The following is a 288,358-nucleotide window of genomic DNA, read 5'->3' on the forward strand; positions in this document are numbered from 1 at the left end:
GTAATAATACAAAAAATGGGTATAAGAAGAAAGCAAAAATCACCCCAAGTCCCACACTCAAAGAAAATTGCTGTTAATATTTTGAAGATTCTTCTAGACATCTCTCTGAAAACACCTAGAAAATGTTAAGTACATATATGTATTTTAAAATAAATGAGATACTGTAATAATGTTTTTGAACCCTATTCACTCAATCTTATTTTCCTTTTGCCAGTAACAATCTACATTCCCATTTTAAACAGCCAGTATTCCATTATATACAACATATTTACCCCACCCATTATTGAACAATTCTTTTTTTTTTATATTTTAAGCAAAATGCTTCATATATGTTTATAATGTTTGCTGTATTATGAGAATATTCAATTCTGTTCTAAAGGACAGGAAAACCAAAAAGGATATATGAAACTTATGTTGGATAGAATTCTTAAAATGTGTTAAGTACAGAGTATACTGTAAGACAGGATAAAGACAGAATGGAATATATGTAAAAAGGAGGGAACGAACAAGAGTGTTACTAATAGGTGGAAAAAGATGGAAAGACCAAAGATGTAAGGTAAAGATAATGCCACCTTCAGGCTGACAGCTGTATCATCCCTAAAATGCCATTTGTTGTTGACACTCATTCTGGCCCCGTGAATGTCCTGCCCCAGAAACACAGATAAAAAACATGGCTCTCAGCAGGCCGTTATCCAGGCATACGTGCCTTTGCACATTTCTAACAGAGCAAGCACGTATTGACTCTAGGCATCCTCCACCTGCTGAGCCCCTCTTTCAATTTCAACTGTGGTTCTCAAAACTGAACGTTCAGGGCTTCCCTGGTGGCGCAGTGGTTGAGAGTCCGCCTGCCGATGTAGGGGACACGGGTTCGTGCCCCGGTCCGGGAGGATCCCACATGCCGCGGAGCCATGGCCGCGGAGCCATGGCCGCGGAGCCTGCGCGTCCGGAGCCTGTGCTCCGCAACGGGAGAGGCCACAACAGTGAGAGGCCCGCGTACCGCAAAAAAACAAAACAAAACAGAACAAAACCCTGCACGTTCAGAAGTCAAGGCTGCTGCAGCAGACAGGACAACAACACTGCATACCCCAGGATTCTGGTAATGTGGTCCTCCACCTCCCTGGCACCCTATCCTAAATGTCTTAACCTTCACTATACTTTCCAATTGACTTCTGTTTAAAAGTGATTCAGTAAGCCATGGGATTTGAGCATCTTAATTTGGGCTGTAAGGATTTGCTGTCCATGACATCTGGGATAGTCTGTCTGGTAGTGTATTTGGAGATTACCATTGCATCAGGAAAACTTCCTACATGACATTATACACGGATCTTTGCACAGATGTGCAAGTATTTCCATAGGAGTAAATCCTAGAATAAACTGGTTTCAAAGAGTATGCAAATTTTAAATCTTTATATATTCTATACTGTTCTGGAATAGTTATTCCAAATTATACTCATTAATAGTGCTCAAAAATGTGTGTTTTCCCATGCTTGTGATCTTGAAATATCTTCCAATTTAAAAGGGGAAGAGCGTCTCCCCTACACCATTTGTTTGATTACTAGTAGGGCTGTTAAAACACCTTTCCACAAATTGATCAGTCATTGGAATTAAACTTTTTGTGCACTCTTTTTGTCTGGCTGTCTTCTATATGTTGAAGTAACTTTCTAGAGCCAAGATAGGGCTGCTACTGTGTAGGGTGCCATGTCAGCAAACCAACACCTACATAATTTTTTTGTTCCTGTAATGCTCTGTGCGACCAGAAACACAGTATATCCAGTCAGCCAATCCCCAAACACCAAGCCAGCTCTGGGCTCTCTACTTAGTTTCTTCTTACTCTAAACAAGGTTGACTAGGTGACCCCAGCCAATCAGATATTTTCTATTTTTCTCTTCCTTGTTCTTTATTCTTTATCCTATAAAAGCTTCCTGCCTTCCACCCCATTTTATTCTACTTCATAAAGTGCTAAAGTTTGTATCACCAAAATTGTCTTTAATCATTTTTTAAAACTTATTACAAGATCTTTCTTTGCAGAGGCTTTGAGCACTTTACTTATCATACATATTGCAAACATTTCCCCCAGTTAGCAATTTACGTTTCTTATGCTCTATGAATATCTTGAATTTTTACATAGGTAAATCTGTTTATCTTTTCTCATATTTTGGAATAAAATGTTTGGTGGCAAAATTTTAGCCAGATTATATTAAATATTGATATGATCACCATGAGTGCCACAAATTGTTTTGGAAGCAGCTAGTGGGCAATGAGTCTAGTAATGCGAGCATTGGTAGTCATTTTTCTCATCTTCATACCTGAAAATCCTGCTTGTGGTAACAGAGGTGTGAAGCACAGGGATAAAAGAAGAGTTGAGTACATGGGCTAAGAGCAGTTAATCGCACAAGTAGTCTTTCCAATACCTGAAACATTTAACAGCCAGTTTGCAAAGTACATTTGACTTCACTTTAAACAGGCAGAAAGGGAATCTGGCCACTCAATACTGCTGCCTTTCTGGTCTTTTTCTAGAGTTCAAAGGTAAATAAACAATAGAACTCTCCAAAACTCGAAAAAGGAATGGAACTGATGCTTTTAAATTCTCTTTATTACACAGCAGTAGAGTGCTCTCTACTTAATGGAAACGAAAAAGTTTTTTAACTGAATTAAGTAGTGGTAATAGAATGACCTATGGTTCAATTTTTCAACCTAGCCAAGTCGTTTTTCAATTTCCCTTTCCAGAATTGACCACTGTTTTTGTTTGTTTTGTTTTGTTTTTGTTTTTTAAGGTCATCTGGTGTCTCTGCAATACAAATCCAAGTATCACCTAGAATATGTACATGGATTTAGAATTTCTCAAATTTTGGTAAACATAAAAATTATCATGAGCTTGATAAAAATGAATAATTCTGACTCCTTCATCAGAAATTTTGATTCAGGTCTGAGTAAGGCATTTTAAACAATCACTTCAGTGATGCTGTTGTGGATGGTACCAGACCCCAGTTTGAGAATTGCTTTAATGTCTCAAATAAGCCTTAACAGTTCCCTCTATGTCGTCCTGCTTTATTACGTCCTCCTCATCCTTTCTCCTATTCACATCCTATCAGCCTTCATGTCTCAGCTCAGGTAGCACTCTGAGGGAGCCCTGACCTGACTACTCCAGTCAGAGGTGCTCTCCCTGAGCTCTCATGGCACTTAGTATACAGCAGACGTCTCTAAACTTTGATTCAGCAACTGATCAGAAGAAACTTTTTGAGCATGCATTCCAATAATGTACTTCTTGACCTATGATTGTACTGTACTAATATTTTATATACACTGTAAAATATACCCAAAAGAGAAAGTTAACAGATGAATTAAAGAAAATATGACAAATTATTGTTAATTTGACAAAAATTTTGGTATATATTATTAATATATTGTGATATAGTATTTTAGATGAAGCAATTTAATTGAATATGCTTCAACATTTTAAAAAATCTTGATTTATCATTTTAGGATATTGTGATTCAGAGGTCTAATTCTAAGTTCAGTTTATTTCAACATTGATTTTAATAGCTGCTATAACTGAAAACATATGAAACTTCACAGGTTCAAGGGATGGATATCATTAAAGTTACTTACTAAATTATGGTTATCAATTTTGCAATCCCATACACCAATTTTCATAAAGGATTTTGCTCAAATTTTGTTGAAATTCAGTAAAGTTATATCTTCCTTGATACCAATCAATTCTCACAAGCTAATCATAAAATGTTGCATTTCTATATGTATTTTTAAATAGGTAATTATTCATATGGTACAATATTCAAGAGTGAAAAAATGAAATGACTTCATTCCACCTCTGTTTCTAGTCACTGGTTCCACTCCTGCAGAAGCAACAAATTCTATTCCTACATGAGCATAAAAAGCATGTGTATATTTAATTTTCTGACACATTTTACACTTACTACCATACTGAATGAGGAAGGATGTGGTTTTCCTACACCATATCCCTTCCACATTCCTCAGTCTTATTTTATCAGAATTCCAATAGTAATCACTTAATATGATAACAATGTAAATATGGTTCATGGGCCAAAGTGTGCTCAAAATTACTCCTACTTTCTTACACAATCCTTCTTTGTCTTCTTTTTTAATTCGCTAACTGCTAGGGATAGATTTAAGTGTGTGTTGGTTTCAGTATTCAGCAAAAACCTGCTCTTAGGCTTTGGCCTTGCCCTTTGGGAGGCTGAAGAGCTGACTACCTCTTTCACTATCATTTCTGGCAACTCTGAAATTGTACCAGATCAATGATAATGGTTCTTTTTTCCAGATGAACATCACACCTATTCAGATTAACAACATCTGTATTATTAACAAGGCAAGTATATTAGTTACGGTAATGTTAATTGCTAAAATAAACAAACCCTACATTTCAGTAGCTTAACACAGTAGAGTTTATTTTTTTGCTCACATGAAAGTCTGAGTTACTTGTCTTTGGACCCCCTTCCTATCTAAAGTGAATCAGCAGTTGGCTATTTCTATCTGTGCTCCAAGATCCTCCAGGACCACATAGTCATCTGCATCCAGCCAGTAAAAGGCAAAAAGAATATAGAGAAGGTATATCCACTTCTAAAATACCTTGGGGCCTGGACTTGACATACCAACTCTGTAGTCATTGGCAAAAACTGATTATAGGCGAGAACTGACTGAGATATAAGGGGGTCTGGAAATATAATTCCTGGCTGGGTAGCAATTTCTCATAAGAACTCTACACTCTGAAAAGGGGAGCACACAATATGATGGACACAGAATTATCTATTACAAATAATTCAGACTTACTGTTAATATCTGAATATATATTTTCTAGTACAGGTAAACATTTGGGATATAAATTGAAGTGAAAAATCACACTGAAATGTAAGCTCCATGAAGGCAGAAATTTTTGTCTTTTTTGTTGACTGCTAAAGCCCTAGGGCTTAGAATAGTACTTGGCACTCTGTAGGTGCTCAGTAAATATTTGCTGAATGACCAACTGAATGAATGTATTTTATGCACTGAAATTCTATTAATCAGGTCAAATATTATGTGTATGTATTGCAAAAGTAAAGTGCTGCAAATAATTGATTTGAAAACTGTTAATTTTATGTACAGAAACAGATATTGAGAACATTCTGGTAGCTGAATAACGGAAACAGATGAACACGAACATTAGACTAGATAACATCTAGAAGAATACCTTAAATGTATAAAAACATTTAAATAACAGTGCAAGGCAGAATAATAGATTCAATTGTTTATAATTCCAATAGCTGTAGAATTGGTATACGAAAATTCAAAATTTTAAACAAAGAACTAGTATTAGATTTTTGTTAATTTATACCATTTAGATAATTAATTTTCAAGAAAAAGTCCAATTTGGGAATTCTTCAGTCTTTTGAGGATAACTGAAAAATGGAATGTCAACTCTCCTACCTCAGATTTCATGAAGAGGACAAACTCCAAAGATATATAAACCACATCTATGATAAATGACCTTTAACCTGGATAAAATAAATGTAAAGGTTACCGAAAAATAAAAAGAAGATAGTAATAGAGAAAAATGAGATACCTGAAGTATTGTTTTCAGTCATTAAATTTCAAAATGTCAGTTGTAATAAGAATATTTTAATAAAGACAATTCCTCTTCTACCTCATATCATATACAAAATTAACTTGAGATGGATCACAGACTTAAATGTGAAAGCTAAAACTATAAGGCTTCAAAAAAAACACAACATAGAAGAATATCTTCATAACATTCAGGTTGGCAAAGATTTGTTAGAGCACTAACAATAATAGAAAAATAACCTGATAAACTGGATTTTATAAAAATTTAAAACTTCCACTCATAACATACCATTAAGAAAGTAAAAATAAAAGGCATAGACTGGTAGAAGATACTTGTAACACACATACATATATCTGACAAACAACCTTGTATACCAAATACGTAAAGAACACATCATTAAGAAAAAGATAGCATAATTTACAAGTGGGCAAAAGACTTGAAAAAGTACTTTCAAAAGAGGTATCTGAAAGGACAATAAGCATATGAAAAGGTACTCAATATTGCAAATCATGGAAACGTAAATTAAAGCCACGATGAGATACTACTATACAATAACAGAATCGGTAAAATTAGGGACTGACAATAACAAGTGTTTGTAAGGATGTGAAGCAACTGGAATTTTCATACATTGCTAGTGAGAATGTAAAATGATACAAACACTTTGGAAAGTGTTTTGCAGTTTTCCTCTATGACGCAGCAGTCTGGCTCATCCCCTAAAGGAATGAGTGCCTACAGCCACAAAAAACACAGAAGAATGTTTAATTGCAGCTTTATTTGTAATAGCCGCAAACTGTAAAGAACTGAAATGCCATCTAACAGGTAAATGAATAAAAGAATTATGGCATATTCATACAATGGGATAGTCTACAGCAATTTAAAAAACTGAATCATGGATACGTGCAAACTCCTGGATGAATCGCAGATATTATGTTGATGAAAGAAGCCAAGTGTAAAACAATACATACTGGATGAGTTCATTCACATAAAGTTGAGAACAAGCAAAATTAATCAATCTTTAGAAGAGATGAGTGGTTATTTCTGGGGGAGGTATAAACAGGGAAAAGGGCACTAGGGAATCAGAAATTTTTTATACTTTAATCTGAGTGTATACATCTTAATATGAGTATGCATTATGTGAAAAAATCAAGTACACTTAATGATTATTGCACTTTATGTTATTTTAGTGTAGGTATGATTATCCCTTACTTAAAAAAAGAAAAAGAAAAAAAAAAAAGGCACATGGACAAATTGTCCTGGCAAGGTTCACTCAATAGATTGGATGACAGAGAAAAAACCACATCACCACACATAATTATTTGTAGTTAGATCAAAATTTATTAAGTTATATAATATTAATATAAACAAAGTATAGGAAAAAACCTCAATCATAATACATAGAAAAAAAATCTAAAGCATTATATGGGAATAACTATATCCTGATAGCAAAAACAGTACAGAAGATGAAAATATGAAATTTCAGAATATTATTTGTAAAGAAGTAAATAACTCCTTATGCTTTTGAGTCTACAGAGGCTAAAATTTAAACAAAAAGCTGGTTGAAATGATTGCTATGTATTATGCATCATTTCTTTAAAAAAATTTGATATTTGCTTAAGCAAGGGGCATTTTACAAAACAAGTCACTGAACACAAGTTTTTCTGAAAAAGTCTTCCGCAGTGCACATCTTATTGAAGGTGAGCACCTATTGCAATTGTGGTGTATGATGCCTGAATGAGCAATCTAATCGCTGACAATACTAGTTTTCCTATATTTTTAATGTCAAACTTCTAAAATCTGACTAATGAAATTGTAATAGAATGATTACATTTTAAAAAATAAAATTTGCAGATATATTTTTGTGACACAGAGACACTCATCCAAAAATTTGTATTTGGTGTACTTCGAATTGCTTCATTTTATCATTATTCTAGTTACCCTTGTACTTATCTTTAAATTTTTTTCCCTTGTCCCAACATCTGTTGCATTTTTTACACGTTCCATGTACTCACACACTTTGTTCTAAGTTTCCTAGAGACCTGCTTCCTGAGATCCCCACTCTACTTACTTGACACAGCAGTCATCGTGGGACTTTCTTTCATGGCATTCCTTTGTGAGATCGTATATTTTCAGGATCTCATGTCTTCTTACTTAGATTACTCCTTTGTTTTGGTGAAGCACATCCTCCAGTAGCCTCCTAAAAAAGGGTACATGGTAGGATAAAATTTTGAGACTGTGCTAGCCTAACCTTTATTTTAGCCCCATACTTGATTGGACTGTCTATATTCTAGAGAGAATACTAGACTGGAAATCATTTTTCCTCTTAGATTTGAAGACCTTTCTTTCATAGTTTTCTGCCATCTTCTAGTGTTGCTACCAAGGAGTCAAAATGCCATTCTGAAAACATCCTTTTATGTAACCCTTATTTTCCCCTTGTGGAAACTTTTAGGATCTTTAACCCTGGCATCCTGAAATATCATCATATGCCTTTGTGTGTGTGCGTGTGCATATGTGTATGTGTGTGTGTGTGTGTGTGTGTGTGTGTGTGTTTTAATTCATTGTACCATGTACTCAGTGGATCCTTTTAATTTAGGAGCCAGATGTCTTACATTTTTGGGAGATGTTCTTTAATTTTTTATCTTCACCTCCTTTCTCTGTTCTCTCATGTTGGAGATCTTATTAATCAGATGTTGCATCCCATTCTGATCTTCTTTCTTTGCTATTTTTCACCTCTGCTTTTTTGTTCTAATTTCTGAAATTTCTTCAGCTTATCTCCCAACACATCTATTTCGTATTTAACTTTGGCTCTCCTATTTTTCCAATATTCTTATTATTTACTGATTGTTCATCTTTTATAGCACCCTATTCTTAATTTTCATGGGTGTAATATATTCTATGTTTCTGAAAATATCATAGCATCTTTGAGAGCTTTATGATTTCTGCCTCATTTTCAGTTTTTTTTGTTTTAGGTACTTTTAATTGTTTTGGTCTTCATCTTTCATTGTTGAACGTATCTTCAAATGTCTAGTGATCCTTGGCTATCAGCTTATCATGACTTCAAGGGACTGAAAGCCACGTATGAATGAGCAGGGCTGTGAACTCTGGGTTTCACTGTAACAAATAATCACGTGGCAAACTGTTTTTTAAATTGTCCATCTTTTTAGATGGGCTGGTCAGGGCTGGGGATAAGCCCAGCTACCAGATTCTGTAGTGAGGTGGTGAAAGGGCACTGAAGGATTATAATGTTCAGAATACTGACCTTCTCTCAATCATCCTGTTTTCAGAATAGCAACTCACTACCACCACCATTCTCCCCCCCCCAGGCCCCAGTTCTGATCCATTTGGTTCAATTTCTCCAGAGAATAAGCCTCTAGCCTTCTGCTAGAAAAAGGGAAAGCTGCCTGGCTACAAAGGGAGAACAAAAATAAACTTTCAAATAATTCCCTTATTTTCAACTTTGCTCCTCAACTTCACCTCCCAGGGTACCTTGTGCCCCCAAATCCTTGACTCTTTGGGGGGTTCTGGAAGGAAAAGATAGGTGTTCCAAATTTGTGGACCTTTTCTGCAGTGAAGAGTGGCTGTGAGAACTGTGCTACCTATCAAGTATTAAAAAAAAAAAAATAGAAAGTAGTGCTACCAAATGTAAAATAGTGGGAAGCAGCTGCATAGCACAGGGAGATCAGCTCAGTGCTTTGTGTTCATCTAGAGGGGTGGGATAGGGAGGGTGGGAGGGAGTCGCACGAGGGAGGGGATATGGGGATATATGTATACATATAGCTGATTCACTTTGTTATACAGCAGAAACTAACACAACATTGTAAAGCAATTATACTCCAATAAAGATGTTAGAAAAAAACAACAAAAAAGAACAAAAAAAAAACAAAAAAAGATGTTAAAAAAAAAAAAGTAGTGCACTTAATCTTTCCCTTCATGGTAAAAGAGAAAGTAACTTTAAAATACACACAAACGAAAAACAACAAACCCCCAAACTACCTATTACTGAGACATCATTTTGAAAATTTGTACGTCTGGAAATGTTTTAATGGCTATGTGATAATTTTAGCCAAAGACAATGTGTCTCCTATAAAAGCGCTCATATCTCAATTGACCTTCCTCTTTTATCTCTTAACAACAGTTCTAATCTTGGGTCAACTATGTGTTAGCCTCTCTCTTCCTGCATCAAGTATTCGCAGATAAAAATACAACACATAATGGAAAGAACCAGAGTGTTCCCTGGGAACAACTACAAGACTACAATCCAAATTTAATCAGTGTTACTCACACATTCATAGGGTTGCCAGATAAAATATGGGATGCCAGATAAATCTGAATTTCAAATAATTAATTATTTTTCCTCGAATAAGTATGGCCCCTATTTCATTGTTTATCTGAAATTCAAATTTACTTGGGCATCCTGTATTTTTGCTAAGTCTGGCAATCCAACACATTTACTTAAACAGTGTATCATAAGTAGAAAGTGACCAACATAGAAAAACTGGGTTTAAAGAAGGAAACTGGGATCTGGACCAAAGCTATTCAAGCCACTGGGCAAGTCTACATTACTACCAGGCAGGTAGCCATGGGCAACCCCATATGCACCCACTTTGCAATGTACAATGCCTTGGCTGTGGCCAAAATTAATGCTTTCAATTACTATAGGAACTTGGATTCTCTAGGTAGTGTGGCCAGCCCCTTGTGTCACCAGAGCTGTGCCACTCTATCAAGCCATTTTGGTTGCTCAGGGTTCAATCATAAAGCCAATCTAGGGTCTTTTTTGATGGATGATGGCCATACTCTTGGACAGTTCCAATTATTTGTGCACCTCCCAAACAAAGTTGCCCCAACCAGACCTAGATAATATACACACAGCAAGATATCAGTTGATGTATTGGAGTGTCAGGTCTCATAAGCTGACACCATGGATTGAAGGGGAGCATTAAGCATGGGTTTAATAGTTAACCCAAATATAATAATTTCCCCCCAATAAAATATTACTAGCTCCTTCATTTATAAGCTGTAATATTTTAAGACTGTTTCATCTGGTTTCTGTTGATATCTAGTTTGATACCAAACCAGCTCAGTTTCTGTGTATACTAGGAACTCAGTTACAATCTTGTTAGGCTGGCTGGGATCCTGTCTCCTAGGTGAATACTGGTTATGTCCTACACTAGGAAATACAGCATAACTTTCCAAATGATTTCACGAATTTTCATATCATGTTTCAGTGTCATCTATTTCTTCCCAGATAAACTACCCAAATTCCAGACTACTTACTGTTTTATGCTCCAACCCTAAGCTGTCACTAACATTTTTTTGAGCTTGAATTGTTTATTGTTCACTGTACAGTGTTATATACATTATCATGTCTTAAGTGGATTATTAATAGACTCAAATATTTAAATACTTTGTATTGAATTGGACAAGTCACTTAATTTTTCTCATCTTCAGATTCCTCACCTCTGGAAATTATCTTAAAGTATCTTTCATAGTGTCATTTCAACGGGTGCTATAAGATTAAAAAAGAAAATAGATGAACATTAGTTATGACTTTGGTAAATACTGCCCAGCTGTGGAAGGTCATTTCCAGGTTTATGAGCTGCTGTCAATGAGAAATAAGCAATGATCAACCACATGCAGCAGCTGCAGGGGATGAGGGGAGAGGTTCCTCACAAAGGTCTATGCTCAATATGTAGGAAAAAAAAAAAGGCAAAAGCCACAGTATTCAGGTCTTAGAAGAAGGTAGAGGACTGGCTTTCACCAATGCCCCGCTTCTGCCTCAGTTTCAATGCTCGTTGCTTACAGACTTGTTCTCTGATTCAACCCAAGCCCTGAAAGTGGTCCTTGAGATGGGGTAAGATATTTTTGCATTTATACATAATATTAAGGTTTTTTTTTTAACCTGAGTGAAGATGTGAGTTGAAAGGATTTTTACACTGTGCCACAAAAGTTTATTTTTGAATATTTCTTTTTAGAAATTAACAAAATCCTCTTGGAATTAAATGGATTACATTTTATGTCACGTGTGGGCTGGAATAAAAGTGATTTAAATTTCTATTTAAAACTAATGGGCTGCTCCAAAAATACTGAATTCTCTAACAATGGAGCCAAAAGTAGAAAATCATTTATTATGTAAGAGAATTTATGTTTTCAGTAAGAAAACAACCCAAGTGACTTCTAAAGTCCTAATTGCTTTAAGCAATTGAATAAAAGTTAATTCAGGATTGACATTTTAAATGAAACATGTATATTCCTAGTACATTTGATAACGGTTCTTCATTGGAGGCTACATTTTAAACTGACTCCACAGTTTAGAAGCAACTCTAGTACTGTCTGCCTGCTACATTGTTATTTTAAATCATTATTCTAAAATCAAGTATTCTTTTTCCATACCTTATTGAGAAGGGCTGGTCATAGCTCTTACAGCTAAGAGGAGCTGGGTAGATCAGATCACTGTGATACCTTTACCCTCTCCCTTTCCTTAGTCTCATATCCAAAAATTGTATAGTATATAATCCTACTGCTGCCACCAATAGAAAGAGATTAGAAGATTATATACAAGGATCACACTTAAACATGTAGCCATTAACTAAATTTTGTTCAAAACTGGCAAAGATACACCACAGAGATTTTCCTTTTGATGACGGCAAGTAGACACAGAAGAAATACCTGGTGGTTGGTGTCAGTTAGTGTAGCTCCTTCAATTTTCCTCAGTCCAATGGATACCACTCATTAGTAGAACTTATGTGCCAGCAGCTTGTATAAAGTTGTCTCATGAAGTCTGAGTAGTTATCCAGACTTTCTGGGCTTTTATACATACCCCAGCCATATGAGCATAACACTTCTGGTCCTGATCTTTGTGTGCCACTGCCTTGTGAATTTAGTATATACAATTTAAATCTGTGTATAAAATACCTATTTATTTTATGTATTCCCTTAGCTGACTACCTCTTGTGGGGTTTAATTGTTGGAGTGTGCTCTCCATCTGAATTCCCACTACACTTCGATGACTGTCTCATTTTCAAATATTTAATGGCCAGTGTAAGGAGTAAGCTTATATTCTGTGACCCTAGCTCACAGTAAATGAGCATCAGTGGCCAAAAGCCTTGGGGTAATTCACATTGGTTCAATATATTTTAAAACTGATTTCTTATGTATATCATCTGATTTAATTTTGCACTCCCAGTGAGTGTCTGGATTATAGTAGGCACTCCATAATGTTATTAAATGACTAAATTTCTATTTAAAACTAATGGGCTGCTCCAAAAGATATTGAATTCTCTAACAATGCAGCCAAAAGTAGAAAATCATTTATTATGTAAGAGAATTTATGTTTTCAGTAAGAAAACAACCCAAGTGACTTCTAAAGTCCTAATTGCTTTAAGAATCTACTCTAATATCAAAACACTGTTTTCACCATAGAGAAAATGTTTTAGATGGACAGTTGTGATTGGAGTCTCAGCAAAATAATTCCCTAAAGGTGACCTAACATCTGCCCTCCTCCTGCCATGTCTAGATTTCTTCTGTTAGAAAGCTGATGGGCTTAAAAAAACATGTTTATCGTCTTCTGGGCTCAAGGTATCTGGGCTGCTTCAACAAAAAGAGACTATCTGCACCAAGACAGAATAATACCTTTAAATACATTGATGTCTGTTGGTTTAGAAATTCTGTTTCCTTACTCTTTTGATACATATTTCTATAAATAGGGAATAAATTCATCCTTCTTTATCCTAATTATGGGGACTGCATTTAACCAAAGGCCCATGGAGGGAGAGTGTGAAAGTGGTAAATTCACCCCTAACCCCACACCATGGCGCACAAAAAGAAGTAAAGGCTTAAGGCTTATTTAGGTATCTATCAATCATTTTGTGCAACCTGGAATTACTTATATACAAACAAATGGGTTCAAATCTGGGTCTTGACTGCATATCTGACACTTTCCTCTTCAACAGTGTTTCTTTTCTAGAGCTGCCAAGTCACCTCCTATCAGATACACTGTATCTCTATGGACTCTATTCAGCACTTGGTGAATGTTGAATATGCCTTAAGCAAAGCAGAATCTATTTCATTTGTGAAGAATAAATGACCATACTCTGTTCAGCATGTACAAAGCTGTTGGTTTATTCAGCTGGGAAGCTGGGGAAAGGCTTCCTTTGGGAATGAACAGCAAAAATGTGTTCATGAACAAGGCACTTTTACACACACACACACACACACACACACACAGGAACATATGATGGTTACATAAACATCAACAGATTTTAATTTTTAGACCCCTCTACCTCTTCCCACCTTCTCCTAAAAAAAAAAAAAAAAGAAAAAAAAGAAACAAAGAAAGAAACAGGTTTTTGTAACATTTTAAAAACCAACTTCATAGAACATCTACATAGGAACAGTTACTGATACATTCAGTTACACTAACATTATATGGTTTCAGTTCAGTAACAAGTTTTCCATTAACAAGTATTTTTTTCTACCTACTATAATTCCCTCCTTTTTCCTTAAGAGGAGACAACTAAGGTTCAGCAGAAACTACTCATTAGGTTATAAACATTCTCCTCTCTCCTTAAAGTTGCTATACATTTATAGAATTTGTGATTCCATTAATGCTTCAATTTTTTGATGCCACACTGTATACAGCACTTAATTATGGAGAACAGGAAAAAGCAAAACTAAAATAAGGAGAGATATATATCTTTAACAATCTGTTTTCTGATTCCCTTTAGATGCCCAATCAACCAGGATCACACAAAGGTTTCACTCTTTATTGTAGGTGTGTGAAAAGACTTACTGGTCTCATGCATTTTATGTATGTTGATTTCTACGTTTTGACTCATCTAAATAAACACAGCAAGATTCATTTACAAGGGTACATATGCTTTCTATTCAGCCAGAAAAAAAAATCTAAAGCTAGATGTAGGAAAACAATGATGCTAAAAAACTCTTCAACTTCAGACTGTATTAGGCTGAGAATTTCTGCAGTAAAGTTCCTGAAAAGTTTGCAATGGACATGGAAAGTGCATGAAGTACTGCTCCAGGGAACATCATACAGATGAAATACTTTAATCCACTAACATAAATGCTCTCTTAATTTTTTCCCATTGGTCTTTGGAATGGGTTTTATTTGCTCTTGACTAAGGTCTGGATGCCAAGATGCAGGAAATATAATTGCCTACGGAACAGGTGTCTGTTTAATCCCCAGGTATGATCTTATAAGCCACTTTAGCTAGAGACTGCCTGGTGGGAGCCTATAAAATGTTTATGCCGTAACTGCAGGTTCCATAATAGGTTTGGAGCAGTGTAGACTACTACTACACTACTGCACTCCCTCCCCCCAAAACAGGAACTCCTAAAGGGTGCCATATATAGGTCTACCAATATAAAAAGAGGGAGATAAATCCATATTCCCACCATTTTCTTTTATCTAGTTATTCAATTTAACTCAGCTACCTCCCTAGAAATGAGTATCAGAGAAAAGTATGCTCAGAAAGGTGTTACTGGGAGTAGCTAACTTACCACTTTCCACAATGGCTATTCTGAAAGTTGGGTAACAAATGGGGTAGTGGCCTCCTTTTCCTTCCCATTAATAATTAGGTATCTAGTTAAGTCCATTAGACAGGCAGAGTAAACTGCGGGGAGAACTAAGTGTGGAGAATAGTCAACTTATCTCTTGTAATAAGGTCCCTTTTGACTAATTCTCTACTGAAGTTCTCATTTTAACCACAGGGTCTTTCAAAGTGAATGCTCACAATGCACATCTTCTGTACTGGAGTTACAGGACTCTTGGGTATTATATTCAGTACTTGATCGTATTTTGGCATATCAGGACAGTTTGGTTGAGAAGATGTTTGTTAGTTCCTCAACTGTGGGCTGTGTAACTGTATTCCTTTCTCAACTGGCAACACGAGAGATATGAGAAGGAATGGTGGATCTTTATAGTGATGCAGTTAGGAGTTTGTTAACTGCCTTTTGGAAGTCAGTGTAGGAGTAAGTAGTGTTGATGGGTTCAGTGCGGGTTGTTTCCTTAACTGTTTTAGTTAACCAGCCACAGCAACAACCAGAAACACATGAATTAGGAATTTGTTTTAGGTACTCAGGTATGGGAGTGGCTCTACTCAATGTTCGGCGTAACTGTTTGGTGGCAAATTGCAGTGCCCCATTTAGAGTGGCATGATCTCTAGAAAGCCGGCTGGGACTCATAAGGGGCTTTTGAAAAGGTGGGACTCCACAAGAAGCTAGAGGAGGCCATTCAGGAATCGGTTCCAGTTTGGGTACACAATGGGAGCAATGGGAGAGTCTTAGTCCTATCTCTCGTAGTATATGGACTGGTGTGCTAGCATCCAAGAGTTTAGCATGATACAACCAGGAATTAGGATTTAAAGGTTTCCAAGTTGTAGAATATTTTAAAAGGCACTTAACCTGCCAGGCAAGACTCTCAAGAGGTGTTAGGTTGGGCACCACAGGGTCCTCTTCTTCAGAGGAATCCCATTCTTCCCCAGAACTCTCATTTAGGTAGTTAGCATTTTCTTCTTCCTCACTTTCTGATTCTGATAAGGGGTCAGGAGAGGGATTCCTAGGACCCATTAGAATAGAACAACAGTATAGAAAAAAAGGTAACAGAAAAAGGTAACAATCTAAGCCAGTAAAACACTAACACTGGCAAATAGAAGCAGAAGATGAGAAATCCTTTCAATAGGATTCATTTGTCTGTTTCTCAGTCTGTTACACACACACAGTATGCCTCTGGCTTGCACCACTGTGCAGTTCTTCAAGATTATGTTGTATATTCTTCACTTACAAAGAAGACAGCTCAGTTCTCAGGACCAGTTCAGTGTGTAAAATTTAGTCACTTACCAGTGGCACAGGTCAGAGTCTCTCCTTCAAATCCTGGCTACCCAAGAAGAGAAGGGGTCCTCATCTAGGCAAGCTGATTTTCTTAGCATGGTCTCAACTGGTTGTGAAATTATGAGGAGACACTTTGTGTACTCTTTTTTGCTGGCAGAGATATTATATCTATTTCATAATAAAAAGAAACTCAGTGGTCGCCTTCTTTGTCCGCTGGTGCAGCAACTTTTGCGCAGAGAGATGGTGGGACGAGGTGTCAAGGATCTGTCTGGTGTGCACGGATCTGATGTTTTCCATAGGTGGTGCAAATGTCCTTGGAAACTGGTGACTTAGTTGTTGGACTATCTGGAAAGGTAGCCTTAACCTGTGAATGAGAAGACTAGAGACATGATATTAAAGCCTGAAAGCACTGGGTAACATTATTATCCATCTAACTTCATAGACTATCCAAGCACATGGTGTTGAGCAAGAAGCCTTATCAGCTTTCCCATCTCTAGCACATAAGTTTAGGCAGAGTTTCCTACTGGGAATGGATCCTACCAAGACAAAATTGGGAAGAAGAGCCTGGGGCCACTTTAATCTTTTGTTGGTACATATCTGGGCTAGTTTTTTTATCATGCAGTTCTAGCCCAGGAAAGAGCAGATCCCTTATGCTCCAAACTCCAAATAGGGAGCTATAAAAGATATCTTTTTTATCTTTAGAGGTGCTTGTTGGGATTAGTTCTAGGGGACCTGTGCTGGTTGTAGAGCTGGTTGTAGAACTCTTGCTGGGACCCCAGAGGTTGTGGTCCTATGACCATACTCTACAGATAATGAGGGAAGATGGCAGGTATAAATCTTAATATAGCAGGAGTTAAAATGAATATAAACAGCTTAAACTGACAATTAAAAGGCAGACACTCAGACTGGATCAACCAAACAAAACAAGATTTAACAATATGCTGCTAACAAAAGATATTTTAAAGCAAAAAGAACCAAAAAAGGTCAAAGCTAAAAATATGAAAAAATATATATCAGGTAACTGTGGACCAGAATAAAGCTGGGACAGCAACCTTAATATCCAACAAAAAATATTTCAAGGCAAAAAAATATAAGGGACAAAGATTGATGATAATACTAGTAAAAGGAAAACAATGAAAGTGATACACTCATCATAAACATCTATGACCCTAAAGGCACATCCTCAAAATTTCTCTAGTAACAACTAATAGAACTGACAGGGGAATATAAGCAGGGATACAAGCATTCTGAAAAAGTTAAAATATTAATATACTTTAGGTATTATATTATTTAAGTATACAAAACTCTATACCAAACAGAACAGATATTAAGTACACACATACACACACACACACACACAAATAGTTCATGCATTAGGTTATAAAGTATAACTAGATTCCAAAGGGTCAATTTCATTTAGACTAAATTCTCTAACCATAATGCAATAAAAGTAGATATTAAAGGTTAGTTAAAAGTAATCCTGTTAGGAAACTAAATAGCTCATGAATCAATAAAATGGAAATCATAAAAGATATTAGATATAAAACTGAATAATAATATAACCTCACAAGCAAAAATTTGTGGGGTATGGCCAAACCAGTGCCTAGAAGAAATTTATAGCTTTAAATACACTGATGAGGAAACAAGGAAGTTTAAATACGCACAAGTTAAGCATTCAATTCAAGACAATGGAAAAGCGCAACAGCAAAATAAGCTGAAAGGAAATAATAAAGGCAAAAATTAAATAGTATATAAAAGAATAATAGAGTGATAAAACTGAAAGACGGTTTTCTGAAAATATGAATAAGAAAAACAAAACTGGTGAGAGTTATCAGGAAAGAGATTTTAAAATACCCCCCCAAAATTAAAAACATAATATATGCTAAAATGTGAAAACCTAGATAAAATGGCTAAATTCTAGAAGAATATAAAATACTAAAATTTGTACAGGAAGAAATAGATAACTTGAATAAAACAGACCAGTATTAAAGAAACTCAAAAGGTAACAACCTATTAAAAACACCAGGTGCAAATGGTTTTATAAGAGAGTTCCACTAAACTTCCAAGGAAATTAATACATATTTTATATAAATTGTTCCAGAAAAAAGAAAAATAGCATAAAACTCCTTTTATGAGGATAATAAAATATTAATTCCAAATCTAGAGATGAAGCAAATAAGAAAGGCTCATTTCACTTGCAAAAATTTCAAATATTACCTAACAAAATGTAATAGTGTATTAAAGAAAAAAAGAATGTCACAATCATATAGAGCTTATCATAGGAAAGCAAGAATATCTCAACTTCATAAAATTTATAAATATAAGTCACTACAGCAATAAAATAAATTAGATAATTTTATTAACTATGGATATTTAACCGTTCTTGGTTCTTGATCAACACCTATTTATGTTTTAAAAAACAAAATGCTCTTACCAAACTAGGAAGAGAAAGTTACTTTCTCAACAAGGTAAAAATTATCTATGAAAAACTTTCAGCAAATATTCTAAATGAGAAACTTCAGATATATTCCCTTTAAAAATGAAATTAGGGAATTCCCTGGTGGCGCAGTCGTTAGGAATCCGCCTCTCAATGCAAGGGACAAGGGTTCTATCTGTGGTCCAGGAAGATCCCACATGCCGCGGAGCAGCTTAGCCCGTGCGCCATGACAACTGAGCCTGAGCTCTAGAGCCCGCGCGCCTAGAGCCCGTGCTCCACAAGGAAGAATAGCCCCCGTTCGCCACAACTAGAGAAAGCCTGAGCGCAGCAACAAAGACCCAACGCAGCCAAAAATAAATAAATTAATTAAAAAAAAGAAATTAGATAAGGATGTAAGGACTGATATTGTGTAACAAAGTACCAGTGTAACAAAGTACCAAAGTCCTAATCAATGTTTTTTTTAAAAAAGGTGTGAGAACTGGAAAAAAGATATAAAACTACTAATTTACAGATGATATGGTCATCTAACATTAAAAAAAGCCTAACTTATAAACTATTAGAGCTAATAAAAGAGTTCAACAAAGTTCCTGGATCTGAGATTAACCTATGACTATTCATTAATTTATTTATATAGCTCTTAAAATTTTCCAGGTACTATTCTAGGAACTGCACAAATGTTAACTCATTTAAAATTCTCCTAACAATCCTATAAGATAGGTACTTTTATTGACCCCATTTTATACATGAGGCTTAAGCTACCTGTCCAGGGTCATATATCTACTAAGTGATAGAATCAGGATTTGACCCCAGGCACTCTTAATACCAGCAATACTAACCATGAAATGTATTACATACATCACTTGCACAATAGGGGCAAAATAAAAAACCTATAAAGGATTTAAGAACTAATCAATAATATGCGAGACCTCTATGAAGAAGACTGTAAAATTCTAATGAAGGACATAGATGATTTAAAATAGACAGACATTCCATGCTCTTGGATGGAACAATGAATATTATAAAGAACTTTTTTCCAAATTAATTTGTACAATTCCAATATGTTAAGAATAAAATTCCACATATAGCTAAACAAACTATTTAAGCAGAAGAGTAAAGTAAATATCATGGCCTACAAGATATTAACACATATTATTACACGTTACAGAAGCCACAGAAATTAAAGTAGGGTGGTTAGTATAAGAACAAATAGTCCAATGGAACAAAGCTCAGAAATAGAGCCACATAAGACTTAAGAATGTAGTATACAGTAAAGTTGGCACATAAATCAAGGGGGAATGAATGCATTTAGTATATAGTAATATTGGTAAAAACTGGCTCATTACATGAAGAAAAATAAAACTGTATAACTATATAATGCCACATACAAAGGAGGACTCATGACAGGTTAAAGACCTAAATGAGAATTGTAAAACTATATAGTTAATAGAATATAATGCAGGAGAATATCTTTGTGACTTAGGGCCAGAGAAGCACTTCTTAAAAAAACATAATGCACAAGACCAAAATACGATGAATTCAATCACATCAAAATTAGTATTTTTGGATTGAACTAAACACATCAAGAACAAAGTTAACTACAAATCAACAACAACCAAAAAGGTAGCAGTCTCAATAAAGAAATGGACAAAGGACAAAAATATCCAATTTACAGAAGAGAAAATCCACAGGCCATTAACTATATGATGAGTAAATAGATATCACATTATTCTATTATTTTGGTAAAAATCAGAAAGCTGGAAAAAGCCAAGTGTTCGTGAGGGGACTAAAGGAACTCCCTTAGAAACCAGCACTACTGGTGGGATTACAGACTGGGGTAACCTTTCTGAAGAGCAATCTGGCAGCACTACTTAGTCAAACTATTTGCACAACTCATGATGTAGGAATTCCACTCTTGGGTATATATAGCAGAGAAATTCTCCATAAGACCAACATGTACTCTGGGGAGTCATCTTTGATGGTAAAGAAATAGAAGCATTCCAGGCTTCCATCACTGGAGGAGTGGATAGGTTAACATGTGTTAAAAGCACATTAGAAGTATACATAGCAACATGGATGGACTAAAGGCATAGGTCTGAACGAAAAAAGCAAAACCAAAATATCAAGATCCCACTCATGCCATCATGTAGGAATGATTTCCAAAATGAAAGTTAGCAAACATCTCTAGTTTCAAATACACACTGAAGTGGATATGGTCTGGCTTCGTGTCGGTACTATTCCTCTAAAAAACATTTCTCTGGCTTCTACTCATTCTTTATCTAATTTAGTTCTCTGCAGTGTCTGGCACGTATTAGGGGCTTAGCAAATTTTTTGGAAAAATTAATGAGAGAATGATGAAGGCCTGCTGTAAGTAACTATACAAGCATGTTTCACTTTTATTCTAGGGAGACAAAAATTCCTAAATTATATTCAGGTGATTTGGTAGTATGTTGTACAAAGACAAATGAAATAATTTTTTTAAACAAGATCAACAAAGATAATGCTACTAAAGCAACATAAAGGTCACTGCTTCTAACTTCATCTTTAAGAACATGAGTGCAAATACTTTAAAAAGTTTATAATATTATTACCTACTTCAATCTGAAAACAAAAGGAAAATTTAAAACATACCGTATTTTATTGAGACAGGTGTTAACTTTTTTTAAAAAACTAATTAATTATTTATTTTTGGTTGTGTTGGGTCTTTGTTGCTGCACCCGGGCTTTCTTCAGTGTGGCGAGCGGGGGCTACTCTTCGGTGCGGTGCGTGGGTTTCTCATTATGGTGGCTTCTCTTGTTGCGGAGCACGGGGTCAGTAGTTGTGGCTCCCGGGCTCTAGAGCACAGGCTCAGTAGTTGTGGCGCACGGGCTCGTTGCTCCGCGGCATGTGTGATCTTCCCGGACCAGGGCTCAAACCTGTGTCCCCTGCATTGGCAGGCGGATTCTTAACCACTGCACCACCAGGGAAGTCCCCAGGGGTTAGCTTTTAATTCTTCTGTCCTCTTATATTTTTACTATTTTCATTTCAACCAGATTCCATTTGTATGATTATTGATTGGCTATACTTCAGTAATTATGTTGCTCAAAGCATTCTTTAAAAGGCTCACCCTACTTTTTTTTGTTAAGCAAAAATAAAACAAAGTTTCTTTGAAGGCATATGTAAATTCTAGAGTGAACCCATCACTGTTACCTCTTTACATTCCATGAGTAATAATACCCTCATATCAAAAGTGAATTAACCACTTACTCTGTACACTCCCATGCATAATTTACTTTGAAAGAACCATTTTTCTGTAATTTCAGAACTAAATAGCCTTACCATACGAATTAGTTAGTTTGCTTAGTTTAGTTGCTACAGTGTGTTCTTTTCCCTATAGCATTTAGAGAAAAAGTCAAGACACAGGTAACCTAAAGGCAGTGAGTTTAAGCTTAATATAGCATCTTTTTTTTTTTACCAGTTTTATCGAGGTATAATTAACAAATTACATATATTTAACATGTACAATGTGATGCTTTGATATACGTATTCACTGTGAAATTGTTACACAATCAAGCTAATTAACATACCCATCACCTCACAGTTACTATGTGTTTTTTTTGCATGTGATGATAACACTCGAGATCTATTCTCAGCAAATTTCAAGTATACATGATCAACTATAGTCATTATGATGTACATTAGGTCTCCAGAAAGTCTGTATGCTTTGATATCTATTTCCTCCACCCGCTAGCCACTGATAACTCCCATTCTACTCTTTATTACTATGAGTTCAACTTTTTAAGATTCCACATATAAGTGGGATCATACAGTATTTGTCTTTCTGTGTCTGGTTTATTTCACATGGCAGAATGTCCTCCAGGTTGACCCATGTTGTTGTAAGTTGCAGGATTTCCTTCTTTTTAAAGACTTAATTGTGTATGTATATAAATGTCACATCTTCTTTATTCATTCATTCATTGATGGACACTTAGATTATTTCCATATCTTGGTTCCAATCTTAACCAAGATTAAGATGTGAATAATGCTGCAATAAACATGGGAATGCAGATATATCTTTGAGATAGTAATTTTATCCTTTGAATATATACCAAGAAGGGGGATTGCTGGATCATATGATAGCTCTATTTTTACTTTTTTGAGGAACCTCCATATTGTTTCCCACCAATGTGTTTAAGGGTCCTAATCCTCACCAACACTTGTTATCTTCTGACTTTTTGATAACAGCCATCCTGACAGGTGTGAAGTGATACCTTATTGTGGTTGTGATTTGCATTTCCCTGATGATAAGTGATGTTGAGCTCCTTTTCATATACATGTTGGCCATTTTTAGGTGTTCTCTGGAAAAATGTCTATTCAGGTCCTTTGCTCATTTTTAAAGCAGGTTATTATTAATTTTTTTGCTACTGAATTATATGAGTCCTTATATATTTTTGATATTAACATCTTACAGGATATATGGCTTGAAAATATTTTCTTCCATTCCAAAGGCTGCCATTTTTGTAATCTAGTATCTTTTTTTTTTAACTTTTCAGATAATGTTCCAAAAATACTGAACAAAAACATGTTATTAATCCCCCCTGCCCAAGATGGTCAAAATATACTTAGGCTGACCTCTGGTGGCCAGATGCCTCATCCCTCAGTAATGACAAAATGGTATGAAGTCACCTCTCATTTGTGGGTAACCAAATAAAATATGGTAAATGAAATAATATTGTTAGAAATTTCACAGTTAAACAAAGCAACAAAGGTAGCAGGCACCCAAAGCATAAGGAGAGCTGAGCAATTAAAGGCCACAAAATAAGAAAAATTTCTCCAAATATTAGTTTGTTCTAACTTTTAGTTCACCAGTTGATTTTACATGAAAAACAAATGGTATATTCAGTGGTTCCCAAAGTAAGAATAGTTCTACACTATCTAATACTGTAGTCACTAGCCCCATGTTCATTGAGCAGTTTGAAATGTAGCTAGTGTAAAATAATTCCCAATTCCAAAGACTTAATAGGAAAAAAAAGAATGTAAATTATCTCATCAATATAATTTATGTTGAGTACATGTTGAAATGATACTTTGGATATAGCTGGTTAAAAAATTAATGCCCGTTCTAGGTTTCTTTCACCACAGCTGTCTAGGTATTCTACATTTTAGCTATAGTGAGATTATAAATGTTATCGACTATATTCCATGCACTCTTAAACCTCTGCTTTCCCTCTAGCTGATTAACCTAAAATACCCACCCCTCTTGCCTTTTCAGAAATTAGACATTTTGATAATTTTGAAATTATGGGCAACCCAATATTTACTATTACTGCTACCATATTTACTATTTTAACTAGCATTTGAATACCTGCAATGTTTCAGGAATTAGGACTATGAAGAGAATAGATGAATAAATTATGGCATGCTCATACAATAGAATTCTAGAGCAACCTATATGTACCTCAGTTTCCTCTTCTTAAAAAGACGGAAAGAATTTACAAGGGTTGTGCCTAAGGATTAAATGAAGTAAAGTGCTTAGAACAGTGTCTTGGCATATAAGGTGATGAAATAAAATTCATACTTTATGGCAAGACAAGAAAAATTTAAACATAAAATTTTTCTCTGCCTGTTTTGGGCCTCCTCCCTCCCCTTTAGTGTGTGTTGTGTATCTGCACTAACCAAACCTCCTTAGGAGATAACCTTCCTTCTTAATCTTGTAAGGAGTCAAGATGACCCATGACCTACTACTCTCTTTGTAACTATAGATCTGGATTGTGTAAACTGTCAATAATACGTCATTTGACGTATAACCCTTTGTCTCAAAAACATATATTACTGGGCTTCCCTGGTGGCGCAGTGGTTGAGAGTCCGCCTGCCGATGCAGGGGACACGGGTTCGTGCCCCGGTCCGGGAAGATCCCACATGCCGCGGAGCGGTTGGACCCGTAAGCCATGGCGGCTGAGCCTGCGCGTCCGGCGCCCGTGCTCCACAACGGGAGAGGCCACAACAGTGAGAGGCCCGCGTACCGCAAAAACAAAAATAACCCAAAAAATCCCCCATATATTACTGTGCTTAAGACCTCAAAAGGGCAGGACAGTCCTGAGCTTCCTGAAAGATTGTCTCACAGGTTATAACCCTCAGGTTGGCTTGAATAAAATTCTCCATTTCTTTCCTAGATCAACCATTGGTTAATTTTTCCTCGACAATGGGTCCAAAAGGTGTTGTTATGGTTATGAAAATATCAATATGAATAAACCTCAAAAATAATACTGAGTGAAAAAAGCAAGTTGCATACATAGGATCATTCATATAATGTTAGAACATGAAAACAATACAAGATACTTATTCAGAGATTTATTCAGATATCATTAATACATAAAAATTAACAGTAAATTCAGAAAATCCATTGCTGCTAGGGAGGAAAGGTAGTTCAACAGGAAAAAAGGCGTACAGGCTGCTTTGTAATCTATTTCTTTAGATGTTAATAATTGTCTCAAATAATTCCATTAAAGAACAGTTTAAATAAAGACTTAGTTCCTGCCGGAAGGCACTCCAAATTTCTTTATCTTACCATTACCCTAAACTCTTTTTCCATTCTGTGTTGAAAACATTGCCGTTATGCACCTCTGTAAACAGGCCTCGAAAGCCGGTACATCTAGAACAAGCTGTACCTAAATTAACCCGTGCCTCTCTTCCCATACTGCCTTACACGTTTGCAGACTCTCCACCAGACGCGGACCTAAGGCTTAAAAATACTGCGGCCCGCCTCCATCTGGAGACCTCGGAACATCCTCCCTTCCAGTAGAAACCAGGCCGCCGCCCAGCACTCCCTAGCTCTCCCTTCTTGACGGATCTCCGAACGAATCCCTCCTCCCCTTCAGCGGGGGCAGGGATTCGTCCCCTCAGCAGATTCCCTTTCTCACCCAAGAAGGATCCGTTCTTCTTCCTCGCCTCACTCCCAGCCTCAAGACACGACTAAGCCTGGCGCCACCAGCTCTGATCCAACAGTCACTCCGCCGTAAGGCTCGCACTCCGGTGGATACCACTTCCGGGGGCGCCAACTCCTCCTCCTCTTAGAAACGCCACTTCCCACTCGGAAAACGGTTTAAAAGACCCTAAGCGCAAGCGCCCCATTGGTGGGGTTGAAGGGGGTGGTCCCATCTCTTCCCACTCTCGCCGCTCTAAACTCTCGCGATAGTCTCGCGTATTTCCTTCTCCCGCGGGAGTTATTTGAACGCTCTGGCGGTTACCACGCCCTCGGCTGTCGGCCGCCTGCAGACTGGAGACTGAAGCGTACCTGTGGAGTCCCTGACCGTGGTCAGTCGGTCAGCTGAAGCCGAGCGCTGACAGGCTTCGTCACGACAGGGTCCCGGCGCCATGGGGGCGGAGAAGAGGCTGCTGCCGATTAAGGAGGCCTTCCAGCTGGCGCAGCAGCCGCACCAGAACCAGGCGAAGCTGGTGGTGGCGCTGAGCCACACCTACCACTCGGTAAGCGATGCGGCCCGCGGCACCGGGCCCCCGCCCCTCCCTTCCCCGGCTCGGCCTGGCCTCTCCCGGGGGCTTCCCGCGACCTTCCCGACTCCGCGCACCAAGACTCCAACCTCCTTAACTTTCACGACCTGGTTCGGAGAGGCAAACCCTCACCTCCCCCCCGCCTCTTCCCAGCGGCCTCCGGCGCGGACCGTTAATCCTCTGGCGGTGAACTTGGAGAAGAGTTTGCGCGTACCGTGGCGACCGGGCATCTAGTGTAGGGCCGCAGCGTGGATCCTGAACTCGGTGTTGTCCCTCAGATCACCGCCCACATTTAATTACGTAAACCTCGCCCCACTGTTAAATTGTATAAAATCACCAATTAGCAAATTAATCGTTAGGACTTGGCTCTTCTTAGTCATGTAAATACTGTTTGTTTCGTTTTTAAATGAAACTTCAAGAAGAATAGGACCATGAATTTACTGTTTGTTTCGTTTTTAAATGAAACCTCAAGAAGAATAGGACCATGAATTTCGAGAGAATAAATTATCTTGAGGTCCGAGAAAAATTGTAAGTCAGTATAGGGCTTGAGGATATGAGGTAGGATGTGAGTTATATCAAAAGGAAATTGCTGTGTAATATTAAGGGTAATACGGTAAAATGCAAAAGCTGTGGTTGATTTTGGGTTGTTCATGAAGAAGCAGATTTTTACTAAACTGGTACCAAGGCATCATATTGAGAATTCAAGGGTGTTAAAAAAAAAAAATCAGAGGAGTCCTTTCACTGTCAAAATTCATGTTTGTTTTCTTCCTGGGAGAAATAAATTTCTCTGGAGAGAAATTAGTGCAAATTTATTTCCCCTTTGATGGTTTGGATAATTGAGAGTTTACTAAATAATGATTTTAGTTTGTTTGCGTTAGGGCTGGTGTTTTCAGTGTCTTAGAGTAATGTTGAGAAAAAAGGATTTTATCTCTGCAGTTTGTGAAGGGTTTCTTTTCTCTTTCAGGTGGATGACAAAACAGGTTTTTATGAGGAGTTTGTTAATTACCTTAAATATGCTATGGTGGTCTATAAACGAGAACCAGCTGTGGAGAGGATAATAGAATTTGCAGCAAAGTTTGTTACTTCATTTCACCAATCAGATATGGAAGATGATGAAGAAGAGGAAGATGGTGGCATTTTAAATTATTTGTTTACTTTTCTATTAAAGGTATACGAAAACTAGAATTTCGAGGGAATATTGTAGAAAATTTTACTATTTTAAAAGGGCCATGGGAGTTTGTATATCTTAGAGAATGAATATCTGGTAATTGAGAAAATGTCTGAACGAATCTGCCTTTTATAGGAAATATTAGAACTGTCATTAAGATTAAAAAGTGAACTTTTAAAAACTCCAGCATTAAATTTTTAATGACCATTCTAAACCAGTTCTTACATACATTTGTTTGAAATGGGTTCTCTAGTTCAAAAGTAAAGAGTTCCTCCGAAGAGGAATATGCTTTTGTAATTTAGCAGATACTTTAGACTGTGTATTTTGAGACTTTTATGTTATGTAATGTGTATTTAGCATGTATATATGGATCAAGGTAGCATTATAGTTTTTCTGCAAGGAATGAATTATTGCTATAAATTCTTGAATTCTAAACATAGAATTCAAATGGTATGTCATTATTTAGTAATGGTATGTGACTTGGAATAAATTTTGTTTTGTTTCTGTTTTAGTCTCATGAAGCAAACAGCAATGCAGTTAGATTTAGAGTGTGCCAGCTCATAAACAAGCTCTTGGGAAATATGCCAGAAAATGCCCAGATTGATGATGATTTGTTTGATAAAATTAATGAAGCCATGCTTATTAGATTAAAAGATAAAATTCCAAATGTAAGGATACAGGCAGTTCTTGCTCTTTCACGCCTTCAGGATCCCAAAGATGATGAATGCCTGGTGGTTAATGGTATGTATAGCTCCTTAAATCCTTTTTCAGTTTCACTGACTTTGTTAAATTCTCAGCAGATGAATTTTCTTATTATGAAATATTATGGAAGAGCATAGTTTATATACACACACACACATACATGTATGTAAAAATATATGATTAAAAAAAAATACCCAAGTAGCCACCATCCAACCTAAAAATAAATAGAGCATCATCAATACCTCTGAAGCCTATCTTATGTCCCTTTCTAGTTATATTACTCTCCCTCTGAATTAACGAATATCTTGAATTTTGGGTTCCCTTTTGTTTGTTTAAACAGTTAACCACATGTATATACTTCTAAATAATGTTTAAGTTTTGCGTATCATTTTGTATGTTTTGTGGATCATACTATATTTTTCTGTGCTCTCAACATTATTTCTCATTGTAACATTCATCCATGTTGATACATTACTGATATACTGTTCTATTGTATGAATGTAAGACAATTTTATTGTTTCTATTATTGATGGACCTTCTAGTTGTTTCCAGTTATTTTCCTCTTAAAATACAGTGTCGTTGCTATGAACTTTCTTACACAGTACATGGCTTCTGGTGCACAGTTTTTCTAGGATATGTACCTAAGGGTGGACTTGTTGGGATTTGTGCATTTAGCTTTATTAGATGAGGTACAAGTGTTCTACAAAACATTTATCAATTTATATTTCCAATAACAGTGCATAAACTTGTTCATTGAGCCATATCCTCTCTAGTGTTTGGTACTGTCAGATTTTTAAATTTTTGTTAATCAGGTTGTGTGTATCATATGTCATTGTTATGCATCTTTTCATATATTTAGCAGCCAACTTTGTTTCTTCTGTATAATGCCTATTAACGTGTTCTTATTTTTCTATTGGTTTGTCTTATTAATTGGAGTTCTTTATATATTCTGAAGGGAAATCCTTGGGTTATATGAATTGTTAGATCTTCCTGCTTTCGATGGATTATTTCACTGTCTTCACTATGTCTTTTTTGGGGCAGAAATTCCTAATGTCAGAATTACCAGTCTCTTCCTGTATGATTTGCACTTTCTTTTATTTAAGAAATCTTTCTCTACCTCTGGGCTCATAAAGATAGTCATATTCCAGTTTTCCATATATGCCTAGGTTTATTTTGGGAACTCTTCTGGTTTGTTTTTCTCTTTGTCCCTGTTACTACCTTTATAATTTTGATAACTGGTGGTAGTTGGTATTTTTTGGTGTTAAATGAGGGGCATAATAATATGTGAAACATATATGTTTAGTAGTCAACATATACTTGATTATAAAGCATGGGAAAATCTGAGAAATAGAGGTGAATAAATATTTAAATACAGGAAATGAGTTTTGTTCAATGATAAGATCAGAAGTTATTTCTTTTTAGGATTCATTAAAAATCAAAATACTGAGCTCTTTATAAAGCCATATCCGTTTAAAATAAACTGGCTTCCATCCTAGACTTGTTTCTAAATCTTAAAGAGTAGCAAAGACATAATCTGAATGATGGATTTTCCATGATCTTTAGGGTTATTTATTTTCAGTTTTAGCCTTCCTGCCTAGTCCATTGACTAATTTCTAATTCTGTCCTTTTTAAGGGATGTTGGCAGAAAAAAATCTTCAGCTAAAATTAAATGTGTAAGACTAAAAAATGATTTTTATCATTTTAAAGATTAAATATCAAAATGTGGGTTATCTATGACTATGGCTAACTAAATAATATGTTGTTAGCGTACTAAAATGTATTGCTCTATTTTTAGCATATGCTACTTTGATTGAAAATGATTCAAATCCAGAAGTTAGGCGGGCAGTGTTATCATGTATTGCGCCATCAGCAAAGACTTTGCCAAAAATTGTAGGGCGCACCAAGGATGTGAAAGAGGCTGTCAGAAAGCTGGCTTATCAGGTAAATAAGTCCAATATCTTATATAGACATGTTCTTAAAAGACAAGAAGCTGTATTCTTAAAATACTTTTTTTTTTTAACATCTTCATTGGAGTATAATTGCTTGACAATGGTGTGTTAGTTTCTGCTTTATAACAAAGTGAATCAGTTATACATATACATATGTTCCCATATCTCTTCCCTCTTGTGTCTCCCTCCCTCCCACCCTCCCTATCCCACCCCTCTAGGTGGTCACAAAGCACCGAGTTGATCTCCCTGTGCTATGCGGCTGCTTCCCACTAGCTATCTATTTTACATTTGGTAGTGTATATATGTCCATGCCACTCTCTCGCTTTGTCACAGCTTACCCTTCCCCATCCCCATATCCTCAAGTCCATTCTCTAGTAGGTCTGTGTCTTTATTCCTCTCTTACCCCTAGGTTCTTCATGACACTTTCTTTTTCTTAAGTTCCATATATATATGTCAACATACGGTATCTGTCTTTCTCTCTCTGACTTACTTCACTCTGTATGACAGACTCTATGTCCATCCACCTCATTACAAATCACTCAATTCCATTTCTTTTTATGGCTGAGTAATATTCCATTGTATACATGTGCCACATCATCTTTGTGCATACATCCGATAATGGACACTTAAGTTGTTTCCATCTCCTGGCTGTTGTAAGTAGAGCTGCAATGAACATTTTGGTACATGACTCTTTTTGAATTATGGTTTTCTCAGGGTATATGCCCAGTAGTGGGATTGCTGGGTCATATGGTAGTTCTATTTGTAGTTTTTTAAGAAACCTCCATACTGTTCTCCACAGTGGCTGTACCAATTCACATTCCCACCAGCAGTGCAAGAGTGTTCCCTTTTCTCCACACCCTCTCCAGCATTTATTGTTTCTAGATTTTTTGATGATGGCCATTCTGACTGGTGTGAGATGATATCTCATTGTAGTTTTGATTTGCATTTCTCTAATGATTAATTATGTTGAGCATTCTTTCATGTGTTTGTTGGCAGTCTGTATATCTTCTTTGGAGAAATGTCTGTTTAGGTTTTCTGCCCATTTTTGGATTGGGTTGTTTGTTTTTTTGTTATTGAGCAGCATGAGCTGCTTGTAAATTTTGGAGATTAATCCTTTGTCAGTTGCTTCATTTGCAAATATTTTCTCCCATTCTGAGGGTTGTCTTTTCATCTTGTTTACGGTTTCCTTTGCTGTGCAAAAGCTTTGAAGTTTCATTAGGTCCCATTTGTTTGTTTTTGTTTTTATTTCCATTTCCTAGGAGGTGGGTCAAAAAGGATCTTGCTGTGATTTATGTCATAGAGTGTTCTGCCTATGTTTTCCTCTAAGGGTTTTATAGTGTCTGGTCTTATGTTTAGGTCTTTAATCCATTTTGAGCTTATTTTTGTGTATGGTGTTAGGGAGTGTTCTAATCTCATACTTTTACGTGTACCTGTCCATTTTTCCCAGCACCACTTATTGAAGAGGCTGTCCTTTCTCCACTGTACATTCCTGCCTTCTTTATCAAAGACAAGGTGACCATATGTGTGTGGGTTTATTTCTGGGCTTTCTATCCTGTTACATTGATCTATATTTCTGTTTCTGTGCCAGTACCATACTGTCTTGATTACTGTAGCTTTGTAGTATAGTCTGAAGTCAGGGAGCCTGATTTCTCCAGATCCGTTTCTCGTTCTCAAGATTGCTTTGGCTATTTGGGGTCTTTTGTGTTTCCATACAAATTGTGAAATTTTTTGTTCTAGTTCTGTGAAAAATGCCAGTGGTAATTTGATAGGGACTGCATTGAATCTGTAGATTGCTTTGGGTAGTAGAGTCATTTTCACAATGTTGGTTCTTCCAATCCAAGAACATGGTATATCTCTGCATCTATTTGTATCATCTTTAATTTCTTTCAACAGTGTCTTTTAATTTTCTGCATACAGGTCTTTTGTCTCCTTAGGTAGGTTTACTCCTAGGTATTTTATTCTTTTTGTTGCAATGGTAAATGGGGTGTTTTCTTGATTTCACTTTCAGATTTTTCATCATTAGTGTATAGGAATGCCAGAGATTTCTGTGAATTAATTTTGTATCCTGCTACATTACCAAATTCATTGATTAGCTCTAGTAGTTTTCTGGTAGCATCTTTAGGATTCTCTATGTATAGTATCATGTCATCTGCAAACAGTGACAGCTTTACTTCTTCTTTTCCGATTTGGATTCCTTTTATTTCCTTTTCTTCTCTGATTGCTGTGGCTAAAACTTCCAAAACTATGTTGAATAAGAGTGGTGAGAGTGGGCAACCTTGTCTTGTTCCTGATCTTAGTGGAAATGCTTTCAGTTTTTCACCATTGAGGACGATGTTGGCTGTTGGTTTGTCATATATGGCCTTTATTATGTTGAGGAAAATTCCCTCTATGCCTACTTTCTGCAGGGTTTTTATCATAAATGGGTGTTGAATTTTTTTGAAAGCTTTCTCTGCATCTATTGAGATGATCCTATGGTTTTTCTCCTTCAATTTGTTAATATGATTTATCACATTGATAGATTTGCATATATTGAAGAATCCTTGCATTCCTGGAATAAACCCCACTTGATCATGGTGTATGATCCTTTTAATGTGCTGTTGGATTCTGTTTGCTAGTATTTTGTTGAAGATTTCTGCATCTATGTTCATCAGTGATATTGGCCTGGAGTTTTCTTTCTTTGTGACATCCTTGTCCGGTTTTGGTATCAGGGTGATGGTGGCCTTGTAGAATGAGTTTGGGAGTGTTCCTCCCTCTGCTATATTTTGGAAGAGTTTGAGAAGGATAGGTGTTAGCTCTTCTCTAAATGTTTGATAGAATTCGTCTGTGAAGCCATCTGGTCCTGGACTTTAGTTTGTTGGAAGATTTTTAATCACACTTTCAATTTCAGTGCTTGTGATTGGTCTGTTCATATTTTCTATTTCTTCCTGGTTCAGTCTTGGAGGTTGTGCATTTCTAAGAATTTGTCTGTTTCTTCCAGGTTGTCCATTTTATTGGCATAGAGTTGCTTGTAGTAATGTCTTATGATCTTTTATATTTCTGCAGTGTAAGTTGTTACTTCTCCTTTTTCATTCCTAATTCTATTGATTTGAGTCTTCTCCCCTTTTTTCTTGATGAGTCTGGCTAATGGTTTATCAATTTTGTTTGTCTTCCCAAAGAACCAGCTTTTAGTTTTATTGATCTTTGTTATCGTTTCCTTCATTTCTTTTTCATTTATTTCTGCTCTGATCTTTATGATTTCTTTCCTTCTGCTAACTTTGGGGTTTTTTTGTTCTTCTTTCTCTAGTTGCTTTAGGTGCAAGGTTAGGTTGTTTATTCGAGATGTTTCCTGTTTCTTATGGTAGGGTTGTATTGCTATAAATTTCCCTCTTAGAACTGCTTTTGCTGCATCCCATAGGTTTTGGGTCATCATGTCTCCATTGTCATTTGTTTCTAGGTATTTTTTGATTTCCTCTTTGATTTCTTCAGTGATCACTTCGTTATTAAGTAGTGTATTGTTTAGCCTCCATGTGTTTATATTTTTTACAGATCTTTTCCTGTAATTGATATCTAGTCTCATAGTATTGTGATTGGAAAAGATACTTGATACAATTTCAATTTTCTTAAATTTACCAAGGCTTGATTTGTGACCCAAGATATGATCTATCCTGGAGAATGTTCCATGAGCACTTGAGAAAAATGTGTATTCTGTTGTTTTTGGATGGAATGTCCTATAAATTATCAATTAAGTCCATTTGTTTAATGTATCCTTTAAAGCTTGTATTTCCTTATTTATTTTCATTTTGGGTGATCTGTCCATTGGTGAAAGTGGGGTGTTAAAGTCCCCTACTATGATTGTGTTACTGTCGATTTCCCCTTTTATGGCTGTTAGTATTTGCCTTATGCATGGAGGTGCTCCTATGTTGGGTGCATAAATATTTACAATTGTTATATTTTCTTCTTGGATCGCTCCCTTGATCATTATGTAGTGTCCTTCTTTGTCTCTTCTAATAGTCTTTATTTTAAAGTCTATTTTGTCTGATATGAGAATTGCTACTCCAGCTTTCTTCTGATTTCCATTTGCATGGAGTACCTTTCTCCATTCCCTCACTTTCAGTCTGTATGTGTCCATAGGTCTGAAGTGGGTCTCTTGTAGACAGCATATATATGGGTCTTGTTTTTGTATCCATTCAGCCAGTCTGTGTCTTTTGGTGGGAGCATTTAATCCATTTACATTTAAGGTAATTAACGACATGTATGTTCCTGTTCTTATTTTCTTAATTGTTTTGGGTTTGTTATTGTAGGTCTTTTCCTTCTCTTGTGTTTCTTGCCTAGAGAAGGTCCTTTAGCATTTGTTGTAAAGCTGGTTTGGTGGTGCTGAACTCTGTCAGCTTTTGCTTGTCTGTAAAGGTTTTAATTTCTCCATCAAATCTGAGTGAGATCCTTGCTGGTTAGAGTAATCTTGGTTGTAGGTTTTTCTCTTTCATCACTTTAAATATGTCTTGCCAGTCCCTTCTGGCTTGCAGAGTTTCTGCTGTAAGATCAGCTCTTAACCTTACGGGGATTCCCTTGTGTGTTATTTGTTGTTTTTCCCTTGCTGCTTTTAATATGTTTTCTTTGTATTTTATTTTTGACAGTTTGATTAATTTGTGTCTTGGCGTGTTTCTCCTTGGATTTACCCTGTATGGGACTCTCTGTGCTTCCTGGACTTGACTATTTCCTTTCCCATATTAGGGAAGGTTTCAACTATAATCTCTTCAAATATTTTCTCAGTCCCTTTCTTTTTCTCTTCTTCTTCTGGAACCCCTGTGATTTGAATGTTGGTGCGTTTAATATTGTCCCAGAGGTCTCTGAGACTGTCCTCAGTTCTTTTCATTCTTTTTTCTCTATTCTGCTCTGCAGTACTTATTTCCACTGTTTTATCTTCCTGATCACTTATCCGTTCTTCTGCCTCAGTTATTCTGCTATTGATCCCTTCTAGAGTATTTTTAATTTCATTTATTGTGGTGTTCATCGTTGCTTGTTTCATCTTTAGTTCTTCTATGTCCTTGTTAAATGTTTCTTGCATTTTCTCTATTCTATTTCCAAGATTTTGGATCATCTTTACTATCATTATTCTGAATTCTTTTTCAGGTAGACTGCCTATTTCCTCTTCATTTGTTAGGTCTGGTGGGTTTTTACCTTGCTCCTTCATCTGCTGTGTGTTTTTCTGTCTTCTCATTTTGCTTATCTTGCTGTGTTTGGGGTCTCCTTTTTGCAGGCTGCAGGTTCATAGTTCCCGTTGTTTTTGGTGTCTGTCCCCAGTGGCTGAAGTTGGTTCAGTGGGTTTTGTAGGCTTCCTGGTGGAGGGGACTAGTGCCTGTGTTCTGGTGAATGAGGCTGGATCTTGTCTTTCTGGTGGGCAGGTCCACGTCTGGTGGTGTGTTTTGGGGTGTCTGTGGACTTCTTATGATTTTAGGCAGCCTCTCTGCTAATGGGTGGGGTTGTGTTCCTGTCTTGCTAGTTGTTTGGCATAGGGTGTCCAGCACTGTAGCTTGCTGGTCTTTGAGTGAAGCTGGGTGTTGGTGTTGAGATGGAGATCCCTGGGAGATTTTCGCCATTTGATATTACGTGGAGCTGGGAGGTCTCTTGTGGACCAGTGTCCTGAAGTTGGCTCTCCCACCTCAGAGGCACAGCACTGACTCCTGGCTGCAGCACCAAGAGCCTTTCATCCACACAGCTCAGAATAAAAGGGAGAAAAAGTAGAAAGAAAGACGATAAAAGAAAATAAAATAAAGTAAGATAAAATAAAATAAAGCTATTAAAATAAAAAATAATTATTAAGAAAAAATTTTTTAAAAAGGAAAAAAAAAACGGACGGATAGAACCATAGGATAAATGGTGAAAGCAAAGCTCTACAGACAAAATCTCACACAGAAGCATACACATACACACTCACAAAAAGAGGAAAAGGGGAAAAAATAATAAATCTTGGCCTCAAAGGCCACCTCCTCAATTTGGGATGATTCGTTGTCTATTCAGGTATTCCACAGATGCAGGGTACATCAAGTTGATTGTGGAGATTTAATCCCTGCTCCTGAGGGTGCTGGGAGAGATTTACCTTTCTCTTTGTTTGCACAGCTCCCAGGGCTCAGCTGTGGATTTGACCCCGCCTCTCCGTGTAGGTCGCTGGAGGGCGTCTGTTCTTCGCTCAGACAGGACGGGGTTAAAGGAGCTGCTGATTCGGGGGCTCTGGCTCACTCAGGCCGGGGGGAGGGATCAGTATGGAGTGCGGGGCGAGCCTGCGGCGGCAGAGGCCAGCGTGACGTGGTACCCGCCTGAGGCGCGCCGTGCGTTCTCCCGGGGAAGTTGTCCCTGGATCACGAAACCCTGGCAGTGGCGGGCTGCACAGGCTCCCCGGAAGGGAAGGGAGGGTTGTATAGTGACCTGTGCTCGCACACAGGCTTCTTGGTGGCGGCAGCAGCAGCCGCCTTAGCGTCTCATGCCCATCTCTGGGGTCCGCGTTGTTAGCTGCGGCTTGCGCCCATCTCTGGCGCTCCTTTCAGCAGCATTCTTAATCGCCTCTCCCCGCGTACCAGGAAGCAAAGAGGGAAGAAAAAGTCTCTTGCCTCTTCGGCAGGTCCAGACTTTTCCCCGGACTCCCTTCTGGTTAGCCGTGGTGCACTAACCCCTGCAGGCTGCGTTCACGCCGCCAACCCCAGTCCTCTCCCTGCGCTCCAACCGAAGTCCGAGTCTCAGCTCCCAGCCCTGGCCCCGGCGGGTGAGCAGACAAGACTCTTGGGCTAGTGAGTGCCGGTGAACACCGATCCTCTGTGCGGGAGTCTCTCCGCTTTGCCCTCCGCCCCCCTGTTGCTGTGCTCTCCTCCGTGGCTCCGAAGTTTCCCCCCTCCGCCACCCGCCGTCTCCGCCCGCAAAGGGGCTTCCTAGTGTGTGGAAGACTTTCCTCCTTCACAGCTCTCTCCCACTGATGCAGGTCCCGTCCCTATTCTTTTGTCTCTGTTTATTTTTTCTTTTGCTCTCCCCAGATACGTGGGGGAGTTTCTTGCCTTTTGGGAGGTCTGAGGTCTTCTGCCAGCGTTCAGTAGATGTTCTGTAGGAGTTATTCCACGTGTAGATGTATTTCTGATGTATCTGTGGGGAAGTAGGTGATCTCTGCGTCTTACTCTTCCACCATCTTCCCTGCCGTAATCCCTCTTAAAATACTTTTGAAAAATATTTGGCACATAATAATTCAATTGAGATTTTTATGGACGGAGACTGTAGATAATTTAGGTAGAATCTTATTGCATTAATGTGTTACCAGATATTAATTTTTTTGGAAATTCTGGATAATTTTCTTAGGTGAAGGAGATATTACTAGTTATAAAATACATAAATTATATTGAGTTTAATGGCCATTTTTTTATTATCATCTCTTTAAGGTTTTAGCTGAAAAGGTTCACATGAGAGCTATGTCCATTGCTCAGAGAGTAATGCTCCTTCAACAAGGTCTTAATGACAGATCAGGTAAGTTAGATATCATTATAGACAAAACATTAGTAGATTTTGAGGTTAGATTTAAAAGGTTTAGGAGAGTGTCCTAAATTAAGTCAGGTAAGCCTATCATTCCCACAGCCTGTCAAAGTTTATCTACGTGTATTGTATAGAATACATTTTCTAGGGTTAAAGGTCTTGGTACTTAGAAGTAGCAGTTTGTTTTAATTTTTCTGTGTTTTATGTGTGGAGAAACTAAAGCTTAAGGCTATAAAAATAACATCAGAAGTAGGGCAGGATCTCTTTTTCACCGCTTTCGCTTCCTTTAAAAAAAATGCTGTCTTACCCCTTTTGTGTATATCCTCCTATGAATGTGTTCTGTGTATCCGAAACAATTAGAAATGGTCAGACCAGTATAATTTTTCTAGTCCCCCCCACCTTTTCTCTTTGTTACAGCTGGAGAATCAACTTATAGCAATGATATGAAGAATGATATATTTTAAATTTCCAAACCCCATGAGAAGGTTAAGATGGCTTAATTTTGCTGTAGCAAGAAAACATGAGTTTGAAGGACTAATGACTAGGATGACTTTAAAAACTAAGAATAAGGTTTTTCAATCATATGCCTGTATGATTCACTACTGCACATATCAATCATGTAATAAATGGATGAAGTCAGGCAACAAGTAAAATAATAGGTGTTATATATAGTCTAGACTAGTACCTGAAGCCCAGTGAACTCAGGGGAGAAGGAATGCAAAAATATTTTTGTAGGCTGTGGTAGTGGTTGTATATTTGGTTCTGACCTATTCCATTTTCATATGGAAGTGAGCATCACAGTGACTTTTCACTTTTTACAATATCATTGTACTTTTAAGTTTTTCTTTAGTATGCATTGTTTTGCCTCTGTCTGGTCCCATTTTTCTAGTAAATGTCGACTTAGTTAACATTGATCTGGTAAGAGTTAATTAAAACAGACAAAATATAGGAAATGGAAGCTAGAGGGAGACTTTGTTCACCTGTGTTTCAAATGACTTAACAGATGCTGTGAAACAAGCAGTGCAGAAGCATCTTCTCCAAGGCTGGTTACGTTTCACTGAAGGAAGTATATTAGAGTTGCTTCATCGGTTAGATGTGGAAAATTCTTCTGAAGTGGCAGTCTCTGTTCTCAATGCCTTATTTTCAGTGACTCCTCTTAATGAACTGGCAGAAATCTGTAAAAATAATGATGGCAGGTATGTAAAGTATTCATTATTTGAAATATGATACGGATGAACCTTTGCAATTAAAATTAGTCCTCTTCTGCATTACTTAAGATTGTATCAGTACTTTTTATCTACATGTCTTTTCTTTAGTCTGGTGGATGTCTTTTTTCCCTTTTTTTCCTCCTTGTGTTAGAACTCACTACTTTATCATAGACTACTTTAGCTGCGTTTTTTGTTTTGTTTTGTTACTTTGATTTTTGCATTAGCTTACCATGGAAAGTCCAACAGCATGGATCCCTATTGTGTTTGCTCATTTGATTTTTTTTTTTCTCTTTTGGTTTAAATATTTTCATTCTCTTTTGTGTGGATAAGTTAATGACTGCAGTTAAAACGATGGTGGTTATAAATCAAGTCTGCTTATTCCCACTTTTCTACTCAGTTCATATTTTTACTGGATATTAAGATATATTCTGTCTCCCTTTTAAATGAAGGAAATTGATTCCAGCAGATACATTAACTCCTGAAATTGCTTTGTATTGGCGTGTCCTTTGTGAATATTTGAGATCAAAAGGAGATGAAGGTGAAGAATTTTTAGAGCAGATTTTGCCAGAGCCTGTAGTATACGCTGAGTATTTACTAAGGTAAAATTGTTTTCTTTGGTTTGGGATGTACTTGTGTTGTACTTGTGTTGTTGTGTGTATTAACTTTCCAGCCCCCTCCCTCAAAGCAATGCTTGATTGAGAATAAGTTGAAAACCATTTTTTTGGACAGGCAAGGATAAATAGGTATACTGATTGAGTCTTTCTAAAGAATATCCTGTGCTGGTCAGTATACTGAAAGACCAAAGTCAATATGTTTTGGGACATTTCCTTAAAACTGGTAAGATGTAATGATGAACATTTCTCCATAAAGTTGATGATGATGTGTTGCTCTTTGAAATTGGTTGGCGAACTTTTTCTAAGTGCCAGACGGTAAATATTTTAGAGTCTGTGGACCATGCTCTGTCGCAACGACTCAGTTCTGCTGTGGTACTGCAAGAGCAGCCACAGAAAATATGTAATGAATAAGTGTGATTGTTTTCTGATCAATCTTTCATCAACTTTTATGGACACTAAAATTTGAATTTCATATAATTTTTACACATATATTTACATATATATATATCATTTAAAGATGTAAAAATCTTAGCTTGCAGGCTGTACAAAAACAAGCAGCAGGCTCTCTCTGGTGCATGGGCCACAGTTTTCCAACTGACAGGGTGGACCTCTGGCCAGTTTTAGTATTAATTAAAACTGTTACGGTTTGGCTTTTGTTTTTTAAAAAGTTTTTTCAAAATATCTTTTTCTTAAATTATTTGAATTACTCTAGTTTCTACTTGGTTCACTTTAAAATTATACAAGTAGGGTTTCCCTGGTGGCACAGTGGTTGAGAGTCCGCCTGCCGATGCAGGGGACGTGGGTTCATGCCCCGGTCCGGGAAGATCCCACATGCTGCGGAGCGGCTGGGCCTGTGAGCCATGGCGCTGAGCCTGCGCGCCGCAACAGGAGAGGCCACAACAGTGAGAGGCCCGCATACCGCAAAATTATACAAGTAAAATTGTACAAGTAAAACATGAATGCATTTTTGTCAAAATTCAAATACAGAAGTATACAGAATAAAAATGCGGTATTTCCTCTTACTCCTAATTCCTCAATCCCATTAATCTCCTTAGAGTTAACATCTAAACAATTTGGGGTATACACTTTCAACCCTCTTTCTCTACATTCACATACACATATACTAAGTGCATGGTTTTTAAAAATATAACACATTATACATATTTTTGGTTTTTTTCAACTACTATCTGAGATCATTATATTGGTACATATCAGTACAAATCTATCGCAGTCTTAATAACAACCTATCACTCCATAGTACGGTGATAATGTTTAATTTACTTTTCTACTGATGGACATTTAGGGTATTTTCAGTTTTCACTGATGAAGGTGTTTTAAATTTTCTTTACATTTTTATGTATGTTTGGGATTTTGTAGGGTTGATTCCCAGAAGTGGAATTGCTGGGCCAAAGGTTATATATTTTTTCAATAGATATTGGCGTGTAGATTTTTAACTTCATGATTTTGATGCATTTTTTAAAAAACTTTACATATAATATGGATTATGGGCCTGAATTCTCTTGGTGTGAAATATAGTGTCCTGCTTTTGTGTATAATGGCCCCACATGTAAGTTAGGGAGCGAAGCTAAGAACGTATTTGAATTTTGTATGCAAAACATTGAATCCATAAATATCTTAAATGTGAGCCAATATGGAGACTTATAGCTTGAGCTCATAGTAACATGAAAAACGTGGGAATCTACTTAGAGTTTTAAGGGTAATTATTTCAGGCTTTAATATTTAACTGGAGTATTCATTATAATGGTGTTTGGGCCATGTTGAAATGTACCCAAAAGGAATGAATTTTGATGCAATGCTTAATAATATATGTTTATATAAAAGTAATAAGTGCTCATAGAAGATTGAAAAAATATAAGAAATATGAGGAAATGTTAAATATTATATTTAAATAACAGAGGGTGAGCATCTCAAAGACTGGTTCACAGATTGATTAATTCTTAGTTACTGAAAATTGACATGTAAAGAGCTTGGTTCCTCTAACTTTAAGAGGTCAGGGATTCTTATATTTCCTTTGTCACTTAATCTGTGAGTTTTGAAATAAGTTACTTGGATCAACTTGTTTTTTTCACATATAAAAAGGAAAACTTTAAAGATCATATTTAATTATTGAAAGAATACTTAAGAAATAGGATGATTTTCTTTTTGGAGCAGTGTCACTAGATAGGATTCGTTTTCTCAAGAACAGAGACAAAATTAAATGGAAAAATTGTTTCTTGATAATCTCAAGTGTATTCTCAGACATTTTGTAGCAGGAAGAGTTAATGACTCAGAATGCTGATACAAAATGATTTCCTGTTAATTGAGGTGTTCACATAAAGAGAGAAATTGGGGATGTTAAATGAGGCCTATCAAATTTGAGTAAGAAAAAGGGACACTAATAGAATTTTAAGAAATCTACCTTAAATTCTTAAGAGAGTTTAAAAAAAACTTTCTTGAGTGGTCTCTTCATTATAATGACTACCTTTAAAAATGGTTGGAAAGAGACGATTTCATGGTAATTAAAATTGGTAGGTCGATTTTAAGTTGTATTTATGCAGTTCAGGATTTGTAATTATTAATGAAACAACTACTCTTTAGGTATTTTTAAAAATAAATTCAAAGTCTTGATACTATGCATTGTGCTAAAGCTGGGATGGAGAAGTAGGAGGGATTCAAAGGTGAGTGAAGGTTTCTTAGCTTGTCAGAAATCAGTAACTCTACTGATTTATTGATTTTGATAATTATCAGTTTTGTAGCTTTTGTTTAGTTTCCTGCTAGAATCCAAAGGGTGCCTGATGGCCTTGAAGGTCCTAATATCATTGCCAGAGATTTATGAGCTTTTATTTACTCTTGGCTGTCATTTTATGAGTCAGTTCATTTATTCATCATTATTCTGCAGTGTTTATAACTTGATTTTTGTTGACAATTTAAAATGACATTTTTCATCAGGATTATCATTTCATATATTACTTCCAACCTAAAGGCACCTAGTTGTATAGGTTTAAACTCTTAATTCTACTTAAACTCTTAATTCTGTTTTTAAGTAGCTATTTTTGTTCCACACAAAAAAGGAGACCTTCTGGTAGACTCTTGAATGTTATCTAGGTGAGGGTTGTAAAAGGCTTTAATTTGGGCAGTGATAGTAAAAATAAAAGGGTAGTTGACGGTGCTTGCTTAGTAGCACCTACACTAAAATAAGAACAATATAGAGATTAGTAGGGCCCCTAAGCAATGGTACTACAAATTCATGAAGCTATCTATATTTTTCTGATTTTTTTAAAAAGGTCGTTGTATTCATGCATTACTTATGTAATTACTATTTCTACTACTATTCTTTTAAACAAAATAATGGTTAATTAAGGATGATGAGGGAAGACTAGCTCTTTCTGAATAATTGGATTTTGGAGACGGGATTTAGAACTTTATAATTGAGAATACTAGTGACATTGAAATAGTTATTTTGAGAGATACAAATATGTACCTTTTGAAAATTTCCCATAGGAAATTTGAATCTTTAATGAAAATATATTTTCCAAATTCTTTTGAATCAAGCCAGTAAGTTCACAGAAGTTCATGACAATAACACAGAAGTTACTCTGTAGATCTGGATTAGTATAACATGGTATAAATATCCGTATATTTGGACTGATATGAGCAGAAAATGACCTTTTCTGACTTAATGGGGAGCTGTTTAATGTTTAATGTTTCTAAACAGATTCTACATCTTATTAATTGTGCTTGTTTTAGTTATATTCAGAGCATTCCGGTTGTTAATGAAGAACAGAGAGGTGATTTTTCTTATATTGGCAATTTGATGACAAAAGAGTTTATAGGTCAACAATTGATTCTAATTATCAAGTTTTTGGATACCAATGAAGAAGGAGGAAGGTACATTTAAATGTAAACCCTTGTTCTTATTTGCGCTTCTAATTTTATGTGTTGAAATATAGTCTTGTTACAATATGATTAAATATATTTAACCTAGCTCCCTAAAGTGTTATATGAAGTGTTCTCTTTCCTCTTATATATATGGAGTATGTAAGAGGAAATATATTTATATACTGTCTTTCTCCTAATTTCTCTCTCTCTATATGAATATATGTATATATGGAAATATAAGTTTCTAATTCAGTTCCTTGAGAATAAATCAATAAAATTGCAGGTTTTTGCTTAAAAGTTTCTATTAGTATTACTAGTCCTCTCTAATAAATACAGTCTAAAAGATTTGATTCACTTATGGTATTTTGTCATTTCATCATGTTGATTTATGAAAGATTATAGGGCCATTTATAAATTTTTTTTCAGAACGTGAATTTTGGTCTAAAGTCTGTACATATATTTTTGTACCTATAGTGATAAATATAAAAAAGAAGACAAATTAAGTCTGTAATTAAGTCTGCAGAATAGGTGAAACGTTAGAGATATAATGTGTTTCTACTCTTGTACTGAAATTAAAATAGTTCTTTTTGAATGCAGGAAACGACTGCTGGCTATCTTACAGGAGATTCTTACTCTACCCACCACCCCAATATCCCTAATTTCTTTTCTTGTTGAGAGACTGCTCCACATTATTATAGATGATAATAAGAGAACACAGATTGTAAGTAATTTTCTTCATTCTTGATAAAAATAAAAGATTTTGGTCAATAACATTGAGGGTTGTCTTATTCTCTTTTCAGTACTTTTGGCTTTAATTGCTTTTGTTTTAGTTTTGTCTCTTTATCAAGTCTTTAAACTTCTTAAAACCAAATCTCTCTCACACACACATTTTAAAAAATATCTCCTTTCTTTTACCATATCTATCATTGTGTTGAATCAGTTTGAAATGGAGCAGGTTAGGGAAGAGGTGACATATAGGCATTGGTTGCTAGAAGGTTTGAGGGCCGACTGAATTTATACATACCTGGGTTCAAATCCCCTCGGACGCTTTCTCGATTTGTGGCTTTGCCTGAGTTATTTAATTTAGAATTTTTACCTGTCTGCAAAATCAGAACAATGAAATTTATCTTTCATTGTTCAATGAAGCAATGTTCATAAAGTGCTTGGTAAATACAGAAATAAATATTATCTATTATTTTACTATATTCAAGTGTTATTTTCTCTGGGGTAGCCCAAAAAGAGAGGCCTGTATCGTTGATTTTCATAAAATCGTATAGTCTTGGAGTTGCGAGTTAATTCAAAGGTTGTCTTTTCCACTCCTTCCTTATATAGATATACATAACATAAATTCTTTCTACAACATCCCCAGTTAGTGGTTATCCAGCACCTGCTTAAGGTACCTTCCTTTGGGTTGCAGCTTTTTCCTGAATTGGCCAGCTCCAATGCCTAGTGGCTCTGAAAGAAAAGTGTTTAATCTGCTGTCATTATTTATGCCTTGTATACCCAAAGGAAGAATAAAAGAGTATTCTAATTTTTTATATTCCACTTCCATTGGAGCTGAACAAGGGAGGGAGTTGAGGATTTTAGGCAGAAAATTTTAGTTTTATGGTGCCTAAGATTAGATGCTCTTTTCATTTTTTCTGTTTCAAAGCACTATATGAAAGAGAATTTATCTTCAGTGTCTATGTGCCTATTTACCTTCCCATAATCTTAAGAGTTTTTAGTCAGATGTATTGTTTGGTCATTTTTTTTCTAAAATTGTCTAGCAAATAGAATGTGTGCCATTTTTTGCTTGTATATTTTGCTCTATTTTTCAAGAGATTGTGGATACAGTTTGGAGTTTTGTATAACAGTTCGATGTCATTTTCTGATATATAACATATATTAAAGCATGTATTCTGAATTACAACTTATCAGGTTACAGAAATTATCTCAGAGATTCGGGCACCCATTGTTACTGTTGGTGTTAATAATGATCCAGCTGATGCAAGAAAGAAGGAACTCAAGGTAACTGTCTTCTAAATTAAAGAAATGCTTGAGTATATTGTAGTTGTGCAAGTCTTTTATTTCTTCTTGTACATTTCCAAAATTGCACAAAGTCAAATTATTGGTTAACTATTAAACTATATAAGAGTATCTAAAATGTTATCAGATTATGTCAGTCTGAAAGATTTGCCAATCTCTGTTTCAGGAAGACTACCACTTTTTCTGTATGTACCTGACTGCTTAACTTCTAGATGGTTGAAATGGTTTTAAATAATACTCTTCAGTTTGCTACAGATTTCACATTAATAGTTTTTGTTTGGTGTTTACACAATTTATATCTTTTCTTAGATGGCTGAAATAAAAGTTAAACTTATTGAGGCAAAAGCAGCTTTGGAAAATTGCATTAACTTACAGGATTTTAATCAAGCATCAGAATTAAAAGAAGAAGTAAAAGCATTAGAAGATGCCAAAATAAACCTATTGAAAGAGACAGAGCAACTTGAAATTAAAGAAGTCCACATAGAGAAGGTATAGATACATTTTTCATATTAAATTTCAGCTACTGTTAATCATCTCAACTAAACCTTGTTTTCTTAACTCAGCTGCAGGAATATATTCACTTAGGAGGGATTTTTTTTTTTTTTTTTTTGTGGTACACGGGCCTCTCACCATTGTGGCCTCTCCCCTTGCGGAGCACAGGCTCCAGACGTGCAGGCTCAGCGGCCATGGCTCACGGGCCCAGCTGCTCCGCGGCATGTGGGACCTTCCCATACCGGGCACGAACCCGTGTCCCCTGCATCGGCAGGAGGACTTTCAACCGCTGCGCCACCAGGGAAGCCCTAGGAGGGATTTTTAACAATACCATGAACTAATACAAAAATAATATTTTTCCGCCTGTTCCTTTCTATTTTGGACTTCGAAAGGCTTTAATGAACTTTAATTATTGTAGCTAAGACTTTATTTGATTTGCTCCCTTGTCATGCTAATCCCTAGAATCTGAAGTCTTTCTTCCTTGCCAAGGAAACCTGCTTTCCAGTGGTTTCCTTCTCTTTGTTTTGTTCTGTTTTGTTTGTCTTGAATGGTTTAGAAAAGGAAAATGCATCTTTCACTTATTTGTGGAAGACTCATGACCTTTCCACTGCTAGGAAAAGAATTTCTATAGTAACAGTGCAATTATACACATAATTTTTTAAAGTTTAATTACTCTTTTGTTTTTAGAAAAAGCTAAGTAACTTTGTTATTTTAAATGAAATACTGTATAAAATAGATAACTAATAAGAACCTGCTGTAAAGCACAGGGAACTCTACTCAATACTCTAATGGCCTATATGGGAAAAGAATCTTAAAAAAAAAAAAAAGAGTGGATATATGTATATGTATAACTGATTCACTTTGCTGTGCACCTGAAACTAACAACATTGTAAACCAACTATACTCCAATAAAAATTTTTAAAAAAAGAAATACTAAACATATATCTAATAACATTTAAAGCTTCGTTTCAGCAGTCTTTTTTAATTAACTTAGTTGTATTTGATACATGAATATTATTTTAATGTAAGGTAAAATGGTATCAATTACTAAAATATTTGCTATTAACTTTAATTCAGGAGGTCTTTTAGGATCTTGCCTTTTGTAGTAAACATCATTTATTACTGTAGTTTTGGTTTGGGAAGTGCTGATTATTCTTATAAAGAGAATGCTGGATAGGGAAGAGTTTACTATACAGGAGAGTTTTGTAAGTTATGTTATGTCCTTGAGCTCTGCAGCCATAGATATCCCTGCTCTAACACCCTACCTTCCCAGTGGGTATGCCTGAATTTTATTTTCATAGCTAAGTAGCTTATTTCTTTTGTTTGACCAAGTCAGTGGATCGTTATAGGCTCTTAAATTTGAGGAGCAAATTTAAAGTGAAAAATGAAAATATAAACTGAAAAATGATATAAACTGCAGGTCTGAATTAGGAAAATTTTAACTAGGGTGATCTATCATGGTTATTATTATCTGTTTAACTTTACCTGCTTTGACCATTTATCTGTTCATTTGTCCTATTTTAAGGGTTATAAATCTATTACAGTATAATTACAGTATAGTATAATAAATGCTATGTTCAGGTAAGTATAGGGGTTTTATGGAGAGGGTGGTATTGGCTTCCCCAAAAGAAATGTTTCAGCTTGAGATTTGAATAAAAATAATATAAGCAAGTAGTTACAGGATCCTTTTTTTGTGGTATTCACAAGTATAAATTCATTTGATTCTCATTATGACCTAATGGAATTGGTACAATTATCCTTACTTTATAGAAGGCAAGTAACTTGCCTGAAGTTATACAGATAGTAAATGGTAGAGGCAGGATTCAAACCCAGGCAAGTGGCTTTGATTGTGCTTTTAATGCACTCTGTGTCATCTCTCCTCAGTGAGTTGTTAAGGGAATGTTATAGGCAGATGTAATGACGTGTGTGAAGGCCTAGAAGTTAAAGAGTGCCTGTTGTGTTTAAAAACTTCAGGTCCACATGACTAAAGAATTGAGGTGGAGAGATAAGAGATAAATCTGGGGGGAAGAAATTAAGGGCCAATTCATGTAAGGCCTTGTATAAACAATATTTTAAAAATTGTCCCTTACCCAAAGATCATGGTGAACCACTAAAGATGAGATTTATGTCTTATAAAGATCACTGTTACTCAGGAAATGAATTGCAGGCAGGCATACTAGTTTGAAGACTGTTAACAGTAATGTAGGATTGAGATGAGTGCAGTCTGAACAAGATAATGATGGTGGATATGGAAGGAAGTGATGGATTTGAGAAGTATTTAAGAATTAGTAACAAGGAGAAGAGTGAGTCAAGAATGTATCCTAGGTCTTTTGGTTTGGACAGCTGGGTAGATGGCAGTGAAATTTATGGAGGTAGCACAGGAGGAGGAATTTGGGTAATGATTGGTTAGTTCCCTTTTGGCCATTTTGAGTTTGGGAAGCCTGTGGACCATACAAGAGGAAATGTCTTATGGCAGTTTTATATATGAATCTGAAACTTAGAAAATAGTTGAACCAGCTTATAAATGCTAAGTTTTGTGACTGGATAAGGTTGTGCAGGGAGTGTGTATAGAGACAACATATCTTGGACAAAAAGCCTGGAGAAAGTAAACATTTAAGGGATGGGCAGAATATATTTTTACTAATGCTGAATATTTTGTGTTTCATTTTAGAATGATGCTGAAACACTACAGAAGTGTCTTATTTTGTGCTATGAACTGTTGAAACAGATGTGCACTTCAACAGGTATAGGTGCAACCATGAATGGCATCATTGAATCTTTGGTATGTTGGTGCACTTTGAGGCTTTATTTTAGCTCGCGCCTTCATCATTTTATAAGTAATATGTTCCTTGGGGTTCAAAAGAATGAAAAGACGATTTTAAACATCTGATAAATATAAATGGTAAAAAAAGAAAAAGTAATACAGTGGCTGCTTCATATTGTGAGGATTAGATTAAGATAATGCATGTAAATGACCTGGTATATAAGTTATAATTATTCCTTTAGAAAATTTGAAAAAATTATTTTATGCTGGAAAGAGATGCAGAATATCTTCATTTTTTGAATAGTAAGAGGAAATACTGAGGTACATAAGGAATATTTAAGTACCAGAATCTTGCTGTGTAGAAAGACTGAGAAGAAGGTTACATTGTAAGCCCTGTGAAGGGAATTTGTTTATTATATATTTAAGGACTTTACTAAAGTAACCCTTCATAGGTAATCTCCATTTTACTGACCAGAGGGATATAAATACCACAAGCCTTTAGAACCACGTTGTCTGATAGAAATATAATGCAAACCACATGTAACTTTAAATTTTCTAGTAGCCACATTTAAAAATTAAAAAGAAATGTGAAATTAATTCTAATATACATTAATTTAAATATATTTTAATATATTTAACCCAGTATACCCCAAATATTATAATTTCATCATTTAATCAATATTTTATTGTGATATTTTACATTCTATTCTTCATACTAAGTCTTAAAGCACAATCTCAATCTGGACTAGTCATATTTCAAGTGTTCAGTAGCCACATGTGGTTAATGGCGACAGTATTAGACATGCAGCTTTAGAGTATTCTTTTTAATAGTGCTACTTATCCAAAGCAAATTTTGAATGTATCCAACCTCTTCCAGGATTCTCCCCAAATTGTTTTTACTTGGGATTAGTGAAAAACAGCCAATGAATGTGATCTAAAATCTAGTTCCTTGGATTGTCATGAGTTTCTAAATGTAGTAAAGAAAACCAATTATTGTTTATAACAGTCCAGAGCTGATTAAAACTAGATCTGTTAAACCGTTAGAATTTAGTTTTATTTTTAACAAAGCAGATGTCTAGTGAAAAGTGATACTGTTAAAGTTCTGCTTGTATACTTTATGTCTGGTTCTATTGCAAGAGAATGATAAATGATGGTATAATTAATTGCACAATTGAAGTAGTAAATATGAAGACTTACATATATATGTGGGGAAACACTATTGAGGGAAGAAAGAACACAAAATTGAATGGTCATAATGATTTTAAGTATATAAAAACAATCTTTCTAAAGATTGAAAGAGACTATAGAGGGATGTAAGTGAGTAAGATATTTAAATATAGGAGTTATAATATTTTAATGAAATTACTGTGCTTTAAATAAAAATCATATATTAAGTGAACAAATATTTATTGAACATCTATACACCCAGTGCTGGGGATAGAGTGCACATGGTGTACAGAACACATATAGACTGCCCTTTTTGGATCTTCCGGTCAAGTGAGGGGGGCATCAATCAAATAAACAAGTGAAAGCTTATGCCATTGATAGTTGCTATGAAGAAGAGCTTTATGGTCATATGTGAATTTATGATAATGAGATTTCATCTGTTTATGGAAGGTGACCTTGAGGTGATGTTTGAGTTAGACGTTAACTATGTGACAAAGAGGGAAGAATGATCTAGACCTACTCTCTTCAGTATGGTAGCCACCAGCCACATGTGGATATTAAAAACCTGTGGCTATTAAATCTAGTCCAAATATATATATATATTTATACATATTTATAAATGTAAAACTACATTGGGTTTCAAACACTTAGTACAGACAACAGAGATTATCTCAATTTTTTATAAACATGAAAAAAGCCACAGCTAAAAAACAAATCTCAATTTTTTAACATTGATTACATGTTGTATTGATAATATTTTGTCTATATTGAGTAAAATAAAATGTATTAAAATTAGTTTCATCTTTTTCTTTTCACTTTAATGTGGCTACTAAAAAAATTTTAAATGACATACTTGGCTTGCATTATATTTCTAGTGGACGGCACTGAATGGGAGGCGTTGAAATCAGCTCAATTGAATAAACAGAGAGCAAGAGATAGCATGGTATAAGGTGATACTGGGAAAGACTACAGAATGAGGTGTATCAAATATTATGTTAAGGGGAAGCCTTTGAGCTTTGGGAAGCCATTGAGTCAGTTTCGGCAGGTGGAGGGAAGGTATCTCATGATCAGACTATATTTTGCTCTGACTGTATTCTTCTGTTTTACTGATTTAATATTTACCTTTTTTTAAACCAAAAGTTGACTTTTTTGGGTTAATAGACTACATGGAAATGGAGTAGGTCTGCAAAATCATACAGAAATTTGCATTTTTTAAAATATACTATTGTAAATTTCTTATCCTAGTCAAAATTATTTTAATTTCTAATTCATTTTAGATTCTTCCTGGAATAATAAGTGTTCATCCTACAGTAAGAAATCTGGCTGTTTTGTGCTTGGGATGCTGTGGACTACAGAATCAGGACTTTGCAAGTAAACACTTTGTATTACTATTGCAGGTAGGATTTATCTTGTGATTAAAATCTTAATTATACTTCTTGAGATAAATACTCAATCTGTGGTGATTTTGCTAGTGTTATTAAGTTTAATTGATTCCAGGGCTTGTTGATGATGATGATTATGGATGACTTTTAAGGGCTCAGTTTTTATGTTTTGATTTTTTTGTTATTAAAACTTTTTTGTAGAAGAAAGATGAAATGTCAATTATTTAAGGTATTTAAAAAATTAATCATATAGCAAATATTTATTGAGTGTATATTATATGCCCAGCATTATTATAGACTTTAGAAAACAATAAGATAGGTAATGAAAAACATAAAAGTTGCTGTCCTAATGGAGCTTACATTTTAGAAGAGGAAATACACAATGAAAAATAAACAATATGTAGTATGTCAGATGGAAAAAAATAAAGCAGAGAAGGGGAATGAGGACTGGAAATAGGGAAAAGGAGCAGTTTGGTTTAGAAAGACCTCACTAATAAGTCAAAATTTGGGCTGTTACCAGAGGGAAGTGAGAATGAACTTTGTAGATCTGGGTAAGAGGTTACCAAAGAGAGGAAAGAGCAGGGGAAGGGGTCCATCAGTAGGACTCTGCTTCACATATTAAAGGAGCGGGAGCTCATATGGCTAGGCCAGATTGAGCAAAGAGGAGAATAGTAGGAGAAATGATTTGCAGGCAGCTGGTCATCCATGTCTTCTAGGGATTTCTAGTCTGTAAAGATGTAGCCTTCACAGTGAATGCGATGGGAAAGAATTGGTAGTTTTTATTTTCTTTTTTTTTAAAAAATTTATCTATTTATTTGGTTGTGTCGGGTCTTAGTAGCGGCATGTGGGATCTTTTGTTGTGGCATGGGCTCTTCATTGCAGCATGCAGCCTTCTCTCTAGTTGTGGTGTGCGGGCGTTGGAGCACACGGGCTCTCTAATTGTGGCCTGAGGGCTCTAGAACACAAGGGCTTAGTTGCCCCGCGGCATGTGGGATCTTAGTTCCCCAACCAGGGATCAAACCTGCATCCCCTGCATTGGAAGGTGGATTCTTAACCACTTGACCACCAGGGAAGTCCCAGAATTGGAAGATTTTGAGTAGGGGATTTTTATGCTGTGACTGATTATAGTGTTGGTTAGACCATGGGTTGGTTGGCAAACCTTTTTTCTAAAGGTCTAGAGAGTAAATATTGTAGACTTTGCAGGCCATATGGTCTGTCTCAACTGCTGCTTTGCTGTGGTAGTATGAAAACATCCATAGATGATACATAATTGAATAAGCGTAGTTGTAGATCAGTAAAACTTGTATTTATGGACACTGATACTTAAATTTCTTATAATTTTAGCATATAATGAGATATTATTTTTTAACCATTGAAAAATGTACAATTATTCCTAACTTGGAGGCTGTATAAAAACAGGCAACAAACTGGCCCATGAGTCATAGTTTGCAGATCCCTTATAGTAACTATAGGGATACAGTATGGAAGGAAGGATACTCATAAGGAAGCTATTGCAATAATCCAGGAAAGAGGTGATGATGACCTGGACCAGTGTTGTGATTATTGGGGTCATGAGAAGTGATGGTAATTTAAGTTTGAAGACAATGTCTATAGAATTTGCTGATAAATTTGATGTGACGTGTGAGAGAAAGAAGTGGAAGAAAACAGGATTTTGGCCAGAATAACTGGAAAGATGGAATTGCCCTTTCCTGTGATGGGGAAAACAGAATAACAGGTTTTACGGCAGATAGGTGAGGTAAGGAGTTCAGTTTTGGACATGGTAAGTTTGAAGTTTGAGGTACAAGTGGATATATTGAATAGGCATTTTTAAGTGGGTTTGGAGATAGGAGAGAGGCCCAGGCTGGGGAGAGGAATCTGGAAGTCTTTATTCTATAATAGTATCCAATGCCTAGAAACTGGATGTTACCTGACAAATGAGTATAGTTGGAGAGGAGATCTCAACTTTATAGTTCCCTAAGCCTCAGGTAACATTTAAGGTAAGAGAGATGAAAAGGAACCAGTAAAGACCAAGGTGAAGTTGATAGTTAGGGGAGAGTGTGATGTCCTAGAAGGCAAGTGAAGATGGTATTTTAGAGAGGCCAGGGTGACCTAACTGTCTAATGCTGGTGACAGGTTAATAAGGATTCATTGTTGACCATTTTTGGCAAGTAAGGAAGTGTTTGGTGACTTTCATGTGCCTTAGTTTATGCACAGGGCAAAGCCTGTTGGAGTGGTCCAAAGAGAATTATGGGAGAGGAATTGGAGACAGCCAGTGTATACTACTCTTTCAAGATTTTATTTTGTTAGGAGTAATGGAGAAATGGAGTGGTAGCAAGAGAGGATATGGGGTAAAAAGAGTTTTTGGTTTGGTTTGAATTATTTTAGGATGGAGAAAATTACAGCCTGTTTGAATCCTAATGAGAATGACCCATTTGAAAGGAAAAAAACAATATAGGGAAGAGAGGGCAGTTGCTAGAGTGCTACTGAGTAGACAAGAGGGGATTAAGTCTAGTGTATCAGTAGAATGCATTTGACTTTTTAACTCCTTTGGACATGTTTTTAACATTTTTGGGCCTAGTTTTATTTGGAAAATATACTTCCCTCCACCTCCCCCTGTAAAAAGACAGTGTGATTCATGTAGCCTCTTGGTGTTGTCAAACGTAATGGGGTAAAAAAGCTGCAAGGAATTTTAGTGCAAATTGCTTGCCAACAGGTGAATGGGAGTGCTTTGCATGTTCAACATGAAAATAACACATGACAACATGGATTATCATTTTTATGAAGATTATATTAAAAGACTCAACCAATAGTTGAATTTTCCCCCAACATAAAATCCTTATCTTGAAGCATCCTTTAATGTTGCATATGACATTGCCAAGAAAAAGAAAACATACAATTAGGGAGAAATTGGGGAAGTCATGTGTTCTGGAAATGGTCAAACTGTTTGTGACTTGTATCAAAGGAAGAAAATTAAACCATACTTTTGTCAAAAGGCAGTCCTCAGAAATTTCATTTTGTTGAAATTTCATTTTGTTGTAATTTCCTTTTTTGGAGTACTTGACATCTAATCAGTTCATTTAATGTGCAAGGATTAAATTCCTGACAGTGCTTTGTTTATATTTATCATCCCATGCTTGTTATCAGAGAAAAATTTCTATTATTGTGAGATCCTTTTGGAAACTTAGAATGTCAAGTATTATCTTTAAAATGGTGTACAGTTTCTTTTCAAAGAAACTGGAAGAAAAATCTTGGTACTTTGTCCAGATGAATCATTTATAGTGCTTGGCCATACATCTGGTTTTGCTCCAGGATGAATGAATGAATCTCCCTGTGTTATACAAAGTCATTACTATTTATATCAGCAGGTACTGGCATGAGTGATTCTGGTAGTAATTCTAAAGGGAGTCTTGTTTACTATTTTGAAATCTATTGGCTTTATAGGTGCCCAGGAAATAAAATACTACATTTTCAAAGAGGTTTTGCTAAGAAATTAAACCAGTAAGTTCTCTATTTCAATTTCCTGGTTTTCTAGAGGATGGGTCATTAAATGCTAGATTGACCCCTGGTCATTACTTTTTATTTAAGTGGAAGAAAAATCTTACTAGAAAATTTGATAGTGAAGGGTTCATTTATGTCTAGCTTATTAAGTATAGCGCTTTTTACTCTACAAATGAGGTAAAATGTTCATTAAGATACCCTATATACCATTATGAGTACTTCTGAAAAATTGTATTGAGAAGTTGTTGTTTTCAAGTAGAGGAGATTAGAGTTAGACAACTATATAAAATTTCTAGTACTGCAGCAAAAGAAATACCATAGAACTCTTTCCAAAGACACATAAATTCACTTGACTTTTAAAGATGAAATGTGGATTTTGATCCTTTTAATTTTTGCTGACATAACATCAATAATAAGTGTTTTGGTCATTTCAGACAGAAGAAATTAATATGAATTTAATGCTTACAAGTGTCCTGGAGCATTAGGAAGCTATTTAATACTAACTCATACCCCATTTGACGGAGCTATAGGAGCCTTGATACTGTTTGCTCCTATATAATTTTCTGTAGTGAAAAAGAATTGTCAAAATCAAGTTCATGTGAAAAATAAATGAATGTTTCTTATCAAGACCATTCCATAATTTTACCTTAATTTCAAATCAAAACAGTTAATAGCAGCCTTGTCATAGAATTAAAATTTTTAAAAATGAAAGTTTAGGGGCTTTCCTGGTGGCACAGTGGTTGAGAGTCCGCCTGCCAATGCAGGGGACACGGGTTTGTGCCCTGGTCTGGGAAGATCCCACATGCCGCGAAGCGGTTAGGCCTGTGAGCCATGGCCGCTGAGCCTGCGCGTCCGGAGCCTGTGCTCCACAACGGGAGAGGCCACAACAGTGAGAGGCCCGCGTACCACAAAAAAAAAAAAAAAAAAAAAAATGTGAATGATACCAGATACAAATGCAGTAAAATAAATTGTTTGTGGAATTTTGCCTATATTTTGACTGTTATTTTGAGGTGGGCTCTTATTAGGTCCTCAAAGGGGTTCGCAATCAAAAGAATTTAACCACTGAGTAGATTCAATTATTTATCTTTATAAAGGTATTTTCAGAGCTATCATTGGAAGATTTTAGATTAAGGGAAAAGAGCAGTATTTTGGGGGAGTAAGAAATCAGTTTTTTTTTTAATCAAGTTTTAGTAATAGAAATTGACTTAAGAAATATATCCACACTTGTTAGAAAGGCAGGAGAGGGAAATTATTTCATTTAGAAATCTTAAATAAATATCCAATATTGAGAGCTATTGCTAGCCAGTGAGGGACTGAGAAGGACAAGGAAAACCAAGATGCTGTTGAGAGTAGCATGTTTAGAATTTGTAGTGAATAGTCATGACAGTACATTCTTATAAATAAGCATTTGGCTTTGGCAGATTTGCAAGTCTTGCCATAAGAAAGTATGTAATAGATGTGTCTTGAAATTTCCTTCAAAGTTTTGTAATTTTGAGCCATTTTTCTCGATTCATTCATTTGACCAACTTGTGGGTGATTTTTCTTCATTCTGTGGGCTAAGCTGTATAGCCAAGTAGCTTATCAGTGACCAAAATTTAAGTGTATTAAAAAATATAGTAAATCTTTTCATAGTAGAAATATTCAGCTCTATTTTTTTCATGGCTTTGAAATTTGGTATGTAAGAATTTGGTTTTCTTAAGTCAGGATAGATTCATACAAGCTGCTGGGTTTTATGGATTCAGGATAGGCTCATAGAAACTGCTGGGTTTTATGGTTCACTTCCTTTTATAAAGAAGTCCAGTTCAATGAAAACTGAATTCACTATTAATGAAATCTGAATTTATTGAGCTAATAAGAAAAATTTCTTTAATGAAACTTGATAACCTAGAAGAGTATTGATGTTCCAATGAATGCTTTTCATTGGTTAGAATGTAATGTTTTTATCTTGATAGATGGCCCCAAACAATTGCAATATATTGAACAGTTTTTCTAGATCTTAAAAAAATAATAAAATCATAGTTAAACATATACTTTTTTGTATATAAAAGGAACAAATAATATAATTCAGCTTGACTTCAGGGATTTTTTTTGACTGAAGACAGAATTTTTCTGAAGGAAATATAAAATGTCATGGTATAAATAAAAAAATAACTAAAATAAACTTTTAAGTTTTAAAAAATATTTATATAGACTTGACACTGTTGTTGCAGTTCGATTAATAATAAGATATATGTTAATTTTATGTAGCATAAACAATAAAAATATACCTAATTTGCTTTTGGTGGGGCATGTTTCAATTTAGGTTTTGCAAATTGATGATGTGACAATAAAAATAAGTGCTTTAAAGGCAATCTTTGACCAACTGATGGCATTTGGATTTCAACCATTTAAAACGAAAAAAATCAAAGCTATTCAAAGTGAAGGTGCAGAAGTAAACAGTAATGAAGAGCAAGAGTCAAAAGAATCTGAAGAAGAGGCTGATACAGCCAAGAATGTTCTAAAACTACTTTCTGATTTTTTAGATAGCGAGGTAAGAAATAATCATAGCCCTATTATTGTGAAAGGTAATTGTCAGCATATATATGTTTATCCTCTTTGTAGTTTTTAGGCTGAAGTTTAAACTTGGCTAACATTTTTTTTAAATTTGCCTTTTGAATATTATAATTAAATCCTACTTTCACTTCTAATATATCTAATTTCTCACTATCAAATTACATTGTGTAGAGAATTGAAGTGTAAACAAAAATGAAATGACTGTTGGGGGGGGTTATTTTTTCATCTTTTTTCTCTGTCTTTGTGATCTGTGACTTACAAGTTTCCCCCCCAAGGGTCTTAAGAAATAATTTAAAATAATCTTACATTGGGTGGGTAGAAGTTCTAAGATATGATATGGGATTAGATCTCTTTCCTTAGGGTACTCATGAACTACATTTTTATAGCATATGTAAACATTTAAATTATAAAATTTTTATATTTTTTTGTTGAGGTGAAATTGACATTACATTAACAATTTTAGAGTGAACAATTCATTGACATTTAGTACATTAAAAATATAGTGTAACCACTGCCTCTGATTTTTAAAACATTTTCATTATCCCAAAAGGAAACTACCCATTAAGCAGTTGCTCCCTATTTCCCCTACCACCAGCCCCTAACAACTACCAATTTGCATTTTGTCTCTATGGATGTAACTCTTCTGGATATTTCCTATAAATGGAATCAGAAAATATGTGGCTTTGTGTCTGCTTTCTTTCACTTAGCTTGTTTTCAAGACTGTTGTGGCTTATATCACAAGCTTTCTTATGGCAGAATAATATTCCATTTTATGTATATACCAGAATTTGTTTAGCCATTCATCCATTGAAAGATATTTGGGCTGTTTCCACCTTTTGGCTATTGTGAATAGTGCTGCTATGAAGATGTATTTGTCTGAGTAGCTGTTTTCAATTCTTTGGGGTATATTTCTAGAAGTGGGGTTACTAGGTCATATATTAATCCTTTTTTGTTGTTTTTAGGATTTTACCCCTGATCCCTATCCCAACTAGTTAATTAATACATCCTCACATATTTATCTTTTTTTTTTTTTTTTTGAGTGAGAACATTTAAGTTCTCTCAGCAAATTTCAGTAATACAGTAGTGTTATCAGCTAGTCACCATGTTTTACATTTGGTGTCTAGAACTTATTCTTTTTTTTCTTTTCTTTTTTTTTTTTTTTTAGGTATAATAGAACTGATAGTATACCCTTTTCCATATTTCACCCACCCACCAGTCTGTGGCAACCATTTTTTCTACTCTGTTTCTATGAGTTTGACTTTTAAAAAGATTCTGCATATGTCATATCATGCAGTATTTGTCTGTCTTTGTCAGGCTATTTCACTTAGCATAATGTTCTCAGGGTCTACCCCTGTTGTTGCAAATGGCAGGATTTCCTTCCTTTTATGGCTGAATAATATTGCACTATATATCTCACATCTTCTTTATTCATTCATTGATTGATACGTGGGTTGTTTCCATATCTTAGCTCTTGTAAATAATGCTGCAATGAACATGGGCATGCAGATATCTCTTTGAGATTCTATTTTCATTTCCTTTGGATATATACACCCAAATTGGATTGTGTTTTTAATTTTTTGAGGAACTTCATTCTGCCTTCCAAAATGACTGTACCAGTTTACATTCCCACCAACACTGCACTAAGGTTCCCTTTTCTCCACATCCTTACCAACACTTCTCGTGTCTTTTTGATAAAGCCATTCTAACAGTGTGAGGTGATATCTCATTGTAGTATTGATTTGCGTTTCCCTGATGATTAGTGATATTGAGCAGCTTTTCATGTATCTGTCAGCCATTTGTATGTCTTCTTTGGAAAAATGTTTATCAATTCCTCTGACCATTTTTTAATCAAATTATTTGCTTTTTGCTATTGTGTTATATGAATTCTTTATATATAATTTTGGATATTAATCCCTTATCAGATATATAATTTGCAAATATTTTCTCCCATTCCATAGGTTGCTTTTTCATTTTGTTGATAGTTTCCTTTGCTGTGCAGAAGGTTTTCAGTTTGATATAGTCCCATGTGTTTATTTTTGCTTTTGTTACCTATGTTAAGGAGCTGACTATCCTGTTTTTTGGAGGTGTTTCATGATTTCATGTGGTAATTTCTTTAACTTTTTGAGGACTTGCCAAACTGTTTTCCATAGCAGCTGAACCATTTTACATTCCCACCAACAAAGAACAGGGTTCCATCCTTATCAACACTTGTTATTTTAAAATAATTTTGTTTTATTAATAAGAAAAAATTGTTAGTAAAAATTTTAGCCATCTTGTTTTGAATTGCCTTTCCCTAATAACTAATGATGAGTATCTACATGTGCTTTTTGGCTATTTGTATACCTTGTTTGGAGAAATATGTATTCAAATCCTTTGCTCATTTTTAAATTGGGGTGTCCTTCTGAATTCTTTATATATTCTGGGTAGTAGATCCTTATCAGATAACTGATATGCGGATATTTTCTCCTATAGGTTGTCTTTTCAGTTTGTTAATAATGTCCTTAGATTTTTAAAAAGTTTTAAATTTTGATGAAGACTAATTTATCTTTCCTTTTGCTGCTTGTGCTTTTGGTGTTATATCTAAGAATACATTGCCAAATCAAAAGTCATGAAAATTTATCTCTGTTTTCTTCTAAAAGTTTTACTCCTTTAGCTTTTAATTTAGGTGGATTGGTGCATTTTCAGCTAATATTTGTACATGGTGTGAGGTAGAGGTCCAACTTCATTGGTTTGCCTGTGGACATCCAGTTGTCTGAGCACCGTTAGTTGAAGAGACTATTCTTTTCCTATTGAATTGTTTTAGCACCATTGTGGAGGGTGAGAGAATCAATTGATCATAGGAATATGGGTTTATTTCTAGACTCTCAATTCTTTTCCATTGTTTGTGTCCACCCTTGTGCCATTACCTGACTGTTTTGATTCATGTAACTTCATAGTAAGTTTTGAAATCAGGAAGTTGAGTTTTCCAACTTTGGTTCTTTATTTTCAGTATTGTCTTGGCTATTTGGGGTATCTTGCAGTTCCTTATGAATTTGAGGATTGGCTTTTCCATTTCTGGAAAAAAGTCTATTGGAATTTTGATAGGGATTGCATTGAATATGTAGATTGCATTGGGCAGTATTGCCATCTTAATGTTATGTTTTCCAATCCATGAACTAGAATATCTTTACATTTATTTAGGTCATTTTTAATTTCTTTCAGAAATGGTATATAGTTTTCAGGGTACATGTTTTTTACTTCCTTGATGAAATTTATTCCTATATATTTTATTTTGGTTGCTATTGTAAATGGAATTGTTTTCTTAATTTCCTTTTTTGGATTGTTCATTCTTGTTGTATAGAAACTCAACTGTTTTGTGTGTGGATTTGATTTCATATCCTGCAACTTGGCTGCATTCATTTGTTAGCTCTTGTACAATAGTTTCCGTGTGTGTGTGTGTGTATTCTTTGGGATTTTTTCTATAAGACCAAGTCATCTGTGAAGAGACAGTTTTAATTCTTCCTTTGCAATTTGAATGTCTTTTATTTGTTTTTCTTGCCTAATTTCTCTGGCTAGAACTTGCTGTACAGTCTTGAATAGCAGTGGTTAAAGCAGGCATCCTTGTCTTGTTTCTGATCTTAGGGGGAAAGTTTTCAGTCTTTAACCATTGAGTATGATGTAGAAGTTATCTTCTGTGTTTTTTTTTTCCAGTCATAAAAGCATGTTTAATTTTGTCAAATGGTTTTTCTACATCAATTGAAATGATTATTATTATTTTTTTTTTTGCCGTACGCGGGCCTCTCACTGTTGTGGCCTCTCCCTGTTGTGGCCTCTCCCGTTGCGGAGCACAGGCTCCGGATGTGCAGGCTCAGCGGCCATGGCTCACAGGCCTAGCCGCTCCGTGGCATGTGGGATCTTCCCAGACCGGGGCACGAACCTGTGTCCCCTGTATTGGCAGGCGGACTCTCAACCACTGTGCCACCAGGGAAGCCCATGATTTTTTTTTTAATTGCTATGGTACATTACATTGCTTGATTTTCTTATGTTGAACCACCCTTGCATTCCTTGGATAAATCCCACTTGGTTATGGTGTATAATCTTTTTAATATGTTGTTGGATTCCATTTGCTAGTAATTTATTAAAGATTTTTACATCTGTATTCATACGGGAAATTGGTCTGTAGTTTCCTTGTATTGGTCTTTGTCTGCCTTTGGCATCAGTGTAATACTGACCTCATAAACTGAGATAGGAGTTGTTTTCTCCTCTTCTATTGTTTTCGAAGACTTTGAGAAAGATTGGTGTCAAGTCTTCTTTAAATATTTGGTAGAATTTACTAGTGAACACATCTGGTCTTGGACTTTTCTTTTGGAGAGGTTTCTAATTTCCTTATTCAATCTGTTTATTGTTATAGGTCTGTTCAGATTTTCTGTTTCTTCTTGAGTCTGTTTTTGTAATTTGTGTGTTTCTAGGAACTGGTTCATTTCATCTAGGTTGTTTAATTTGTTGGTATTCAGTTCTTATTATTCGTTTATAATCCTTTTTATTTCTGTAAGGTCAGTTGTAATGTTGCTGCTTTTATTTCTGATTTTAGTTGTTTGCATCGTCTTTTTTTCTTTGTTAGTCTAACTCAAGGTTTTTCAATTGTGTTCATCTTTTCAAAGAACCAACTTCTGGTTTCATTGATTCTCTCCGGCCCACCCCCGATTTTCTATCTCTTTTTTAGTTCTTTAAAGTGTAAAGTTATTGATTTGAGATTTTTTTTTTAAATGTAGGCATTTACTGCTATAAATTTCCCTCTGAACACTGTTTTCGATGCACACCATAAGTTTTTGTTTGTTGCATTTTCATTTTTATTCATCTAATTATTTTCTTTTTTTTTTTTTGGCTGCTTTGGGTCTTTGTTATTGTGCTCAGGCTTTCTCTAGATGCAGCGAGCGGGGGCTACTCTTCGTTGTGGTACGCGGGCTTCTCATTGTGGTGTCTTCTCTTGTTGCAAGCTCGGGCTCTAGGCACGCATGCTTCAGTAGTTTTAGCTTGCAGGCTCAGTAGTTGTGGCTTATGGGCTCTAGAGTGCAGGCTCAGTAGTTGTGGCACACAGGCTTAGTTGCTCTGTGGCATGTGGGATCTTCCCAGACCAGGGCTCGAACCCATGTCCCCAGCATTGACAGGCGGATTCTTAACCATTGCACCACCAGGGAAGCCCCCATCTAATTATTTTCTAATTTCCATTTTGATGACTTCTTTGACCTTTGGTGTGTAAGAAGAGTGTATTGTTTAATTTACAGACTTGTGAATTTTACAGTTTTCGTCTCTTGTTGCTTTTCAGGTGTATTCCATTGTAGTTGGAGAAGATATTTTGTATAATGTCATTCTTTATGAATTTATTAAGACTTGTTTTGGGCCTAATATAGCCTCTGTTCTTGAGAATGTTCCATGTGCACCTGAAGAACGTGTAGTCTGCTATTTTGGGGTGGAGTGTTCTATATGTTTGGTAGTTCTAGTTCGTTTATGGTGGTGTTCAAGTCCTCTATTTCCTTATTGGTCTGTCTAGTTGTTCTATCTATTACAGAAAGTGGAGTATTGAAGTCTTCAGTTATTATTATAGAGCTGTCTATTTCTCCCTGCAATTCTGTCAGTGTATGTTCATATATTTTGGGGCTCTGTTGTTTGTTGTGTATATGTTTATAATTATCTCTTTGATGGATTGACCTTTTTTAAATCAATATTTAATGTCTTTTGTATATTGTAACAGTTTTTTACTTCACATTTGGACTGCAGAATAGTGGAAATAAGTCCTTCCTTATCAGTATTTTCTTTTTTCTTTATTGGAGTATAATTGTATCAGTATTTTCTAAAATTTTGAGTTATTAGCCAAGTGATAGACTGACTTCTCATTGGCAGTTGTCCAGTGCTGTGGGCTTGCTGACATTGCATAGATGGAAAACTGTTGCACATGAAAACTGTTTGACAGTAGATGAATGGTTTTTGTTTTTTTAAATAGTGCAGGTACTTTAATCTTCTTTTGGCTAAACTAGATTCTGTGGCTTTGATTTTATTTTTGTCATAAACACTAAAAAATCTTGACTTCCTTGACTGTCCTCTGGACCATAAATAATAGTTTTTCACATGCTTTAAAGACTTGCAGTCCTGTCCCAATTAAAATTCCCATATTAGAAATTTTTTAAAAGACAGAGGGCATGCAGCCTTTGGAGTTGGAGACTTAAAGATTTGTGTTCTGGTAATGTCTGTGAATCTTCAATAAGGTATTTACTGTCTCTGTCCTGTTTCCTTATCTTTAAAATGGAAATAATGATGCCTATTCAGTGGGATAATTCTTTAATTTAGTCAACAAATATTTGAGAGCTATTTATGTGCCAGTCATTTTATGCTCTTGAGAGTTCAATGCTGATTGGAACAAAGTCTCTGCTCTCATGGTTGTTGTGAGCCCTAAATGAGTTTGTATGTGGAAAGCACATGCCAGTACCCTGGCACTTATTAATCTTATCAACCTCTACATTTTTCTTCTTATTTTTGAGTTTTGAAAAATTTCTGAAATAGTTCTTGTATCTGCTCATTCCTCTGTTTTTCCTCCTGTCCCCTCTAGTTTAGACTTGTCTTTCATTCCCAGATTATGGCCTGTCTAGATAATTTTCCTGAAATCTCATTCAAATCTTATCTCCCTACCCTTTCAAAAATCTTCAACCATATTTCTTTACCTAATTTTCGAGGTCTCTCTAATCTGATCACTGAGCAAACTTACTTTCCATCAATAATAATAATCACTGACATTTGTTGAGGATTTACTGTGTAGATAGCACTCCTTAGAGCTTTACATGTATTATTTCTTTGTGTTTTTTGATAAGTAGTTTTATTATCCCTTTTTTTTTTGTATATGGAAAAAGTGAGGCACAAAGAAGTTAAGTAATATGCACAGGATCAGATCATGCAGCTAGGAAGTGTCAGAGGCTTGAATTTAATTCAGGCTCAATAACCAATATTTTTAATTACTACTCTTATACCTGTACCTGCATTTGAATACCACTACATCTTTTCCATCTTCTTCTCTAGGTTTGTTTTGGTTTCTCTTTCTAGGAATGCCTTTTTCTACTTGTACACGTTCTAGTCACATTTTACCTATTATTCACACACATTGCCACACCCACCTCTGGAGCTTTCATTTATAGGCACCTCTGATGGCAGAGACCATTACTGAAGGTTTTCTATATCTTAGCACCATGATCAGTGTTTAATACATATAGTTTTGATTTCTGGTTTCACAATATTATAAGATCTTTTGGTTTTTCTAAAGAGTTTAAAAGGAATTGAAGTTTTCATAGCTAGACTAATAATTTGTCACATAGCCTTAACCTAAAAGGAAAAAACAAAATCTTTTTATATGCCTTTAAAATAATTCATAATAACAGGAATGATTTTGGATAGTTTATATACAAATACTTATTTTGGGCTACAATGTAAGGCTTAAAAAGGAAATACAAATAAAAAATTTCTTTTAAATGAAAGTCATTTTTAATAGGTGTCTGAACTCAGGACAGGAGCTGCAGAAGGACTAGCCAAGCTGATGTTCTCTGGGCTTTTGGTCAGCAGCAGGATTCTTTCTCGTCTTGTCTTGTTATGGTACAATCCTGTGACTGAAGAGGATGTTCGACTTCGACATTGCCTAGGCGTGTTCTTCCCAATGTTTGCTTATGCAAGCAGGTATTTAGTCATATCGATAAATCAAAATCTAACTTGAAGTTAAATTCAGGCTCCCTATGAGTCATATCTATAGTATTTTGTTGTTAATGTTCTTTTTCTTCAGTGGTAAGTGAAGAACTTACTTAGATTCTATCTACCTGAATCATTTGGCTCTTTCCTAGATGAATATGTACTCTATCTTGGTGGGGTGCATTTAATATATAATGTTGTTGCTGCTTTTTAAAGAATCATGTTTTTTCTTTGCCAACATACCTCAAATTGTTTTTCAATAGGACTAACCAGGAATGTTTTGAAGAAGCCTTTCTTCCAACTCTACAAATACTGGCCAATGCCCCTGCATCTTCTCCTTTAGCTGAAATAGACATCACTAATGTTGCTGAGTTACTTGTAGATTTGACAAGGCCAAGTGGATTAAATCCTCAGGCCAAGAATTCCCAAGATTATCAGGTAGGTGAGTATGTTAGCCTGTGGATGGTCTAGGGATGGTAACTAGCATGCTTTGGTAAAATAACCCCTCTCACAGATTCTTTGAAATAGTGAGAAGCTACGTATAGATCTTGAGATTTCTAGTTTATATGGTAGCACATAACACAAAGCAAGAAAAAGAAAAAGATCTTTTGCAACTATGTGGGTGGACCTAGAGGGTATTATGCTTTGTGAAGTAAGTCAGAGAAAGACAAATACTCTGTTATCACTTACATGCAAACCCTAAAAAGTAAAACAAATGAATGAATATAACAAAACAGACACACAGTTATAGAGGACAAACTAGTGGTTACTAGTAGGGAAGGGGAGGGGAGAGGGACAAGATAGAGATAGGAGATTAAGAGACATAAACTACTATGTATAAAATAAACTACAAGGATTACTGTACAAGGATTACTGTACAGCACAGGGAAATGTAGCCATTTTTTTATAATAACTTGAAATGGAGTATAATCTATAAAAATATTGAATCACTCTCTTGTGCACCTGAAACTAATATAATATTGTAGATCAATTATAATTTTTTAAAAAATCTTTTGGGAAATGGGGAGATAATCATATAAAAATAGAAGTAATCAGTGCTAACATTTTTGCTACTGAAAAGAAGTTACCGAAAATTCATCATCCTTACTACCCCCTCCCCACCTAGTTCTGGCTGTTAATCATTCTGAATAATGACCTGTTATGTAGGACTCATTGAGTCCTCAGTTGTTGGCTTACCTGCTCTGTTTCTGATACAAGGAAGGAGAATTCAAAGATTGAAACTCACCTCAGGCTTAGTTTTGTTTTTAATTCAAAGAAGATATAGTAAGTGCATACTCTCCCACAAATTACATGTAGCTGGTTTTTAACCCTTTAATATCATTTGAGCAAACATTCACCATATTGAAAATTAATGTGTTAATTATTTCAGATGCCAGCTGATTAAGTTGAAAATATTGGTCTTCTGTTTTGTTACTTAGTGACTGCATACTTCATTTGAGTTACTATGTTACATGTTATTGGAAATAAGATTACAATGGATATTAAGGCAAAATATAGTAAGGGTCAGTGATATAGCTACTAAGTGCTTTAGCGCTTTAGAAGATGGCAGGTTTCATGTGGTATGGGTGATGAGTACAGCATTACTAGTTTTAAATCTCATTGAGTAAAATTCACTTAGACCTTGTTGGGATTTGGGGAGTGGTTTGGATAGAGAGAAAGACTTTTAGTAAAGGTGATTAAATGTAGCTGGTAGTACAAGTCATGTTGGGGAACTGTGGAAAAAAATCTGTCAGCTAAGGATCCTGACAGGGATCCTTAGGGAAGAACATTAGGATAGGGAATTCGGAGTTGACTCTGTTTGCAGGGCGTATAATGAAAGGGTATAATGAAAGGGTTAATGGGATGACAGTTACTTATTAGGCAGATTAATTTGGTGGTCAGTTTCATTAGGTGAGGTGAATTGGTAAGAGGAATAGGGAGAGAATATTAATAAAGAGGGCAGTTAAAAGTTGATATAATTAGGAGATAAAAGCTTACAGAAAAAGAATAATATTAGTAGTAGTAGTAGACAGAAAAAAGTAGTAGAAATTGACATAGAAAAAAAATTACGGGTAGAAAAGCCTAGAAGAACGAACTTTGTGTGAGGCAAGGGAGATGGAGGAATCCAAGATAACTCTGAGGTCCTAAGTGTGGGTGACAGAAGACTTCAAAGAAGCTGTTGACATTAGGGCGTACTCTCATGATCAGCATCTTGGAGGAGTGAGGGAAATAGATTCGGCAGAGGAAGAAGTTGAACTGTCATGCAGTCTTTTTTTTTTTTTTTTTGTGGTACACGGGCCTCTCACTGTTGTGGCCTCTCCTGTTGCGGAGCACAGGCTCCAGATGCGCAGGCTCAGTAGCCATGGCTCATGAATCTAGCCGCTCCGTGGCATGTGGGATCTTCCTGGACTGGGGCACGAACCCGTGTCCCCTGCATCGGCAGGCTGACTCTCAACCACTGCGCCACCAGGGAAGCCCTGTCATGCAGTCTTAAGGTCCCAGCTGATCTCACAGAAGTTCCAGAATTGGGATAGTTCTTTGCTTTGTCCAGAATTGAAACAAGGCTAGGCTGTTGTACCTGTACATCTGCCAGTTATTGAATGTGGACTAACCGTTGCGGGGAAGGTGTGACCTTAGGCAGAGCCCGTTGTCTTCAGCTTGGATCAGTTCTGCACCTGGGAACTTTTAGCCTCCATAACTCGTGGTAGCCTGGAGAATGAATGGTCAGTAGTAAAGCAGATGGATCTGAGCCCTGTACCATGGCATCCACTCTACAAGAAGGGGAGCTCACATGGGGAGGACTATGATAATTTTGTTTTAGACATTTTGGATTATGTCAAGATAATTAGTTGGAAATGATAGATGTGTCAGACTGTATTGTAATCATACCATTTCAATTGACAAGGATTTTTCTCTTGATTTTCCAGGCCTTGACAGTTCATGACAATCTGGCTATAAAAATTTGCAATGAGATCCTAACATGTCCATATTCACCAGAAATTCGGGTCTATACGAAAGCCTTGAGTTCTTTAGAACTCACTAGCAGTCTTGCTAAAGATCTTCTGGTTCTGCTGAATGAGATTCTGGAGGTAAGTAGTTTCTAGTTACTCTTAATGTGTATAAATTTTTATCAAAGTAGAATTTACATGATTCTATTAATTTATGCATACATTAGTATGCTGTGACTTTGTTCATTTGAAGTAAATATTTCCTTCATAAATTTAATAGAATTTTTAGAATGTTGTATTATCAGTATATAGCATTTTTGAAAGAAGATTAGAAAATGCTGCATTAAAAAAAGTTTTCTGTTACAGCAAGTAAAAGATAGAATGTGTGTGAGAGCTTTGGAGAAAATCAAGGTTCAGTTAGAAAAAGGAAATAAAGAACATGGTGACCAAGTTGTAGCGGCACAGGATGACAACACAACTACAGCTGTTTTTCAAAGTGAAGATGGTAATGACATACTAACCTGAGTATTTTTAAGATTCTGTCCTTTTCATCTTTACTGAGATACATTGTTTTCCTCCTCTAACATATATGTGATTGTATGTCAGAAATGGAAGAAAAGTTTTTCTAATTAAATCCCCTCAGGAAAGTGTATTACTGAGAAGTGTTCACTCACCATATAACCATGCATACTATGTTCCTAAGAGTTTTGTTTGCTTATTTTCCAGTGTTCACATTTTTTTGGAACACTTATTTATGATAAATTTTCAATAGCTGCTATTGGGACTGGTTGTCTTTGATTTGATCATTTAAAGTATTTCATGAGGCTACTTTTAATTTAGTTCATTAATAATTGTAGTATTTCCTTTAATAGAAAACAACAAAGAAGTATATATAACTCCTGTCAAGGATGTAAAAGCAACCCGAATGAAATCCACTCAGCAAAAGACCAACAGAGGTAATATATGGATTGACTAGCTTTTTTTAAAATAAATTTATTTATTTATTTAATTATTTAGTTTTGGTTGCATTAGATTCTTCGTTGCTGCACATGGGCTTTCTCCAGTTGCAGCGAGTGGGGGCTTCTCTTGTTGCGGAGCACGAGCTTGAGGCATGTGGGCTTCAGCAGTTGTTGTGGGCTCAGTAGTTGCGGTGTGCAGGCTCTAGAGTGCAGGCTCAGTAGTTGTGGCGCCCGGGCTTAGTTGCTCTGCGGCATGTGGGATCTTCCCAGACCAGGGATTAAACCCGTGTTTCCTGCATTGGCAGGCAGATTCTTTTTTTTTTTTTTTCAATTTATTTATTTATTTTTGGCTACATTGGGTCTTCATTGCTGCGTGCAGGCTTTTCTCTAGTTGCGTCGAGTGGGGGCTACTTTTCGTTGCAGTGTGTGGGGTTCTCATTGTGGTGTCTTCTCGTTGTGGAGCATGGGCTGTAGGCGCGCGAGCTTCAGTAGTTGTGGCTTGCAGGCTCTAGAGCGCAGGCTCAGTAGTTGTGGCACACGGGCTTAGTTGCTCCATGGCATGTGGGATATTCCTGGACCAGGGCTTGAACCCGTGTTGCCCACATTGGTGGGTGGATTCTTAACCCCTGCGCCACCAGGGAAGTCCCCTGGATTGACTAACCTTATAACAAAACTTTTCAGTTTTGTTATCCAGTGAAATACTTTGTTTCCTTAGATAGGTATAAAGATCATTCATTGTCTTCAGTATCCTTAACTTTCTTTTTGATTTGTTTTAGCTGATATTAGGTTTTGCTTTGTGTCTAAAAGACATCAGTGTTGCTTCAAGTGCTTTTGATTGAAAGAAATATGATGCAAAAGATCATACTGCAAAGGACTATTTGGGTTAAATTAAGATTTTTATTATCAAATGATGAACAATGATTTTATATTTATATTATCAGTTGTTTGTGGTCTGTCCTTTATATGATTAAGCATTTTTGTCCCTTTTATCCTCCTAGTATATTTCTGGGCTTCTGTTTTCCGTTTTATTTCATATTTTCCCAACATAAATTTATTTTCAAAGGGATATCCAACAATAGGGGATTTGCTGGAATAAAGTAAATGTTGACTATTAGGGGATCACTTAGAAAAAAAAATGTGAAATTCAAGGTCTTTTTAATCTTTTATTATTTTCTTATTACAAAAGCAATGCATGCTTATTACAGAAGAATCAGAAAACACATCCAAGCAAACTAATCAAAAGAATGCTAATAATTCCACCTATGAACCAACCATTATTTTAATCCTTGAAAAATATTTTTTGAGGCCCTTTTCTGTGTAGACTTAATTTTTTTCTAAATGGAAAAAAGTAATATTGTTTTGTAGCCAATCAGTTATTTAAATGCTAATTGCTGGCTAACTGTTTCACATTAGTCCCATATTGTTGGATGTTTTCTTGGGTATAACTGCATTAGAAGTTTACTAGCAAATATGTACAGTTGGAAGAAAACAGAAAGAAAAAGTCTCACTTGAATAAGTAGGGTATATAAATTTCAACCAAATGATCATACTGAATAATCTGCTTTTGATCAGATTGCTTTTAATCAGGTATAAGAACTACACCTCTTTTTTTTTTTTAATAGCTCAAACTTCATTTATATATGCTGTTTTATTATCATAAATGAGCATCACAGGCCACTTCACTGCTTAACCTTGTGAATTTCTAGCTAGAATTTTTGTAACCCCCCAGCATATAAAGGGCTTTAATTTTTATACTGAAATGTTTTAGAACACACATTTGAATTGACCATGTATATGTTCGAATATTTTATAATAAACTATACCTTACTGATTAAAGTTCTATTTATTTAGGATCTGTTTTATGGGCTTAATATCTCTTTTTAACCTTAATTTTCATTAGGTTCTCCATATACCTTGTGCTATGAGGTACTTTCTTTATATAACATTTTTCACATGCTTCTTTCCCCCAAATAAATTTAACAAAATTTGCCACCTATAACTCAATTTCCATCTTTTCCCTTGCCTATTATAAGAGAAATTACAAAAGAAATTAGTAAAATTTTGATCTTGCTGGGGTTCCTTTTCTCCATGGTGTTGATCATTTGTATCAAGGTGGCTGGGAACTAGGAGGAAAGGGTGTTGAAGAGGGAAAAATAAAGGATTTGGGTAGCCCAGAAAACAGGTTAAAAATGAGCAATTGATAATAGATTTTGATAATGATTTATATACTGTCTTTAAGGACGGAGAAAAGTGATAGCTTCAGCTAGAACGAACAGGAGACGTCAGACTGTTGAGGCTGAGGCTGACTCTGAAAGGTATGCCATGCACATCTGCAATATGTAAAGAGGTTTATCGTCATTTAAAAAAAAATGTCTAGAAGTAAAAAAAAAAAAAATTGTAGTTTGTTTATACTGTGATTATTTAACAAGATAATCCGTGAAAATTTACAGCTTTTTAGATTATGTATCTAAGAGCATTTGACTTCCTCTGGCTTGTGTGCTTTTCCTGTTCGTTGACATGGCTTTTAGTACTAGGTAGTTATCTTTATGTTCTTTCAAATTGTATTTCCATGTATTCCTCTAATTATAAGATCATGTATGTATGACTTCTCTGAACTTGAATTTGCAAACTATTGAGATTCAGATTTTCTACATTTATAATGATAGAATAATTCTGCCTATAATTTGGATGATATTAGTTATATAGTTTATTTTTGGTTTCTGCCAATAAGCCATTGTTGGAAGCTGTTTACAGCTGTCTTGCATTCATTCATTCATAGGTAAAATGTATATATTTTCAGTTTATAACTTTAGATCAAGTTTTAATTAAAGTATCTTTTGGGGAAACTTGCTGTTTACAGTGTTTTAAGAATGTATTGCCTAAATAAATAGAACTTATTTTTTCACTACTTGAGTTTCCAAAAAAACTCTTGGGCAGTTGTTATGGTTCCTGTTTAATTACAAGCTTCATTATAGAAGTTTGGGTTTTTGTTTTTTTCTGTATAATACCAGGTTCCATGTAGATATAAAAAAAAATTAGTTAGGTTTTCCATCGTTCACTTTGCTGGATAGCCAATCGGTGTTTTTTGGTTTTGAGATTTTAGTTTTAAGCTTAATGGAATCAGGATATCAATCACACACGGATAGAATGACAGAAACAAAGTTTTATTTATAAATAAACTGGTTTTAAAGCTTGTATTTAAATTGGTGTATTTCAACATCTGTTTAGTGATCATGAAGTTCCAGAGCCAGAATCAGAAATGAAGATGAGACTACCAAGACGAGCAAAGACGGCAGCACTAGAAAAAAGTAAACTTAACCTTGCATAATTTCTCAGTGAAGATAAAAATTAGAAGATATGATGGAGGTGGAGTCCTTTGAAAAATGTCCTTTAAAATTATATTCATTTCTTTGCTTTAATAAAGTTACCCTTGTATGAAAATTAGAAGAAGTCTGATTCTTGTAGAACTTCCTGCTGTGTGATTCCACATTACTTTAGCCTGTATTGAAGCAGTGAGACAGCGTCCATCAGTGTGCTCCACAGACCATCTCCATCAGTCATGGATTTAATCAGAATCTAAGGTGGGCCCAGGAACCTGCTTTTTAACAGCCTTCCCAGGTGATGCTTATGAGTTCTCACATTTAAAATCGTGGCATTATAGACAACTTTTAAATGTAACTAGCTGGTAACTTGCATTTGAAAAGTTTGACTTAGATGTGGCAGATCCAACATAGATAAAAACACCTCAGAACACATTTTAAAAACGACATCTTAAGGGCAAATGAAGTACCACAAACTGGCTAGAGAGGAGCTTACTTCCAGGAAAGACTAGTATAATGAACCAAAGTCCCCAGCATCCAAGTTCAACAGTTATCATTTTGATAATTTTGTGATTCTTACACTTAAAAATATTTTGATAATGCTACATGCATGAGTAATTTTTTTCATAGAATGTTTGCATAAGACCCCAAGTTTGCTTATGTTGCGATGGTTCCTGGGTTAGGGAAATGTTCACATATACATATTAATCATGGAGTTCTCTATGTTTTTGGCATAACAAAATATTTATTGTGGGTAATAGAAAATACTAGTAGGAAAAGAATGTGACAGGAAGTCCACTATATACTAATGTGTGAATGAGCACTATTTCTTCACTGTAAATTTATTTTCTGAATTGGCACTGGCCTGACTTAAGAAACTTAAAACTGTGTCAAATCAGTCCTCTTTCCTTCTGTAACTCCCAACCAAACACCTTTTACTCCTCTGATAATCATCTCTATTATTCAGAACAGAAATACCCTAACATCGGATCTAATACATTGGTTTTAATAATAATTGTGCTTTTTTAGGTTTATTTACCAGAGGCCATTTAAGGTGATGTTCTAAGATGGAGCTAAAGTAAGAATGCTGTGCTTTTTTGAGCCAAATTGCTACATTACATATGTATATGTGCTTTATAAAACTTAGAAATATAAAAGGAGTCTGAAGGTTACAAAGAATGCTTATTAAGAAAAAGGAAAAGGCAGATATGGTGGTGATATAAAACAATGAAAAATAGATGATTGTTTCTCATTCTGTTGGCTCTGTGTCTTTTCCTGTGCTTCAAATTCCTTACGTAAGCCTTTTTGTTAAATCCCTGTCTTTTTAAAAATAATTTGGGGGTTGGGGTAGGCTGGGAGAAATAAGGACTTAGAAGGTACACAAAATGTGCCATAAGTAAAAGTCTTTAGAAACACACTAAACTAAATCCCATTTACCCCACAGCCAGGCAATCCAAAGGGAAGGAGCCATGTGCTTACATACTTTACATGGACCACCATACCAAAGCTTTCCTTCTCAGCCATGGGAAAAATTAAGCATCAGACTTTGAGTATTCTTACTATTCAAGTTTTGGACACAATCACACAAGCCAATCACAAAAGCTATGCTTTTGTACTACTAAAGTGGTAAGGAATATTATCCTCATTTTAAGACATCCCTTTACACTTTAAAATAAATGGCTAAAATACAGTAAAATCAATGGATGTAAATCCATTTACCATTTTTCATTCAAAATGGATAACTTAAAAAAACCAAACAGTATTCTTATCTGCAAGAGGCACAGATTTGCTGAAGAGTCAACATGCAATTGTGCCATTGCTCTTAAAACCCAGACTTCATAGGTTTAAAAGTACAGAGAAATAACTGATCAGTTCAAATTCTCCTTATGAATGGAAACATGCTACTTGATGATAAACTATGATCAATTTTTCTATACATATATAACTTTGAAAGAGATATACTTCTAAGAGATACCTTTGCCTTTTACCAATTTGCTTCGAGGTAGTTGGTATCCACCTGTTATACAACTGTTCATGGGTCAGGTAATCACAAATCTTTACAATACTAGCCTTCTAAATCTCACAATGCATTATATATTAAGACATTGTGCACGGAAATAAAACTGGGGACAATTATATATTTAAACTTAGGGAGTAAAAAATTCACAAAATACCATTAAAAAGAGAAACTTCAAAAATCCATTTGTACTGCAAAATTCCACAATGGTCTGGTGTAAAACATGTAAAAAGACATACAAAGAATATAATCAAAATGATTAATGCTAATGATTTAATATATAGACAAATCACAAGACTAGAAATATTTCAAAATCAATCGATAAATGCTTATCAGCAGGAAGAATGTTGATGTACAAAATAAGGATAGTGCAAGAAGAACTGCAATCTATTTCTCTTCACTTTTGAGATTTTGGTTATGAACTGTACAGCTCGCTAGGGATGCTGCTGTCAAATTCAGATTCCATTCAATGGGACGATTAAGGCACATCTTAATGGGGCTCAAAGGGCAACTTGCTGTATTCCCATCAGACAAATTCACTTTCTCATCAGTTTTCACTTGTAGCATGCTGGAAAAAAAAAAGTGTAAAGCACTTTAGTTTTTACTTTAATTTCAAAGAAACTATCAACCTTGTAAAAGAAAATTCAGTAGTTTTATTGTTCAGACCTCTAAACAATAGAGATGATTGATGGGTTTTCTTTAGCTCGTCTCCTTAATGAACTGAATTCAACACAGGTAATTGAGAGGTCACTCAGATACCACTGGACAAAATTAGCATATACAGATTTCATCAGTGTACATCAGAAAGGATATTTAACCTACTGAGCTTGGCTGGATTCAACCTTTCTTTTAACTTTTCCTTTAACGTGCCAGGATCACAGCCTCTTTGAGACAAGAAGGAATTAACCTTTGTTGAATGCCTACCATATTCTAGGCACATTCACATGCATAATCTCAAATTTCATAACCACCAAGCAAGGTTGGTATACTGTAAGCTCATAAGAAACGATAAAAGTGAGTCACAGAGTTCCAGTACAAATAAAGTCGAATGGGATGGAACTGGAATACAGTCCTTGCTCTTTCCCTTATGCCTGTCTACTAGCTCTCTGATGAGAATCTTTTCTAAAACCACAGAAACTTGAGAGTCCAAAGGATAGCTAGCCACTCCACATGTGTAATATTAAAGTCAATTCACATCTTCCAATGTGAATCCTTACGTTTAGAAATGATTTAATAGCTTGCTATACATTAGCTCATTTGACACGACTGATTAGTTGAGTTAGACTACATCATTCCTAAGCTTTCTTCAACCGCAGGTCAATGATCCTTCCCACTCGTAAAGAGGAAGCTGAGTTGTGTAGTATTTTAGTGGCTTATTAGAGTTGGTAAATGGCAGCAGCATCCAGACTTCTCGCCTTACAACTTCAAACAACTGACTCACTTGCCATTCAATAAGCCAGAGATTTAACCTGTTAAACCATATTTTAACAGCCATTATATTTTCACTGAGTTGAGTTCTCCCCAAACAGTCCCAGTTCCACCGAATGACATGGTTTCAATTTTTATAAATAATGAAACAAAATGACAGCTTAAAAGATTGTTCATCAAAAATAGTAACTCATCATTAAAAAAATATCCAAAACCTAGAGATATGATCAATAACAACAGTAATGTTTTTCCTTCCTCCAAGGACTGCTAGTCTTCATATTTTTATTTGTATTTTCAAAACAAGAAAGTCTGATGTATGACTCTTTGAGAAACTCTAAAGCAAGCTATAAAAATACAATGATATTAATTGAGGTAGCTTGGTAGGTAAGTATATCAGGCATCAAACTCTACAATAAAACAACGGCATGGAGCAACAAATCATAGTCCTAAAAACGATTTTTTTTTCTGTTTTCTATTTGATTGACAAAGGTGTATTCTTCAGAGAATACTATTCAGTAACTACACTATTGTTCTTTTCAATACTTTAAAGACTTTTAAAGTTACTTTTCTAGAGAGTGTACTCCAAATTTGGGAACACAAATGCCAGGGATGCACAAAACTATACACATGCATGGGAAGAAAATAGTCAAGAAAAAGAACTAAATGTTGTTAGTACCAATATACAGATTGACATGTTTAATTCATAAATATATACCTACAAAAACAAAACTAGCTGGTGTTTGAAGTTTGGGCACTACTGATCTTGAAGTGCTAGAACCAGAGGCACTCGAACAGCAGAGCTAGAAGTGACCTTTCTAGTCCCCACTTCCCCGCTTTTTTTTTTAAAAGAGATGATAGGGAAACTAAGATATAGGAAAATAGAAAAATAAACTGCTATTTTTCAGAGTGTTCTAACCAACCAGATGTATGAGAACTAATATAAGAATCTCGATCTCTAATTATAATCCAGTACTTACCAGAGCACTTTTCAATTCCATCTTCTCTACCAGTCAAATTAACAGTTTTTGAATACCCATCAGAAAGCACTTTTGGATACAAAGATGAAGATATAGTCCACGCTTTCAAAAAATTTGCAGTCTACAGGAATTTTTAACAAATATACCTTTATATTTGGAAATTAAAATTTTGACTAGTTAGGTTTAATGTTAGAAATTTGTCATAGAATCATATACATTTGTACCAAGTGAAAGATTGATGTTCAACTTAATGTATTTTTTAAACAATGATTTTTTTTTCATGTTTTAAAAATAGGTAATAAATTTGCAAAATTAAAAACAGATAACTACAAAATGTTATACAATGAAGTCTCTCACTGCTCCTAGCCCCTCTTCCAGGAGCAACTACCGTTGCCAATTTCTTGTGTATTATTCCAGATAGATAGTCTCTCTGCATTGATATATATGTATATATGTCTGTTTCAAATATCTCCTTTCCCCCTACACAATTCTGAATACTGTTCTGTATCTTGCTTATATATTTTGGAGATTGTTCCATATTTGTACAATGAATATTTGATTCTTTTAATAGCTACATAGAACTCCATTCTACGGCTATGTCATAATTGACTTAGCCAGTCTTCAACTGACAAACTTTTGGGCTATTCCAATCTTTTGCTTAAAAATATCAATGTATTGAATATTCTTATGTGTGTCTCTTTAAGTATATGTGCAAGTACATCTTCAGGACTTATGTCTAGGATTGGCATGGCTGGGTCAACGGGTGCTTTAAAAATTTTGATAGATATTACCGAAATTCCCTTCACAGACTGTGTACATTTTTACACTCTGACCAATGATATATGAAAATGTCTTCCCTCAAACTCTTATAACAATGTATAATAAAATTTAGGGAAGCTTAAAAAACTGTATGCCCTGGCTTAATTTGCATTTCTCTTCTCAGTACTTATTTTCATATCTTGAAGCCATTTGTATTTCCTTTTCTGTGTTGCCAGTTGAGACGATGACTTCTCTCGTATTGCCAGGCAGTTAAGAATTAAGCCTGTGTTCTGTGTGATTAATCCACAGGGGTGGGATTAATCCAATCCCACCTCTCCCCACCCTGCCTAGCTTATTTGTTGTTTGTATCTGCTTACAGTGAGTTTGTCATGAATCCATTTTAAATTTTATATCATCAAATTTATCAGTCTTTTATTTCATGGCTTCTCTGTTTTACATCATGATTAAAAAGCTTAAGGAGCAGCATTTGAATCATCTGATAAAGTGGCTTTATATGTCCATATCCAGGATTCTAATGAAAGCCCAGCAATAGTGTATCCAGTGGTACTCTTGAGAGTAAAGAATTGGGGAAAATAATGTAAGGACCCAGGTTCCAGTTCTGACAATATTAATAAGCAGCCTTATGACCTTGGACATGTAACCTTAGCCTCCTTCAGCCTCACTTTCCTCATCTGTAGAAAAACAAAAGTAAATGACATCTTCCCTGCTTACATGTTTCTGATGATCTAATTAGAGTCAGTTAACATGCTTTAATAAGCATATGGAGCTATAAACAAATGCAAACGCACATACTTTGGTGAAAGGGGGAAGAAGCTGGAGAGAGGTACTTATCCGAAGTAAGTCCCCTTCTAACTCTATCTCTACCATCCAGGAACCCAGATGGCAAGTGAGGCTGAATAAGGCCAAAGGGTGCCTGCAATGATTATGGCAGACAGCTCAGCCTATTTTCAATACTCCAGTAATTTCACTCACCCTAAGACAAAGCCCCTCTCCACCATCTGAATGAAAGTTTATAGAATATGTGCATTTGGAAAGTATCAAAGATAAAAATCATTTGTGAGTTATGAAAATCCAAACAATCATCATCTGTGATTTAAAGTAATGATACTGATAATTCTAACAAAAATAATTTTTAATATATACAACTTATAATTTAAACTTGTTTTACTTATTACTGGAGATATGTGATAGTTCATTTCTGTCATACAGACAATAAACTTAAGGTGAGCCACACTGCAGGAAACAAATTTTAGTGTGATCAAGACAGGTCTGAAAATACCATTTGTAGAGCAGTTGCTATATGCCAGGTCCTATGCTAAAAGCCTTTTTTACATTACCTGATTAAGTTCTAACAATCATCCACTGAGGCTCAAAGAAGTAAAATGACTGACCCAAGGTCACACAACTAAGTGAGTCTTCAGGGCCTATGATCTATTTACACTATCCTGCACACTGACTCTTGGTTTGTGATTCTGTCATGATTCTCCCTTCGTGTTAATATCCATTTATCTATTTCTTTAGAATACTTAACATACGCCACATGTCTGGCCTACGACCATAACCTTATCCAGGAGACCTATATGTTTAGAGCATGACTTTTCTTTATGTTTAACTAAAGAGGGGGCTGCCAGTCATACTTTTAATTTCTCAGTGTGAAAAAAGAAAAAAACGTTAGGGCAGAGACTGACATGAGAGCTACCATAAAACTATTCTTTAGGTTAAGGGTTTCAGGGAACACAGTTTATCTTTTCAAAGAGAGAAAGAACTCAGTTGTATGCATGGATAAACAATTCTGATATAGGATTTGGAATTTGAAGAGTTGCTATAATGTCGCTGAAACCATCGAATTTGAACTTAATGCCAGTGGGTGACTGGTTTATTTTCCTTTGGAAATAATTAACTGAATTAATTACTGTTAATTCAGTAAAAAGTTTACTGAATAGTTGTAACTCAGCACTGTCTTTGACCCTGATCTCTCTACAAATCTGACCAAATATCATGATATGGTTGTCAGTTTGCAAAACTAGAGCAGAGAACCTTCCTGAAGTAGACAAGTGTATTCCCATGTTTTGGATGTAATAAGAAGTTATAAAAATGAAGTCATTGGTCTACTGGACCCTAAATGTGATGGTTCTTAGGTTCTAGGAGGCCAGTATAGAGGACCATGCCACAGAGCAAAATGTTTCACTTCTATACGGAGCTGGCATGTGTTCATCAGCAAGGTCCGCTGTTAAGTAAAGTTAAATCCTTAACCAGTACCTACCTAATATGTTAGGAATATAAAAGACTGTGATGGTATCTGTCTTCAAGGGTTTTGCAGCTTGGTAAGGAGACAGTGGGGAAAAAGTATTCATAAGTTACCAGAATTAAAAGCAGTAAAAAAAGGAGTAGCTAAGGGCAAAGGGATTACAGAGAAGGGAAAGATGAATCCCCGAAGTGGGGAGATGAGGGGGAAAAACATTTGAAATAGGTCTTTAGGGATGAGGATTTTAGGAAAGTGGGACAGAGGGAGACTTTAGAGCCTGAGTTCTGATCCTGAATCAAATCACTCACCGCTGAGTGTACATTCCTTAGCCTCTAAGCTTCAATTTAACTGGATAGTGAAGATAGAATACCACCATCTTAAGGGTAATGTGATTATTAAAGGAGTTGATGTAGATAAAGCACCTGGCATAGAGAATGCATGTAATGTGCCCAGCTGGACACATAGTAAGGAGTCAATAAATGTTAGTACTAATAACAAAAATCAAAATAAAAAATTACATGTGTGGGAATAAAGTATGGCAGATATGTGTATGATTTGTTTCTACAATGTTCACCATACTAGTTTGTTCCTATAATTTGTATAGTCAGATAATAATATGACAGTTTAATTTTGAATCTCTGGGCTTAAAGGGGATCAAACGTAAAAAAGCCATACAATGTAGCCAGGTAAACATGGTCCACTAGTGAACCATGAGGTCTAACACGACCAAATAGGTCCTTTCTCTTGTTGGCAAACTCTCTAAGAGTTAGGTTGTACAAGTTTTTTGGTTTTTTTAAAAGACTTAATTTATCTCAAGAGTAAAATTTCCGTTTGGTAAGATATGGATGAATTTAAAGGCTTTGACAGATTGTTAAGGGGGAGATTTTAAGTCAGCCATTTTTTTCTGACTTGCTTTTGATTATTTGATGTGGTTACTGGAGGAGCAGAAGAACCTGGTGGTTAAGAGCAAGACTTGGAAATCTGAGAGTCTCGGATTAGAGTCCTAGATTTGCAATTTTACTGCAACCAATTTTAGGAAAATTACTTTTTCAATAAAAGATTAGCACGTATACAGATTGCCAACAAACACATGAAAGGATGCTCAACATCACTAATCATTAGAGAAATGCAAATCAAAGCTACAATGAGATATCACCTCACACCAGTCAGAATGGCCATCATCAAAAAATCTACAAACAATAAATGCTGGAGAGGGTGTGGAGAAAAGGGAACCCTCCTACACTGTTGGTGGGAATGTAAACTGATACAGCCACTATGGAGAACAGTATGGAGTTCCTTAAAAAACTAAAAACAGAACTACCACATGACCCAGCAATCCCACTACTGGGCATATATACCCTGAGAAAACCATAATTCAAAAAGGGTCATGTACCACAATGTTCATTGCAGCACTATTTACAATAGCCAGGACATGGAAGCAACCTAAGTGTCCATGGACAGATGAATGGATAAAGAAGATGTGGCACATATATACAATGGAATATTACTCAGCCATTTCTAGTGAGTTATTTCTAGTGAGGTGGATGGACCTAGAGTCTGTCATATAGAGTGAAGTAAGTCAGAAAGAGAAAAAGAAATATTATATGCTATCACGTATATATGGAATCTAAAAAAAAAAAAGAAGAACCTAGGGGCAAGACAGGTATAAAGATGCAGATGTAGAGAATGGCCTTGAGGACACAGGGAGGGGGAAGGGTAAAGCTGGGACAAAGCGAGAGAGTGGCATGGACATATATACACTACCAAATGTAAAATAGATAGCTAGTAGGAAGCAGCAGCATAGCACAGGCAGATGGGCTTGGTGCTTTGTGACCACCTAGAGGGGTGAGATAGGGTGGGTGGGAGGGAGACGCAAGAGGGAGACGATATGGGGATATATGTATATGTATAGCTGATTCACTTTGTTGAAAAGCAGAAACTAACACACCATTGTAAAGCAATTATACTCCAATAAAGATGTTAAAAAAAAAAGAAAGATTAACACATGGTGCATAGTATGTGCTTAATTAGTAAGTGCTATCATGATTATCAGAGAGCAAACCATGGTAATCAAGAATTCAAAAGAAAACATTTAGAATTGAATCATTTCTACTGAGAAATGAGATAATCTACCTGATTTTTAGTTGAATGGAATGAAGGAGATTGCAGTCAGATCAAAGGTACAAAACAAATTCTCTCCAGGAATCAATGAACAGTTTGCATTGCTACGTGACTTAGAAATGATTCTTGGCCTTGTAGGGATCCCTGAATTTCTTAGTGAACTTGTATATTAAATTAGTACAACACAACTGTGCCTAAAGCAGTACTGTATTCAAATATTCAGTAACTACATGTGATTCACATACCTTTATAAAAATAAAATAGAAAACTTCAGTACTAAATTAACATGAAAGTAAAAGCAATTAGCAAGTTGTTTATCTAAAATAATGCCAACTAACTGTAAAAGATCGCCGAACCTGGCATGACTTAAAACAAATGTTTTTGAACCCTGTTCCCATAGGCCTTCTCAGGAACTTATCAATGATCATCATCAATGATTCCGACCCTCTTTTTTTTTTTTTTTAAATATACCATCTGTGGCAGATTAATTCCATTAATAGCCTCAGTTCTTCACCCATCACTATATGCACTCTCTCTGCCCTGTCATTTTACCATGTCCTCTCATTCTGCCTCACCTATGTGATTTGCTCTAGCTAATGGGATATTAGCAAATATGATGCAAGCTGAAGTTGAGAAATTGGGCATTTATGCTCACTTTTACACCTCTGCTTTTGCCCTGAGAACATGCCTGGGCTGGTTTACTGGATGGCTATGAGAGACTCAGGGGGAAGCTGCTATGGAGCAGGGCGAAGCTATCCACTTGACAGCCAGCTAACCCCAAAACACTCCACGGAGCCCAGCCAATATCCAAAGAACCTCCAGGCTTATTTTCAAATCACTGATTCATGAGTGAAATAAATGCTTATTTACTTTAAGCTAACGAGTTTTGGGGTGGTGTGTAATGTAGCATTGCTGTGGCAATAGATAAATAATAGACCATCTCTTCTCAACTGGATCCTCACCATGATGTTTAAACAAGTGCGAGGTCTCTCATTCCTTAAAAAACAAGGCTTCACTCAATCTTTTACCTTCCTGAGGTTAATATTTTTAGAGTTAGATTACTTTAATGAATTGTCCTATACTTGCTCCCACCATTTTCGATACCTCTCATTCTTTAACCTACTCCAATCTAGCTTCCAGGGACAGCACTCCATGAGGACAGCACTAAAGTCACCAATGAAATGATAAGTCTAATGAACGATCTTTAGTTTTCAACTTTTTTGCCTTCCTAACAATGTTGATTCAACACTGTTGCCCATTTCTTCTGCTATGGACTGGATTGTGTCGGGCCCCTCTCTCCCCCATGCCCCTCCCGTCTCCCTGCCTCAGATTTATATATTAAGAGATATAGGGCTTTTAGGAAATAATTAAGGTGAAATGAGGTCACAGGGCAGGGCCATAATCCAATAGGATTGATGTCCCTATAAGACGAGAAGGAGATACCAGAGAACAGGAAAATGGCCTGCAAGCCAGGAAGAGAGCTCTCATCGGCAACACAGAACCCTCCAGATCTTGGACTTCCCAGCCTCCAGAACTGTGAGGCAATAAATTTCTGTTGTTTAAGTCACGCAGTCCATGTTATTTTGTTATGGCAGCCTGAGCAGAGTAAGATACACTCTTTCTTGAGACTCACTTTTTTTTGGCTTTTGAGACAAAAAACAATACTGGCTTTCCTCTGCCTCTTCCTGTCACTGCAAGGCATCCCACTCTACCTGCAGAATACATATTGGCATTTCTCAAGGTTGAGTCCCAGGCTTTCTTTTCTTCTTCTCCTATACTCTCCCTTAGCTCTCATCCATACTCAGTTTCAGTCATGAATGATATCCTAGATATCTCAATTTTCCTGAGTACTCAACCTAAAGCAGCTCTCCCTAAAAACTCCTTATGTCATTTAATTTCATTAACACAGAATTTACCAGTGCCTTCTGTTTTCTATTTTATTTTTCCCCCCTCCCAAAAAAATACAAGCTTGATGACAGTAGAAACCCCTGCTGGTCTTATTCAGTATATTATTTTCAGCACCTAGCATACAGAAACTGGATAAATATTTGTTAAAAAAATAAATCTGGGATATTTGTTTCTGGCCATGATGAAGTAACAAAATGAATTTGCCCTCTCACTTTAAACAACTTAAAAAAACCCCACAAAATATATGAAATAATGTTTTAAAGATAATGGACAACAGGAAGTACAGCATGACAATGATTCCTGACAAAAGGGAAGCAAAAGGTGGTAAGACCTAAAATTTTCTCTGGCTTACTGCTTGGGGAGTTTCCAGGCTGCAATATAGGGGGAACCCAAATAGAGCTTGGAAATCTTCCTGAGAAAGGAAGACAGAGTTTGGAGGTGAAGGAGTCCCAGGTGACTAGAATGTGTGGAGCAGAATACAGGATAGAGAGCTGCAGAGAGAGCTAGTTCCAGAGCTCCTCGCAAGTCTGTAGATAAATACTGATCAGTACATTAATGCTTCCCACGGCTGTGAGAAAGACCACTGAAAACGACCAGCTGGAAAATACCTAGAGGCCATGCAGGACTGGATATGATTGGTGTTCCCACCAAAAAGAACGGAAAGACCTCCTAGCCCCTGGGGCATTAAGTAGAGTCCTCAGACAGGTGTTGGTACTACCTGACTAGTGGGGTAAAATTAGCCACTGAGAGGACGTGAACATGGTTTTTGAGAACGTGCATGGTCTATCCTTCCACTTGCTCCTCAATCTTCACCACACCTGACATCATGCTCCTCCTTTCCGTCTTGACTCAAGACACACCAGTCATGTCTTATCCCTCTTACCCACCAGGAATACCATGCCTCATACTTTTTTCACATTCAGTTCTTCCTGGAAGATCACTGCTCCCCTCCCCATTCTCTGCCACTTGGCCTAGTTGGTTCCTACTCAGTCTTCCTACTCACTCTCACTCAGCTCAATGGTCATTTCCTCAGAAGTCTTCCTTCACTTCTCTAACTTGATAAGATCTCCCTATAAGGAATTCTCATAGTACCACCTACGAATTAAGAAGTTGTAAGATTTGTGTAACTGTTTTTTCAATGTCTGCCTCTCCAAACAAACTTGACCATGAATGGAGTGACATCTGGTTTTGTCCCCCCATCATATTCCATATGTCTAGCATACTGCCTGGCACACAGGAGACAAACCTTTTTGAAAGAATTAATGGGGTCTATAGATACTGGCTTTAAAATCTAGCCTTCCGTATGTTTATATAACACAGAGGCAAAGAAGCAACCAAATGAATTTTCCAGGTTGCCTAGAACTGGAATTGAGCGGGAGAAAAAAGAAGCCAAGGTCTTGCTTAAAATTAAACAAAAACAAGGAAGAAAAAAACCTGGCAGGATGAAATCATTCACACACCTACTCTGCCTTTTATTTTTCTGTAATTAAACAAAAGGTGAACTCAGTAGGCTTTATATTATGATAATCACAGGATACTCAGCTCCACTACAAAGAAAACTATTTACTGCCCAGGAAAAATGAGGAGAAAAACATGGTAGCCATGAAAGCTGAATTAAAAATTTTGAATTACTAAGTGAAGAAATAGAGAAGGAAAAAAGGGGTAGAAAAGGGGAGAAGAGAACACTTGAGGAAGGACTTCAAGGTGTGAAGCACTGAAATCAATCTCTTTCCAACAGGTGGTAGCAGCTGGTTAAGGAAGAGAAGGGTGACCCTTGAACTTACCTTAGATAGACAAAGCAGGTCTGGAGGCTGCTGGGAGAGAATAAAGGTTTACAAAACAGAATAAAACTGGCATTGATGCTCCCCCAGCACCACTGTGCTGGATAAAGACAGGTCTTGTTCCATAGAGAAAAACAAAATAACACAGCTACACGTCAGAAATGTATTGTGTGTGAGGTGGGAGTGGACAACAGGGAGCGAGTATGGATGGGTGTTGGGAATTAACTGGATATAATAATCTTAATTTACTAAAAAAATACAATAATTTTTTTTCTAGTCACACTTTATTAAAATTCTACTGATATTACCAGGGGTCAGCAAACTTTTTCTGCAAAGGGCCAGATAATTACTATATTAGGCTTTGTGGGCTTTATAATCTCTGTTGTAACTACTCAATTCAGCTTCTGTGGCATAAAAACAGCAATAGACAAACACATAAGTGAATGAGCATGGCAGTGTTCCAATAAAACTACTTACAGACGCCCCAAGTTAGAAAGTTAATTTTGTTTGAAAATAGTGCTGTACTCCACATCCATTAAAAGGGAGAATCAGGGCTTCCCTGGTGGTGCAGTGGTTGAGAGTGCCTGCCGATGCAGGGTCGCCTGGACTCAGGTCCGTGCCCCGGTCTGGGAAGATCCCACATGCCTCGCAGAGGCTGGGCCCGTGAGCCATGACCACTGAGCCTGCGCATCCGGAGCTTGTGCTCCACAACGGAAGAGGCCACAGCAGTGAGAGGCCCGCGTACCGCAAAAAAAAAAAAAAGGGAGAATCAAACAAATTATCTTTCTTTAACTTATACTAATTATGTTGCCAAAGTGAAAAAACAACTTGAAATATTTTTTGATAAGTTCCCTGAGTTCCTTTGTAACTCTAGTATCTAACAATGCATGGTAGATCAAAAGAAAAATATACAATATTTGTTGAATAAATTGAATAGTTTTCCATGAAAGATATGGGGCAATTAGTAAAGCAGAATGTCCGTAACAGTTGACAAAGCAATGGTATATAAGATATGCAATAACAATTCTAAGACAAAAAATCAAGACAAGGAATTACTAAAGTAGCTGTTTCATATTTTAACATAGTATTATGGCAATAATACTATATTAAAACTCTTTAAAACCTAACATTCTTCTCTTTACTCAGTTCCTATGAAAATTATAATGATGGGAAAATAACCAATTGTAAACAGAATGGATTTTTATTAACATTTTTTGATTTCATTAGAATACTTTAAATTATTGGGTCACAGTTTTAATATTTTTACTGATGGAACTGGCAAGTAAAATGGTAATATGAAGCCCATGTAATAAAGAATAGGTCAATGTATTTATTATTTCTTACATTAAAATATCTGTCTTTGTTTCATCCAGTTCTGACCAAATTAAGTGTGGATAAATTAAGACTTGAGACACTGATCTCGTATGTTTTCCTAAACTCGTAGGATACTTTCTCATGGTCTGTAATACAGAGAGGAAAGCCACCTGAACTGACTGCTACCACAGCTCTTCCTTTCTTAACTCATTATGAAATAAAATCTAATATACAAAAATGAAACTTATTCTACGAAATAGGCTGATCCACCATGCACTGTTAGACATGAGAGTTACAAAGGAACTCAGAGAACTTATCAAAAAATATTTCAAGTTGTTTTTTCACTTTGGCAACATAATTAGTATAAGCTGAAGAAAGATAATTTGTTTGATTCTCCCTATTAATGGATATGGAGTACAGCACTATTTTCAAACAAAATTAACTTTCTAACTTGGGGCATCTGTAAGCAGTTTTATTGGAACATTGCCATGCTCATTCACTTACGTGTTTGTCTATTGCTATTTTTATGCCACAGAAGCTGAATTGAGTAGTTGCAACAGAGATTATAAAGCCCACAAAGCCTAAAATATTAATTATGTGTCTTCTCTCAATGGTGAATCTTAGTAAAGCACTTACAATTTAATTTTGATTACTCTAACAATTTACGTACAACAAGAACAAATCTAGTACATAGATTAACTTACAGTTTTACAGTCATTGCTTTCTTTCTGGGAACATCACAGTAAGTACAGAGAAAGCCTAGCAGGAAACTATGTAGAGCAGTGCTTCCTAATTATGTTGCCCAAACTGTGTTCTGTGGGATATAAAATTTGGAGAATGCAGTTTAACATGCTAATGGGGCACTGCGACTCAATAAGCGCAGGAAAGAGAAGGCAGCATTTCCCAACGTTATTAGACCACAGAACGCTCTGCACACAGAACATCTTGGTGGACGAGCATTTCCTGGAATACACCTTTGGAATGCTTGCATAGCAAACTACATTAAGGTGACTAAATCATCTGGAAACGTTTTTCTATCAGAATGAAATTCAGAAAATCATCTACTCTATGTTTCACAGTTTTTCCATTAGAAGATAATTATGATGCTGAGTAACGGCACATGAAGTAACTCTAATTCTAAATTTTCTTTTTAAATGCTAAAGGATACTCTGTGCCGAGGGTTGCCTCAACCATACAAATTTAAAAGAATATCTTGAGTTAGGATTCAAAAAAAATATGGTAAAATGTTCATTAGCAGGACCAGAGAAGTATGCACGGTTAGTATCAGTTTTAGGTAGTTAAAGGAGTAATCACCCATCAGTTATATACCTGAGTGAAAACCAGAATTCTGAATGGAAAGAATATATATATATATATATATATTCAGTCGGTTTTGAGGCTAGACCACAAAACAGGAGAAGCTGACAAACTGAACTTTTTCCAATCCAATCGAAAGTGTCAACTTGAGTTCTGAATTTTTACGGGAAAATTTAACGTTTTAGGCAAATAGTAGCTTTAAGTACACATTAGGTTATTCTAGTTTGAAATTTCCTCAGAGGTGTCCAAAGTCCATTTATTACATCCAGATATGTATCAATTAGGAAAAGGCACACCTTTGCTTTAGGAATTCAAGACACTGACATTGAAGAGGTCTATATTATTTTCAATAGTCACACACAATTTTAGGTCATTATCACCTCCGAAACCATCTCTTAGAATTGGCCCTTCACACACCCCATTCTGCCCTCCCCTCAAATCTACACTGTGTGCAGCTATTAGAAAAAGACTCCTTAGAATTACACTTTGATCACATAGTTTATCACAATTCACAGAATAAATTCTTGGTTTGATCTCTTTTCTTCCTGTTACACCCACTTGGTGAACCTAATTACTCTTAAGTATAAGGGCCCACCTTTCTCCAAGCTTACATGGTGGCAACTGAGATAAAATCACAAAGCTGTTCAATCCTGTTATTTCCCGAGACAGTATTTCAAACATTATCCACAGAGCTCAATGCCCACCATGCTACTCTTAGATTACCTCTTGATTCATAGAAAACAGACTCTACTATCCTCAATACTCTGCCCATGAACTGCTTTGCATCCTCATATATTATCCCCACTATCTTCACGTTTTAAGAGAGAAATGGCTCTTCTGGCCAAAACCAATCTCTCTAATGATACCCCAAGATATCCCATAATGAAGTCAGGGGCTTCACTCCATTTCTCCTACTTGCCATCTCATTTTTCTATCTTCAATCTTTTTTTTTCCACTGGCTTCTTCCCATTGGCATCTAAACATCCTTCAACTGGGCTTCCTCTCACTACTTCCCTATTTTCTCTCCAATCGTAGCTATTTACATTTTTCTGTGCTAATTTTCTTCATTTCCTCTTCCTGCATTTAGTCAATCACAACATTTCTGGCTCTATTAGTCCACCAAAACCGCTCTCTCCCAAATCTCTAAAATAACCTCTTGTGCTATGTTCAATGGAACATTTCAAGGCCTAACTGACCTCTTAATAACACTTTACACTGTTGTTTTTTCTCTTCTTAAAACATATTTCGTTTCGCCACGCTCTGCTGGCTCTCCTCTTACCTCCTGACTACTCATCAGTCTCCTTTTGCACATATCTTTTCCTTTCTCCATATCTTTGGGGCTCCGAGACCCTATGTTCTTCATATTTTACACTGAACAGTCTCTTCCACTCTCATGGCTTCAATTATTTGCCCCAAATCTGTATCTCCAGCTCAGACCCCTCTCCTGAGCAAAAAACCCATATTAACTCATTCCTTCCTAAACATCTTTTCTTGGATACCCCACTAGATACCTCAAATTTCTTATGTCTAAAACTGAACACCTTGAGTGTTCTCTTATATCTCAGTGAATATTACAATCACCTACCCAGATGCTGAAGCCGAAAACCTGGATGTTATCCTTTATTCCTCTCTTCTCTAAGACAGGTTGATTCTACTTCATGGATCTCTCTCAAATATATCGATTCTTCCCCATTACTGCCACTATTAGGGCTCAAGATATATTTTTTTTCATCAACTGATGCTGACCTCACAATTTGGGCTATGCTTCCATCAGTAGCTTTATCTTTTGCCATTTTTCCATCTACCCCCTGCCCCATCCTTCATTCCTATTTTGTGTCTCAGCTATATGAACTAAATTAACCAGTGCTCCAGACAAGCCTGCTCTCTTCTGTCACCCAAATTTTCCCCATGCAATTTGCTTCTGCCTGAAATACTCTCTGGACTTCTAGTACTTTGTCATCCTTCAAATTCCAGCTTAAAAGTACAAATCCTTGCCTAATTCTCTGAACCTGGGTTCAATTTCCCTGTGACGTCCTCCTACAGTCAATCTCTCCCATCACAGCACTCATCTTTCTACCAGAATTGCCTATTCACTATCCCCCATGAGATGATAAGCTCCTTGAGAGTACAAACCATGACTTTCACCATTCTACCCTCTTAAACCATATAATATCCCACTTAAAACATAAAATACACTCTATATATTGAATAAATAAGTGATATAGATCTTCTTTTTCTCACTTAGATGGAAAAAGAACTTTTTGAACCTTTTCCGGTGCCTAAGAGCATATTGTAGGCATTCAAAAAGTATTTGTTGAAACAAGAATAGAATAGAATTGCATTTCCTCTTCTTCCTTTCCATGTCTACGGTTGATATATAGCAGTACAAATGTAGTCAAGTATAACTTTTAAAACTTCTGTGTATTAAACTATATATGGACAGTTAATCTTGAAATGTTTAAAAACAAGACATTTGTGGTAGAAGCAAAACTCTTTATCAACAGAAATATTCCATTAATTCATTATATACCTAGAAAAGTCCTGTTGTTAAAAGTCTATCTCAAATTTCCAGTCACTAAGTACTCTATGAAGAAGAAAAACACATATAAAATAATGAATTTTAGTGTCATTTCCAAAAAGGCAAAAAGAAGTATGGAATATCAAGAATAATGAGAAAAAAACAACACCTTAAGAAACATTTAGAAATCGGATAATATAACAAATATTGCTATAAATACAACTTTATAAAAATAATGTCCCTGTTGATTGAATGGAAAAAAAAGAATGTTAAAAAATAAAGAAGGAAAGTTATCAGTAAAAGATAAATAAAACTTTAAGCAGAACAGGAACTACTACTAGTAATTTTTAAAATGAGAAAAGGTGAAAAACAACTCTTAATATGATATTAAAAATTTTTTAAATGTCACAAGGATTTGAAATTAATTTGAAAAGTAATAATTAGGCATCTTCCATTTTATTTTTCTAGGGTGATCTCATATTTATAGTGAGGTGAAGAATCATATTAAAATAAATTTACACTTATACCTTAGAAAGATACAATGGTTAAGAAGCTGGAAGGAACAAAATACAGTTCTGTTGAAAAATGACAATGTAAACTAGCTTTAGTATGAAATGAGGATGGTATAAAGAATTAAAAATGAAACACTACACTTTATTCTCCATTCATGGCAGTCTTTTAAAAATATGTGTGAATATTTTTAGGTGAATTATAAGTTCTTTTAAAAAAATAACTATCAGATTTCTTCCCTCTTTTTCCCTGATATACTATTTGTTATAATATTATTTTTAGTTATCCTTAGGGCAAGAAACAAAGGGCATTACTTTTAGATTTGACTCATCTTTCATAATGGAGACTCTAATTTGACCACCTTTAAAATTTTAATCACTGAATGTTAGATAGTTAAAATTTTAAAATCACTGCATGTTAGATATACTGAAATAGGTATTATAAAGTTATTCAGTTAAGTAATTGAATTTTGGGGGTCATAATAATCTTCTAACCTATTAAAACTTGAGTTTAATTACTGACTTTAATATTTTAATTTAGGACCTGAGAGTGTTTTTTTAGCTTTTAAAAAAGTTTTTTAAAAAGGTAACAAAAATAAAGCTGCCAATACCTTCTGGACCCCACAAAAGCCTCCCCTAAAATACACAATGTAACAATGCAACCATATGATAAAATATCCTTAAATTTCCAAATGTAACCTGGCACTCTTTCACGTCAGGGAAGTAATCAACAAGCACTACCACACTCTCACTTATCCTAAATTGTCTAGCACCTATCAATAGGCAGAGCTTGAACTCACTATGATGGCAACTACAGTGTTTACACCCAATTTTTGCTAGGTTCTAGGGGTAACAGTCTCCCTGAGGCACAAATGCCAGGTCAGTATAACTGAGTAAAGCCCATGATTACTTGCTGAAGTCATTTCAGTTTGCATTCTGAATTTAGCATTACCTTAAAATTACCTGTATACGACTTTCTCCCTTGCTAGGCTACGGATCATCTCCGTAAAGAAATCCTTTATATACATGGAATCTAGTTCAATGTCAGATATGAAAAAACTATTCAACAAGTTGCTGATTTATTGGGAAAAAAAATCTTTTTCCTTGATACTCTTTAAATAATAAAATCCTAAAGTGGTTCCCAAAGTAGTACCAAAGGGCCTAACTTAATGGTATGTAAGACTGATACCCTAGGATTATTACATGTTATAGTCTTTATCAATTTAGCCATGAGATAGTTTTTACTTCCTTCCAGATGGTCTCAAATCAAGACAATAAATATATATTAGCCTGTAGTGTAGTAGTTAATTTTTAGATAGTTATTTGGGCATATTTATTTGTCAAACTGTTTTCTATATTTTATATTAGAGCTATCAGATGCAAAAGCAGGTAATGTTTACATTAATATTTTTAGAAGCTTTCTATGTCTCAAATATACTTTAATTTGCTTGAAATCCTGGACACATTTAGATGTGGGGAAGTGCACTGGGACATTTAGCAGCACCTAATTTCACGAGTTTCATACTAGGTGCCAAGAAATTAGATTGTCCAAATTTTTTGGAAATAAAACTAAATCAGCTGTTCTTTTTCTACCCATTATCTCATACTTTACTCAAGGCACCTACAATGAAACTTTAAAATTAAGTAGAGAAAAACTTACCTAGTTGGGATTTTGAATAATAGTTTGCCATTTGTCCACTGTTGCAAGACTGCCGTTTATGTCTTTTTGTTGACATTTCTGTGGTCTTCCATGGTGGTCTTTTTCTTTTGTTCAATTTGCTAAGAACTTCAGAACTATCAGAAGGATTCTTGTCATAGTTAACACATTTATTTAATTTACTATTGTCAAGTTGGCTAGGAAATTTATTGCTTGAAGGACTATTTGCTTTAGCATTTTCTATTTCTTTAGATTGCTTTTTAAAAGAATTTTGCCTAGCAGAATGGGATCTTAAGGTAATGTGCTTTGATTCTTCTATGTGAGTTTGATGATTACTTCCACTGTTAACAGATTCAGGAGAGTAAATGATTGTATTTAACTTAAAAGTATTTCTGTGTTCAAGATAGTTGATCTTCCTCAAAAATATTCTACAATCTTTTAAGGTTTTTGACCTCCAATTATTTGGACATACATTTCCTAGTCTTGGGCCCTTTTCAAAATCTTTTTGGCTGCAGTTTGTTCCATTCTCCTTTGCTTCTGACTTAAATTTATTCTCTAAACTACCATGTGTTTTGAAGTCAGACATTGCCACCCTCTTTTGCAAAAAGTCATCCCTGACCTTAGGTGGCAAAATAAACTGATTATCTACTGTGTTTTTTCCTTGGCGTGGGATGTCAGCATTTGTTCCTCCCTCAGTCTTACTCAAAAATTGGTTCTGACAAAAAAATCTTAAGTTCCTCCTTTTAGAGATCCAAGCACCTGTTCCATGGCTGTGCAGCTTTCCCTCTCTTCTCCACCTTTCATGCCGCAACCTCTTAAACTCAGTTCTTTTTAACCTAGTTAGTGTTAAATTACTTTTCACATTTAAGAGTGGAGAGCTAACCACTTTATGCAGTATATGCAACTTCCCTGCTGATTTTGAAGGAGAAGATAGTGCAAATTTTTTAAAGTGCTTTCTGAAGGGGCTGGTATTAAAATCAGAATATTTGGTCCCTAATTTAATTCCTCTGGTATTTATTACTTCCAAAGGGTTTCGTGCATTTGCTTTTCTAACTAGTGAAAGAGACTGCGTTTCTGTTGTTTGCATAAACCAGGTACAGAGTTCATTCAAATCATACTTTTTCCGAAAAAGCATTTTTACAGGTGAAACTTCAAGTTCTAAAAAACAGGTGTCCAAAGGGCTTGCTATTTTGAAGTTATCATTTTCAATGTGTTCTCTTTTTTTATGAACACAATTTTCAGCTTCATCTCCACTCACGGGCACCCAAGCATTTGTTATTTGCTCAAATCTATTGTTTAATTCCTCTAATAAGAAATCGTTTGAAGTAGAAGCAGCCCACCACCTGAGCAAAGGGTTTGATGAAATTATAGGGTCCAAGGATACTTCAGAAATGGGTATTAATTTATCTTCCAAACGCTTTTTTGCATTCCTTGAATTTCTAGCTCCTGGTGTACCTTTGGAAGCTATTTTAATCCTTGACTGCTTATGTTTGTCCTTCTGACTTTTACCTTTCTGCAAATGGAGTTTACACGATTTATGGAGCAGAGCATTTCTATAAATAAGTGAACCAGAAGATGCTAATGAATGTAAGAAATGCAGAGATGGTTTTCGATCCCTAATAGAATGTCTCAAAGGTATAGTAGCAACCATACTTTTTGATCCATTCTTAAATTCGTCAGCTTCAGTGTGCCTTGTATCCACGGTGCACTGGTGATCATATTTTACTTCAGGCAGATTTTTTTCTAATATATTCTCTTGTTCTAAGGGAGGTAAGCAGCTGCTAATACTTACTTCTCTCTCCTGAGGTGAAATTCTATTAATAGTCACAGATATGCCAGAGATTTTCACTTTTGCAGGTCTACCAGGCTTCCTAATTATTGCCAAAGACTTCTGATTTGGTTGAATAATGTTCTTGGAAGGTTGAGGTATCACAGACTTGTTCTTGATAGGTCTAACATATTCAAAGCCAGACCCCAAGGTCTCAGTTTCAGCAGTCAGACTTGAAATAGCACTTATTCTTTCACCCGAGTCTATTTCACATTCTCTAATATTTCTGAGACTATTATATTCTGTTGGAAAATCAGCAACGTTATTATTTAAAGACATACCATTGCTTATGTTTACACTTCCTTCAGAAACATGCCTTTTAGTTCTTCTTGACCTTCCATAAATAACAGTTACTATAATACTCTTCTTATATATACCTTCTTTTACTTCTGATAAGAGATATTCTGGGCTTTTCTTTTCAGCACTAAAGGACTCATTTTGGCAAATGGTGATGTCCGTTTGGTCAGTTTTAGGTTTGGGTGGTCTTCCAATTGGTCGCTTAATCTGTTTCACAACCTGGGGACCTATTTTTTTAGGTCTACCTGGTTTTCTTTTAAAAGATGAATCAATAGCACTGCTTGAATATTCCTTAGGTTCCTCTTGTGGCTTATCACTATTCAGATCATCTGTAAACACTGCAGAGGATTCTGCAGTTTCTTTTGCACAATTAAATTTGTTTAGTTCTTTTTGGAGACCGTCACTATCATTAAGATTAGAACTATAATTTTCAAAGTTGGCATTTGGGATATTCTCATTTGTTTCTTTTTTTTTTTCATTTACTTGATGAGTTGGTCGTTTTTCTGAAGGAAGATAGCAATTTGATTCGGAATTACCAACTGAAGTTAAAGTATATTTGACTCCTTCACTGCTTTTAACCTCAGATAAAAACATGAGTTTGATAGGACTAGAATAGTTGGCAAAAGAAGAGCTTTCAATGGCTTCATATTTTGTTGGTACATTTTCAACACTGGAAATCAAGCTACCTGTATTTAAAACAGATGACTTTTTCTGGTTATCAAGTCTTTTGTTATTCAAATCTATTGTAGGTATATGATTGCTTTTAATATTGGTGGATGCCACTATGGGTTTTGATAAACTCTGCTCTTTGCATGTCATTCTACTTACAGTAAGAGTCATATTTCTACCAGCATGTTGATCTTTATCATCAATTTCGATCAATTTCTTGGATGCTTTATATCCTTCCGATAATGACTGATTATTCCAAGACTTTTTGGCCATATTTATTGTATCTTCCAAACGTTCCACAACAACTTGTAAATTAGAATTCATTGCAATTTTGTTTAAATCTATATTGTGTGAGCTTTCAATCTGAATATTTTTTACTGGATCTTTTTTTTTTGTAGAGTCACAGGCTTTTTTGGCCTTAGGTGATTTTTTGAAAATATAATTATTTGTTACGTATATAGAATACCACCCTGGAGGTACAATATTTCGTTTAGTTCTGCTCAAAAGTCCAGGGACATCACTTTTCAAAGGAGTTTGAATATTCTCTAATTTTGGATTCTCTTTATGATTTTGCAAAAAATTTTTTCCAGCCACAGATTTCTCCTGTGATCTTCTTATGCTCCTTTTCTCAGAAGTTGTTTTAAAGCTTTCTGGAAATGCATCAAAAGCCAAGTTAGCTTCTAAATTAAGAGGTAGTTGCAATGATTGTAATCCATAATCTGGTGAAAATGTTTCTGCATGATTATTACCTTGAAGGTTTTTAGAATTTTGTAAAGGCGGCCCTTGGCAATGATAGAATTCTTCTTTGTCCGCTGAAAATAGTTCATCGTGGCACACAAATTTCCTTGGATTTTTTTCAGTGTATTTTTTTCTTACAAAGTTTTCATCAAGACTAGCAAGTTCTCTTTTTATCTGTAAAGACTGCCTTCTAAATATGGGCGAATCAGGAGAGTTGCGCATTGCAAGTAAGGTTTCTTGACGCTTTCGAAATCTTGTCTGAATAATTTTATTTTCTACCTTTTTATCATGTTGACTCAGTAATTCCATAAAACTGTAATCACTGGCCTTTGCATTATGCAAGAGAGAGGTTATTAAATCTCTCAATTTTAAATCATTATCTCTATTACAATCACTGCTAGATAATTTTATAAGGTTTGTCATATCTATCGTTTCTATTGATTTTAACTTTTCATTGATACGATCCATTAAATCTTGAAAAATTACAGTAGTTTCACCTTTTTCTTGATTTGTAGTACAATTATTGCTGTCTTCCAAGAGCAAACAATCAGAGTTACTGGATTTTTTAGTTTTATGCATTTTACCTTCATGATCATCTTTGTCACTGCTTACTTCTGCTGGTGTCAGAGATGGAGGCTGGTTAATGTTTGTTTCAAGTCTGTTATTTTCTAAGGCTGAAAGCTCTGAGATGACATCTTTCAATTTTTCAAATCCTTCAGTCTGTACAGGTGATAATGGTGGGGGTGAGGGACTTCGAGATCTACAAACGTCTTTAAGACTTATTGAAACATCACGTATTTCCCTTGATGAAAGAGGAGTCTGAAAGGCTGATTTTGTGGAATGAATGTTTGGTAAGAGTCCAGAACAACACCTGTGAGAATTATAACTGTTTGCAATTCCTCTATTCACTACTGTCTTAATGTGTTCAATAGTTACAGTTTGGCAAGATAAACAATGTATATCTTTAATACAGACTGGCAGAGGCACAAAACCAGGGCTTTGTCTTTCATTGTGTAAATACCCTCTTTCTGCCAGCCTATATTCACAACTACAGGAGAGCCCATCTAAATCATCTTCAATAAGGGGATTTTGAGATTCTGAAGACACAGAATATGATGTATTACAACAGCAAAGAGAAGCAGCATTCTGCTCTTGGACTAGAAATTTCAACATAGCCAAAACTTGTTGCTGGTGATGTATGCACAAAGATTCCAAAACTTTGCTTAATGCTGATTTTCCTTTTTCCATTTTAGTAGCTTCCTCTGATTTTGCATCAACAGTTGAACTAAAAATAAAAATCAAACAAAAAATGAATTACAGCAAAAATACTAATATCGTAAGGAATTTTAATTTTAACAGAGTTTGAACAAAAGATATTTTGGTATTGCTGGACTCCTAACTCCTATGGAGAGCTGCAATAGTGACATCTTCATTATTGTTTAGCAAAAATAAAATGAAGCACTGGTGATAATTAATTTCCTATGATAAAATATGAGTCAAAGCAAAGCCCTATGTTTTGTGATATAAAAGCTGCTGTTGATGATAGATATGATTATATTTAGAGATTGCTAATGTTTAGTGCTTTGGATATATTAAGAATATTTAATGGAAAGTGCTTCAGAAGGAGTTAAAATTTTTGTAAAGTAGACATGTTATAAATTATTTTGATGGTTATCAGTCCATATTAGTACAAATAAGAAAAATAAGATGTAGGAGAAAATCTTTCTTATCTTTATTTAAAATAGATATTTTTCAAGGTAGTGAAAATAAAATTATGAATAAAAAAGAGTTTTGCATAGTCACAATCAAGGGATTTAGATTTCATATAAATAACAGAATGCCTTTTCTAAGATTAAACTGTAGGCCTTTTAACCTAATAAGAAAATAAAAATTGAAGCTATTTAAAAATGAAATCTATTTTTAATTGATTTTAGATACTAAATTAATTACATCAAAACTAAAGGCATTACTTACCTAATTATTTAATTTCAAATGCTGGAAAATGTCCCACTGCAAAAACTAACATACATCTAATGTTAACTAAAACCCAGGATTACTTAGCAACCAATGTAGAGGTCTACAAAAGGCTTTTTAATCCAATACCAGCAGCAAGAAGAATAAAATATATTAAAAGAATTCTGTTTCAGAAAAGTATCTATTTAAATTAAACATATCACCAAACTCTGTACATGAAAATAGCCTCCCACTTGTGATTTCTTTTATTTGTTGTTGTTAGTTCCTGACTTGTAGAAATTTTATTTAGGGTTGGAGTTGAAATATGCTGATTATGAATTGCTACAGAAGATTGTATTTTGTTTAAATAAAGGGTTATTATGTTCATGAATATTAAAAATTAAAGAATTTTTCTTTTAAAATGAAGTGAGATTTATTTAAAAAATTTTCCTAAAACTGGCTTACCCTGTTTCACAGATAAGTATGCAATATTTTATCTACATTTTATAAAAACTACGTTGAGTAACAAAAACAACAAATTTTGCAAATTAGATCAAAATTTTTCTAGAAAAACAGTATCTTTGCTAGATTCAACCAATGTTTCACTACTACAACTAGCATGTGATTTGACATAAAGTAGCTATCAAAGAGATAAGAGATACGAAAGTACAGTAAAACTTTTTAAGTCCACTGCCACCTCTAGACAGATGAAGACAGGACATGACCTCAGTATCCTTTCTTTTCTGAAATAATTTTTTGTAAATGTTTTCATGGTTGGGAGTGTAAAATAATTGAACTGAATCTGAAGATTCACTACTGGATAATTCAAGAAACCTATGTAGAGAACAGAGGCAGGAGTAAATGTTAACTATCAAATAAGAAGATATAAGTGATACTATACTCTTTCCCAGTAAATTAAAAATTATAATTTTCACATAAGCAAAAGAAAACCCCAGAAGTTCTGACAGACACATTTCCAACACGTTTCTTTAAAAGTTATGTTATGGCCTATTAAACATATCTGTGACTAAATAAAGAGATTTTACATGTCTCTCAGAAAAATACATTGCACTATATTTTAAAGATTAACATGCTTTTATAACAGTTCCTGAAATGCTCAAATGATTTTTCTCTGTTAGTAAAGTCTAGAGTAGAAATAATAAAAATTCATGACTAGTGTTAACTATTCTGAAAACCACTGATTTTTATAGCTCTCTTTTGACTTTCCAAGGAAGTCGATACTTATTATTTTTAATAATGGAACTTCAAAAATCTCAAAAATACCACAGTGGCCAGTAATTTCTATCTAATGCCATATGAAGAACAGCTTTAAGAAGTTACTAATTAGATATTCAGGTATTAAGATTTTATATATATTTATATATATATCAGATATTAGATAACTAAGTTCTCAAATTATAAAACTCCACAATATGCTTATTTGCCTTCAATTTTTTTCTTTTCCATATTTCTTGTATGTTAGAATCTCAAAGAAAAATCTAATATATAATAGTTGAATACACATAAGCCTCCAATCTAGAATTTATTCTCAATTGATTCTAAAATTGTATGTTTCACAGCTCCCTTGTTTTTCATGTTAAAATTTTTTTCTAACCTTTTCCTGTTTGATTTATATATAAAAAAAAATTCCGCTTTTTTTTGGTAAGTTTCTATCCATTTTGCCATTACAAGTTTTGTTGTTGAAATAGTTGTCTTTGGAGAAAGTTAATTTCTAATATTAATATTAATAAAGCTGCTTCCTAGAGTGAATCAAAGAAGCCAGTGTAGTCAGTTTTTTCTTTGCTTTTCTTTTTTTTCCTTTTACTGAATGAGTAAATCAATCACACACCAACAGTGTTGTAAATTTAAGTGCAAAAGCATTGAAGTGCTTTACTACAAATTACAACCTAGAAACACGTTAACTGAACAATTAAAATTCATACAATCAGATTTAGATATATAACAACACAAAGTAGAAACAGAATTACAGTACATTTACAACACAAGACAGATACATGAATTCATTAGAAAATATTGTAATAAATAATTCATGAATTATAGTGCAATTGATTTATGCATAAATATAACTAATTGCCTAACAATCAGTTTATATTAACAAAATCTGTCAAAATCAAGGCAGCCACAGAGTTTTACTAAATTACTGCGACAATGGAAATACTGCAATTAAAAAACAAATACAAGTATTTGTACTGTAAACAACTAAAAAAATCGGTCTCCCTAAAGTTAGTATACAATTTAATATAAAATTGTCATTAGCTACCAGAAATGGTTTAAACAACTTTACTGAGCAGTAGTTTTCTAAAAACAGAGGCACTGTTTTTTCTTTTCCTTTTTTTTTTTTTAAATATAAAATACTTGAGGAACATTCAAATAAGTAGAAAGCACATAAGGGTTGCTTTCACCTTCATTAAAAGTCTGCTGAAACTGGATTTTTCAGAAAATTGTCAGTTAATAAGTAGTAACTGGTAACTAAATTTATAAAGTACTTTGAAAGTTTAACATAAAGAACATCTTAACAGAATCACTGGGGAGAAGGGGAACCCATAAATTTCCCTGCCTTTCCTAGTTTGTATAATCAAAAGTTAACTCAACAATTAGAAACATTTTGTTTCTTTTAAAAGTTATGGGTTGATCATTACCTATAAACTATCAAAAAATATTTAATTTACTATTTCTGACCAAAAATAAATAATACAAGTACTAAAATGCTGCAAATTAACTATAATATTACCTATAAAACTACTGATCACTGTGAAGTCAATAGCAAAATGATCCCTGATTTTATGAATCCTGTAAAGTTTTTGGTCAGGTCATCTTTTAAATGATATAAAAGTGTTCTGTAAGTATCCCTTTACTATAAACTTCTCAATCAATTTATTAATGTAAATATAGTGTGAGGAATAAAAAAGCTCAATACAATATAAATATTATGTAATGCATTCAAGCCCCCAAATTCTTGCAAGTAAAATTCTGTATAAAGCGGTCAATAAAATTGTGTTGAAACATTTACTTTAACTTTGTTTTTCAATGGGGGGGGAAGGGAAATATATTAAATAATCCAAGTTCTGGCCCTCACAAAATATGGCTTAATTCTTTAAAAAGAAAGATGACCCTGACATCTGCTGTTTTGCAATCTATTATGTATACTTGCTTAGTGGGGAAAAAAAAAGCAAGAGGATTCATACCCTAGTATGCAGGTAACATTAATAGCTGAAGAGGGTTCAGTATGGATCTAAGAGACCAAATAACTACTCGGTTGTGTAGTTTCCCACTCTTCAGTTTCCTTAAAGATATGTAAGCAGTTTTTAAATGTAATAGCTGAAAATTTCTTTAGTATTACATATATATGTGATTATTAGATACACACAAACACAAGTGTAAAAACACATGTATTTGACAAGGTGCACTTATTTTTTTAATTCAGCTTTAAGTATTCCTTTTGGACTTAGGAAAACTGGCTTAGAAAAAATGATCAGAACCTGAATTTTAATAGAGAAAAGGGGCACTCGAAGAATTTTGAATTTGTGAAGCAAATCCCCATTCTTTCTATGGAGGCACATGCTTTATAACATTTTACCACTAAAGCTGCATACTTCATAAATCCAACATGGATACTCTGAACCACATTTTGAAACTGCTATATAAAATTACTGGTCTCTCTTATGAGTCTAGTAAAAGTTAAAATGCACTGCCCAGCTTCTAACTACCCAATTAGTAGAGAGTTTACATTACTGAAAGTTCAAAACAGCTTCAGTGTTAAATATCTGTAAATCTATTCAAGACCCTGAACAAACTGCAAATTTGGTTATTAGCAAAATGATAATGTATCGCCCACCAAAATGAAATCTGTAATTCATTTTGATAAACTGAAAATGTTTTGAAATGTCACAGCAGCAAATATATTAAAGTTACACTGAGGTTTTTCAATAGTAGGAGTGTGTCACAATCCTTAAAATTTAAAGTAGTCATAACATCAACTAACCAGCACATTTTAAACCAAAATTATCATTCTCAAGCTTTTTCTGTGCACATTATAAACATGCTCTAAGTTGCATTCCAACTTTCTTTTCTAACCTTACACATTAGCTTATTTTTCAAATGAAAAACAAAATTAAATTATTTTAATAATTAAATTTAAATTACTTTTTGTTCTTAGTATTCCATCTTACATTAAAGGACTTTATAGCTGCTGGGGTTAACTATGTGTCAGTTTTTTTTAAAGTATATACCTTATAAACCCCAACTTCCTGCTAAATCAACTATTAAATGATAAATATTAAATTTCATTATACATATCATTTAAGGTTTTCTTTTCTATTCCCAGTGGATGCACTTGAGTGCATTTCATATTTCATAGAATGCACTGTAGTGTACTAATACTGTATATATTAATTTTTATTAGTGTGGAGATAGCTGTCCGTTTAAACCTTGATTGGTTGTTTGATATACTTACAACAAATGTAAGTATGCTATGCAAAAATGTTTACAAACTATTAATGTATTTCCATTATAAGATGGTTCAACTGAATGGCTGGAGTGGTCTTTCACCAATAAAAATGTTTCACTTGACAATTACTTGTTTTCCCACAACGCTTTATGCTATTGACTACTAAAGAAAACCTGAATCTTTTTCACCTATTTATACAAGGATTAAATACAAACTATCAGAATTAAGTAAGCAACTATATAGTTCTGTCCACAGTGAAAACCCTGAATAAAACTTTTTTTCAAAAGGCATGTAAGTGGTTTTTGAACTGTAAAATTTCATGTCTCCTGTCAGAGTGAGCATCTGTAATTCCCACATGTGTGTATACAGACACACAAATACACACCTGTGCACATACACACACACACAAACACGCATACACACACACACACACGCACATACACACATTTTCCTAACAAGTAATCTACACAGGCTTGCCGCTGTTTTTGCAGCTGCCAGTCCCTGAATCTGTCATATTATATAACCCAGTGTCTGGTAATCGGAGTTTCTTCTTCGGAGGAGTCTTCAGTGTTCCAGATCTTTCTTTTACCTTGTATTCTAAAGTGCTGTGAGGTACCCCATAAATTCCTTGTGCTTTGGAAACACTCATTTTTCCGCTCATTACCATTGCAATAGCCTCTTCCATTATTTCATGATCATATTGCCGATAACGGCCACGTTTTTTCCTGGGCTGCTTATTATCTTTTCGATCCAACCCATCTTCAGTATTTTCAGAGGTTCCATCAACTGTTCCATTTTTAGAATTAAGACACAAAGGAGAGAGGTCCCCATGTAGAAAATAAGAGTCAACACTTGAGTGAGTTACGGGCCCAGAACATTCTATTTTGTTCTGTTTAGGGAGTATATTTTTCAGTTTTTGGAGAGCTGATCCTTCCAGGACTGGAGAGGTTTTGGAAACTTGATACATAACGTCCAGCAGACCAGGACCATCAGGTTGTGGTTTTGAAACAGAACTTACTCGTAGCTGAGGAATTTTTAACTGTACAGTAGGATGTGTTTCATATTGTAGGCTTTCATTTTTTTCTTTAAATTGAGTAACCATTTTCTGTAGAGTTAACTGATGGAGGTAACTGGAAGCTGTTGGGAATTTTAATTCTGAGGTTTCAAGTAGATTGAGTTTACTTTTTTCTGTGCGCTCTGCTTGAGCTCTCGCCCACAAGGCTACTTTTTGCAGCACTGCACAAGTTTCTTTACTGTCTTTATGTGAGTAACTATCATTGAAATCTCGAGTTTTGTTTTTAAAAGATGCAGGCTTCCCTGCTGGTAAGGCTTCTAAGTGGAGAAGTAAAGTTTTTTGAGGTATGCCATAAAGTATGCCTGCTTTATTTATGTCCAGTGCTCCAGACTGAATGTCTTTCAAAGCTTTTGAGAGCAAACCATCTGCAAACTCAGCACTTCTTTCCACATAGTCCTCTCTGTTTCTGTGTAGTCTCCTGGATGGATGGAATGAAACGATGGTAAACTGATGCATGAGAGACTCTCACACAGCTATGGAAGGGGAGGGTCCACTCCTTTATTATACTCCTTGCTTAGGTAACATCACTGCTTATGACTCTTTTAAGTCTGTGAGATGTAGTAGTTGCTCCTTATCAAAGCAAACGCTATAGTCCTGGTAGGACAATGTGTCAATCATACGGTGGCCTCAACGGGCAGACCTTCCAAGAACATAAAATCCTAACTCAGTATTTGTAAAAATATTCTCATGATGTTGCTATTCCTCTGACAGATGCTTGCAGAGCAACACTTATAATTTTTTTACAATTAGAGTTCCATTATATAAAATACCCAAATCCTAAAGGAGTTTTTGTTAGTAGAAAAGTGACGTTACCGCTAAACAAGTAATAAAAGAGTCAACCCCTTTAAAGGAAATTTGTAGCAGCAAGAATATTTCCAAACACAAATACCCCATATTTCCACAAGACTAATTTTTCTCTAGATAAAAACTTAAAATCTGAAACAAGTAGATAAGTTATATTTGGGTAAAATACTTTTAGATTTTATACATGTTATTTCTATTTCGAATGTATCACTATAACTTTTAAAGTTTCTTAAACAGAAAGCTCACTATACCTCATGACTCAAAAAGCTATTACAGCCTTAGTTGAAACAGATTACACTCTACATCTGAGATTTAAATGTTACTAAAAAGCTTCCTATGCAGTTTGTTAATGGGAAGATGCAAAAGTTACCCAAAAAAAAAAAAATCCAACAGAACGGCATTTCACTATTAACTATTTAATTAATTTAACAACAGCTTTTAAAGCATGAAAGGATTTTTTGTGGTGATTACTAGATAAAGTAGTCTGCCACCACACCTAGAACACAATGAAAAAAGTCTAAACACTGTTAAGTTAGTTGTAAGAATTAGTAAGCATAGTACTTTTAAAACTGGTTGATTGTTTTAAAAAATTAAATAGTGAAATTACATATTTTCCTTAAAATTGCCTCCTAAATATTGAATTTAAAATTCTCTTTACTCGTCCTGCTTCTTAGTTTGTATTCTATGATTAATTTGGTAGTTCATTTTAGTAACATGAACTAAAGTTTGGTGATTGTTCTGATAACTTTTCTTTAACAGAAAGAATAAAAAAGAAAGAGAAAGGACAAATGAAAGGTATGAGAGACACACACTTATGAGTGACAAAAATTCTGGAAGAAAACTATATATGTCAATCTATTCAGAGTAGTATTAAGAGTTCTCTCCATAATTTTATATTAATATTAAATTATATTTCCTAGATATTGCTTACCCAGCCATTGAATTTTCAGAAGAAGGATCACATATGGATGACTCTTCAGATTTTATGCTGGTTTTCTTTGTAGAGAGATCTAACACTCCATCCCCTATAATTTTTGCAAGAGAAAAAACTTTATATTTGTGACAGGTAATCCTTAACATTTTAACATTTCATATTTTGATGATCTACTAATTCATGACCTAAAAATTAACACTTGTATTTGACACATGGCCATCACCAACTCATCTTGTGGTTTTAGCAACAATACATGACTGGGAAGGCACTACATAGGAAAAAAGAACGGAGAAGGAGCTGGCACTGCCAAGTGATATGAAGAAACAAAGAGACTAGATATAAAATGTTTAAAATCCACCCTTGGTCACCTTTTCCACTGTTCTGCAGTGAACAGCCATTGACTGCTCATTCAATAGAAACATGACTGCTTCCTATTCAAGGCTGCCCAGATGATTTTAGGAAAGTAGGAATAATGTACGTTGAACAAAACAGAAAGCATAGAAAATATGATGATGAATAAGAAAGCGATAATTAGCATTTACTAGGACTAGTAATATGTGGAACACATACTTTAGGTAATCTTTGACTCTATGTACAGCCAATCTATTTTTTAGAACTCAGCATAGAATTTTCCTGTTTTAAATAACTGAAATGTACAACAGTTGAATCACTGCCTATGTAATGTATTGTGGATATACCTGTGATTGGAAGAAGACACAACAATATAACATTTTAGGAAAAATAAACTGTTAGAAAACAACTGCTTATGTATGTTACTAACATGTAGTTATTTTATTACTATTATAATATTGAATCTACATAGATGAAGCTTCAATGATTCAGATATGTTGTTAATCTGATAAACTTCAAAATCAAAAAGAATAAAAATAAAACTATGAATTTAAAACACAGCAATACATACTGGGAATATATCTCTACAGATAGCTAAAAAATTGAAAATTAAAGCTACAAGGAATAATTGTAAGAAAACCCATGTTTAAAAAATATACTAAAAAATTCAACTAGGTTTAAAAATAATTTAATTATGTGCAAAGCACTGTTTTAGGAACTTGGAGACCAGCAGTAAAAAAAAAAAAAAAGGTATACAAAGTACCTATCCTCACAGTGCTTGTGATCTAGTTAGATAATTCGTACACCACCACCACTGACAACAACCATATTTCAGGTTGATGATCAGTGCTACTTAGGAAAAATAAAGCAGAGTGAGCTGATAGAGTAATGAGGGTAGGACTAAGGCAGCTGCTCTTTTCTCAGGTATTATCAGTAAAGGCCTCTTGGACTTGAACAGAGTCCTGAACAAAGTGACGGTACCAACCAAGCAGATTATCTTGGGGAAAGCTTGTAGAAGGATCAGTGTGCAAAGGCTATGATATGGAATCATATCTGGAATGTTTAAGGAACAGCAAAGAGGCCAGGGTGACTGGAGTGGAGTAAGAAGACTGTGAGAGATGAAATCAGAAATCAGGCAGATCACATAGGGCCTTGTAGGCCATGGTAAGAAATTTTATTTTGAAAGACAAGAAACCACTGGAGGATTCTAAGCATAAATCTGGCACAATTTTAATTTATGTTTTTAAAGGATCAATCTGCTGTGGGGAGAATGGACTGCAAGGGGCTAAGAGGGGAACAGGGACACCTGTTGGGAAAATGCTATGCTATTTCTCACCTCTAGGCTTTCACACTTTCAATCAGTTTCCTCTGCCTAGAAGTCTCTTAATCCTCTCCTTCTTCTATCCCCACACTCATCCTAATATTCACCAAATCTTACTCAACATTCAGTCATTCATGACACAACTTGAACTTGGCTGTCATTATTCTAGGTTCCTATACTTGCAATACTTACCTAGAGTATTTAGCATTTAGCAGGCTATATTCTAGTTTCTTATTGACTTATTAGTGTTAGCCACCAGACTATAAGCTATGTGAAGGCAGAGATCATGTCTATTTTATTTACTGATGTATCCCCACTGCCTACAATAGTGGCTGGCACACAATAAGTGTTCAATAAATATTTGCTGAAAAGAACTGAGAGGAACTAGAAGGAATTCAGTTATTGCTAGAGGTTAAAATGCCTAGATTGAAAGGGTAAAAAGGGAGACTGGACAAATAAAGTACATGGTACATACTACCTTAAAAAATTATTAAATGAAGTATCTTGCCCCAGTTTATCCATCCAGTCCAATCTTAGGCTTAGTCAACAACTCATCTCAACCATCACACTTCCTGTGCATCTAAACCACTTGCAGTTCCTCAAACACCCTATGTGGTGTCAGGTCTCTCAAACTGCAGTGCATGGTTCCCTCTGCCTAGAATGTTCCTTCCACTTTTCAACTTGCCAAATGCCTCATCTTTAAAGATCCAGATCCCCCCAAGTAGAATCTTAGTGTTCACCTTGTCAACAGCATCCTATAACACTTACGACACTCTCATGCAATTTTTGATTTACGTATCTTTTTCTTCCATGAGACTGAATTCCTCAAGGTCAGGAATCCTGACTTACTGATTTGTATTTCATAAACAAAAGGAGAGTGCTATAACCTACTAAAATAGAGAAATGAATGTTGTCTTCTCCTTTACTATCTCATTTCTCTTCTTCAGCACTTAAAATTTTACTATTTTAAGGTCTTACAAGACCATCTTCAAAAACGTCATTACTACCTAATCCATATTCAGATTTATCACTGAATTCACTCGTTTTGATTCTGCTCATTTTATGTGGTTTATAGCATATAAAATACACTCTTCATAAGTGTGTTATTCCTTGTCAGTGTTACAGAATAAATTAATGAATTTCTCCAGTTCTAAATTTTAGACTTTTGATATGGTCGATTTCAGGTTAACTACTCCACAAACCATAATTAAGGAGGTGCAGAGAACTCCTTCTCTCTCTCCTTTACATTAAGTGTGAAAACTAGGCTGTAGCTCCCTAGCTAGGACAGTAAAGGTATTCTTGTCCTTTTTGGACCACTCCTTGATTGCTGGTTTGATAGCTAATTTCAGTCTTGAGGATGAGCTAGACTTAAGCCCTGCTCCATCTTTAAAAGAATTACCCAAATCAGGCTTATATTACTGATTCTTCTTCTTTAGGAACTCTAAACAGTGGCCCAGGTGAGAAATGCTTTTATCTTTTTTCCATAACCCATTCTCCATACCTAGGCTGCCCATGTTATCTATTAAAAAATCTCACTTTTTGTTAGTGGTTTTGTCACCTATATTAAAATATTTTGCTGGTATCATGATTCCTTTTTCCATCATAAAGGCTGTGGCTCAAGACCTAGGAAAATCATAAAGAGTAACCCCTAGGTTTATCTGAAATAGAAAAAACAAAAACAGTAAGAGAAGGGGAGAAATAGCTTGGGAACTAGGATTAAGAAAAAGAAAAAATCAGAAATGGCAAAAAAGGGCATTTTCTTGCCGCTGCTGATTTGCATCTATCAGCATCACTTCTTCACAATGGAGATATCACATCATAACTAGATTGTTTTGTGTGTATACATTTTCAAAGTACTAATAATTAACTTGATGGATAAAAAGTAAGCACTTATCATGCTAAATGCTTCAGGGCAACAGAAAATAAGTAGAAGACAGAAAGAGAGACTGAAATTTATTTATCATTCACCTACTGGCAGGTACTTAGGCTGTTTTAGTTTTTCACTATTACAAACAATTCTGAAGCGAAAATCCTTCTAAATGTTTTCTTGTGTTCACGTGTAAGAATTTTTCTAAGATGCACACCTAGGAGTGTAAGTGCTGGACAGAAGGGTATACATTTTGAACTTCTGTAGATATTACTAAAAATTTTTTCCATAACCTTGACAACATTTGGTGTTGTTGAGATTTTTAATTTTTGCTAATCCGATGAGAAAGAGCAAGTTGCAGGAGTAAATGAACATGAATGCATTTGGTATGCATTTACGTGAATCTCTAAAGCACATAAAACTATTTTGCTTAGAGATGCATAAATAGGTATTGTCAGAGGTTGCTTTCAAGGATAAACAAAAAGATGTGATAGTTCCTCAAGAGAAAACATATTAGAAGCAAATATGATCAAATAACACATTTATTAGTTCTGGGTGACAGGAACATGATTATTACACTGCATTTTGCTGTATATAAGAAAATTTTCCAAATAATAAAAACAGATTGTTTCCATTTACTGGTTGTAGACTGAGCATTAACAACATGATTTAATTATTTCTCAGCAAACACTAGTGCAAAAGATATAGGATTAAAGACAGGCTGATGTAATCTACCAACAAGGTCAGGTAACTGTCTACATGACACTACCAGATAACTTTAAAAATGGACTGGTGTTTGGAAAATTGAAACCATGACCAAATTAAGCAATTTCTTGAGTATCAACATTTTATTGGGTTAATTTTTTTGAGAATTTGCATTCCAAAACCAAGATTTGGATTTCTGTTTACAAATTATTTTCAGCTCTGTATTCTCCTGCAAATTCCTGATGAAGAATCTATTAAAAGCAGACAAGTACAACCCTCATAATACAGAATTGTCTTTCACTCCTCCAAGGACACCATTCTTTCTCATCTCTTACCTGCCTCTGTCCATTCTTCAAAGTATGCTCTGTGCTCTCTTGGCCTGGCTAACTTTAACACATCCTTCCGGATCGTCCCCTCAAAGAAAGTTTTCCTAATTTTTCCCCAGCCTTCTTTCATATTCCCATAGCACCCTTCATATTCTTCTATACTGTATTTATGATGTGTTATTATAATTTGCCTAGTTTAGCACCTGAAGCCCAATAGTACTGTGGGGATTTAGTAACTACGTTTAGAATCTATTTACTATTTACATCTAATTAAGTATACTTACTTAGCTGATTTTCTCACAAGACTCACTTCTAAGCAAGGGCCTGAAAGCAATAGTACCTCAATAAAGACCAATTCACTGACTCATCAATGACTTGCTCAATTCTGTCACACCAATCCTAAGCATATAGCACTGCATACAGCAGACCCTGACTGACAAAATAATCATGAAATCAATGAACTTTGTTCAGCTAGTCAGAAAATGACAGCAGAGTCAAAAAGTTGATATCTATATGGGAGAGAAGTTAGCTTCACACAAAGAGAAACTCCAGTTCAGTTAAAGAGGCTGAGAATGATTTTTAATCATCAATTTCTATATTCGTTAGGCTCTAATAATAACAGATTTTTCTTTAGAAATATCAAGTTGATGATCACTAACCACTAAATTAAATATGAATATTAAATATATTAAAAACGTATTTATTAACTCATCACAATACTATTGGTCACCGGTTGCTATACAAGACAAATTCATCAAGCTCAATCCATACCTGAGTATGAACATGAGTTAAAAGACCTTCAAAAACACATTACCTATCATCAATATTAAAGATGTAAATATCAGTAAGATTCAGTACATGAAGGCAAGTGAATTTTAATGACAAAATATCACATACATTTTATGTTGTCTGGACAAGGAGAAAATATTCCAAATTAAATTTCATAATAACACTAATCACTAGCAATAAAACTTTCATCCAAATCAATGCAATGTAACATTTCATGATGTTTGATGCAAACCTATGTTAATAGTTTTAATAAATACCTTAATACTATTTCTACTTTATGTCTTTGATAACCTCTTATCTCTCTCCTTAAATGGGTCTTCCTGTCTTTCTTTTAGCCCCTCAATGTATTGTTCTAGTCAGCCTTCAGCTCTTGTTCTTCCCTACTGTACTCTCTAGGAGATTCCCCTGATTTCAAATATTGAGCATTTATATTTAACTGATTTCTAGAAAACAGAGCTTATATAAAAATCTAAATATATAAAACCATAACATTTTTATAGTGTGCAGAACACCACTCTAAGAGCATTATATGTCTTAACCCCACTTAGGGCTCACACAGCCCAATATATAAATAGGTTTTATTTATTTGCAATTTTTAATGATAAAACTGAAAGCAAAAGAGGTTTTAATTATCTTGCCCAAGATACCTGTAAGTAGTGAAATGCCATTCAAACTCAGGCAGTTATTCCAGACTCTGTATTCAACTACAATTCTAATCTGTGTAATGTTTTAAAAAGTCAAGTTACAATGTTGGTAATGGTGCAATAAATTTGCCACCATCACACATTACCAGTTTAGGAACAAATGCTTTTCTAAATAATCTAGTAATATGCTATCAAAAATCTTAAAAATGTTCACACTCCTCTAGGCATCTATCTTAAGAAAACAGTATTTTGGGCTTCCCTGGTGGCACAGTGGTTGAGAGTCCACCTGCCGATGCAGGGGACATGGGTTCGTGCCCCGGTCCGGGAAGATCCCACATGCCGCGGAGCGGCTGGGCCCGTGAGCCATGGCTGCTGAGCCTTCGCGTCCGGAGCCTGTGCTCCACAACGGGAGAGGCCACAACAGTGAGAGGCCCATGTACCGCAAAAAAAAGAAAATAGTATTTAAGTGGTTTTATATACAAAGATATACCAAAGATTTCAGTATTACTGATAAGCACAAATATATATAAAATACACACTTAACAGGATCTCGCTAATTTTCTGCTTTCCCCAGGTTTGCCATAATGAGCATATATTCATGAAGAAACCCCACAAACTTATTAACAAAATAATACCAAAGTGTAAAAGCAATCACTTGGGTTTATCCAAATTTTATTTTAAAATTGTTTTTATTACTTCTTTAACCATTGAGTTAAAGTTTCAGGGTCATGGACAAAATAATATAATATCAGAGTAGCACATCAATTAAGCTTTAACATTGGTTTTTCCTTCCTTCATTTGCCTTCCTCTGCACATCAAACACTTTTTTAAAAGGGAAGAGTTATTGCTTTCTTGACGTGTTTTTATTTAGTGCATACATAGCTGAAATCCCATAAGAATTCACTCACCTACTATTCACTAATAATGACAAGGGACAAAATAAATCAGAGTGAAGTGCTTATAGTAAATTTAGAATATAAAAATAATACTAAATTTAATTAGGAAATATTACTGGTAAAATTAAATAGGGTTTTAGCACTTCCACCATATGCCATTTTAGAATTTCACTGCAGTTCTTTTTTTTTTTTTTTTTTTTGGCGGTACGCAGGCCTCTCACTGTCGTGGCCTCTCCCGTTGCGGAGCACAGGCTCCGGACGCGCAGGCTCAGCGGCCATGGCTCACGGGCCCAGCCGCTCCACGGCATGTGGGATCTTCCCGGACCGGGGCACGAACCCATGTCCCCTGCATCGGCAGGTGGACTCTCAACCACTGCGCCACCAGGGAAGCCCTTCACTGCAGTTCTTTTTTTCTTTCTTCAGTTATTCTACAAATACTGAACTAAAGCAAAGTTTCAAAAGGCTTCAAGTCAATACCTTGAAAAATATTTTTAAAAACACACTCTCTTTTTTATCCCATGTATTGTACTGTGTATTATGTAAGTTTAAGTTTCAACCAAACATTTAAAATGTGGGATGTATACTTATTACAACATCATATTGGAAGACTTTAGACTTGCTAGCCCTTAACATGCTCATTTAAAAGTGATTTATGAGTTTTAAAAATCTTTTTATTGAAATACAACATTCATAACAAGAATGAACCTAACTACACAATTTAATGAATTTTCACAAACTGAACATTTCGATGTAAATAGTACCTAGATCACCACCATCAACCCAGAAGCCCCCCATCATATCTCCTCTGGTCCTTACACCTACCTCCACTATCTTGACTTCTAACAGCCTTATGCATGCTGTTTTATGCAGCAATTTCACTTCTAGGAATATGTCCTAAGGTAAAAATTAAGACTGACTGCAAAATATCAGCTCGAGCATGTTCACTTATATACCTGAAGATACAGAATTAAGTATAATGTGATCCTTCCAGAAAATTGAATACTATTCAGCTAAGTAGATCAATTTAAGTATTAAAATGGATCTGCAGAAAAACAGTAACATATGGATGTTTAAAAATATTTAAAAAATACAACTTATAGAGGATTATATAATGAATGATTTGTGGGAATGAGCTCTGGGAGGAGAGAGTGAGAGTGTGTTAAGTGTGTGTGTTGAGTATGTTTATCCAGGAAATGATTTGGAAGGATTGAAAACCGAATCAGTTACTTCTGGGTGGATAAATAAAAGATCAGTGCAGAGCTTTACAGTTCATTCATTTGATTAATATTTATTGCATGGTTATAATATGCCATTTTTCTAAATGGCACAAAGGAAACAGTAGGGAGCAAAACAGAAAATGTTCTTGCTCTCATGTAATTTACATTCTAGTAGAACAAAGAAAAGTCAATAAAATATTGATTTCACAAGGTGGTAAGGCCTTACAATGAAAATAAAACACAGTGACAGCCAGAATAATAACAATGGCAGGTGGGAAGAGGTTACTATGTTGGAATAAATGATCAGTTAAAGCCTCTGGGAAGATGACTTGCTCTTTCTTAAAAAAGAAGTTTAATTGAGATACCTTTCAAAAATGCAAAAATATAGAATGATTGCTTCTATCCACTCTTCAGTTTATACAATTACCTAAATTTTTGCTACACTTGCTCTATTTATCTCTATCTACTTAAGTATTTTAAAGTTAATTCCAGCTGTCACATCATTTCTATATTCTTATGCATCTTTAAACATATGAACATTTTTGTACATAACTATATATAAAAATTCCTTGTTATCACCTAATACTTAGTTTGTACTGAATTTCCTCTAGTGAGTCCAAAATGTCTTTTTACAGTTTGTATGTTCAAATTAGGAGCTAATTTGTCTGTGTTATTCTTGATGGCTATGTCTCTTAAAATTTATAGCAGCCCTTTCCCTCATTGTTTAAAATAATGACACTGACTTTTTGAAGAGGCCAGGTCATCAGTTCTACTAGAGAATGTCTCACATTATGGTTTGTTCTTTTTGCTCTCCTATGGTGTCGTTTACTTTGCTCTAAAGCAAATGGTTCTCAAACTTTTGGTTCTCATGATCTCTTCACTCTTAAAAATTACTGTGGACCTCAAAGAACTTTTGTTTAGGTGAGTCATAATATTTACCATATTATAAATTAAACTAATTAAAAACTTTAAATATTTGTAATTGATAACTCTATAAATGTTTATAAAACATTTTAATGAAAAATAACATTGTCAAAATAAAGTGAGAACTTTAAAAAATAATTTTGCAAATCTTTTAAATGCCTAGCTTCTATTAAACTTCTTGTTTAATAGGAGACAGCTGGATTCTCATATATGCTTCTATATTCAATGTGTTCAGAAATCATACATCAGCCTCTGACTGACTGCACTACACACTTGTGAGAGAATGAGAGTGAAAAGGGCAAATAATATGTTATTATTAGTTTTGACCTGGTGTATCCCCTGAAAGAGTTTCAGAGACACTGAGGGCTTCCCGGACCACATTTGAGAACCACTGACCTAAAAAATCGCTTAGATTCATGTTCAACGTTTCTGGCAGGAATACTTCACAAGTGATGTATAAAGTCTATGCCTAAGTGATCAGTGTATTCTGATGACAACAGCCTGACATCTCCATTGTAAAGTTCCCCAAGCAACCTCTCCTCTAATAGTTTTATCTTCTGATAATGTTTGATTCAGTTATCTTACTAGGCATTGCAAATTAATATTTTAAGTCTGTCGTGTCTGCCATATTTATTAACTGAAATTCTTCTTTAAGAATCTTCCTCAAAAGGCTATTTGGTTGTCCTGAAATACAATTTGTAAAAGCAAAGCAAAATAAATGCTTAACTCTTTCCTCTAATTGCTCATTTTCAAAGTAAGGAGTTGGTATGCTATGCTTCTCCAGTGTAGACTAATGACTTTGAGGGGCACCTTGTTTTTGTTTTTGTTTTTTTTGGATTATCATGAACTAACGGATTTTAAAACATTCAACATGTTTCAGTTGAAACTGTTTTTCCTTCTGATGCTTAAATGTTCTCTTATTTGGCCAATGGGGAACCCTTAACGTTGCCTCCTGTATTTGGTTGACAAATTAGTCTTTGGCACGTCCTTGCTTGCTGGCACAAGATGTTCCAGGCTCATCTTGTACATTTTCTGATCCAGACCTGGATTCCAAGGAAGCCTATTTCCCTTTAAGGGAAAATAATGTTTAGAAGACCACAATCTTGGTCTAAATTCAATGCCACTGAGCTGTCGTGTTATTGCTTTTAGAATATTTCAGTGGTCAGACTAAGAAATGCACATTTTTGAAAAGAAAAAAAATCATGAGTTTGCAGTGACATTTCCAATCTACACATATGTAATATTACAGGGTGTTTACTTTGATTTTACACTTGTTTGTTTCTTCTCTTACCCTGAAAATCTTGGTTTCCCAAAACAATGTTAACATGATTATATATCTGATTTATCCTAGAGATCCAAAATAACAAACAATGGCAATATTATTACTAATATTACTAAAAGAAGTTTAGAATTTCTTTGAAGCACTCTTTTGTCCTTAGAATATATTCCACCAAGAATGTATAGTCAAAATACTGGGTAAAGTCACCTGACATCATTCTTTTCTTAGTGTTAATATATTACTAACTTGATGCAGCTATGCTCATTTGTTACATTCTTTCTCAAATTTTAGGGACTGCTTTAACTTTAAAAAATGCTTATTCTTGGGGATCTGAACATTTATATAAAACTACATAACAAGGTCCATTCACAACACTTCTATCCTGCCTCCTCCGCCTCATTTACTTCATTCCCTTATAGGTTTTATCTTTCCTGCTTTGTTTATACAAAAAGAGAACATACATATACTGTTCTGCATCTTGCTTCTATCTCCTAAAACTTGAAAATGCCACTAAAAAGGGATCTTTCTCACTCTTTTTATTCAAATGCTCAGTTTGCCACTGTGTGGATGTACAATAATTTAGTTAACCATTTGTGTTACTTCTAATCCCTTGCTATTGTAAGTAATGCCGCCCAATGAATAACCCTGAGTGTATATCATCAATATTTGTGTAAGTGTAATTATAGGCTCAATTCCTTGAAGTGAGATTTCTGGCTCAAAGAGTAAATGCATATATAATTTTAACACGTATTGTATTGTCAATTCCCCTCCAGAAGGATTCTACCAGTTAGTATTCCCCTAGCAATGAGAATACTAGAGAGTGCCTGTTTCTTCACAGTCTCACCAGAAAGATTATGTTGTTAAACTTGAATTCTTATCAGTCTGATAGGTGTGAACCATATATGACTATTTCCTATGAGTTTATAAGTGTGTTTCCCTATGTTTAAAGGCTTTTAAAACCTCTTCTTCTATGAATTGACAGTAAAACAATGCACATTTTTCTATCAGTGGTATATCTTTCACTTCTCAATTTTTGAAACTCTTAATGCATTAGAGTATTAGTCCTTTATTTTGTAATATAAATTATAAATACTTTTTTCATAGACTACTATTTCTCTTTTGATTTTTCTAATGGTGCTTTCTTCTTTATCACTCAGAAGTTATTTTTATACACTGGCATTTATTATTGTCTTATTGTTAAGCTGATATTCTAGCTAAGATATAAATGATGAAGAGGGCCAAGCCACAGAAAGAAGAAGATCTAAAGGCAGAGTAATCCAGGAAAGCCATCAGCAAGAGTGAAGGTTCAGAAGTGAAGTGAGCTTAGAATGTGTCAGAAATAGACAGACAGTATGACTTGCACATACTAAGCCAGGAAGAGAGGAAAAGGAGTTAAGTCCAGAGGGGTAGACAGGGACAAGGTCTTAGCAAAGCCATGTAGGTCATGGAAAGAAAACTTAAATTTTGTTCTTCATGTAACAGAAAACTAAGAGGAAGATTTAAATATAGAAGTAATATCAGCTTTACTCTATTCAAGCTGTTATTTTGAACCCCATTTTGGCACACTGATAACTTCAAAGTTAAGGTACATATTATGGAAGCTGTATTTGGAGGGAAAATACATGAAAAAATTATAAGGGAAACCAAAACTCAGTGAATTATCACCTGGAAACCATGTGGTGATAGAGTGGCCAATTTTATATCAAACTATAACAAATATTCAGGAAATGTAATGGCTATAAAGAAATTGATTTTCTTTTTATACTTCGTACAGCTAATTAGGTTAGTCAAGTGACAGTTACATAACATTTATTTATGGAACTTCTGAATTTAAAGTGCATGGCTTTTTGTGATATTCTTTACAAAACAGAAAAGAGAAAAATCCAGCTTAAATATACCATAACAATTATATTTCTTGACACTCTATAATCTGACTTTAGGGAAAAGTTTTGACTAGTCTCTTGATTTTTAAGTGACTGAGACAATCTTCATACAGTTCCTCAAACATACCTGATTTGCTCCTGCCTTCTTTGATTTCTGATATTTTTTTCTCTGTTTTTGATATTTCTTCTGCCTGGAATGCCCTGCCCTCAGATCTTCATGTGGAGGACTTCTTCTCATTTTTCAATTCTCTGTTCAAACTCATTTCTTCTGGGAGGCTTTCCTGACCACCTTACCTAAAATAATCCTCTCAAATCTCTCTTGATATCTTGCTTATTGATTCTTTTTGTAAAATTAGGGGCACGCTGACAGGCATATTTCAAAACAGTAACAAATAACTTCTGGAAATGGAAAAATAATAACAAATTAGAAACTCAAGACAAAGGTAAAACAGTGATTAGAATAGCTCAAGAGGGAATCAGTGAATTGGACATAGTTCTAAATTAAGTAATCAGGCTATAACACAAAGGAACAAAGAGGTGGAAGATATGAAAGAGAAGATAAGAGATATGAAGGATAGAATGAGAGGATCCAAAATATGTCTCAGTAAATTTTGACAAGAGAAAAAATGGGAGCTGCATTACACTGAAAAGATAATGGCTGAAAAATCACAAGTGATAAAAGAAATTTGTCCTCGGTTTTAGAAATGATAGGACCTCCAAGCAGAATGAAGAAAAGAAATCTACACCCGGGACTTCCCTGGCAGCACAGTGGTTAAGAATCTGCCTGCTACCGCAGGGGACATGGGTATGAGCCCTGGTCTGGGAAGATCCCACATGCCGCAGAGCAACTAAGCCCATGTGCCACAACTACTGAGCCTGCACTCTAGAACCCATGAGCCACAACTACTGAAGCCCACGTGCCACAACTACTGAAGCCCACGCACCTAGAGCCTGTGCTCTGCAAAAAGAGAAGCCACCATGATGAGAAGCCCGTGCACCGCAATGAAGAGTGGCCCCCGCCCACCGCAACTAGAGAAAGCCCGCATGCAGCAATGAAGACCCAATACAGCCAAAAAATAAATAAATAAATGAATAAAAAGAAAAAAATAATAAAGAAATCTATACCCAAACATATCCAGGACAACCTGCAAAAAAGCATAAACAAAACACAGAGAGAAAAGTGAGAGAGAGATGCTAAACAAAAAGCGTGTAAAGTTTACCTACAAAGAAAAGATGATTTGTTGGGTGGTTATAGCAAAAATAGAAGCCAAGACACTATCATGGTAGCAGTGCTAAGAAAATAATTGTCAGCTTAGACTTGTGTACCCAGAAAAAAAATCTCTTTGAAGATCAAGGTTAAAAAAAAAGAATAAGAAACTGGAAAAATAATCCCAAAGGTTTACGACCAGTAGACCTTTATTAAAAGGATCTCTGGAGCCTGTGCAGCCCACCACTGCCAAGGTCCCGTGATCCAGGGACAATTTCCCAGGAGAACACAGGGCACACCTCAGGCTGTTGCAACATCACGCTGGCCTCTGCCGACAACGCAGGCTCACCCAGCATTCCATACCCCTCCCTCCCCCCAGCCTGAGTGAGCCAGAGCCCCCTAATCAGCTGCTACTTTAACCCTGTCCTGTCTGAGTGAAGAACAGACGCCCTCAGGCGACCAACACGCAGCGGCGGGTCCAAATCCAAAGCTGAACCCCGGGAGCAGTGTGAACAAAGAAGAGAAAGGGAAATAAAATGGACAACCTGGAAGAAATGGACAAATTCTTAGAAAAGCACAACCTTCCAAGACAACCATGAAGAAATAGAAAATATAAACAGGCCAATCACAAGCACTGAAATTGAGACTGTGATTAAAACGTTTCCAACAAACAAAAGCCCAGGACCAGATGGCTTCACAGGTGAATTCTATCAAACATTTAGAGAAGAGCTAACACCTATCCTTTTCAAACTCTTCCAAAACATAGCAGAGGGAGGAACACTCCCAAACTCATTCTACAAGGCCACCATCACCCTGACACCAAAACCAGAAAAAGATGTCACAAAGAAAGAAAACTACAGGCCAATATCACTGATGAACATAGATGCAAAAATTCTCAACAAAACACTAGCAAACAGAATCCAACAGCATATTAAAAGGATCATACACCATGATCAAGTGGGGTTTATCCCAGGAATCCAAGGATTATTCAATATACAAAAATCAATCAATGTGATACACCATATTAACAAATTGAAGAATAAAAACCATATGATCATCTCAATAGATGCAGAAAAATCTTCTGACAAAATTCAACACCCATTTATGATAAAAACCCTGCAGAAAGTAGGCATAGAGGAAACTTACCTCAACATAATAAAGGCCATATATGACAAACCCACAGCCAACATCGTTCTCAGTGGCGAAAAACTGAAAGCATTTCCTCTAAAATCAGGAACAAGACAAGGTTGTCCACTCTCACCACTATTACTCAACATAGTTTTGGAAGTTTTAGCCACAGAAATCAGAGAAGAAAAAAATAAAAGGAATCCAAACTGGAAAAGAAGAAGTAAAGCTGTCACTGTCTGCAGATGACATACTATACATAGAAAATCCTAAAGATGCTACCAGTAAACTACCAGAGCTAATCAATGAATCCGGTAAAGTGGCAGGATACAAAATTAATGCACAGAAATCTCTGGCATTCCTATACACTAATGATGAAAAATCTGAAAGAGAAATTAAGGAAACACTCCCATTTACCACTGCAACAAAAAGAAAAAAATATCTAGGAATAAACCTACCTAAGGAGACAAAAGAACTGTATGCAGAAAACTGTAAGACACTGACGAAAGAAATTAAAGATGATACGCAGATGGAAAGATGTACCATGTTCTTGGATTGGAAGAATCAACACTGTGAAAATGACTCTCCTACCCAAAGCAATCTACAGATTCAATGCAATCCCTATCAAACTACCAATGGCATTTTTCACAGAACTACAACAAAAAATTTCACAATCTGTATGGCAACATAAAAGACCCTGAACAGCCAAAGCAATCTTGAGAAAGAAAAACAGAGCTGGAGGAATCAGGCTCCTGGACTTCAAACTGTACTACAAAGCTTCAGTAATCAAGACAGTATGATACTGGCACAAAAACAGAAAAAGAGATCAATGGAACAGGACAGAAAGCCCAGAGATAAACCCACGCACAAATGGTCACCTTATTTTTGATAAAGGAGGCAAAAACACAATCGAGAAAAGATAGCCTCTTCAATAAGTGGTGCTGGGAAAACTGGACAGCTACATGTAAAAGAATGAAATTAGAACACTCCCTAACACCATACACAAAAATAAACTCAAAATGGATGAAGGACCTAAATGTAAGGCCAGACTCTATAAAAACTCTTAGAGGAAAACACAGACAGAACACTCTATGACATAAATCACAGCAAGATCCTTTCGACCCACCTCCTAGAGAAATGGAAATAAAAACAAAAATAAACAAATGGGACCTAATGAAACTCAAAAGCTTTTCTGCAGCAAAGGAAACCATAAACAAGACGAGAAAACAACCCTCAGAATGGGAGAAAATATCTGCAAACGAAGCAACTGACAAAGGATTAACCTCCAAAATATACAAGTAGCTCATGCAGCTCAATATCAAAAAAACAACTCAAACCAAAAATGGGTAGGAGGCCTAAATAGACAGTTCTCCAAAGAAGATATACAGACTGCCAACAAACACATGAAAGGATGCTCAACATCACTAATCATTAGAGAAATGCAAATCAAAACTACAATGAGGTATCACCTCACACCAGTCAGAATGGCCATCATCAAAAAATCTACAAACAATAAATGCTGGAGAGGGTGTGGAGAAAAGGGAACCCTCCTACACTGTTGATGGAAATGTAAACTGATACAGTCACTACGGAGAACAGTATGGAGGTTCCTTAAAAAACTAAAAACAGAACTACCGTATGACCCAGCAATCCCACTACTGGGCGTATACCCTGAGAAAACCATAATTCAAAGAGTCATGTACCACAATGTTCATTGCAGCACTATTTACAATAGCCAGGACATGGAAACAACCTAAGTGTCCATCGACAGATGAATGGATAAAGAAGATGTGGCACATATATACAATGGAATATTACTCAGCCATAAAAAGAAACGAAATTGAGTTATTTGTAGTGAGATGGATGGACCTAGAGTCTGTCATACAGAGTGAAGTCAGAAAGGGAAAAACAAATACCATATGCTAACACATATATATGGAATCTAAAAAAAAAAAAAAAAAATGTTTCTGAAGAACCTAGGGGCAGGACAGGAATAAAGACGCAGATGTAGAGAATGGACTTGAGGACACGGGGAGGGGGAAGGGTAAGCTGGGATGAAGTGAGAGAGTGGCATGGACATATATATACTACCAAATGTAAAACAGATAGGTGGTGGGAAGCAGCTGCATAGCACAGGCAGATGGGCTTCGTGCTTTGTGACCACCTAGAGGGGTGGGATAGGGAGGGTGGGAGGGAGGGGATATGGGGATATATATATATATATGTATAGCTGTTTCACTTTGTTATAAAGCAGAAACTAACACACCATTGTAAAGCAATTATACTCCAATAAAGATGTTAAAAAAAAAAGGAATCTCTGATTCCAGAAGACACTTCGAGATATAAGAACAAATAATGAGCAAAGGAAAAAGGTAATCATGTATGTAAATCTAAACAAAACTTGATTATATAAAATAGTTACAATGTTTTAATTGTGATATCATAAAAAGAGAACAAAAGCATTGATAAAATGGCTATCGTGTCAGGGCAGGTAAGAAGTTAAAATATTCCTTACCGGACTTCCCTGGTCGCACAGTGGATAAGAATCTGCCTGCCAATGCAGGGGACACGGGTTCGATGCCTGGTCCGGGAAGATCCCACATGCCGTGGAGCAACTAAGCCCACGCGCCACAACTACTGAGCGTGCGCTCTAGAGCCCGAGTGCCACAACTACTGAGCCCGCGCGCCTAGAGCCTGTGCTCAGCAAAGAGAGAAGCCACTGCAATGAGAAGCCCACGCAACACTACTAAGAGTAGCCCCTGCTTGCCGCAACTAGAGAAAGCCTGTATGCAGCAATGAAGACCCAACGCAGTGAAAAAAAAAAAAAAGAAAAATTCCTTACATTAACTGCTGAGTTAACTGAGCATTAAAAAATTTCTAGGGAAACCACTAACGGAACAGCAGTAGAGTATATAACTTCAAAATTAGCAAAGAAAAAATGCAATCTAAAAGAAAATAACAAAGGAGGGAAAAAAGCTTAACAAATGGGACAAACAGAAAGCACAAAATAAGATGGTGGAAATAATTACAAGGGTTATGAGGCTACAAAAGAATACAGGATGCTATGGGAAAATATGAGACCGAAACTCAATTTTGGTGGTAATTAGTAAGAATGCATGTGTTATGTCTGTGTGCATCCAATTTAGGTGGTGTGGGGGTTGGTTTTTCTTAGAGAAGTGATGTTTAAATGGAGACCTGAAGAAAAACCAAGTAAAATTTATTTAGAAAAAATTGGTGTGGGTAGGGGGTAGAGTGGCTTCTACACAGAGGCAAAAGCATGTACAAATGTTCTGAAGCCAGAGTATATGACATTCAAGAAACAGAGAAAACCAATATGAAGACTAAAGAAAGGTGCAAGATGAGACTGAATAGATAGGTAGGATCTGGATCTTGGTGAGTTTAGGATTTTACAGTTTATCCTAAGGACAGTTCAAAGCCATTAAAGTGTGTGTATGTGTGTGTGTGTTTTGTTTTGTTTTGTTTTGTTTTAAGTGTTTTTAAGCAGATGAGTGATATGGGTTTGATTTGGAATTTTAAAAAACCACCTGTTCCGTCTATCCCTAGAGTTAGAGGTGGTTAGATCAGAAGGGACATGAATCATTTAGATATGTTTTATTCTTCAGGTTTACTAAAATATGGTATCTTCTCAAGCATGGAACATAACATTTTCTTCCATATGTCTTCAGCCTTGGAAAACAAGAGTTCAGCATAGAAAAACAAGATGGATAATTTTATTGCCTTCATTAGTAGATACGGAAATACCTTCTGAATTGAAATTTAAAAAAAAAACAAAACTATTCAGTATTTTCCTAACAGAGTAACAACAAACTTCATTTATAAACAGCGTAGTTTATAATACGTGATATCATAAAATGATACATTGCTCTTTTAATTATAGTTTAACATCTCAGCTGACAGTGTCACCTACCTTAATCTCAGCCAAGAAACCAGACTAGAATGGCAGCAGCAGCAACAAAGGATACTTAATAACAATTAAACATATCACTGAAATTTATATATTTCATTCAATGAAATATAAAATTTACCTGAAGCCTAGTTTATATGTCTCATACATAATTTATTTTTTAAAAAAATCTTATTCAATCTAGGAGACATGATTTCCAAAGTTTAGCCTACTGAGCAATGTGAAATAATAATTTCTTAAAAGTATTTTTAACTTAATCTGTTGCCAGTTAGCTTAAGGGAGAATAATTCTAAAAATGTCAAGACATTACAGGTCAGTGCAATAATTAATGTTCATCATGACACAATGTTCCATATGTTGTTTAAGAAAGTATAATGATATTTCAGGATAATTTCCATCCAATATGTTTAAAATAAGAAATTTCACTGCTAAAAACCCATAAATCCAATGATCAAGTATCAGTTCTCAGTTCAGCTGTCAATAGCATTTGAAAATAGTGAAGATTTTTAATCCAGTAAATCCAATATGTCATATATCATACACGCCCTGGGGATACAAAAGTGAATACACAGGTTCCTGCGCCCAAAGGTTGATTACAGTGGGGAGATAAACACGGAAACAATTACAATGAAGTGAGAAATTTACTATAATGAAGATTCTACCAGAATATTCACTGGACCTCATGGTAGACAACACCACCACCAAGGCCAATAAAGTGCTGCTCTTTCATCTCTGCCCACATTTGATCTTGTTTTGTACAGAACTGGTAAATTCTTCATGGTTGTCACGATAATGATAAAGGTCCGTAAGTTGCAAATTTCTTCCTGTACTTTGGAATTCAGGAGAAGCTTTTACTTTGGGCCCAGATTAAAATCGAAAAAAAATTATTTTTGGTTATGCTAATGTTATTTCTACCTGTTTTTTAAGCTACTGCTCCAGGACAAAAGAATTCATAACTTACTTTCTCCCAGTTTCTGAGGCTCAGAGTATTTATACAAATCTGCAGAAATGAAAGTGCACATAGAAATCTCTCTAATATTTGAAACACCTGGTTAGAAGGTACAATGGAGAGGCAAATAGGAATGTATCTCTCAGGGCAACAATATTTTAAGTCAGTCTACAGTTTGTGGAAGAGAGGACAAGGAAAATGAGAAGTATGGAAACTGATTTATGAAGAACAATTAGAGAAGCTATATAAAGATTAGCATGGAAACAGAAGTTTAGACAGACAAAATAGTTTCAACAAATATTTACAGCACTAATAATAAGTAAAAGGAAAAATTTTCTCATATTGTTGCAGATGGAAAAGAAACCCCAAAACCCTAAAGGTTAGCATGGGAAAGAGAAGTCTGGAGATACAATAATTTCTACAAATATTTACAGTACTATTGAGTAAAATAATTACTGCAGATGGAAGAAATATAAAATGAAGGGTGGATGTTTCAGAGATAGGAGCTTAATTGTCAGAGCTGTCAAACAACAATTTTTTGCATGTACTTATTGTCAATCAGAGGTTGAATTACCATCTTTTATATGACAGAATAAAAGAACCCTATATTGGGATGAAAGCTGAGCAGGATATTCTTTTGAGCATCTTTTACTTTGCTTATTTGGTTATTCTGTAATCTTCTGATAACTGTTTTTGCCTATTTTTCTAAGGTGTCATGTTTTCCTCATTGGCTGTAGTTCTATTTGATTAGCTAAATGGTTGTTAGTTACATCAGTTGTAAATACTGTCTCCAAATTTGAGGCTTGAATTTTCACTCTCTTCACAGTGACGTTTATAACACTTAAGTTTTACATTTTAGTACAAATTTACACAATTATTGCATGGATTGTTATTTCTGCATCTTAAGAAATTCTTCCTTATTTTAAATTCATTAAGATATAATCCTTTATCTTTTCTAACTTTTAGTTTTGCTTTTAACATTTAGCCCTTTAACCCAACTAAAATTACTTTTGTGAGCGGTGTAAGGTAGGGATCCATTTTTTTCCCCCTCCAAGTGGGTAAGCAATTGCCCTGGAACTATTTACTGAACAGGCCATCATCCTGGTGATTTATAATGACATCTCTTCTGGGCTTGCTAATCTGTCCTAGTGATTTGTATATGGCCCATAGCACCCTGTTTGAATTATTATACAAAGTCTTGATATGTTTTAGAGAAGTCCCTCACCACCTTGACTTGGTAATTCTTGGCTCTTTTAAGTTTTACTCATAAATTTTATGATTGGCAAGTCATTTTTCACAATAAACCCTATCAGAATTTTGACTAGAATGACATTGAATTATTAAGTACATTAAAGATGAACTGCTACCTTCTAGAGTCTTCCCATTCATTTAAAATATAATCACTCATTTTGGGAGTCTTCTTTTATAACCTTCAATAAAGTTTTATAATGTTCTCCATAAGGTCTTAGTTTATTAGCTTCAATCTTAGGTGTTTTAATGTTTTTCCTGCTTTTGTTGCTATTGTAGAAGATTTTTTAAAAACTGGATTTTCTAATTGGATGTTATCATACTAATCTTGTGAGTAGTACCTTTTCTGAACTCTTTCATCAGTTCTAAAACTTTACATAGATATTCTTTCATATTTTCTATATACACAATCATACTGTTTGTAAGTAACCACAATTTTGTTCATTCTTTCCTTATAACCTATTACTTATTATTGCTTACTTTCATATTTCTTTTTTTCTCATCACGTTACATGAGTCAAGACGTCTCATAAAATGTTGAAAATTTTTATCATGTCTGTTACTTTAAATCATTTGGTTATGATGTCCCTCATAGCAGAAGTACTCATCTATTCTTGGGGTGATAAGCATTTTTTATAATAAATGTGTCAGCTTTTGTAAATTTTTTCTGTATCTATTAGGATGATATGGCTGATTTTTTTTTGTAATGTGTAAAATCATAAAGGTGTCTCAAATGCAGAATCATCTGTGCTTCCCCACAGATGATTTATAATATTTTTATGATTTATAATTTATATAAACATTTATAATGTTTATAAACATTTATAATTTATAAAAACATTTATAATGTTTTTATAATTCACTATATTCAATTTGCCAACATTTTGTTTAGAATTTTTGTACCTAGGTTTGTAAATAAGACTAGCTTGCGAATTTTCTTTCTTTTGCTATCTATGCCTTGTTTTGATAAAGATTATATCAATATTTCTCTTTTCTATTCTTTAAAATAGTCTGTAAAAGATAAGAATTATCTACTGCCTTAAGGTTATATAAAGTTACCTGTAAAACCATTTGGGATTAATAATTTTATAGATTTATAGGTCAGACAATCCATAAATTATCTACATTATTTATGGCTAGATTATCTACTGGATTTACAGATTACAGCATCTAATCTGAATAAAATAAATCACAAAATGAACAAATGACTTAAACGAGTACTGTTGCAAAATTACAGTGAGAATAATGTGAAAAAAGTTAGCACTAGCAAATAATAGACAAACAAAGGCAGAACTAATCCTGCTACTACTAGTATGAGCATTTTACTAATTATACTATAAGGTATGAACAGTGAAGTCAGTCCAAAATTTTTTTTGTTCTTAAGAAACCATTTGAAATAAGGATTTATACCTTGTATTATTACTAATGAAACGCTCCAAAGTCTACATTGTGTAATAAGATACTGGGGGTGAAGTCACCACGATTAGCAAGACATTTAAAAATTGTTTACAACATCTTTATTTCAACCTCAAAAATTTTAATTTGTGGAAATATTAGTACATATAAGGTACTGGTGTGTATAGGTACACACATACATGTGCTACATTAAAAAAAATTTGGTATGCAAGTAGACAAAGTTAGAGCTTACCAATCTATACCACGGCAGAATAGTTTTATAAAAGAAAATCTGATTTGTTACTCTCTGCTTAAAGAAACCTAGCAGCTTTCTAGGGCCCTAAGAAAAGTCAAAATCCTTAATATTTCCTACATGGCTTTCTCACACTCTTACCCCTACCTATTTCTTTAGCCTCACCTATTACCATTCTCTCCCTTGCTTTATACACTACAAGCCACACTAAACTAAATGACTTTTCAGCCTCAGAATGTTAACATATATATTTGTGCACTTTGTCTAGAACATCAAAATAATTTAAATAAGTAACTACATTACTTATTTTCTATATATACTTGGGTCTGCCTTATTACTTAAATTCATAGAATCACAGAATGTAAGGACTGGAAATTTACTTTTAAAATGTCATCTATTCCAACCACTCATCTGATGCTTTTGAATGCCTCTAATGATAAGGCAACCAGGGAATCTTTTCCCCTTTCCCCTTTAAAAAAAATGTCTGATCTTTAGAAATATTCTTTCTTATATGGACCTGAAATCTGTTTCCACCTAACTTCTAGGTAGCGATCCTAATTCTACTCATTGGGCCATTCAGAGAAAGTTCAGTCCTACTTTAGTGGAAGAGCCATACAAATATTTACAGATAACTACCATGTTACTTCCAAGCCTTCTCTTCTGCGGTGGTAGGGAACAGGAGGTAGAGAGTAGGGAGAGACTAATGTCTGAGTATCTTTTATGAGTTGGTGACTTTATATTTAACTTTCATATTGCTCCAATGAGTTTGTTATTATTATTGCCAAGTAACAAATGAGGAAATTAAAGCTCTGGTAGGTAAAGTTAACTATTCATGTAACTTAAGTAGCAGAGCTGGGATTTCAACCACAAGTCTGTCACAGATACCAAAGCCTATGTTTTAGTCTCTTTAGAACACTGAACTGCCTCCCACAAAGGAGAAGAGATATAAGAGGGTATGAAACATGGAAAAGCAAGACAAACAAAAATTCTAAAAATCTCATGCTTTCTAACTTCCAAAATTCAATGTATTGATATATTTTTGTCCTTAAGACTTACATCAAAATCATCTTCAACATTTCTTTCTCTGTCTTATAACCTACCTAATTATTATCTCAAATTTCTCAGATCTTACTACATAAATGAACTCAAACAACCTACAATTAGGGAAGCAAAAAGAGAAAAGTATTTCCATATTTCAGCCTCTCTCAATTTTAATGTCTTACACAGTGAAAAGATTATCTTCTTTAAACACTGACTAGTGTACTCTTCTTTACAGTCTCCAACACCACATTGCCTTCTGCAATCAAACTTAATGCTGACATTTTTTCTGGCTTTGAGGCCCGACAACACTATCCTTAACTTGTATTAACAAAAGCTACTTGTTCTCTCTTCTCCAGGCAAACACTTGTTTGGCATCCTCCACAAGCACTTTAAGGTCTTCCTTCTTTTCCTCTGAGAATCACAACTCTTCCTTCAGTTAACAATTAGATAAGACCAATACCGCCTCATCATTCATGCTTCTTATGAAAAATGTATCTCCATATAGTTAATTATATTTATCCCATGCATTAACTTTTCTCTTTCCCTAGTTACATCATAAACAACTGAATACAAGTCATCTATTTCTTTTTATCTTTCACCTAAGTGCAAAAAACTGAACAGCAAGTGCTTAATGAATGTTCTCAGCTGTACATTACAAAAATACATTTTTATCATATATATCTTTTTATTTGTACACTTTCCTTTTAGGTTGCTTGCTAGAATTCTTTCACCATACACTTTACTGTGAAAAAACATTGAGAGAAACTCTCACTTCCAGTTTTATAAACAAAGTCAAATGTAATACAAAAGCTCTAATTCAGCACTTCTCTCTAGTCCATACTACATAGGTTAATTACAAGTAATATTACTTCTGAAGTAAATTTCTCTGTGAATATAAGGTTATATATATTTAAGAATACTAAAACATAAAATTATATGTCACACACACACATACACACACATACCACACACATACACACAAATCTTACCTTGCTGAGTATTTTGTTCTTGCATTCGATTCACAGTGAGGTCTAAGGGGCCTTCCTGCTCTTCCTGAAGGGAGTTTTCTGCTGGATTCATTTGGATACTCTTACATATTAGACTTGGTCCAATTGAACCATTTCTATTCTCTTGAATTTTACCACTTTTTGAAATATACTCAATTGCAAACTGACGTATCATCTTTTTCATTAATTCCTGAGCAACTAGGGGAATGTTAGGATCACAGTTCTGAGGAAGATCTAGGGAAGAAATAAATATAATAAGAATTAAAAAAGAGAATGCAAAATACCTATGTTTAAATTTATCTTAATTACAAATTAATGATTTCACAAGTCTCAGATTCAGTCCATAATTGCAAATGGTTTCTAGGACTTAGCAACAAAAACCTTGTTGGTTTAATTAGTATTATGAGAATATATCAACCCCAAACTTGGCATTTTTAATTGTTTCTTAAAAATAAATATTTTTGGTCCCAAACTAAAATATAAACAACTAGACATAAAAACAGACAGCTTATTTTCAGAGTTTTAATTCAAATGTATTCTACAAGATACTAAGACACTTAGTATGTGAACATAAATTGTATATATAAGTAACCAAGCAAGTTTTAACCTAATAGAGTAGGTATACACATTAACTATTAAAGAAAATATCTAAACTCTGTAACGATTTATTACCATTAATTCTTCAATTCTGTCAAATGTGCACTTCATATATAGCCTAAATGTCATCATCAAGGATTTTTTTCTTTTTTCAATTTTTCATATTGAGAAATTTCAATCAGAAAGAAAAAAATAAAGAACCCTACAATGACACAGACAGCCTCTACCAAGATTCAAGAATTGTTAGCATTCTGCCACATTCACCTTCTTTTTACTTTTATTGGTTTGCAGAACTACCGGAAAGTAAATTGCAGAATTATGAGATTTCACTCTTAAATATTTCAGTGCACATCTACTAAGATTCCCCTATAAAAACAGCAGTACCACTACTGAGGGTCTTAATCAGTCCTTGGTCCCAAAACATGTTGGTCAGCTACAACCAAAATAAAGGACAGCAGTCATATACAATTCTGCTTGAAACCTGTACAAGAGGTAAAAACAATTGAATGATTTTGTAAGAGGTGTGGAATAAAGACAGACCACTTATAAACACAGTATATAAGAAGTAATAAATAGTTTTAATATTGGATGGTGGTGGCTTTTTTCACACACACACTACTGGCCTCACCCCAATCCTTTTATTTACTCTGCTCCTTCAGAGGCAGAATGATTGGTGAACTAGGAAGGATGACTAAGTGTATTTGGTTAGGCTCCATACTTCTTCCTCTTAGAAGTGGGCCTACTTCTAGAGATAACGGGTTGGCCAAAAAGTTTGTTTGGGTTCTTCTGTAAGATGTTATGGAAAAACCCAAACGAACTTTTTGGCCAAACCAACATGCTCCTCTGCTCCTTAAATGCCTCAACTCTTCCCCAGGCAGATCAGTGCTGTGTGAACAGGCCTGCCCTGATCCTGGGCTGTCTGAGACTGAAGGGTTGAGTCTCCTTAGTTTTGGGGTTCAGTATTAGACGGAGCAATTGTCTAAGAGATCTAAAGGCAAGTCCTCCAACTAGCATCTACTTTTATAGATCCATGATTCTAAAATGCAAGAAGATTAGAAAACATACTATTTAAAGGTGAGGAAAGGCAACAAAACTACCTCCACCATATCTGATAGCAAAATGTGACCTCAGCCGACATCAATCTGTTTATGGTCCTGCAGAAATATCAATATATTTGATCACAGGGTGCTGTTTTGGACCTGCTGGAGATGTTACATAATAAACATCTCCATTACATTAGCTCTTTCAAAACAAAGAACACTGAATTCTGAAAAAACATTTGAGAAGGGATTACGGGCCTATAAAAAAAGTAACATTATAGTCCTCACATTTATTCTTTGTTTAGAGCCCAGTAGGGAAGAGAGGTACTATTTGTTTCTGAGTACGAGAAAAAAAGACTTGGCTATACAGTTGAGCACTGAGCAACATGCGTTTGAACTGTGCGGGTACACACAGACATGGATTTTTTCCAATTAATACATACTACGGTACTGCACAGTCCATGGTTGGTCAGTCTGCAGATGTGGAACCCCGAGTATGGAGGGCCCGCTGCAAAGTTAGACTCATTTTTCACTGTGCAGAGGGTCAGTGCTCCTAACCCCCACGTTGTCCAAGGGTCAACTGTATATATCACATGCCCGTGGCTCATTTATTTTATAACTGGAGGTTTGTACCTCTTAATTTCCCCCTTCACCTATTTCATCCGCCAACACTCCTCCCCTCTGGCAACCACCTGTTTGTTCTCTGTAACTATGAGTCTGTTTTAGCTTAGTTTGTTTTTGTTTTGTTTCTTAGAGTCCACATATAAATGAGAATATACAACGCAAGGAATATGGTCAATAATACTGTATTAACTTTGTATGAGGACAGTTGCTTTCTAGACTTATTATGGTGATCATTTCATCATGCATGTAAATGTGAATCACTCCATAGTATACCTGAAACTAAAGTAATATTGTCAACTGTATTTTAATGAAAAAAGAAAGACTTAGCTATAGATTGAAATCTTAGCCATCTTCCTGAATTCAGGCTAGTTACATACCCCTCCGTGTTTTAGTTTCTCTGTTCATAAAAATGGAAATGATAATAGAACCTTGGTAGTCATAATAAGTCTTGCTCACAGGATATTTTAAAGTTATATGAGATTGTAGATAAAATACTGAACTCCTGTACTTGTCATTTTAATAGCTGACATTTACTCCACTGTTATCTTAGGTTATAGTGAAAATAACAGAAACAAAAAGATGCAGGCCAAGCAGTTACATTTTACGTAAATCATAAAATGTCAAATAAGTAAAAATATTAACTAACTAGGTTAATATGTAAAATTATTAACTAGCTGGGAAAACACAAAGGACATAATTTCTAAGCCCATGTGATATACTGTGCTCCAGAATAGATAGTATTAGCACATGTAACCCAACTAAAGTGATTTGTAACAAAACGAGAAATTTCCATGTTACACATAAGGATTCCCAATTTATACCATTTCTTGACTATTACTTCCAGGAATCCTTGAAGGCATCTGTGAACACTCTTTTCCATCTTTTTTCAAACCTAATCTTGCTTTGAATTATGTGTTAAAAGGAGATACTGATTTACTTCTAGGTATTTTGGTTAATTATCCTGTAATGTATTGGCTAATATCACTTTATCAATTCAAAATAATTATATTTATCAAAAAACAACAGAAATATGATCAGACATATCATGTGACTAGGGCTATACTTTAGAATTGAGTTTAGAGCTAAGTTTAAAGCAGAATAGATAATGCTACTTTATTCTATTCATCTACTCAGTTTTTGTTTATATTGGGAATAAGTCTATGTGTGAGACCAAAGGACGTGGCAAAAAACAAACAAACAAGATAAAAAAGAGAAAGAGACAAAGAAAATGCTGCTCAGCTGCTGATTAGTGAGCCTTCTAGAATACTTGTGCAAATTATCAAAACTATAAAAAAAAAACTGAATTAACTAAAGATCTAGGCCAGGGATATAAACTCAGATAGTTTCAAAATTCAGGCAACTCACAAACCCTGGGCTAGAAGAGAAAATATGTTGCCAAATGGAAATGGTATGCCCCAAGAAGATAGAAATAATTTATTTTTGCCCTATCTCTTCATTTTCCAAATTTATCTAATTCAAGAGTTTAGCAAGTTGTTTGTAGTAGCCAGTTTCAAGATGGTCCTTAATGATTCCCACTCCCACCTCCTGGTTTCCAGGGTTGTGTAGTCCCTTCCACATTGTATTAAGGGTGGAATGTGTGATTAATAATAACATACTGCAGAAGTGTATGTCACTTCCAAGATTAGGGTATAAAAGAATATGGTTTCTACCCTGGATACTCTGAATACTGGTGTTCGCTGTGACCCCCACCCACACTATTCTGTCCTCTTGCTCTCTCATCACTCACTCTGGAGAAAGCTGTCCTGTGAGCGGCACTGAGGAGGCTCACAAGGAAAGGAACTGAAGTCTCCTGCAAACAGCCAAATGACTGAACTGGGAAGAAGATTCTCAAGACCAATCAACTCCCAAATGACTGAAAAGGAAAACAACACAGCAAAAGTTATGTGATGAAGCTCAAGCAGTGCTCAGAGAGCAATTTATAGCAATAAACACATATATTAAAAAAAAATTCAACCCAGTAACCCAATAACCTAACCTTCCTCCTTAAGAGAAAACGAATCAAAAATTAAACCCAAAGCAAGTACAGAGAAGAAAATAAATAAAAAGTTAGGGCAGAAAAAAATAAGATAGAGAATAGAAAGACAACAGAGAAGAGCAATAAAACCAAAAGTTGGTTCTTTGAAAAGATCAAAAATTTGACCAAGAATAAAAACCAGAATAGACTTAAGTTTGTAAAATCAGAAATGAAGGAAGCATTATCAGCATTAACATTAAAGGTAATCAAGAAATACTACCAAAAAAAAAAAAAAAGAAAAGAAAAAAGCTATACATCAACACATTAGGTATCCTAGATGAAATGGCCAAATTGCTAGAAAGACACAAACTATCAAACTCACTCAAGAAGTAACAGTAAAACCTGGACCTGCAAGTAAAAAGACTGAATTAGTAACCAAAAATCTTGCCACAAAGAAAAGCCCAGGGACAAACAGATTTACTGGTGAATACTATTAGATATTTAAAGAGGAATGAAAACCAATCCTTCACAAACTCCAAAACAAGAGATGAGAACACTTCCCAACTCATTCTATGAGGGCAATATTAGCCTGATACCAAACCTGGACAAAGAAATTACATGAAAAGAAAACTACTAAACGAAATGAAAACTAACCATTATGAATAGACAAAAATCCAGTTGACCCGACCCTTGAGCTACATGGGTTTGAGCTGTGCGGGTCCACTTATATGTGGATTTTTTCAACAGTAAATACTACAGTACTACACAATCTGTGACTGGTTGAATCTCTGGATGTGGAAATGCAAATACAGAAGGCTGACCATAAGTCATACACAGATTTTCAACTGCATGAGGGGCCAGCCCCTATCCATCACATTGTTCAAGGGCCAACTCTCCTATCACACAGAAACAGGCAACACATAAAAAGGATTATACAATAAGACAAGGTTGTCCACGCTCACCATTATTATTCAACATAGTTTTGGAAGTTTTAGCCATAGCAATCAGAGTAGAAAAAGAAATAAAAGGAATCCAAATCGGAAAAGAAGAGGTAAAGCTGTCACTGTTTGCAGATGACATGATACTATACATAGAGAATCCTAAAGATGCTATCCGAAAACTACTAGAGCTAATCAATCAATCTGGTAAAGTGGCAGGATACAAAATTAATGCACAGAAACAAAATTAATGCACAGAAATCTCTGGCATTCCTGTACACGAATGATGAAAAATCTGAAAGAGAAATTAAGGAAACACTCCTATTTACCACTGCAACGAAAAGAATAAAATACCTAGGAATAAACTTACCTAAGGAGACAAAAGACCTGTATGCAGAAAACTGTAAGACATTGATGAAAGAAATTAAAGATGATACAAACAGATGGAGAGATATACCATGTTCTTGGATTGGAAGAATCAACACTGTGAAAATGACTCTATTCCCCAAAGCAATCTACAAATTCAATGCAATCCCTATCAAACTACCAATGGCATTTTTCACAGAACCAGAACAAAAAATTTCACAATTTGTATGGAAACACAAAAGACCCCGAATAGCCAAAGCAATCTTGAGAACGAAAAACGGAGCTGGAGGAATCAGGCTCCCTGACTTCAGACTATACTACAAAGCTACAGTAATCAAGACAGTATGGTACTGGCACAAAAACAGAAATATAGATCAATGGAACAGGATAGAAAGCCCAGAGATATACCCACGCACAAATGGTCACCTTATTTTTGATAAAGGAGGCAAGAATATACAATGGAGAAAAGACAGCCTCTTCAATAAGTGGTGCTGGGAAAACTGGACAGCTACATGTAAAAGAACGAAATTAGAACACTCCCTAACACCATACACAAAAAGAAACTCAAAATGGATTAAAGAACTAAACATAAGGCCAGACACTATAAAACTCTTAGAGGAAAACGGCAGAATACTCCATGACATAAATCACAACAAGATCCCTTTTCACCCACCTCCTAGAGAAATGGAAAAAAAAACAAAAATAAACAAATGGGACCTAATGAAACTTCAAAGCTTTTGCACAGCAAAGGAAACCGTAAACAAGATGAAAAGACAACCCTCAGAATGGGAGAAAATATTTGCAAATGAAGCAACTGACAAAGGATTAATCTCCAAAATTTACAAGCAGCTCGTGCAGCTCAATATCAAAAAAACAAACAACCGAATCCAAAAATGGGCAGAAGACCTAAATAGACATTTCTCCAAAGAAGATATACAGATTGCCAACAAACACATGAAAGGATGCTCAACATCACTAATCATTAGAGAAATGCAAATCAAAACTGCAATGACATATCATCCCACACCACACCAGTCAGAATGGTCATCATCAAAAAATCTACAAACAATAAATGCTGAAGAGGATGTGGAGAAAAGGGAACACTCTTGCACTGCTGATGGGAATGTAAATTGATACAGCCACTTCAGGGAACAGTATGGAGGTTCCTTAAAAACCTAAAAATAGAACTACCATACAACCCAGCAATCCTACTACTGGGTATGTAACCTGAGAAAACCATAATTCAAAAAGAGTCATGTACCAAAATGTTCACTGTAGCTCTATTTACAATAGCCAGGACATGGAAACAACCTAAGTGTCCATCGACAGATGAATGGATAAAGAAGATGTGGCACATATACACAATGGAGTATTACTCAGCCATAAAAAGAAACAAAACTGAGTTATTTGTAGTGAGACAGATGGACCCAGAGTCTGTCACACTGAGTGAAGTAAGTCAGAAAGAGAAAAATAAATACCATATGCTAACTCATTGTGTGGAATCTGAAAAGAAAAAAAAACTGTTCCTGAAGAACCTAGGGGCAGGACAGGAATAAAGACGCAGATGTAGAGAATGGACTTGAGGACACCGGGAGGGGGAAGGGTAAGCTGGGACGAAGTGAGAGAGTGGCATGGACTTATACACACTACCAAATGTAAAATAGATAGCTAGTGGGAAGCAGCTGCATAGCACAGGCAGATGGGCTTGGTGCTTTGTGACCATCTAGAGGGGTGGAATAGGGAGGGTGGGAGGGAGACGCAAGAGAGAGGAGATATGGGGTTATATGTATATGTATACCTGATTCACTTTGTTATAAAGCAGAAACTAACACACCATTGTAAAGCAATTATACTACAAAAAAGATGTTAAAAAAAAAAAGGATTATACATCAAGACCAAGAATCACAAGAATACAAGGTTAGTTCAACATATGAAAACCAATCAGGCAATGTAATGTAACGTATTAATAAAGAACAAAATCCACATAATAATCTCCATAGATGTAGAAAAGCACTTGATACCTTTTCATGATAAAAACAATGTACAAACTAGGAATAGAAGGAAACTACCTCAATCTACGAAAGAGCATCTATGAAAAATCTACAGATAACATCACACTTAATGGTGAAACATTGAAAGTTTCACCCATAATATGAGAACAAGAGAAGGACTCTTGTCCTTGCTCTCATTACTTCTATTCAACATGTACTGGAGGTTCTAGCCAGTGCAATTAGGCAGGAAAAAGAAATGAAAGTAATTTGGATTGAAAAAGTAGAAGTAAAACTCTTTTTACAGGTAACATAATGTTGTATATACAAATTTGTTAGGAATCCACACACACAAAATTTTAGAACTAGTAAGTTCAGCAAGGTTACAGGATGCCATATCAATATACAAAAATCAATTTTACTTCTATACAATGGCACTAAACAATTCTAAAAGGAAATAATTAAGAAAATAATTCCATTTACAACAGTATTAGGAAGAAAAGACTTAACAGGAATACGTTTGACAAAACATAAATAAACAGAAATACATCCTGTGTTCATGAACTGGAAGGCTTACTATTGTTACATGATAAGAACTCCCCAAATTGATCAACAAATTCAACACAATCCCTATCAAAACCCTAGCTGGCATTTTTTTTTTTTTGCGGTACGCAGGCCTCTCTCACTGTTGCGGCCTCTCCCATTGCGGAGCACCGGCTCTGGATGCACAGGCTCAGCGGCCACGGCTCATGGGCCCAGCTGCTCTGCAGCATGTGTGACCCTCCCGGACCGGGACACAAACCCGCATCCCCTGCATCGGCAGGCGGACCCCCAACCACTGCGCCACCAGGGAAGCCCCTAGCTGGCATTTTTGTATAAACTGACAAGGTGATTCTAAAAAGCATACTGAAATGCAAGGAATCCAGAATAGCCAAAATAATCCTGAAAAAGAACTAAACTGGAGGATTAGCAATTCCTGATTTCAAAACTTACTATAAAGTATAATAATCAAGCCTAGGTGTTAATGTCCTAAGGATAGACATATAGATTAATAGAGTAGAACTGAGCCCCAAGATAAACCATTAATCTATTTTTGATAAGAGTACCAAGACAATTCAGTGGGGGAAATCATTGTCTTTTCAACAAACTATGCTAGGACAACTGGATATTTACATGCAAAATAATGAAACTGGGGCTTCCCTGGTGGCGCAGTGGTTGAGGGTCCACCTGCCGATGCAGGGGACACGAGTTCGTGCCCCGGTCTGGGGAGATCCCACATGCCACGGAGCGGCTGGGCCCGTGAGCCATGGCCGCTAAGCCTGCGCGTCCAGAGCCTGTGCTCCGCAATGGGAGAGGCCACAACAGTGAGAGGCCCACGTACCAAAAAATAAAAAAAAAAAAAATAATAATAATAATGAAACTGGACCTTCACCTCATACCATATAGAATAATTAACTCAAAATGCATCAATGACCTAAATGTAGGAGCTAAAACTATAAGAATCTGAAAGAAAACATACATGTAAATCTTCATGGCCTTAGATTAAGGCAATGATTCCTTAGATTCGACACTAAAACACAAGCAACAAGAGAAAAAAATAGATATAATGAACTTGATTAAAATTGAAAACTTCTGTACTTCAAAGGACACTAAGTGAAGAGAGTCCACAGAATAGGAGTAAATATTTACAAATCACATGTCTGATAAGGGTCTACTGTCCAAGTATAAAGAACTCTTATAACCCAACAATAAAAAGACAAATGCCCAAATAAAAAAACAGCAAATGATTTGAGTAGACATTTGTCCAAAGAAGATATTACTAATGACCAGTAAGCACATGACAAGTTGATTAACATATTAGTCTTTAGGGAAATGCAAATCAAAAGCACAATGAGATACCATTTCACACCTTGAAGGAGAATTATAATAAAAAGTGCAGATAACAAGTGCGAGTGAGAATGTGGAGAAATCTGAGTCTTCATACACGGTAGGTGGGAATGTAAAATGGTGCAGCCATTTTGGAAAATAATTCTGAAAACACATTAAAAAATGTAAACACAGAATTACCATATGACCCAGCAAATTCCACCTCTAGGTATATAACTACGAAAACCGAAAACATATGTTCAATCAAAAGTATGTATGGGGCTTCCCTGGTGGCGCAGCGGTTGAGAGTCCGCCTGCCAATGCAGGGGACGCGGGTTCGAGCCCTGGTCCGGGGGGATCCCACATGCCGCGGAGCAACTGGGCCCGTGAGCCACAGCTGCTGAGCCTGCGCGTCTGGAGCCTGTGCTCCGCAACAAGAGAGGCCGCGATGGTGAGAGGCCCGCGCACCGCGATGAAGAGTGGTCCCCGCTCGCCACAACTGGAGAAAGCCCTCGCACAGAAACGAAGACCCAACACAGCCAAAAATAAATAAATAAATAAAGGCAAGAACCATTTCCTTTATATTAAAAAAAAAAAGTATGTATGAATGTTCACAGCAGCATTATTCACAACAGCCAAAAAGTAGAAACAACCCAAATGAATGTCAACTGGTGAATGTATAAATAAAATGTGGTATATCCATACAATAATTATTCAATCATAGAAAGAAATGAACTGATGCATGTTATAACAAGAATGAACCTCAAAAACATGCTAAATGAAGGCTGCACATAGTGCAATTTCATTTATATGAAATGTTTAAAACAGGCAAATCTACAAAGAGAGAAATCTATTAGATTAGTGGTTGCCAAAGCCTGGAGAAGAGTAAGAGAATGATGAGTGAGTGTTCATCTAGTAATGGGTTTCTTTTTCAGGGTGAAGAAAATGTTCTGGAATCAGACAGCGGTGATGGTTGCAAAACTCTGTTAATGAGTGTACTAAAAACCACTGAATTTTATACTTTAAAAAAGTGAATTTTATTGTATGTGAATTATAACTCAATTTAAAAAAATAGGAAGAAAGGATAAATTAGAAAGTGGAACTTAGAGCCCAGAAGGCAGATTCAAGAGCCATAAAGAATTTTTCCTTAAGATCTAATCGAATAACTTCCAACATTTGCCCAGCTGGATTTCAGGATTGCTATGGAACAGTGACCCCTGTGTGCACCCCATTTTGCCATTTTTGAACAAGAGTGTTTACAGTGGTTATCCTATGCCTATCCTAACATTGTATGTTGGGTGTGTGTGAGCAAGTAATTTGCCTTTTTACTTTTAAAGGTCTACAGATCAAGAGAAACTATATTTGAAGTGCTATACCAAAGGAACTACACTCAAGGAACTTCATTTGTATCTGAAACTGAGTTAGATAACAAGAGTGTGGTCTCTGAGATGATGTTGTAATAAGATAAGACTTTTGGAGGTCTTGGGCAGGGGTGAGTGTATTTTACATATGGGAGAGATGTGAATCACCAGAACCAACTGATTCCAACTTCCTTGTATTCACTCCTTTGTTCAGTATTCTTCCACACTCATAGGTAGCATATAATGCTACTATTTACCTAGAGAGAGAGTTGCTCTTAGGACCAATCTAAGAATATCTGTGTAGGCTGTCTCAATTATGAGACTGTCAAAGTGGATAATATTGGTCACTAATCCAACAAAAATTTTAAAGACCAGGATGATGGTATTTTTCTTATCTTCTCTTTCTCCAAAATCCATTTCCCTTCTCTCCATGTTTGATATGTATTAACAATTAATACTTGTAGCACTTTATTTAACATGAAGACTTCTGACACACATTGGTATCATTTAATGACAAATATCATATTAGTGCAGATAATGATATAACGAAAGGTAAGAAGGAAAGCATAGTTCTACTGAACCACTTATGGTGTACAGTTGTTGCCCTTGCCTCCTATTCTTCCCCAAATATTTTTTTTCTAAAAATTTCAATCTACAGAAAAGTTGAAAGAAGAGTACAATGTACTTCCACAAAATTTTACCTCTATAGATTCAACAACTATTGACATTTTGCGTCATTGGATTTACACATAAACTCACACACACAGGTTATTTATGGGTGAAGCATTTGAAAGTTGCAGATATCATGAAGCTTTAACTCTACTTAAGAAAAAAAGAACAAGAACATTATGATACATAACTATAATGCCATCACCCCTTTCAAAAAATTTAACACAAAAAATATAGTCCCCAACTTTCCTCATTATCTCCTTTACAGCTTTTTCCTCCCCAATCTCAGGTTGCAATCTAGGGTTACACATTGTATTTTTTTTAACATCTTTATTGGAGTATAATTGCTTGACAATGATGTGTTAGTTTCTGCTTCATAATAAAGTGAATCAGTTATACATATACATATGTCCCCATATCTCTTCCCTCTGGCGTCTCCCTCCCACACTCCCTATCCCACCCCTCTAGGTGGTCACAAAGCACCGAGCTGATCTCCCTGTGCTATGCAGCTGCTTCCCACTAGCTACCTATTTTACATTTGGTAGTGTATATATGTCCATGCCACTCTCTCACTTTGTCCCAGCTTACCCTTCCCCCTCCCTGTATCCTCAAGTCCATTCTCTAGTAGGTCTGCATCTTTATTCTCGTCTTGCCCCTAGGTTCTTCATGACCACTTTTTTCTTTTTTTAGATTCCATATATATGTGTTAGCATACGGTATTTGTTTTTCTCTTTCTGACTTACTTCACTCTGTATGACAGACTCTAGGCCCACCCACCTCATTACAAATAACTCAATTTCGTTTCTTTTTAAGGCTGAGTAATATTCCATTGTATATATGTGCCACATCTTCTTTATCCATTCATCTGTTGATGGAAACTTAGGTTGTTTCCATGTCCTGGCTATTGTAAATAGAGCTGCAATGAACATTTTGGTACATGACTCTTTTTGAATTATGGTTTTCTCAGGGTATATGCCCAGTAGTGGGATTCCTGGGTCATACGGTAGTTCTATTTGTAGTTTTTTAAGGAACCTCCATACTGTTCTCCATAGTGGCTGTATCAATTTACATTCCCACCAACAGTGCAAGAGGGTTCCCTTTTCTCCACACCCTCTCCAGCATTAATTGTTTGTAGATTTTTTGATGGCCATTCTGACCAGTGTGAGATGATATCTCATTGTAGTTTTGATTTGCATTTCTCTAGTGATTAGTGATGTTGAGCATTCTTTCATGTGTTTGTTGGCAATCTGTATATATTCTTTGGAGAAATGTCTATTTAGGTCTTCTGTCCATTTTTGGATTGGGTTGTTTGTTTTTTGATATTGAGCTGCATGAGCTGCTTATAAATTTTGGAGATTAATCCTTTGTCAGTTGCTCCATTTGCAAATATTTTCTCCCATTCTGAGGGTTGTCTTTTCATCTTGTTTACAGTTTCCTTTGCTGTGCAAAAACTTTTAAGTTTCATTAGGTCCCATTTGTTTATTTTTGTTTTTATTTCCATTTCTCTAGGAGGTGGGTCAAAAAGGATCTTGGTGTGATTTATGTCATGGAGTGTTCTGCCTATGTTTTCCTCTAAGAGTTTGATAGTGTCTGGCCTTACATCTAGGTCTTTAATCCATTTTGAGTTTCTTTTTGTGTATGGTGTTAGGGAGTGTTCTAATTTCATTCTTTTACATTTAGTTGTCCAGTTTTCCTACCACCACTGTTCTCACACACTCGTACCAGATTTCTATGCAGGTTCTTGTAAGTAACTCTCGATGTTACATCAAACATTATAATGGCACACTGAGCTTGGATATAATAGCCATCTCTCAGTCCACCAAATTTCTCCTGACCAGCTGTATCCCATACATTGAACTGAATAGGTCCTTTGCTGGTATGGAACACAAGGGGATGGACCTCAACACCCAAGGTAGCTACATACTTCTTCTCAAATTCACCAGTCGGATGACGTTTCACAAATGTAGTTTTACCAGTACCACCATCACCAACCAATACAAGTTTGAACTGAACTTGGGGTTCTCCTTGGGCAGCCATTGTTATGTTACTCCTCCCGGCTGCCTCCCGCTGTCGCCACTGGGACGTCCCGATCCCCGGCCCCGCAACCCCTGCCCTGGCCCCCTTCTTACTTATTTTAGATCCACTTTACCGATCTAGGACTGAAAGTAACATGTTAATACACCTGAGGTGTTTGTCCTTTACTCTGAATTCTCTCAAGTTTCTGCTTTATGAAGTTCACTGCTATATTATTTGACACAGATATTAATACTATTTATGAGTTAAGGCCCTTAACAAAGTTTTTTGTCCTCAAGACAACCAATGTAATTTGGTATGCAAGAGAAATATTTTGAGTACTTCACATTTAATTGTACAGAATATTTTTAAAAATGTCTAACCCAAGGGTTAAATTTTCATAAATTAAAACAATTTTATTCCTTCATCAGGGGCATTCTTAAGTGTAATAGCCCTTTTTTTTACTACAATGTGTGCGGTGCTGAAGAACACAAGGACTACTAGGTAGAGCTTAGTGCCACTGGTTTGACTCATGCTAGGGTACCAGTAATTTTAACCAACATTGCTCTTGCACCATCAGTTTTAAGGTCAACACAGCAAAAGTGGCAAATAACATCTTAGAATCATATTTTATAAAGTTTTGACCTTGCAGATTCCTTCAATGATTCTTAGAGACCCAAGAGTTCCATGTGTCACTCTTGGAGAACCACCAAACTTAGTATATTTTTAACCCATAATAAATAGTACACTGGAAGGCAATATAGAAGAATGGTTGGAAATACATCATTGTAATCAGATACACCTGGAATCAAATTTCAGCTCTGCTGATTACAGGCTGTATAACGTTGTGTAAGTTACTGTATAAGCCATAATCTCTTTATCTGTAAAGCAGTTTTACTAATAGTGTCTAAAGGAGTTGCTTCAAGGATTAAATGAACTAATGTATAGAGAGTGCTTACCCAGTGCTTATCACATAGTCCTCAAAAAGAAGTAACCTAATTACATAATTTTTATATAATGCAACTATTTTCTAACAATCCCTATCAGGAGAAAAAAATTAAAGACAATAATTTGGGAAATCTCCCTAGACCAAAAACTTTAAAAATGAGCAAAATACTTGAAGCATTAAATTCCTAGAATTTTAGGATGTAAAATTTCAGATACCAGCAAATTTTGACATTTTCACTTTAATAGCCTTTTTAAAAAAATTGTTTTAACTTTATCTTTTCTATTTTATCTTTGCATATTATTTCACCAGTTGTGTTGATATCTTGTCTGCCTTTCTCCTAATTATTTAGGGTTACTTTATTTTATTTTGTATTTTATTTATTTATTTTTGGCTGCGTTGGGTCTTCATTGCTGCGCGTGGGCTTTCTCTAGTTGCAGTGAGCAGGCGTTACTCTTTGTTGCGGTGCGCAGGCTTCTTATTGTGGTGGCTTCTTTTGTTGTGGAGCACAGGTTCTAGGTGCGCAAGCTTCAGTAGTTGCAGCTCACGGGCTCAGTAGTTGTGGTTTGCGGGCTCTAGAGCGCAGGCTCAGTAGTTGTGGCACATGGGCTTAGTTACTCCGCAGCATGTGGGATCTTTCCAGACCAGGGCTCGAACCTGTGTCCCCTGCAATGGCAGGCGGATTCTTAACCACTGCACCACCAAGGAAGTCCCTTAGCGTTACTTAAAAAAAAAAAAACTCCTTCACTTAGATGCCCCGCTGACTTACTAAATTTCCAATCTTTTGCTTAATATAAAAATTTAAGGCTATAAATCTCCTTCTATCAAATCCTATAAGTCTTATAAGCTTTAAAATATATTTTTAATATTATTTAGTGCCAAATATATTCTGATAGCCATTAGGATTCCTTCTTTATCCCATAAATTACTTAGAAATATAATATTTCCATATGCACAAACATTCCATGAAAGTTGTCTTTTTTGTTACTGACTGCCATCTTAACTGAACTGTATCAAGAAATATGGTCTGTGTGATATCAGTTTTTACATGTTGATAATGGCACAAAATGCAGTCAGTTTTTATAAAATTTTGAGTATACTTGAAAAAATGTTTATTTTACAAGGTTTCAAAATTTGCAATGATTGGGTTTGGGGCTCCATGTATGTCCATAAACTCAAACTTATTAAAACTATGTTGTTCAAATCTTCTTTCTTCTCATTAACATTAGATCTGTTGGACTTAACAAGATCTTAAACTCCCTATGATGTTCTCCTTGTACTTTTGATAATTTTTGCATCATATTTTCAGGCTGTGTTATTCTGACACACATATTCACAACTGTCATGGTTTTCTGGTGAAACAGTACCTTTTATCATGATATAAAAATCCAATTAATTTTTAATATTTCTGTCTTCATAAGTCATTATGCTTGATGTTATACATTGTTATGCATATTTGGTCAGGCTTTTACTAGTGTGTATTTTTTTCCAGGCTTTCACATTTTCAAAGAGTCTTTTATAAAGAACATATAGGTGGATTTGAATTTTTAATCTATCTAATAATCGATGTCTTAATTGGAGAACTCATACTACATCTATTTAAATAACTAATATTCCTATTTATTCCTATTTTTTGCTTTTATAGGTCCCAATTTTTCTTTTGAAAAAAATTTTCCATGTATTTTCCCTCTGCTACTGGTTTGAAACTAGTATCTCTAGAGCTATTCTTTCATTACTTAGCCCCAAAAATTTCAGATGTGTTATTTTTCCTTGTCAAGGAAAGTCTGAAGTTAATAAATATATTTGCTCTATTAAAAAGGGCTGTACAATGCTTTAATTCCACTCATACCACTCTAGGCTTACATGCTCTTGTTTTCAGGTATTAACAGGATTTATTAATCCCACAAGTAGCTATTATTTTTATTATCTTAGGCAATCAGTTTTTCTTTAGATTTACTTCAATGTTTACCAGTTCGTACTTTCATTCCTCCTTGCATTTCAGACTTTTTTTTCAAGATTGTTTTATTTCTTCCTCAAGTATAACCCTCAGAGGGTTTTTTGTTTTTGTTTTAAGTCTATTGGAGGTAAAGTTTCTGGTTTTTTCTTTCTTTTTTTTTTTTTTTTTTGCGGTACATAGGCCTCTCACTGTTGTGGCCTCTCCCGTTGTCCCCTGCATTGGCAGGTGGACTCTCAACCACTGAGCCACCAGGGAAGCCCCTGTTTTCCGTTTTTTTAACCTGCAAAAAAATTTGTTTCTTGAAAGAGCTTTTACCAGATCCTAAGTTGATAGTCACTTTCTTTTGTAGGAGTCCATTTCTGCTTAGAAAGCAGCTGTCAGTCTTATTCAACTGTAAGTAATCAGTCCCGTACTTCTGGCTGTTATCAACATTTTCTCTTGCTCTGCAGTCTTCAACTAAGTCTGATGCGAATTTATTTTCACTCATCCTGTTAGGTAACACTAGGATCCCTGAATATGATTCATGTCTTTCATAAATTCTAGAAAATTCTCTGGTAGTATCTCTTTAAATATTGCCTCTCTTAAATTCTATTTAGAATCCCCACCTTAAATTCTGATTAGACACACAATACCTCATTTCACTATATTTTTCATGTCTCTTAGCATCTTTCAAATTTTTCATTTTGTTGCTGCATTTTTTGTGACTTCTTCAACCTTTCCAATTATCAATGACCCTCCCAAATGTAACTGGTTGTTTAAAACTTTCATTATGTTTTAAAATTTCATTATTATATTTTTCATTTTTAGACATTCTATTTGGTTATTTTTTATACATGTTGGGTAGTTTATGATAGTCTCTAGCTTTTACTCATGCTTTTAATTTTAAACTTCATATTTCTTTAAATAGATTAAAACATACCCTTTTTATATTCTTATCTTTTAATTACAAAATCCAGTCTTTGAAGGTTGGTTCTGGTTCTTTATTATTTCTGTCAACAATTATAAACTGTTTGCTTATGTGTTTTATGATTTATTTTATTTTGGGGGGAATGAATTCATTTTTTAAAGAACTTTATATTTGGGACTATTTTGAAAACAAAGATGATTAAAAAAGTTTTTTTTATTGTGGTAAAATACACATAAAATTTACCATCTTAACCATTTTAAGTGTATAGTTTAGTTCAGTGGTATTATATACATTTATAATGTTGTGCAACCTTCAGCACTATCCATCTCCATAATTTTTCATCTTACAAAACTGAAACTATACCCATTAAACAATAATCTCTCATCCCCCTCCACTCACAGCAACTGCAATTCTACTTTCTGTCTCTATGATTTTGACTACTCCAACTACCTCATATATAAGTGGAATCACACAGTATTTGTCATTTTGTGACTGGTTTATTTCACTCAGTGTAATATCCTCAAGGTTCCACCACGTTGAAGCATATGTCAGAATTTGCTCCCTTTTAAGGGTGACTAATATTCCATTGTATATATACACTACATTTTGCTTATCCATTCTTCTGTCCATGGACAACTGGGTTGCTTCCAATGCAAGATGATTTTAAATTAAATTCTAGATTTTTGAATTAGTTTGAACTCAGAGATTCTTAAACCCTGTGGCAATTAGTCAATGGCTAAAAATTACCAGGGGAGATTTTCTCCTTTTAGATACAGATATATATTCTTGCTCTCTATTTTAAGTTTTGATTTTTAATCTAGGATTTTTCATTGTTTCTTTAATGAGAGCTTCATATTTCTAATCGTCTATATTTCCAGAATCAAGAAACCAAATCTTCCTTGGTTATAAAATTCCTTGTCATTTCAAAAATAAATACTTCTTTAACAATTCATTTAAAAAACAAATTATTCACATGCCTTACGTTTAAAAGATATAATTCATGTAAACATACAGAATTATCTCTTTAGACAGTTTAAATATACTAAGGTGATTTATGTTATCTACCTTTAATAACCTTTGACGCTTAATGATGTAGTGAGGCATTTAAACTTCCTAGGGGAACATTCTGAGCAGCTCTAACCCTGTGGAAAAATTTTAAGTCTAAATGTAGAATAATAAGCAAAAGAGCAAATGATTTTTCAATGTTGTCATATCTCATGAAAATTCCTGAAGATTTAGTGTTGAATTCTCATAGGAAAGGGTAGAGTTGGTTAAATCCCCACAGTAAAACACTCCTTGGGGCAGAGTTACTCATCATGACAAAAAGCAACTCTTTGCTATCTTTTTGATATGCCTTTATGTTTCAACATTAAGTAAGATCTGAAAAGCCTATGGGAACCATAAAGTAAAAATCAGATTAAGGGAAAAAAATCTATGATATGCTTTCAGAATCTTTCCTTCCTTAATAAAACTAAAAAGCAGATGATATTAGAGAACTTTCAGAATAAAGAATCCAGTATATATAGTCTATGCCTTCTTAAAAACTAAGATCACCTGGTTCTTTGAAAATGTCATTAAAATTGATAACCTCTAACCAGAATGCCAAGAAAGAGTGGCAAGACACAAGTTACAAACACAGAAATGAAAAAAAAAGCCATCACAATTGATCTCATGAATATTAAAAGGATGATAAATAAACATTATGAACAACTTCATACCCACAAATATGATAACTTACACGAAACAGACCAATTATTTGAAAGACACAATCTGGCAAAACACACACAAAGAAATACATAACATGGGTAAGCTCATATCTGTTAAAACTGAATGAATAATCACCTTTCAAAGCAGAAAGCACCAACCCAGATGGTTTCACTGGTGAATTCTACCAAGTATTAGGGAAGAAATTACACCAATACCCTACCATCTCTTCCAGAGAATAGAAGAGGTGGGAGTACTTACCAATTCATTCTAAGGTCAGCATTATAGTAATACAAAAGAAAGATAAAGACAAAACTACAAAGCAATATCTCTCATGAAAATAAATTTAAAAATCTTGCTAAATACTAGCAAATCAAATCCAACAATGTACAAATGGAATTATACACAATGACCAAGTGGAATTTATTTCAGGTATACAAAGCAGATTCAACATTTGAAAACCAATTAATGTAATCGAGCACATCAACAGGCTAAGAAGAAAAATCATATGATCACCTCAACTGATGCAGAAAAAGCACCTGACAAAACCTAATACTCATTCATAATAAAAACTCAGCAAACCAGGAACAGAGGAGAACTTCTTCAGCTTGATAAATAACATCTACAAAAACCTACAACATCATACTCAATGGTGAAAAACTAGATATTTTCCCCCTAACATCATGAACAAGGTAAGGATGTCCCATCTTATCACACCTATTCAGCATCATAATGGAAGCTCTAGGTAACATAATAAAAAGCTCTAGGTAACAAGAAAAAACAACAAGAAGTACACATTCGGGGAATAAAGAAATAAAACTGTCTTTGTTCACAGATAACATGATTGTCTATATGAAAGACTCAACAAAAAAATTCCTGGATATGAATACAGTGAGAAGTTTGACAAAGAGATGCAAGATATAAAGAACCAAACAGAGATGAAGAATATAATTTAACTGAAATGAAAATTACACTACTAGAAGAAATCAACAGTACATTAATGATACAAAGAGACAGATTAGTGAGCTGGAAGACAAAAGCAGTGGAAATCACTGAAGCTGAACAGAAAAAAGAAAAGAAATGAGAGCAGTTTAAAAGACCCCTGGGACAACATCAAGCAAACGTACAGTCCCACTAGAGGAGTCCCAGAGGAGATGAGAGAGAAAAAGGGGCAGAAGACATAATAGCTAAAAAATTAATTAATATGGGAAAGGTCCAAGAAGTACAGAGAGTCCCATACAGGATCAACCCAAAGAAGACCACACCAAGACACATTGTAATTATAATGGCAAAAATTAAAAATAAAGAGAATATTAAAAGCAGCAAGGGAAAATCAACAAATTACATAAGGGAACATTCATTCAGCTACCAGCTGACTTTTCAGCAGAAACTCTGCAGGCCAGAAGGGAGTGGCATGATATATTTGGAGTAATGAAAGGGAAAAACCTACAACCAAGAATACTCTACACAGCAAGGCTTTCATTCAGATTTGATGGAGAGATTAAAAGTTTTAGAGATTAAACAAAAGCTAAGAGCTCAGCTTCACCAAATCAGCTTTATAAGAAATGTTAAAGGCACTTGTCTAAGTGAGAAAGAGGCCACAACTGGAAACATGAAAATTATGAAAGGAAAATCTCACTAGTAAAGGCAAATATACAGTAAAAGTAGTAAATCAGCCACGTACAAAGCTAGTAGGAAGGTTAAAAGACAAAAGTAGTAAAATCATCTATATCCTTAATTAGTAATTAAGGGTACACAAACAGAAAGATGTAAAATATGATTCAAAAACTAACCATGGGGGGAGGGGAGTAAAAATATTGGGGTATTAAAAATGAGTTTGAAATGAAGAGATCAGCAACTTAAAATAAATAAATAACACACACACACACACACACACACACACACACACACACACACACACCCCTACCTCATGGTAATCACAAATCAAAATAGATACACAGACAAAAAAGAGAAAGGAATCCAAACATAACACTAAAGACAGTCATCACATCACAAAGAAGAGAAAAAAAGGAACAAAAAAGAACTATAAAACCAACCCCAAAACAGCTAACAAAATGGCAATAAATACATACTTATCAATAATTACTTGACACACTGACTGAAAGTGAGAGGATGGAAAAAGGTATTCCATGAAAATAGAAATCAAAAGAAAGCTGGAGCAGCAATACTTGTATCAGACAAAATAGATTTTTAAAACAAAGACTGTAGCAAGATACAAAGAAGGACATCACACAATAATCAATGGATCAATCCAAGGAAATATAACAATTATAAACATATATGCACCCAACAGAGGAACAACTAAATACATAAAGCAAATATTAACAGTCCTAAAGGGAGAAATTGACAGTAACACAATAACAGTAGGGACTTTAACACCCCACTTACATCAACAGACAGATCATCCAGACAGAGAATCAACAAGGAAACTGGCCTTAAATTACACATTAGATCAAGTGAACTTAATAGATATATACAGAACATCCCATCCAAAAGCAACAATATATACTCTTTTCAAGTACACATGGCACATTCTGCAGGATAGATCACATGCTAGGCCACAAAACAAACCTTGGTAAACATAAGAAAACTGATATCATATCAAACATCTTTTCCAACCACAATGCTATGACACTAGAAATCAACTACAAGAAAAAAAACTGCGAGAAACACAAACATGTGGAAGCTAAACAATGTGCTAGTAAACAACCAATGAATCACCAAAGAAATCAAAGAACAACAAAAAAATACATAGAGACAAATGAAAACGAAAACACAATGATCCAAAATCTATGGGATGCAGCAAAAGCAATTCTAAGAGGGAAGTAAGTGATACAAGTGTAACTCAGGAACCAAGAAGAAAGAATCTCAAATAACAACCTAACCTCACATCTAAAGGAACCAGAAAAAGGAGAACAAACAAGTCCTATAAACAGAAGGCAAGAAATCATAAAGATGAGAGCAGAAATAAATGAAATAGAAGCTTAAAAAGCAATAGAAAAGATCAATGAAAATAAGAGCAGGTTCTTTGAAAAAATAAACAAAATTGATAAACCTTTACTCAGACACATAAGAAAAAAAGAGAGCAGGCCCAAATCAATAAAATCAGAACTGAAAAAGGAGAAGTAACAACCAACACCACAGAAGTACAAAGGATCATAACAGATGAAAAACTATATGCCAGTAAAATGGACAACCTAGAAGAAATGGACAAACTCATAGAAATGTATACTCTCCCTATACTGAACCAGGAAGAAACAGAAAATATGAACAGACCAGTAATGAAATTGGATCAGTAATAAAAAAAAAAACTTCCAGCAATGCTGTTCATAGCAGCAACAATGCTGTTTAATAGCCAAGATCTGGAAGTCACCCAAGTGTCCACCAACAGATGAGTGGATAAATAAGATGTGGTGTATATATATATATATATATATATATATATATATATATACACACACAATGGAATACATTCAGTCATAAAAGAAGAATGAGATTTTGCTACTTCCAACAATGTGGATGGACCTGGAAGGTATTATGCTTAGCGAAATGAGACAGAGAAAGAGAAATACTGTATGCTATTACTTATATGTCAAATCTTAAAAATAAAACAAATGAATGACTATAACAAATCAGAAACAGACTCACAAATATAGAGAACAAACTAGTGATTATTAATGGGGAGAGGGAAGGGGGTGGGGCAGGGTAGGGATTAAGAGGTACAAACTACTATGTATGAAATAAATAAGCTACAATGATATATTGTTCAATGTAGGGAATATAGCCAATATGTTTTAAGTTGAAATGGAGTATAATCTATAAAAATTTTGCATCATTATGTTGTATAACTGAAACTAATACAGTATTATAGATCAACTACACCTCAATAAAAATAAAAGAAAAAAGTCTATTAGGGTGAACATAAGATTATTCTCATTTTAACTTATTGATTTGAGGAATCAAGGCAATAATAAGGTTACTAGGTCATGGATTATTATTTAGATTATTATTCTTTCAGTATACTTTTGGATTCAAAAGATTAATACAGCATTTAGAACTGTTGTCTATATATTCATTAGAGGATGATAATTTTTCAGATTTTGAACCAGTTACTTTTATTCTGAAAATGCACTGACAATGTTCATATTATTCTGTACTCTTAAAAAAAAAAATTACATATAACATTGTTTGGAAAAATTAAAAAAAAAAATCCTGGAACTAATAATAGCAAGGTTGCAGGATACAAGGTGAATATACAAAAGTCAATTATCTTCCTATACACCACCAATGAACAAGTGAAATTTGAAACATAATGCAATTTACATTAGCACCCTTTTAATGAAGTACTTAGGTATAAAGCTAAGAAAATATATACAAGATCTATATAAGGAAAACCACAAACAGATGAAAGAAATCAAAGAACTGAATAAATGGAGAGACATCCTATGTTCACAGATAGAAACTCAATATTGTTAAGATGTCAGTTCTTCCCAACTTTATAGTTTCAATGTAATCCTAATCCAAATCCCACAATACTTTGTGGGTATTGACAAACTGATTCTTAAGTTTATATAGAAAGGCTAAGGACACAGACACAGTAGCAAAAAAGAGCCATATTGGAGAACTGATACTACCAACCTCAAGACTTATTATAAAGCTACAGTAATCAAGACAGTATGATAATGAGCTCAAACAGACAAACAGATCAGTGAAACAGAACAGAGCACCCAGAAATAGACCCACACAAACAAGAGTCAACTGATCTTTGATAAAGGAGCAAAAGTAATCAAATGGAGAAAGGACTGTCTCCAAGAAATGATGGTGGAACAACCAAACAACCAATGCAAAGAAAGAACCTAGACAAAGACCTTGTATTTTTCACAAAAATGAACTCAAAATAGGTCATACACCTAAATGTAAAACACAAAACTATAAAACCACAAGAAGACAACACAGGAAAAACTCTTGGTGTCTTTGGGTTTGGCAGACTTTTTAGATAAAACAACAAAAGCATGATGCATGAAAAAATTTGATAATGTAGACTTTTAAAATTAAAAGTTTTTAATCTGTGAAAGATTCAACTTAAGAGAATGGAAAGACAAGCCACAGACTGAGAGAAAATATTTACAAAACACTTACCTGATAAAGGGCTTTTATGTCCAAAATATATAAACTCAACAATGAGAAAATGAAACACTGATTAAAAACTGGGCAAAAGATCTGAACAGATTATCTCACCCACGAAGATACGCAGATAGCAAATAAGTATATAAAAACAACTGTAAATTAAAGAACTGTAAATTAAAACACTAAAAAGATACCACCACACACCTATGAGAATGTCTAAAATCCAAAACACTGACAACAGCAAATGCTGGTGAGGATGTGGAGCAAAAGGAATTCTCATTCATTCCAGATGGAAATGCAAATTGGTACAGCCACACTGGAAGATAGTTTGGCAGTTTCTTAACAAAGCTAAAGTCTTACCATAGGATCCAGGAATTGCACTCCTAGGTATTTACCCAAATGAGCTGAAAACTTATGTCTGCATATAAACTAGTGAATGTTTATAGCAGCTTTATTTATAATTGCTAAAAATTGGAAGCAAACAAAATGTCCTTCAACAGGTTAATAGATAAACAAAACTGTGGTATATCCACAGCATGGAACATCATTCAGTAATAAAAAGAAATGAGCTATCTACCAAGCTACAAAAAGACAAAGAGGAACTTTAAATGCACATTACTAAGTGAAAGAAGCCAATCTAAAAAGGCTATATACTGTATGATTCCAACTATATGACATTCGGGAAAAGGCAAAACTATGGAGACAGTGTTTGACACAAGTTGGGGCAAGGGGTAGAAGGATGATTAAGTGGAGTACAGGGGATTTTCACAGTAGTGAAACTACTGTGTATAACACTGTAATGGTGGATACATGAAACTGTACATTTATTAAAACCCACACGACTGTACAGCATACAAAAAGTGAACCTAATGTAAACTATGGGCCTTATTTAATAATAATTTGTCAACACTGATTCATCAATTGTAACAAATGTACAACCAGCAATGAAGGATGCTGATAATAGGAGAAACTGAGTGGGGAAAGTATATGGGAACACTGTACTTTCTGTTCAACTTTTCTGTAAACCCAAAACTGCTCTAAAAAATGAAGTTTTATTAATTTACCAAACAAAACAAAAAATTGGATTAAGTAAAAAATCCATTTGATTTCACGTACTTTTCTTCCTGTAAAAAAAACTATTCAGTAGGTGGCACCAGAGACCCTTTAGAATAAGGAATTACAGCCGTACTATTCAAAATGCTTAGTTTTGATGCTGATACATGCGTTGAGACTGTATTTATTCACTAATGAATAATATGATTGATGCTCTTGAAAAAGTGTGTTATAGACAACTAAATTTAGATGCAAATTTTATTATTCCATAAGTAGGTAAATAATCATGATAATCTAGGAATGCAGATCTGATGAATTATGGAACAACAGTAATCTTACACTATGGGTAAATAAAAAAGGTGCTATATTAAGCCATTTAAAAAACAAATTCCAACTCACATTTTGACAACTACATAGCACATCCATTTGACACTTCTTGACTACTAGTGAGCAAGTATCTCATTAATAAATTGTTTGTTTCCACAGACTAAAAGCAGTCACTAAATGTGGCATCAAGGCATTTTAAAATTCATTTTCTCTTCAAGCCGGGACAGAAAAAGTATTATGCCTTTCTAAAATGCAGACGATGAAACATGTTAACTACCCACCGAGCAACTATTGCCTGTCCACCCACTGGGATTCAATCTAACATACTCAATACACAGTTTTACAGAGAACAAATGAAGTAGCCCTGACTTATAAAAAATAATCTCTTCCCCATCTTCTCATTTATATCACTTTAAAGTGATCTTATTCAGGTGCTCAGGAATTATGTATTTTACCCATTAATGGAGACCGAATACCATATACTAGCACTTTGGTGGAGATAGGAGAGAAGGGGTAGAAGAAAGGAGGGAATCAAAGAGGTATCTGGAGAGAAGAGTAAAACATATTCTTATTTTTCCAAATTTAGAACTCAATTCTCAAAAACAAATGATCAACAAGGCAGCATGTGGCTGAAATATAAAAACAAGTATATTAACCTTTAATTATCATTATAGAGTTCTGTACAACAGAGAATTGTTATTTAACATTTATTTCCAATAAAAAATACTATCCAGTGCCCTAAAACGAATTAATCCAAATTTTAGAACACAGTTTAGCTGTAGTTGCAGAACAACAGAAATGGAGTAGAATTAAGTCTAGGAACACAGTAATTGAAAACGAATCTTGGAAGTGAATCCTCTGAAAGTCTACTACACGTGACTAGGTAATACAAAAACATGGCCACTGATGGATCTCTGATTTGTCCACAAATACATGTATTAATCTTAATTTGTAAGAGTAAACTATGGTCACTTACACCTTGGGAAACACTGGATGATATATAGCACAGTGATTTCCAATCTTTCATAATTTAATTCCCTATTTACTTTAATTAAAAGACATGCCAATAAGAGGTAAGTTGTTTTGTCTGGCAAATTTTATGAAGAAAAAGTAATATCAATTTGAACCAAATATAAAGAAATTTTTTTTTGTTTGGTTTACAGTCTTATTGCAAGTCAGTATTTGACGTTTTTCTGGCTTTTTAAAATGTCAAAAATAGCTTCTGTACTTTTTACCAACTTTGAGGACTACTAGACTTCAGGATCTACCACCTGAGACAAAATCTAATCCAATCTCATAATTTTACAGAAAAGGTAGCAAAAATTTTACATTATTTTGTAATCTTTCATAATTCATTACATAAATTTTATAATAGCTCATAATTTACATATAGGGTTAAGAATTTATAAAATGACACATACTGTATGCCCTTTTTTTTTTTTTTTTTTGCGGTACGTGGCCTTCTCACTGTTGTGGCCTCTCCTGTTGTGGAGCACAGACTCCGGACGTGCAGGCTCAGCGGCCATGGCTCACGGGCCTAGCTGCTCTGCGGCATGTGGGATCTTCCTGGACCGGGGCACGAACCCGCATCCCCTGCATCGGCAGGCGGACTCTCAACCACTGCGCCACCAGGGAAGCCCTGTATGCCCTTTTAATCCCCCTGAACAAGTTAGGGTATTCATCCTCCTTTTACACTGGGTCTCCATTCCCTGCACCTATTCCTCAGTGCCAAACTAACATTGTTCTGGGATAACATTCTAATCATTCTAAAGTTTTCAGACAAATTTTGCCAACACTCTATTGCAACTGTTTCTAGCATGCTATAATACATCGCCACTGCTAGATATATTTCAACAAAACAAGCTCTAGCATCCATACTCTACAAACAATTGGGAAAAAATTTTTAAAATAGGGGTCTATTAATAAAGAAATGTTGGGACTTCCCTGGTGGTCCAGTGGGTAAGACTCCACGCTCTCAATGCAGGGGGCCCGGGTTCGATCCCTGGTCTGGGAACTAGATCCTGCATGCATGCTGCAACTAAGAGTTCGCATGCCACAACTAAGAAGTCCACATGCTGGAACGAAGATCCCACATGCCACAACAAAGACCCAGCCAATAAATAAATAAATATTTAAAAATAAACAAATAAATGTTATCTTCTGCAATCACTGAACTATATTACCAGGAAAAGAAAATTCCTCAATATAAAGAGTAGTATTAATATATCTAACTTTTTAAAGCATTTGTAAGAAAAGAATGTAAGAAGAACATGGGCTAACTGAATCTCTCAAATTAAAAAAACACCTGATTTTCATTAATAATTTCATCCTTCCTTTACTGAAAATCTCTTGTGATAGAGGCAATAAATGGAAAACCTTACAGACCTGGATTTCTTCTCCTTTTCCTCATCATTCTCTAGAGAAAGATATGAGCAAGTATGACACTTAGCACACCAGAGGCCAAATGGCAGCACACTCTCCTGCCTCCACAATTAAGAGGTACAGCTAAACCATATAAAAAGAAAATTCCTAAGTCATTATATTAACTATCAATTTATCAATTGATAAGACTAGTTACATTTTTCTCAAAAAGAGGAACTAAACCGTGTAGAAGTGGAACAAAGTCTGCTCTGTCTAGTTTTATCTAGCATATAAGCAGCCGGGAGAGTCATTTGACCTGGGCCTCACATTTGCAAATTTGCTACATATTTATGATTTTAGTATCATCTTCAAGTGAGGTTATATACTTATATGTGGCATGACTAAAAAAAAAAAAAAAAAAAAGGCCTACAACTTCAAATTTCCATCCCTCTACTGGACTTCCTGGATATTACAAATTAATACCTTTTGTAGATCTAATAATGATCGTGTAAATACAATTTTATTTCATGTTTTAAATGTGTTTAAAGCTTAATCTGTTAGGCAAAACATTTAAAATATACAACAGTTTGTAAAGCCCACTTCAAAAAGGTAAGGTTGCCAAGCCTCTTTCAAGTTTTCAGAGATCCCCTTTTAATATTTGTAGTTTTCTTTACCTTGGCTTAGTTTCATCTTATGTGTCTAGTTAACTTAGCTACCACATGGAGGATATCAAAACTATGTCTTCTACCTCACAAGGCTGAACAAATTAGGAGGTATAAAGGCACTTCAACAAGGTTAAAGCCCTATTCAACAAACACAAAACATTACTAATCATCTTATAAAAGACTTGTATCCAGAATTTATAAAGAATACATAAATCAACAGTAGAAAGCAAACAACCCTACTAAAAATGGGCAAACGAATTGAACAGATCTCTAAAAAAGAAGATCTACAAACTGCCTATAAGAACTTGAAAAAGCACTCAACATTATTAGTTATGAGGAAAATACAATTTAAAGCAAAATGAGATACCATTTCACACCTACCAGAATAGCTAGTAACAAAGATGGGTAACAGTAGTTACTGACAGGGATCTGGAGCAACTAGAACTCTCATGCATTTCTAATGAGTAAAATGATAAATTTGGGAGAATTATCTGTCAGTTTCTAATACATTTTAAATATACATTGATGCTATGACCCAGCAATTCTACTCTTACGGATTTTCCCAAGAGAAATGAAACAGGTGTCCAAAAGGCATAAGAATGTTCATAGCAGCCTTATTAATAATCCCTAGTGACTTATTAATAATCGCTTTCAGAGGACGTTGTAAGAAAGAACAAAGAATCAAAAGTGATTCTTGTGTTTTAATACTGAGTGAGTGGGAAGGTGTCAATGGCACTAATTAATGGGGGACATAAGAAAATGAACAGGCTTAAAAAGGAAAATAAGTTTAGATTCACTGAGCTTAAAATTCTTCCATAATATATATGTGGAGATGTCTAGAAAACAGCATGGAACTTGGAGACTGTGGCTAATCAAAACAGAGGTTAAGAGTGGAAGCCAGGAGAGTGGATGAGGTTTTTTTTGGGGGGCACAGTCAGGGAAATACATGTATGTATAGAAATATACATATGAATGTATATATAACTCTAAGGACACAGTCCTTAAGGTATAACATTCTGGGGACAGCATGAAGATCAAATAGTAAAGGAGGCAGACAGGATTCTTAACCCTTTTCGTGGAAGAATTCCTTTGGCAGTGTGGTGAAGACTATGGTGGTCTCCTTCTCAGAATCATGTTTTAAATGCACAAATTTGTAGGATTACAAAAGAAACCAACTATACTGAAATACAATTTTAAAAAATTTTAAGTTAAGATACAGTAATATATTACCTTTTCTTAATGCATATATTATAATGCATAATATAAGATCTAGTAGTAAGTCTAATATCTACTATAATTTCAAAGTAGTCAGAATATAAACAATAATTATGTGTGATATGAAAATATCTATGATTTTTATTGCTAGAACAGGTATTATTAATACTACTGTTGTTTGTTATCAGCATTTATATTTGAAGGAAATGTTAAACTTCAGCTAGGGGTTAGTGAAAATAAAGATGTCATTTTTTTCCCCCCATTCAAGTTCATGAACCCATGAAATCCTGTCCATGAACTTTTTGGGGAATATCCCTGGTTAAGAACACTTGAACTAGAAAGTAAAATTAAAGAGACATAAAAACTTGATAAAACAATATCATGGAAACTACAGCAGCAAAATAGCATATGTTAATTTTAAACTGCAATGATAAAATACTATATCCCCTGCTTCATTTCTTACAATTGTCAAGTAGAACAAGATACAAAGGCCAGAGAACAGCATGTTAAGCAAAGTAAGGTGGAAAAGATTCAGAGGTTTCTGAATATTTTCAGAGAAAGAAAAGAAATCACAACTGTATTTAAACTAATTTTTAAAAATTTATCCCCATTAGGAATCACTTGATAACCACTATAACCACAGACTGCCAATACAATGATCATTCTATGTCTCATACATTCCACTCCCAACCTGCTTCATCCAGCCTCTGCTTCTTATACGATCTACTGATACACTCTGCCATGCAAGCCAGGGTCAGAACAGATGAATAATGATGGCACAAGTCCTTCAGTTGGCCTAACTGCTACCCTAGAGATACAAAACAATTCATTATACTGAACAGGAGCGGTAAACCATTTTCCTCTTAGAGAGACGCAGTCAGGCAAGTTACGCTAGATACATTATCTCAATGCTTATGTCTCTCTACACAATAGTCTGTGTTGTAGTGAAAATCTGACTAGAAATTATTTGGAATGCTGAGTCATCTCCCATGACAAACTATCTTTTTTTCTGCCTCCTCAGCAGCTATGGCACTTGCTATTAAGTACTATCAATCTCTGACCCAACAAAGTAGTTGTTTAGACAATGCCTTATTCCTATCAAAGTCACCGTCAACAGAGCTTAGAAGTTACTGTCCAGAGGCTATTATTACAGGGGAATTATGGCTGAGTGTGCCACAGTGTTTGTAGAACATATCCACTTGTAGATATACTACCCACTATAACCAATGTGGCACTCAGAGAGATACGAACATCTCCAGAGAAGCTTTTAGGTCTGCTAAAGCTAGGGCATTCCTGAGAACAAACAGAAAACAAAATAAAGGTGTTAAAAACCAGACTCCCTACCAAAGAAAATCTAATACTTTAATTTAACAATATAGCAAAGCCCAAATAAGGCTGTAAAAATTCTATTCTAAATGAGTTAAGTTTGATAAGGACTACAGTAGGATCAAGATCATGGAGAATATCTTCAGTAACAGGCAGAAAGGAAAACTGAAGAATGAGGGCTTAATATTCAACTCACAAGGCTAATACTATTTGCTCTGTCTTGCCTACTGAATATGAGCCATAAAAGCTCCTCCCAAGTGTTGCTTTCTTACTTTCTTACTTTTAATTTTAAATGGAATGAGTCTCTAAACAAAATGCAAATAAATTACTAATAACAAGCATTAAAATTTTTTTATCTAGAAAATAACAGCATAGCTACAGAGGCACAGAGCTATCTTTTAACTAAAGATCTCCCTTCATTGTTATAACTAAAGTTATTAAAAATCAAAGACTCTAAAAAAAAGACTCTAAAATAACTATGATACTTGCTCAGGGTAATAAAAGAGACACTAAGGGAAAATACACAGTTTCTGCTCTCTATGAGTTAGCAATCCAGTATGGAAGGATAAAATGTAAAGATTGTATATTTCTTGGAGGAGTATCTTGAGGCTTATTTGGTCTTCAATTTCAACGTTCCTGAGTAGGGTACACGAGGTTTAAGTCCACAAGAGAATCAAGAGCACATGAACTACTCTCTCTATTCTATCTCTACTGTATCCTATTATTAACATGCCAGTGTCCTCCTTGAGACTAAGCACTGTATCTTACTCATTTACCTATTCAGGGATCTACAATGGTACCACAACAAGGTAACAATGAATTTCATAAATAAACGATGCTTCACACTTCAAAGGGAATAAAGGGCAGCATTAACAGCTGAGCAATGAGTTATTAACCTTTTTTGGTTTTGGTTTTGGTTTTCTTAATTTTTTTTTATAGGGCATAGAAAAATAAGAATGAGAAGACATCCCTTTACTCTCTCACACTTCGCACAAAAGGTTTCTGAACTGTCACTGAAAGGAATTATTACCAAAAAATGATTTTTTTTTTTTTCTGGAAGTCTTATGAGCTAGTTGGTTCAAAGGCAGAAAAGAATGCAGACTTAGACACTGCTTATGTTGCTTTCACTTTGGTTTACTATGCCACTACTGAACATGCACTGCAAAGGATAAATATAAAATCAAGGATCAAATGAGTGGACATGGACTTCCTGAAGCTCCTTTTTATTCCACAGATTTGACTGTCTCAACTGCCCATGTAAAATGAGGAATCTGCCAGACAAGAGGAACATGGAGAACACATAACCATAGGATCTCTGCCTTTTATAACATTTTAGGGGTTTTTTTGGGGGGGGAGCTAAGGGATAGCTGCACCCCAGTTATACTTCTAAGTTTCATTTCTTAAAGCCTACCTGAAGCTTTACTAAAAGTCATGGTCTACCACAGCTTAATGCTGCTATTTAATCCTTTTGCCCCTCCTTACCCTTCCTGCTTCTCCTGTTTTTTTGCCTCTTTAAAGCCATGATCTGACCATGGTATTTGTGAATCCCCTAGCCTTGTTAAAGCCAAAGTCCAACTCCCCTGTGACTACAACTTTCCTTGTTAGGCTTTTTAGCAATTAAATGTTCTTTGTAAGTTCAGCTCATCAATTTTGGACTTTGGAAGAATCAGTCTCTAAAGTATGCCTTTAGAGCAGAGTTCTTCAAATTCTGTTGGATATTCACTCATCAACTAACAAAACTGAGAATGCACGTTAAAAATATGTGTATTTTTCATTTTTATTATCTATTTTTATTTTATCTATTGTATCTATTTTTATTATCTATTTCATTTGTATTATCTATTTTTCAGACTTAATTCAGATAAAACTACATAGTAGAATAAGTATATCCATTTAACTGGCCATATAAATTATAATATATCACAATACTCAGAATGCAAACCAAAGAATAAGGGCTCCATTATCAATCCCTCCTTGTCCTCACTCTTCTCCCAAAACACTAGGTCTCCTTTATATGACAAGGGACTTCTGATACAAAGCCCAAGTAAGGGTGCCACTGTTAGTCAATCTGTCAAAGATTAGTAACGGTTAATTTATTTTTTTTTACGTTTTAAAAAATATTTTAAATTTTAAAGTAATTTTAGACTACAGAAAAGTTTCAAAAGCAGTACAAAGATTTCCTGTATATTCTTTTCCCAGTTTTTTCTTAATGTTAACTTCCTATATAACCAATTATCAAAACCCAGAAATTAACATCAGTACAATACTATTAACTAAACTGTAGATTTTATTTGGAATTTATCAGTTTTCCCACTAACGTCCTTTTTCTGTTCTAAAATCCAATCCAGGATCTCACATTGCATTTAATTGTCATGTTTCTCCTTAGTCTCCTCTAATCAGTGAAAGTTCCTCAGTCTTTCCTTTCATGATATTAGACATTGTGGATGAGTAACAAACAGTTATTTGGGAGAATGTTCCTCAGTATATCTGATGCTTTCTCATGATTAGTTCAAAGTTACACATTTTTGGCAAGAATACTACAGAAGTGATGTGCATTTCTCAGTGCACCATATCGGTGTACCAGTAAGACTGGACATTTGTTACTACTGGTGATGCTACCCTGGATCACTTGGTTAAGTTGGTGTCTGCTCGGTTTCTCGACTGCAGAGCTACTCTTTCTCCTTTGTAATTAATATACTGGGGAAGATACTTTTAGAATATGCACATACTCGGATTCTCATCAAACTTTTGCCCACTGATTTAAGCACTCATTGCTGGATGTAATAATTGTGACTGTGGTGTTCTAAGGGTGATTTTCATTCCCTGCATTCCTTCTACATTTTAAAATTGGAATTCTTCTCTGAGATAGAGCTGTCCCTTCTTATTTATTTACATCAATATGAAAAAGTGGATATTGATTTTATTCTATGGGTTATCTTATTTATTTTTTTGCTCATATTGTTCCAGCTTTAGCCATCAGCAGTTCTTTCAGGTTGGCACCTGCATCCTACCAATCTACCTTTTTTTGAGACTTCCTTACTTTCTGGCACCACAAAGTGCTCCAAATTCATTTTATACTTTCCCAGCCCCAGCCATGGAAGCAACCACTTCTCCAAGGAGCCTTGGTTCCCTTTATTGGAGAAGTCTTATTTTATCAAGGATGTACATCAATGTAAATAGAATTCCTGCACTCCAGTGGATCACCTTACTTAATCCCTGACTACATGCACATGTGATATTGGACAGCACCATTTTACAGCACTGGCTCTATGATGGTAATTGTTTTTTCTTTTTTTTGGTCTAACAAAATATTCAACAACAATGAAGGAATGTTCTCTATTAATAGTCTAAAACATTTCCAGGGTTAACAAGGATTAAGTCAAAGAAGTGCATGTAACAGGAAGAATCACAGACTTGTCAATATTATCCATAGTTTTATCTCTATAACCTTCTAGACACATGTAAGGCCTGCAACTCTGGAACTCCAATAACTCCAACAAACGACAATGCCAAAGGTACATAAACATACCCTAATCTAGGTAGGCAGTGACCATTACTCCACCAAAAAGTGAGTGCTTCTTTTACAAACAAACCTCAACAACATCAACCAGTACTGCCAGAACAATAAGTGTGCTTTTTAGAAAAACAAAAATGGATAAAGACTCCCATGAAAAAAATTGCCATCATTTAACATGAGCTCACAGATGGTTTTGTAGAACTCTAGAGTATTTTAAGTTGAAAAATGAAGTATGTGCAAAGTAAATCAGGATCCACTAGGCCATAACATACCCAAAAGGCTTTGGAGTTCAAATAATACCAGAATATTAGAGCATATGATCAGACTCACTAGAATATTTGGCTAGTATCATGGTTCCAGTTGCTCATTAGAAACACTGCTAGCCTAACTTAGTGTATTTAAGACAGAAGCAACCCTAAGGCAGGTCACTTTAACATGTTGCTGGCTTAAATAAAAAATAAATTTTCTTAAATATATATAAAAGTATTTTAACATTTCTAGTTACTATAATGTATACTCTTCATTACCCATATCTAAAGAAGCAAAAGGTAATCTAAAATAATAAATAGTTCCCAAATAATCTATATTTTGCTTTAGAAAATGTGACCTTTCATTACACAAATATATTCATACAAGATTTTCACTCTGTTATTAGTTAATATTTTAAAATTAGCTTCGGTTCTCTGATTAATCAGAACATGAAGGGAATATGAAAAATGGCTAGCAGGATTAGCTAACTTTTCAAACTATCCATGCTGAAATTTTACCTCAAAGTGTCTCACATGATTATTGAAGGCTGACTGGTGTATATGCCTGTACAATAATTTTTTTCAAATATTCCTTTACCTTTGTTTCACTTCCTTAATGCTATATCGACTAACAATATATCAACACACTTTAGCAAACATTTCCCCATTTTATCAACTAAGAAACCAAAGCAAAAAAGTGACTTTTCATTTGTATAAAATAAACACAAAGAACGTTATAATTTGTATTCTGTTTACCTGACAATTCTACTCCCCCAAAGTACCCGAAGAGTACTATTGATATATTTACTGCTGACAGTTCTGAAGTATTACTACTCACTTTTGACACTGTATGATGCCTTACACCCTGATGTTAGTTATTAATTCATGGGCTCCTAAGGACAATCTTCTTAATGATTACAAGACTTAATTTGAGAACTAAACCCTATGTGATCTTCCTTTTTTGATTTACTGTGATTCCAAGTAACTGATGATAATGATAATAAATAACAGTAGCAGCAGTTTTAGATTACTGAGTCCTTACATTATCTCTTCTTCCCACCCCTCCCCAACTTTATTGAGGTATAACTGGTACACAAGAAAAACTGCACATAAATAATGTATACAACTTGGTCAGTTTGGATGCATTATCTCTTCTAATCATCACAATAATCCTCTTAAAAATGCCACAATTATTCCCATTATATAGAAATGGAAACTAGTCTTAAGGAGGTTAAAAAATTTGCCTAAGGTCATGCAAGGTTGAGTAAGTAGTAGAACCAGGACTAGAACCCAGGTCTAATCCAAAATCTGACCTCTTAACTACTATGCCATACTATGAGTAGAGCAAGTCATTTACATGCTGGTGCCTCGATTTCTCGTACACTCAAAAGCAAAAAAAAAAAAAAATTAGTGTAATCCACCATAGGGCTACTCTTCACTGGATGCCTAGTATACATATGGCACTAAGCTGCATGTTTCATTTACATTATATTAATCTTCACAATAATATCACCAAGTTAAGCTGCCCAATATCACAGCTTCTTAATTAAAAAACAAACAAACAAAACAGCAAGCAACCCATCTAGGTTTGACTCCATAGCCCATATTCTTTTTTCCATCAGAAGCTACTACTGAACACACAGCATACCTATCAAACTAAAATCTAAACTAGTACCTTTTGTTTTAATAAAACTATTTTTTTGGTGGGTGAGGGTAGACAACAGAGTATAAATAAGCATCCACAATTATTATGCCTCTTGCGCATATGAGAAAACTAAGTCACATAAAAGGGTAAGTAGTTTATCAGAACTATATAACTAATGTATGGTAGGGCAAGATTTGAATCCATATATGTTTCATGGTAAAACTTATGCTTTGCCCTTTCTACTGAAGATAGAAACGTTTTAGAAGACTTCACTCAAAACACTTTAAGGGGGAAAACACACACACATACAAATATATATCCATATGGAGAAAGGTAGGAGGTGATCGCTACTTGGTAATAACAAATCAATGAGTTCCAATCAATAGAACAGTCTGAGCAGGCTGTGAATATAATGGACAACTAGCCAACAGCAAATAGTAAACTGTAACTGACAGTTCATAATTACATGTAAATTTAAAATGGTGAGATGGTAATTTATAAAACTAATTTATCACATTTCACAAGTACAGTATTTGATCAAATCCTCTGCTAGAATCCTAGACTCCTTGTATCTTTGTAAGAGAAATTCAGAAAGAATTAATCAGCCACTGAGGTTCCAAAGTGCCAGAGAGAATAAGTAATTATTCAAAAGAGAATTATAACTATATCATATTAAATGAGATAGGAGAGTTCATGTGTTAGAGCATATTTAACAAATGCTATTTCTACAAAAATTGCACTAAAAAAAGATCTTTATGTGAGATTAAGAAACTGAAAATACAGACTCAAAATTATGGCAAGACAGAACTTCAACTTTTTATTAAAAAGTTGAGGTGGTAGATTGATGCAGTGGCTGGCTTATAACTCAGGTGTTTTTTACACTATAGTTTATCATCCACAAAACCACAGTATATGAAGAAAATTATCTGGAAAAAAACAAAACAAAACAGCTGACTAGTAACATACTTCTCCCTCTCCCTTATTATTTCAGTTCAGGACACATGAACTATTTCAGTCTTTAGCTAATGTTCTTGGCCATTAAGTTTTCTTTCTTTCCTCAAAAGGTCCTGATCTTGAGATTCTAATACCACCCAATTCGGTATATTGGGCTGTCTTAAGTTTGCAGGCAGACTACAATCAGGTTTAAAGTCTTACAGCTAAAGTACCAAGAGGAAACATACTTTTAAGAATTCTGGATTAGAGTTTTTAGACGTATTATTTACAATGACAATGAAAACTTTCTAAATGTATGCTTTAAAAGTACATCTTAAAAAGAAACTAAGCAAAAGAATAGTCATAGTAGTTTTTACTCTGAAGTCATCTAACAACCTGCTGTTTTTAGGTATATAATAAGACATAACCACTGTTTTAAAAGCATACAAACTAACAAATATTGTGGTTTAATTTAAAAAATTTAAAATAACATGAAGAAATTGAAACTTAGCGACAAAATTTAAAAAGATAAAAATCAGAGAAAAGCAGACCTCTAAGAAATGTAGGCTTTCCAAGAAGTTTTAAAAAAACACAAACCCTTATTTTCACAGCATCTAACAAACACACACAATTTGCAGCAGGAGGACTGAATGAAACGTATAAACATCAGTTCTCATAAAAAAACAAACAAAAAAACCCCTCATCTTAGAAACATAATATTTCATAGAGCAAAATTTTAAGACACCTGAATATATAGCAACTGAAAGCAGGAACCTGCTTTTGTCTTGTCTTTTGAGCAGGCTTCGCCTGTGTCTGCTTGGCCCCTTGCCAACACCCCTGAACCACACTGCTGTATGGTACCCTAAAATCTGTTCAGCAGCTGAGCCATGTTATTCCACCACACATACATGTAGGCAGTGTTCTCACTTTAACCCTAAAATGCATAATTATACATAAATTGAGCAGCAAATATATATTACATGTTGAAGAGTATCTTCTATGATTTTGATTTATGTCTTTGACCAAAACTCTATTCAAAAAACTAAGAAATGTTTATAAGGAATTGGAAAGATAAAAATTATTAAAATAGTCTTTGCCTCCAAGGAGTTCAAAATCTACTAAAATCAATACTCTTAGAGGGATATGATGGAATAATACTTAAAACTGACAAAGAAGGTAGAAATCATTTCACAGAATCAAAATTATCCTTAAAAATCTCTTAAATAGCCCACCAGTACAGTGTATACTTATGGTCTGCAGTCTCATACATTATTATGTATTATGAAACACACATTTTTTAACATGAGAATCATGCTCTATTTTGCAGAGATGCTTTAAAGTACAGGAGGTGTGTAGAAACTGAGAGCTATTAAAAAAACAGTAAATTTGCTTAATCTCCCATCTCATGGCCCCTACTGGGGGACCAAGGGACGCCACAGGTATTCTGACAAAGTAGAACAGTGGACAGATACCCACGTGACACAGATTTTTCTTTTTCACACTTGGCATGAAATATCTGCTGTGGGATGCTGATGCATTTGACACTTCTGGAAGTAGGACTTATGAAAGTGTTTTGATAAAAAGATACTCTCAGTCAATGAGGCTTGGGAAACAGTATCACAATAAACAGTGAATGGAGTATGAACAAACCTAGCATATTCTTCTGTTAACTTCAAGGAGTTAAAAGAAATGTTGACTGTAAAGCAAAAAGTCTTACATCTTGCTAAGGAGGCTGGGTTTAATGAAGTGGACCATGGAAATGTTAACTGTTAACATCACATAGTGAAGTTTATGATTAGAAAATCTTTCAACTTGATGCTCATCATTTGTCAGGCAAAGATAAAGGAGTCACAAATACTTGACACCAAATCTTTAAAAAAAAATTTTAGATCATGCAGATAAAATGTCTGTTCATACAAGTGAGTCTGATCATGATATGAGAAGACTCCACACATTAAAGGGTGACCAGGAGCTGAAAAACTACAAGTGACGGGAACTTAAATAGTTCATCCATTTTTAAAAGAAGTTTTAAAAAAAATCCCAGTGCCTTTTCTGTGGCTTCAGCTGATGGTTCAGATAAGCTAGTTCCATGGATTCAGACATGGATGAACCTTAGGCATTTAATTCACCTGTTCAATACTTCACCAGCTCACTCTGACTTAATACTACTCATCACCAAACAGCAACAGGAACTAAGCCTCCATCTCTTTTATTACCATCAAACTTCATGCAGGCAACTCTTTAATCAATTAAACATTTTAAAAATGCTTTTTTGATTATTTTACTAAGTACTATTAATAATCATTAACTATCTTACATTATTTAATCAGTTGTTTACATTATAGTACATGTTGCTTGGTCAAGTTATTTAACTGTTACTTCTTTGTATGTAAGTAAAGGAACAGAGTTAAATAATCTCCAAATCCCCTATCTGCTTTTAAATGCTATAATTTTAGCTTGGTCTTAAAAGGAAAATAATCTGTAAAACTGAGGAACGGGAGTGGCGATCACCTCCTACATGCCTGATCTATAATTTTTCAAAACTGATATTAGCTTTAACTCCTGAAATGTATTTCCCCCAGGTTTTCTGTAGTTTGAGTTTGATACCCTATTTTTTTTCTTTTTAGCGTTTGCTCAAATGTTATTCGACTGCTCTTTATAAGACTGCAATTCCCACCTCTACCCTGGCATTCCCTAAGCTCCTTTCCCTGCTTTGCCTCCACAACACCTACATATATATTTATATCCAGCACGTGTGAAAGGTGTGTGTGTGTGTGTGTGTGCGTGCACGCATTCACATTCAACCACAAACAGAATTTACTTGCTTACTGTCTGCTTCCCCTCACTAGCACACAGAAGACAGGGATGTTTTCTGCCTTTTTTCCACTAGTATGGTACCTGGCATATAGAAGGAAACTTAGTGGAACGTTGTTGAATGAATTAACTTCTCTAACCATGGACGAGAAATATGTTTTATAAAGGCCAACATGCTAGTCTTGCTCTGGGGAAAGTCATACTCAGGGAAAGAAAGAAGTAAATTAGCAGGATTTTATGAAAGAACACATAGGTGATGACACAGCTGGTGAATTCATGAGTTACTCAAGAAAATCAGAAAAATATTCTAGAAAGATTTTTAAATGATTACTACGAAACAGTTAAATAGCACGTAGTAACTGTCTATTACTTCCACAAAAAAGTGCTTTTTCCAATTCAGTACTCATTAGTTTGAACAGCATATACAGATTACTACATTTATTCACATACAGGCTAATTTCACTATCTGCAGTATTAGAGACAGAGCACAGGGGAGAAATACTACCCAGGGACAGATGGTAATTCAAAAAATAGGGCCCCAAATAGAATTATATCTCTTCTGAGAATTAGGTCTTCCCTCTCACCTAACAGACTACACTTTCTCAACTGAATTAGAATATGCAAAGAAATAATTTAGACAAACTTCTAAAGAATTATATAAAGATAAATGAAAGAACCACTGCTTCCCCAAAATTTAAATTATGTCCTCAAAATGTTATGAGTTGTGTATAACCATTGAAAGAATAATTCAATGACTAAACATTTCTGAAAGGAATTTAGAATCACTTATATTTTCATTATTTGGGCTGACTCCTAGAACATCTTAGAATATTGGAACTTTCTTATCACATGCAAGGACTCATTAAAGACTTTGCTAAAAGATCTAGCATACTACAGCTATAAGTAACATTTTAAAAAAACTGGATAGACAATCATGATTTTAAAGCATTACTGTTGACCTTTAAAATATTCCTCTTCTACAGGCACTCAATTAAGTTATCGAGTTTTAACTGTACCGGGTATAATTCTAGGTGCTGAGGAGATATAGACAAAATCCCTGTCTTATTGTTCTTATATTCTAGAAGTGGCAGATAACAAACAGATATTAAAAGAGGAGTCAGGGAAACAAACAAACAGACAAATGAAAAGAAGAATGATGGGAAAGAGACTGACTGAAAGAATTATCATAAATGGGGTGGTTGGAGCAACGAGTGGTCAGGCCAGGGTAATGTTTGATAATATGAAGGAGTGCAATGCTCAAGTGCAAACAAGGATTCCAGACAGAGGTAACAGCAACAGCAAGTAGGAAGACCCTAAGGTGGGAATAAGGTTAGCACATCTGAGGAAAAGCTAAAAGCCAGAGTCTGCAAAAGAATAAACAATAAGAGATGTGGCTAAAGAGGAGGCAGAAGTAGGCCATGTAGATTGAATTTTTGATAGATTTTACTCTCAGTGACATGCAAAGCCACAAAGCCATTGGAAGCTTTTGGGCAGAGGAATAATGTCCTGGTTTAGGCTTCAGAAATATCATTTTGCCTTCTGTGTAGAAAAAATGAATTGGTAGGGAAGAGAAAAGTAGAAGAAGAGACGCCAGTTAGGAGGCTCTTTAAGTAGTATATGCCAGAGATGAAGTGCCTTGGATTAGGATGGCAGCTATGGAAATGGTTTGAAGGTAGAACCAATGGGAGTTGATGATAGGTTGACTGTGGGTATACAGGATACTGAGGAATCAAGAAAAGCTCCTAGCTTGGGGACTGACCAACTGGGGTCAAGGGTGATACTTTTTACTAAGATAGGAAAGGCTGGGGCAGGGGAAGGTTTGGGGAGAGTAAAGTCAAGTGTTCTGTTTTAGATAGGTCATTCTGAGATGGCTACTGAATATTCTACTGAAGAATACCACCAAGTGGACAGATATAAGAGAGTAAAGCTAGAGAAAAGATTAGGATTAGATATAATCCTATAATATTCAGGTGTCATCAACACATACATCGTAGTTAAATCCACTGGATGAAATGATGCCATCAAGTAAGAGAAGGCATACTGAGAAGAAAAGACAACTGAGGACTAACTCCTAGGCTCTTCAATATTTAAAGGTAAAAAAGACAAAAAGCAGCAAGGAGCATGTGAAAGAAGTAATCTGCAAGACAAGGAAAACATTAAAAGAATATAGTTTCCTAGAAACCAGGATTAAGGAAGTGCTCATCCCTATCAATTGATGCTGAAAAGCTGAATAAGGTGAGAACTAATAACTTTCCTCTGAATAGTACAAGATGGAATTACCAATGAAACTGATAAAACAATTTCAATGTTGTAGTAGAAAAGAAAGTCTAATTGGGATGGGTTGAAAAGAAAAGGGGAGTTGAGAAGTGAAGATGGTAAAAGTACAGAAAATAATTATCTACTACCTGTCAGATGCTTGAGATATCTCAGCAGGCAAAAATACAAAAATCTAATTCTTCATAGTGCTTATATTCTAGCAAAAGGAATAAGACAATGAACAATAAAAATAAGTAAATTATATAATATGTTAGAAGGTGATTGTGCTACAAAAAGGAAGCACAATTTTTAGTTGTGAACTTTTGAGAAGGATATAAAACAACCACCTGTAACAGAGGAAAGGGACTAGGTGAGACTTAGAAAGTCAGCATAATAGGGTGTTTTACTTTAGTCAAGTTCAGCTGTTCCAGGGTAAGTGTGTAAGATATTGAGAATAGGGTTAAAACACAGATAAGGTTCTGACAAGCAAATATGACAAAGGAAAAGAGAAGCAAGGGAGTTAAAATTTTACAGAAAGATAATTACAGCGATTGAGCACAGTATCTGAGCTGAGTAAGGAGAGACGTGAAGTCGTAAGACAGTAACAGTGAGAAGTGGTATGGTCAATAGATTGGGGGCTGCAAGGAGGTTAAAAAAAATACTGGGATGACTACTGAAATAAAATGGTAGTAGAAATAGGGATGGTTGAAATTATTTTTGTGAGGTGGCAAAGGTCTAGGGATGATCATGGGAAAGGTGGTTGGAGTGGAATGGAGGAAAAGATCATTGGAAATGAAGAGGTCAAGTAACTGAGAGGCCAGAATGTAGAACCTAACAGTTACATAGAACTTGAAGTCACAAAGAACTAAGATGGGAGGAAGAAAGTGAAAAGGCTGGTAGAGGTGTGCAACATGATAATATGGATGGAATATTTAGATATTCCAAACAAGCTCAGGGTTTGGAGTAAGGATGGCAAATAAATGATTGGAAAGCAGCTATAAAGATCTCAGAAGTTGCTTGTTAATTTTATCACCCCCATATTACATAAAGCAAGGAATTAAAAACATCCAGCAAGGGAAAGGTCTACAAAAGCATCTTTTATGAATATATAGGTTTCACTTAAAGCAATAAAGTAAAGGGAACATTAAGAGAAAAGACTGAGGATATAGGGGATTGCTGATGAAAGACCACAAGTTCCAGAAAACACAGTGGAGAAAATTTGGGTGCTTGTAAAGGTGTAAATGACTGGGTCAAATTAGAGATTAAAAAAGACAAAAGGAGATAAGAATCCATGTGATGATGAATGAATGACCTGATAGTCGGCCTTCAATTCCTGCTATGGATGGTGTTGCAGGCAGAAAGGTGATTTTAACAGAAATGCTTAAAATCTTAAATAGTTATAATTTTAAGTGTGTTCTTAGAATTTTATTCATATCCTCTACATGGCAAAATAAGAAAAATCTTTTCAAGGATACCTCTGGATTGTGGCTCATAATGGTATGTGGATTATTTTATGACACTAACATACAGTTCCCTAAGAGTTCTAAAAAGGCAGCCCACATATAAAGAAAAAGTCAATGTATGACCACGTGTTATCACAAAGGCACATTTGTATAAGAAATGCTTAGGGCCTGAATGAATCAGGTCAAATTTACATAGTCATTCTAGGATACCTGCATTTAGAGAAAAGCAATCTTAACACTCCTGTTTCTAAGAAGTCAAACGTTTTTAGTATCAGTCATAATCCAATTAATTAATAAGCAGTATTAATATTTATTTCATGCAGTATTATAGAGCTTAAAAATTAAAAGTTTAAAAGGAAAAGGATCTGTGTTCAAAAGAGCCATGAAAAACTTTATATAAAACCTAGCTAACAATTAATTTAAGGGGGAAAGGTTGGTTAATAGCAGCTTTCAACTATATACCAAGGTCTTCGAAAAGGAAAGGCCAGAATAGTAGTTACATGAATGCTCAATGTGTGTGTGGGGGGTAAAAGATAAAGTAGGAAAAACATTATATTTTGATGAAGGAAGGCTTTATTTTGTTATATACACTTAGCAGTATGATTCATTCAGCTACAACGTGCATACTATCTGTCCAATTTAGTCAAGTAGCCTTCTTTAACTGAAAAATAAAAGATGAGATATCTTCCTGAATCGTAAGCCAGTGATTTACACTGCTTCAGGTGATCAGAGAATGTGAAGCCAAAGTCAAAACAGTTTAGTTCATATCCTACGGGGACAGCTTCAAAAAAGGCATTTTATATCTATATGCCTATGTTTACCCACATTTCAAAACAAATAAACTGACTGATATTCAGGCTATACACAGCAATATACTTAAGTACAAAGTAGGAAAAGATAAACAATACATACACGCTAAATAATTTTCTTCTTCAAATAAAACAAATAAGTACTAATACCACTGAATATGTAGAGAAACTGGAAGATATATGGACAGTTTATCTTAGTACTCATTTATTCATTCAAAAATACTTACTGAAGATCTAAGATGTGACAAGTACTATTCCAGATACTGAGGATTCTGCAATTAACAAAACAGAAGTCCCTACTATCATGGAGGTTTCATTCTACTCTAGCATTCTAGACAATTGTCTAGGTTAACCTCTAGAAGGAACTCAATTTTGAAACATTTCTAAAGTAAAGAATATATAAAATTAGTTAAAAGTTCATCTCTGCACTAAAATATCCACTCCCCTGACTGTACTTACTCAACCCTACAAGAGTATTTTTGACTGGCTTCTAATTATAAGGGATAGTCCAAACTGTATTTAGATTAAGTAATAAGTTTTCTCCAATTATTAAATACTATAAGGGAACTAATCACTAAAGCTGTTCATGTTCATATAAAGCAAAGATGGAATGCTCTGTATGTCTCATAGGTCCTGTCTAGCCTGCCTAATTCAATTAAAATAATACTAATTCTAGGCTGCTAAGTAGTAGAAAACAGGAATGATTTTCTACTTAATACTTAGAATCTAAGTGTTCCTCACATAGAAAATCTTTGACCTTTTAAAATTCCTTCCAAGGATTCAAACGTCCACAACACAAAACTTCTCTGAGCTTCATTATCTCAGTCTGTTAAAGCGATAACAAGAGTACCTATCTCTTAACAGTGTTTTGAGATTAAATGAGGTAAGTCACAAAACGGACTTAGTGTTCAATCATAATTGATGACATCAACCATCTTAATTATCCTAAGTGTGAGTTCTCAATAACAGCAGCTTACATCATCAACTTCCATAAAACTATAGTTAAGAAAGATAATAAACAAGCTACAATAGGGATATTAGAAGATTTCTCTACGTTTTGGCAAGATGATCACATGCTTATGCTCCTCAAACTAAGCAACAGATTTAAAGTATCAGTAATACTAACGCTATTAATATGCAGCACTCCTATAAATGACCAAGTTTGAGAAATTTTCAGGAATCAAATAAAAACTTCACTAACAAGATGCTTTATTAGCATTTTATTTGCTTCCGAATACTCGGAATTTCCTATCTTTAAAAACACATTTTTTGCCTTTTATTTCAAAGTAAAGTTAAAAGAACTTACTAAATAAATAAACAAATACACAAACAAAGGAGTTAAAACCATTTAAAAGATACTGTTATTATCTTCTAGTCTCATCCTGCTCCGAAAATGATTTCATTCAAAGAAATTAAAAACAAACAACAGAAACAAAACCAAGTAAACAAGTAGAGAAGTCCTTATGTTTAATTAAATCTGGAAAGTGATGAGGGACTACAAATAAAGAAATTAACAAAGACAAAAATACTGAAGACCTGAAGTAAAGCAAAAATACTACTAATAAGAATCTTTCATTTAAAAACTCTGTGATCCTTCAAAGATCTTGAAGAAAACCAAAAAAATCCCCAAATGGAGAGGTCACTAAATATCCATGAACACTCACCCAACCATTGGTAGGAGACCTCTTGGAGACCCAGATGCTTGAATCAGCTGAAATAGTACCAAGTTTTTACTGATTACTCTTAACAGGGCAATGGAGCACAGGCTAACTCCATACTATCAAATACTAAAAGTCATTATTATTGATTAATTTCTACCTACTACCATTACAAATTATTCAAAGGAGGCGGCGACTGAGTAAGTTCTAAGGTGAGTGAAACTTACTGCATGCATGTGTGTAAATGCATACATTTTCTCCAGCTCTCTTAGTGATGTAAGTCTGATAACATAATTCTTATAAATGTAAATATAAAGACAGAATAAAATTTTCTAAGTTAATATAAAATTCTTAAAGAAATCATGTAAATAATTTTTATATTGGTTCATAAAGAAAATTTTAAGAAAACAATTTGTTTTTTAAAGATACTGCCAATTTCTCAATACTAAGTACTTTGGTAACACACAGGAAAAGATTTTCAGTCCCCTGCACTTAAAAAAATATATAGTTCTTAACTTTAGGCCTTTTAATATACTAATGGTTCTTCTCATCAGAGGATTTTCATATTTCAACACATAAAAGAACTCGTAACAGTAAGACTAAACAAAAGCTTCCTTTCTCAAAGGTGAAGACTATATTCAACATTATAGATTAAAACCTGTAAGTCATCTGTTTTAACAGAAAATATCTGATGTTACCTAATTCAAAAGAGGAGTAAAAGCACTATCAATACTTAGATGAAAATACAGTAATGTTTTCCCCAATCTCAGGAAGCTGGGAGGTACAGTGATCCTCCCACCACCATCCTTCATTCCCCCTGCACCATGACTTATTCCAAAGGTCTATGTGATAAAAATTAAGACACTTTACTACTGCGCAAATGGCCAAGAACAAAAAATGGAAGGGTCTATATTTCTGTATTTTTCTCAAGTAACTTAAGATATAAAAATAACTTCTGCCTGATACATGTGTATCAAAGCAAGAAAACAAGTGAAAACAGCCCTAATTTGGATTTAATGTTTAGATAGACAGGAAGCAAAGAACAACACTGACATTGTAATGTCAAGTAAGCACATTCAAGCTATCAAAGAAACACTGAAATCTCAAGCCAGCAAATATACTACCGACCTGGCTGATAATGATTTAACTGTTACATTTCTAAAAACAGCTTTGCAATATATTATATCTATCACTTATTGAACACAAAAGAACTTTTGAAGTCAGAAACAAAATAAGGAAGACCAGAAGCATATAAAATTTTCTTCTGCCTATAGTAGATTAAGAAAATAAAGTCAGGGAGAGATTTGAGAATAGAATGGTGAAAAGGAAAGCCTAATAGAAGACAGCTCTACAGTGATTGCAAATCCTAATGTCCCTAAAAATATGAAGAAAAACTAAGGACAAAGAAGGAAATAATCAAGAATGGAGTAGAGATTGACATATTAAAAACTTGTGTGAGAGAAAATTCAAACATTTTAGATGTCTATTGCAAATTTTAAATGACAAAGTATATCAATATTACCTTTCTTTCGAAAGAGTGCATTTAGGTAATTTTCTGCTTGGCATTCAATCTTTTCAGTGTTGGACTGGCCCTGAGATGATAGTTCCTCTGTTGGTGTCGACTGTGAAGAATCAAGAGATGGTATACAATCCTAAAATTAGAAGAAAACAACATAAAAAAATCACTTTTTATTTAAACATGGGGCTCCATTTAAAATGGCAAAAAAATTCTGTTTATTTTTTTATCTTTTAAATATGTCAAATTATATACAGAACATAAGATTTGAGAAAGGAGTCGGGAAAAAAGAAATTTATCTTTGATAGAGGGACAAACTAGCCTTATTCCTTAGCAAAACTATTGTCAAAAAGGGGGTGGGGGCAGATAAAATATATTGTTAAATAAACTCACTATATAGCATGCCAGTAATGAGAGTTTTAAGAACAAAGCAGATATGTTTATCCACTAATCTGACCAAAATGGGTGCAAGTTCTCAAATTCCCATTTCTTCTCAGCCCTTCCCACAACAGTACATAAAGAATTAGGACTTCCCACCATGCAAGAAGATGCTGCTTGTCTATTTTATGCCCTGTTTACAGTAGAAACTAATAATTAATCATTTCACAGGAGATAATTATGATATCCAAAAGACTTCATGAGAAAGTAAAAGGCTAAAACGTAGTACTACATTATCCTCCAACCACTGATTCCTAAGAAATCAGACTACAGGGTGGTCTCAGACCAAACTCGGCTCACCCGTGTCTACCTAAATACAAAACAGATCTGAACTGAACTTTATGAGTCAAAGAGCTTTAAGAAAGAAATGTGAAATGAGCAAAAAAGATGAGAATGTTGTTGGGATTTTTACCTGCAAGTTAAGCTAAATGTTAGACTTCTAACATAAGACTTTAAAATATTCTTCTCATTACCAAAATCAAGTATTTAAATTTCACTGTAAGTCACAAATTCTCAGAACAAATTAAGTTTAAAAAATTGTGTTACAATTGTGCAATTAGTTTAGACATAATTTCATTAGCACTAAAACTTACACTGACTGCTTCTCTCTGTAGGTTACAAAATGAACATTTTTCATCCATAGACCAGTCAGTCAGCTCTTCTGGTTCACAGTCTTCAAAAGAGGGAAAAATATTGATTAAATACACTAACTTTATTAAAACAAATAAAATTACCACTCGCCATAGCAATGGCTCATATAAAAAAGCTAGCTGCAATAGTAAGGGGAAAAGGCCCCCCCAAAATTAAACTGGTGACATCTAGAAAGAAATACAGAGAGTAATTTTGCACTATTATCAGACAAAGTAGCAAGAACAATGAGCTGGTTATAAATTAATTTTCCAACAATAGAATTTTAAGTATCATCTAGCCTTCTGAAAGATTCAATTTATCATTGTCTATTAATTTTTATTTTCACTATGAAAGAAGTCAGAACAAACAGGGAGATATGGGGATAAAGGAATAAATTTTGCACATCATGAAAGACAACATAAAACAGAGAAATGGAATAAAGCACCAGAAAAGCCTACAGATTTGAGAATATGGAATTCTATCCAAGAAAAAAGTAGAAATCCACTGCTAAGAAGTCAGATCAGATTTTCATTACGTGCTAAAGGCTTTGTTGCAAGAGTGAGAGCAAAAAGCAAGTAAACAAGTTATATTATTCAATACCAAACATGGATTTTTTTCACAAGAATGTTCCTTATAATCCAACTGTTGTAATATATTAGTGAGTTCGTGGAAAACATTTTCTAATGAAGGAATTTTATGAAGATATAATAACATTGCCATCCTAACTGTACTTGGTATAGACAGTGATTTTTCAAATTTACTCCTTGCAATAGAAATTCCCTCCAATTTCTTGTCCCAAATAAATTCATACACAGAACCTCAAATACATAAACTATTATCATCTGAGGCAGCTACATTGGAACTAATTTGAAAAGCACTGGTATACCACAGTAATTTCTCTTATACTTTTGAAATACATAATGAAATTGAATACATGTTTTCTGCTAAACTACACAGGAAACAAACTCATCCTTCTGGAATGATAATGAATAAATACTACTTAGGTTTAGCCCGTGGGATACTCTTGCATTAATCCAGATATATAGGTCAGAATAGAAGATAATATAATTTGCTGGAATATAAAGAGTACAGTGATACCTTCCTTTGATTTTGGCAGTGCTCCAGAAATATTCCTTTTATTTATTTAAGCTTGGAAAGAGGAGGGAATGGGAACATAAGATCCAGTATGGAGTAATGGAAAGATGACTGGATTTGAAGTCTCCAAAAATCTGGAATGGAACTTATTATTTGTAGCCTTGCCAAGCCACAAAGGTTTCGTTTTAATTTCCACATCTGTAAAATAAGGATCCCATCACCTAACTTATTTGTCATCAAATTTTAAAAATATGAAAATACTTCATAAACTGCAAAACATCATGCAGAGGTGAATTATTAACGAGGTAGAGTCGCTAGTCATTATTTTTTAAATCCTGTACTATCACACATATATTTAATAAGGTTAGTTTGAAGAAGACAAATTTTAATTGAATATCTGCTTAAGAAAACTGATCACTTTTTGTAAACAACCTGACAAATGAAAAGGTTTACATAACCTATACAGTTAAAAACCCAGAATTGTAGTTATGCAGGTTCATAATTTTCTCCAACCTTTCACCCAGTCAGTACAACAGAAGCATAGATTCACACTCTTGAATATAGGACTGTGCAGTGTCTCTTACAGAGAGCGAGGCACAGCTTTCTGACCAATGAAATGAATATAGAAGAAGTGACAGTATACCATTCTAAGCAGAGGCTTTTAAAGGCATGGCAAATTTCCCCAATTCTCTTGAATTTCCACCATCCAACATCAGAAGAACTTGGCCCGTAAAGCCATTAATCCTTCAGTCTGGAACATGGAATCATGAGATGTTATCCCCATCCACAGCCTAGATTCCAGTGAATAAGGTCACCCATAAACATGAAACAGATTTTGGAGCTGTTTGTTATGTAGCATTACTGTAGCAAAAACTTGACTCATATGCTAAGCATAACATAATTTTGATAGATCAAGGAAATCTTACTGCTTTTAAAAATTATGGCCTCATGAATAGGGACTATGAAAGGAATCCAGCATTGGGATTTTTGAAAAATAGCCGGTAGGTCTGGAAAAGGTATTTCTGAAAAATCACTGAAAGGTTTCATAAAGTTTCAGTGATAAATATATTGACTCAAGGGACAACAACTTTGGGTTAATTAAGACCATTACCAGTTGTAAAATAAAATTGGGCATGCTGAGATTATCCTCATTTATTTTAGTTATTTTAGGTGAAGTTCTTCAAGGAAATTCAATTAAAATAAATGCCTACATAGTTAAACAAATGGCATTGAATAATCAATGATTACATAAATGCCATTAAATGTTACTGGGTTCAGAAATCTATGAATTTACTTAAAAATATTTAGTAATTACTCTGTATATAGCAGCTTTTAATTTTCAGTCCAAATAAATGATGATGGTATACTTTTTTTATATATAGGAAAAGCGATTTTGAAAAATCACCTGGAGGCCAGACTTCTCCCTCTGTCCAGGTTGTCCTTTCAGGTCATAAAAATTAAATAAGCACTACAACAAAACACATTCATTTTATATCTCAAACAAAATTTGACAATGATTCAGATATTCATCTCTAAAATAAGTTGTCTCTCATTTTGAAACTTTAATACATGAAGGTATAAGCTCAAAAAGGGTCAAAATATGTACCTTATACAACTAACCTTATTAATAAAAGGCAATGTCATATATGAAACTGATAGTAAATGAATGATAAAAATCAACCTTTCCACCATATATACATATTCTTGTGGTCAAAGTCTGGCTCCAATCATTCACCTGATTTATCTGGGAAAGATAACAGTCTTTGAAATTAGAGAGCCTTGTAGTGAACCACGGTCTTTCCACATACTATTGATAGATGTAGCCTTGGGCTAGTCACTTTCTCTGAGCTTCAATTTCCTCACTGTACAATGAGGATAATAATAATTGCATCTTAAGGCTGTAGTAAAAATTAATTAAGAACATACACAAAACACAGAAGTCCAGTAGATGTTACTTTCATTTTCTTTTAACTAATCACACTTCTTTTTAATGTTTTTATTCTCTTCAGTACCCTCAAGCCACAGAAAATAAATTTGGAGTTCCTAAAGATAAAGTTCAATGAAAAGTGAAAAAGGAGAATACTGAAACTAGATTTTTCATTAAGGTCATAAAAACTGATTATAACTTTGTTAAAAGATACATAACAGTAGGCAATATAATTAAAAAATAATTTTTCATTATGAAACTACATATTAACTATATTGAAAGTACAAAGGAGAAAAGAAAAACTATTCATAATCCCATCATCCAGAGATAACGATTAATAGTTTGCAATATATCCTTCCAGTTTATATTCTATACCTTTTAAAAAATTAGGATCAGCTGATTTTTTAAAGATCAATAAAATGATAAACCTCTAGCCTGGCTAACCAGGAAAAAAAGAGAAAATATCAGAAATGAAAGATGGGCCATCACTACTGACCCTATGAACATTAAAAGAGTAACAAAAGAATATTATGGACAACATTAGTTTCCCACAGATTTGGATAAAATGGACAAATTTCTTGAAAGACACAATCTACCATATCTCACACACAAAAATATATGTAACCTCAACAGGCATTTATCAAAGAAATCAAATCAATAATTAATAGCCTTCCAAAACAGAAAGCACCAGCCCAAATGGTTTCTCTATAATCTGTTCCAGAAAACAGAAGCAGAGGAAATATTTCCTAACTCATTCTTGACGCCAAAGCCTGTCTGAACAGACACCTCACCCAAGACGATATGCAGATAGTAAACAGGCATATGAAAAGGTGCTCAATATTACATGCCATCAGAGAAATGCAAATTACGACAAGATACCACTACACACCTATTAAAATGGTTAAAGTCCAAAACATTGACAACATGAAATGCTGGTGAGGATGTAGAGCAAAAGGAACCTAAATTCACTGCTGGTGGGAACACAAAATAGTACAGCCACTCTTGAAGATAGTCTGCTTCTTACAAAGCTAAACAGAGTCTTTCCTTTCCAAAGGATCCAGCAATGGTGCTCCTAGGTATTTAACCAAGTGAGTTAAAAATGTATGTTCACACAAAAACTTGCACACATATGTTTATAGCAGGTTTATTCATAATTGCCAAACCTAGGAAGTGAGCAGGTCTTTCAAATAGGTGAACAAACTGTAGTCCAACCGTATAAGGCAGTTTTATTGTTTTATTGCACTTTGCTTTACTGCACTTTGCAGATATTGCATTTTTTTACAAATTGAAGGTTTGTGGCAACACTGTGCTGAGCAAGTCTATCAATGCCATTTTTCCAACAGCGTTTATTCACTTTGTGTCTCTGTGTCACACATTTTGGTAATTCTCACAACATTTCAAACTTTTTCATTATTATATTTGCTATGGTGATCTGTGATCAGTGATCTTTGACATTACTATTATAACTGCTTTGGGGTCCAAGAACTGTGCCGATATAAGTTGTCAAACTTAATCAATGTTCTATGTGTGTTCTTTTTTTAATTGAAGTAGAGTTGATTTACAATGTTGTGTCAATTTCTGCTGTACAGCAAAGTGGTTCAGTTATACATATTTATATTCTTTTTAAGATTCTTTTCCATTATGGTTTATCACAAGATATTGAATATAGTTCCCTGGGCTATACAATAGGACCTTGTTGTTTATCCATTCTATATATAGTGGTTTGCGTCTGCTAACCCCAAACTCCCAATCCCTCCCTCCCCCACCCACTCCCTCTTGGCAACCACAAGTCTGTTCCCTATGTCTGTGAGTCTGTTTCTATTTCATAGATAAGTTCATTTGTGTCATATTTTAGATTCCACATATAAGTGATATCATATGGTATCTGTCTTTCCCTTTCTGACTTCACTTAGTATGATAATCTCTAAGTCCATCCATGTTGCTGCAAATAGTATTATTTCATTCTTTTTTATGGTTGAGTAATATTCCATTGTATATATGTACATCTTCTTTATCCATTCATCTGTCAATGGACATTTAGGTTGCTTCCTTGTCTTGGCTATTGTGAATAGTGCTGGTATGGACATAGGGACGCATGTGCCTTTTTGAATTATAGCTTTGTCTGGATGTATGCCGAGGAGTAGGACTGCAGAATCATATGGCAACTCTATTTTTAGTTTTTAGAGGAACCTCTATACTGTTTTCTACAGTGGCTGCACCAACTTACATTCCCAGCAACAGTATAGGAAGGTTCCCCCTTTTCTCCACACCCTCTCCAGCCATTTGTTAATTGTAACTTTTTAAGAAAAAAGTCTGGTCTGAGGTGGTACATAATTATAGTTTTGATTTGTATTTCTCTAATAATTAGTGATGCTGAGCATCTTATCATGTGCCTGTTGGCCAACAGTATGTCTTCTTTGGAGAAATATCTATTTAGGTGTTCTACCCAGTTTTCAACTGGGTTTTTTTTGTTGTTGTTGTTGAGTTATATAAGATGTTTGTGTATTGTGGAAATTAAGCCCTTGTCGGTCACATCATTTGCGAATATTTTCTCCCACTCTGTCTAAGTCGTCTTTTCGTTTTGCTTATGGTTCCCTTTGCTGTACAAAAGCTTTTAAGTTTGATTAGGTCTCATTTGCTTATTTTTGCTTTTATTCCTATTGCCTTGGGAGACTGACCTAAGAAAACACTGGTAGGATTTAAGTCAGAGAATGTTTTGCCTATGTTCTCTTCTAGGAATTTTATGGTGTCATTTCTTATATTTAAGTATTTAAGCCATTTTGAGTTATTTTTGTGTATGGTGTGAGGACGTGTTCTAACTTCATTAATTTGCATGCGGCTGTCTAACGTTCCCAGTACCACTTGCTGACGAGACAGTCTTTTTTCCATTGTATATTCTTTGTGTGTGTGTTCTGACTGCTCCACCAACTGGCCTGTCCCCAACATCTCTCCCTCTTGCTGGGCTTCCCTATTCCCTAAAACACAACAATATTGAAATTAGGCCAATTAATAACCCTACAGTGGCTTCTAAGAGTTCAAGTGAAAGGAGTAGCAGCAAGTCTCTCGCTTTAAATCAAAAGCTAGAAATGATTAAGCTTAGTGAGGAAAGCATATCAAAAGCTGAGACAGGCTGAAAGCTAGGCCACTTGTGCCAAACAGTCAAGCTGTGAATGCAAAGGAAAAGTTCTTAAAGGAAATTAAAAGTGAACACATGAATGATAAGAAAGTTTTAGTGGTCTGGATAGCCAGCCACAACATTCCCTTAAGCCACAGCCTAATCCAGAGCAAGGCCCTAATTCTCTTCATTGAAAACTGAGAGAGATGAAGAAGCTGCAGGAGAAAAGTTTGGAGCTAGCAGAGATTGGTTCATGACGTTTAAGGAGGGAAGCCATCTCCATAACATAAAAGTGCAAGGTAAAGCAACAGTGCTGATGTAGAAGCTGCAGCAAGTTATCCAGAAGATCTACCTAAGATAATCAATGAAGATGGCCACACTAAACAGCAGATTTAAAATTCAGACAAATCAGTCGCATATAGAAAGAAGATGCCATCTGGGACTTTCATAGCTAAAGAGGAGAAGTCAATGACTGGTTTCAGAGCTTCAAAGGAGAGACTGACTCTCTTGTTAGGGGCTAATGCAGCTGACAACTTGAAGTTGAAGCCAATGCTCATTTACCATTCCAAAAGTCCTCATTTACCACATTACCTGTGCTCTATGAATGGGACAACAAAGCCTGGATGACAGCACATCTGTTGACAACATGGTTTACTGAATATTTTAAGCTCACTGTTGAGACCTACTGCTCAGAAAAAAAAATTCCTTTCAAAATGTGAATGTGACTGCTTGTTGATAATGCACCTGATCACCTAAGAGCTCTGATGGAGATGTACAACAAGATTCATGTTGTTTTCATGCCTGCCAACACAATATCCATTCTGCAGCCCACTGACCAGGAATCATTAAGAAAAACATTTCATAAGGTTATAGTTGCCATACATAGTGATTCCTCTGATGGATCTGGGCAAAGTAAACTGAAAACCTTCTGGAAAGGATCCACCATTCTAGATGCCATGAAGAACATCCATGATTCATGGGAAGAGGTCAAAATACCAACATTAACAGGAGTTTTGAAGCAGCTGATTCCAACCCTCATGGATGACTTTGAAGGGCTCCGGACTTCAGTGGAGGAGGTAACTGCAGATGTGATGGAAATAGTAAGAGAACTGGAATTAGAAGTGGAGCCTGAAAATGTGACTGAATCATTACAAACTCATGATAAAACTTCAAAGGATGAGGAGTTGCTTCTTATGGATGAGCAAAGAAAGTGGTTTCCTGAGATAGAATCTACTCCTGGTAAGATGCTGGGAAGACTGTTGAAATGACAACAAAGGATTTAGAATATCACATAAAATTAGTTGATAAAACAATGGCAGGTTTTGAGAGGACTGACTCCAATTGTGAAAGAAGTTCTACTGTGGGTAATATGCTACCAAATAGCACTGAATGCTACAAATTGTTTGTGAAAGGAAGAGTCAATCAGTGTGGCAGACTTCATTGTTGTCTTATTTTAAGAAATCACCACAGCCATCCTAATCTTCAGCAACCAACACCCTGATGAGTCAGCAGCCATAAACATCAATGCAAGACCCTCCACCAGCAAAACAATTACAACTTGCCAAAGGCTCAAGTGACGGTTAGCATTTTTTAGCAATGAAGTCTTTTTTAACTTAAGGTACATACATTGTTTTTTAGCATAATGCTATTATTACACACTTAATAGACTACGGTATAGTGTAAACATAACTGTAGAAACCAAAAAATTTATATGCACTGGGAAACCAAAAATTCATGTGACTCACTCTATTGCATTATTCTCTTTATTGCAGTGGTCTGGAACTGAACCTGCAATACCTCTGAGGTATGCCTGTACACTTGGATAAGTCTCTGTGTACACATTGAGGAAAGCTAATATAACTTATATAACTAACTATAAAATAGTATTAGATTCTCTGGTTTTAATATAAATAAGCATCAATTCATATTAGAAAGCTACTCATTTTTTAGTTAATAGTAGGGTATGGGTTCCTAGTAGGAAGAGATACTACCTATTCATTTTTCTTTCCTCATTGCTCATCACAGTTCCTAACACAAAATAAGCATTCAAAATATGTCATCCAATAAATCTTATTAAAAAGTAGTTTTGTTTGCTCCATCATCATAGTGTTAACAGTTGGGGGAAAAAAAGGATATTAAGCCAAAAATATTAAATGTTGGTCAGTGGTATAAGTCAGGGATTAGCAAACCTTTACTATAATATAAACAGCCAGAGAGCAAATATTTTAGGTTTTGCAGGATATATGGTCTCTGTCACAACCATTCAACTCTACTGTTGAAGGACAAAAGTAGCCATAGACAATATGTCAACAAATAAGAGGGGCTGTTTCCAATAAAACTGTACTAATCGGGCATTAAATATGGACTTCATATAGTTTTCACAAGCCACAAAATATTAAATCTTCTTTTGATTTTTTTCAACTATTTAAAAACATAAAAACCATTCTTAGCTCACAGGCCATTCAAAAACAGTCAGTGAGCTGGATTTGGCCACGATGCAATCGCTTGCATACCTCTGATATAATTTCTCTTTGAAATGTGGACAGAGCTAGGGAAAAACCAATAAGGATCTATCAGCCACTTTATGCCTGCCTACTGTACTCTTTTCATATTTTGTAAATATCCATAGTCAGGGCAAGTAAATCAGACAATCCTACAAATGAAAGAAACTGGTTCCCCAATAAGACATGAGAAAGGATTGACTAAAGCAGAAAACAAGAGTGAATTTCTGCTTAAAAGTCATGTGATAGCAGGAAAAGTGAATTCTGGGTTGGTAGAAGAGAGGCATAGGGTATGGGGAACTTTTCAAGGAGTACATAAAAATTGATGACATTCAAAGTTTCTTTGGAGACTTTACTCCAAAAAGAAATAATAGTTATGTTTTCCTCAAAAGGACAAAAAGTCCTAAGAACAGATCAAAGAAGACAGAAAGCTTTTGTTTCCAACAAATTAAAAATTAGCAACACTCAAAAGCTTTCAAAACCATTCAATCTGGAGGTGACTCTGAATAGATTTCAAGAATTAAAATATAAACTTCTCAAAACACTAATACAGATGATAAAAAGCCTTAAAATTAAAAACACACTGTATGGCAAAGTTGACTTTCAAGGTAGCACTATGAATTTTAGAGTACATTTTTCCACAGAAGCAGTAGCAGATTGGCAATGCAGTCTATTTAACTTAAATGTATTATAAAATAAAAATACTATGCATTTAATTTTATAATAAAAATAATTTAGAGTAATATACAAGGATCCCTTGGCTAGCCAATTCATCTAGTTCCTGAGTTTTGGAAAGTGAGTAACAAGGGTTCAGATTTCCAATGATTTATCTAGAAACATACACTCACCTATGTGATTCTTGCATACAGATTTGTATAATGAGAAATACCTACACTTGGTAGTCCTAACATCTAAATATTTAACCATTTTAAACAATGATAACAAAGAAAGCACACTTATTTAAGAAGAGGATAAGAAAAAAGCTGGAGATGTCTATAATGGATAGCTTCTATATGCCTTTTCAAAGGCTCTACACTTTGATAGCTCTGTTGTAACCTTCCTTCAAAATGTATGGCTGTCTTTATCTTTGCACAGATACAGATTTATTACTACAATTAATATTATCCCTCTTAAGCCTGAAACTTTGATTAGAAACCTTTTTTTTTTAATTCAAAAGAGCAAAGAAAAGGAGGAAGAATTTACCTAAGAAACCTGGAGAAAAGTTAGAACGTCTGGGGTGAAAAAGGGCAACATCAATACGTGCCTATGTGTGAGAAGAAGCTAAGTTCCAAAGCTTAGCTAATTTTGTAAATCCTCCCACCAAAAGCTTAGCTAATTTTGTAAATCCTCCCACCAAAAGCTTAGCTAATTTTGTAAATCCTCCCACCAAAAAAAGAACAAAAGAGGATATAAGGTACAAGATCTATCAGAATTAAAAGAATAAATGGAATGAGGTATAAGCAACAGGGTATTAAATTAATTACCATAGATCTACAATGTAATACTGTGCTGCCATTAAGAATGATGATCCAGAACTTTATATACCCAAATGATACACCAGTGAACAAAATCAGTAGGCACAAAAAACTATATACACTGTATATACAGTATGTACTACTTTAATAAAAGAATAAATACATCTAAACATATATTTTAAATTTATATAAAAATGGTGAAGGTTATCTGTGGGTCATAGAACTAGGAGTAATTTTTTTCTTTCTGATTTATTTGTATTCTCTAATTTCCAAAAATGAACATGTGTTACTTGTATGCTAAGGAAATACTAGTCTAAATATAAAATACAAGAATTTATTTCATTAGGACATTCTGCCCTTTATGTAATAAACTAATTTCCGAAGACATAAATATATACACACATAACTACATAAATAAATAAATGACAGTGAGGGAAGCAAGACGCTTAGAGTTACAAGTTGCAACTTGGGTTATCAGAAGGCAATTAAGTATAATGCTGACTTCTGATCTGAATGAGGACAGCAGGTTTAAAAAGAAAGGTTGAAGAAATATCAAGCACAGGTTAAATTCTTGTTTCTTCGGATTTTTCCTTTCTTCATTTACATGCTCAGAAAAATAGGTGAAACTACAATTAGTAGTGTTTATAAATATATCAGGTAAAAATATTTAATGCAGTGTTAAACTACGATAAAACGAAAAATGAGTACAGTTAAGAGATAAAAGAGAAAGCTCTTAGCCATAAGAATGATAATACACTAGAATAAGGCACGTTTTAGAGTCTCCATCCTAAAAGTCATGTTCTGCATGGATATCATTTATCTGACTGAACGTGGGTGGTTGGCACAAATGATCTTTCATAGATACCAGCTCTATGGTTCATAACTCAATTATCCTGCTCAACATTAATTAAAAAAAAAAGAATAAGTAGAAAACTTTTGATTGCCTCAACTCAAAAGATTTATTTATACAAGATACCTTGGGTCTTTGTAGAATGGAAAGTACCAGAGAAGAATAGAAGCTAAAAGAGTTATTAGCATATAAAACTGAACAGGTACGAGATTCAGAAATAATTGTACCAAAATCAAAGTAGAAAATCTATACTAGCACTGCCCATTTTGTGAATGAGCTGTACTATAAAATTTCAAATGTCTACAAAAATGTTCTCTCCTAGTGCTCTACATTTCCAAGCAAGTAATAAAAAAACTAAACTATATTATAGCAATTATAGCATAGATCAAAATCTTCCACCAGGATTTATGCTAGAGTGTTTGGAAGAGGAGGCCATAAGAAATAACAAATAGTATTAAAACTCTGAACACACATGGCGGCGTATCTCAGAATGACAATCTGAGTTCCAGGCTGCCTATATCATAAGCAACAGGAGATATTTATTTAACTGAACCTTTTTAAGGCCTCTTTAAGACTAAGTCAGGGCACATAATGTTTAAAATAACAAAAATTAAATTTTACCATTAAGCCAAAAACAAGCTTTGTTTTCTACTTTGATCAATGTACTAAAAGTTTTTTAAAGATTATATAATAATGTAATAATAGAAATTTTGTTTTAAATTTTGTAATTATCATTATTACATTATGTAATAGAAATAATATTTAGATCATTTTATTTACTTATTTAAAAATATTTTCTAATTAAATGAGATCACAAATTCATTTTAATACAAAGTTAGTATAGAACAACCATTTTTCATTTGTAAAATGGACAGAAGATTAAAATTTTTAAATAAAATTTAAAGAAACATTACCTTCAAATAAACTGAGGTCTCTTCGTAGCCGTGGTCCATAAAGCCCTTCTAAAATACTCTCAAAACCTGTGTTTAATTAAAGACAGAAAAGTATATTAACTACTAAAAAAGCTTAATTTTACAATAATCAAAAGCCATAAATTCTATATGAATCAGATAATTATAAATTTAACATACTATGAGGTGTCATTTTTTCCTTTAGATGAATTAAGTTGAACTAGGCAATATATACAACACAGCAAGAAGTCACACAATGACTACCAGGAATTACATGATTGTAAAAAAAAAAATGTAAATATTCAAATGTAAATATTCACTTCTAAAACAAGTAAACACCTCGTCATTTAGAAATAGTCCCAGGTTAAAATAATGAGCAGATTTGTTTTTTTGTGTTTTTTTTTTTGCAGTACGCGGGCCTCTCACTGTTGTGGCCTCTCCCGTTGCGGAGCACAAGCTCTGGATGCGCAGGCTCAGTGGCCATGGCTCACGGGCTTAGCCGCTCCGCGGCATGTGGGATCTTCCCAGACCGGGGCACGAACCCGTGTCCCCTGCATCGGCAGGCAGACTCTCAACCACTGCGCCACCAGGGAAGCCCAGCAGATTTGTTTTGCAATGATTTGTAGAGATGAAAAGAATAATTAGAAGAGACGTGTATTACAATCCTGTTTATACTGGTTACAAAAAATGTTAACTTTAAAAAAAGTAGCATCTTTAACCTCAATTTTAAAAACGAGTAAATAAGTGTCAATGGGGAGAAATTTTTGCTGTGAAAAGTATGATATATAAAATTTAAACCTGCTTGTAAAAATTAAAACACAACAATTTTGCCTTGTTTTAAGGAAAAAAATTACTGAAAATCTTATTAACAAAACTCTAGTTCATGAACTGAGTATTCTACTTTGTGGATAAACTAATATTAAGATTTTACAATTTTCTTTTTGAAGTTTGCATCATATTCAGTATTAAGCAGGTTACTGATAAACTACAAGGCATCCTGGAAAATGACCAGGATGGCAAAATAAATGGAAAACCAAAAAAAGGAACTAATTTAGGGATGCTTAAATTATGAAGGAAGAAAACGAAAGGAAGCATGATAGACCTGAAAAATTAAAGACAGATTTTCTCAGTAATATTTCTAAACTGTAAAACACGAGAAATATTTCTGTAGAAATGTTTTATAAATCATAAACTGCTTTTAAAAACGTTTAAAAACCTCTATACTCAAGATGCATGTTAAAATCAATGGTGTGTCAGTCGAAAAGTGACTTTTTTATTTAGTAGAACATGAAGAAATGATGCATCTTACAACTGATGATGTCCTAAATTTGACAAAGTAAAGGTAGCTCTCATGGTACTTGGTAAATATGTACTTAAAAAAATCTCTGTGAAATGATTCAGTACTAGTTCCCATGAGTGGAAATTTCAGGCAGAAAAGTGAATTAACTCCCACCAGAGGATGCTTTCAAGAATGCTACAGAAAAGACTTACTATTAGATAAAGACTCAGACTGAACAAGCCCCAAATCTCTATTACCAAGATATTCTATTTTGATGTGATCAATTTACTCCAAAAATAATACTGCAAACAACTATTTTAGGATGTTATTCCGTGGTATTTTGGACAAAATGCATAGCGCCCCCCACCCCGGGGTAAGCATACTGAATTTAAACAGTGTATATTTCCTAGATTTAAGCCTGAAAAGAAAGCAAACAGAGACTTACATTTTTCTACTGGGTTCCTCAACTGTTCACTAGATAAGACCAAGGTCTTACATACAGCCTGTTAAGATTTATTCATATTGCATAGTGTTGGTGCTATTGTAAATGATATCCTTAGTTAAAAGTTTTATTTCTTGTAGGCATATAGAAACACAATTGATGTTTGTATATTGACTCTGTTATCTAACAACATCGCTAAACTTTGTAATTATAATTTATCTGGAAATGTTCTACATATACAAATATATCATCTATAGATAATGGTAGTTTTGTTCCTTTCTAATCCTTATTGCTTTCTTTTTTCTTGCTCTTGCCTTATTGGCTTAGCTAGGACCTCAATTATGATGTTGAAAATTGGTGGTCAGAGTGAGCATCCTTGACACATCCAATCTAAATGGTAACACATTCCAAGTTTCATCATTAAATATGTTTGCTGTATTCTTTAAGAGAAATACTGCTTATCACATTAAGGAAGTTCATTCTATGTCTAGCTTGCTAGGGGTGTTTTCCTGCCATGCAAAGATATTGAATTTTACCAAATCAATCAGTTTATTTATATTTGATTTACAATATTGCATTTCAGGTGTACAACACAATAATTCAATATTTTTATAGACTATACTCCATACAAAGCTATTATAAAATATTGACTATATTTCCTGTGCTGTAGATTACAACCTTGTAGCTTATTTCATACCTAGTAGTTTGTACCTCTCAATCCCCTTCACACATTTTGCTCATCCTCCCACCCATCTTCCCTCTGGTAACTACTAGTTTGTTCTCTGTAAGTCTGTTTCTGTTTTGTTGTATTCATTTATTTTATTTTTTAGATTTTATTTATAAGTGAAAACATACAGTATTTGTCTTTCTCTGTCTGACTTACTTCACAAAGCATAATACCTTCCAGGTCCATCCACATTGTCACAAACGGCAACATTTCTTTCTTTTTTTTTTAAGGCTGAGTACCAAATTTATTTTGAATTCATTGAAATAACTATGTCATTTTTCTTTCTTAAATCTCTGAATATAGTGATACAGTGAATTACATTGACTATTAAACCAAACCTCTTCCATTCCTGGGAAAACCCAACATTATCATGAGACATATTTGCTGGGTTCCTTATCTTGATTAGTCCTTTCAAATTTCGGCATCTATGTTCAGTAATGAGACTGGTCTGTAAATTTCCTTTGTATTTGATCAAGTTTTTATATCAACGTTATGCTACCCTCATAAAATGAGTGGCAATGTCCTTTCTTTTTCTATTCTCTGGGAAAATATTAGGAAATGTAGGATGCCTTGCTTGAACATTTTAAAAGAACATGCCAGGGATGCCAAATGGAAATAAAGTCTTTCTGAAGTGCCTATTACTGATCAAATTTATTTAACTGTTAAAGGATTATTCATGTATTCTATTTCTTATGTTAGTCATAGTTTTCTGGGAACTTGCCCATTTCAACTATATTTTCTAATTTATTTGCATAAAACATTTCCTTGTATGTTTTTATCTATCTAATGTCAACAATATCAGCAGTCATGTCCTTTTTGCTTTTCATTCCATACTTCAGTTATTTATGATTTCTCTTTTTTCTTAGTCGAGCCATTAAAAGTTTCTCTCCCTCTCTTTTTTTTTAGATTTAAAAAGAATTCTTTTTTGATTCCTTGATCTTCTCTATTGTATGTCTGTTTTCTTATCCATTAATTCCTGTCCCTGCTTTTATTTCTTCCTGCCCTCTATTTTATTCTGCTCTTATTTTTTCTTCCTGAAATGGAAGAGCTCATTAACTTTCAGCCTTTCTTCTTTTCTAATATATGCATTTAAAGTTACTGATTTCCATCTAATAAGCTGCATTCCAGTCATATTTTCTCATCATTCAGTCGAAATATTCCCTAATTTTCATTATGTCTTCTTTTCCGGTTCACAGTTTTTAGAAGTGTATTTCTTAATTTCCAAATATATATGGATAGTCTATCCTTTTAATAGATTTCTAACTTAATTACACTGTAGTAAAAGAAAGTACCCAACATGATTTCAATCTTGAAATTTTCTGAGACTGTCTTTATGGTCAATACACAATTTTTGAAAATTCTCTGCATATGCTTGAAAAGAATACATACTCTAAAATTGCTGGATGTAATTTTACACTTTTGGTTTTTCAATGTCTGTTTTTTCTATCAATTGTTGAGAAAAGTAAGCAAAATCTTCTATGAAATTGTGACTTTGTCTATTTCTCTTTTTTACTTCTTTGAAATTTTGCTTTATAAGTTTTTGAGGCTACATTATTAAGTGCTTATAATTTTATAATTGTTATATCATCCTGGTGAATAGAACTTCATATAATTACAAAGTGAACCTTTTTATTTCTAGCAATGATTTTTGCATTCAGCTATATGGTCTTTTGTTACACACCTATAAAACACTTTTTGTTATTGTTTCCATAATGTCTTTTTCAATTATTTCCTTACAACCTTTCTGTATTATTAAATAATATGGAATTTCTTTTTCTAAAACACTACATTTTGTCAAAATTTAGTAATTTAAATTTAAGAGTTTATATTTGGGTTTAAATTCCTTATCTGTTTTTGTTCTATTTGTATCAAGCTTCTATTTTTCACCTTTCTTGCAAACTTTGGAATTCACTGAATATTTATTGCTTAATTTTGTTTTTCCTCTATCAATATGATAATTATGCCCTCTATTTCTATTCTTTTTGAGGTTATCCCAGAAATTAGGATATAGGTCTAACATTAATCAAAATCTTTACCCATCCTTCTAGGACTTAGACCTCCTTCCTATTTATGCTATTGCTCTATATACTTCACTAAACACTATGTTGTTTTATGTTTGCACACATATTTACCACTGTCTCTGCTCTTCATTACTTATCATATCTCAGAGCATTCATCTAGGAATACTTTGCTTCTGCCTAAAGTACCGCCTTTAGTGAATATGTGTTGCTGTTAACACCCTTCCTAAGACTCTGATCAAAAGTACTTAAGCTGTTCTCATAACATACTTCATGCTGCCCTCTCTCCTATATTTTACATTTCTTTCTTTTTTCTTAACTGCATTTAATTTCTTCTACCATATATATTCCACTTCACAAATTCCCTCTATTGCACAATCAGCTGACAAACACACCCTCTGATTTTTTTAAGTCAGTTTTATAGAGATAAAATTGTCATACAATACTATGTACCCATTTTAAAATAAAGTTCACTAAATTTTGACAAATGCATATTTTCATTTAACTAAGAACATAATCAAGCACAGAATATTTCTATCAACTCAAATAGTATCTTTGTGCCATATAAGTAAATTTCCTGGAACAACCCAAAGCCCAAAGAAACACTAATCTATTTTCTGTCATTATAAATTAGACTTATCTTTTCTATAGTTGCATATAAATGGAATCAGAGCATATATTGTTTTGTGTCTAGCTTCTTTTGCTCAGCCACCTGTTAATGAGATTTATCCATGCTGTTGCAGGTATCAACAGTGCTTTTAATTTCTGAGGTGTATTCCTTATACGGATATAGGGCAAGTTGTTTATTAAGTCTCATGTTGATGGACATTTGAGTTGTTTAAAAGTCTTTGTGAATATATGTTATCATTTCTCTTGAATAAATAAGAGTGTTATTGCTGGGCTGAGTGGTAAGATTGTTCTGGTTTGCTGTTAATATTTTAAGGAATTGTACAGCGGTTCTGCAAAATGGCTGTACTCTTTTACATTCCTACCAGTAAAATGTGAGAGATTCAGTTGCACCACATCCTTACCAACATACAGCACTTAGCACTGTCAATCTTTCTAACTTTAGCCACTGTAAGGAACATGTATGGGTATATAATAGTGGTTGTAATTTGCAATTTCTTGATGACTAATGATTTTAAGCATCCTTTCTATTGAAACGTCTATTTTGTTATGGTAACAGGGTTATGCTATGCAATTTGTATAAGTTATAGTATTTATTTGCATAAAGTTGTTCAAAAGATTTTCCTACTACCCTTTTAATGTCTATACAATCTGCAGTGATAGCCCTCTTTCATTCTCATAGCAGTTTAATTATCTCCTCTACTTTTTTATTGATCTCTCTGGCCAAACTTTTAGCCATTTTATTGATCTTTTCAAAATACCACTGTGGTTTAAATAATTTTATTGTTCATCCTTTTCTATGGTTTTTATATCTGTCCTACCTTTATTATATTCTTCCTTATAATTATTTTTTGTTTCATTTGCACTTATTTTTCTAAGTTTTTAAGGTGAAAGCTTAGAACATTGATATGTGACCTCTGTCCTTTTCTAGTAAAAGCATTTAAAGCTATAAATTTCTCCCTATTCACTACTTTAGCTCTGTCTCATAAATTCTGATAAATTGTCTTTTCATTCAGTTCAAAATGTTTGTAATTTTCCTTATGATGCATTGTTATGCACCCAGGTTATAAATGTGCTGTTTATCTTCCAAATATTTGGGAATTTTCCAGAAGTCTGTTACTGAATCCCAACTGAATTCCTTGTGACCATAAAACATGCTTTGTTAGATTACAATCACTTTAAATTTATTGAGATTTGATTTACAGGTGGCACATGATGTACTATGTTGGTGAATATTGCATGTATACTTGAAAAGAATGTGTATTTGCAGTTATTGGGTGGAGTGTACTATAAATGTCACTTAGGCCTAGCTGACAAAGTGTTCTTTAAGTCTTCTATAGTTCTATTGGTCTTCTGTCTTATCTTTCTCCTTTAAGTTCTGTCAGTTTTTGCTTCATGTATTTTGAATCTACGATATTAGGTGCATATATATTTTTTATATTGTCTCCTTTGCGAATTGATTTCATCATCATTAAAAAATGCTCCCCTTTATCCCTGTTCTAAAGTCTTATCCTTTGGCCTGAAGTCTACTGTGTCTGATGTTAAATCAGACACAGCAACTTTCTTATGATTAGCATTTTTTTTATACAGTTGACCTCTGACGAACATGGGTTTGAACTGTGTGGGTTCACTCACACGTGGATTTTTTCCAATAGTTAATACTATAGTGCTACACGATCTGTGGGTGGTTAAACCCACAGATGCAAACCACAGATATAGAGGAACCATAAATATGGAAGGCCGACTACAAGTTATAGGCAGATTTTCAACTGTGTGGAGGGACGACATCCCTAACCTGCTTGTTGTTCAAGGGTCAACTATATATCTTTTTCCATCCTTTAATTTTTAACCTATGTCTTTATATTTACATTGAGTTTCCTGTGGAAAACATACAGTTAATATTTCAATACAGTGTAAATATCTGCTTTTTAATTGAAGTGTTTAGATGATTAATATCTAATGTAGTTATCAATACGGTTGGGTTTATATCTGCCATCTTGTTATTTGTTTTCTATTTATTCCATCTGTTATATGTTACTTCCCCCAACTATCACCTCCCACAATATTCTTTTGGATTGAATAAGGATTTTTTAATACTCTATTTTATTTCCACTATTCGCTATTATTAGCTCAACCTCTTTTTAGTTTTTTAGTGCTTGCTACTATAGGATTTATAATGTTCATTTTAACTTTTCAGTCTACCTTCAAATATTATAATATGACTTAACAGACAATGATAGGAGCAGTATATATCCATGCTCCACCCCCATTCTCGGTGCCACGGTTATACATTTTACATCCACGTCTGTTATAAATCCCACAATACATTACTTTTACTTTAAAAGAGAAATTATTTTAAAGAAATTTTAAACAGGAGAATGTCTCTCTTATATTTATGTACATATTTACAATCTCTGTAAGTTTTTCCTTTGTGTAGATCTTATGTCTAAAGAACTTCCTTCAATATTTTTTGTACTAAAGGTTAGCTAGCAATGAATTCTTTCAGCTATTGTTTTTCTGGAAAAAAAAAATCATTCTGTCTTCACTTAAAAAAAAACATTTTGTTAGGTATAGAATTCTAGGTTGACAGCTTTTGACGCCAGCACTTTAAAGATATCATTCCATTGTCTAACGGTTTGCAAAGTTCCTGACTGTCTGCAGTCCTTCTCATCTTCGTTCCTCTGTAGTAATGTGTCTTTTTCTCTGGCTGCTTTCAAAATTTCCTCTTTATTACTGACTTTGCGCAATTTGATTATTATGTGCTCTGGGTGGCTTTCTATGTGTATATTCTACTTGGGATAAATAAGTTGAGCTACCTGGATCTCTGCAGGGTTACAGTTGTTATCAAATTTGGAAAACTCATGGCAATTATTTCTCCCAATATTTTTTGTATGGCCTCTTTTTGTTCTGGATTCCAATTCTATATTGTTAGACCACTTGATATTGTTCCAAAAATCACTAATGCACAGTTTACTTTTTTCCCTAGTTCTTTTTCTACCTGTTCTGTATTTTCGGTTTTTTCTGTTGCTATGTTTCAATTCACTGATCTTTTCTTCTGCAGTGCCTAGTTTGCAATAGGACACCAGATATTTAAAATATATAATTTGAAGAGTTCTGACATATGCATATGCCCATAAAACCATTACCACAATAAAAAAAACTAACACTTGCAACACTTCCAAACACACGCTCACTCTTTTTTAAAAATAAATTTATTTATATATATTTTTGGCTGTGTTGGGTCTTCGTTCCTGCGTGCAGGCTTTCTCTAGTTGCGGCGAGTAGGGTCTACTCTTTTTTGCAACGCGCGGGCTTCTCATTGTGGTGGCTTCTCTTGTTGCGGAGCATGGGTTCTAGGCGCGCGGGCTTCAGTAGTTGTGCCACACAGGCTCAGCAGTTGTGGCTTGCGGGCTCTAGAGTACAGGCTCAGTAGTTGTGGTCCCAGGCTTAGTTGCTCCGTGTCATGTGGGATCTTCCCGGATCAGGGCTCGAACCTATATCCCCTGCATTGGCAGGTAGATTGTTAACCACTGTGCCACCAGGGAAGCCCCCTGCTCACTTGTTTTTAATCCATCTATCCCTCTACTCAGAACCCTAGGCAAACACTATAGATTAGTTTACATTTTCTAGAATTTTACAAAAATAGAAACTTACAGTACACACTCCATATATTTTTTTTTTGGCCTGACCCGTTTCACTCAGCAGAATGATTCTGAGTTTTATCCATACTGTCACCTGTATCATTACTTTGTTATTTTATTTTCTAGTATACTCTATCGTATGGAATTATCCAGTCAGATGTCGGTGGATATTTTCATTTTTCTTGCATATATAATTAACAGTGAAATGGCTGGGTTACATGGTAGGTTTATGTTTACCTTTTTCAAATTAATTTATTTTTAAAATTGAAGTACAGTTGATTTACAGTGTTGTGTTAATTTCTGCTGTATAGCAAAGTGTTTCCATTATACAGATACATATTCTTCTTTATATTCTTTTCCATTATCGTTTATCCCAGGATATTGAATATAGTTCCCTGTGCTATACAGTATGACCTTCTTGTTTATTCATTCTATATGTAATCATTTGCATCTACTAACCCCAAACTCCCAGTCCATCCCTCCCCCACCACCCTCCCCCTTGGCAACCCCAAGTTGTTTAGCTTTTTAAGAAATCAAAATGTTTTCATAAGTTATTATATCATTTTATGCAAAAATCCTCAACAAAATATTAGCAAGCCAAATCCAACAACACATGAAAAAGATCATACACCACAATCAAGTGGGATTCATCCCAGGGCCACAGGGATGGTTCAACATATACAAATCAGTCAATGTGACAGACCACCTCAATAAGAGACAAAAACCACATGGTCATCTCAAGAGATGCAGGAAAACCATTTGATAAAATTCAACATCTATTCATGATAAAAACTCTTACCAAAGTGGGTGTAGAGGGAACATATCTCAACATATTAAAAGCTATTTATGACAAACCCACAGGCAACGTAATACTCAATGGCGAAAAGCTGAAAGCCTTCCCACTAAAATCTGGAACAAGACAAAGATTCCCACTCTTCTCACCACTTCTATTCAACACAGTATTGGAAGTCCTAGCCACAGCAATCAGACAAGAAAAAGAAATAAAAGGTATCCAAATTTTAAGGGGTAAAATTGTCATTATATGCAGATGACATTATACTGTATATAAAAAACCCTAAAGTCTCCACATAAAAACAACTAGAACTGATAAAGGAATTCAGCAAGGTAGCAGGATACAAGATTAACATAGAAATCTGTTGCATTTCTTTACACTAATAATGAAATATCAGAAAGGGAAAGTTAAAAATCACATTAAAAAAATAAAGTACTTAGGAATAAATCTGATCAAAGAGGTGAAACACATAAAAATCACATAAAAAAATAAAGTACTTAGGAATAAATCTGATTTAAGAGGGAAACACTTATATGCTGAAACTATAAAGTACTGATAAAGGAAACTAAAGATTCAAGGAAATGGAAAGATATCCCATGCTTTGGGATTAGAAGAATTAGTATAGTTAAAACGGCCATACTACCTATCCAAAACAACCTACAGATTTAATGTGATCCCTACCAAATTATGCATGATATTTTTCACAGATTTAAAACAAATAATCCTAAAATTTATATGGAACCATAAAAGACCCAGAATTGCCAAAACAATTTTAAGGTAAAAGGACAAAGCTTAGAGGCATAACCCTCCCAGACTTCAGACAATGCTACAAAGCTACAGTAATCAAAATAGCATGTTACTGGCACAAAACAGACATATAGGTCAATGGAACAGAATAGACAGCCCAGAAATAAAACCATACACCTGTGGTCAATTAATCTTCGACAAAGGAGGCAAGAATATACAATGGAGAAGAGACAGTCTCTTCAGCAAGAGGTGTTGGGAACACGGGACAGCTGCATGTAAATCAGTGAAGTTAGAACACTCCCTCACACCACACACAAAAATAAACCCCAAGTGGTTTACAGAGTTAAATGTTAAGACATGACACCATAAACCTCCTAGAAGAGAACATAGGCAAAACATTTCTGACATGTTATAGCAGTGTTTTTCTTAGGTCATTCTCCCAAGGCAACAGAAAAATAAAAAGCAAAAATAAACAAATGGGATCTAGGAAAAAACCTTATAAGCTTTTGCACAGCAAAGAAAACCATAAACAAAATGAAAAAACTTATGGAGTGGGAGAAAATATTTGCAAATGGTGAGACCAACAAGGGCTTAATTTCCAAAATATAAAAACAGCTCAGGGCTTCCCTGGTGGTGCATTGGTTAAGAATCCACCTGCCAATGCAGGGGACACGGGTTCAAGCCCTGGTCCAGGAAGATCCCACATGCCGTGGAGCAACTAAGCCCGTGCACCACAACTACTAAGCCTGCACTCTAGAGCCTGCGAGCCACAACTACTGAGCCTGTGTGCCACAACTACTGAAGTCCACGTGCCTAGAGCCCATGCTCCACAACAGGAGAAGCCACTGCAATGAGAAGCCCACGCACCTCAATGAAGAGTAGCCCCCACTTGCTGCAACTACAGAAAGCTCACACGCAGCAACGAAGACCCAATACAACCATAAATAAATAAATAGATAGACTCAACTCAAGGGCTACTTAAATACAAACAAAAAACAAAAAAATAGCTCAACTCAATTACAAAAAAACAAACAACGCAATCAAAAACTGGGCAGAAGAACTAAATAGACATTTCTCCAATAAAGATATGCAGATGGCCAACAGGCATATGAAAAGATGCTCAATATCACTAATTATTAGAGAACTGCAAATCAAAACTACCCTGAGGTATCACCTCAAACCAGTCAGAATGGCCATTACCAAAAAGTCTACAAATAAATGCTGGAGAGAGTGTGAAGAATAGAAAATCTTCCTACACTGCTGGTGGGAATGTAAGCTGGTACAACCACTACAGAAAACAGTATGGAGATTCCTTAAAAAACTAAACATAGAGCTACCATATGATCAGCAATCCCACTCCTGGGCATATATCCAGAAAAGATGATAACTGTAATTCGAAAAGATACATGCACCACTATGTTTATTGCAGCACTATTCACAATAGCCAAGACATGGAAGCAACCTAAGTATCCATTAACAGATGAATGGATAAAGAAGATGCATATATATGCAGTGGAGTGTCACTCAGCCATAAAAAGAATGAAATATTGCCATTTGCAACACATGGATGGATCTAGAGTTATCATACTAAGTCAACTAAGTCATAAAAGAGAAAGACAAATATCCTATGATATCACTCATATACAGAACCTAAAAAATAATACAAATGAACTATTTACAAAACAGAAACAGATTCACAAACATAGGAAACAAATTTATGGTTACCAAAGGGGAAAGGGGGGGAGGGATAAATCTGGAGTTTGGGATTAGCAGATACAAACTACTATATATTAAATAGATAAACAAAAAGGTCCTACTGTATAGCACAGGGAACTATATTCAATATCTTATAATAAACTATAATAGAAAAGAATATTAAAAACAACATATATGTATAACTGAATCATTTTGCTATACACCAGAAACTAATACAATGTTGTAAATTAACTATACTTCAATTCAAAAAATGTTATTGTATCGTTTTACATTCTCACCAGCCATGTACAAATGTTACATTATGGCTTCTCAACTCCAACATCACTTGGTATGGTCAACTGTGTGTTTTTCTTTTGTTTACTTTTTTTTTCTTTTCAACCATTCAAATGACTTAAAACCTTCCTAATGTCATGATATCTCATTGTGATTTTAATTTGCATTTCTCTAATGATTAGTGATGTTGATCATCTTTTCACATGCTTACTGCCATTCATATGTCTCTGTTAAAATATTTTGCAAAAATTTTAATTGGGTTGTTTCACCTCTTATAATTGAGTAGTAAGAGCATTTTTGTTTGTTTTTAAATATATTCTGGATACTATCCTTTTGTCTAATATATATGTTGTCGCTGTTTCCTCCCAGCTTATGGCCTTCCTTTGTTTTCTTAATGCTATCTTCCAAGGAACAGAAGTTAATTTTGATGAAGATCAATTCATCCATTTTTTTCCTTTATAGTTGTTGTTTTTGTGCTCTAAGAAACTTTCTCTACACCAAGGCTGCAAAGCTCTTCTCTGAAAACTTACAGAAATTTAAGTTTTACATTTAGGGCTATGGTCCATTTTGATTATTTTTTGTGAATGGTGTGATAGAGCTGATGTTTTCTATATTGATATCTATTTGACCCAGCACCATTTATTGAACCATTTCTTTCCTTTTTACATTTTCCTCTTCATTATGTTCACGCTATCCTTTTAATCCTTGAGTATACTTAGGAAATTTTAATAGTTTTCACATCCTTATCTGTTAATTCTATTATCTGTTAATTCTGGTTCTAATTCTATTGACTGATATCTTTCCTGATTATGAGCTAAATTTTCCTGCTTTTTTGCATGTCAAGTAATTTTATTCGGATGCCAGACATTATGAATTTTTATATTGTGAGTCCTTTTTTTTTTCCCCTTGAAGAGTGTCACATTTGATTCATTCAGTAAGTTAACTTACTTGAAGATCACTTTGAGGTTTTGAAAAAGGCTTTAAGGAAAGAAGCAGAAAAGCCTTTCTACTACTTCCTTTAGTTTTCTTGGATCTCCACTGAATACCTCTTGTATTCCATGACTGTACTTATTCTGGTTGGTGTGTGTAAGTTCTGAAAATTGTTGAAATTATAGCTCACTGGCACTTGTCCTTTCCTAAAGGTGTTATTTATCAGGCCTTGTAGAATGTCATCCTACATATGCATGAAGTGGTTTTCAGCCAAAGATTCAAGGGTACCCTATGCTGGTTTCTTGAGCTCTTTCTACATGTAGCTCTCCCCTTTCCAGCCACTGGAAAGTTCCAGCCACTCATACACCACCCTAAAGGCTGACCTTTGTCTTCTCCAGTCAGCGAGATCACTTTTTGGGCCAATCCTGCCTATGCTACAGTCTGGAAACTACCTCCGGGCAAAAAGCTGGAGTGATCATTAGTTTCCTTTTCCTCAGGGCCCACAGTTCTGCGCTGCCTGTTTTCCAATGTCTGAAACAAATTTCTTTTAAATATACAGTCCAGTTTCCTAGCTGTCTATAGTGGAGGATAAGTCCAAACCCTCTTACTTCCTCATGGTCAGAGGCGGAAGTTCATTCTCTGACTTGCTGATTTCAGTAATTTTAGTTAAACAAGTTTTATAATGTTCTTTTTCAAATATTTAACATCTTATTTACAGTTCCCCATTTCTTGCAGATATTTAGGTCTGTCATTTCTTTAAATATGGTAAGCACAGTGATTTAAAAAATTAGTATCTGACCATATAGTGTATATATATGTGTGTGTATATATATATATATATATATAGTCTTTTATGGGTTGGTTCTGCTGTCTGATGGGTCTTGCTCATCTTGCCTTGTTTCTTTGTGCACTTAATTCAGTACTTACTGGCTTTTACCATCAAAAGATTAAAAATTCCCTAAGGCCTAGGATGGATGTGACCTCCTCCAGAGATGCTTATCATTTGTTTCCAGAAAGCATCTAACGGCACCGTCAGCTAGAAACCACCCTGTGGTAAACAGAATAATGAATGGCTCCACAGATATATCCATGTTCCAATACCCAGTACCCATGAATAAATTATGTTACACGGCAGGGAGGAATTAAGATTGCAAATGTTATTAAGGTTCCTAATCACTCACCTTAAAATGAGATTAACATGGTGGACACAGTATAATCACAAGGATCTTTAAACTGGGAGGAAGGAGGCAAAACAATCAGAATAAAAGACGGCATTATAAGAATGACTCAACTGACCACTGCTGGCTTTGAAGATGGAAGGGGACCACAAGGCATGGAATGTTGGCAACCTTTAAAAGTTAGAAAATGCAAGAAAATGGATTCTGCCCCTGAAGCCTTCACAAAGAAACACAGCCCTGCCAACAACATGATTTTAGCCCACCAAAGCCCATCTCAGGTTTCTGACCTCCAGAACTGTAAGATAAATTAATGTTGTGTTAAACCACAGAATCTGTGTTAATGTATTACAAAAGCAATAGGAAACTAATATACACTTGTCTTAGTCCATTCAGGCTGTTGTAACAAAATACCAGAGACTGGGTGGCTTATAAACAGCAAACATTTATTCCTCACAGTCCTGGAGGCTGAAAGCCCAAGATCAGGGTGCAAGCACAGTCAGATTCTGGTAAAGGCTCTCTTCCAGGTTACAGAATGCCAACTTCTCCCTGTGTCCTCACACAGTGGAAGGGGCAAGCTAGCTCTCTGGGGCCTCTTTTATAAGGGCAGTAATCCCAATCATGAGGGCTCCACTCTTAGGACCTAATCACTTCCTGAAGGTCCTACCTCCTAATACCATCACTTTGGCCCTTGGGTTTTCCACCTAGGAATTCTGGAGAGACACAAACATTCAGACCACAGCAACACTTCAACCAATTTCATGGTCTGAAGTTCCTTGATTGACTCAGGGTACAGATCTGTTAGAAGGCCAGTCTGTGACAAGTTCAATCTCAGGTATTTTCCTTCCTTTACGTTTTCCTTTTCCTGCTTTGATCATCAGGCAACCTCCTGGGTCTGCAGGGAAAAAAGATGATATAGGTCTGGTTGCATTTACTCGGAAGGCAAGGTCCTCTGAAGTCCCAGCTTAATTTGGATAGGAATATAAGGATATCTACCTTGAACAAGTTACAGGACTTGAATTCTGATCCTCTTGCCTAGTCAGCCAGGAAAGAACAAATAAAACAAATGACTTCACGCTTAAGCAGTTTTTTACCTCTTATTTTCTTCTTACTTCTAACATTAGCCTGTGTATTCCCAACTATCTTTTCAGCTCTTAAAAAAAATTTTTTTAATCTAGCATTTTCCATTGTTTTCAGCAGGATTGATCTAGATAACTTAGATCACCCTTACCAAAAACCAAAATTCCTAGTTCATTCTGTTTGACTATAGAGTTCATTTATATAAGTACATGCAGTTTATCCATTTCTCTGTTGAGAACTGTGTGACTCTTCACCTTTTTTGTTATTACAAACAGAACTGCATTAAAAATCTTCATAAATGTGTGATCCTGTCCAAGTGTTAGAGTTTTTTGGGGTAGAAATCTATAAGTGGAAGAATTACTTGGCTCTCAAGTATGAACATTTTCAACTTTACTAGATATTGCATTATATGGTTGAATCATCCTACAGTTCTAACAGTAATGTTTAAGAGTTCCTGTTTCCCACAAATACTCACCAAAACTTGGCTTTATATTTGTCACATGTATGAAAATAAAATCACTTATTTTAATTTGCAGTTCCCTAATTATTACTAAAATTTAGCGTATTTTGAAATGTTGTATTTTCATATTGCCCTTTTGCAACTTTTCAACTGAACCATGGGCTTTTCAAAAATTCAGTCAGTTTTAGTATTCTGGGTAATAATTAGCAATTTCATGAACTGTACCCTCCCCCACCCCCCCAGTTATGGCTTGATTTTTCGTTTTGTTCACTTGTAACAGGAGTTTTGCAGGGGTTTTTTGAGGTATAGCTGATTTTAATATTTTTTTCAGAGGTTTTTTTGGGGGGGGGGTTGTTTTGTTGTAACGTAGCATAAACAAACTTTTTTTGTATCTTGTGTTATGGTTGTACATTTTTTTGTATAGGAAAAATTTTTTAAAGTCATAGGTAATTATTCTATGTGTATGTATAAAATTTTGAAGTTTTGCTTTACAAATGTAGTTCTTTAATCCATCAGAATTCATTTTTATGAAGAGTCTAATATAGAAATCTAATTTTATCCCAAGCGCCATTCCATCTCAATTGATTAGTAAGGCTATCTTTATGTCCTAAGAAATCCCAAAATGCAAGTCTGGATTTTTTTAATTAATACTTTACTGAGATATAATTTCCTACCATAAAATTCACTCATTGTAAGTATTCAATTCAATGATTTTAATATATATACAGAGACGCACAATCATCACCACAATCTAATTTTAGAACATTCCATCACCTCCAAAAGAAACCTTCTGCCCATCTAGTCTCCTCATTCCTATAACCAACCCCAGGTACTGATTAATCCACTTTCTGTCTCTATAAATTTGCCTTTTCTGGATATTTCAAATAAATAAAATCATGTAATATGTGCACTTTTCTGTCTGGCTTCTTTCACTGAGTATAATGTCTAATGTTCATCTATGTTGTAGCACATATTAGTACTTCACCACATTTGTATATCCATTTGACAGCTGATGGAACTTTGGGTTGTTTCTACTTTCTGTCTTATTGTCAATAATGCTGCTATGGGCATTTGTGGATGTATATTTTCATTTCTATTGGGTAAGTACACATAGAAATGAAATCTTTGGGTCATATAGTATTTTTATGTTTAACATTTTCAGAAACTGCCAAACTGCCTTCCAAAGTAGCTAGACCATCTTATATTCCCACCAGCAATTTCTCCACAGTCTTACCAACACTTGTCTTTTCAATTATAGCCGTTTTAGTGAGTATGAAGTGATATCTCATTTTCCTAGTGATTAATGATACTGAACATCTTATTATGTGCTATTGGTAATTCACATATGTTCTTCAGTGAAATGTCTATTCAAATCCTTTGCTTATTTTTTAGTTGGGGTCATTTGTCTTCTCATTATTGAGCTATAAAAGTTCATATGGATATAGGTCCCTTATCAGATATATGATCTATCTGCAAGTATTTTCTACAAGTCTGTGCGTTGTCTTTTCACATTCTTGATGATGTCTTTTGAAGCACAAAGGTTTGTAACTTTGATTAAGCCCAACTTATCAACCTTTTTTCGTGGATCTGTTTTTAGGCTCTCATTGATCTGTTTGTCTACTCCTAAGTGAATACCACAATGTGTTAAAGATTACTATTTTATAATTTGAAAAAATATTCTTAATACCACTCAATGATTTTCTTAACAAAGGTCAAACATATCATTTATTGGAGTTATTCTTGCTTATAGTTCTTATGGCCAACTAAAAATGTTAACTTCTAAAAAAAAAACTTGTTTCTTTTTGGTATACATGGATGTGGCCAATTTATATCCAGTAAACTTGCTAAACTCTTCTAGTAGTTTTAAAAACATATCTATAGATTCTCTTACATTTTTATACACAAACACCTGTGGAAAACCACAACTGTAATTTCTCTTTCAAATCACTGTGCTTCCCCCCCCACACCTCCTTAATTTAATTGTTTTGGCTAAGGCCTCCAGTTAATGTTGAACAGAACTGGTAATACCCTAAAATACATACACAAGAAATAGGTGAGAATTACAGCACACTTCACATCTAAAACTATGCAACCTAAAAGACAATGGAATGATACCTTTAAAGTGCTGAAAGAAACTATCAACCCAGAATTCTATACTCAACAAAAACACCTTTCAAAGATGAAGGTGAAATAAAGACATTTCAGACAGACAAAAACTGAAAGACTAATTATCAGAAGATCTGCACTACAAGAAATGTGAAAGGAAATTCTTCAGGCAGAAAAAAATGTTACCACCCAAACATTTGGATTTACAGAAAGAAGTTAAGATTCCCCCCAAATGGTTAAGATGAAATGAAATATAAAAGAAATTTCCCATTTTGGGGGATCTAATCAAACTTGAAAGCTTTTGCACAGCTAACCACAAACAAAATGAAAAGACAACCTACAGAGTGGGAGAAAATATTTGCAAATGATGTGACCGACAAGGGCTTTATTTCCAAGATATAAAAACAACTCATACAACTTAATAACAAAAATACAAGCCAATCAAAAAATGGGCAGAAGAAGGGCTTCCCTGGTGGCGCAGTGGTTGAGAGTCTGCCTGCCGGTGCAGGGGACACGGGTTCGTGCCCCGGTCCAGGAGGATCCCACATGCCGCGGAGCGGCTGGGCCCGTGAGCCATGGCCTCGGAGCCTGCGTGTCCGGAGCCTGTGCTCCGCAACAGGAGAGGCCACGACAGTGAGAGGCCCGCGTACCGCAAAAAAAAAAAAAAAAAAAAAGGGCAGAAGACCTAAATAGACAGTTCTCCAAAGAAGACATACAAATGGCCAACATAACCTGGAAAGCTGTGTATGCTGCATCTTGACAGGTACTTTAGCACCCTCAGAAGTCAATTTTTCTAGGCTGATTCAGTGAGGTTCATAAATATATTGTTTTGTTTTTGTTTATAGTTCCAAGTCAACTGATCTTCCTGATTAGTGATGAGATAGAGCAATGCTGAGCTAAAAAGAATTTTTCTAGGAAATAGATCCTGTAAAGGCACTAATATTTCCATAACCCAACTCCAACAAACAAACAAAAAAAACCAAGAAAACAAGGAAAACAGTAGGGAGTATCCTTAAAAAACTAAAAATAGAGCTACCATATGATCCAGCAATCCCACTCCTGGGTATGTACCCAGAAAAGATGAAAATTTTAATTTGAAAAGATACATGTGCACCCCAATGTTCATAGCAGCACTATTTACAATAGCCAAAGTGTCCATCAACAGATGAAAGGATAAAGAAGATGTGGTATACATACACACACACACACAAAGACACACACACACAAAGGCGCGCACACACACACAGAGGAATATTACTCAGCAATAAAAAAGAATGAAACATTGCCATTTGCAGCACATGGATGGACCTAGAGACTATCATAAGTCAGACAGAGAAAGACAAATACCACATGGTATCACTCATGTGGAATCTAATAAATAATACAAATGAATTTATTTACAAAACAGAAACAGGGGCTTCCCTGGTGGCGCAGTGGTTGTGAGTCCGCCTGCCGATGCAGGGGACACGGGTTTGTGCCCCGGTCCGGGAAGATCCCACATGCCGCAGAGTGGCTGGGCCCGTGAGCCATGGCCGCTGAGCCTCTGCGTCCGGAGCCTGTGCTCCGCAACGGGAGAGGCCGCAGCGGTGAGAGGCCCGCGTATCGCAAAAAAAAAAAAAAAAAAAAACAGAAACAGACTCAAAGACATAGAAAACAAACTTATGGTAAAGGGGGAAGAGGGAAGGATAAATTAGAAGTATGGGATTAACAGATAAACACTACTATATATAAAATAAACAACAAGGATTTACTGCATAGGAAAGGGAACTATATTCAACATCTTGTAATAATCTATAATGGAAAATAATCTGTATATATACTTACATATATATACATATATATACATATATCTGAATTACTTTGCTGTACACCTGAAACTAACACAATATTGTAAATCTACTATACTTCAATTACAAAAAAAATAGAGAGACATTTTCCCAGTTTTAACTGCTCTAAAAGATAACTGACTAAAGTAAAAGTAGTATCAATACTGGTTAATAGCATATGTAAAGTTTTTGCAAATAATATATTTAATGAAGAATTTATATCTAGAAACACAAGAAAACAAACCACTCAAAAAAAAAAGGGTGAGGGTAACAGATTTGAACAGACACATCACAGAAAACAAATGGATGGCAAATTAGCATATGAAAAGGTACTCCACATAATTTATCACTGATATGCAAATTAAAATCTCAACAAAATATCATTACACACCTATTAGAATGGCTAAAAAGAAACTGCTAATACCATATGCTTCTAAGGATGCACAACAACAGGACTTCTCATAAATTATAGGAAGGAATGCCAAATAGCACAACTTTGGAAAACAATTTGATAATTTCTAACAAGCTATACACACATCACCACGTGATCCAACAATCCCACTCCTATTTAACCAACAGAATGAAAACTACATTTATACAAATACCTGTACACAAGTGTTTGTAGAGTTTCATTCACAATTACCCAATGTCCTTCAACTGTTGAATACATAAACAGTGATATAAGAGACTACTACGCAGCAAAAGGAATAAACTATTGATACATGCAACAACATGGATATATCTGAAATGCATACTGTTAAGTGAAGGAAGCCAGACTCAAAAGTACATACTGTATGATTCCATTCATATAACACTATAGGGTCAAAATCAGATCAATGGTTGTTAGTGCTTGGGTATGGGTAAGGAGATGACTACCAAAGAGTAAAAAAGAACTTTTGGGGATGGTGAAACTGTTCTGTATCTTGAATGCTGAGGGGTTGGTTATCCAACTGTTAGTGTGTGAGAACTCACAGAACTATACTTTGTAAATTATACCTTAATAAACCTCACCAATGGGACTTCCCTGGCAGTCCAGCAGTTAGGACTCTGCACTTCCACTGAAAGGGGCACGGGTTTGATCCCTGGTCAGGGTATTAAGATCCCGTAAGCCAAAAAAAACCTTGCCAAAAATTTTAAATATGGCATAACATGATTTTTGAAGCAGAGAACAGTGAAAGTCATTATTGAGAACTACATGAACTGTGAAGTTTAGGCAACTTGATAGGCTATCCTTATAAAAAATAAAGTCAACAAAAATGATGTCAGGGTTGAGAGTAAAGATGGAAGAATGAAAATTAGATGGCACAGTCATCAATGAGTGTGGAAAGGTAACTTAGCTTTCAGTAAACTCAACTGAATTCAGGAAACTGGGGTTCTGGTAGTTATACCTTTTAAATTTGAATATCTGAGTTCAGAAATATCTTGAGAAATCTACTGTTCCATAAGCCATAAAGAGGCATTCTAATATTTGGCATCTAAACCTATCCCATGATAGCCGCATATTTCTAGATAGATTAACAAAACCCAAAGCAAACAGAAACCAAAACAAAAAACCCACCTCTCTTTAGAAGAGGCATCCAGATCTTTGGTTTGGAAAATACAGTCACCAAATCTACTACAAATAAGAAGAACAACAACAGGTCTTTTGTCCCTTTCCTAGAACAAAAGACAAGCCCTGAGCAAAAATTTGAAGTCTTCTCCCTCCTCACCCAAAAAGTCACATTTTCCTTTCTTAAGTTCTCTTTGGCTCACTAATACCATTTCTGAAGGCCTAAAATTATGCTGAAATGAATCTTTCCTCATCTTGGTCAAACAGAGATATATCTGAACTAATGATTACAGAAGTGAAATATACCAAGTGATGGCGAGATATGGGGAGCAGTGGGTAACTAAAGTAGAGCAGCAGTAAAACTTGCTGATGATAAGCAACAATATTATAAACTTGAGTGAGGGTAGGTACCCATACTGATGCTTTCTGCATTCCCCACTCTGCTTATCATAATGCTAATTATTAAAGTTGACCTGATACTTACAAATTTAATACTGTATTTTTGTAATGAAAATACATCTGCTACAATGCTTTTCTATTCGTAAATTTACCTTCAGACAAATTCGTGAGTTGCTAGATTCAATTCTGTGTTTTAAAATCTAATTAGATGTATGTAATTATCATTCAAGTAGCAAATGTGAAAACTGTGACCTATGTAACATACAAACTATCTTTTCCTAAGGTCACAATTATTTAATGAGGTGCTTCTCCAGTAAGTACTCAGATGATAAATCTATTTAAGTGTATCTTTACTTCCATGGTGGCAAATCCATGCACCACACTCAGTATAAAACTATATTGACTAAAACTATAATTTATACAAAATTTCAATACTTTGTATCTGCTGGAATTCTGCTTTCAAACACTGACTCCTGAATTTAAATGCAATAAACATTAAGGCAAAAGGCAAGGACTCAGACTTTGGAATTGGAAGAGACAAGAAAAGGTGGTATCAGGGAAGGTTTTCCAGAAATCAGGACATCCAAACTGAGTCTTAATGGAAGAATGAGAATTAGCGAGGCAAAACAAGGAAGGGCACATTACACATTTAGCAAAGGAGAGCAGCATGCGTAAAGAGATAGGGGAAAAAAAGCTTAATATGCTTAAATATAGCACTACCCAACAGAACTTTATGTAATGATAGAAATGTTCTGTACTTGGGCTCTCCAGTACAGGTGATGAAGAACTGATTTTTAAATTTTAAGTTTCAACTAATTTAAGCAGCATGTCTAGAAGCTGGAAAAGTATGGTAGAAGAAAGAAGGTCAATATAAAAGGTTGGAGAGATGCACATGACAGGGATCCGGAAGAGCCTAGCACATTTTGCCAAGTAGTTAATATTTACCCTTAGAGCCAGAATGAGCTATGGTAGGCATTTAAGTAGTCAAGAAACAGGATTAGCTTTGCATTCAGAAAAGATCACTCAAGCAGGAAGTGGCACACAGACACATTAAGGGCAAAGACGAATAAAGCTAGAATGGTTAGAAAACCAGCAGAAATACAGCAGAGAGAAAACAAGAACATAAATTTAGGCAGAAGTATACCTAAGAAAAAGAGAATGGCTTTAAGCCATATAATACAATTAAATGGAAAAAATAATTAAATGGTGACACAGTTTCATTATTTTCAGGTGGGAGTGAGAGGGGTAAAGATTTCTGGCTTGACACATAGCACAGGGAGATCAGATCGGTGCTTTGTGAACACCTAGAGGGTTTGTGAACACCTAGAGGGGTGGGATACGGAGGGTGGGAGGGAGAAGCAAGAGGGAAGAGATATGGGGATATATGCATATGTATAGCTGATTCACTTTGTTATAAAGCAGAAACTAACACACCACTGTAAAGCAATTATACTCCAATAAAGATGTTAAAAAAATTAGTGATCTTAAGATTAATGAGATTGTAAGATTTATCTAGTTCTTGTGTAAAAATAGTCCAGTGCCATTGGCTATGCACACTCTTCTTGATTTTTATTGTAGATTTGTTAGCATGTAAACAAGTATTTTTCTGGAATAAATAAGACTATGTTCTTCATCCCTGTAAGAACAACTCAGAGTAAATTCTCACATGGCTAATTTAAAGGCTTTCCATCAAACTCAGCACCATGAATAGGATGGTAGTGCTAACCAGCAGAACAGCTACATCCATGGATGATGCCATAAAGAGATATTCATGGGTTCAGAAGAAATCACCTCTAGTTCATAAGTCAGGGAACATATTATGACATATAGGACGTGGGGGAGAAAGTAAACAAAGAGATTTATTAGAGCATTAATTGTGATAAAGATACAATTTCCAGAGGTAAATTGATTTTGCATATATATTGAGGTTTTCATACTTTTCATACATATGATAGTCTAGTAAAATATTCTCTATGGTATTTCCACATCATACATTTAGAAAATATTTTTGTGGGGAAAAACTTTTATATTTGAATAAATATCTGTTTTACTAACAACAACAACAACAAAAAAGATGTTAAAAAAAAAGATTTCTGGCTTGAGAAATTGAGAAACATTCACTGACAATCCATGAAATTTTTTTTGTTTTGCCTTATATGACTGGTAGATATAAAAGGAGTTCACTTTTGGATATGCTAACTTGGCTATGTGGGCATAAATTAAAACAAAAACATCTGGAGGTAGAAACACAGACTCAGAGATCATCAGTACACAGATGGAAGATGGAGTCTCATTTTCTAATTAATTAAAACAAGTTTTCATCAAGTATCAGAATCAAAATATTTTTAAACTACCATTTAAAAGTTTTTTTTCTATTTTAGTTGCTAATATTGTAATGACATTATTGTTTTTACTACAAATGTTCAGTATTTCAGTACATAATTGAAGAAAAGTTAGTATGTCATCTGGTACCATGCTACCCACAAGCCCCCACCCCAAGCCTGCCAACACTCAAACCCTAAAAAAAGCCACACTGTATCCCAACTCAGGCATTCACACAAAGTTGTTCCTTCAGCCTACAGTGCATTCCAACCCCCATTCTTACTCCCAAAACATGTCTAGATAACTCCTACTCATTCTTAAAATCTTGGTTTTAAAAATCACTGAAATCCTAAAATTCCTAGAAGAAAACATAGGGGAAAAGCTCCTTTATGCTGGTCTTGGTGATAATTTTTTTAGACATAATACCAAAAGCACAAACAACAAGTGTAAAAATTAACGTGTGGGATACATCAAACTAAGAAGCTTCTGCACAGAAACCAACAATGAATAGGCAACCTATAAAAATATTTGCAAACCATGTATCTGATAAAAGGTTAACATCCAAAATATATAGAGACTCACACAACTCAATGGCAAAAAACAATCTGATTAAAAAATGAACAGAGGAACTGAACAGACATTTCTCCAAAGAAGATATACAAACGGCTACAGGTTCATGAAAAGGTGCTCAACATCACTAATCACCGGGGAAATGTAAATCAAAAGCACAATGATATCACCTCACGTCTGTTAGGATGGCTGTTAAACTTCCACCAACACCCTTGCGTACTGTTGGTGGGAATGTAAATTGGTGCAGCCACTATGGAAAACAGTAAGGGAGGTCCTCAAAAAATTAAAAATAGCACTAACACATGATCCAGAAATTCCACTTCTGGGTATATATCCGAAGGAAACAAAATCACCATCTCAAAGAAATATCTGCACCCACGTGTTCATCGCAGCAATATTTACAATAGCCAAGTGTACTAAGGAAACAATCTAAGTGTCCATCAGTGGATGAATGGATAAAGAAGATGTGATGTGTATCGACAATGGAATATTATTCAGCCATAAGAAAGAAGGAAATTCTGCCATTTGCAACAACATGGATGAATCTAAGGACATTATGCTAAGCGAAGTTAGCCAGACAAAACAAGTACTGTATGATCTCACTTATATGTGGAATCTGGGGAAAAAAGAAAAAGTCAAACTCAAAGAAACAGTAGAGTGGTGGTTACTGGGGACTGGAGTGTTAGGGGAGATGGAGCAATGCTAGTCAGAGTATATATATATAGCCTTCTGCTATAAGATAAATAAGCTCTGGGGATCTAATGTACGGCATGCTGACTACAGTTAGTATTATTGTGTTGTGTACTTGAAATTTGCTAAGAAAGCAGATTTTAAGCTTTCTCATCACACACACCAAAGAAGTTAACTATGTGAGGTGACAGACATGTGGTAACCTGATTGCGGTAATCACTGCACAAAGTATACATATGTCAAATCATCACATTGTATACTTTAAATATATACAATTTTATTTGTCAATTATACCTCAGTAAAGCTGGGGAAAAAGAATCACTGCCTAAAATTAAAGCTTCATATAATCTAATCTAGCTTTAGACTAGGTTAGACCCATTATTACATGCTTTATATTATATAAATATATATATGTAATACTCCCTTTGGAGCACCTATCACAATTCTGGTTAGTCATGTATAATTTTTTAATGTCTCTTCCCAACTAATCAATTATTCATTTAACAAATATTTGTATGTCTACCAGGTGTTCTAGAAGCTGGGGATATATCAGTGAGAAGAAGAGACAAGAATTCTGCCCTCAAACATGGGAAAGAAGAGTGATAGAGAAAAAAAATCACATAAATAAATCTTTGATATTTTTATTTGATAAATGCCACAAAATTGTATAAGCTCCAAAAAAGGAAGGGACAATGTCATCTTGCTTGCTATGATAGTTCTAGCATCTGGCCCATGTAAGGCATTCAAATATTTGTTGAATACATGTTTGAGAGAAAAATTTCACTCTGGGACCAAAGACATTCATTCTCAAAACAATTTTTAAAACACAGCCCAATCTGTAAATTAAAATCTTAATAATTACCTTTCCCTCATCAAGTATCTTTCTGAAATTCACAACCATTTATTTATTTACATGCTACCTTGTTCTAAGAGGAATCCATATTTGTGTCTTGCTTAGTTTAGTGCTTTTTCTATTTCTTGGACGCTACAACACTTTAGCTTCAACGTAACCACTGCCTCTTTCTTAAGTAGTTTCTTGACTGTGTTCTTTCTGTAAGCGTATGTCAAATATACATTCTACTCTGACTTAAGGACTGCAGTGCCTCTATTAATAAAAGTGTTTCTATTACAAGGCCCTGAAGTCTCCCTAATCCCCAAACATGAGGATATAAATGCAACTACTGGTATCTACTGGTATTAAGGATGCTGCTAAACACCCTACAATGCACAGGACAACTCCCCACAATAAAAATTTGTCCAGCCCCAAAATAGAGCCAAGGCTGGTTTGAAACTCAGCATTAAAGGAACTGAGTTCAACATGTCGGAGTAGACACTAGAAGAGAAAAACTCAAAGAATACCTTAATTATCCACCTCTTTCTCTAATTTACATTTATGCAACAAATGGAAACCAAACTAGTCATAAGGAATTACTGAGGAATAAGCACATGTATAAGATAGTTACCCTGTTCAAGACTTAAACATAGTTGGATTTGACACTAGAATAATTATTTTACTGTATTTAGATGCTTCTTAGTTATTGGTGGGAAAAATAGTCTCATCCTCTCATTAAGAGCTATTAGCATTCCCTGATTTTTATATCTAGTATGAATTTGTTTTGCCCTCTCATAAAATATAGAATGATAATAGATATGGAGTCAAGATCCATGCTGGAGTCTCAAACTTCCCACCATACCAGCCATGTGATCTTGGACATATGACATAACCTCTCTGAATCACTAATTCTTCTTCTATAAGACTTGGAGTATCATCAACAATTCATATGTTGAAGATTTAATTATTGTTTTCAAACATTTAATAAAACACATATATTCCAGGTAGAAGTTAATTTGTATGGAATTTCTTAATAAAATGTAATCAATCAATAAATAAATGCTAAACTTTACCAGAAACTAGAAATACACAATTCAGGTATCTGAACTAGATTTTACTCCTACCTGAGTATACAGGCAAAAATTCAGGAAACACATTCTGACCAGGCTGTGTCCATATTATTTCCGTTTACCTCTTATTAAGTTTGTAAGTTACTCTTATAAAGTTATAATACTAGAATATTCATATTTTATAGCACTGATAATGTCTCATTTCAAGCAAACTTAATAGGTATAACAACTAGGTCTACATAAAAATGAAAAGAAAATATGGGATGACAATATGCTTTAGGAAGAAACAATAATTTAAAGAGAAGGTTTGCTGGGCATTTAAAACAGACACAAAAAGTCTGTGCAACTTTTATGAAAGACACCTAGTACATAAAGCATATCTGTCTCTTACACTGAAATAACTTATAGAAAGTAGACTATGAAGGCTTTGTAGAAGACTGACAGCAAGAGAAAAATACATACCTCCAGGATGGAGGAAAGGGAATGGGACTGGTAAAAGATAGATGAGAATTTCAACTTCATCTGTCATGTTTTATTTCTTAAGATAGAAGGTACTTGAATATGTATTATATTACTCTGAAAATTTTTTGGAGGTCTGATACAGTTCATAAGTTGAAAAAGGTTTTATGGTTTCAAACAGTAAATGTGTTACCTTAAAGATTCACCTCTACTGAACATTATTCGTAGCGGTACAGAAAATGTGAAGTTTTACTGGAATGTCTCTGATTACCAAGGCTCTTATAATGGATATTGAAATCACTGTTCTAATCAACTTTCACCATTTAAAAGAACAGCCAACTATACTAATTCTGCTTAAAACTCTTCAATGGGTCTCTATTGATGAATTATAAATATTCTAGGATAGCATATATGGCCTTCCCTGATCTAGCCCCTGCCTATTCGCCAACCTCATTTTATACAACTCCATTATAATTCATATGCTACTTACAAGAAACAACTAACCTTTTACATTATTTACAAATCTGAGCTTTTGCACCTGCTGTCTATCTGAAATGCTTTTTTCCCATCTTTGTTCATCTGTCAAGTGCCCTGTCTTCCAAACTAACCTAAAACATTTTCTTCCAACTTTATAACTAGCTGAGTAATTAATCATATTAAGCAGCAGTTTGTTCACATGCAAAATAAAAGGTCTCTGGGACTTCCCTGGTGGCAGGGGACACCGGTTTGAGCCCTGGTCTGGGAAGATCTCACATGCCACGGAGTAACTAAGTCCATGCGCCAAAACTACTGAGCCTGCGCTCTAGAGCCCGCAAGCCACAACTACTGAGCCTACGCATCGCAACCACTGAAGCCCGCGCACCTAGACCCCACGCTCCGCAACAAGAGAAGCCACCGCAATGAGAAGCCCGCGCACTGCAACAAAGAGTAGTCCCCGCTCGCCACAACTAGAGAAAGCCCGCGCGCAGCAACAAAAACCCAACACAGCCAAAAATAAATAAATAAAATAAATAAATTTATAAATAAATAAATAAAATAAAAGGTCTGGCATACTGGCATACAACAAATACTGTCCAGATGGTATCACAAAGACTTTTCCAATCTTACTTGTCAGAATTCACTGTTACCAGCACCACATTCTCCCAAGTATGTTCACATCCTAACTTGAGACTTTTTTTTTTTTTTGATTGAGAAAGGTAGCTAGAATGTTTAACAACTTGACAACAGGGACAACATTACTGCCTTTCTATTAACCCTAGGATCTATCACAGTGATTCACCTAATAAATGTAGTTGAATTCGCCTAAAATGCAGGTTACAGAGGATTTGGCTGAAGAGAGAGAGGGACCACCTACACTTAGTAACACAATGATTTTTCAAGAAAGAAGTAGAGAGTTTTTAAATAATAAGAAAGATTACTACTGTAAAAATAAGCATTTGTAGCAAATACAGTGTTTTAGAGAAGACTAAAACAGGTGATAAAGTCTTCACAGAGTCAACATTTTTGTTACACTCCTAATAAACACCTGCCTTAAGGTCATAGTTTAATGGGGAAGAAAAACAAAAAGCAGACAAGCTCAATAAACATTACATAGAATCCCTGTGATGAGCAAGAAAAGAGTGCTAAAGCCAAACAGAAAGTGAGAGAAATAAGATGGTAGAAGGTACATTATCTTTAGCATTTAATTTGGGGAGTTGGGTGTTAGTAATGGCATGGTGTTTAAGCAAAGATAAAAATTTTGATTTCTGAGAAGACAAATTCAAGATGAAAATGTCTAAAAATGAAAAAGAAAACACTTACAAATTAAGGAAATAATGCTCAAGTATAAATTAAGTACAAGGTAAGTAACTTGCAAAATAATCAGCTTTTAAGGCACAAGAAACTCAGAAGCAAAATATACTATAAACTCTGGCTTATCTCAATGACTTAACTCTATCTGAATTCAGTGACTTAATTCTGTAAAAAGAAATAGTTTTCAAACCCACAAGGGGATGAGGATAGCAGAGAGTCTATGTTCCTTGAAATCTCAACTCACTTTTGATACAGTGTATCATTCATAAAATTACTGTCATAGCTCCAAATGTCTTTTGGCTATGTCCAAAACAACACAGCCTTCAAAGGGCAAATAATATCATTCGCCACAAATAAGGTTATTAAATGTGTCACAAATTATAAAGAAAATTTCCAAAGATACTTTGCAAGATATCTGTATGGCAGAACAGAAGCAGAAAAGGGAGTAAGTAAATACCGGACAAATTTTAAAATTTCAATATAACTTGATAATAATCAATTTTTAAGGTAAATCTATATATTTAACTGAAGAGAATAAAACAAAGGCAGAGAATAAGTATATTACCCAATTTCCATTAAGTTTATGCTTGTTTATTTTTTAGCAATGCAGGGTAAATGTACTGAAAAAAACTCATTCACTCGACAATTAAGGACTCAGTGGGTGCCAAGAAAGGGAAGGAAAAAACATGTTTTTTCCTTTACCCATAGACGCGTGCGCGCACGCGCGCGCGCGCGCACACACACACACACTTTTTACTTAGTGGGAAATACAGCATAAATGTTATATGATAGAGAAAGGAGAGAGTGATTATCAGTGCATACAGAAGGGTACCAAATACAAACTTGGAAAGGCTAAGAAAAGCTGAAAAAATGAAGTCTAATTAGCTAAAATGCGACAGAAAAATAATCCAGGAGTTGAATCAAAATTAAATACGTATAATATATAAGAATGTCTGGAGGGGTGGGGTAGGGAGGGTGGGAGGGAGGGAGACGCAAGAGGGAAGAGATATGGGAACATATGTATACGTATAACTGATTCACTTTGTTATAAAGCAGAAACTAACACACCATTGTAAAGCAATTATACTCTAATAAAGATTAAAAAAAAAAAGAATGTCAACTGTATTGTCTGTAATAATGTAAACTGGAAACAGCACCAAATCCTTCAAAACCGATTAGATGAATAAGTTATCACATATATACATATTAGAATATTATTAGAGCAATGAAAATGAATAATCTACAGGAGACCACACGAATGACTCTCACAACCATAATACGTTAAAGAAGCTATAACAAAGAATAAATGCTATATAATTCTATTTAAAGAAAGTTTCCCAAAATAGGCAAAAAATAATTTATGATGTTAAGAAGTCAGAATATTATTCACGTTTGACGGGAGAGAGATTAGTGACTGGGAGGGATTATGAGGTGACTTCTGGGGGTTTCTATTTCTTAATCTGGTGGTGGTTACAAGAGTATGTTCACTTTGTTCCCTTAAGTGTAAGTTTATAATCCACATACTTTTCTCTATGTAGTTATACTTTTTAAAAATGTTTACAAAAGAAATGGATAGCAGCTACTTGGTAATCCAGAAGGAAAAAAAAATGCAAAAGCCCAAAGACACAGTGCTTGATGATCCAAAAAGGGTTCAGCATGGCTCCTCTGTAAAATGCTAACTATAATACCTATACTCAGGGTTACTATAGGATTAAAGGACAGAATATGAGTAAAGCACATATCTGGCACAAATATTTATAGGTGTTTATAAATGTTAGCTGTTATTATTACTATACTACTATTACTGTGCTACTGATGCGGCTCCTTGATGGTAGTGCTCAAGGTAGAATGACAAACAAAAAGGCTAAAGGAACAGAGGCAGCAGGTTATGATGGGCTTTTCTAAAATATATTATGAATTTAGACTTTATCCCAAGGTGGTGGGGAAGCAATGAAGAATTTTACACGGATGGTAATATGATCACATTTGAGTTTAGGAAATTTGTCAAAGGAAAGAAAATGTGAAGCTTAAAAAAGGATGTTAAGAAGAGGTTGTCAGCAAATCATACAGAGAGGTCCAGAAAGGAAGAAGGAAAAAAAGCACTGACTTGAAAATCAATACCTAACAACTTTGAGAGAATAGCTTATGACTTTCTAAAGGTTACAAAGTTAATAAGTGACACTTAGAATTAAAGGTACTCTAAATTCATAATTTATTACAAAAATCTCAATTTAATACTTTTTATATAATTGTAACTTTAAGCACACAAATATCAACAGGACATTCTCTTCAACTATTCATTAAAATTAAACTAAAAATACTTTTTAAAAAAGTCTCCTGGGGGCTTCCCTGGTGGCGCAGTGGTTAAGAATCCACCTGCCAATGCAGGGGACACGGGTTCGAGCCCTGGTCCAGGAAGATCCCACGTGCCGCAGAGCAACTAAGCCTGTGCGCCACAACTACTGCGCCTGTGCTCTAGAGCCCGTGAGCCACAACTACTGAGCCCATGTGCCACAACTACTGAAGCCCGGGCACCTAGAGCCCATGCTCTGCTGCAAGACAAGCCCTGCAATGAGAAGCCCGCGCACCGCAACGAAAAGCAGCCCCGGCTTGCCACAACTAGAGAAAGCCCACACAGAACAACGAAGACCAATGCAGCCAAAAATAAATAAATAAAATAATTTTTTTTAAAAAAGTCTCCTGGAATCATCACAATTGTTATTACTAATGATAAATTATACATATATGTGTATAGATGGATACCTATATATACTTCTATGTCTCTATATAACTGTCTATCCATATCTCTTAAAATTCAGACTTTCCAAGTCATAAATTAATTTGATGTGGATCTGAATAAACACCAAGACCAAAGTGTAAGTACCAAATTATCATGAGTGCTAACAAATAGTGTAAAACTAATGTGAAAACATTTTTAGTGAGTTATTGTTATTTCAGCAACAACCAAATAAGAGGAATGCTCTGAGACACTTTGACACATTAGCTATCTCTGTTGATTCAATGGCTCTACAAGATGAAAAACAATGAACTGCTCTTCAACATACACAGTGAATCTATTAATAAGCAGTACCTTCTTTGATTTGCCTGATGAATATAAAATGTCAGATAGATCCAAGACATAAGCAGCCAATGGTTTATTGGTTTTACAGCCATTCAAAAAGCAGAACAAAAAGATGGGAGGGGGAAGGGAGGAAAGGGAAGAAAAGAGTAAGCTTCTGGGGTCCAGAGCTCAACTTTTCTGCCTCATAAACAAACCATAAAGAACCAAAAATAGTTTATATTAAGCCTAAAAGCAAGCAGTAAGATATCATAAATGTCATGATGTTTTTCACAACTGTAGCATAAATCCACAACTACCACAAAAAATGTGTAATCTGGCTTTGTTCACATTAGAACATGGAACGGTTTGACTGCTGCATTCAGACACCAACATATAAAATGCTTTGTTTAATAAAAATTCTACTATTAAAAATTAGTCCAGAACCTACAATACTATTGTTAAAGCTGGGTCACAGAAATATGGAGATTCATTATGCTTTCTTCTTCTTTTTTGTATATTTAAAATTTCCCATAATGATTTTTATAAATTATGACCAAGCTTTCAAATATTCTCCTGGGAAAGCTACTTTTGATTTCCCCAGAGAAAGAGTAATCAGTGTTTGCAGAGGACTGGTATAAAACATAACTGCAACAGTAAATTCACTGAATAGAATGTGGAAAGTGGCATTCCTGTGAACTTCACCACTTAAAAGCAAACTAACGAAAATGTCAATTGACACTCAATTAAATATCAGAATAAGGACTAATTCCTTAGGGGGGGAAAAACATTCACAGTCTGGCGTCAAGTCAATTTTTGTACTCTCATGGTTCCTGCCACATTGCAACTTTTGGGCATGCTATAATAATTTTCCAAAAAACAATATCTCAGACTTCCATGCTTTTGCCTCTGGTGCAAAAGGAAGTCATCGTTCGGTTGAGAATAGAGCAAAAACGTCATCATATTGTTGTTGTAGGACACAAGATTAAACTAAAAAGAATCAGAGCAGAAGAGGGGAAACTATTAAGAATCTGAGCAGTAGTCCAGGCAAAAAAGTAAGGTTTACTTAGACTGGAGTGGAAATGGAGGGAAAAGAATGGACTTAAGATATATTTGGCTGAGTAATGTTCCACTGTATATATGTACCACATCTTCTTTGCCCATTCGTCGGTCGATGGGCATTTAGGTTGCTTCCATGACTTGGCTATTGTAAATAGTGCTGCAGTGAACATTGGGGTGCATGTGTCCTTTTGAATTATGGTTTTCTCTGGGTATATGTCCAGTAGTGGGATTGCTGGGTCATATGGTAATTCTATTTTTAGTTTTTTAAGGAACCTCCATACTGTTCTCCATAGTGTCTGTATCAATTTACATTCCCACCAGCAGTGCAAGAGGGTTCCCCTTCCTCACACCCTCTCCAGCATTTGTTGTTTGTAGATTTTCTGATGATGCCCATTCTAACCAGTGTGAGGTGATACCTCATTGTAGTTTTTTTTCCTATAAATGTATTTATTTATTTGTTTGTTTTTATTTTTGGCTGTGCTGGGTCGTCGTTTCTGCGCGCGGGCTTTCTCTAGTTGCGGTGAGCAGGGGCTACTTTTTCGTTGCAGTGCACGGGCTTCTCATTGCAGCGGCTTCTCTTGTTGCGGAGCACGGGCTCTAGGCACGCAGGCTTCAGTAGTTGTGGCATGTGGGCTCAGTAGTTGTGGCTCATGGGCTCTTGAGTGCAGGCTCAGTAGTTGTGGCACATGGGCTTAGTTGCTCTGCAGCATGTGGGATCTTCCCGGGCCAGGGTTCAAACCCATGTCCCTTGCATTGGCAGGCGGATTCTTAACCACTGCGCCACCAGGGAAGCCCCCTCATTGTAGTTTTGATTTGCATTTCTCTAATAATTAGTGAGGTTGAGCAGCTTTTCATGTGCCTCTTGGCCATCTGTTGGAACGAAACTGGGTCATTTGTAGAGACATGGATGGACCTATAGACTGTCATACAGAGTGAAGTAAGTCAGAAAGAGAAAAATATTGTACATTAACGAATATATATGGAATCTAGAAAAATGGTACAGATGAACCGGTTTGCAAGGCATAAATAGAGACACAAATGTAGAGAACAAACATATGGACACCAAGGGGGGAAAGCGGGAGGGTGGGTGGTGGTGGGATGAATCAGGAGATTGGGATTGACATATATACACTAATATGTATAAAATAGATAACGAATAAGAACCTGCTGTATAAAAATAAATAAATAAAATAAAATTCAAATAAAAAATATATTTGGAAGCATAATAAATAATAATCGGTGAACTGGGTATAGGAGAGGAGATGGACAGTAAGTGAAAGATGACTTCCAGGTCTCTGACTTGTGAAACTAGGTATAATGAGATGAAGAAAACCAGAGGAACAGATTTGGTATTTGGTAGAGGGAGATCAAGAGTTCAGTTTTAGATATGTTATATTTAGGGTACCTGAAAGAGATACAAGTGGAGAGAGATCAAGTAAATCAAATATCGAGATAGGCTAATAAATGGGAGCAGACAGAGAAAATGAGGGTCACAAGGAAATGTTTAGGGTTTTGTTTAAAGAAGTAATCATTATATGTCAAAGCTATGGAAGTCTAAAACCTACTGTGAACCATGTTACATTCACTCTACTAACTTCGACACAATTTGTGAAAACTGACTTCAGGTAGTCTTTCCAAATTACTTATAACTATAAAGTTATTCACATACTAAACAAAAAAATACAACATAAAATTACTAAGTCTATCTAGGCTGTATTTTCCTGACAGATAATAATGGATAAAATTTGTGGGGGGGGCGGGGAGGGAAACAAAACACCACACATGATAATAATCAAGGTCCAAAGCCACCCCTGGACCTACAAATGTTAAGAATTCAAGAATGCAGAGGTGCCACATCATTCCTGCAGCAAAATTTCTAAGTTAAGAAAGCTCAGAATTTATACTCTACTGTATTCCACTGTATGATTGGTTTCCTTAGCGGTCTTGCTGTACATATTCTTGCAACAAACTGGCTTACAGCAAACTACCACACCCTAATGGTTGATCCTAGATATTGATATGCCTATATACTGACGCTACTATCTCAAATATGAAAACCGCTCTATGTCCTATCCTGGATAATGGTCCCACAATCCAACAGGCCTCTTAAACAGAAGCCTGGAAATGATTCTCTACTTTCTCATTTTTCTGTATGCCCACAGCTCATCTATGACTAAAATCTGTTGATTGTAATAACTTATCTCTTGAATTCTTCTCCCTCCTCCATTTCTACCACTACCCTTATTTCAGAGCCTCATTATTTCTTAGTTGGGCTATCCTGACATTCCCGATTGATTTGCCTGTCCTATTCTCCTATTACTCTACTGGCCAAGTAATCTTATAAAACCACAAATTAAATTATGTCACTCCCATGCTTTAAAATCCTTCAATGGTTTTCCACTACCTGTGAGTTACTTAACCTCCTTATCTGTAAAGTGGGGATGATAAAAATAGTTTCTACTTATGTGACTGTTTTGAAAATCAAATGAATTCTAGTGTAATTAAGCACTTAATGCCTAATGAACAGTAAAATAAAATAATTTAAAATAATAATAATTATTGTTATATTCTGCTTAGATGTTTCTCCATGATTCAGCTTCTATTTCTCTTTTCTCTTCTCATGTCCCACAGTCATTCCTGGACCCATACAAAGAAACCTGATCACTCTTCTCTATACCACAACTTTAATACTGTATGTGCTTCTATTATACCATTTACCACACTCCAGAGTAGGAGAGGCTTGTCTTCACTACGAGACTATGCTTCACAAAGACAATCTAATGCATCTGAGTCACCTAGCACAATGCCTGGCCCATAAATATTTACTGAAAAAAATTATGAAGAGAAAAGAGATGTATGAAAGGATTAGAGCAGATGGCCATGCTTCCTTCCACACTGAAAATCCAATTATTCTTGATAAAAAACAAAACAGCAATTTCAGAATAGGTCTAAAGAATGAAAGAGTCAGAAAAAACTCACTCTGTGACAGAGGATGAAAGCACCTATGGGTTCAGACTGAGGAGAAGAATGAAGATAAATTAGTTAACTAAGATAAGTTAGGTAAGTAAGCTAATCTGTAGTCATATAGGGAAATTTTACTTCATTTATGAGTTGTATATATCTGTGCTAGAATAGAAATATTAAAAGGTCAAATAATAAGGCAAAGGAGAAAAAACAAGTAAAGATTAAGCTGATGCCATAATATTAGTGTTAAAAAAAAAAACAAACCCAAACACATATTTTACCAGGGCACTACTTTCCTATACTACGCTAAATGGGTAAAGGGGAGCATAGGCAAAGGATAGCTAAAATGAAACAATAAATTGTCATCAGCTATTTCTATCTGATCACTTGCCATTCTTGGGAAAAGTTCAAAAGAGTTGGAAAGGGGATGGCCGTCATTCTTGGAATTGCGATAGAGGGTTAACTGTATATCTTTACATCAAGACTAAAACTTAACATTGACAATCTATGCTGGGGTAATCCCTTGCCCCACTAACTCTATGTTCTTACCTCCCCCCGCCCCCCGTTCCCAATGTTAAGACCAAGAAAGAAATTTGGGGATATTATTCCCTGACTAACCCATCTCAAGGGAACACTTAACTGTAATATGTGCATTCAAATACAGAAGCCCCTGGTTCTCTCTTATTCCAGGGCCAGGAACAAAAGGCCAAGGAGGTCTAGACCCAGAATACTTCTCCCTACTCCTGATTTCAAAGTTCTGAAATAAAATAGAGAACAGCTCTGGTACTAAAGTTTTAAATGCAACTATCTGATCAGAAAGCAGGAGGGATCAGACTTGCTAATTTTTAAACTAGGTTTCACCAAAAGAGTAATATAGACTTATATGTTAATTCTATCTTTATATTTTCTAGATGAAAAGTCTTCGGCAAGTCAGCTTCTCTAAGCCTTGTTTTTTTCATCTGTAAAATGAAGATAAAAATTGTACTATTTCTCATGTGAAAATTAAATGTGATTAATACAAATAAAAGCTTATTAGCACAGTGTCTAACACACGATGGTAAGCATTCAATAGACATTAGCTATCATTATTTCAAAGGGCAATTCTTAGTGTTGAAAAGTGTCAGTTTATATATTACCAACTATGAGATTTTAAGGGCTGAAAGTGATTAATTCAAGAGAATGTAATATTTAGACTAATGACATTGCTTTTAAGTATTTATTTTTACTTTGTATCAATGTTAAATTTACAGAAAATGTTTTAAGTATGGTAAAACCTTTTACTTTTCCAGCTATTTGAGAGTAAATGGCCTACGTGATAACCCGTCACCCTTGAATTCTTTAATAAGCGTTTCCTACAAAGGCATTCTCTTACAAATATGACCATTAAAATCAGGAAATTAACAATGAAGCATCATGCTCACTGCTATTGGGGTGTCACTGCTCCTAGGTGCCTTCTCAGTGAACAGTTTAGAGCATAAGTATATATTTCTTTATTCTACATCTATATATAAGAAAAATCATGAATTCACACACCAATATCTCTTTTCCAATCCAACACTACAGAAAGCATTCTAGTTTTTTCCACTTCCATAATGGTAACTCCCTTCTCAGACAGTGACAGGCTGGCTCCCATTATCCTTAAGGATTTATTTGACTAGTCTCCCTGTATGTTACCAGCCTCCCATTGTGGCTGTTTCCCCATCCCCACATGGACGCTCTCTTTACCCCTCTCTGCCCCAACACCCACATACTTCCTCCACGGGTATAACCTCCCCTATTCCTCATGCCTGGCACTCCTCCTCCAAGAATATCCTCCTCATCTTGCTTAGGCACTAACATCCCATGTTGAGCTGATCCTCCACTGGGATGTCTTCCTCTCCCCACCCTCAGGTTCTGATATTGCACTGGGATGCCTCCAACCATGGACTCCCACAATATCCAACTTGAGGCTGAACACACCCAAACCAGGCTACCCTCCTACACAGATGACTTTCTGCTGCCACCCCTGGTGGCCATCACCTCCTAGTAGATGCCCTCTTATCCCTCTTACTCTGTACCAGGCTACTCACCTTCACAAATACCGATCTGACCCTGCTTGGCTCCAACACCTCACACTAGTGCGCCCCTCCTATTCAGACTGCTCCTCATACCTCCAGCTCCAACAACCCACATGGGGACCCTCCTCAACCCTGCCAGGCTCTGATATACCCACTCCTTCAAGAGGACATGCCCCCTCCCCCCATATACCCTAACCAGTGTGGACACTTTGTTTGGTCCCACCTGATGGTTTCAGTACTGAAACGTTCCGAAAGGAAAGAAGAAGGGAACAAGGAAGAACAACTGATGACATTTAAAAAAAAAAAAAAAAAGAGAGAGAGAGATACCAGTGAATAAACTGCATAAGCACCCATAATCCAAGCTAATTAAAAGGCTAATCTATTTGTCAAAGTATCTGCTTTTTCCACTTAAAGAAACAGTGGTCAATTCTTTTATATTAATTCCTTCTAAATTTAAAAAGTCAATTGAAAATTGATAAAGAAGGAAGTCTTGTCTTTCTTTTCTAGCCAAATATGCATTTTATTTAAGTATCTTACATAGGCCTGTAGAAAAATCTAGTTCATCAAAAAAACAAGACTACCAATTTTATTTTAAGAGTTTAAATAATATATGAGTGTTTCAAACACTAGAATTAAATATTTAAAAAATATTTAGAATATGCAAGTTTGAGTTGTTTTCAGTATAATGACAATTGTATTGTTTCCAGTACACTTATGCCCAGATACAACTCTGCAAAAATTAGCCTTGATTGTTACAGGAGTAACACCTTTTCCTTGCTCCCTGTTTCTACGAGGAAGGATGGGCATAAGCACAATCTGAGCCTCTCTTCACTCCTACGGAAGCGAAGAGACTGATCTGATTGGTGATTTTGTAAAGAATAGTTGGGTAGACCCTTAGGAGTAGCTATCGAGAGAACATACTCACAGAGAGCTCATATTCCGCTCTGCTTCCCTAGTATGCCTAGCACCGGGTGGATAAATTGGCTTATGCCAGAACACCTGACTCCTTCACCAACCTATTTCTCTAGCCTGGCCTCTATTAGTAATAAAAGTAATATTCTACTTCCATCTTTCTCCTTGTTTTAATTTTCAAGTTGTTCAGAACCCAAGCAAAAGAGAAGGGTGCCATCTGAGAGTACTTCAGCAATCCAATATCTTAATTAATTTACTGAAGTGGAGATTGCTCGTTTTCCCAGTTTTGACTCAAAAGGGCTGCTTCAATTTGAGCTTCTTAAAACTATTAGAAATAAAAAAAACCCTCAAACCTGAACCAACAGCAGATGTTCAAAATGAAAATAAGCCGACTTATCTGATCATGCTTATTACCCGTTAAAAAAAAAAACTTCAAAGGCTTATAATTTCCTCCTTATAGATGCCATAATTTATACTTTCAGTCCTACTTCCTACTCCCACCCTATACTCCAGTGACACTAGAGTGCTGAATATTTTCAGAATATACATTACTTAAACTTCTATACCTTTGTTTACACTATCCTTCAACCTGTTCCTTCCAACCTACTTTTCTGCTGGATCATTTAACTTAGGGATCAGCAAACCATGGCCAGTAGACCAAATCTGCCTATTTTTGTAAATAATTTTGTTATTGGAACACAGCCATGTTCATTCATTTATAGATTGCTTTTGTGCTACAACAGCAGAGTTGAGTACTTGCAATAAAGACCATATGGCCCACAGAGCCTAAAATATTTACATCCAGCCCTTTACAAAAAAAAGTCTGCCAACCCCAGCTTTCAGTCAATCCTTTGAAGCCTAGTCATTTCAGATTCTTCAAATCAAAATTCATTGCTGTCTCCTAAGCCTTTCCATTATATTATGCCATCTCTAATACTTAACATCCTTGATAACTGTGAGCTCTTTAAAAGCAAAGAATTCCTAGTGTAGGAATTAGCTTTTTTACCCAACTCACAGTTCCCACCTCTCCTAATTCTTATCACGTTTTTAGGGGAAGTATTCTGGAAGAAGCTTCTGCTCTTTTCTCTACCCCTTATTCATCCTACCAAAGGAGAGAGGAATAACTAGTATTGGCAACATGCTGATAGTTGTTCCTAGTGGAATGGATTAATGTTTTAAAGGTCACTTTTCATGCATGTTCAAGCCTACCGTTCATTCTGCCTAGATGGTCCTACCTACCTATAAGCAAACCACATGGGGTAGAGCTTCCTTGTATTTTAGAAGAGGCCTGCAGCTCTAGCTGCTCTGTCTTTGATAGGTTGGTAAGTTCAGTTCAGGATGATATTGTCTTAATTCTGGCCTCAGCTACAAGCCAGGTTCTTCAATACAACCTTACCATCTAAAGAGCTAACATTTCGATCCCTGATTCCTAAGTCTATTTCTAGTTCAGAACCTGGTTAAGGAAGAAACATAGAATTACACTCCCATCAACCAGCACACAGTAGGACTCAAGATATTTGATGATTGACTGACAACAGTAAATTAACTGGAAAAAATCAATCTTTTAAACTGTGTAACACACTAATGTCACAAACCATATCTTACTTGATGAACTTAATTAGGAAAATATGTTTTGAAGAGAAAAAGAAACAATTTTAGAGTTCACATTCAGTGATGCAAACCAAGCCCATTCTATTTATCTCTCAATATTTTGTTGCTATCAAGTCTCAGCTTAATTAACATATAAAGTAATCATGGATATTATCAATTCAAAAAAGTATTCTCCATCTTATTATCCATGCATGAAACAAACATCTCTAGATCCCACACCCTTCCAATTACTGCTCTATACATCTGTTCTTCCTCAAAATGTAGCTTCTCAAATGGTTTCTCCTCTTCCACACATCTTAAATACTTTCTAACCTATTACAATATAGCTTCCATCCCTGCCACTCTGCTGAAATCCATCTGGTCAAGGTCACTAAGAACTTCCATGCTGCCAAAAACAATGCACATTTCCCTGTTTAAGGGTACTTGACATCTCATCAACATATAACAATCCCTCCTTATTTTAACACTCTTCTCTTAGATTTGGTAATACCATCTCTCCTGGTTTTCCGACATAGCCAATGGCCTTACTTTTCAGTGTGAAAGTCCAGTGGCTTTCCTTTGAGGCTCCTCTTCCTCCATCCAAGGAATGCTAAGATTCCTTAAGACATGGTACTGAGTACTCCTCTATAGTTATACTATCACTTACCCTTAGGTGGTCTCATCCATTTCAAGGATTTAAATATCATCTTTATGCTGGTAATTCCTTAATTTATATTTTTAGCCCAGAAACCACTACTATATAAGTATTTTAACACCTTTCATAAAAACAAAAGATAGTGAACATTTAAGGACAGCTATAAATCTATTATCTGTAGATTTCCAGCTATGAAAAGTGAAATGACTCGTGCCTAAGGTTAAAACAATAGAGGCTAAAAAAGGAACTATGTTCTTTCAATTCTTAATCCTTTTTACCATTTGTGAAGACTTAGCCCCTTGTCCCTAAACTGTTTACTAAATAGTTTACTATTTAAATATGAAGACGACTGGACAAAGCTTCTTCCCTACATACACACCTTACACATAGCCATCAGAAAAGAACTGGCCAATCTGAATTAACAGAGAAAGCCTCAAACTCGTTTTTCAAGAAATATTTTAGAAAAGACTCTAGGCTACAACTGAATTTTAAAGGAGACTGAGGATGCAGGCAGGGTAGCTGTTATGATTAATAAGATACTCAAGAATTTGGAGCAATGTGTACAAAACAGAAGTAAAGGCAGATAAAAGTGGCTGGGCTGTCTAAAGAAGAAACCAGGCAAACGAACAGGGAAGGAGCCCGGTGGACTATGACCAACTAACTGGATACGGTCAGGAGCTTTCATTTGATGAAAAAAGACAAGTGGGAGACACTACTGCTTTGTAAAGTACAAAATCAAAGTAGCTATTCCAAATAATGATTTAATATAGGTTATAAGCTAGACTGAAGGACAGTAAAATCAATGATGCAGATACTGATATAAACTAGAGTCTTACCTAAATCGGCCCAAGTGCTTAACACTTCATCAGAAAAACTGAATCCAAGAGATATTGTAAAGAAAATAATAATAACTTGGTAATAGATCAAGGTAAAGAGAAAAGAAAAACAAAGAAGCAAATATAAGTAAGCAGGGTTGTTGCCAATTAATGGGAAAACCATATAAAAGGAAAGGAGATATAGAAAAGTGATTCTTCATTGGAAGCGGTTTTCTAGAAAACATAAAAAGCCTCAAAACAAATTTTTATTTAGCTTTATTAAGAGCAAAGTGCCATTCTTCAAATATAAATATGGCATTGTTACCTTAATTAGTTTCCTAATGGTAGCAGTAGGTTGGTCTGGGCCTAGTCACAGCCTCCTATCTTTATTCTGTGGTGAATAAAATACACACACACACACCCAAAAAAGAAGGAATATTATCAAAAAAGAAAAAAGATAGAAACTCTAAACCTCAATAACGTATGAGATTATAATTGAAAAACTGGATTTACCAAAAAGGAAGAAAAAATTGCATATCCAAAAATCTACACGCCTCTGTTGCTCCTCCCAAGACTGCACAGTGGTAGAAGAATTAAACACCAGGATTGAAAGATAAACCAGGGGAGCATGGAGGATACATAATAGCTACTTCTGGTGACATAACAGGAACTTATCACAGTACCCAGCCAAACAGGGAGGGATACACACATGTAACCAGCCAAGGGAAGTAGCATGGACAGGAAGAGACAGCACCACACAGAAAGGAGAATACATGTGATATGCTCAGACCAGCATACAGCCTGTTTCTAACATATGCAAATATACGAAATTCATATACTGCTTGAACCCAAGGATGGCAGAACTTCCAAGTATACAATCCAAGAGTACACAGAATTTCAAATTTTACAAGCAAAATTCACAATGTGCTTATTTACAGAGAAATTTGGATATGTCTTTACCACCCAACTACTCATGATCATCACAGATTCCATTTGCCTGATACATATTATTAGATAGTGCTTTAATTCACATCTTTTTTTAATGGATAAAAAATCTGCTAGTGCCTGAAAAGACAGTTGTGCAAAGTTTTTGGGTAGTTGACCCATTCATACCAGTTCTCATCAAATCCAGATTTCTAAGTAAATCTACTCTTCCAGAATTTACATAGCAATAGTGACAAGATGAGGTAGAAGTTGGTGGAAAAATAAGAGTAGGAGGCAAGAAGCAGCCGGAAAGAAGTGTCAAGTTGATTATCTAGAACTTTATTTACCTGGACTATCCCATCTTTAAGTGTTATAGCTCTATGAAGTGCTCCCGTAACTTCTTCAGAGGTTAAAAAATAGAGGAAGAGAATATCTTCTGCCCCTGATACTGCTGATTATCAATGGGGCAGGTAGTTTGGAAAAGTCTACTCTGCAAACACCTGCAGAGTGTAGAACTCTAAGACAGTGATGTGGTTAACAGGAAGAGTACAGAGAGTAGGTACCAACAAAGAGTAGGTTCAAGATGATATAATGATACAGATTTTTTTAAATGAATTTAAACAGATTTCTTGTATTCAGCTACCACAAAGCCAAAATGTTCCTTGCAACGTAGGATGGCATCAAATGCCTTTTGCTTTTCTTATACATAAAAAGCGAAGATCAAGCTAAGTGATTATACTGTGATTCTTAAACTCCATGACTCTACGGCTCAAGAATACCCTAGAATATAGATCTTTCAAGCCTTTACTATCTTTTTCTCTAACATGCCTCATGATCTCTTCATTGTTCATCAGCATTCCCACCAGAAAGAATCTACTGGCAAAAACATAAAGCTCAAAGCTTTTAATAAACTGTATAAATAATATTAACAGCAAATGTTTATGGAATGTTTTCTATATGGCAGACACATATTAACATATATCAACACAATTAATTTTCGAACAACCTCATTATCTTCAATTTACAGGTAAGAAACTGAAGTACAGAAAGGTTAAGTAACTTGTCCACCCTGGTAGGTGGTAACAGCTAGAGAGCTGGAGTTCAAACACAGGTAGTCTAGCTCCAGTGCCTATATTCCCATTCACTATATTACGTTATTCAAATAAAAGATTTGGGGAATAAAAGATTTGGGGAAAGCTATCAGTTTGGTTAGTACCAACAGATTTGAAAAAGTGGTACCAAGGTAATCAAGCCTTGGCTGGAGTCACTACACTATAAAACTGTGCTGTCCAATGTGGTAGCCATTTGCCACATGAGGCTACTAAGCACCTGAAATGTAGCTAGTCCAAACTGAGATATGCTATAATAACTGATTTCAAAGACTTAATGTTTTAAAAAGAATGTAAACTAACTCAACAATTTTATATGGATTAATGTTAAAATATTTTTAATATATTGGGCTAAATCAAACATGCTTTCTTAATGTAGCTACTAGAAAATTTTAAATAATATATTTGGCACCCATTTTATTTCTACTGGATGTTGGAGTTTATTAAATGATTCTAATCAAATCTTCATTGTTTTACTGTTGTAATCTTAGGCAAATCAGTTACACTGGTTACACTGATCATTAACTTCTGAATCAGAAAAAGAGGGCTTAAAAACAGTCCTGGGGGCTTCCCTGGTGGCCCAGTGGTTGCGGGTCCGCCTGCTGATTCAGGGGACGCGGGTTCGTGCCCCGGTCCGGCGGGATCCCATGTGCCGCGGAGTGGCTGGGCCCGTGGGCCGTGGCCGCGCCGGGCCTGCGCGTCCGGAGCCTGTGCTCCGCAACGGGAGAGGCCACAGCAGTGAGAGGCCCGCGTACCGCAAAAAAAAAAAAAAACAGTCCTGACACCTCGTGTTCATATTTTGGTATCTAAATCTATTTTCCACTAAAAAGAATGGAGGGCTCCTTGGAAAAATGGTTGATGTCGGGGCTGGGACATGTGAAGTACAAGATGAACCTGCAATATCTTGTTTGGGCAGGAAGGAAGTGCTCAAAAATAATCATTGGGCAGGGAGGGGTTGGAGAGACATGTGATTTGTCAAAAAACACTGGACAGCTTGATGAGGCTCCCACTGGCCAGACCTGGGACAATTTGGAAATCAAAATAATGACAGTAATGGATTTAACCACTGAATAAAATAAGAACCCATGAGTTCATACGGATGAAAATAACTAACAAAAATAAATAAAGAAGACAGGATAGACTGCTTTATGACAGAATATCAACTACTAGTTACAGAATGATGAAGCTAGAAAAATCATGAATGAATGTTAAAACTTGTGGGTAAAGTTTTGATGAGACTATGTAAATATCCTGTTCCTCAAAAGTATTTCCCCACAAATTACATATTAATTACAAAAGAACAAATAGTAACTTTCAGGGAGAAATATGGAAAATACCACATTAACCAGATTTTCAAAGCTACCATCACCAACACTGGGACAAAACAACATTATGAATCTCAAGATATGATGTATTAAGAAGGACAGAACATGTCTTCAGAGATATTCCTGCCAAAAATGCATAACCAATCTAATCAGGAGGAAACAACAGACAAATTCAAATTGAGGGACATTCTACAAAATAACTCTCCTGTACTTTTCAAAAATGTCAAGGTCAAGAAATACAAGAAAGGCTGAGAAAGTGTTCCAGATTTAAAGAGACTAAAAGAGGACAACCAAATGCAATATATGATCCTAGCTAGGGGGAAAAGCTTATAAAGTAAAGTGGATAAAATCTGAATATGGATTATGAATTCGATAATAGTATCATTAATAGTATGTCAATGTCATATTTCCTGGTTTTAATAACTATACTGTAGTTAGGTAAGCCAATGTCCTTGGCTTTAGGAAATATAACTGAAGAATTTAGGGGTAAAGAGGCATCATGTCTCCAAATTACCCTCAAATGTTTCAGAAAAAAAAAAAAGATATAGATATAAGGCAAGAATGATAAAGCAAATACTTCAAAATGTAATACAATTGGTGAATGTGGGTAAGGGTATAGAGGAGTTCCTGGTACTATTCTTCCAACTTTTCTTGTAAGTTCGAAATTATATCAAAATTAAAAGTTAAAACAAAACAGAACTTATTTCCCAGATCAAATATCCTAATGGACTACACAAGTCCTGATAATGTTTAAAAATATACTAATGCATTTCTTTTATCCTGGACTTGACTTTGCTTTAAATTATATGATTTATCAGATACTAATTATATATTCCATATATAATTCCATAAGATCCAGGACTATATCTGTTATCACTCAACATGCTGAGTACTAGGATACTATTTATTATATCCAATAAGCACTCAAACATTTGTTAGATGAACATATTCAAAAGTATAGCACAGTACAGGATGATTACAGAGAAAAATCAAATTGTAAAAAGCACCACATTGTAAATAAAGCTATTAATTGGGCCACACAGCTTACAGGACAACTCTTCAATTATAAAAAAAGAAAAACCAGGATTAAATCACAGAGTAACCATAAACCTAACCTAAAGAGATGAGTTCCACAAATAAAGAAAGGTAAATATCATTTTCCATATCAAGAGTTAAACATCTTATCTAACTACAAGCAGTCATGGCAAGGAAAATGAACTTTTTGCTCATAAAATTAGAATATATATGTTATTTAAAGAATGAATGAGATTACTTTAAAGATTTAGGCTAAGAACTGAGATTTTAAAACTTCACTACTGGCTCAATACTAATTTGCTGTAAGGCCCTGAGACACTACTTACAATTTCCATATTTCATTTAAAAATAAGACTTGTGGATCATTTTCTTCCCTAAAGGTAGAAAGAATATTTTATAAAAATTTCAACCAATAAGAGCAATGAATATTCAATACAGAAGTACATATACACATATATGTTCACACACATACACACATGCAAAGTAAAAAGAATATAGCTTTTTTCAAATATATTTACAAAGTAATAGCAAAAGGTGACTTAAAATAGTTACTCAAAATACATTTAATCCCAATTCATACTGTGAGTAGGTGCTTCACATATAGACTACTGAAAAAAACCCAATCAACCAGTGTATATCCTGCTTAAGAGAGTTTTATTGTTTATTTAAAAAACAAGCATGATAAAAACAAACTATGAGATGGATCTTCCTAGGTCTCCTGACTAGGACTGGGACTGTGGGAAATAATTCTCAAATACAGTTAGAGCTCAGGAAAAAATTTTCTTTCAAATACGATACAACTGTATACTACATTAAAAATGTAATACAGAGACTACATATTAGACACACAGCATTAACACAATCTTCAATGTCTTCCAATCCTACTTGAATATCCAAGTAGGTAAGACAGAAAGACATCCTATTTCCCTTCTTCCATCAAATCCAATTAATTTTGTGTTTAATTAAAATTCGACTATTTTTCAAAAGCACATATATTTTTGTGAGACGAAGCCATACTTAATGCATCTAAACAAGCAAGATGAGAAAAAAGAAAAAGCCAAAGTATTCTAAAATATAAAAATTATCCAAAGACACCATCAAATAACTGTGCCTCGGCAAAACTTAACACAATAGTTATCTCGAGCCAGTGTTACAATGCTATCATCCTGCCTGATTCTAACTGAACGAACTCAACAATTTTCAAACAGGTTGTCAGTGGAAGAGATCTTTACATAAGCAATTATAAAAACAGGGTCCATTTTGTATTCGGGAAGCACCAGCAACCCTTCGCTTAAAATTTTTATATAAGAACACCGTGAGGGTTTTTTTACACTTTTTAAAAAGAGATAAAATCACTTATGAATACCTGACTAAAGCTATTTCCTAGAACATTTCCTTAGATAAGAACAAAACATATTTTAAAGCGTAAAACAGTGAATTGCTTGAACATAACTTAAATGCCCCTACTCAGAGCAAACTTCCTTCTCGTACATTTTCCTATATCCACCGTATTCTGCAGTGCACATTTCTGATTTGAAGTTGTACTAGTTTATCCTACCACGACCTCCTTTTCACTAGTGAAAAACAAGAAAGATCTTCAGGCGCTAACCAAACAAATCTGAGGGGGCTTGGGGAAAAGGGGCGCGAGGTGGCGCAAGAACAGATGGAAACAGGGTAAGAGAGTTGTTTTCTTAGGGCACTAAGGTTACTCCTCAACTCCAAATGCCAAGATTTAACTGCCAGTCGAGCAAGCTGCTGCCACTATCCACTCTTTAAACAATGCAATCTTCCCTCTACCTCTTCTACTCGCCCACCCATCAACCCCTTCCAAAACAAACACAACACACCCCATCCCATAAACCGCGTTATCCCCTCGGTGCCCACTCGGTGTTATCCAACCTGCTGGATAACAGCTCCACGCACACGTCTTACTCAGACGAAACAGCGACGGCGGCAAGGTGGGGAGGTCCCACCACCTCTCGCCACCCCCGAGCAACCCTCAGAATGACAGCCCGGAGCCCAGAAGTTTGAAGCAGAAAGATTCCGACCCAACCAAAAGGGAAGACGGAATTGCAGAACGGGGATGGGAGTTGGGGAGGGCGATGTGCGTGTCTGTGCAAGGAAGGGTCCATCACATGACAGTAAAAGAGGACCCGAGTCTTCGGGGCGTCCGCGAGGAGAACGGGGGGGTTGCCGTCGCCATGGCAACACCCCCCCCTCTGTCCAGACTTCCAAAGAGGGAGGAAGAACTTCAAATCCCAACCGTCAGCGCTCGAGCGGCTCCTTCTTAAAGGAGTACACACGGCGCCGCCGCCGCCGAGCGCGAGAGGGCAGAGTTGGGCGCCCCCGCCCCTCGGGCGACGCCCCCGCCGCCCCTCGCCCCCAGCCGGCTCACCCGCGGCCGCCGCCCCGCGAGCACCCGGGGGTCGTTCAGGTCCCCGTCCCCGGGAACCCTGTCGCGTCGGCCCGCCCGGACCCCGGCGGCAGAAGGGGGTGTGTGTGCACCCGGCGGGGGCGCGGACCAGCCCGCCTTCCTCCCGCCGGCTCTGCCCGCGGGCTCCTCTCCGGCCGGGCGCCGACCCACCGGCCCGCTTCCTCCCTCTTGACAGGGTGGACAGCGAGCGGCCAGGGGCGCCGAGGAGTTTCGGGGAGAGCGCAAGCGAGCCTTTTCCTTGGGGGCTCGGCGAGCGGGTCCGAACTAACAGTTCCCGGGGAGCCAAAGAGCTGAGGAGGGGAAAGGAGCGCGGACCGCGCCGGGCGAGGAGCCCCCAGACAAAAGGCGAGCGCCGGATCCGCCGCGCCGCCGCCGCTCCCATCTCGCTCCCCCAATGAACTGACCCGAACGGGAGATTCAACTAAACCCCTCTGCCACAAACTCCTCGGGCTGCGGCAGCCGTCGCCGCGCGGAGCCGGGGCCCCGGCCCGTGTCTCTCTTACCTACACAGTGCATGAGGCGGTGGCGCCAAGAGTCGAGTTCCCGCCGGAATCCTCTCCTCTCCGCCGCGCACCGAGGGCTCCGGCACTGAGCGGCGGCGGCGGCGGCGGCGGCGGCGGCGGCAGCAGCGGCGGCGGCAGCGGCCATTCTCTCTCTTCCCTTGTCCATCTGCGTCCCGCGTCACGCGCCCTCATTTACATACGAGCGGCGCAGGCACGAGGCAGGGGCGCGAGCCCTCGGCGCGAGCCCCGGAGCGCGCGCCCCCCGGAGGGGGGTTGATTGACACGTGTCACACTACCTTCCCTCTGCCCTTCCCTCCCCCTCCCACCGCTCCCTCTGGGAGAGGCGGGGAAGGAGCGTGAGGAGAAGGAAGCAACCTGCCGCTTCCGCTGACCCCGCCTCCCCATCTACTCCCCTGTCTCCCCTCCCCCCGGAGTTTACTCAAGCGAGCCATACCGCTCCCGCCGCCCGCGAAAACCCTGAGCAGGAGCCAGAGGCTCGGAGCCCCGCCAGGAACCGGCGTGCTAATGGAGCGGACTAGCAACGCTTCCTTTCTGTCTTCGCGACGCGACTCCGGCCTCCCGGAGACTTCACTTCCCAGGTCTCCTTGCGCTGGGGTCCCGAAGCGGAGCTTGCTGCCGCGGCGCGGTGCATGCCGGTTCTTGTAGTCCACCAGGGATGGGCGTGTTTCCGTACCCTTCGCACACTTGGGCTTGCAGCCTGGCCTTCGGCTTCTCGGCTCTGTGTGCGGCTTGTGGGTTTACCGCTCAGGGCAGTGCGCTGCGCGCGTTGCGGGGTCCGACCCAGCCACCTTAACTTCCTTAGGATTCACAATAGAAAGGCGGTGGAAGCCGCTAGAGTTGTCGGTATCTTGAAGTTTCGGGCTGCGCTTTGTGCTTTAAGTGCTGGAAACTTTTGGTGGTCACTGTGATCTCGTCGCTGCTGAGAAGGAACAAGCCGGTCATTCGGCTGCATCCGAAATAACTGCCAAATGTCCAGAGAGAGAACCCATAGTCACTTCAGTTTCCAGGGCGATGACATCTCGGAAAGCGAGAATATTTGTAAAGATTAGGGAAAGATTGCGGGGCTTTTCACCGGAAATCGTTTACGGGGGGCTTGGAGGTGGCTGGGTGAAAACTCCAAAAGGGGACACTTTTATGCTCCGCAAAAAGTAAACTCCTGGAGGACAGCGACCCATTAAGTCTTGTGTACCGTGTCGTCTTTCACTTGCCTAACCCTAATACAGTGCGCAGCACGGGATTTAGCACTTAAATGTTGTGGAATGAATTCTGCGCTGAGCTAGAGGAAATATTTCTTCAGAGAGAGAGAAAGCTTTTGATTAGATATAAACTCCAATGACATTTTTAACTTTTGCCCCACAGTGATTGTGCATGCATTTCTGTATACGTGCAGGGGGCCGAACCAAAGCTATGACACACACAGTTTGCTGAGAAGTACTGTGGATTACTGGGAATTTATGCACAAGTTTGTGGGAAATATGTTTTAATTCTTCTTGGAAACTTCTGTGAATTCTGAATTCAGTTCCATCCTCCCTGTTTTGTGGATTATCCTTCCTTATCCACCTCCACCTTTTTTTTTTTTGCTTCCTAGGAAAAAGTAGTCCTTGCTCATTGTTACCTCCTCAATACTGAATACGTAGTTTTAAATTTTCAAAAATTAAAAAAAAAAAGAAGTTTGAAATCTCATAATCATCTTTTTTAGAATGGACACAATTGGAGAAGGAAGTGAAATCACTAGTGAAGGTGCTTTTGGAGTTATCAGTGGATGGTGTCAGTTGTGGGTTCTACTCATGTTGTAATTGCTAAGATGGTCAGCCTCTGTAGCTTTTCTATCTCAGTACTCTACATTGGTTAGGATGTTAGGGCTAGGTTATGGTGCAGTAACAAAGCATCCAAGAGTTTTAGTGGCTTAAAAACAACAAAGAAAGTTATTTCCTGCTCATCTGTATTTTCATCTCTGGTAGAAGGAAGGGAGAGGGTGGGGAGAGCGTCACTCCATGAGATTCTCACCAAGCAACCAAATGGCTTAGGGAGGCTCCAACCAATCTCTGGAACTTCCTCACTTACATGATAGGCAAAAGGAAGATGAATGGCAAACAGGTTCTTTCTGAAAGTGATACAAATCAATTTCACTCACATTTCATTGACAAAAGCAAATCATATGGGCATGCTATCTTCAAGGGAGCAGGAAAGTGTAATCCTACCATTTGCCCAGAAGAAAAATTAACCCAAATTTACTGGTGAACAGCACCAGTGATTACTACAATCCATCCTTCTAGTCACCAATATACATATCACTCTCCTTACACTACAATATACATTCATTCCTATCACAAGTGAAACAATCCAAAAGTTCTATTCAGTAATGGCATTAATCTCAAAGTCCAGCATCTCTGGGTGATGCCTGGTAGTCCCTGTATTAGAAGAGGAGAAAAACTTCTGTTGTTATAAAGATCTGAAAAGACTAAATATCTATCCTCCCTGGTTACACACACACACACACACACACACACACACACACATACACACACACACACAAACACACACGTGCACTCAACAAACAAACACTGGTGGGACAGGAACAGAACAACCGTGGTAAACATTTCTGTTTAGAAAGGGGAAGAATGGGAGGCATGCGTGAATAGCTTTAGCAAATATTTTACCACAGCTAGCGTGGATTACCAACTTTCCAGCCTCTAACAACACTTTCCTCGCCACCACCCACTGAGCTTCTAAGTCATAGCTAAATATTTTAGATTTTCTATCATAACTGTACTTCCTTCTGGGTACCAAATTCTGTGTTAGTCAGAATGGGCTCGGTCATGCTCCAGTAACAGAAACCCAAAATCTCAGAGGTTTAATACAGAGATTTATTTCTTACTTTAAACTATGTGTTCTCCAAAACTCAGTACTGGGGAGGAGAGGAAGAACTGTTATATGTTCACTCAGGGACCCACGTTTATGGGGCCCCACCATCTGAAAGTTCTGCAGTCAGCATGACAAGAGAAAGAAGATGCCAAAGCACAGTCCAGCTCTTAAAGACCTGCCAGAAGTGAAATATTTCACTGGGTGAAGCAAATCATATGGCTATGCTTAACTTCAAAGGAGTGATATATCAGATAGCTTTGAGGACATAACAAACCGCCTCAGAATTTAAAAGCTTATAACATCAACTATTTATTTAGTTCATGATTCTATGGAATAGCAATTTGTGTTAGGCTCAGCCAGACAGTTCTTCTGGCCTGGCCTGGGCTCACTCAGGTGTTTGTGAATAGCTGCCTGTCAACAAGGCAGCTCTGTTTCTGAGGGTGTGCCGTCAGCTGGGACAACAGAGCAATCAATCCAGGTGCCCCTCATCATCAGGAGGCTAGCCTTGGCTTGTTCACATGGTGGCAGTCACAGGGTTCAAAAAGAGCAAGCCCCAATGCACAAGCGCGTTTTATTTTTTAACACCTTTATTGAAGTATAAGTGCTTTACAATGGTGTGTTAGTTTCTGCTGTATAACAAAGTGAATCAACTATACATATACATATATCCACAGATCTCCTCCCTCTTGCATCTCCCTCCCTCCCACCTATCCCACCCCTCTAGGTGGACACAAAGCATGGAGCTGATCTCCCTGTGCTATGGGGCTGCTTCCCACTAGCTACCTAGTTTACATTTGCTTGTGTATGTATGTCCATGCCATTCTCTCACTTCGTCCCAGCTTACCCTTCCCCCTCTCCATGTCCTCAAGCCCATTCTCTATGTCTGCGTCTTTATTCCTGTCCTGCCCCTAGGTTCTTCAGAATCTTTTTTTTTTTCTTTTAGATTCCATATATATGTGTTGGCATACGGTATTTGTTTTTCTCTTTCTGACTTACTTCACTCTGTATGACAGTTTCTAGGTCCATCCACCTTGCTACAAATAACTCAATTTCGTTTCTTTTTATGGCTGAGTAACATTCCATTGTATATATGTGCCACATCTTCTTTATCCATTCATCTGTTGATGGACACTTAGGTTGCTTCCATGTCCTGGCTATTGTAAATAGAACTGCAATGAAAGCGTTTTTTAAGTTTCGGCTTGGGTTACATTTGCTCCAGGCCCATTGGCTAAAGCAAATCATATGGCCAAGCCCAGTGACAATATGGGGAAATAGATCCTACCTCTTAACAGGAAGAGCTGCAAGACACATTGCAAAGGGGTATGGAAAGAGGGCAAGAAATAATTTGTGCCCACTTTTCAATCTACTGCATGAGGAAAGTGCAATGCTACCATGTTCCCACAAAGCAGGGGAAATAGAAGTATTAACGAACAGAACTAATGAATATCATATCTATAGAATTTCTGGGAGAAGGGGAAGATCATGGCCAGATACAATGAAATACACAAATAGAGTTAACTTTGGAATTCAGCTTGACTTTGAAGAGCAAAGACTTTTCCATGGCAAGTATCAGAGTATGTTGTAATAATCCAAAAACTTGATGTTCGTGTGAGCTCAGTGAACATAATGATAGAAGTCTGGCTGATTCACCTTTGTATTTTCAGCATCTAGCGCTGTTCTAGGCACTTAGTTGATGCCTAATGTTTATTGATTGATTTGACAAATGTTAGGGATATCTATAAAGACAAGGATAGAGAGGGGGTCATATCCAAGATTGTCTCCTACACTGAAAATCTAGTCACTCACAAAGGAGTTTTAACATAACAACAGATATATGATATGAAAATGTTAATGTTCTTTGGAAAGATGTTTTTGTTCTGTTGTCTATTTCCAATACATATTGTATCATTGGTTTATTGCTGTGTAAAAAGCCAGTCTATAACTTAGTAGCTTAAAAGAACAACCATTTGTTATCACTCAAAAATCTATGGGTCAAATGGGCAGTTCTGCTCAGTTGGTGAGGCTCTGCTGGTTTTGACTGGGATTTCTAATGCTGGAAGCTGCTTGATCTAGGATGGCCTCACTCTGGTCTGTAGTCTGGCTCCCTGTTTGCTAGGTAAAAGCTATGACTGAGCCATGCATCTCATTATCCAGAGACTAGCTAGAGCTTATTTATTTAGTGACAGCATATAAAACATATAAAGAGGGTAAGCACTAATGTGTAAGTGTTTTTCAAGTCTTTGCTTGCATTTGTTTGCTTGCTACTCTCCTATTAAACAAGGCCACTCATAAAACCAAGCCCAAAATCTGAGAGGGAGAATACTAACTAATGGCATGGATACAGAAAGGTATCACCAAATTAGGGTCATTACTTCAATCAAACCACCATAAAGAGCTTCCATGGTGGCGCAGTGGTTGAGAGTCCGCCTGCAGCCTGCCGATGCAGGGGACATGGGTTCATGCTCCGGTCCGGGAAGATCCCACATGCCGCGGAGCGGCTGGGCCCGTGAGCCATGGCCCCTGAGCCTGCGCATCCGCAGCCTGTGCTCCGCAAAGGGAGAGGCCACAACAGTCAGAGGCCCGCGTACAGCCAAAAAAAAAAAAAAAAAACACCATAAATATCCATCCAAATTCACTATTATTCACTAAAGCTTATAAGCACCTCTACAGAGTATCAAGTATACATATAAACGGCTGGGAAAATTACATTTCTTGATTTATGAGATCATTTGGCAGTCAATTCCCAATCTGGGGTACATTTTAGGAGAATATGATATAAACATACAAATAAATTGGAGTAGTTTGAAATACACATGTTTCCATAGTAAAGAAATATAAAATCACAGAAGTACATGACAAGAGATGTTTTTTGAGATACTAACCAAAAATGAAAGCTATTCTTTTACTTTGCAACAAAAATAAACAACCCAGTATACTAATAAGATTGTAAAATACCTATTCAATTATAAATTATCAACATGTAACATAAAATAATATACATTTTATAATTTAATAAAATATAAACATTTTTGTATGAATTAGATATTTGGAAGTATAAGGCATAGCCATTAGATGCCTTAATTAACTATAAATCATATTTCTGAGAAGCCATTTTTTGAGTAAACTTTATTAGCTGCTTTAAAAATATCACACTTTACTATATTTCCATTAGTTCTGAGTTATAATGCACTGCACTGATCAGAGATATAAAAATCAAAGACAAATTTGATCAACCAATTATTAGGACATGGAACATAGCCCTTTCCAGAAAATTTCTAATCAGCCACATAATCGTATTATGCTAAATTTTATGCAAACATCTTGGATTCATCCATGTTTATGAGCCAAAGATTTTTCAGTACTTTTTTTTCTTGTGGGAGTTTGGACTCTAAGGACACTGTTACCTCAGATATACATGCTGATGCTTTTAATTTCAATACTGTAGTTAAATAATTAGTTAAATAGATGAGTGATTTTGTCTTCTTGATACATTTCCAAATATTATCAACATCTTTTTTGTACATTTTATAGGGAACAATGATAAGATTTCAAAGGAGGGAATAAAAATTGAAGAAGCAGAAATATAATGATGATGTACTTCATTTCTTCTACTGTAATGTCTATTTCCTATTCCCAGGCTGTCCTTAGTGTACATAAAAATGGACATGATAGTTGATTCAATATGGTCACTCATCTCAGGGGCATATCTCAGATTTTTGTTCTCCATGTTCTTTGTTTAGTTCAACCATTGGATATTTTTAAATACATTTTAAAAACATTACTATTACACCCTGTAACCTCTTCATATTAAATATCTTATAGTTGGATATAATTTTCCCTGTATTAGGAAGACTCAGGCCCTAAACTGTCAGGATAACCAATACTGAAATTAGGGTGAGCATGTTTTCTTTTCTTTTTTTCTTACAAAATCATACATCTTTGAGCTTGGCATCTGAATTGAATAAATTTACCATCTATTTTCTCTTACATCCAGGCAGATGTTAATAGGATCTGATCTATCACTACTCTTTTTGTGTGCACTTGAAATTACTTCTGCAGCCTAACTCATTATTATCACTTTCATTTTCAGCCTTTTAATAAAATTTCAATGTATTATATGCTTAATGATGGCAATTTGATCCAATTTAATCCAATTGCATAGTTCAGTATCAAAGTCAAATAAAAATGTCATCTACAGCACCTAGTCTATTACAATTTAGGAAGAGTATGTGTTGTCTAGGTCAATCCCCTACTTTTTCAGATAGGGATACTGAGGCCCAGACAGAATAAGCAATTTATGTAGGTTACACAGCTTACAAGCAGTAGTACCCAAACTAAAGATCAGATTTCCTGATTCCTAATATTGAATTTTTTTGCTATACTAATAGCCATGATTTGTTGAGCATGTACATATGTTATTAACTCATTTAACTTTCCCATAAGCCTATGCAATAAGTACTATTATTAATATCCACATATCACAGAGAAGGAATGATGAATTGGCCCAGAGAAGTTAACTTGTCCAACTTCACTCAGCTAGTTAGTGATAGGACTGGAATTTGAATCTGTCTTTCCAAATTTTATGACTGCTTTACACTGGGAAGCAGAAAAGAAGTTAATAATGTTGCCTTGTTAAAAGTCAGAAATTGAGGAACCTGGACTTTATATGATTTTCATGAGGGGCTCCTCATTATTTGAGTGAAGATAGTGACACAAACACAAAAGTACGGTTCCCCAGTATTTAATATATCATTCAGCCAAACTGGGGTTTTTGCCGCCCACTTTCTGATATTTCCATGCTGTCTACTGTCATGGAGCTCGTCTAATACTCCTTTCTGTGCTCTTAAAGCATGTTTTTTATACTTTTTCTCATGGATTTTTATCATATTCTTCCATATATTATAGTTATTTGTGGATGTATCGTTTTATTCCACTCTATCACCTTGTTGATTGTGAAGTCAAGGCCTGGGTATTCATCATTTCTTTATACCTGTATTCTACACTTTGTTGATACCAAAGAGGCTTTTGTTAAGTTGAAATAAAAGGGTAACAAATTGGGATTTTTAAAAGAAAACAGGAAAGATATAGGACTTCTTTCACCCCCACCAACATTCTCAAGACCTACTCATAAATCCAAACTTATTTTTCACCCCTGATGTCAAGACAGTGACAAAAGGAGGTGGCATGTTTGCATTTTACAGAGGTTATATTTCAAACCCAGAAATAATCATTTGGCCTTTCAGTGTGTTGAAATTCCTCATACAAAATAAACCACAATGTCTTGTATGAATAAAGCAAATCACTTTACCTACTAAAATGTCTTAGGGAGCGAAATACGAACAATTTATGAATTTGAAAAATCTTTTCCATGCTGTTGACAATAGCTAGGATTGAGTCCTCAGTTTCAAATATAGAAAATATTTATGTATTTTGATATAAAAATAGTACAAAATACTAATATTTCATGGTAAACAGGCCCAGCAATAAAGCTCTGAAGTAAAATCCAGTGGACTGAAGAAGTTTATCTTAAAATATTACTATAAAGAAGGCTTATTTAACCAGTGAAATATGGTAGTAGTGCATATTAATATCCACCTAGAGAATAGATGTGAAATAAAGATAGAAAAGAAAGAAGCAATTAAATTATACTGTGATTTACCCTTATGAAGAAGAGATATGAATTAAAATATGAAGCTGATAAAACTTTAGTACCTTTTAACTTAGTAGTCAATATGTCAAAATTATATAACATTTGATGATTTAAATTATATTAAGATTTAAATTATAATTAATAATCACTTATGCAACCGTAGAAGGTAAAAAATAGTCTAATATGATTCTATTGTAGACTTTCAAATTTAATAGGTAAAATCACCTGATCTTATTAATATACACTAAAGTTATTAAGCTCTAAACCAGAAACTTGAAAGAAAAGGAAATCTAAATATAAAACTCAGAAACTCTTTTGAATACCATTGGTCTCCCCCAGTCTCTGTTTCTCCATTGTTCTCAGGAAATAGGAGAATCACAAGACAGAAGGTAGAAGTGAGAAGGTGGCTAAAAAGCCTGGGAATTGGTTGAAAGAGTGTGTAAGGAGTGTTGAGAATCACCTCCTCCTCTAGACTCCTTCTTGACCATGTATGTGCAGCCAGCCCTTTTTATCCCAACTCCTAGAAGAGATTGGACATTCACTCTTTGGAGAAATTGGACTAGAGAGATTATGGTTGTGAGGAGGCCAAGTTTAGTAGAGGGAGGGGCTAAAGTTGCAGACTGAACACAGATTATTAAGTAAAAGTTTGCTAAGTTTCCCCCCAACTTGCTCCTAGAACATCCATAACCAGAGTTACACCTTTTAGCAGAAAATTGGAGCTCTTTCTCAAGAGAAACTCAAAAGTCTCACAGAAAAGACTTATAGATGCTGACGTTTGAATATCTTCATAATGAAAAGCTTATCTTCTTCTTGATCACACTTCAGTAAAGCCCACCAGTCATAAGGCTCACCCATTTACACAGAGCATCCAAAAAATGTTTAAGGGTTTCACTCATAAATGTGCATTGGCAGCTAAGAGTCCTTAGACATTTGAGGCAAAAATCCAAAAGACAGAGACCAAAACAAGCAGATAAAAGGAATTCAAAATAAAACAGAGACAATGCAGGGAATATAAGAAAGCTTCCAAATAATTATAATTAGCATCCTCAAAGAGATAAGAGAAGATATTGCATTATTAAAACAAGAATTACTTTGAAACAAGATGCTGTGGGAACAGAGAACAACAAGGAATCAAGAAAGAGCTCTTGGAAATTAAGAATATTTCAGATGAAATTAAGACAAAATTCCATAGAAGTGTTGAGAGGTGAAGTTGGAAAATTTCTTAAAGGTAGCATCAAAAAACCGAAAAGATGTAGAGACAGACAGTAGAAGATGTGAAAATTTCAATCAGTCTGGGAAGTCCAACATCTGACCAACCTGAGTTCAAGAAAGAGCCTATAGACAAACTGAGAGGAGGGTATTATCAAAAAAATAATAAAAGTTCCCAGAACTGAGGGAAATGAGCCTCTAGATTAAATGGCTTCATTCCAAGACAAATAATTATGAAATTTCACGATCCCAGGAATAATGAGACAATTCTAAAAACTTCTAGAGAGAAAATATAGACCATGTACAATGAATAAGGAATTGGAATAGTATCACACTTCTCAGCAAATGACAATGGACAACATCTTCAAAATTGTAACTAAAAATTATCTCCAATCTAGAATTCTAAAATCTGTCAAACGATCAGTCAGTTACGTGAATAGAGTAGATAGTTATGGCTTGCAAGGTCTCAAAGCATTTACTTCCCATGTATTCCTTTTCAGGATGCTACTGGGGGATGTGGTTTCTTATAATTAAGGAGATAAGTAATCATAGATACAGGGAATCCAACATAAAAAAGAGGTCAAAGGAATTCCTAAGGTGAGGAAGGACAGTTATAAATGAGAGCTGGCAGAAGACCCCAAAAGCAAATCCAAATGCAGGATGGACTTGCTTTTGGATTTAAGATGATAGAGAGATCCAAGAAAGAATTTCCTGGTACAAAATGGAGCAGAAATTGTATGACTGGTTTGACTTGTGGAAAAATAAAAATTGGAAGGATGTTGGGGAGAGCAAAAAGAACTAGTAATAGGCATATAAGTAACTTCGAAAATGAAAGGTCCTCAATGTATGTGACTTTGAATTTTTATCTTTGCTTCTCCAGTGTCTATGATAGTGCCTGGCATGGAAGAGGATCTCAGTGAGTGCTTACTGTATGGATAGATGGATGGATGAATGAATGGATGAATTAATAATGTAATAATAATAATAATAGTAATAATAATAATAAAATAATAATGAATTTGTGCCTTCCTCCACCTGAGAGTTCCTTGAACATAGACAAACCTCTGTGAATGTTTATTGAATTTTGTGAATGCATATTGTTTATTTAATCATTTGTTAATCCCTTTAGCCAGATTTCCTAGTTTTGAAAAACAAATTAAACTTAAATTTGTTTGATTACAGTAGGCTAATTATTAAGATTCTGAAAAATTCCAGGTGGTACCTTTAGTCACAGAAAGAATCCAGGTACTCAAAAATAATCTGTTTCTGTCCATCTTTTACCATTGCTTTCTTCTTTGTTGTTTCTGTTCTTAGGTCATATTTCCCAATGTGCTTGGCCAAGGTAACCACTAGTAGTTACAGCTTAATCCCCCAGATTAACCCCACTTCTTTTTTATTAGTTACCCCAAAATACACAGCTTATTCAAAGTCGACCAACTTTTATCGACTTCTTGAGCCAATTATTGCGGCCAGGGGAATAGAATATTCTGATTAGTTAGGCCTGGGTCACATGACCAACTCTAGAACCATGGGTCAGCCTCATCCAAACCACATGGACTCAAAATCAGGGAGAGAGAGTTCCTCGAAGGTCACTATTACCAGAAAAAGGGAATGTAGATATCCATACAGGCAAAACCAAATAGCTATACTTTATTGAAAAAAATTCACCTACTTTACCCTGACCTCTATTACAGAGATGAATATTCCTCCAAATAAGCCTTTCAAAACAGAAAATAGCATTTGAGATTGCTTGTTAAATATGACTTTGTATCTCTTTATATCTCATCTTTGACCTTTCTAACTTCTTGGCATGTAAATTGTAGACCAGCTCTGTTCAATAGAAACATAATGTGAGACATAAATGTAAGCCACATGTGCAATTTTAAATTTTCTAGTGGCCATATTTAAAAAGTAAAAGTCATTTTAAAATATATTTTATTTAGTCCAATACATCTAAAACATTACCACTTCAACATATAATCAATATAAAACTTTTAATGAGATATTTTACATTCTTTTTTCTGTACTCTTTGAAATTCTATGTGTATTTTACACTTGCAGCACATTTCAATTTAAATTAGCCACATGTGGATGAAGGCTACCATTTTGGACAAAGCATTTCTGGACTGTGAAAGCCTTTATATTCTATCAAGTAAAGTCTTTATTCTTTTCCTCCGCCAACCAATTTCCTCTCTTAAAAGCCATCTCTTTCCATTCTAATCATCTTTCTCCCTCCAATCAAATAGTACAATGCATCAAATTGGACAATGTTAATGAGGTCACAGTCTTATGATTTTGAAAAGGGAATAAAAAGAAGTGTTCACATATTTTCTACTTTTCAGGAATGAGAACTGAAATAAAATGGCAAATCATCCTGGTGCTTTCATTCAGCATGAGTTAAAGCAATGTGAAACAGATGATCACATCTTGATGACAATTACAGTACTACTTGGCAGGAAGAAGTGAAGAAGAAATTTGTCCTGGTACTATTAAATAGCTGCCCAGATAGGTTCTACAAGGAATAGAAAGAGTGAGAAGAATCAAATTACCCACATGCAGGTAATGAACTAGTTGCATCATGTTGTTGGGGGAATCTCAATTGCTAAGATAGAATGTCTGTTAGCACACCTTTATTCCTCAAAGAAGTCTGATTTGCACATACTCACTTTTGAGGATAAATCTTCAGATGTGCTTTTTTTGTATGTTTAAAAAGCAGGCTCTTTTTTCTACTATGAATCCCTTGATCCAAGGGTTTATTTTGGCACCTTGAGGATTATGTAAAACTTATTGCCGAAGCAGCATTTTCTTTTAAAGCGTCGGTTTCCAAGCACTCTCTGAGAAAGATAAAAAAGAAAAGAAAATAAAAAGCCCTCCAAAATGTCAACTACTTTGGGATGGATTTTACATGATTTTCTCAGTTCAAACAAAACTGTAGTATATATAAAAAATGTGACAGAATTTTATTTTGCAAATTTAGTATGATTAGAATTTACATGCAGTTATAAAATACTGTTCATTTTCACAGAAATATCTTAAACAACTTGCATTTGTAAACACTGGGTGATTCAATTTAAAAATATCAACACTTAAGATATATACCTTATCATAAAATATATCTTTTAGTCAGAAATCAATACCCCACACATAAAAATTCAATAAACATTTTGGACATCTAATGCTTTTCAAGTGCAACACTAGGCTCTGGACTTCAAGGATAAGTCACAGAATTTGCTCTCATGATCATGACATATATCTATAGTGTTTGTTGCACACTATTTGTAGACCGTCCTTTTAGAAATCAGATCTTAATTTTTCCCTGAAGACCATTCCCTCCCCTATCCTCAGTTTATCTGCATCTTATGGAATTGACACTACTCCTGACTGCAGACTTGAGCAGGTGAGTCAGGACTGGCCAATCAGCACACTGTATTCCCCTGTATAGTGATTGACTCAAGGATAGACACATTACCTAGTCAGGGCCAATGAGACACAGTGAACTTTGGGAGAGACCTTTGTTTTTTTCCGCTAAATGTGCTACAACCATTTTGCAACTAAGTACATGGTGTTTGAGAATGAACCCACCACCAAAGAACAGAGCTCACAAAAGGAGAGAAGAAAACCAAGTCCTGTAATGAGCTCTGTCTAAAGCCAATAACCCTGGACAAAAAGATATTATAAGCCTAAAGGCAGCTACAGCATGATGAAAGAGGAAACAGTTCGTTTTGAGAGGACATAAAATGACAATAATAGAGTGATCAGAGAAGAGACTAGGAAGGCAAGGGACAGATCACGGAAGATCACATCCTCCAGGTTAAGGACCATCACACAGAGGATGGCAAGATCACTGACATATTTTAAACAGGGGAGTGACATGGTCATATTTATTTTGTAAAAATCATTTTAAAAGTGTTTTATTTAAGCAAGCACTTAATGAATTTGAACAAAAGCTGCAGTAAGAAGTAGATTATGTGGGGACACATTTTAACAAGTATTAGATTGTGAACTCATGGAAGACAAAGTCATTTGCATCATATCAAGTTCAATCTCTGATCTATTGTATTGAACCTATGAAATTACTGATACTTGAGTGTGTCTAACCTATTAAAAAAAAGCAATTACATATGGTTCAATCCAATATAAGTATATTATATTTTTATATGATAAAGGCCAGAAAAGAGCATTTCTAGATTTTTTTTCTCCCATACAGTTGATTTCGTTGATTTACAATCAGTTTTTTTTAGGAGACTTTTTTTTTTTGGCGGTACACGGGCCTCTCACTGTTGTGGCCTCTCCGGTTGCGGAGCACAGGCTCCAGACGCGCAGGTTCAGGGGTCATGGCTCACGGGCCCAGCCGCTCCGCGGGCATGTGGGATCTTCCCGGACTGGGGCACGAACCTGCGTCCAGGGGACCCTGCATCGGCAGGCAGATTCTCAACCACTGCACCATCAGGGAAGCCCTGAATACACGTTTTTAAACACATAGGTGCTTGTTATAGGCTGAAAGATGTTCTCCGAAAATTCATATGTTGAAGCCCTAACCCACACAACTTCAGACGGTGACAGCATTTGGAGACAGGGCCCTGAAAGAGGTGATTAAGTTAAAATGAGCCCATGAGGTCAGGCCCTAATTCAATCTGACTGGTGTGCGTATAAGAAGAGGAAATTTGGACACAAAGAGACACAAACAATGTGTGCACAGAGGACACAGTGAGAGGGCAGCTGTCCTCAAGGCAAGGAGAGGGGGCTCAGAATGAGATCAACTCTGCTGACACCTTGATCTTAGACTTCCAGCCTCCAGAAATATAAGAAATATATATAAGAAAATATATAAGAAATATATATATATATATGAAAACAAATCTGTTGTGTAAGGTACCCAGTCTGTAGTATTTTTCTAGGGCAGCCCTAGCAAACTAATACAGTGATTAAAATTTTTTTAAATCTAATATACTTTTATTCATCAACTGTAGCCAATGTATTTGATTCTCCATTTCTCCAGATGAAGGTTTTTAGCACCCTTACCTTTCCATTTGTTCTTTCTTTCCCTTTCAGTTTTCATCATCTACATTTTGCATCGTTTGATAACATTTACAATCTACTCTGCAACTGTATTTAAATGTATGCTTTATCTATAGGTTGATCCTAAAAATTGGTCATCAGTAAATGTTGTCTATATGCTATGCCTATGTTCACTGTATAGCCAAGCAGTTTAATTTTTATTTTCCGAAGTGCTTTTCTCTCTCCCTCCCTCAATTTGATGAGCCTGTGGGTTTTCTGGGTTCGGGTAGGCTTAGCTCCAAGTTGCAGGTTGGGTTCATGTGCATGTGCCTTATTCTGGGATCCATGGCTACTTGGGGCATGCTCTTGTCATGAAGATGACAGATAGGCACAAGGGCAAGCAAGACAACATGAAACATTTAAAGCCTCTCCTTATATCACATTGGCTAACATTCCATTGGTCAAATCGAGTCACACAGTCAAGTCCAAAGTCGATGGAGGAGATGGTATATTCTGCACACAATGAACCATGGCAAGATTGTGGGAAAAGGAAGGATGAATTGTTAGCCAATCATACTATCTACCACAGACACCGATGGCTATCGAAAACCACTATACTTTTCCCTAAATTATTTGCTTAATTCCTTTAGAGAGGAAACCTACTTTTTTTGTTTTCTCAAGCAAATACCTGACTTTTGTTAAAGATTAACTTACATTTAAGAAAAAAGCCCATGTAATAGAATAATAAAGCAATAGTATCTAGTAATGCCTTATATGAAGCAAGCACTCAGTAAATATTTGAATGAATAAGCAAATGAATGAATAAAAAGAAACTAGCTTTTTAAAAGGGAGCACTCAGATCAGAAAGTTTTAAAAATATTTATCTTTTTTTTCTTCCAGATAATTGAGACAGTTTCAGGGTTATACATGAAAATGTACCTTATCTGTCCTGTATTCTTCCTTCTCCTGTTAACTGAAGTTGTTCAGTGAATATATTTAATTTTCATCCTTAAAATACATACAAGGCTAATTTAAAATTGTTGCTGCATTATAAATATATACCATGAAGGATAATTTACTTGAAAAATTTAGGATTTCATAGTATAGCTGCTTTAGAATTTAAATGGAAAATATTTCATATTGGTAAGTTTCTAAAAACAAATTTTTATCAACTATCTCACTTTAAACGAAAAAGGACTGGCCTGAAATATATGAAAAAATTCAGCCACAGAGGTGATTTTTTCCAGTCCTTGTGGGACTACATCTAGCATCAATTTAAGCCTGGATTTGCAAACATTCTTAAATTAGAAAGTATTTTCACAATGATTTTCTTTTCTAAACAGTTTTAAAATAATTATTATTAAGTAGCAAATTTTGTTTAAAATAATTTATTTAATTAAGCTCTTTGGCAAAGATTAAAAATAAAAGAAACCATTTGGGCCAGCACCATGGATTCCATTCATGAAATGAGGCCAACTGAACAGCTGCTTTGGTAACCTTGGTTTGACTTCTTTCTGAAAATGGTGAATTTGGTAATTGAGTAACCTCTGTAATGTTAATGGAATGCAAGTTTGTACTGGGAGTAGCATATCTATTCTAAAGTGCATGATTTGGCTCTACCATCCTTTTTATTTATTTAAAAACTTTGCTCTGTCTGCAGACAGAAGACTATTATTGGAGACTATTAATGAGATCTATATTCACATCTTGGTCTGAATATCTCATTGTCCCCTTGGCCATTAATATCTTCGTATTTCAACCAGTTATTTTTCCTCTCAGAGTGCATATGATAGAGATGTGGAAGATCATACAGACAGGTGAAGGAAGTTTCTGTTGTCATGGAATGTTTCAGGTTTAGGAAGCTTCTATTCTTGAGAGTTTAGATCTCAGGAATAAGCTTACTATTCATAGCTTGCCAAAGCACGTTTGTGACAGCTATTAGTATCTAATCTCTAGATTTATTTTGAAAAGGTAGGTCTATGGAGTAGGAAGCAAGGGAACTTTGCATAAAGTCAAATTTCTAAGCTTAAAAAAATTGTTCCACATCTGTGATTTTTTTTGTACAAGCTCAGGTGCCAAATCAGCTATCACTGGTTGTGTAAAGACGACTTCCTTAAATTCGCTACAGCTTCTGCCTCAGACTAATAGACTTCCATCTAGCAAGGGATAAAAAAAGGATGAAATGGGGAAAAGTACCTGCTATGTTGATAGTAGGCAGGGTATTTATTTTGTGTGTGTGTCTGGGGTGGGGTGGGGTGTTGGGTCCTGTGTTTAATCAGCCTCACCTGACAAAGTGAAAAGATACTAGGGATGTATATTGGTTTCCTAGGGCTGTTGTAAAAGGCACTGCAAACTGGGTGGCTCGAAACAACGTAAATGTATTACCACACAGTTCCGAAGGCCAGGAGTCAGAAATCAAGGTGCTGACAGGGCCATTCTTTCTGTGAAAACTGTAGGAGAATTTTCCCTTGCCTCTTCCTAGCTTCTGGTGGTTTGTTGGAAATCTTTGGAGATTCTTGCTTGCAGCTGCATCACTCCAGTCTCTGCCTTTATTGTCACATTGTGTTCTCCCTGTGTGTCTCTGTTTTCACATGGCTGCCTTATAAGGACACCAGTCATTTTGGATTACGGGCCCAGTCTACTGCAGTATGACTTCACTTTAACTTAACTATTTACATCTGCAATGACCCTAGTTCCGAATATGGTCACATTCTGAAGTAACTGAGGGTTAGGACTTCAGCATATTTTTTTTGTGGGGAACACAAATCAACCCATAACAGAATATAAAACAGAGAGAGAACTCAAGCTCCGAAGTGAGTCTAGTCAGAAAAGGACCTCTGTTAGCCTGTAATGGAGACTGTGTGAATTAGGAAAGATGGCCCCTCTGGGTGGACGCAGTCACCATGGCAGGGCTCACAGCTGGAGAGAGAGCACAAGCTGGATTTCAGCCCCCTTTATCCCCTCAGCATAGTGTCTTTATGCAGTGCACAAACAGCCCAAACTAACAGTGGTCCTGAGACTGGAAGTAGATGATGATAACGTGTGGGCAGTAATACTGTTGGCAAGAACAAGTTGATGAAAATGGAGTATTTTGATGGAGATGGAGCAGAGTAGGGAGGGTGGATGGCATTCATTGTCTCATCTCACCAGTATTTACTGAGTATCTACTACATACTAGGTGCTCTGGTGGTGCCTGATATACAGCACAGAACAGAATGGAGTAGTCCTCTTCTCTGTCCTTAAGAATTTACATTATCTGTCTAGTGTAGACAAATAATGAATAAGTGGACAGCAAGCACATTATCGTAAATCATGGAAAGTGTTCTGAAAGAAATAAAGAGGGTATAATGAGAGAAGAAAATAGGGGAATAGATAACTTTTTTTGGATGGAGTGATCAGGAAACACCACCTTAAAGTGATATTTAAATATAGACCTAATGGTTAAGACTTAGGGGTGACATTGGTTAAAGCTGGATCTAATATATACTACCAGATGTAAAATAGATATCTAGTGGGAAGCAGCTGCATAGTAGAGGGAGATCAGCTCGGTGCTTTGTGACCACCTAGAGGGTTGAGATAGGGAGGATGGGAGAGAGATGCAAGAGAGAGGAGATGTGGGGATATACGTATATGTATACCTGATTCACTTTGTTATACAGCAGAAACTAACACACCATTGTGAAGCAATTATACTCCAATAAAGGTAAAAAAAAAAAAAGCTGGATCTAGTGGGGTGGGACATAAAAGATACCTAACCTAAAAATTATTTGGCTCATTGATTTAGATCTTTGTATCTTTTTCGATTTAGCTTTTTAATACTACTTTTCTTTTCTATAATTAATAGAATTCATTATTTTGTTGAGAGTTTTTAGTACTCTCCCATTGGAAATAATTTCATAAATACAATACCATTTAATTTTTTCAGTTCAAAATTTGCAGTAATTGTGAAACGTACATATTATTATACAAGAATTTTATTTCCTCAGAGAACTGGAGCCATCCGGCTTTCCTATGAGGCCCACTGATTCTCCCAGAACTGGGATCAGTTGTCAAAATCTCTGGAAGCAAAACTGAAGATGGATTTGTGCTTGAAATGTTCAAACAAGTTCCCCACATCTTGGGCATCCAGACTGGTCTCAGTCATTCTAGGCAGGATATTGGGTACCAAAATAGTTAAAATGAAATTTGCATTTTCTGATCACCACTTCCTTCCAGTTCTGTATCATTACATTTGAGGTTCAAGATGCAACAAGCAAAATAAACTTCTTTTAAAATAGGCAGGGTGAACTAGCTACAAGCTTTTCATATTCAGATGCTTTTTCTGTGCTCAAATACTACTTGCAAAAAAATTGGATTTGAAGTATCAGTGATACAAAAATAAGGAATAAACTTTGGTTGTTTATGGCCAAAGGGAATTCTGTGGCTGAGAAATGCATATGGTACTCTAGGTGGGTCCTTCCCACTATGTAGACTTCACTTGGTGTCACTTCCCCAGACCCCTGGGAATCACTCAGTACTCTGTCATCCCAATCACTCTCCTGTTTTCTTTTCTTCATAGCACTTATCAATATCTAAAGTCACTACATTATTTATTTGCTTATTGCCTGATTTCATACAGTAAAACTCCAGCTAGACCTTGTCTTCTTCAGAGCTGTATCCATAGCACTTAGAACATAGCACACAGTAAATGCTCAATAAATATTTGAGAATGATTATAAGAATGAATGAAATTCAGGAATAGAGAGACATTCCTGCTGACAAGAGCACTAAAAACTTATTAACTCAAAGGTGGTCAAATGTTTTTAACATTATATGATTCTTCTACAAAAGTTATTTTATCATGTAAGTCACTTATATTTAACTAATTCATTAAAAATATTGTTGGATACAAATTCACACAACTAAACCATTAAGGAGACCATGACTCTATTTCTCTTGAGTTCAAACTATAATTTATAGGTTGTTTATTCATGAGGGTAGAAATTCCTTCTAACATTCAGTTGGCACTCCTTTGTATTATGTATCACATTGCTTTGCACATTGAACATAATAAGAATAGTAATAGTAAAAATAAGAATTGCTAATATTTATTGAGCAGTTACTACATGGCACTAAGTGTTTTTATAGATATTTTATGTATATCTCATAATAACCCTATAACTTTCTCACAGTTACACAATTAATAAGTGACATAACCAGAATTTGAACGAAGGAAATCTGAACCTATTTGAAATTTTTGAACCTATCTTCTTAATCTCAATCATATACTAACTCTAGAGTGAAAAGTTGTTACTGCAAAACAGTTAAGCCAATTATTTAAAATATGAGTATTCAGTGAGTGTTCTTCAAATCCTCACTTTTGTAAAGTTATGTATCTTTGAAAGACTTTTGGTTGTTAAAATTTTTTTTAAAGATTAAGATATGTCATCAAATGAAAGATCGTGATCAACTCAGAAGGCAGTTCTAGAGTAATTATCTCAAAAATGACTTACATAAACAAAGACTGATTAGAAAGAGATATAGTTTCTTTACTTAGAGTTTATTTGCAAGTAGCAGAAACCCACACAAAATAGGTTAACATAGGGGGCAATTCATTTGAAGTAAACAAGGATATCCTGGAGAAATCCAAGTACAAGAAATAGTACTGTGTTTTGTAAATCTAGAAGTGGGATTTGACAAGTAATCAAAATCTACGTTCTCTCTCTCTTTCTCCCTCTGGAGCCACAAAGTCCATGTAATTTTCATATCTGCATCATTAATTATCATTCTTCCTCCCTCTGATGGGGAGGAGGGGAGAAGATGGCTGATCCAAAAATGGAGTTTCAGCCCTTATACACAAGCTCAGCACCTGCAGATAACTGAAGTGTGTTCTTTATCTCAGGTTCTCAATTACAAATTCCCAGTAGAGAGAGCTCAGTAGTCCAACATATCTCTGTGTCTATTTGACTGTGGTTGGGTAACAGAGCTGACCCTGTACAAAGGCTCAATACCTTGGATGAAGTGGTATGGGTTTGGGAGAAGTCCTCAGAGAAGGAGAGCAGGAACTGGGCATATGTCCCGGAGGTGTTTTCTATAACTTTCAAGATGACAACCTTGAGGGAGATGGTCACTTATTTAAAAGTATAAGTTCTTGAGTGTTTGCTTTAGAAAGTAAGTTTAATTTCTTTATAGTCACCTGACCTTTACAATTTGCAGAATTTTGACAGATGGAATGGAAAATGATGGGAGGATTACTTTAGTGTGGAATTCAGGAAAGGCCTCTCTGATGAGAAAATATTTAAGCTGAAACGAAAATAATAGTTGGTTTATGTATTAAACAGACACTTTGACCTTATGTTAGATCCTGTTTAATATGATTTACAAATATTAACAGTTAGTTTGCACTGGCTTTCTTTCACCAGCAATGGGAAGAGTTCAGATTAATACATATGTCAATTGTTCTCAAATACAGTACCAACCAAATTTCCAGTTTTGTCAAATTTAATTTCCAAAGTTAATAACATATGTAATTACAATAAAAATTCCAAAGGAATTATTTATTTCACTTTATTTTTATTTTTTAAAAATTTGGGGTAACATGAAATATAAAACCAGCCAAAAATATGGAAAAGAACAAGTAATGGGGGGAAACTTGCCATGTAAAATATTAAAAAACACTAGAAATATTATAATTAAAAATTATTGCATGGGGATGCCATAAGAATAGATAAACTAATCAACATTAAAGTATAAATAACCTGGAAACGGGATCTTGACATATATATATATATATGTCATATATATATATATGCTACCTTGACATATATATATATGTCATATATATATGCTATCTTGATATATATATATATATATATATATACAAACATATAATATGATGAAGGTGGCATAAAAGACTAACTGGCAATGGGAGGAATTATGAAATCAATTAAGCTTGATAATTAGCTAAAAGTGATAAGCAGAATTCTAACATGACCCCCAAGATTTGTGGCCTCTGGTGCCAACGCATACTCTCCTAGTTATTCAGTCAAGTACTAATGTAGGTACTTCTGTGAAGGGGTTTTGCAGATGTAACTAAGGTCCCAAATCATTTAGCCTTAAAAATAGGGAGAGGATCCTGATGGGCCTGATCTTATCAGATGAGCCCTTAAAAGGGATAAGCTCCTTCTGGAAGGAGACTTGAAGTGTGAGAAGGATTCCATGTGAGAAAGAGTCTCCCTTGCTGACTTTGAATATGTGGGAAGCCTCCAGGAGCTAAGCCCCCCGACAGACAATATGGACCTCAGTCCCACAACCACAAGGGCTGCAATTCAGCCAATAATCTGAATGAGCTTGGAAGCAGATTCTTCACCATACGATCCAGAAAGAGAGGCAGCTCAGCCAAAACCTTGATTTCAGCTCTGTGAGACCCTGAGCAGAGAACTCAGTCACATCATGATTGGACTTCTGGCCTACAGGACTATAAGCTAACAGATTGATGTTGTTTTAGGCTGCTCAGTTTGTGGTAATGTGTTATATACATCAATACAAAACTAATATATTAACTTTGTGGTGGGGGGAGTAAACATAGAGAATCACCTCTTTGTAATACATCACAATAAAACCCATAAGTATTAATGCTTTCAATGAAAGGAATGAAACCATAATACAAACCTATCTTGTCAAAAATGTGACATATTCCTTAATTTTTTATTATGTAATATTAGGTGCAAAAAAAGGATACATGCACTATATATGTAAGATTTGATGCATAATCCCAGAATGAACACTTTTGAGCCCACCATTTAATTTAAAAATAGAATATAACCAATGCTGTTGAAGCTATCTGTGTTTTTAGGATTCTTCCCTTCTTTTTCTGGGCCTCCACTTCTCTATTCCAACCAGATAAACTCTATCTTGAAATTTATGTTTATATTTCCTTTGCTTGTATTTGTATTAGCAATAAATTTAATATATGTATGTATCCTTAGATAGCATATTGTTCAGTTTCCCTTGTTTATGAGCTTTATAAAAAATTGTACTCAACGTAGCCCTTTATGGTCTGCCTTTCTTCCACTCAAGGTTATGTTTTTAACATTTTATACCTTGTTGTATATAGTATTGGTTCATTCAATTTTACTGCTATATAATAACCCAATGTATCAACATATTATAATTTATCCAATCTCCTGTTATTGGACATTTTTGTTATATTCATTATTTTTGCTATTAGAAGCAACACTTCCATGACTATTCTTTAACATATTTCCTGGTTTCTCTAAGATGTATACTTACGAGTTAAATTGTTGGATTTTAGGTATGGGCATTCTCAACTTTACAGGTTAATGCCAAATTCTTTTCTAAAGTAATTGTAACAAACTGTAATCTCACTAGCAGCAGTCTTGTCAATATTTATTATTGTTATATTTCCTAATTTCTGCCAATCTAGTGGCTATATCATGTGCTTCATTTTGTCTTAGTTTACATATCTATGTTATTAACGGAAATGTGGGCATTTTCATGTTTAGTGGGCTGTTAGCTTTCTTTTTACATCTTTATTGGAGTATAATTGCTTTACAATGGTGTGTTAGTTTCTGTTTTATAACAAAGTGAATCAGTTATACATATACATATGTTCCCATATCTCTTCCCTCTTGTGTCTCCCTCCCTCCCACCCTTCTTATCCCACTCCTCCAGGCGGTCACAAAGCACCGAGCTGATCTCCCTGTGCTATGCGGCTGCTTCCCACTAGCTATCTATTTTACGTTTGGTAGTGTATATATGTGCATGCCACTCTCTCACTTTGTCCCAGCTTACCCTTCCCCCTCCCCATATCCTCAAGTCCATTCTCTAGTAGGTCTGTGTCTTTATTCCTGTCTTACCCCTAGGTTCTTCATGACATTTTTTTCCCTTAAATTCCATATATATGTGTTAGCATACGGTATTTGTCTTTCTCTTTCTGAATTACTTCACTCTGTATGACAGACTCTAGGTCTATCCACCTCATTACAAATAGCTCAATTTCGTTTCTTTTTATGGCTGAGTAATATTCCATTGTATATATGTGCCACATTTTCTTTATCCATTCATCCGATGATGGACACTTAGGTTGTTTCCATATCTGGGCTATTATAAATAGAGCTGCAATGAACATTTTGGTACATGACTCTTTTTGAATTATGGTTTTCTCAGGGTATACGCCCAGTAGTGGGATTGCTGGGTCATATGGTAGTTCTATTTGTAGTTTATCAAGGAAACTCCATACTGTTCTCCACAGTGGTTGTATCAATTTACATTCCCACCAACAGTGCAAGAGTGTTCCCTTTTCTCCACACCCTCTCCAGCATTTATTGTTTCTAGAATTTTTGATGATGGCCATTCTGACTGGTGTGAGATGATATCTCATTGTAGTTTTGATGTGCATTTCTCTAATGATTAGTGATGTTGAGCATTCTTTCATGTGTTTGTTGGCAGTCTGTATATCTTCTTTGGAGAAATATCTATTTAGGTCTTCTGCCCATTTTTGGATTGGGTTGTTTGTTTTTTTGTTATTGAGCTGCATGAGCTGCTTATAAATTTTGGAGATTAATCCTTTGTCAGTTGTTTCATTTGCAAATATTTTCTCCCATTCTGAGGGTTGTCTTTTGGTCTTGTTTATGGTTTCCTTTGCTGTGCAAAAGCTTTGAAGTTTCATTAGGTCCCATTTGTTTATTTTTATTTCCATTTCTTTAGGAGGTGGGTCAGAAAGGATCTTGCTGTGATTTATGTCATAGAATGTCCTGCCTATATTTTCCTCTAAGAGTTTGAGGGTGTCTGGCCTTACATTTAGGTCTTTAATCCATTTTGAGATTATTTTTGTGTATGGTGTTAGGAAGTGACCTAATCTCATACTTTTACATGTACCTGTGCAGTTTTCCCAGCACCACTTATTGACGAGGCTGTCCTTTCTCCACTGTACATTCCTGCCTCCTGTGCTTCCTGGACTTGATTAACTATTTCCTTTCCCATATTAGGGAAGTTTTCAACTATAATCTCTTCAAATATCTTCTCAGTCCCTTTCTTTTTCTCTTCTTCTTCTGGAACCCCTATAATTTGAAGGTTGGTGCATTTAATGTTGTCCCAGAGGCCTCTGAGACTGTCCTCCGTTCTTTTAATTCTTTTTTCTTTATTCTGCTCTGCAGTACTTATTTCCACTATTTTATCTTCCAGGTCACTTATCTGTTCTTCTGCCTCAGTTATTCTGCTACTGATATCATCTAGAGTATTTTTAATTTCATTTATTGTGTTGTTCATCGTTGTTTGTTTCATCTTTAGTTCTTCTAGGTCCTTGTTAAATGTTTCTTGCATTTTGTCCATTCTATTTCCAAGATTTTGGATCATCTTTACTATCATTATTCTGAATTCTTTTTCCAGTAGACTGCCTATTTCCTCTTCATTTGTTAGGTCTGGTGGGTTTTTATCTTGCTCCTTCATCTGCTGTGTGTTTTTCTGTCTCCTCATTTTGCTTATCTTACTGTGTTTGGGGTCTCCTTTTTGAAGGCTGCAGGCTCATAGTTCCCATTGCTTTTGGTGTCTGTCCCCAGTGGCTAAGGTTTGTTCAGTGGGTTGTATAGGCCTCCTGGCGGGGGGACTAGTGCCTGTGTTCTGGTGGATGAGTCTGGATCTTGTCTTTCTGGTGGGCAGGTGCACGTCTGGTGGTGTGTTTTGGGGTGTCTGCGGACTTATTAAGAGTTTAGGCAGTCTCTGTGCTAATGGGTGGGGTTGTGTTCCTATCTTGCTGGTTGTTTGGCATAGGATGTCCAGCACTGTAGCTTGCTGGTCGTTGAGTGAAGCTGCATGTCGCTGTTGAGATGGAGATCTCTGGGAGATTCTCGCTGTTTGATATTATGTGGAGCTGGGAGGTCTCTTGTGGACCAGTGTCCTGAACTTGGCTCTTCCACCTCAGAGGCAGAGCACTGACTCCTGGCTGCAGCACCAAGAGCCTTTCATCCACACGGCTCCGAATAAAAGGGAGAAAAATTAGAAAGAAAGAATTAGTAGAAGTAGAAAGAAAGAAAGAAAGAAAGAAAGAAAGAAAGAAAGGAGGGAGGGAGGGAGGGAGGAAGCAAGGAAGAAAGGAGGGAAGGAAGGAAAAAAGAAAGAAAGAAAGAAGATAAAGTAAAATAAAATAAAATATAAAGTTACTAAAATAAAAAATTATTATTAATAAAAAAAATTAAAAACAAACAAAAGAAAAACAAAAGAAAACAAACAAACAAAAAAACGGATGGATAGAACCCTAGGACAAATGGTGGAAGCAAAGCTATACAGCATAAATCTTGCTCTCAAAGTCCACCTCCTCAATTTGGGATGATTCTTTGTCTGTTCATGTATTCCACAGACATCACGTTGATTGTGGAGCTCTAATCCGCTGCTTCTGAGGCTGCTGGGAGAGATTTCCCTTTCTCTTCTTTTTTCTCACAGCTCCCAGGGGCTCAGCTTTGGATTTGGCCCCGCCTCTGCGTGTAGGTCGCTGGAGGGCGTTTGTTCTTCGCTCAAACAGGACGGGGTTAAAGGAGCAGCTGATTCAGGGGCTCTGGCTCACTCAGGCCGGAGGGAGGGAGGGGCACGGAGTGCGGGGCGGGCCTACAGCGGCAGAGGCCTGCGTGACGTTGCACCAGCCTGAGGCGCGCCGTGCGTTCTCCTGGGGAAGTTGTCCCTCTATCGCGGGAGCCTGGCAGTGGCGAGCTGCACAGGCTCCCAGAAGGGGAGGTGTGTGGATAGTGACCTGTGCTCGCACACAGGCTTCTTGGTGGCGGCAGCAGCAGCCTTAGTGTCTCATGCCCGTCTCCGGGGTCCGCGCTTTTAGCCGCGGCTCGCGCCCGCCTCTGGAGTTCCTTTAAGCAGCGCTCTTAATCCTCTCTCCCCGCGCACCAGGAAGCAAAGAGGTAAGAAAAAGTATTTTGCGTCTTCGGCAGCTCCAGACTTTTCTCTGGACTCCCTCCCGGCTAGCCGTGGTGCACTAACCTCCTGCAGGCTGTGTTCACGCTGCCAACCTCAATCCTCTCCCGGCGCTCCTACCGAAGCCTGAGCCTCAGCTCCCAGCCCCGCCCGCTCCGGCGGGTGAGCAGACAAGCCTCGGGCTGGTGAGTGCCGGTCAGCCCTGATCCTCTGTGCGGGAATCTCTCTGCTTTGCCCTCCGCACCCCTGTTGCTGTGCTCTCCTCCGCGGCCTCGAAGCCTTCTCCCTCTGCCACCCGCCGTCTCCGCCCGTGAAGGGGCTTCTATATTGTGTGGAAACTTTTCCTCCTTCACTGCTCCCTCCCACTGGTACAGGTCCCGTCCCTACCCTTTTGTCTGTTTATTCTTTTTTCTTTTGCCCTACCCAGGTACCTGGGAAGTTTCTTGCCTTTTGGGAGGTCTGAGGTCTTCTGCCAGCCTTCAGTAGGTGTTCTGTAGGAGTTGTTCCACGTGTAGATGTATTTCTGGTGTATCTGTGGGGAGGAAGGTGATCTCCGCGTCTTACTCTTCCGCCATCTTCCCGGAAGCCCTCTGTTAGCTTTCTTTTGTAATGCAATTATTGTCCACATCTTTTGGGCATTTTCCTGCTGAGTTATCTGACTTCTTATTGATTCACAGAAGTTTTTGATGTATTCTGGAAATAATTTTTTGTTAGTTTTTTGTGTTGCCATTTCTCTCAATAGTTTCTGGTTTGTCTTTTCATTTTCTTTATGGTATCTTTTGATGAAAAGAAGTTCTTAATCTTATTATAATAGAATTTATAAGTCTTTTCCTAAAATTTATAAGTCTTTTCCTTAATAGCTTGTATCTCATTTAAGGAATAATTTGTTATCCCAAGTCAATAGTATACTCTCCTAGATTTTGTTCTGAAAGTTTTAAAGTTACCATCACATTTTGTTTATAATGCATTAGAATTTGATTTTTATATATGACATAAGGTATGGTTTCAGTTTATTTTTTCCATGTGGATAATTAGTTGTTTCAACATCATTAAAAAAAACATTGATTTTCTTCTAATTACCTCTAGAGTTGTCTCTGCCAGATATCAAGATTCCATAAATACATAATTCTCTTTTTTGGCACTGCAATTGGTCAATTTCTTTATCTCTGTGCTTATAAGACACTATCTTAATTAAAATAAATTCATAATAAATCTTTGATATTTGATAGGGCAATTTCCCACATTTTATTTTATTTTCCAGGTTGTTTAGGTCTTTCTTTGGCCATATAAACTTTAGAATCAGCTTGTTAACTTCCTAGAAGAAATCTGTTGGGATTTAGAAAAAACTTTTTTCACAAAAAATTACAAGTGTACATAAAAATAAGTAGAATGGTATAATGATTCATTATTTTATGAGAGAAAATTATTTTTGTAAGGGAATATGGGGGTTTAATCCAGAAAGATGGTATATTAGTTTGCTAGGGTTGCCAAAATAAAGTACCAGAAACTTGGGTGGCTTAAACAATAGAAATATATTGCCTCAAAGTTCTGGAGGCTAGGTGTCTGAGATCAAGGTGTTTGCAGGGTTGGTTCCTTGTGAAGGAAGTTGGTTCCATGCCTTTCTCCTAGTTTCTGTTTGCTGGCAATCTTTGGCGTTCATTGTAGATGGCATTGTCCCTGTGTCTTCATATGGTTTGCCCTCTGTACATGTCTCTCTTCACATGAGGTTCTTTTTATAAGGACAATATTAGATTAAGGGACTACCTTACTCCAGTATAACCTCATCTTAACTAGTTACATCACAATGACCCTATTTCCAAATAAGGTCACATTCTGAGGTACTGGGAGGTGGTTAGGGCTTCAACATATAAATTTTTGGGGGGACACATTTCAACCCATAATGGATAGCTTGAGGTCACAATGTGGAAGGTCTTGGAGAGCATTTGAAAGGGTTTCATATTTGTCCTGTGGGAAGCTTTTGAAAGTTTTTGAACAGAGTAGTGCTTTGATTAAAAGATATTTCTGAAAAACTGATTTGACAGCAGTGTTTTATCAGAGTTATGGTTAAAACATAACATAAGCTCAAAAATGATTTTTTGGGGGAGCAATATATGGGAATTCACAGATGGGAAACAGAGAATCAGACTTGGAAAAACATAGGACCAAGTACACTCTAAGGGTCAAGTTAGAATGGTCAGAGTGTTAGATCTGACCATTTTCAGTCTTTGTATTACATCTGGTCAATATTGCTATTCTAAGAGGCAGTATGTGATGATTTACCTTGGGTCATAGATCTGCTATTAGGATTTGTAGGTCAAATCCTAATAATCCTTGATTAACAGTCCAGATGCAATGGAGGAGAGGTAGTTATCCAAAAGAAAATTGTAGCACTGTAACTAAAGAGCAAATGTCCACAACAAATGTGTAAGGGAAGAACCTAGAGGCAGGGAGCCAGTGAAAAGATCATTTCAAAAGCACAATATGAGGTGATGAGATAATGGACCAGGGTGAAGGAGGTACTATAAGGTTAATTTGATGGTACCCCAAAACTGATTGATAATGAGGTGGGGTTTGCACAGAGTGATTTGAGGGTGATGACAAAAGCAGTGTGGTCAAGAGGGCAAGCTGGTTTTACCGGAAGGTGTAGAAACACTTCTACTTTTTGGTTGTGTAGCATCTAAACATTCTTCATATTTTGGAAAGATTCCAAAACAAGAAGGTAGAGTCCTACCTTCTACCATGGGAGACAAAAGTGTGTGTTCAGGAGCAGATAATCTCCCTCCAATCTTCTTCATACAGTAACTGAAGTGTAGGTGATGTCACCTAGGCTGGACACAACAGATACACCCATGTGGAGCTTTAGTTCTTTTGGGAGTGATGGAAGAGGGCAGTGGATGGTCAGAGGTTATTTTTTGTGTGTGGCAGAGTTGTGAATCCGGTAGCATAAGAGTAACTGTTTAGTGGTGATGACATCCTCAGCAGCCTGTGACTGCGGTGGGGTGTGGCTGTGTCTTGGTTTCTGTTTATTTTCGAGGCTGGTTTTCCAGCCCTCCCATCAATCCTGTGAGCTAGCCTCTATAGACTTCCAAACAATTCATTTCTACTTAAGTGGAGAGTTTGTTCCTTTTGTTTGGAAAGATGGATGATGATGTACAGAGGCCACCGCAGGGTCGACAGTGACTGGCATTTTAGTCATGATGAGTGAAAGCAAACAGCGTGACAGTCACACAGAAATGTTCAGAGTCAGCTGGATAAGGGCAAGCAGTGCGTTCAAGGGGTCAGTAGTGGAGGTAGTTTGTTAGTATCTACCTAAATGTGGTTAAGACAGTTATGACAGTGGATGAATTTGCTGGGGAGAGAGAGTATGAAGAGTGAGAATGCCTAGGGCTAATCTTCGGACTATATCACAGTGAGAGGATAGAACAAAAAAATAAACAACAGCAATCACAGAGGTGGGCAGAAAGGCAATACAGTTCAATCAGGTACGTCAAAGAAGCAGAGAAGTTCAAGGAGAAGCTGAAAAGTCAAATGGTCCATGAAGTGTTCAAAGAGAAGGTGCAATAAGTGTTCAAAGAGAATGAGAACTAAGTATAATTTATTCAGTTTGTCACGGGTAGCATTTAAAAAATTATGGATATCAAAGCAAAATATAACATATGTAGTGCTAACGCTCATTTGAATGTGGAAGGTCCTGTGATAAGCACTGTATATTATTGTACGGAAAATAGATATTATTTTCTGCCTTATGTACGTAAAGAAACTGAAACTTAGTGAAATGAAGTAATATGCCTGTGTTCACATGGCCAATAACTTGCAGATCTGGAATAGAAACAGGTTTGTAGGATTCCAGCAACCATGCTCTTAACCACTGCACTATAGTTAGTTCACAAGCATGGCAATACAAATGTTTTTTTTTTTTTTTTTTCGGCGGTACGTGGGCCTCTCACTGTTGTGGCCTCTCCCGTTGCGGAGCACAGGCTCCGGACGTGCAGGCTCAGCAGCCATGGCTCACGGGCCCAGCTGCTCCGCGGCATGTGGGATCTTCCCGGACCGGGGCATGAACCCGTGTCCCCTGCATCGGCAGGCGGACTCTCAACCACTGTGCCACCAACGAAGCCCATGCAAATGTATTTTAATATACAACTTAAAGCTGAGTTTGCCAGTCCTGTTAAACTTCTTGCTACAACCCAGCAATCTCTCATCCTGTTGATTCATTTGCACCTTGCACCATTTTATAGTTTCATTCTATTGGATCTTTGCCACTCATATATGCAATCACATATGGCCCAGTTTTTAAAATGAACTGTGGTTATGTGTGTAATCTTTGGATTTGAATGATTCTTAGTACCAGAAAGTATACTGAACTTTTGAAAAATATGGACGCCTCTCCTCTCATAATTTGGTTGTTTTGACTTCAGAAAAACAAATGTACATTATCTTCAATAGTTTCCTTAAAATTCACCAGAACACTGATAAAAATCATGTATGCAATGATTTACATGAATGTATATATATGTAAATATATCTAAAATATATCTTTATCTTTAATACAACATTTTAATTTTAGCCTACAAAGAGGAAAACATTCCGAAGTCATCATTTCCCTTGCCTTTTTCCTTTCTCTCTCTTTCATTTTCACATCATAATTTGTTATGGACCTAATAGGGTTTAACTCTTGGTTGTGTCATTTATTAAGTAGTTGGCCCTAGGCCAGATATTCAACCACTCCAAGTCTCCATTTTCTCACGTGGAAGTGAAGACTATAATGGTACCTACTTTTTTGGGTTCCTGTGAGGACTCAGATACATTGTGTAGAGCTAAGAATAGTGCCAGACACAGGTTCTCTCAATCTCAATGCAGTGGGCAGGAAAACTTGCTTGCTGGTCTTAGCATGTAGTTGGTTTAGAGCATTCAAATGTCTGTTCCCATCTCTTCTTCCCACCAATTGCCTTCTCTGCTTCATCTTTCCATGTTTTCCACTTTTCATGAAAATATGATTTAAAAGTATTCTTATGTGGCCCTTCTGACTAACCTTACAAATATGATCATTTCATTCACTCAAGTGTTTTCTCAACTTGTAAGTCATTTGTTTCTCACCGTTGCATCATTTTACAGTTCCTTTGTATATCAAGTTATATGTATTTTCAAATTATTTTTCCCACTCCTATTTCTTTGTGTGTGTTGTTGTTATGATGTTGTAGAGGATGTGTTGGGAGAATTAAGTTACAATTCATGCCCTGATACTAACTATCTGTGTTGCTTTGAACAAATCCTTTATGTTGTCTGGGTCTCATTTTTAACTTCTGGAAAATAGGGGATTGGGCTAAGAATGAAAGCTAACATTGAGTGTTTTCTGTGTGCTAGACACTTTTCCATACGTTTTATAATAACCTATGAAGTAAGCTCTGTGATTATGTCCATTTTACATGAGACAACTGGGGCTTACACTGCTAACTAATTTGTTTCACCTGAGCCAAGTCTGTTTCACATTTGAGTTTGCACTTTAATATCTATAATGATTCTAGAAGGTAATGAACTGCTTGGAATCTAGACTGACATTCTGTTCAGTTTTTTGTTTGTGTATTTTTTTATATATAATTTTTGCACAAAGCAGGGCCAATAGTCTTGATTACCTATCCACTTCAAAACGAAAATTGTTTAGGACTGCTTTGAGGAACTGTAGCTAACCAAACTTTGGGTAAGTTAAAAAAAAAAAACCCTTATACATGCATTATCAACATTTTTGAAAGAATAAAACTCATGTAAAAAATATTTTGTTTCAGAAAGCATTTAAAAATATAAAACTCAGACTTTTGAATTCAAAATTCTTAGGGGATTCTTATTTCTTTCTATGGCTGTAGAACTGGGTCCCAGAGTAATGTATAAGATTTTTGTTGTTGTTGTTCTTAACCTTTAAGAATTTATGTTGACTTTGGAATAAATAGTTGTATTTTTGTCTCAAAAATCTGATAAAGATGGTAAATTGGTGTTTACACAGTTTGAGGAAAACAGACCATTAGAGAAGCCAGAGCTAGACCGTCTTCTGAGCTGGTTAATTCTCCCATAATGTTAGGAAACTGAACAAATTTTAAAAGGTTCTAAGTTCTCTACTGCCTGCTTGAATTCCTGTCTCTAATGGGAATTATTCAGACCTCTGGAAAAGAGTATGAGTCTTTTTAGGGCTAGCCAAGATTCTAGAGAATTAAAACAAAATATTATCTAACCTTCAGAGCAAAATAGGTTTTCTTTTGTTTGATTTACCATACCTATCAACGTTTCCTAGAATGTGATCCATAAAACACGATTTCTTTGAAAAAAGGATTCTGTGTTCAGATATATTTGGGTAACTCTGGGTGAAATAAAACTGAAAAAAAATGTTTGAAATTGTAGTTCTTCTCAGAGTATTTAGTATTGGAAATGCATTTAATTTTTTGATTGGCAAATTCTCGTTAAACACCTTCCAGGGCCAGACACTGTAGTAGCATTTGGGGCATAGTAGATGCATTATTCTTGCCTTTAGTGAAGTAAGGGCTGGTGAGAATCTCTTGTCATTCTGCAAGCAAATGTAAGGTATGCAGTTTCTCTTACTTTTTAGACCACAGGAATCTTTTCTTTCTTCCTTCTTTATAGTGGAGCACTTCTGGAGACTATCTTTCGGAGGAACATGCTTTGAGAAAATGTAGGACTACATTTACTAATAGATTCCCTTTATATGACTTTTCTTAGTGTTTTCCCTGAGAAGTCCAGATGCTAGAGAACAAGGCCAGGATGGAAGCAATGAAATAGACCCAACTGATGACCTTACACACCTAGGTTACCTAAGTGCACCCAGCCACGGTGAGGTCAGCACTGGGAACATAGGGACAAGATGGGACACAAGTACTTTGAAGTAGTGAAGTTTTTCAGTGATTTAATATCAACAGAGATGCTGATGGATAGAATTTATATTTGGAATTTTTCAAAATATCAATTATCAGTTTGAATTCTAACCAGAGGGTGCATTATCTTTTTTTCTTCCTGGTGGTGGGGAGAAGACACCAGGAGATTTCTTTGTGCTCAGAGGATTAAAGAACTCTGGGTATCTTTTCTTTGTGGAGAAGAACCAAGGAGGCAAAGGTTTGAGATGGTGAGAGCAAAGGTGGTGGGTGAGAGAAGAACATGAATCAGGAACACAAGTTGCGGACTTGAAGTATTTCCAACCAGTACTATAAACTAGTCACTTTGCAGAAGTGTTGAGGGTTCTGTGGACAGCAGGTCTTACACTTATATGTATGATTTTACATATAAATATGTAAGACCTGCTGTCCATGGAACGCTCAACACTGTTCTACAAAATGACTAGTTTATAGTACTGAGATGGTATCAGGAAAGGACAAGGCTTTCGATGTTAGATAGATCTGGATTTGAAACTGAGCTTCTTCATTTCTTATTGGGTGCCTCTGACATAATTATTATGCTCTCAACTATGTGCAAAAGTTCTGTGAAGGTTACAAAGATGGAACAAACAGGAACTTTGTCCTCAAAGAGCTAATGATTTGAATAGGAGATAAGGCATGTACTTTTACCTATGATATAAGGTAGAAAATGAATAAGGATCATAGAGATTATGCAGCGCTATTCAACCTTATATTTTCAGTTTACAATTTCATTCCTTTGAAATAATAAGGGCCTTTCATTTGCATCTGAAGACTGTATCATAGTGAATCTAATTTCTTAAGAAAGAATACTTTGTTGCCAAACACACTGAAATCACACATATTTTTACTATGCCTGTTTCTAGCAAGTTTTGCTTTTATTTGTTACAATTAGGCATTAAACAGATAATGCTATTTCTACTCATAAACAATTTGAATAATTTGTATAGTACTTTTTAAGTTTCAACCTGCTTTCACATCTATTTTCTTATTTGTTCCTTGTAATGATTAGATGTGGTAGGAAAGGTACTAGCACTTCTTTTCAACACATGAAGAAACTGAGGCTCAAGATCATTCAGTGATTTACCCAAGTTCAGCAAATGAGGTAGAGTTGGAAATAAAACCACAGTTAATTGTTTCCAATTCCTGTGTTCTTTCTTGCAGATTGTGCTTTGCCAGCTTTTGGACTTCAGAATCTTAAAAAGGCCTCAAACTTATTCCAAGAGATTAGTGAATCCAAATATATACCAAAAATTAACTATAGTCTAAAGAAATACATTCTCACACATATATTCTCCATGCAGTTAAGATGCTATTATGACAAAGATAATGTAATCTCAGTTAAAAATGTAATTAATTCATACTTTTTTTGTTGTTTTGCATTTTCTTCAACTATCATAACCAGTGTCCATTTATTATTATTATTATTATTAACACAGAAAAGGAATCCTTGATGCCTACTCCTCTAGAAGGAAAATCAACTATTTTAAATAAAATGCAAATCAATCAATTGAAAACAACACTGCAGAGGAAGCTTTTTTCTTTCTTGTCTTTCTTCCTTCCTTCTTCCCTCCCTCCCTCGCTCCCTGCCTCCTTCCCTTCCTTCCTTCTTTCCTTCCTTCCTCCCTCCCTCCCTCCCTCCCTTCCTCTCTTCCTTCCTTCCTTCCTTCCTTCTTTCCTTCCTGCTGGTCAATGCTTTGGAAGCCTGTGGTTTCTTTGTAGTCCAAAGTGCTATTTTTAGTCTGCACCCAAAGTCCTGGAATTCTCATATTGACACAGATGGCCAAATTTTCCTCTTGACCAAACTATTGGTGAGACAGGATACAGAAGTCTGTTTCTACCTTTATTTTTGTAATTGCTCTTAACATCTTATGAGATATTCTTAGAATATTTATGATTAGGTGATCCAGAAAAAAAAATTATCCTATAATTTTATATCAGATTAAACTAAAAACTGGTTCTGCTACTGTAACATGAAATGATAAAATCTTTCCATTTAAGTCCTCAATTAAAAGAAGCAGCTTTTTAATTGAGATTTAAAAAAAAAAAAAACTGTGCTATTTTAGGCCTGGAAAAGAACAATGGCAGACCATATGGAAGAAAATCACACAAGAGCGACTTCCCTGGTGGTGCAGTGGTTGGAAGTCCACCTGCCAATGCAGGGGACATGGGTTCGAGCCCTGTCTGGGAAGATCCCACATTCTGCAGAGCAACAAAGCCCGTGCGCCACAACTACTGAAGCCCATGTACCTAGAGCCCGTGCTCTGCAACAAGAGAAGCCACCGCAATGAGAAGCCCGCGCCCCACAACGAAGAGTAGCCCCTGCTTGCCGCAACTAGAGAAAGCCTGCGCTCAGCAAAGAAGAACCAATGCAGACAAAAACAAATAAATTAATTATTTTTTTAAAAAATCACACAAGAGAATGGTGAAATAGGAAGGAGAATCATATCAGCCCCCTCTTTCTATCCCCCTCTCCATTTGTCCCTCATTGCTCGAACACTTTTGATGGTGAAAGAAAATGCTCTTAATAATTACGTTGTTATATATTGGACAGTCTGCCCCTAGGAAACTGGGAATCACGATCTTTTTACTTATCACAACAGAACCAAACATAAGAATCAGCTTCAGTAAGGTATGTTTTAAAACATTTGAAAAATTTTAGAATCCCTTTCCCACTCTCTCACACTTGAACTATGACTCCCTGTATTAGCAAAGTGGTATGCGTGCTTCGTTGCTTTATTGTTCAAAGACAGCAAGAATAGAATTCCCTTTAAAATATGTTTGAGTGGTACTCCCATTATTGTGTTTTAGTTTCATAAGTCTTAGTACTACAGATAAGTGGTTGACAAAAGCAAGTCTTGCCAAATATGCAAATAAGGGAGAATAATTTAAATATTTCTACTTAAAAATGAGTGTGTTCTATTTTTTAAGGAAGTGAAAAGGAAATTCAGTTCAAAAAGATATTTTTCTAAGAATTAATATAAATTTTCAAATTGTTTAACATCTTTTCCCATTTTTCTTCATTAAGTTCACCATTTCTTGTACTCTGCTTTTTTTCCATTAATTTGTTTGCATGTTGCCACTTCCTACTGGTTAATTATTGGCTAATTTATTTTAAAAAGATGAAATGGTTGACTATTCTAAAGATTAAAAAGCAGACCTCTCCCCCACTAAAGTAGATGATGTGCTGAGACTCTTACAAAAATTCCAAAAGGAAATAATTCCAAGAAAATAATTTATAATTATTTTTAAAGAAAGAAAAAACACAATGTGCTTTAATACCCAGAAAAGATGGCTGACATAATCACATAAGTATTCTGACCATCTTTTCAGGAATTTAAGGAGACCAGTACTGGTAGATTATGTTTAGAACCTTTTTGCTATTGCAAGGAGAGGGAAGGCAGTTGGTAAATTTTAAAGAATATAGTTGGAAAATTCTTTTCAGGATTTTAGATGGTTTAAGTTGTTTTTTATTTATGCAAAATTATATACTTTAAAAAATTTTGTGCTCTGCTTGCAAACAATTTTTCATTCAACTCTCATTATCCATGGTGTTTATTTCTATCACGTCACTATGAATACTGAATTAGTGAATACTGAAGTTCCACTCCTAGGCAAAATATAGAGTTAAGTTCCTGTGAATCTCCGGTCACAACATTTTTTTTTTTTTAACATCTTTATTGGAGTGTAATTGCATTACAATGGTGTGTTAGTTTCTGCTTTATAACAAAGTGAATCAGTTATACATATACATATGTTCCCATATCTCTTCCCTCTTGCGTCTCCCTCCCTCCCACCCTCCCTATCCCAACCCTCAAGGTGGTCACAAAGCACCGAGCTGATCTCCCTGTGCTATGCGGCTGCTTCCCACTAGCTATCTATTTTACCTTTGGTAGTGTATATATGTGCATGCCACTCTCTCACTTTGTCCCAGCTTACACTTCCCCCTCCCCATATCCTCAAGTTCAATCTCTAGTAGGTCTGCGTCTTTATTCCCGTCTTGCCCCTAGGTTCTTCATGACCATTTTTTTTTCTTAGATTACATATATATGTTTTAGCATATGGCATTTGTCTTTCTCTTCCTGACTTACTTCACTCTGTATGACAGAGTCTAGGTCCATCCACCTCGCTACAAATAACTCAATTTGGTTTCTTTTTATGGCTGAGTATTATTTCATTGTATATATGTGCCACATCTTCTTTATCCATTCATCTGTCAATGGACACTTAGGTTACTTCCATGTCCTGGCTATTGTAAATACAGCTGCAAGGAACATTTTGGTACATGTCTCTTTTTGAATTATGGTTTTCTCAGGGTATATGCCCAGTAGTGGGATTGCTGGGTCATATGGTAGTTCTATTTTTAGGTTTTTAAGGAATCTCCATACTGTTTTCCATAGTGGCTGTATCAATTTACATTCCCACCAACAGTGCAAGAGGGTTCCCTTTTCTCCACACCCTCTCCAGCATTTATCGTTTGTGGATTTTTTGATGATGGCCATTCTAACCAGTGTGAGATGATATCTCATTGTAGTTTTGATTTGCATTTCTCTAATGATTAATGATGTTGAGAATTCTTTCATGTGTTTGTTGGCAATCTGTATATCTTCTTTGGAGAAATGTCTGTTTAGGTCTTCTGCCCATTTTTGGATTGGGTTGTTTGTTTTCTTGATATTGAGCTACATGAGCTGCTTGTAAATTTTGGAGATTAATCCTTTGTCAGTTGCTTCATTTGCAAGTATTTTCTCCCATTCTGAGGGATGTCTTTTAGTCTTGTTTATGGTGTCCTTTGCTGTGCAAAAGCTTTGAAGTTTCATTAGGTCCCATTTGTTTATTTTTGTTTTTATTTCCATTTCTCTAGGAGATGGGTCAAAAAGGATCTTGCTGTGATTTATGTCATAGAGTGTTATGCCTATGTTTTCCTCTAAGAGTTTGAGGGTGTCTGGCCTTACATTTAGGTCTTTAACCCATTTTGACTTTATTTTGTGTATGGTATTAGGGAGTGTTCTAATTTCATACTTTTACAAGTAACTGTCCAGTTTTCCCAGCACCACTTTTTGAAGAGGCTCTTTTCTCCACTGTATATTCTTGCCTCCTTTATCCAAGGTAAGGTGACCATATGTGCGTGGGTTTATCTCTGAGCTTTCTATCCTGTTCCATTGATCTGTCTTTCTGTTTTTGTGCCAGTAGCATACTGTCTTGATTACTGTAGCTTTGTATTATAGTCTGAAGTCAGGTAGTCTGATTCCTCCAACCCCGTTTTTCTTTCTCAAGATTTCTTTGGCTATTCAGGGTCTTTAGTGTTTCCATACAAATTGTGAAATTTTTTGTTCTAGTTCTGTGAAAAATGCCAGTGGTAGTTTGATAGGGATTGCATTGAATCTGTAGATTGCTTTGGGGAGTAGAGTCATTTTCACAATGTTGATTCTTCCAATCCAAGAACATGGTATATCTATCCATCTATTTGTATCACCTTTAATTTCTTTCATCAATGTCTTATAGTTTTCTGCATACAGGTCTTTTGTCTCCTTAGGAAGGTTTATTCCTAGATATTTTATTCTTTTTGTTGCAATGGTAAATAGGAGTGTTTTCTTAATTTCACTTTCAGATTTTTCATCATTATATAGGAATACTAGAGATTTCTGTGCATTAACTTTGTATCCTTCTACTTTACCAAATTCATCGATTAGTTCTAGTAGTTTTCTGGTAGCATCTTTAGGATTCTCTATGTATAGTGTCATGTCATCCTCAAACATTGACAGCTGTACTTCTTCATATCCGATTTGGATTCCTTTTATTTCTTTTTCTTCTCTGATTGCTGTGGCTAAAACTTCCAAAACTATGTTGAATGATAGTGGTGAGAGTGAGCCACCTTGTCTTGTTCCTGATCTTAGTGGAAATGATTTCAGTTTTTCACCATTGAGAATGATGTTGGCAGTGGGTTTGTCATTTATAGCCTTTATTATGTTGAGGAAAGTTCCCTCTATGTCTACTTTCTGCAGGGTTTTTATCATAATTGTGTGTTGAATTTTGTTGAAAGCTTTCTCTGCATCTATTGAGATGATCATATGTTTTTTATTCTTCAATTTGTTAATATTGTGTATCACATTGATTGATTTGTGTATATTGAAGAATCCTTGCATTCCCGGGATAAACCCCAATTGATCATAGTGTATGATCATATTAATGTGCTGTTGGATTCTGTTTGCTAGTATTTTGTTGAGGGTTTCTGCATCTATGTTCATCAGTGATATTGGCCTGTTATTTTCTTTTTTTGTGACATCTTTGTCTGGTTTTGGTATCAGGGTGATGGTAGTCTCATAGAATGAGTTTGGGAGTGTTCCTCCCTCTGCTATATTTTGGAAGAGTTTGAGAAGGATAGGTGTTAGCTCTTCTGTAAATGTTTGATAGAATTCGCCTATGAAGCCATCTAGTCCTGGGCTTTTGTTTGTTAGAAGATTTTTAATCACAGTTTCAATTTCAGTGCTTGTGATTGGTCTGTTCATATTTTCGATTTCTTCCTGGTTCAGTCTTGGCACGTTGTGCATTTCTAAGAATTTGTCCATTTCTTCCAGGTTGTCCATTTTATTGGCATAGAGTTACTTGTAGTAATCTCTCATGATCCTTTGTATTTCTGCAGTGTCAGTTGTTACTTCTTCTTCATTTCTAATTGTATTGATTTGAGTCTTCTCCCTTTTTTTCTTGATGAGTCTGGCTAAAGGTTTACCAATTTTGTTTATCTTCTCAAAGAATCAGATTTTAGTTTTATTGATCTTTGCTATCGTTTCCTTCATTTCTTTTTCATTTATTTCTGATCTAATCTTTATGATTTCTTTCCTTCTGCTAACTTTGGGTTTTTTTTTTCTACTTTCTCTAATTGCTTTAGGTGTAAGGTTAGGTTGTTTATTTGAGATATTTCTTGTTTCTTAAGGTAGGATTGTATTGCTAGAAACTTCCCTCTTAGAACTGCTTTTGCTGCATCCCATAGGTTTTGGGTCATCATATTTTCATTGTCATTTGTTTCTAGGTATTTTTTGATTTCCTCTTTGATTTCTTCAGTGATCTCTTGTTTATTAAGTAGTGTATTGTTTAGCCTCCATGTGTTTTTATTTTTTACAGATTTTTCCTGTAATTGATATCTAGTCTCATAGCATTGTGGTCAGAAAAGATACTTGATCCAATTTCAATTTTCTTAAATTTACCAAGGCTTGATTTGTGACCCAAGAGATGGTCTATCCTGGAGAATGTTCCATGAGCACTTGAGAAGAATGCATATTCTGTTGTTTTTGGATGGAGTGTCCTATAAATATCAATTAAGTCCACCTTGTTTAATGTATCATTTAAAGCTCGTGTTTCCTTATTTACTTTCATTTTGGATGCTCTGTCCATTGGTGAAAGTGGGGTGTTAAAGTCCCCTACTATGACTGTTTTACTGTTGGTTTCCTCTTTTATGGCTGTTAGTATTTGCCTTATGTATTGAGGTGCTCCTATGTTGGCTGCATAAATATTTACATTTATTATACCTCCTTCTTGGATCAATCTCTTGATCCTTATGTAGTGTCCTTCTTTGTCTCTTGTAATAGTCTTTATTTTAAAGTCTGTTGTGTCTGATATGAGAATTGCTACCCCAGCTTTCTTTTGATTTCCATTTGCTTGGAATATCTTTCTCCATCCCCTCACTTTCAGTCTGTATGTGTCCCTAGGTCTGAAGTGGGTCTCTTGAAGACAGCATATATACGGGTCTTGTTTTTGTATCCATTCAGCCAGTCTATGTCTTTTGGTTGGAGCATTTAATCCATTTACATTTAATGTAATTATCAATATGTATGTTCCCATTACCATTTTCTTAATTGTTTTGGGTTTGTTATTGTAGATCTTTTCCTTCTCTTGTGTTTCCTGCCTAGAGAAGTTCCTTTAGCATTTGTTGTAAAGCTGGTTTGGTGGTGCTGAATTCTCTTAGCTTTTGCTTGTCTGTAAAGCTTTTAATTTCTCCATCAAATCTGAATGAGATGCTAGCTGGGTAGACTAATCTTGGTTATAGGTTTTCCTCCTTCATCACTTTTAATATGTCCTGCCAGTCCCTTCTGGCTTGCAGAGTTTCTGCTGAAAGATCAACTGTTAACCTTATGGGGATTCCCTTATGTGTTACTTGTTGTTTTTCCCCTGCTGCTTTTAATATTTTTTCTTTGTATTAATTTTTGATCGTTTTATTAATATGTGTCTTGGCGTGTTTCTCCTTGGATTTATCTTGTATGGGACTCTGTGCTTCCTGGACTTGATTGACTATTTCCTTTCCCATATTAGGGAAGTTTTCAACTATAATCTCTTCAAATATTTTCTCAGTCCCTTTCTTTTCCTCTCTTCTTCTGGGACCCCTATAATTCGAATGTTGGTGTGTTAAATGTTGTCCCAGAGGTCTCTGAGACTGTCCTCAGTTCTTTTCATTCTTTTTTCTCTATTCTGCTCTGCAGTACTTATTTCCACTATTTTATCTTCCTGGTCACTTATCTGTTCTTCTGCCTCAGTTATTCTGCTATTGATCCCTTCTAGAGAATTTTTAATTTCATTTATTGTGTTGTTCATCACTGTTTGTTTGCTCTTTAGTTCTTCTTGGGCCTTGTTAAACGTTTCTTGTATATTCTCTATTCTATTTCCAATATTTTGGATCATCTTTACTATCATTTTTCTGAATTCGTTTTCAGGTAGACTGCCTATTTCCTCTTCATTTGTTAGGTCTGGTTGGTTTTTGCCTTTCTCCTTCATCTGCTGTTTGTTTTCCTGTTTTCTTATTTTGATTAACTTACTGTGTTAGGGGTCTCCTTTTCGCAGGCTGCAGGTCATAGTTCTTGTTGTTTTTGGTGTCTGTCCCCAGTGGCTAAGGTTGTTTCAGTGGGTTGTGTAAGCTTCCTGGTGGAAGGAACTACTGCCTGTGTTCTGGTGGATGAGGCTGGATCTTGTCTTTCTGGTGGGCAGGTCCACGTCTGGTGGTGTGTTTTGGGGTGTCTGTGGCTTTATTATGATTTTAGGCAGCCTCTCTGCTAATGGATGGGGTTGTGTTCCTATCTTGCTAGTTGTTTGGCATAGGATGTCCTGCACTGTAGCTTGCCAGTCGTTGAGTGAAGCTGGGTCTTCGCATTGAGTTGGAGATCTGTGGGAGATTTTCTCCGTTTGATATTATGTGGAGCTGGGAGGTCTCTTGTGGACCAGTGTCCTGAAGTTGGCTCTCCCACCTCAGAGGCACAGCCCTGACGCCTGGCTGGAGCATCAAGTGCCTGTCACCCACATGGCTCAGAATAAAAGGGAGAAAAAATAGAAAAAGAAAGAAAAGAATAAAAGAAAGAAAGAAGGAAAGAAAGAAAGAGAGGGAAAGAAAGAAGATAAGATAAAATAAAGTAAAATAAAATAAACTTATTAAAATAAAAAATAATTATGAAGAAAAATTTTTTAAAAAGAAAAAAAAAAAACCCAGAAAATGCACAGACAGAACCCTGGGACAAACGGTAAAAGCAAAGCTATACAGACAAAATCACAGACAGAAGCATACACATACACACACTCACCAAAAGAGAAAAAGTGGGAAAAAAAAATATATCTTTGCTCTCAAAGTCCACCTTCTCAATTTGGGATGATTCGTTGTCTATTCAGGTATTCCACAGATGCAGGGTACATCAAGTTGATTGTGGAGATTTAATCCGGTGCTCCTGAGGCTGCTGGGAGACGTTTCCCTTTCTCTCCTTCGTTCACACAGCTCCCGGGGTTCAGCTTTGGATTTGGCCCCGCCTCTGCGTGTAGGTCACCTGAGGGTGTCTGTTCTCTGAGACAGGACGGGGTTAAAGGAGCAGCTGATTCGGGGGCTCTCGCTCATTCAGGCCGCGGGGAGGGAGGGGTATGGATGCAGGGCGAATCTGTGGCGGCAGAGGCCAGCGTGACTTTGCAACAGCCTGAGGCGCGCCGTGCGTTCTCCCGGGGAAGTTGTCCCTGGATCCCAGGACCCTGGTAGTGGCGGGCTGCACAGGCTCCCGGGACGGGAGGTGTGGATAGTGACCTGTGCTCGCACACAGGCTTCTTGGTGGCAGCAGCAGCAGCTTTAGCGTCCCATGACCATCTCTGGGGTCCGTGCTGATAGCCACGGCTAGCACCCGTCTCTGGAGCTCCTTTAAGGGGCACTCTGAATCCCCTCTCCTCGCGTACCAGGAAACAAAGAGACAAGAAAAAGTCTCTTGCCTCTTCGGCAGCTCCAGACTTTTTCCCGGACTCCCTCCCGGCTAGCTGTGGCGCACTAGCCCCCTTCAGGCTGTGTTCAGGCAGCCAACCCCAGTCCTCTCCCTGCGCTCCGACCGAAGCCCGAGCCTCAGCTCCCAGCCCCCGCCCGCCCAGGCGGGCGAGCAGACAAGCCTCTCGGGCTGCTGTGTGCTGGTCGGCACTGATCCTCTGTGCGGGAATCTCTCCGCTTTGCCCTCCGCACCCCTGTTGTTGCGCTCTCCTCCGCAGCTCCGAGGCTCCCCACCTCCGCCACCCGCAGTGTCTGCCCGGGAAGGGGCTTCCTAGTGTGTGGAAACCTTTTCTCCTTCACAGCTCCCTCCCAGATGTGCAGGTCCCGTCCCTATCCTGTCTCTGATTTTTCTTTTTTTTTTTTTTTTTCCCTGCCCAGGTACGTGGGGAGTTTCTTGCCTTTTGGGAGGTCTGAGGTCTTCTGCCAGCCTTCAGTAGGTGTTCTGTAGGAGTTGTTCCACTTGTAGATGTATTTCTGATGTATTTGTGGAGAGGAAGGTGATCTCTGTGTCTTACTCTTCCGCCATCTTGAAGCTCCTCTTCAGGTCACAACATTTTTATCAACTTATCAATATATAACCTTGTTTTTAATAGGTGTTTCATTTAAAAAAATTTTTTATTGGAGTATAATTGCTTTACAATGGTGTGTTAGTTTCTGCTGTACAGCAAAGTGAATCAGCTATACATATACATATATTCCCTCTTTTTTGGATTTCCTTCCCATTTAGGTCACCACTGAGCAATGAGTAGAGCACCCTGTGCTATACAGTAGGTTCTCGTTAGTTATCTGTTTTATACATAGTAGTGCATATATGTCAATCCCAATCTCTCAATTCATCCCACCATCTCCTTCCCCCTTGGGATCCATATGCTTGTTCTCTATGTCTGTGTCCTTATTTCTTTTTCTCTTTCTTTTTTTTTTTTTGCCGTACGCAGGCCTCTCACTGTTGTGGCCTCTCCCGTTGCGGAGCACAGGCTCCAGACGCGCAGGCTCAGCGGCCATGGCTCACGGGACCAGCTGCTCTGCGGCACGTGGGAACTTCCCAGACCGGGGCATGAACCCTTGTCGCCTGCATCGGCAGGCGAACTCTCAACCACTGCACCACCAGGGAAGCCCCCTATTTCTGCTTTGCAAATAAGTTCATCTGTATCATTTTTCTAGATTCCAAATACAAGCAATATTATATGATGTTTGTTTTTCTCTTTCTGACTTACTTCACTCTGTATGACAGTCTCTAGGTCCATTCACATCTCTGCAAATGGCACAATTTCATTCCTTTGTATGGCTGAGTAATATTCCATTGTACATATGTACCACATCTTCTTTATCCATTCCTCTGCTGATGGACATTTAGGTGGCTTCCATGTCCTGCCTATTGTAAATAGTGCTGCAGTGAACATCAGGGTGCAAGTATCTTTTTTTTTTCTTTTTTAACGTTTTTATTGGAGTATAATTGCTTTACAATGGTGTGTTAGTTTCTGCTTCGTAAAAAAGTGAATCAGTTATGCATATACATATGTCCCCATATCTCTTCACTCTTGCATCTCCCTCCCTCCCACCCTCCCTATCCCACCCTTCTAGCTGATCACAAAGCACCGAGCTGATCTCCCTGTGCTATGCGGCTGCTTCCCACTAGCTATCTATTTTACCTTTGGTAGTGTATATATGTCCATGCCACTCTCTCACTTTGTCCCAGCTTACCCTTCCCCCTCCCATATCCTCAAGTCCATTCTCTAGTAGGTCTGCATCTTTATTCCCTTCTTGCCCCTAGGTTCTTCATGACCATTTTTTTTTTTTAGATTCCATATATATGTGTTAACATACAGTATTTGTTTTTCTCTTCCTGACTTACTTCACTCTGTATGACAGACTCTATGTTCATCCACCTCACTACAAATAACTCAATTTTGTTTCTTTTTATGGCTTAGTAATATTCCATTGTATATATGCGCCACATCTTCTTTATCCATTCGTCTGTTGATGGACACTTAGGCTGCTTCCATGTCCTGGCTATTGTAAATAGAGCTGCAGTGAACATTGTGGTATATGACTCTTTTTGAATTATGGTTTTCTCAGGGTATATGCCCAGTGGTGGGATTGCTAGGTCACACTGTAGTTCTATTTTTAGTTTTTTTGAGGAACCTCCATACTGTTTTCCATAGTGGCTGTATCAATTTACATTCCCACCAACAGTTTAAGAGGGTTCCCTTTTCTCCACACCCTCTCCAACATTTATTGTTTGTAGATTTTTTTGAGGATGGCCATTCTGACCGATGTGAGGTATACCTCATTGTAGTTTTGATTTGCATTTCTCTAATAATTAGTGATGCAGAGCATCTTTTCATGTGCCTCTTGGCCATCTATATATCTTTGTAGAAATGTCTGTTTAGTTCTCCTGCCCATTTTTTGATTGAGTTGTTTGTTTTTTTGATATTGAGCAGCATGAGCTGTTTATATATTGTGGAGATTAATCCTTTGTCCATTCGTTCGTTTGCAAATATTTTCTCCTAATCTGAGGGTTGTCTTTTCATTTTGTTTATGGTTTCCTTTGCTGTGCAAAAGCTTTTAAGTTTCATTAGGTCCCATTTGTTTATTTTTGTTTTTATTTCCATTACTCTAGGAGGTGGATCAAAAAAAGATCTTGCTGTGATTTATGTCAAAGGGTGTTCTTCCTGTGTTTTCCTTGCAGAGTTTTATAGTGTCTCATCTTACATTTAGGTCTTTAATCTATTTTGAGTTTAGTTTTGTGTATGGTGTTAGGGAGTGTTCTAATTTCATTCTTTTACATGTAGCTGTCCAGTTTTCCCAGCACCACTTATGGAAGAGGCTGTCTTTTCTCCACTGTATATCCTTGCCTCCTTTGTCATAGATTAGTTGACCATAGGTGTGTGAGTTTATTTCTGAGCTTTCTATCCTGTTCCATTGATCAATATTTCTGTTTTTATGCCAGTACCATACTGTCTTGATTATTGTAGCTTTGTAGTATAGTCTGAAGTCACGGAGTCTGATTCCACCAGCTCTGCTTTTTTCCCTCAAGACTGCTTTGGCTACTCGGGGTCTTTTGTGTCTCCATACAAATTTTAAGATTTTTTGTTCTGGTTCTGTAAAAAATGCCATTGGTCATTTGATAGGGATTGCATTGAATTTGTAGATTGCTTTGGGTAGTATAGTCATTTTCACAATATTGATTCTTCAAATCCAAGGACATGATATATCTATCCATCTGTTGGTATCATCTTTAATTTCTTTCATCAACATCTTAGAGTTTTCTGCATACAGTTCTTTTGTCTCCCTAGGTAGGTTTATTCCTAGGTATTTTATTCTTTTTGTTGCAGTGGTAAATGGGAGTGTTTCATTAATTTCTCTGTCAGACTTTTCATCATTAGTGTATAGGAATGCAAGAGATTTCTGTGCATTAATTTTGTACCCTGCAACTTTACCAAATTCACTGATTAGCTCCAGTAGTTTTCTGGTGGCATCTTTAGGATTCTCTATGTATAGTATCATGTCATCTGCAAACAGTGACAGTTTTACTTCTTCTTTTCCAATTTGTATTTCTTTTATTTATTTTTCTTCTCTGATTGCTGTGGCTAGGACGTCCAAAACTATGTTGAATAATAGTGGTTCAACACTATTGAGTGGATATCCTTGTCTTCTTCCTGATCTTAGAGGAAATGCTTTCAGTTTTTCACCATTGAGAATGATGTTTGCTGTGGGTTTGTCGTATATGGCCTTTATTACGTTGAGGTAGTTTCCCTCTATGCCCACTTTCTGGAGTTTTTATCATAAATTGGTGTTGAATTTTGTCAAAGGCTTTTTCTGCATCTATTGAGATGATCATATGGTTTTTAT

At 35.7% G+C, this 288,358-nt stretch overlaps 3 protein-coding genes and 1 pseudogene across 16 annotated transcripts; 2 read left to right on the forward strand and 2 right to left on the reverse strand.

Annotated features, from left to right (window-relative positions):
• Positions 1-13,672: 13,672 nt before the first annotated feature.
• DCAF16 (DDB1 and CUL4 associated factor 16) lies at positions 13,673-25,911 on the reverse strand. Of its 2 annotated transcripts, none has more exons than XM_030864305.3 (2): positions 25,751-25,911; positions 13,673-16,781 (listed from the first exon to the last, which is right to left on the reverse strand). In XM_030864305.3, the coding sequence occupies exon 2, from the start codon at positions 16,154-16,156 to the stop codon at positions 15,506-15,508; it is 651 nt and encodes a 216-aa protein (XP_030720165.1). In that variant the 5' UTR covers positions 16,157-16,781; positions 25,751-25,911; the 3' UTR covers positions 13,673-15,505. The 2 variants fall into 2 exon arrangements, with proteins under 2 accessions (XP_030720165.1, XP_030720166.1); XM_030864306.3 differs by having other exon boundaries at positions 13,673-16,796.
• A 112-nt stretch (positions 25,912-26,023) lies between these two features.
• On the forward strand, positions 26,024-73,368 carry NCAPG (non-SMC condensin I complex subunit G). 3 transcript variants are annotated; one of them, XM_030864302.2, is made up of 21 exons: positions 26,024-26,315; positions 27,304-27,507; positions 28,020-28,248; positions 30,005-30,150; positions 37,556-37,640; positions 38,650-38,842; positions 39,304-39,453; positions 43,216-43,356; positions 43,945-44,068; positions 45,265-45,354; positions 45,682-45,861; positions 48,536-48,646; positions 51,073-51,192; positions 56,978-57,205; positions 64,742-64,923; positions 65,196-65,370; positions 67,860-68,021; positions 68,247-68,385; positions 68,753-68,836; positions 71,079-71,154; positions 72,068-73,368. In XM_030864302.2, the coding sequence occupies exons 1-21, from the start codon at positions 26,205-26,207 to the stop codon at positions 72,165-72,167; spliced, it is 3,030 nt and encodes a 1,009-aa protein (XP_030720162.1). In that variant the 5' UTR covers positions 26,024-26,204; the 3' UTR covers positions 72,168-73,368. The 3 variants fall into 3 exon arrangements, with proteins under 3 accessions (XP_030720162.1, XP_060155178.1, XP_060155179.1); XM_060299195.2 differs by lacking the exon at positions 26,024-26,315 and adding an exon at positions 26,566-26,603; XM_060299196.2 differs by lacking the exon at positions 26,024-26,315 and adding an exon at positions 26,685-26,719.
• Positions 42,635-42,735, forward strand: LOC115857375 (U6 spliceosomal RNA; annotated as a pseudogene).
• LCORL (ligand dependent nuclear receptor corepressor like) lies at positions 69,796-240,826 on the reverse strand. 11 transcript variants are annotated; one of them, XM_060299187.1, is made up of 8 exons: positions 240,661-240,826; positions 190,699-190,764; positions 178,785-178,864; positions 177,760-177,889; positions 129,831-130,082; positions 105,495-105,588; positions 92,735-97,548; positions 74,602-74,744 (listed from the first exon to the last, which is right to left on the reverse strand). In XM_060299187.1, the coding sequence occupies exons 1-8, from the start codon at positions 240,824-240,826 to the stop codon at positions 74,731-74,733; spliced, it is 5,616 nt and encodes a 1,871-aa protein (XP_060155170.1). In that variant the 3' UTR covers positions 74,602-74,730. The 11 variants fall into 11 exon arrangements, with proteins under 11 accessions (XP_030720156.2, XP_060155170.1, XP_030720159.2 ...); XM_030864296.3 differs by lacking the exon at positions 92,735-97,548 and having other exon boundaries at positions 69,796-74,744; XM_030864292.2 differs by lacking the exons at positions 74,602-74,744; positions 92,735-97,548 and adding an exon at positions 100,041-104,177.
• Positions 240,827-288,358: the final 47,532 nt, after the last annotated feature.

Source organism: Globicephala melas, chromosome 5, assembly GCF_963455315.2.
Source record: "Globicephala melas chromosome 5, mGloMel1.2, whole genome shotgun sequence".
Lineage (NCBI taxonomy): Eukaryota > Metazoa > Chordata > Mammalia > Artiodactyla > Delphinidae > Globicephala > Globicephala melas.

Bases quoted from the DNA above. Each gene is read 5' to 3' on its own strand.
- DCAF16 (XM_030864305.3), bottom strand. From the start codon at position 16,156: ATGGGTCCTAGGAATCCCTCTCCTGACCCCTTATCAGAATCAGAAAGT.
- NCAPG (XM_030864302.2), top strand. From the start codon at position 26,205: ATGGGGGCGGAGAAGAGGCTGCTGCCGATTAAGGAGGCCTTCCAGCTG. The intron at 45,355-45,681 runs GTAACTGTCTTC...ATCTTTTCTTAG, and splicing joins CAAGAAAGAAGGAACTCAAG to ATGGCTGAAATAAAAGTTAA. The intron at 45,862-48,535 runs GTATAGATACAT...GTTTCATTTTAG, and splicing joins AAGAAGTCCACATAGAGAAG to AATGATGCTGAAACACTACA.
- LCORL (XM_060299187.1), bottom strand. From the start codon at position 240,826: ATGGACAAGGGAAGAGAGAGAATGGCCGCTGCCGCCGCCGCTGCTGCC. The intron at 190,765-240,660 runs GTAAGAGAGACA...AATTAAACACAG, and splicing joins CCGCCTCATGCACTGTGTAG to GTTTTGAGAGTATTTTAGAA. The intron at 178,865-190,698 runs GTAATGTTTCTT...CCTCTTTTGAAG, and splicing joins AGACCTCAGTTTATTTGAAG to ACTGTGAACCAGAAGAGCTG.